The following is a 288,358-nucleotide window of genomic DNA, read 5'->3' as shown; positions in this document are numbered from 1 at the left end:
ACTCCCTTATCTGAATTCAGTATTCTTAAAAGTCTGTTGAAAGCTCTAGAAAAAGGCTGTAGTCATCAGCAATGCTCTTCTAGCAAATTGGTAGTCTTTTCAATAAGCTAACCTTCAAGAGGAACAAGATTACCTTGTTCCAGAGAGCCAGAGAGGACTGCCATAATGCTCACTGCTTGTCATGCATCATGTGCAAGGCATTGACCTCAACTTTTTTATTACATTTAATGGTGTTTAAAAACACCAACTCTTTAAACAAGAGCCCCACTGCATACGTCTTTCTCACGTTGGTGAAAGAATAAGAGATTGAACCAATAAGTGGCAGACGTAGTCTTGTTTCTCAATGCATTACTGGAAGAAACTCAAGCAAGATCATAAATGTGATACAGTGGAAGGTAGGTATAGCAGTAGTAATTAGTAGGAATGCAATATGCTGTTTGAGACAGAATTTGACTCAGTCCTCAAAATGAAGCTGTGTGGGAAGCCCATCTTCCTATATGAAGCCTAGCAGAAGTCAATAAGGATGCTCTGAGAATTAAACTCCTTTGCACCTGTATTTGCGGTTCTTGCAGGAGAAGTAAGGATAACACAAAGAAACTCCTCCCATTCTTTTCTGACTCTGTATGAAACATCTGACATTACAATGTCTGCTTCTTATTGAAAATCCAGAGGCTGCCAAACCCCAGAGTAACCAGAAACATACACTTTCTTAGTGAGGGCAAAGAATACAGGACATTTCCTTCAATCTGCACATTTACATAGGCACCACTCCACCACATAGTGAGGGGCTATAGTAATTGAGAGTATGTGTAAATATTGTAGGCTCTAGCTTTTCAGGTAAGATCAATGAAACAGAAATAAATTGAGTTCTGCCTGGAAATGTGTGGAAGATATATAAAGATGATAAAAGAAAAGCTAAAGTTCCACTTTTTTTTTTTTTTTAAATTGTCTTTACATACTTCTCAGACATGAATTTTCCACTGCTTTTGAGACTTGGGGAATATTACCTTTAAAGTACATGATAGTTTTATCATAGACTTCAGCAACTGCCAGCGTTCATGGGTGTATTAGTTTTGTTTAATTAAAAATATGTAAACACAGGAGCAGTTCAACTTGCCAGATTTCCCACATGCAATTTCAAGTTCTCATATACCTCATACTTGCAAGCAAGTGCTCTGCTGATACTCTGTTGAGAAACTAAGATAAGTATACTATATACAGCTTGGCATTCACAGGCCTTGGAACAACTGTGACATTAACTCAAATGGAATTACTGACATCACACCAGAATTACATCAGTGGAACAAAACCTGGCCCTGCATTTTTTTCACATGCTTTGGGCCACATTAAGTGCTTTGATTCGTTGAAATTTCAGTTCTGTATAGAGTTGTCAGCAAACCTGACAGCAGCACAGTTTTCTGGACTTGCCAGAAAAGGTCAAAAGAACAGTATGTATATGTATATACATACAATATGTATATGTATATGTATATATACATACAGCATGTATATGTATATACATTTATATACACAGTAAGTATTAGCAAGTGGAAAATATGTTGAGTCTTGTTACAACAGTTAAGTCATCTAGCTTATTTGGATAAGATCTTAAATGCATTTAGAAAGTATGGTCTGACTTCTCAGGAAAATATCAGCATATTGCACCTTAGATAGAAAATACATTAGGTGAATATCTTGTTTATATTGTATTGTAGATACATAACATACATACATGTTTCTGTTATTCCTCCCTCTGCTTGTTCTTGAACTGAACAATGAGAAACTAGAAATTTCAAGTCAATAATTAAAGTAGTGGAACACGTAGCTGAAAGGAAAGAAAGTCTAGAATAAAAAAGGTGGAGAACAACTCATTAAGAGTACCTACTACTAATTTAGCAATTACTTTAACAAAGAGCACAAGGGAGTAGTCATACTCACAGTGTAAGGACTAAAATTAATCTGCATCCTACTTAAGCTCTGTGAAACAGTTCTTTAAATTTGTCCTGTACATTTACATATGAGACACCCACTACCTGACCCAAGGGGAGAAAATCCAAGCTTGAGATACTAAAGATATAACTACATGGCACAATGCAGCAATTCAGTGCTATATTCTGTTCTGTTTAAAAACTGAAAAGTGAAACTGCCAAATTGAAACTGTCAAATAAAGGCAATTTAATATTTAGTTCTCATTTTCCAACTGATTCTTCATACTTTATTATGTTTAATCTTCCTTAGGAAGCTCAGAGTATTAAAAGTGCATGTGCACTTAATCACACAGAACTTTCAAATAGTGGGGGTTTTTCCCCATGAGAAAAACTGTTCTTACTGTAACAGTGTGACTGATAATAACGTATAGATTCGATTATATATAATCGTGCACAGAAGCAAAGAGCTTTCCGGTTTGAATTTTTAGCATGTATTAGGGTGGAAAATGAGGACAAAAATGCCAAATCTTTGTGAGAAAACATAGCGCCGACATCTTCATTCTACATGAAAATAAACACAAAATGGCTGCCAGTCTCTCCGTGCAGTGAAGCCTTAATACGTTAAATGATCAGCTGACAGAAAGAGACATGACAGAAACGTAGCTGTCTGGACTGAGGCCAAGCAGCTGTAAATAATAGTTGCAAATTGCAGCTGCAGTTCTATCATGTATTTGTACTAGTCAAAAGTAGAAATATGCAAAAGTGATGCAAGTTGTTCGTTCTTGCTGCGAGAGAAGGTATGATTTCTATGTGAATGCATTGTTCTTACGATTCTTCATACATAGTGCTCTCTGGCCATGGGAAAAATAACCATGCTGTCCTTTGTTCTTGAAACTGTACGCATGGAAACTACCTTCATTAATCCCTTCATGGTTTTTACACCCCTAACTTCATTTCAGTCTCCCAATAACTTCATTTCTTTAGAACTGGAAAGAGGTTTCTGAATTTCAGAACAAGATATAAGTCATGTTTTTCAAATCTGCTCTATCATGATTGAGAAGTCTAAGAGCTTTGGCAAAGTGAATATCTCTTTCTTTTTTTTTTTTTAAATCCAAGTCAACCAAAATGCATAAAAAAAGAAAAAGGATCAGAATGTATCAAGTAAAGGGTAAACAAAAGTATATGCTTGACCGTATTATCTTAGCAGATACGTTATATTAGCATCAATTGGAGACTATCTGTTCTAAAATGCACACACATTAAAGGGCAAGTTAAACATGTGATTGCCACTGACTTCCCGTTCCCAGCTCTTAATATTTGTGTAAATACAGGTTTTATTTTACTTGCTTACCAGTAGAGGTCAAAGCTTGTACTTAATGGATTCCTGGTTCACACAATATATTTGCTTTTCATTCTATATCTGGTAATAAAATCTGTCTGATTATTAAATTAATAGAGCTGTGATGTAACAAGTGGCAAATAACTTTATTTTTTCTAAGTCTGGTTTGAACATTAATTACAAACTACAGATTTATCTCAGCTGCATGGCAATTATGAGTATAGCAATTAGGAGAACTTAGGCTGTTTCCTGTTCATGTGACTTAATGAACTGAATTCTAACTAAGCTGGAAACATTTGAACCACAGCTGCTTTTGTGTGTAATGCTTTCCATTCCTTTGCTGTATTGTATGGAGTCAAAATACATGCTGCCCAGGAGAACTGCTGAGGTATAATTGAGGGTAATTCCTGAATTTCCCTTAGAAAAGGAATACCGGTTAATTGTTAAAGCCTAAAAGCTGAAAAAAAATTGACCCACCCTTCCCCATATTTTTGCTCATAGGATAAATGTTCTCCATGCTAATACAACCTGGAGGAAAAAAATACGTTAGGAATTAAAAAAAAAAAATGTATCAACATTTTCTATTTAGGAAAAAAAGGAGCCCACCAAGTTTGGATTTAGTTCAGCATAAAGTCTGATCTGTCTCTAGACTTTGATATGAGGTCATCATGAATAGTCAAGAAATAGCAAGAAGGAAAACCTTTATTCTCACTACTAGAAGCAAATTAAAATGATAGAATCAATGTCGTCTTCTACAGACTACTTAATCACTAGAAGATAAATTTGGCCTTAAGAGATACTGCACAGATTTTGTTCACAATTACAGTGTTTGAGGGAAATTTTAATTAAAAAGTCATACAAGAGATAGAAGTCAGATGAATAAAGGAGACATTCCCTCTATGGTTTCCCTTTCCACAATTGTATCATTCTGTTCTTTTCTGTCAGCACCGTAGCTAAAATGACTAGAATTTAGGATTAAGTGTTATAGAACAAACTGTGCAGCCCAGACGGCTCCAGAGATCAGAATGCAAACCAGTTTGAGTCCAGCACCAACAACACAGAATTCAGGAGCAGGAGAAGAGAATGTGGGAGATGAGAGCAAGCGGAGTTTGCTTTCCCTGTGTTCCCGTGCACAGGAAGGATAACAGGGCATCATGCGAGAGCGCACGCTCACGTTGGCGGGCCTTGCTTTGTTTTCTGCGGGTATTTTTTTCCCCCACACGTTTTACTCCAGAAACACTTCCAATATTTTGTCCAAGTTTGTCTTCAGGGCAGCGGATACGCTTCAGAGAACTGTGGGAGTGGCAGGCTTTCTCAGCGTCTCATGTTGGCAGGATACAAAGAGTGAATGACACCAGCCGAGGTCCCCACAGCTATAGTATCTGAGATATTCATCAAAGTGAATGCCAGAGGCAGAAAGCCAACACAGGGAGGTCTCAGGCCATTGTCCCCAACAAATTATAATTAAAGTTAAATACCAATTGATGAAGTCTTTACCACTTTTAGAGGCATGTGTTTTAAATTATTTTCTACATTTTTTTCCTAACAAGTATATGGGAAAGACTTGACTTTACAGTCGTTTAAGTACAAAAGTACTTTTGGAACGGTGTAAGAGTGCTGTTATTTCTTAGTTTGTATTCACTTTTCATCTATATGCACTGTAAAACAAGAAATTAAATCCTCCGTAACACCTACAGCTACTGTGTCTCTGTACATTGCAACAAAACATAATTTGCATTGTTAAATGAAATTTTACATTTAAATATCTGTAGTCAGATACCCAAGGACAGCAGAGGTGGCTCCAAGTCCATGGCAGCCCTAACAATCTACTCAATAGCATTTTTTCTGGTTGTGTGTGAGGTGTCTCGTCTATTTTGAAGACTGTATCTGATAAATTCCAGAATCATGGACCATTTTCTAGATACTGAGAAAGAGAATTCTCTTGATTTTGGTGACCAAAAGGAAAGCAGGAAGTGTGGATTTCTACTAAAACTGTAAGGTGGATTATTTAGTGTCTGATGGCACAATCCCACTGGGCTTCTTTTAGGCGAAGGAGTTTAAGCATACGAAAAGCATGAAGAGAGGCAGGTAGAAAGGCACACAGAATGAACATGAATATCAGGGGATTCTAAAGGCGGGACATGGGCTGAGGATAAGGGCATAACTGGTTATGATTTTTTTGTGAATATTTCTTAGCTGAAAATGTCTTATTTGCCACAATTGGGACATTCGCAGAGTATGCATCTATTTTACTGTCAGTTTCTTTGGAAAGCGACTTGGCAGCAGGGGCAACCAGCTGGCTCTGTGCTGCTTGCGTGATCGCCTGCCAGCTACTCAGACAACTAGACAGGAGCCTCTGAGGTATGCAATAAGCTTAGCCTAGAGAAGCAGCAGTGTATGTGATCCTTTGCTCACAAGCAGACAAAATGGGAGCTTGTTTTCTTAGGTTTAGCATAGTGATGCCAGTTATGTTGATCTTTTGGTTTATTTTGAAATAGTGGAATGGTAATGCAATTGCCTTGTGTAAGGTGAAGCACTAATGCTTCCCCATTTCATTCTGACTTGACTAGTTATTGCATCCCTCTTTTCCTTCCTGTCATTTGTTCACAATACTGAATTTTCTGGCCTTTATTTGAAGAGTTTTATGTGAAATACCTAATATTGACTACTTGCCTGCCTTTCTTTAATTTTTCACTTACGCCATTTTTTGTGAGAACAGAGGATCAGGACATAAACTATTCAGAATGCATTACAGCATAGAAATACTTCCTTTTAACTCCTTTCCATCATAGTGGAGAAATAAAAAATACTCCACTTTTTTTCCACAATAGTACAGAGAAAATGTTATTCAGTTCTTTTTTTGGTTGTCCATGTCCAGGACAAAATTCTCATTCATTCATTGTTTAAAGCTTTGTTCAGTCTGTAGCTAAATTTTGTTTATATTAATAATGTGAAAATTTTGCATGAGAGTGAAAATTTTGCATGAGAGATGCAGTCAGCATATATTCAGTTGTCCCCATAGGAATTTAGTGTTTCTGCCTTATATGGCAGAGATACAACTGTTCGGTCAAAATCTTGAGTGATATGGATGTGCTGCTGCTCTTCTCAAATGCAAAATTCTGTAAGGAAAGTGGGATATTTCTGAGGAGCTTCCCTGTTTGTGACTATTGCACGGTGTTTCATTTTCCACAATGTGATCTTACCAAGATTTAAAAATGGATTAGATACTGAAGGAAACATTCTGTCATACCTACTGTGAAAGTTCTAAGGCAAATTTGCAGTGCTCTCTTGGACAGGATACTGGATAAAAATTGGCCTGAAATCTCCTTCATGTGGCAATCCCATTTTCCAATTTCATGTTTGAAGGATTTCAGACTTCTATCCATGTCTGTATTCATACCAGATATGTTCAAATATGCATATAGTTAAGGTATGCTAATAGAAAATAGTGTTACCTTGAGACAGTCTATACCAAACAAAAATCCGCAAGATTCCCTTGAATGTCAAACCTTCCTACTGAAATTTTACAGTCCATTTGATTGCAGATAGAAACCAAGACTGCCCTGCCAGTCACAGTGAATTTCTCAGTCATAAAGATAACCCAGTGGTATTTTACCCAGCCTTATTTTACCTAATTTTGATACAGCATTTCTAAGATATGTTATATGCATTGTACATAAATGATGCTATCATGATGCTATCATGAATATTCTAAAACGATTGTTCGAAGGCTGGTCATCTACAATAATTTGGAAGTTAAAGTATGTATGATTTTAATATTATCATATTAAATCAATATATCTTACAATGATTTAAAGTTTGAATAAGATAGAAAATCAAATATTGGAGCACAAAGGAAAAAAAACCACCAGATCAGCTGTTGTGTTAGACTGCTATCAAGCTGTAGCCAGTATCTTTACATACCAGAAAGAGCGAAGGAATCTTACAGGCACAAGCTTCAAAATTTGGAAATTACTTGAACACCCACAAGGCCTAGGGCTAATCAAATGCTGTAATTTGGTTTGATTCTTTATAAAGATATGTAGATATTTATCCAAATATATGCAATGCTGCTAAAATCATACACAAAGAAGGAGTATATTACTGGAAGTGCAATGTTTTCTTAGGGTTCTTCATAAAAGCATCAAAATATTCTAGAATTGATACACCTATAATTCCTAGAAGAAGTAAATTGTGCAAGATGGTCTGTTAGTTAGTTGAAGTGTTATGACTCTCTCAATATGCATAATTTCTGGCTTAACATAAATTCCTTTGACATTTCAAAATCTTCCAGAAGTATACATGATGTTGGAAAGTAAACTATACCTAAATGCAGAGAAACTTTTACTAGATAACGTATATGGCCAGAATAACCTCTGCTCACCTGTACAATGCCAGTTTCTGACAGTTAATGATGTCACTAAATCAGTTATAATTATGACATGGAAAAAAACCCACTAATTAGAGGCGTCATTTTCTCACTATAGCTGGATAGACAAATTTTCACAAAGCTCTTCCACATAAAATAATTGTCCATGTACTGCGGACTTAGTCACTTCTCATAGTGCTGTAGCAAATGCTTTTATCTTGGTCTGGAGTCCTGAATTAAATGTAGTTGTAGATGGCTGCTTTTGATTAATTGTATTTACATCATCATTGGATGTCCTCATAAAATAACACGTTACTTGCTGAATCATAAGTATTTAGGCTGATTCAGTGAAATTCCTTCCAGGATAGCTGAAGGTAAAATCTTTATCCTACCTTCTCAGATAGAATAGGTGTCAGCTAAGAACATTGCTACAAATATGGGTAACTGAAAACAACAATATTTTGGATAAGTATTTGTAATAACTTTTGGCAGTATTTACATTTCATGAGTTCTTTTTAAGGTTCATATAATAAAGGCATAAAGGTTTTGGTAAACATAAAGGCTACAGAGAAAAGCTTGAAGGCATGGTAGTGGAAAAGGAAAATTAGCTGTTAGGTGGTATATAAAGGCTTTGGTACCTTCTCACGCATTACCGGAGATCTTCGTTCCATGAGGTGTCAGTCTGGTACCTTTGATAGCAAAAATGTTGCTCTCAAGAGCCCAGCTCTGGAAACGAGCAAGTCATGGAATGCTCATTGATATCAGCTGTTTTAATCTATTACTGCTTGACAGAGAGATTATGTAGATATGTATCAAACAAAAATAAATACCTATTTGACAAGAGTGATGAAATTTTGTTCATCTTTTCTGTCAGAGGAAGATAAATTTCTGTATGATACTATCAGTGATCAAGTTTGAATTGTTAGGGAGTGCTACAGTTCCTGATCTTCATAGAGCAGTTGTTTCCTAAAAGTGTGAAAAATGAAATTCTGTTTTGGATTTCATTAATAAGAACTTAGAGCTGATTTGCCAAAAATTAATGTAATATGTACAGTTGTGAAATCTTCATAATTATAGATTTATTGTAGTATCAATCTAATTATTCAGGCTGTTTTGAGGACTGAGTATTTTTGCACTTTGATCAAGATTTTCAGAAGTGACAAGTGGTACGGGGTATTTATGTTGACACCTTTTAGAAAAAGGTCCTGTTTATTCAGAAAGTGCTGAGCAGTTATCATGCACTTTTAAAGTATATGAACTCCTGCATCCCAGAAGGGAGATATGTAAAAGTCACATACAAGATTTAAATATTGGAATCAAATGGTAGTTCTCACATTATTACATTTAATTTTAAAAGTTCAATTATTTTAACTACATTAAGGTGAAATCTGTGAAAAGGATCTGTAAACAAAAAAATGATGCATCAATTGCAACAGAGTCAAAGGCAATGAGATTGTCCTTGTCTTATCTTGTGGAGGATTTTAATACTAAATGTTCACAATCTGGTTGAAAACATGCAGTATGCTAATGATCAGTATGTAGATGTGGTCAAATACTTGGTGTAAAATTATTTCTTAAATGTCTGGGGTTTAACTGAACAAATTTCTTTTCTCACCAAAAATAATTTTTCTTGATTTTGTTCACTTTTGTTTTGTTATAAGGCAGATGCAGAAAATTTTCAAAGAAATTTTGGAATTTAGAGTCACAATTCTATTATCAACAACCATATACTTTACCCTTCAGTTGCTGGGGAAAAAAAAAAAAGAAAAGGCATAAAAAATAAAGCAGACCTTTATTTCAATTAAAATTTTTTTTTTTTATTTTAATTACAACCAGTTGAGCCAGGGCTGAAATTACATTAAAGGATGGTCACTGTCTCTCCTGTGCTTCTTCGCACCACTCAGAAGGGATAACTCTGAGAACACGGTGAGGAGCCAGTTTTTAAGCAAAAAATGATACCAGAGAAGGACAAAACAATAGGAATCCAGGAAAGTAATGAATTACATAAAATAAGTATTGCATAGGTGAAACAGGAAAGGCTGAAGAGATTAATATGGAGAGGTAATCCATACCTTTTATATTTTACAGGGAAAGTTGTCTTCTAATTAGACTATTTTTTCCTGGAGTAATTACTGTGCTAGTGAAAAATGACAGGATCAAGCAAGTAATTGTGTCAGTATTCTTGTATTGTGTCAGTTCAGTGGTGGCAGTGGTACAGTGACCATACCCCGTGCATTCAACATTTCACCTCTGGTGTGGAGAGATCCAAGCGTTGTAACAGAACTGGAATGGATCTTTTGGCATGTTGGTGGGAAGGTGGAGATGAACTTGTCAGAGTTGCCGAAGCACCACAGTGCAACAGCCTTTCCCATTTTGCAACATGGATTGCCCTCTGCCCTTGGCAGTGCTAAGGTGGTAGGCAAGAGCTTGCTTAGCTGCCCTGCAGACTCAGGAAAGAAGCTGTATTATTCCTGTGCTTGTACCATGGACAGCCCTTTTGACTGAGGCAAAGTTTACCTTTTTGCTTAAAAAGTCACACAAGGGAGAGACGAAGACAATCACTCAGGAGAGCGAATAAAAGTTAATGAAAGAAGAGTTAATAAAAAAATCTGAGATCTGTATCTCTATTCATTCATGCCTTGCTATCTTTTATCCACACTCTTTCCAGCAGTTCCAAGACTCCTGCACTTCATTATTCCACTTTGTGTACTGGTCCAATATTATTCCTCTCCTTATCAGATAGTGATCATAATTTGTGTATTATTTGTCTTTTTGCATATTACTTTTGGGTTAACAACAGATTTGTTCAGTAAATGAAGTTAAATGTGTTTGAGCTGTTACAAATAGAAGCCATTATAAAAACCTTGTAAGAATGATAATGAACTGGAGGAGGTTTGTGTTTTCTTTTTTCTTTTCTTTTTAAATGGCATTGAGGTGTGTTGAACTTGATAAAGAGGAGATCCTGTTTGGCGGGTGCTCTGCTGTTGCAATTTCTGAAAGCCATGGGAATGAGGGAGGGCATTGCAATTCTATATATAAAGCATCCAAGCTTGAAGAGGTAAGCCTAGAAAGTGGCAGCAGCAGCACTGCCCATTCGGAACGGAGGAGAGTACTGAAAAAAACTCTCCAGTTAGGGCATGCATCATGTTTCCGACAGTAATACTGCTCATCTTCTGCAGTTTTCTGCAATCTGCTGGTAAGTCTAAGATGCCTGTCTTCTTCTTGGTATATGATTTGGAGAAAAATACGCATGTATTGAAGCAAAGTGGGTGACTCCGTTGTAATATTACAACACATGAGGTTCAGGTCTTGCTCTCCTTTCCCACGACCATCAGAATTAAGTTTACACATTTTCTTTTCCCTCACTGCATCTTAAGGCACAACTGCATATTTAATAAATACGTGACTGAAATAGAACTATTGGTTCTTAACTTTTTTTAGAAACGTTGTTACTGATTTGTTGGATCATTCCCTAAAACTGGTTCCCTAGATAAAGGAATATTTCTTAATGGACTTATGTTGTGTTTCTAAGCTGCTGAGTGCCTTCATCTTTCAGATGTTCATGATGCAGTGCTCTAGTGATGTCATTGTGGAAGCTGTATATCTTCTGTGTAGAGTGATGATCAAAACCTTTTTCCGTTTTTATGCAAACTGCAAAAAGTATTAAGTATGAGCTATGGGATGGCATTACTTTTTTGAAGAATGATGTGATAGAAAGAATCTTGTGCTGGGAAACAGGCAAATGATTCCAGTGTAAAAGTTTTACATGACTTTTAAAATATTCCTCCATATATTATTCAATATAATTCTTTAGTCTTTTAAAGGGCTCTGTCTTACTTTTTTGATCCAACCCATCTGAATATCAGATGACTGTGTAATTTTTTCAAAAGACTTGACAAGTAAGTTCATTGACTCTGTAGCTACTCTGCCTTCTTACTCATTCCTCTTCCTGTAGTGTTTTCAATGGATTCTTTGAGAGTGAGCCTTTTTTGCCATGGTTTGGCATTGCTTAAGATAATGGTTCCTTTTTATCTCTTCTGTATATTCTCTGTAATTATCAGTTGTTACAGTTCTGATTTCAAGAACATGTTGCAAGCGGCTAAAAAGCATATTTCAGTTGCTTTAGTTTGAACAAAGTTAAATTTATTTCTTCTGTATTGTGTTTACTACATTTAATGAACCATATAGTTCTAATTGTGCGAGGTCATGTATTACTCTTAAATCACTGACTTAAACTGTAGCACTAAAAAAAATTAAAATATAAGTAACTCAACCCTTTTGTAGACTCTCAGAGCCAATTTCTAATCTCAGCTATATTGTTATAAATCAAGTATAACTCCATTCACTGTATTAGCACCATTGTAACCAAGATCAAGTCAAGTACCTGAAGGTGGGTCCTAACCCCAAATGCAGATGCTTGCAAGTTCTTAATCTACATGACTTCATATGTTAGAAGAGTATATATATTACTATAAATACTAATATTCACAGTCAAATGGAAAATTACTGTTGACCCATACTCAGTCACAAGCTTTATGTATAAACTCGGCAATTACAAATAAGGCCTTATCTATAAAGGACTGTGTTGTTTAGGATGGAACTTCAGTTGAATTAAAATATAAAAGCCTAGAAGTAGGATCTAGAAAATTCTTACAGAGCAGTCTTCTCACTTTGGGATATATCAACATTTTGGGGCATTGTAATGCCATGCGAGGTTAGGAGACTATGAAAACAAATAGAGTTTTCATTCTGTCAAGTAAGATTTTGAAATCAGACATTTTTTGGAGGCATGTCTGGACCATAAGATGTTGATCTGTGTGTTCTAAAACTGGCCAACGTGCAGAATGCTTATTGTTTTGAACTCTAGATCCAAGTCTTGTCTCTTTAGAATGAGTTAAATCAAAACAAGGACTCCAATTCTCCTCATCATGGATCTGCATCCAAACTCCATACCTTGAGTCTGTCTCTAACTAGAAATGTAAATATTAATTGGAAGAACATATATTTGATGTGAAGTCTGATCGAAACTGGAAGACCCACTTCCTCTTTTCCTTGATAACTCAAAAAAAGCAGTAAACATGCACGAGCTTGCTAAAAAGACCTCAGAAGTTTAAAACCAGATTAAAACTGTTAGTTCCATCTTTTACTTAATAAGAGATGCTGATTCATTGATTAAATTGAGGCTTCACCACTTTAGTAGTTAAAACTGTGCATGGATCCTTAAGAGATGTTTATGTACAGTCATGATATCTTTTTTTACTAAGTATGTAACCAGGAAGTTACCTTGATTTATGCTGTTCAGCCAACTTTTTTTCCCAAGAGACAAAGGGAATTAATAATTTCATATTGAAAAGAAATCATCATGAACATGTGCAACTAACTACTAGTATTACAGCTATGACTCTAGCACTACCCTTACTGTTAAATTCCATTTTAGCCTTACATAATTTATTTCAAAGCTCTTGTCTTTTCCAGAACTTCTGACATTTCAACATTTCTTCTTGTTCCAAATGAGAAGGTAAAAACTGAACCCTTTACAGAACAGAAATCCCAAATTATTTCTGTTTGGAAGTATAAAAAAGATTTCATTTCAATGTTTTACATCAAACGGAAATGTTTTGTTTTCATTGATTTAGCTGATGTGAAATACCTTGATGGAAGTCATTGCAACATAAAATTGTACTTTCCCATAGGGATGTCTCATAGTAACTGTAGTATAGGAAAAAAAAAGACTTATTTCTTCACAGTAAGTCAGGTTCCCTGTCTGGATTGTATTGCTGTCATGAACTAGACAGACCGACCACACAGAAACTGCACTTTGACAAATAGAATTCTCAGGGAAGTCAGGCCAACTACAGTAGAGTAGGAATTTAAAGTAAAACTTCCTTTATCTAAGAAAAGTGAAAGTCTCTTTAAAGTTCCATTGAGCTAATTCAAAATCAAGTATTTCACGTTAACTCAAAATCATCCCATTTCTCAAAGGAAAACAGAATACTTGCAGTAATAGTAAAATGTCAGTAAGGAAGATTTCAGTAGTTTAGAAATCTAATTTACCACTAGGACAGCCTTTTCAATGGAAAATTCCTAAACGGTTGCTAGATACAACTTCTACACGGGGCCATAGCACTTGCTGCATCTATACAATCTACCATTTCATGTGAATGGTTAATAAGATCGCCGGGATGATTTTACTAATCTCTTCAGAGTTAAGTGTGAGAAAAAGAATGTAAATGCTGAGAATAATTACCGTACTGTAATTAGTTTAATAGTTTGATCTGACAGGATCAGATCTGATTGGCAGATAGTCAGCAAATGGCTCTGCATTTGTTTTACTAGCCATTCTTTGAGCAAAATGTTAAAGTGGATTTCATATCCTTAGTTATTTTCAGTATAACTCTTGCACACTTCCATGTAATCCAAGATGATTATTACATTCAATTTTTTAATCTAAATACCAAACCTGGAGTATTTGTAATATTTGGTAACATGTTTGGCATGCTTAGACTTGTGAATTTTGAGTTTGAAAAGCTTACAAATAAGATTTGTAAACAAACTGTCTGTTCTGATCTAAAATATTTGTCCATAAAGTATTAGACGTTTTGTTTTACATCAAGCTCTCTAGATAGATCTCACTTGAAATAAAGTTTTAGGCATATCTTCAATTCCTGCAAATCAAATATCCTCTGAAGACAGCTTACACCCTTAAATCCCATTAATGTAGTGTTTGGGATTAAACTGTAGTGATTGCAAAACTGTTAAACCGACAATAATAGATTATTGAACAAATGGAGATACCAAAATCAAGGGGTTCAAAAAAGGCAGCAGCAACTCTAGGTGTAAAGAGTGTTAGCTCGATAACCACAAAAACTGACTTTATGACTTTTTGTGGTGTACTTACTGTGACGCGTGGCTCACTAGGAACTTGGAAGGACAGAGGAAGAAGCATGCTGTACTCTGGAGATGCCAGCTGAGGTGCAGGCCAACCATGGAGGTTGTACTGAAACACTGGCAAAATTTCAAATAATTATTGGCCAGTGCTGACCAATTATGGAGGACAGGGCAGCGTGAGTAGGATCTACAATGATTTTCTGATGAGTGTGTCAGACAACTGTGGAAGTTGAAGTGCTGGCCATGCAGTGAGTATAGCTGCTCGCAACTCAACAGCTAATGAGATCACTTCATGCTGTTTCTTTCTTGTGGAAATGTTCTTATTTAGTTTATCAAGAAGTTATTATGCTGGTAACTTACTCCAACTTAGAAAAACTATGTTACGTTGTATTCTTGAGTTTCATTTTTTGTTTGTAGAGCACTGTCCCATTGAAATGGACACGATATCTAGGAAGAAGGGTAGAGGGAACACATCTCACTGAACTTCTGCCTTGGCATTTACACCACAGATAGTCACCTAAGGTTTCCTTTACACCAATGGAGAGAAATAAAATTTTTGTGTATAATCCATTTGTTCCATGTCAGATACATATTTTGCAAGCCAAATTGTACTCAGCAAATTTGTATTTACTTTCACAGCCTGTGAAGAGTCTAGACAGCTGGCTGAGGTGAATGTCATTTAAAGCTAGTAGAACAACATCTGGGGTGGGAGCACTTCTGTCACTGAACTTATATCCTTGATTTATTTCCCTTCTGTCTAGATATTCATTGTATACAATTCCACCAGTGTAGTATTTTAGCTCTTAAAAGCTTAGATTGGTTTATCCAGATAACATCTTTTTCAATAAGTATTATTTCAGGGAAAAACTGAGGCATAGACTGATGGGGAAGTTGGAGATGTCTGGATCACAGATTCAAAGCAAAGGCATGTGCTGAAACATTTATTCTCCAATTTGCCCCCTTGTGCCTTAATCTAGCCTCGCATACAAGGCAGAACCTCCTACAATCCTTGAGATACCGTATGGTAAATATTAGCTCACATTCAGCAGCACAGCGTGGAATTGGCTAGAGAGTCTGTTACAGTTGGTGAGCTCCCTAGGGGCTTTTATTCTCTTCAGTATATAAGGAAGCAACAGAAGGCTGCAGAGCTGTAGTGTATATTGGCCTGGTGTATGTGATTAAAGAAACCTTCTGCCATAACATACCTTCCTATTTTCTCTGTTGCAAAAGATCCTAAACATATAATAGAGAATTATATGCTTTCTATAGGATATTTGCTCCTCCTATCTAAGAAATACTGGACCTGACAAACTTTAAAAATGAGTAGCACATTTCTGAAGCACCCCGGGTCCTTTTCCTTACGGCTTGTTTGGTTGTTACCATCCAGCTATTGACTCTATGAAAGCTCACTCCATGCATGCACCACCTCTGTCCCTGCACAGGGCTCACTGCTTGCAGACTGGCTGTGGTGGCCCTTTTCAACATCTATCTTACTCTCTTCACACTTTGGGCAGGAAGCAAGCTGGAGGCGAAAGAACCTTTGGGTACGTACGAGGACACGGTGCAGTTGTGCACGTGCAGTAGGTCTGGGTCTGTGACGGAAGAGGGACCATACTGTACTCCACATTTGCTAAACTTTCCTTGGCTTCTCATAACCAGAACAGGCTTTGTGAAGAGGTGTGTGGAAAGGAGCAGGTAACAGCTTCCATCATTCAGCCTTAACATGAGCAGCAAAAGCAACAGCTAGGCCTGGGTATTTCCCACTCTTTAGCTACAGATCCTGTGATTCTTGTGAAGAACGCATGGGACATGACTTTTCCCACATTTTCCCAGTTTTGGGATGGTGGAATAAGAATTCAAAAACATAAGGAAAGATTTATCCCACATTTTTTTCATGAGGAACGCAGTATTTGAGAATGAATTACAAGAAATCCCGTACTGCATAGGATTTCTGGCAGTTTTTGGTAACATTTTATCAGTCGCAGAAGAATTTTTTATTACAAGTTGAATTATGTGGTTTTCCACTATAATTTCTGTTGATTTTTGTGTGGCAGGACATAATTCATATGTGCTGACCCTGCTTTGACTTGTACCGTGTTTAAAAATGAATAAAATATATAAATAAATAAATATACAAAAATTCAACTTCCTTATGCTCAGAGGATAACTTCTTCCTATTGTCTTTTTCCTTTCACAGCTTTTGAAGGAAATTATTGGTCCCACTTTTTAATCCAAAAACAGAAAGAATCTCTGCAAAGAAGTAAGTGCCTGACCTAGTATTTAATGTTCACGTTGCAACTATGAGTAACAATTCCATTCAGCATCAATTCCGTATTGCAGAAGACACTGTACGAAACACATAATAAAAATAAGTCCTTGCCTCAAGGAGCATACGTTTTAAAGCATTAGTTTTAGAAATTCCGAATGAAGAGTTTGCCTCTAAAAAGATGGTAAAATATGTTGTCTCGCTCTGGTAAGTTTTACACTAATTGGAAAGTGCTTTAGTGTGCCATGCTGAGGTTTTGATGCCTAAGGATAGAAACTATGAGCAGCTTAGTAGCCTTCCACATTTAGAAATTTGCTATTGAGGTCATCTGTGTGATCTGTTTGATTTTCATTCCTGCAGATTACTGCCTAATATTATCTAAGAACTTAGGAAATGGATTCTTTTGATGCTGCAAAATCCAGGAAATGAAATAAAGCTGATTCTCCATATAGGCTAGGTCTATGAAAGTATTTTAAAGATTGCAAGTTAAAACAAACTTATGTGCAAGTGGAAGATCAGAATATGGAATAGTTCTTCCTCACCTTTGTAGCCAGCAGCCAGTGGGGAGTCAGCGTATGGACAGATCTCTGCTTCAACATCCAGCTGTGCCAGCTGAAGCTACTGTTGCCACAGTTCTGTTAGTTTCCCAGAAGTTTTCCTTAACTCCTACGAATGGCTTGTATGCATGCACCCAGATCTGTAAGCAAAATTAACTCCAGCCACCTACTTACTGCAAATTTGTGCTAGTCTTTCTGAGTGTAAGAAATACAAAAGATAGTAAGATACTACTATTTTTTTTATTTTGTTATTATTGTTATTATTTACTGTTATTTTTATTATTACTACTACTATTATTTTTGCGTACAAAAGTGTGCCATGCCAAAGCACGAAATAATTAGCATATTAGAGCTTTAAAGTACTAAAAATGTTACCTATCAGAAGTACTGTTAGAAAGGCAAATATCGCTGAAATGTTAACTAATAATTAAAATGGTAACTTTTGACAGCAGTGATTGTGGTATTTTCTGTTACAAAAAAATTTCACTTTGGTTCAAAAGGAGGCTGGTCAAGTACTGGGAAGCCAGAGCACAAAGGGGGTAAGCAGACAAATCGCAGTAGCCTCACAAAATCCCCTGAATTGAAAATAATTGGAGACAGAGAGAGTATCTGGGGAAGCATACATGCTTGACGTGATGGTATTCTTCCCTTGGGCAGTCTTTTAATGATCACTGCCAGAAATAAAATACCGAGCTACATCAACCCTTGGTCAGAATCAATACAACTTTTCACATATTCTTTTCTGAAGAAATGTGAGGCATTGACTTTTCAATTTAAATTTCATTCATTAAACATTTAATTTTCCACATCCATTACCAGAATAAATAAATTATATACTCCATTTTACAGGACATGCTGTTCCTCTGCTAAGACAGGATACAGAAGGCTATAACCCTTCTGAAAACACACCATCTTCACCATATCCTTTCTAAAATAAATAAGGATATCAGTCCTAGTATTCTGAACAATTTTTCTATCATATTGTATTTACAGACATTCTTCCTAGTAATCCATAATCTTAATGTTTTACATTAAAATACTGTGCTTTACTGTTGCATACTGTTAAAAAGCAACTGTGTGTACTCCAAAAGTTGTTCCATTCAGTGGTTGACATGGAAATTCTTAATCTAGTTTGGGGAAGATGCAGAGGTCGAGAACAAAAAGAATGATATATAAATGCAAATTTATTATAATGAGAAGCATTTCTTTAGGCAGAAGAAGCAGAGAGTGGCTTGAATTAGGTGAATTCTCATTCAGTAGAAGCATGGAAAAGCCACATGAATCATCCTAAAGGTAAAAAGAGTTGAGTACTTGTGATCACCCAAAAAAAAAAATGTTCAGCAACTCATCTCTGTCTTCTGTCTGTTCTTACAACAAGAGGAACAGTAGAACATGGATATACACAAATTAAAAGAAAATCCCTAGATATCACTTAATAGAAACTGAGCTCAAAAGACAAATATATAACGTAGTTTTAAACTTTCGTGAGTTATTGATATTCCCATTTGTTATTTTTCTCTGATAAGATTTAAATAAAAACAAATACACTGAAGGCACTGCTATATTTATAGAAAGGAGCACCTACTGCACTCTGACTATTGTGCAACCCCAGGTCATCATTCCTTGGCACACTCTAAAAAAGCTGGGGTTTGCTGGTCAGTGTCACTTAAGCACAATATATTAAACTAGCTGGAATTGGGCATGAAGGATCAACGATAACAATTAGCCGATGCCTATTTTCCAGTCAGACGTTCTGGACAGCACAGAAGTATGGAAGAGGAGTACTTTTTGCCAACAGGAAACAAGCTCATTGGGAAACAGCATTTTCTACATGACCTGAATAAAAACAGTAGCATTCTGTAGTCATTTGATCCCTCTTTAAGAGTAAGAAAATGCTTTGGCTTTAAAGCAGTGAATATGAATTGCAGGCAGACTTTGCTAAACTTACCCAATACTTTGTGCTTCTAAGATATATTCTAAGATAGCTGAGCTTCATATAACTCCATAAGCAAAAATAATTAAAAAATGAAAAGTAACAACCTGAGTCTGGAAATATATAACCAAGGACATGATTTTACTTACTTCAGTAGTTCTATCAACTTCAGAGGGACTGTTCAAATGCTTTAAGTAGGTATAGAAACATCTAACATCAAGTGCTCGAGTTGTATCTCTTTTAATACGATTCATTTCAACCTCCTAAAATCTATCCATTCAGATGAAAAGTGATTACTTTTTAAAAATGAAAGCTGATTAAAACATTCCATATATTTACAAAGCTGGCTGGAACTTTGTCACACAAACACAGAGCCAAAAAAGTGGGGACTTACAAGTTGGGCTTTGAAGACTGTCTTTGGATATCTAATGATCTGACTGTACAATGAATCATGATACAGTAATGCCATAGGTAGCTTTGTAACTGTTGTGTCTGAGATGTTAAAGGTCTCTCCAGTAGCAAGCTGTCACCTTTGCAAACAGATCGAGCAGGCTGAAATAAGAAGGGTAAGCCTTTATATTACCCACAAAGGAGATGGAAGGGTATTTCCCAAGCTAGGAAACTAGGGAGCTCTCCTCTGCTTACAGTAATTAAGAATATTGCTCTGACTCCATCTATTGCTTCACGTCCTGACTTGAGATAAAATTTTGAGGTTACAAAAAAGAAAAGGCTAGAATGTTGTTTACATAATTAATCTGAGTAGAAACTTACTAGCTTTTCCTGCTATTTATATTTGAAATGGCAATCAGAATGAGCAAATATGCTGTTGGAGACCTAAACCCATTTTTCTCTCTCACTTTTATAGTTTTGAGCAAGGATTCCTGTTCCACCTGGGGTGGAGGGCATTTTTCAACCTTTGATAAATACCAGTATGACTTCTTTGGGACCTGCAACTATATCTTTGCAACTGTATGTGATGAAACCAGCCCAGACTTCAACATTCAGTTCCGCCGTGGGCTGGACAAAAAAATTGCAAGGATCATTATTGAGCTGGGACCTTCTGTTGTCATTGTTGAGAAAGGCACCATTTCTGTCAGGAGTGTTGGGTAAGATTTTGTGGTGAATGGGAAAAAAGTGTTTCAAGAAGGCAAAAAATGAATTAACAAATTACAGAAGTTAGCACACCTAACTGGACTCTACTCCCATTTCTCCCTATCAGGCATTCACACTCTCTAGACAAGTATTTCATTTGCAGTTGTTTGAATCAAGCTTAGAGTACATTTGTGTAGGCAAAGGGATAAACTAACCTCCTCAGGCCAAAGCAGCTCTCACATTGAAACTACAGCCTCATAGGTACTACCAGTCTGCTTACGCTTATCTCTACTACAAGCACAGATGAAACGGCTTATACCCTTCAGTAGATATTGGTTGAAATTCCTGTGTTTTGCTCAGAGTTCATTTGATTTGAGACTTGGATAACTCTGAACCCTCTGTGCTAAAGATAACACATATATAGGGTAGAAGAGAAGCTTTGTACTATACAACCAACAGAGAAATATTGGAGGGGCTTACAAAGAAGTCATACAAAGTGGTGTATGAGACCACTGACTGTTCACATTATTCCAAGGATTAGTAAGTCCAGAAAACAGCTGTTTTACTGAGGAATTACATGATGGGAGCCTTTGGGTTCTGCATCATTCATTCTTCTAGACAAATTGCTCCCATACAAGGAAATTTCTCCAGGGAAGTTTTCAGCATTTTTATCACATAGGCAGCGTTGTATTTTTGTCTGTGAGTACATGCGGATACAGGAAATAATTGACTGTGGATTGTCTGTATCTTATTACACTTACAATAATCACCACGACAAAAGGACAACTTGCAGCTATACCTTAATTTAGCAAAACTTCCTTTATTAGTTTACGTTCCAGGAAAACTATATAAATCTATGGGCCTAGCCCAATGATCTGCATTTTAAACTTTTGTCCTACATTCACAAGAACCAAATGCCATGACTGACCTGATCTAGTGTTGCACATAGCCCTGCTTCAGGTGGAAGGCTGGCCTGGGCAACTTCAGAAGGTCCCTTCCAACCAACTTTTCTATGATTGTATCACATACTTATTGAGTACTTAGCAAAATATATTTCTTCTTTAATGTTGTTAGTTTGTAGCATTAGAATTCAGCTGCAAGGATGAAAACCTAGTTCTGCTACAACATTCCCATTATGGGTTTCTCTAACCTTGTCAGTTTTCAGTCGTAGGAATAATTCCTGTATTAACAGGCTGTAGTTCATAGAAGCTCTTCAGGGTAACCGACGACAGTTCTACCACACAAACTGTATTGTTACAAATTCTTGAAACATACAACCATACCCTAATGAAACCAAACCAAATGAAGATGCCAAGTCCTGCGCAAATATTTTCACTAGAATCATCACCTAGTATGCAACCATCTCCTGGTGATTCTTCTATGAAACTGCTGACATTGACTTTCAATCAACAGAAATTTTAATGTATCTTGAAATGTTACAGTTACAAAGGAAAAAAATTCTATTTCAAGTTGCTGCAAGTACTCAGATTGTATGTGTGTTATACCTAAAAAAGATAACTAATACCTGCATAGTATTGGTATGAGAAGGTCAGTTTCTCTTCTTGCCTTATTACAGTGTCATTAAGTTGCCTTATACCAGCAATGGAATTCAAATAGCACCTTACGGATGCAACATCCGCCTGGTGGCCAAGCTGATGGAGATGGAGCTAGTTGTCATGTGGAACAATGATGACTATCTCATGGTTAGTAAAATGTTCTCAAAAAGCAGAAAAGAAAATTCTCATTCACTTACTGGAATGACAAGATCTCTTTAGACTTAATGGGTGTTTTTTGCATGTGTTTACTATTTGGATATTTATTCTTTTCCTGCTTCATCTATCCCTCTTGAAATAAACAACTTTGCTTTTTATACCTGCATGTTCCTTTCACTTCTAGCATTGGTAGTTAACTAAAGCCACCAATGTTGAGATTTGTGGACGCTTTCACAGATTTTAAACTTTCCTCAGGCTATTCCAGCAGCTACAATGTTTTGCTAAAGGGATGTTGAAGTTGTTTAAAGTTGTGTAGAATTTAATAGTGTATGCCATAGTTTTGTCATTTCTACTGTGCTTCCCCTGGACATCTTTTGGTTTCAAACATATGGTGCTCCTACCAGCTCCTTTGTTTCTTTCCTTTTGCTGAATCTTTTCATGTTTTCCCTCCAAAATCCCTGACATATTTTGGAGAAGAGGATACATTTTCTCAGCGTAACCTGTGATATTAATCACAAGAGATACTGAACTCTAAATTGGCAAGTTTGCTAAAACAGGAAGATTGTTAAGTAATAAATTGTCTGGGAGATTTACCAGCATTACTATCACACATATAACAGGAAATGCTACTGTGATAGATACACACTATATTCTACGTATAGTCAGATTATTTCCTCTGATTTAAGGTTTTCATAATAACTCATTGATTGTAGCCAATAGTAATATTACCACTTTACTCTCCAGAGCAATAGATAATTGAATAACCTTCTTCTGAGAACAGATTTTCTTCCTGTAACCTTTAATTTCTTAAAAGAACAAACCCAAATTCGTGCTCTGTCAACAAAGATATGAGTAAGGAAACAGCATCATTTCCTTTTCTATTTTTTCTGGCTCCTTAGAATATTATCCCCCCTCAATTCTCTGCAAATGTCTTAGAATCTTATTTTATTAAATCAAAAAATTGCAAACATCACTATTTGCCAATTGGGAAAAGAAGTTACTACTTCCAAAACTTTTCCTCCAATCAAGTCACAGAAATTAATGAGAAGGATCACCTTTAATTGGATTCTTGAACTGAATTTTTTTGAGAAAGGTAATGCTGTACAGATAATTTTACTTAGGGTGATCCTTTTAAATGTTTTGTTTTGTTTTATTTTATTTTAGGTTTTGACTGAAAAAAAATATATGGGGAAAATCTGTGGAATGTGTGGAAATTATGATGGTTATGAATTGAATGAATTTGTGAGTGAAGGTAAGACCTAAGGATAGCTCAGATGGAAGGAGAACTAGTTAAACTGAATCAAGGTGAAAATTTAACACTGCACTAACATTGCTCTGACTGCTCACTCAGTTTCAGAATTGAGTAAAGCACTCCCATAGGTCACCAACATACCTATCATACGATTACACTACACACTATTATTATTATTTGCTATGATGATAATATTGTGGGTTAGTGAAAAGGACTCTTACATTGTAGAAACAGGTGGTAAGGATCACACTCTCTCTCACCCAACTTTCAGAACAGTCTAGGTTCATAGCAAGGCACAGTGAGGGAAATTATGATGTTAGGCAGAAGCACGATTAAGGCTATCATAAAAAGAACATAGTGGACAAGAACATTAACGAGTAGTGTGTCCCAATAAGGGTGGATCTTTAGAACAAAATAGTTGGTGCTGAGAACTTGACATCTAGATGTGCGCTAGATGTGATTTGAGGTGGTCATTTCAGAGTCACTCTAATCTGGTCTGTTAAACTAATGCCCATTAGCAGTTGGAGCCCATCACACACGCTCTTGGAGCACATCTTTCGGCTTGGTATCATCTTAAAGGAACTCTGTATGCTAAGACCACTCCACAATGGAAATCAAATTGTACAGAGTGGGGATGTTTGGAAGAGTTGCTTTAAAAGCACACGGCTAATCTGAACTACACGGCTAGTGTGGAGACATTAAATTGCACAGTAAACCAATCTCAGATCAACACAGCCAGATGCAGTTTTCTATACACAACACAGAAAAGAGTTCTAAAAAGTATACAATATCTTCTGGGTTGTGATGAGTTTAATCCCATATGTAGAAAATAGAAGAATAGGGAATGAGGAGAAGAGGCATGGCAAAAGATAGCACAGCTGGCACAAAAACAGTAGCAGCTGGTATCATGTAAGGTAGTAGATGTGATAAATTAGGAACTAGCTCAGAGAAATTATCAAGGGGATAAAAGTATGCTTTACTGAATAGGCTGCAGGTAAAGGGCAAAAGAGGTTGTTATCATCCGGAAGATTAATTAGTAGCACCTTTGACAGTCAAAGAGTAGAATCTCAGTTTTACTACATCACAGCAACAGTTAAACAAATCCCTGTAGGGTTTTTCCTGACAAATTATTACCCTTCTATTTACAGGTAAATTGCTGGATACATATAAATTTGCTGCATTACAAAAAATGGATGATCCATCAGAGATCTGCCTGTCTGAGGAGATATCAATTCCCACCATTCCTCACAAAAAATATGTAAGAAAGATCTTCTTGGCTTTCCTGCATGATTGTTAACAGAGGTGGAAAGATAGATAGAAACCAACAATGGAGAGGCAGTGGTTTCATAAAACTGACTTCCATGAAAATGGATAAAGTCAAAATTTGCGTATCATGATATGAGAAAGAAAAGGAGTTCTTTGCATTAAAATACATTTTGAAAAAGGCCCATGGGCATTTTTGAGGCTGGATTTATATCGCTCATATAAACCCACCAGCTCGCAGCTTTCTGACATTTGATGTAGGTCATCACAGGAAATTCATGGAAACCAGTGAAGCTTTAAAGAACTTTTTATTGAACAACTAGAGACCTGACATTATAAGCTGTACAGACTTGAAGACATTCAATGATGCTTTAAACATATTGCCAGATAACAGCGTTCATAACAGGGCCAACCACTATCAACTGCTATCACTTCCAGTCCTAGATGAAAAGAAAGTCAGTGTACCTGAAACATGATGCATCCATATGGTTAAAAGAGGAAGCTTGGTAGCAGCAAAGAACAAAAGGGCTTCTATTTCTTCAATTTTGCAGACAGAGGAATCAAATCCTACTTAGGATGATCCTGTTAAGTTGTTTCACCAGGGAAACTCAAATTTTGCATTCCTACACAGTTTTTACAGAATCACAGAATGGTTTAGCTTAGAAGGGATCTCTTCAGATCATCTAGTCCAACCCCTCTGCTCAAGCAGGGTCAGCTAGAGCCGGTTGTCCAGGCCAATGTCCTAGTAGGTTTTGAGTGTCTCCTGGGTGGATCGTCCAAGCTCAGGAGATGGAAACTCCACAATTTCTCTCAGCAACCTTTTCTTTTTTCTGCTGAGGAGATCATAAAGTCACCATATACCTAATGGCAAGTACTCATGACTATCCTCTAAAAAGCATTTCACTTTCCATGGAATGATTATGCTCTTTGGTTCTGTTTGTACTTCCTCACAAGAATGTGATCTTACTTTGCAATTCTCATGTACTTGTTTGTATACAGTATATAGGTTACTAGTAATTACAGAAAGCTTAAAAAGTTTTCTCTTGAAATAGGAGATTTTTCTTCTTTTTTCCTTAATAGTATCATCTTATTTTTCTAGCAACCCAAGAATCTCTTAGTTTCAACATAGAAACCATTCCCCTTGCTAAAAAGTTTAGCTTTCATTCTACAGAGGAAGAGCCAGCTAGAATCCTTCTGAGGGTCTCCTTTTCCCAGAACAGAAAAACAGAGAAACATTAGTTTTGTAGCATCTCTTTAGCAAGAAGAGCAGGAACAAAGAACAGGAGTTTCTGTGGGTCTTGCGAGGAAGATGCTTTTATGAAGAAGAGGGTTGTAAATATTACTTGTATTCACACTGAAAAATTGCTTCGATCTGGTGGAGAACTTCTGTTGGCTGTGAGTTTTAACCTTTTCACATTATTTCTCTTTGAGACCTTATACTGCAGTAGGCAACATGATAGGCAATACAAGGGTATCAAATGTTTCCTAAAGGGGAATGAATGTTGCTATCTTCACATCAGAGATATTTGTCCTGGAACTGAATCTCCATGAGACAACATACTCCCTGCCTATAATGTTCTCAGCCATTTTTAGGGGGATTGATGGTACTGAAAGAATGACTTAATTTTCAACTTAATGAGAAGTGGAACTAATTCAACATATCAAGATCCTTCTATTATACAATGGATTTATATTCTCTTCTATTTGTGAATTTCTTACGCATTTTAAGTCAAATACGTATTACCAAACTGTAGGGGGGAGAAAGCAAACAAACCAACAAGAAAATCATAACTAGCACTGTTATTCTGTTGTGGTTTTCACATGGGGAAAACACTACTAGGAACGATTTTCTTTCTCTTTTTATTTAGGCCATGATCTGCTCTCAGCTACTAAACTTGGTGTCATCAACCTGCAGTGTGCCAAAGGACGGGTTTGTCATTCGTTGCCAGCTTGATATGCAGGACTGCAGTGAGCCAGGACAAAACAACTGCACTTGCTCTACGCTGTCAGAGTATTCAAGGCAATGTGCTATGTCCCATCAAATGGTGTTCAACTGGAGAACTGAAAACTTCTGCTGTAAGTTCAAATATTTTATTCATAGGAGATTGTACTTAACTTTACTATATCTTATATAGAGGGAGAATGATGTTTAACTGGAATTTAAATCAACGGATAGAAAAGTCTCTACTGTCTTGAATCAAGCAAATTATTTTCTTAAGAGAGCAACAGTGGTCTTTGATAAAGCATTAAGAAGGAGAGCAAAACCTCAAAGGAGAAGGAGGAAGCATGAAACGTCACTTCTACGTCTAGATCAGCAACCATAAAAGAGAGAAACATCCACAAAGTGAAAACAGTTGAATTTCTCAGACTTTCAACAGGAGGCTGTTCTCTCTTAGTACAGTTTTTTCATTATTGTACTTAGCAAATTGGCCAGTGAAGAGAGAGAACTTTTAAATGGCCTCTGAAGTCTTTGAACATTTTTGCTAACAATTGCCATAGCGCCTTTTAATCACAGGAGATTTTCAGGAGTCCATTTTCAGATGCTCAACCTTCTTAATTGCAACTACCGATTGGAAGTAAATAGGAAGCAAATCTTCCATTACTCTCCAAGCTGTACAAGATTAGACACATGTTTTTTCAAGTGCCTGTCTGTTATCAAAGTTCTGATTCACTTTTTGCAGACTTTTTGAATCCACCTTCAATCTATAGTCAGTGTTATGTAGCAGGATTCATTATTTTATAAAAGAACATGCTGATCATAAAAAAAGTCAAAAGTAACTTAAATTGATGTTGTAATTTCTAAACCAACTCACACATTAAATTACCAAAGATGCAGCTCATGTCAAAAAAGAGGAGCTTTCAAAATGACCTTGCTTAATATGATACTGTCTTTCAGAAGCATTTAATCATATTTTTATTTATCCTTTATACATGGTCATGGGTAGCAAATTTGTAAAATAAATTGCTTTGACAGGAATATATTTCTCCTTATCCCTTGATTCTTATTCTGTTTCAAAAATCTTTAACATTGGCTACCATTTAGATTTTAGCATAACAATAGTGAAATCACAGTTGAATTATATTCCTGAAGTCATTCTTTGACTTGCCATAGTTTATCGTCTCACCATTGTTACTTACGAGGCCTTGCATCATTTTGCCCTCCCTGCACCTCCAGTGCCGTATTCTTCTATTCTCCTCTTGATCTTCATGTGCTGGTGCCACTCTTCATTTTTTGTTTTGTATTTAACATTGAGTTTTCTTCTATTCTTTCCTCATACTTACTTAGTTCCCTACTAAGCTCCATTATTATCCCCAACGCTTTAAAACTGCACTTCTTTCTAAACTAATTTTCCCCCTCCTCTTCTCCAAGGTTATCCATCTTACTTAAATTGGTAACCCATTTTAATCTTTTGTTGGTTGGCAATTGGTTTTAATCCTTAAAAATTGTAAACTCCTCGTGGCATTTTATAGATTCAGATAAATATTAGTAAGGCACTGTGTGCATTCAAAGAACTGTACAATAATTCTTACTAATCACAGTAAAATAATAGCCTGGTTTTCTCCAAGTCATAGCAGTTTTCATGTTGCCAGTAGACCATTACTAGGACTGGTAGTAAAGTGAAAAAAGTTAAAGCTTGGAAAAAAAAGGGAATAGTAACCCTTGTTTCTCAAAAACGCAAAGCGAAGAATCTGAGAATTTGCAAATAAATGCCAAATATAAAAAGGTAATGAATTTTTTAGTCTTTATTGTTTCTTTGTCAGCCTCATCTCTAACTACCTCTATTTCCCTACCTCACTTATTTTCACTCTTTCAGATAAGGAAAAATCTCTGCTTGAATTTATCACATAATAAAACATGTTCTGAGTTCCATATATTAGAACTGCTAGGTAGCTGCATTCTGAAAAGCAGATAATGTCTGAGAAGCAGGAACTATACAGAAGATCAAGAGTTGTACTCTTTAAATCCTTCAAGTAGTAGAGAAAATCTGATTTGTGGTAGTTTATTAGGCTGCAATATAGCCTGTTTGCCATTCTTCAAGCTTCTGAAATGAGTTTCTAATAAATAGGGCATGAAAAATGAATAAAAGCTAGAGTGAATGTGGTGGTAATGGTGAATACTCAGACAATGAATTGAGTATTGAGGCAGGATAAGAGAACGTTAGTGCCAGAAATCACAAGGTCTTCTCCATCCTAGGTGGTAGATGAGAGATTCTTCTATGTTTACACTTTAAAAATCCTAACAATTTCACTGTTTGTTGCAGCTGTGGGAAAATGTTCTGCTAACCAAATCTATGAGGAATGTGGTTCTCCATGTATTAAAACCTGTTCCAACCCAGAGTACAGCTGTTCCAGTCACTGTACCTATGGTTGCTTTTGTCCAGAAGGTATCATTTCTGTATTCATCATATCCTAAATGGCCCATACAAATCTTTTTGGCATATATCCAGTCAAGTGGAATAGACTTCTTAATAATGAACCAGCAATGCATTTCAGGGCATTGTGCTGCTAGAACTGCCATTTCTCGGGTAACATAATATAACTGGAGTCTTGAACAGTCATGGTTCTTAAAGATCCTTGGTCACTATTTGCAAGATCAGAGCTGTGAAAGCGTTTTCCTCATAAGACCGTGATACATGATGGGATAATTATATGCTGCCTGCTTAAAGTTCTGTACTATAATATACGTTGAGTAAGCTTAATTAATTTCCTATCCCAAATAGGTGTCTAGCTTTTCAGGGCACCAGCAAGAGGTAGCATACCTCAGAGACATTCTGCAATATTATGGGCATTTTGTAAAATCCCTTTAAAATAGTTCAAGATGAACTTCCTACAAAAATTGTAATTATGATTATCATTTGCATAATTTCTTGAAATCAGAACTGAAATATCCTCCAAGGTTACTGTGATGTGGGTATTTACATCAATATCATCACCATTTTATAGGAGTCAAAAGTAATGTATTGTGAGCTACATATTTAAAACTAGACTTAGTACTCTAGGAGATAGAATGTGTCCATTCTTCAAAATTCCCAACTTAATTAGTGTCATAGTAAAAAAAAGAAAAATTCAAAAAAATAACACTCAAGCTTACTGTTATTTCAAATGAAGTTCAAATTTCAAATGAAGACAATTGTCTGCACTTTCATATAACAAAGTAGCCAAACACTGTTATCCCTTGTAAAGAGTCAGTTTTATTTTAATTAAGAGAAAATATCCCGCACGTTATATCTCCAAGTATGGGCACTGGCTGTGCAAGAATAGCGTTCTCAAGCTAATTTTGGAAGGCATTCAAGCTATAATAACTTTACTGCTAAGTAAGGATACGGAAAATTATTTATTTTGTTTATCCTCTTTGGCAGGAACTGTTCTTGATGACATCTCAAAGAATCGAACGTGTGTTCACATTAATCAGTGTCCATGTACACTGAACGGGAAAACATATGCTCCTGGTGAGACAATGAAAGCAGCGTGTAGGACCTGGTGAGTAGCAACAGGTACTTTCATGAGAAGATGGAGAGTATCCTCACCAAGCGATTGGAAAATTTAGCCTAACTTTTTGAAGGGCAGCTGCAAAGGTGTCATACCATCCCTGAGGCCCCCTTCTTTCAGTGCCACAGAGGATACATTTGTAATTGAAGATGTACACGTCTCATTTCCTGATTAATTTGTATAAATATAAATGCTCCTTCAGGCCACATGAAACAGTAACATTTTTATCTCCTCTGTGAAAGTGGAGGTAAAATTAGTAAAAACAAATATCCAGTATTTACAATTTCTTTCTGGCAATCTCAGCATTTCTTATCACCAAATCAGTGCTGAAAACTGAATTTCTTTTTTGCCACAGAAAATAATTACTTAAGACAGTATTTTTTAAATTTGGAAATTTTTTCAAGAAAAGTGGATTTTTTTTGTGTGTGTGTTACTTCTCTTGCTATCATAATTCTAATAAATAAAATAAAGGATAAATAATGGACTTGATCCTCAGAACTGTAACAATGAATTTAATGATTAATCAGTTCAGGAAATTTTACTGACAATCCATACAAGGGTTCAGCAACTTTGAATTAAGATGAACGACTTCAACTGATATACATAAACAAAGAAAATCAAAGCATAGAAAGTATAAGGGGAAAGGTGATACAAATGACATCTTCCATTACTAGGAAGTAGCTGAGTTTTTAGAGCGTAAAGAAAAGACATTTCAAAACAGTGGAAGTGAAAGTTCAGTATGTATATGTATTTTACACTGTGTTCACTAAACAATTTTGCATGTCGATCAGCTGCAGCAAAACCTCCAGACAGGAGGATCAAATCCTCTGCTGGTAAATAGTGCCCTAGTATGAGAATAAACTTACACAGAATTTGTTTTCCTCAGCAAATGTACGATGGGTCAATGGAACTGCAAAGACTTGCCCTGCCCTGGAAGGTGTTCACTGGAAGGAGGCTCCTTCGTTACCACATTTGATTCGAGACCATACAGGTTCCATGGGGTTTGCACTTACATTCTTATGAAGGTAATTTCCTGCAGTCTAGAAACACACAGTATCAAATGGATATATTTCAGTCTGTCTTTGGTTTCCTATTGGAACACAAACTGAAGTCTTCCTATGATATATATTTATTCTACAAATCATTGTTATTCTGACACAGACTTCCCTTTTCACTATTTTCCTCCAGAGCTCCAGCCTGCCACACAATGGAACCCTAATGGCTGTATATGAAAAGTCTGGTTATTCTCATTCTGAGACCTCACTTAGTGCTGTAATTTACCTATCTACAAAGGTTAGTATTCCCTGCACAGGTTCTATCCAGCATTTCAGTAACCAGATTAGCAAAATAAATACTTAAAGTCATTGCTAGTAGGCCGAACTGAAAAATTATGGGGGATAGATACTAAGGATATGTTCCAGTCATATTCCAGTATACACAGTAAAGATATCTGTTGCCACATCAACTCAGGAAGTTAGAGTATTTTCAAAGTGAAAACTGAAAGCAGTATGGAATAACATGTGAGACAAAGCTGGAATCAATCTTTTCCTATTATATAGGTCATTGACAGTACAGTTGCTTAAGTTAAAGAACATATAAATACCATCAGTACAAATAATTACTTCTGATTCCATGTCCTTTTCTTACAGGACAAAATTGTGATTTCTCAGAATGAACTCCTTACTGATGATGATGAACTTAAGCGGCTACCTTACAGATCAGGTAAAGAAAAGGGAATATACGTAAAATCCGAATTACATTAAATGTCTGTTTTACACAACCCAGCATCTTTTCTCTCACAATTGCCTATAGCAGAGGTTTTAGAGGAAGATTAAAATCTTTCCCATTGCATCTGTCCCTCTGTGGAGAGTTGTGTGTGGAAGGAGACGACTTGTAGACAGAATGCTAGAATACTTACATATGCATTAAAATCATTACTTTGCAATATCCTATGCATCAAAATCTCTGTTTCTAAATATACTTGTTCTTTTAGGAGACATCACTATTTTCAGACAGTCCTCGATGTACGTTCAAATGCATACAATCTTCGGGCTGGAAGTTGTAGTTCAAACATCACCTGTGTTCCAGGCCTATGTGAAAGTCGGATCACAATTCAAAGGCAGAACCCGAGGTAAGAAATCTAGTCCCCATGTGAAGGAGAAAATGTAGGGAGTGTAATTTTGAAAGCTTAGTACTCATCCTTCCTCATCCTAAGGAACAAACTTTCCTCTCTGGATTCAAAGAAAAAAACAACAAAAATACCTGCACTGGAAAACCGGTGTGCTAAGAATTTTTGGTTTTTTGCTAATAACTTTTAAACGAATCAGAGAAATTAGATGGGTGACATTTTTCATGTGTAATATAATACTGTTATTCACGTGCTTTATGCGTCCCTTTTTCAATATGTGCTTTACTACACAATGAAGGGGCAACAAATTAGTCTGTGTGGTCTCTACATCTCGGAGCACATGGTTCTTTGAGCGCAGCGCACGATCACTGTAAACACAATGAGCCTAAGAATCTGAGAGCTGCTCAGCTGATAAGCCCCAGATGGAGATGTTTGTGTTTATTGCACAGCAACATTAGCCTCAAAGGCATATCCTGCATTCTCATCATCTATGGCGAATTACAGAGAGGCTTTAGCTTTTTAAAAAGTCTAAATGTATATTCTTTATCATTACAGATTTTATATACATAAGAAAACATGTGTAACTGCAAAAGTATTTCATGGCCTTTCTCTTTTACATGATTTAAAACCACTGAAAAAGCCTTTTTCCTAAAATCAAAACAAGCACTTCTGTATGAATCTGTCATTAAATAGAAGTGGACAATCTTAAGCCACCGAGGCGAAGGGCTCCGCGGCGGAGGATCGCGCCGGGCGACCCTTCCCAAAGCGGCAAAACCGCGGCAAAACCCGCGAAGGCCAAAGCGCAGGGAGCGAGCGGGTGCCCCGGCCCCGCCCCCGAGCCGGGGGAGCGAGCTCCTGACGGGCGGCGGCTCTGACTCAGCGCGGGCGGGGACAGGCGGGACGGCGGCCAAACCCCCTCAGATACAAGAGCAGCCCCAGGGAGCGCGAGCGACCCGGAGGGCGGTGAACAGGGCGTGGCGCGGCGGTTTGGGCGGCAGTTCGCGCCAGCAGGGCGCAGCCCCCTCCAGGCTCCAGAGGCTCGCTCAACTCGTGGTCGTCGCCCTCCCAGAAGAGGACCTGGCCATGGTATCCACTCGGCCGAAAGCCATCGCCAGGAGAAACGTGGCGACCCAGACCGAGCCCCCACGCAAACACACATCTGTCCAGGCCTCCGGCTGCAGGGAGTCCCTGAGCCTGTCGCTGGTACAGGAGGGCAGCAGAGACGATGCCTGTGTGCGCTGCGACCAGGTGGATGATCTGCTCAGCCTGGTGGCAGAGCTGAAGGAGGAAGTGGAGAGGTTAAGGAGTGTCAGGGAGTGCGAGAGGGAGATAGATTGGTGGAGCCGCACCCTGCCGTCCCTGAGGCAAGGGCAGCACCTGGAGGCTCCACAAGAAGCGGAAGAACCCCTGCCCTCTTGCCACCAGGCAGAAGGAGGAGACCCAGGCGACGGAGGGGAATGGACACAGGTCCCTGCTCGGGGTGCCAGGCGAACCCCCGCCCGGCCTCCCTCACCCCAACCTTCCCAGTTGCCCCTACACAACAGATATGGGGCTGTGGAACTTGAGGGCCAGACGAACGAGGACGCAGATGAAGGCCCATCCAGGGGGTTGCCCAGGGCGAGGCAGCCAGCCCCACGCATTACGACTGCCTCCAGTAAGAAAACAAGGAGGGTAATTGTCGTAGGTGATTCCCTTCTGAGGGGGACGGAGGGCCCAATTTGCCGGCCAGACCCATCCCACAGGGAAGTCTGCAGCCTCCCTGGGGCCCGGGTGAAGGACATTACTAGGAAGCTCCCTAGTCTCGTGCAGGCCTCTGATTACTACCCGCTACTGGTTATACAGGCTGGCAGTGAGGAGGTTGCAGAGAGAAGTCCCAAAGTGATCAAAAGGGACTTCAGGGCGCTGGGGCGACTGGTGGGAGGATCGGGAGCACAGGTAGTGTTTTCCTCGATCCCTTTAGTGGCAGGGAGGAATACTGAAGGGAACAGGAAAACTCATCGGATCAACACGTGGCTTAGGGGCTGGTGCCATCGGCAGAATTTTGGCTTCTTTGACCACGGGGAGGTTTACACGGCACCGGGCCTGCTGGCGACGGACAGAGTTCAGCTGTCTCACAGGGGGAAAAGGATTCTCGCGTATGAGTTGGCGGGGCTCATCGAGAGGGCTTTAAACTAGATTCGAAGGGGGAAGGGGATAAAACCAGGCTCACTAGAGAAGAGCCGAGGGGCGGCACACCAATGACGGGGGAGAAATCGGTAGCCCAGCTCAAGTGCATCTACGCCAATGCACGCAGCATGGGCGGCAAACAGGAGGAGCTGGAAGCCATTGTGCAGCGGGGTAGCTATGACTTAGTTGCCATCACGGAAACATGGTGGGATGTCTCACGATTGGAGTGCTGCAATGGATGGCTATAAGCTCTTCAGAAGGGACAGGCGAGGAAGGAGAGGCGGTGGGGTAGCCCTGTATGTTAGGGAGTACTTTGACTGTCTAGAGCTCAACGACTGTGATGATGACGTCGAGTGCTTGTGGGTAAGGATGAGGGGGAATGCCAACAAGGCAGATACCCTGCTGGGAGTATGTTATAGACCACCTAGCCAGGATGAAGAGGCAGACGAAATATTCTGCCAGAGGCTGGCAGAAGTCTCCCAGTCGCTAGCCCTTGTTCTCGTGGGGGACTTCAACTTTCCGGACGTCTGCTGGAAATACCACACGGCAGAGAGGAAACAGTCGAGGAGGTTCCTGGAGTGTGTGGAGGATAACTTCCTGGCACAGCTGGTAAGTGAGCCCACTAGGGGAGGTGCCTCGCTTGACCCGCTGTTCACAAACAGAGAAGGACTGGTGGGAGATGTGGTGGTCGGAGGCTGTCTTGGGCTTAGCGACCATGAAATGATAGAGTTCTCGATTCTTGGTGAAGTAAGGAGGGGGGCCAGCAAAACCGCTACCATGGACTTCCGGAGGGCGGACTTTGGCCTGCTCAGGACACTGGTTGAGAGGGTCCCTTGGGAGACAGTCCTGAAGGGCAAAGGGGTCCAGGAAGGCTGGACGTTCTTCAAGAAGGAAGTCTTAAAGGCGCAGGAGCAGGCTGTCCCCATGTGCCGCAAGAAGAACGGGCGGGGAAGACGACCGACCGGGCTGAACAGGGAGCTCTGGCTGGGACTCAGGGAAAAAAGGAGAGTTTAGCACCTTTGGAAGAAGGGGCAGGCAACTCAAGAAGAGTACAGCGATCTTGTTAGGTTGTGCAGAGTGGAAATTAGAAAGGCAAAAGCTCAGCTAGAACTCAACCTGGCCACTGTTGTGAGAGACAACAAAAAATGCTTTTACAAGTATATTAATGACAAAAGGAGAGCCAAGCAGAATCTCCATCCTTTATTGGATGTGGGGGGGAACGCTGCCACCAAGGACGAGGATAAGGCTGAGGTACTCAACGCCTTCTTTGCCTCAGTCTTCAATAGTCAGAGCAGGTATCCTCAGGGTACTCAGCCCCCTGAGCTGGAAGACAGGGACAGCGAGCAGGATAAACGCCCTATAATCCAAGAGGAAGCAGTTAATGACCTGCTACGCCACCTGGACGCTCACAAGTCTATGGAGCCGGATGGGATCCACCCGAGAGTACTGAGGGAGCTGGCGGAGGAGCTTGCCAAGCCACTCCCCATCATTTACCAGCAGTCCTGGTTAACTGGGAAGGTCCCGGACGACTGGAGACTTGCCAATGTGACGCCCATCTACAAGAAGGGCCGGAAGGAGGATCCGGGGAACTACAGGCCGGTCAGCCTGACCTCGGTGCCGGGGAAGATCATGGAGCGGTTCGTCTTGAGGGCGCTCACAAGCCATGTGCGAGACAACCAGGGGATCAGACTCAGCCAGCACGGGTTCATGGAAGGCAGGTCCTGCTTGACCAACCTGATCTCCTTCTATGACCAGGTGACCCACTAGTGGATGAGGGAAAGGCTGTGGATGTGGTCTACCTGGACTTCAGTAAAGCCTTTGACACTGTCTCCCACAGCATTCTCCTAGAGAAGCTGGCGGCTCACGGCCTAGACAGGTGCACTCTTCGCTGGGTAAAAAACTGGCTGGACGGCCGAGCCCAGAGAGTTGTGGTGAAGGGAGTTAAATCCAGTTGGCGGCCGGTCACGAGCGGTGTTCCCCAGGGCTCAGTTTTGGGGCGGTCCTGTTCAATATCTTTATCAATGATCTGGACGAGGGGATCGAGTGCTCCCTCAGTCAGTCTGCAGAGGACACCAAGCTGGGCGGGAGTGTTGATCTGCTGGAGGGTGGGAAAGCTCTGCAGAGGGACCTGGACAGGCTGGATCGATGAGCCGAGGCCAATGTATGAGGTTCAACAAGGCCAAGTGCCGGGTCCTGCACTTGGGTCACAACAACCCCAGGCAATGCTACAGGCTTGGGGAAGAGTGGCTGGAAAGCTGCCCAGAGGAAAAGGACCTGGGGGTGCTGGTCGACAGCGGCTGAACATGAGCCGGCAGTGTGCCCAGGTGGCCAAGAAGGCCAACGGCATCCTGGCCTGTATCAGAACTAGTGTGGCCAGCAGGAGCAGGGAGGTGATCATGACCCTGTACTCGGCCCTGGTGAGGCCGCACCTCGAATCCTGTGTTCAGTTTTGGGCCCCTCACTACAAGAAAGACATGGAGGTGCTGGAGCATGTCCAGAGAAGGGCAACGAAGCTGGTGAAGGGCCTGGAGCACAAGTCTGATGAGGAGCGGCTGAGGGAACTGGGGTTGTTTAGCCTGGAGAAGAGGAGGCTGAGGGGAGACCTCATCGCGCTCTACAACCACCTGAAAGGAGGTTGTAGCGAGGTGGGTGTTGGTCTCTTCTCCCAAGTAACAAGCAACAGGACGAGAGGAAATGGCCTCAAGTTGTGCCAGGGGAGGTTTAGATTGGACATGAGGAGAAATTTCTTTACTGAAAGAGTGGTCAGGCCTTGGACCAGGCTGCCCAGGGAAGTGGTGAGTCCCCATCCCTGGAAGTATTTAAAAGATGTGTAGATGAGGCCCTTAGGGACATGGTGTAGTGGGCATGGTGGTGTTGGGTTGATGGTTGAACTTGATGATCTTAGAGGTCTTTTCCACCCTTAATGATTCTGTGATTCTATTAACTTGAAAAGGCAGAGGCTCAGAGGCTGAATGTGTATATAATCAAGATTCTCTGGCTACTTGACCTATAGTATTTGTCACTCCATTGAATTTCTCACTATTATAGAATGAAACATAGACCACCGTGTACACATTCTTTAATTTTCAGACATTCCTTGCATTTCTTATGTTATTAGGTTTGTGTGGCAATTACAATGGAGACACTACAGATGACTTCATGACTAGCATGGATATCACTGAAGGGACAGCTTCCCTGTTTGTAGATTCCTGGAGGGCAGGAAATTGCCATCCTGCTTTAGAGAGAGATACTGACCCTTGCGCTTTGAGTCAACTGAACAGTAAGTAGATGATCCTGTTGTAACTGATCTCTCCAGCTGGCTTTGTCTGACACTTCCACTATCAGGGGAATGAGAGAGTTTGAAAGAACCAGAGATTGAGATGGTTGAACATCACAAATTCTGTCTTCAACAAGACGTTTCTGATTTCTAGAATGTGTATCTGGTGAAAGCTTATCAGATCCCATTCTAGAGATCTGGGATTGAGATGATGAATGAGAGGGTTTGGGTGATATTTCCAGTGAAATTGCAATGTCCATGGATGTCTTAGACTTGCTCAGCAGTGCTGTGACTGAAATCCAGGCTTTGCCTTCTCAAGTCTCTACTGCTGTTGGTCTTACAAAAAAAAAAAAAAAAAAAAAGGAAAAAAAAAAAGCCCTACTGAGCTGTTTGAACAAAAGAACAGTCTGCAAGCTAACAAGCTAAGAAGTTGTCCTTTTGTTCAATCTATCATTGCTAAAAGCTCAGCTAAAGTAGTGTGTCCAGGTTTTTTTTATTCCTTTTTCGTTTTTTTCATTTCTTTTTCATGTTTCCATTTCTTTTTCATTTTTTTCATTTTGTTTTCCTAACTTTCTCTGTTTAATGTCCATGATTCACTTTCATTAGAAATATCTGCTGAGACTCATTGCTCCATTCTTACCAAGAAGGGTACAGTGTTCGAGAAATGCCATGCTGTGGTGAACCCTATTCCTTTCTACAAGGTAGGAAATTATGATAGACGGTGTACAGAGGGAGTCCAAATATGGACCATATACAGTATATATGGACCATATACTCATATACAGTATCTCACTCATTTGCATCAGGAAATCTCCACAAAACATTTTGAAAATTAAAAATGAAAAGCAGAGAATAAACAAAGGCATTTTTTAGGTGCTAAGTATATTTTATTCATGTCAATCAGGCAATTAATCTGATCTTTTTCATCAGTTTTAATTATGCAATAATATGTATTTTGCATGACTTACCTCTGCAATTCAGCATAGAATCGTAGAATCATTTAGGTCGGAAAAGACCTTTAAGAGCATCGAGTCCAACAGTAAACCTAACGCTGCCAAGTCCACCACTAAACCATGTCCCCAAGCACCACGTCTACATGCCTTTTAAATACTCCAGGGTTTAGCACTTCCAAATGTCTGCTCCCCAGTAACAGAGTACTCTCTATGTATTGCGTTTCAGAGATGTGTCTACCAAGCCTGTAATTATGAAGAGACCTTTCCTTATATTTGTTCTGCACTGGGATCGTATGCACGAACATGCAGCTCAATGGGTTTAATCCTTGAGAACTGGAGAAACAGCATGGACAATTGTAGTAAGTAACTGAACCAACTCTTAATGGTCTGCCATCAGGTGAATGCATCCATACAGCTCTATCTGTCTCCATTTAGAATATTCCCATGTTTGATTCACCTATGACAAAACTGAGTAAGAGCAAGAACATATTTTAAAACTACTTGTCAGTTGTTAGAAAATAACTTCTTATTGCTCAAGTAGGCCAACCAGCAGGTATAAAAGCCATATTCCCACGAGCTGGGTTGTGTCATAACACAACAAAAACCATAAATGGTAAAGCAGTATTCTAAACAGTGTCCAAATCATCTTAAGAGTAATGAGGAAAGTAGTGAACAGAAAGAAGAGGAAAGCAGAATACCCTCCTAGTCTGTTTCAGAAAAGGATTGTTATTTTAAGACTACATGAAAAAGATTACTCATATGCTTTAAGGTGAGCATGTGGATGCTTCCAGGACTTGATAATTAAGTGATGTAATAGACAGATAAATAAAGCTATACTATACTGTAAGATGAGAAAGAACTAAGAAAAACTCTAGTTGCAGAAGTGATTTTGCTATTATGCAACTTAGACATAGGCACAGGTTTCACAGTTACTCAAAAATACATTGGTATTTCTGCAAAGCTTCTCTTTGCATTATTTTATTCCAAGATACACAAGGAAGCAATATGATATTTAACCTTCATAAAACTTCCAAACGGCTACATGGTTGGTGGTAAGCCCTGGTCTGCAATATTTTTTGCTAGAGCTCCACATCCACAGGAAGAGAAGCAATAGGAATCATTAAGCATTGGAGCTGTTGGCACAATATATGCAGCACATTATGAGCAGAGTTATCTTTCACAAGGAAGAGGATAAGTAAATGAAGTTTAATATATACTCTTGTTTTGTTTTACAGCCATTACTTGTACTGGCAATCAAACATTCAGCTACAACACTCAGGCATGTGACAGGACATGCTTGTCACTCTCCAACCGAGCCCTGGAATGTCATCCAACTGACATCCCTATTGAAGGCTGCCATTGTCCTAAAGGAATGTACTTGAACCACAAGAATGAGTGTGTTCATAAATCTCATTGTCCCTGCTATTTAGAAGATAGAAAGTACATCTTGCCTGACCAATCAACAATAACTGGTGGGATTACCTGGTAAGTGTGTCAAGTGTAAAGATTAACAAACTGAAAATGGAGAGAAGGTGTCTTCATGTGTCTTTGTTGAGGGTTAATGGCAGTAAGCAGCTAAGCACCACGCAGCCGCTTGCTCCCTCCACTTCAGCTGGATGCGGAAGAGAATCAGAAGGGCAAAAGCAAGAAAATTTGTGCGTTGAGATAAAGACAGTTTAATAACTTCCTTTATTATTAATAAGCAAAAATAAGCTTATTTAATAAGCAAAGCGGCATGCGCAATCAAAGCTAAGTAAGGAATTAATTCACTACTTCCCATCAGCAGGCAGATGTTTAGACATTTCCAGGAAAGCGTGACTTTGTCATGCATAATGGTTACTTGGGAAGACAAGCACCATAACTCCAAACATCCCTCCTTCCTCCTTCTTTACCTGAGCTTTTATTGCTAAGCATGATGTTGTATAGCATGGAATATCTCTCTGGTCAGTTCAGGTCAGCTGTCCTGGCTGCGTCCCCTTCCAGTTTCTTGTGCAGCCCCAGCTGACTTGCTGGCGGGGCAGCGTGAGAAGCAGAGACGGCCTTGATACTGTTCAGCAGTAGCTAAAACAACATCGTTTTATCAACACTGTTTTGGTTCACAAATCCCAAACTTAGCACCATCAAGCTGCTACGAAGAAAATTAACGCCATTCCAGCCAAAACCAGTACAGTCTCCTTTACTTTTAATAGCAAAGGTTTATTTTTTAATTGCCCTTTCCTAAAATACAAAGATTCTTAAACGAAAAAGCATTTGACTTACCTTAAGCTTAGAAATATTAGGGAAAAAATCAGAAAATAATAGGTAAGATCTGATTATTTCTAGTAGGAGATTTTGTCAACAGCATCTGGACAGCTATATACAAACCTCAAGAATGACTTGATAGGCCATCATCATACTGGATGGCCTACTATTCACTTTCAAAACTGATGTTACTGTATAATACAAAAACTAAATAGAGGCAAGTTGACTCACGTTCCATTTTGAAGGAGGGGGAGGAGCTAGTAACATAAACAAAACATTTCTAAAGTGAGAAACATGAAGCCATTTTGCAAAAAATTAAAATTTCTTTCTTAGGAGAGAATTTCATTGACATTCCTTTTTTTTTCCCCCCTAGCTACTGCATTAATGGGAGGCTAAGTTGCACAGGCAAACCTCAAAATCCTGCAGGTATGGGTCTGATATGGTTTACTTAGAAACATATTCTTTTCCCCTATGTTGTAAAATTGCTACTTCACAATCTCTCCAATGTTTGTTTTTCTTCCTTTTTCCTAGAAAGCTGCAAAGCTCCTAAGAAATATGTATCATGTTCTGACAGTTTAGAAAACAAGTACGGAGCTGCATGTGCCCCTACTTGTCAGATGCTGGCTACTGGAATTGAATGTGTGAGTTTCACAGCTCTGCGATATTTATCCTCTTGAGAGAGGAAGAATGTTCTAGTTGTTGCTTAGAACTTGACTACATTCCTTTTAGTGAAATGAAAGGAGATATTTCTTCTAATGTGATGCAGTTAAACATCAGACTTCTTTCCACAGACTGTGGACACTAAAAATTTACATATATTCAAGAAGTGATTAAGGGAATTAAATTGCATGAATTAATGAATTAAATTCTATTAAATTAATAGAATAAAAATCCATTAAGAATTCTTAACTACGCGGTTATCACCTATGGCTCAGGTACTCCATAAGCTGCATGTCACTGGAAACTGATAGAACATGTGGTTTATGCTTCCTGTTCTATTCTTTCCCACCTATCTGCTGCTGATGGTCACAGGATGCAGGAGACCTAGGCTAGGTGGACTTCTGGTCTGTCCTGATAGGTTTTTCTTATCCCTTTATATTAAGGAAACAGACGAATTGGAAGAATTTTAGTAAGTTTCCTTGATATAAAGGAACTTCTGTTGTACTCTGCCTGAAAGATTGATAGCAATGAAAGATAAATTTTTCAGAGTCTTCAGGTATGTTTGATATCTCACACAACAGGTATATCTTACAACTTCAGTGAACCTAGTTCAATTGACTAGTATATTAGTACGAGGAAGATCACAAAACTGAAATCAAGTCAAAACTAGAAGTTAGCACAGGTTGACTCTTGACACCATTCACATACAAGATAAAATGCATCTCATGTTTCTTTTCATTTTGCAATCTGTTGTTCTTTACCAGATACCCACTAAATGTGAATCAGGCTGTGTCTGTGCTGATGGGCTATATGAAAATCTCGATGGCGGGTGTGTTCCAGCTGATGAGTGTCCATGTGAATATGGTGGTCTTGCTTATGGAAAAGGTGAACAGATCCAAACTGAATGCGAGATCTGGTAAGAATCACACAGTTTTCCATTGTAGAACCTCTGTTTCACTAAACTGTACAACTACATAACAAAAGCGTTTAGTTGACAGGAGAGTAGGAGACGGCAACAGCTGAATGGAAGTGAGAAAGCACAGAGGTGATAAAGCAAAGCTTAACATTTGACTATATATGTATAGATAAAACAGTCATGGTACTGGCTTCAGGCATAATTTCTGCCATATACATATCCAAGAATAAGGGCATCCAGTAGGGCCTGTAGACTACATAAGGTCAAGGATTAACAGCTCCACCTAAATAAAGGTGAGGGCACAATCTTCCTTCTTTTCTGTAGATAAAAGCAACCCCCCCAAAAGATTGTTTCCATCTCTTTAGCAGCATTCTCAAAGTACTTTATTCCCTTTCCAGTTACTAATCTGTTATTAAAAAACCACCACCACCACCCAAACTACACAGAACAGTGACATCTGTTCTCGTTAAGAGCAAAAATAAATGAGTTTTATATTCTTTCTTTCATGGAAAAAAAAAAAAAGCAAAAATGACTTCTTTATCATGAATTAATTTTCTAGGCAGTCTATAACTTTTAGTTGTAGTTCTTATATTAATTGTAGATGGTCACAGTGTACACAAGTCAATTAAATGAACATCTTATCTATAAAAGTGCATGTATATGAAAAGAAGCAGGTTAAGGTGGCATTTCTTTGAAATCTGAGTATGGTTTCTCTTCTCACTCCCAGCACTTGCACAAAAGGCAAATGGAAATGTGTTCAGAAATCAAAGTGTTCCTCAACATGTAATCTGTATGGAGAAGGCCACATCACCACTTTTGATGGACAGCGTTTTGTGTTTGATGGCAACTGTGAATACATATTAGCTATGGTAATCTGCCTCTTACTGCTTATTTTGGCAGTATCTTAGCATCAAGAAACAGCTTGATTTAAATGGCTAATGAAAGTATCCTAGGATGCATCTATAACCAATAGAGCACTTTGAATCTTTATAAATACTTAATGTATTTTTATATTTTCTGCTTATTTCAATACTTAAGATGAAAAGACTTTACTTCTCAAAACACAGTTTTTTCATGCAATTACAGCCAATTTTAGATTTAATTACATGTTTAAATAGTCATTGATACGTATGTATTCTGTACCAGCCAAGTTCTTTTAGGGAAGTGATGTCAGTTTGACTACCAAATCAGAGGTGATTACCTCCCAAAACAGGCAGAATCAGAGTCATGACATGTTTAAGCTTTCTTTGCTTCTTTATGCTTTTATGTTTTAAGTTGGAAGACTCCATACACAGAGTCTATTGTGGTTTTGTGCTTTTTGTGGTTTGTTTTGGGTTTTTTAGGATGGCTGCAGTGTTAATAGACCTGTTTCCTCTTTCAAAATTGTTACTGAGAATGTCATCTGTGGGAAATCAGGGGTTACATGCTCCAGATCCATCAGCATTTACCTTGGGGTAAGATCTTCATTCTGCTGTTATCCAGTTGAACAGCTATTTTAAGCTCATATTTGCTTCCCTTTTGGAAGCTTTATCTGTGTCTTTGAAGTGATGTCTTGTAAGTGAAATTACGTGCTAAACCTAGAGCTTCAGTTTTAGTAGGAATTCCCACCAGGTTTTTTCAATTTTCATGTCAATGTTTTGGTCCCCAAACTTCTTGCCTACCTAGAAGCTGTAAAATTTTGAACTTTACTGACTCAGCAGGGAATTGCTCAGTCAAAAGATACTGATTTCCCATCCCCCCGCCCCCGCCAAACTCAGGAAAACAATAGTATAAAATTGAGGAATTCTCATCATGGATGATGAGCAAAATCTCTCCAAATTTCTGTAAGTCTAGGTAATATCTGCAATTCAAAATATATCCAGATCTTACCTGAGATATAGCTGTGAATCTACTGCAATGTGCAGTTATCCTCATTTCCACTGCTGTGTGACAGCTTCCAGAATTGACTAAGTTTTACTGTTCTCAGTTCTATGGGACAGTAATGCCCAGTGGTATCAGATCATCTTTGAGTCCTTCATTATCTGACAGAGAGAAGAATATGGACAGATGAAATTTTATCCAAAGGAAGAGTCACTACAAGCAGTACACATTTGCCATATTCCTGACTAAATACTGGCAGTTTCAGCTGGTTACTACTGTGGTGAAAAAATTTGTTTGCTTAGGATCCAGTTTCATAAATGCATGCTCCAGCCAAATCTTTCTGTTGATTATCTAGACATTGAAACACTGTAGTATGGCAGGTGTAAAGTTGTAAAAGTACGCATGAGACTGGGAGATAGTAAAAGAGGTCAAGACAGAGAACTATTTTCTCTGTAGCTTTTAGATTATTCTTAGGAACACATCAAAACATAATTCCTCTACTCTGCTGGCTGCGTGTAGATGATCATATTATTTCCACCAAATGCAGTCAGAGTGCTAGCACACCTAACAATGAGGGTGGAACAATGACGGTGGAACAATGACAAATATTTTTGTTTCCCATGAAGATTTGCATATCCATACAAAATAATTCCAAGAGGGTAAAAAAGCCAGTAAAATAGAATCATAGAATAGAACAGAATCATAAAACGGTTTGGGTTGGAAGGGACCATCCAGTCCAACCCCCCTGCAATGAGCAGGGTCATCTTCAACTAGATCAGGTTGCTCAAAGCCCCGTCCAACCTGACCTTGAATGTCTCCAGGGATGGGGCATCTACCACCTCTCTGGGCAACTTGTTCCAGTGTTTCACCAGCCACATTTAGGTCCTGAATTCCTGAGCTGGCTATGGAAATTAAATTTTCATTTAATGATCTATATGGGTTATGCACAATAGTATGTTTCACAAAACAACTGAGTTTGCATAGACTAAGCCATGTGTGTACTACTGAATGCCACATGCACGTTAATACCTTGGTCCAGCAAAATCCTATCAGCCCCTACTGACTTTTAAACATATTTCTTTTAGGGCATTTCATAGAATCATAGAATGGTTTGGGTTGGAAGGGACCTTTAAAGGTCATCCAGTCCAACCCCCTGCAGCGAGCAGGGACATCTTCAACTCGATCAGGTTGCCCTGTCCAACCTGACCTTGAATGTTGCTAGGAATGGGGCACCTACCACCTCTCTGGGCAGCCTGTGCCAGTGTTTCACCACCAGTGTTTCATTGTAAAAAATTTCTTCCTTACACCTAGTCTGAATCTACCCTCTTTTAGTTTAAAACCATTCCCCCTTGTCCTGTCACAACAGGCCCTATTAAAAAGTCTGTCCCCATCTTTCTTATAAGCCCCCTTCAAGTATTGAAAGGCCGCAATAAGGTCTCCCTGGAGCCTTCTCTTCTCCGGGCTAAACAACTCCAACTCTCAGCTTGTCCTCATAGGAGAGGTGTTCCATTCGCCTGATCATTTTTGTGGCCTTCCTCTGGACCCGCTCCAACAGGTCCATGTCTTTCTTGAGCTGAGGATTCCAGAGCTGGACGCAGTACTGCAGGGGGGATCTCACCAGAGCAGAGCAGAGGGGCAGAATCACCTCCCTCGACCTGCTGGCCACGCTGCTTTTGACGCAGCCCAGGATACAGTTGGCCTTCTGGGCGGCAAGCGCACATTGCTGGGTCATGTCCAGCTTTTCATCCACCAGTACCCCCAAGTCCTTCTCGGCAGGGCTGCTCTCCATCCCTTCATCTCCCAGCCTGTATTGATATCTGGGGGTCACTCTGAGCCAGGTGCAGGACCTGTCCTTGGCCTTGTTGAACCTCATGAGGTTCACATGGGCCCACTTCTCCAGCTTGTCCAGGTCCCTCTGGATGGCATCCCATCCCTCAGGCGTGTCAACCGCACCACTCGGCTTGGTGTCATCTGCAAACTTGCTGAGGGTGCACTCGATCCCATTATCCATGTCATTGATGAAGATATTAAACAGTACTGGTCCTAATACAGACCCCCGTGGGACACCACTCGTCAGGGATCTCCATCTGGACATTGAGCCGTTGACCACTACCCTCTGGATGTGATCATCCAGCCAGTTCCTTACCCACCGAATAGTCCATCCATCAAATCCATATCTCTCTGATTTAGAGAAAAGGATGTTGTGGGGGACCATGTGAAAGGCCTTACAGAGGTCCAGATAGACGACATGCGTAGTTTTTCCCATGTCCACTGATGTAGTCACTCCATCACAGAAGGCCACTAGGTTGGTCAGGCAAGACTTGCCCTTGGTGAAGCCATGCTGGCTGTCTCGAATCACCTCCCTGTCCTCCATGTGCCTTAGCACAGCTTCCAGGAGGATCTGTTCCATGATCTTCCCAGGCACAGAGGTGAGGCTGACAGGTCGATGCTTCCCAGGGGCCTCTTTTCTACCCTTTTTAAAAATGGGTGCAATGTTTCCCTTTAACCAGTCTCAGGGACTTCATCTGACTGCCATGACTTTTCAAAAATAAGTGGGACTGTCAAGGCAGTCTGCAGTAGCACAGCATCTGATCTTCAGCAAAGTGACACAGAGTAAGGAAAATACTGAAAGTTGATAAGTTATAACATCCAGATAAATTTTCTTCCAGAATTTGACATTCATACTGCGAGATGAAACCTTCACTACTTCTGGGGAAAATCCTGGAGTACGATATAATGTGAAAAAGAACGCCCTTCACCTGATGTTTGATATCATTATCCCAGGAAAATATAACATGACCCTTATCTGGAATAAGCACATGAACTTCTTCATCAAGATCTCCAGAGAAACACAGGTATTGCAGACAAATTCCTCAGTAAACTGTCCTTCAATTCAGATTGAACTGCACATTTGATGATGGTTGCCTTGACTCTCTATGATGGCAAAGGTTTTTCAGAGATGCTACTAGCAATTCATTTTCATCATTATCTCCAAAACAGCAGAGATTTTCACTAGAGGCTGATTTTTAAGTGATTACCCTACTGCATTCAGGAAATTTTTGAGCTAAGTACTTGTATTTTATACAACTGCATGGTTGAATTTGATCTCTAAATGACAACAGTTTACAGTTTAGAGGGTAAACACGTTCATCCACTGATGAACAGAACCTCATGCACAAGATGCTAAGAATGTATGAGAGATTATTTGTAGATCACATTCACTACTAAAGCACAAGAAACTGTCAGTAATCGAAAGGGAGGGTGAGTAACTTGCTCAACTGACATAGCTTCTTTCATTTAATATAGGAAACTATATGTGGTTTGTGTGGGAACTATAATGGCAATATGAAGGATGATTTTGAAACTCGAAGCAAGTATGTGGCATCAAATGAATTGGAATTTGTCAATTCTTGGAAAGAGAATCCTCTCTGTGGGGATGTATACTTTGTAGTGGACCCCTGTAGCAAGAACCCTTATCGTAAAGCGTGGGCAGAAAAGACATGTTCCATCATCAACAGCCAAGTCTTTTCTGCCTGTCACAATAAGGTAAGAATTGATTTGGCCTTCTTTTTATTTATAGGCATAATCTGTATTCTTCCAAAATGCTCACACTCCAACACTTGATTTTTCTCTTCCCCAAAATGTTTTAATAAAATATATATATAAAATGTTTTATGATTCTCATTTATGTTAATCTTCATCCTTTCTTATTTGCACTTCACCAGCCCTTTTGTAAGCACAGAAGCTAAGTATGGCATTAACTGATTAGTTAAAAATATCACACTGAAAAAAGAATGTAAGTATCAGAAACCAGTCAGTCTGTTGATGATGCCTGATACTGGTCAATGCACTGTTTACTCTTGAAACCATTTAGCCTTTGTTAGAAAACCAAACTTAAGAAAAAGCCTGAAAACACTTGTGCTCATCAGTAAATCAACAGCATTACTTAGAAGATGCAGATCAGCTCAAGAGCAAGATATCATCAACCCCCCTATTTGTTTTAAGTTGCCCACTTTGTGGAAATGAAAATATCGCAAGGTTCATCAGAACCAGGCCTTCTGAAGCAAGATCCCCATTTTCAGGAGGTGAAGACAAGTGAGAAATGTGGATAATGCTGCAGTGCTCATGCATATCCATGGAGGGGGTACAGCTGATGAACTTAGACACTTGTGCCTGAATGGGTGTTTGGGGGCTTTTTTACCTGTCTGTACATAATATATTCAGGACTAGAATTTAGAAATACATATCTGGCAAAATGTCACCAGTTTCTGTTGTTGATGTGGAGACACCTATGTTCTTGCCAAAAAGATTTGTATGAAGTGGGATCGTAATTGCTTTGACAAGTGTTCAGAGCAGATACTAGTTAGTCTCACTTAATGGAACACGTATTGTTTAGCCCAGGGAAAAACACCTTCTTAACAAATAGGCACAAAAGAATCCTAGAAAATTCATTACTTCGTTTTCCAATGCAGGTGAATCGTATGCCCTATTATGAGGCCTGTGTTCGAGACTCTTGTGGTTGTGACATTGGAGGGGACTGTGAATGCATGTGCGATGCCATCGCAGTATATGCCATGGCATGCTTAGATAAAGGTATCTGCATTGACTGGAGGACCCCTGAGTTCTGCCGTAAGTTTCTTTAAGCTCTCTTTAAACAGGTTTAAGAGAGTATTATTGGTACTGTGAGTACATTAATATGGCAACATAGGTAATTGCTTAATACCACCTCCTAAGCTGCATTTTCTCTATGGGCAAATAGTTGACTTCAGTCACCTGGGTTTTGAAATCTGTAGTTTTCATTTGTGCTAAATTAAAGAAAATATTATATCTCTTTTTACCACAGAGTAATGAGGGAGAAAATAATGTAGTCACAGAAGGCAGACTGTTTTTTCTGCTGCCACTGTATAGTGAACTATCATTTTGTCAGCAGAGGGAGTATGAAATTGTAAAAAAGTATGTTTCATTTTAGCTATGATGAAATCACCTTCTGTGTGGATGTCAAGGAAATAGAGACAGCTGTGTTGGCTTAAACACTGTAAAACAGGAAAAAGATATCAAGGTGTTCCAGAACACATGGAGGAAAAAAAGAGGATGACTGTGTTATAAATCAATGCTAGAGTTGTCATCTTTAATGGTTTCTTTTCAACATTTCACTGTATCATGCATTAAAAATTGTGGAAATGCCTGCATAGTGCATTTGCAAAAAAGAAACTGACTTCACTGGAGCGTAAATTTCAATTTACATCAGAAGCTAGTAACTTTAGTGACAAAATTTTTGCTTCAAACTGTTTATTAATTTTGTCCTCCCTTTAGTCCTTTGAAAATAACATGCCACTAATTTGAAAGATTCTGATTTCTCTCTTGCTTTTATCCTTTTTAGCTGTCTATTGTGAGTATTACAATTCTCATCAAAAAACAGGAAGTGGTGGTGCTTATTCCTATGGCTACAACAATGACAACTGCACCTGGCATTACAGGCCTTGTAATTGTCCAAATCAAAACTACAAATATGTCAACATTGAAGGTAATAAGCTATACTACTGTAAACCAGGAAACAGTAACATAGTAATTATTTTCAATGCTGTTTTTTAAATCAGTCATACCGCAGTTAAATAATGGTATTCTCATTGATGCTATCTTTGAAGGGGTTTTGCTGATCTTTACCTTACTACTGCTACTTTAAACACATAATCAGTTCAGTACCTGTACTACATTAGCTTTATATTGAGCTCAGCCTATCTTGCGGAGAAATTCTCTGACTTGCACCAAATCAAAAGAATACACTGTACTTAGGTAAGAAAACATGTGGAGAGAGCAGTTAATATTTTTATTAGACAAATGGATATAGTTGGAGAAACCAAAAAAAATTACTACATAGACAGACCCTTCTTCTGAGGATGACATTGGAAATGCTTACCTGAATAGATGATGTTGCAATTGATATGTTTTTTTAATAACAGAAATGTAAGATATTAGATTATAAATAGTATAAATTAAATGCTGTTCTCTGAGAAATGTAAAACAAACTTCTCTTCCCCTTTCTTCAGGCTGTTACAACTGCTCTCATGATGAATACTTTGACTACGAGAAGAAAAGATGCATGCGATGTGGTAAGCAGCGACCTATTTACTCATTCTCTTTCTCTACAATAACTGGAAAACAATACTAAAACATTTGTATATTCTCAAAGAAGGTATTTTTCCTAGTACCTCTCAATTAATAATGAGTGTTCATCCAAACATAACTTTCCTTCAAAATAACTGCTAGTATGTAAAACTTCAGTTGGTAAATAAAGGAATGAAAAGAACTAATTAAAAGAAGAATTAGGGTAGGGAATACTATAATACAGAAATTGGATGACCCTGACTGATTTTAGTTAGTGACATGAAAAGTTATGTTCATTGTAAATGTGAAATGTGAGTACTTTTCAAAATGTGGGTCCTCCTGAAAGTGTTTTGGTGTTCTGATCTGCATGAGGGGCTGCCCCAGTAGAGCTCAACCGAGGTACGACGGACACTTGCTCTTTGAACTTTCTGCGCTATGCTATACAATGACAATAGGAACAGTCTCTTGTCCAGCTCAGTAAATAAGAAAAATATGTACTTACTGGTTTAATGTTACAGGTTTAACGCACTATTTGTATTGTTTTGTCTGACAAAACCAGGCATGCATGAATGTGAAAATGCATAGGGTGGAACTACTGCCATTACTTGCCCTAAATTTCTGTAGGAAAAGACAGGTGGCTTCAGGATCAAACTCTGGAATGTAGGAATCAGCTTTAATGTGGTTAGTTTTATTTATTTATAGCTTCATTTATTATTACAGGAAATGGCTATAGATACAGGACAATCTGACTAATAGGAAAAGAACTTTCACATTTTGCCCTCTGGACCTCAATTTTCCAGAAAATACTTAAGATTCATAGCCTTTAAGGCTAGAAGGAATGAAGCAGCACCGGGCCTGAATGCATAGGTCATGGCATTTCCCTTCAAGTCCCATAGCTCCAGTTGGGCTAAACCATGTACTTCAAAAGGGCATCCAGCCTTGAGTTAAATATTTCTTCATCTGAAAGGTCTCAGATATATTCAACACTTATAAAAAAAGAGAACATGTAGAATAGGATCAGACCTAGCCAATGGACTCTACTTAGCAAATCTCTTTTTAGAGATTTTTTAAAAAAATTATTTTAACTTAAGGTTTGTTACCATATGGTTTACTTCTATGAAAATAATGTTTTGCATAGACTTTAGCTGCACAGTTTGGATTTTCATGCAGATGTTAAAAAACTCAAGGACAATTTTTCTCATATTACAGAATTCTAACCTGTGTAACCAGGATCTCAGCTAGTGATCTCATTTACATACAAAAAACGTTTCCATTTTCCCAGAAAAGTGAGGTGCCCTTAAGCATAAAAATCATAAGAAAACTAGCTTAAGAAAGCTTAAGCTTAAGAAAAACTTACTTGTGTTTATTATTATTATGAGATGTATTGATTTCTTTGTCATTGTTTAAGTCCTTTGATGTGAAGTTTACCACTGAAATATGCAATATTAAGCATTTTCAGGAATATCTCACTAATTAACACAATCCTTTGAATCCAATCTGAAATTTGCCTTATCTGGAATATTTTAATATGCTTTCATTCACAAACTTAATGTTCTACCTTTACACAACAGGAGATGAAAGCATCACACCTGAAACATCTTCACCTTCAACAGGTTAGTTTACATAGTTGACCAAACTAGCACTTACACACTGATATATGTCCTGATATGTGTTTATGAGGTAAATAATATCCTTTTTTGCGTGATACAGTGGCGTCACCAGTTTCACATGCATAAGATGCAATGATGAAAAATAACTTTGTATCATAATTATCACAAAAATTTTCCGAGAAATATTTGTTAGGCATCTTATAAAAAAAAAAATTATTGAGAGAACAGCATTTCCTGAGTATACTTAGGCACTTCCAGATATCAGAAATGAAATATCTCTGTTAGTGAATAAGGACTTCTGTCTTGTCTCTGATGGACAGTGGGATCAAGCACACCCTCAGCAAATTTGCAGATGACACCAAGCTGAGTGGTGCAGTTGACACGCCTGAGGGACGGGATGCCATCCAGAGGGACCTGGACAAGCTGGAGAAGTGGGCCCGTGTGAACCTCATGAGGTTCAACCAGGCCAAGGGCAAGGTCCTGCACCTGGGTCAGGGCAACCCCGGGTATCAATACAGACTGGGGGATGAAGGGATGGAGAGCAGCCCTGCCGAGAAGGACTTGGGGGTACTGGTGGATGAAAAGCTGGACATGACCCAGCAATGTGCGCTCGCAGCCCAGAAGGCCAACCGTACCCTGGGCTGCATCACCAGCAGCGTGGCCAGCAGGTCGAGGGAGGGGATTCTGCCCCTCTGCTCTGCTCTGGTGAGAACACCCTGCAGTGCTGCGTCCAGCTCTGGGGTCCTCAGCACGGGAAAGACATGGACCTCCCAGAGGAGGGCCACGAAAATGATCAGGGGGATGGAACACCTCTCTTAGGAGGACAGGCTGAGGGAGTTGGGGTTGTTCAGCCTGGGGAAGAGAAGACTCCAGGGAGACCTTATTGCGGCCTTTCAATACTTGAAGGGGGCTTATAAGAAAGATGGGGACAGACTTTTTAGCAGGGCCTGTTGTGACAGGACGAGGGGGAATGGTTTTAAACTAAAAGAGGGTAGATTCAGACTAGGTATAAGGAAGAAATTTTTTACGATGAGGGTGGTGACACACCGGCACAGGTTGCCCAGAGAGGTGGTAGATGCCCATCCCTGGGAACATTCAAGGTCAGGTTGGACGGGGCTCTGAGCAACCTGATCTGGTTGAAGATGTCCCTGCCCATGGCAGGGGGGTTGGACTGGATGACCTTTAAAGGTCCCTTCCAACCCAAACCATTCTATGATTCCATGATGTACAAAATCCCACAAAAATTTCATCACAGTTTTTAGTGGTGACTGGCTGTATAACACTTCAACAATTTAAGAAGGTCTTCATGGAAATTTATGACTTAGTATATCAAACCCCTATAGCCTGATCCAGGAAAGGAATCTATGTATACTGATCTTAAATTCGTTAGAAATTCCATTAATTTCCCTGAAGACAGATGGTACTGGGAAAACGTTACACTGTGGGCTGTGTGAATAATAAAATATAATTCCATCTCTGCTGCTATGCACAAGTATTTATGCCAAATTGACTTTAAAGTGATGAAGAAAAATGTATAAAGCTTCTGCAAGAATTCCTGTTTAATGTAGTCGCTGCATAGAATAGCAAAGGAATGGATGAATAACTTCTCTCAAATGTTTCCTCTAAAAGATAATGGTTTTTAATAGTAGTTACTATAATAGTTACTAAGGCAGTGTTTTTACTTAAAAAATAATTTTCAATTTATATAGATATATTATAAATAGGTTATCAAGTACTATTTCTTATCCTCTAATTTTGATTTTTTTTTCTCTTAGTAACAACAGTGCAGCCTAACATAACGAGAAGCTCTACCACAAGTACCCTACCAAGAGTAGCTACTACTACTTCTTATGCAGCTACTGTATCAACTGAGACTACAAATCCAACAATAACCTCAAAAATCACAGTTCCAAGAACTTCATCAGCATCACCTCTTGTCACAATACAGTCAACAACTGGTAGGTTTTTAGTGTTACTGTCTAAAATAAATTATAGCAAACCCACTCTATACACAGTTGAGATATCACTCTACTAGAAAAGCATTTGCAAGCTGTCTCAACGTCCAACCATAAGTCTCCAAATCATGAAGCAGGCAAAGCAGGCTTCTAGAAAAGTTTGTAAACCAGAAATGTTCAGAAGTGTAGATCGAAAGTGCATGGAAAGAGAAAGGATGTAGACAGCAGGTTAAAAATACAACCAAAAATCACTTGTGTGACTCATCTGAGAAGCACTTTAGAAGTTCTATAAGGGGTGAGCCAGCTCAGCTCCAGTCAGATTTATTAGCTCAGCTTCAGCCTCTTTTCCACAACTGATTCAGTTATGCAGTCATATTCAAGGAGCACCCGACCTTTTGGCTCTGAATAATGTAAGCAGGCTCCAAAGCAGAACCACACAGGTATCGGTGCAGCAACTTTGTCTAGGATTCTAGAATCCTGCTTTCAGGAGGATGACTCCTCCAACATAAATTACTTTCTGATTCTATGGCTTGTGGAGACTCATAATAACATGTAGCTTCCCACTAACATACACTTCAACTAATAAGCCATCCTGGACCCAGGCTATCAGGGAGAGCACAGTTAAAAAGAGGTTCCACAGGAGTCAAAACACAAATTCAAAGGCTGCCATTTTGACAGATGATTTGTGCACTGGGACAGCGGAAGTCCTGTAGTATGATGTTATTTGGGTCTGGAGCACAAGTCTTATGAGGAACGGCTGAGGGAACTGGGGTTGTTTAGCCTGGAGAAAAGGAGACTGAGGGGAGACCTCATCGCGCTCTACAACTACCTGAAAGGTTGGTCTCTTCTCCCGAGTAACAAGCGATAGGACAAGAGGCAATGGCCTCAGGTTGCACCAGGGGAGGTTTAGATTGGACATTAGGAAAAATGTCTTCACCGAAAGAGTTGTCAAGCATTGGAGCAGGCTGCCCAGGGAAGTGGTTGAGTGACCATCCCCGGAGGTATTTAAAAGACCTGTAGATGTAGTGCTTAGGGACATGGTTTAGTGATGGACTTGGCAGTGCTGGGTTAACGGTTGGACTTGATGATCTTAGAGGTCTTTTCCAACCTAAATGATTCTGTGATTCTGTGATTTAGCTCTGTAATACAAATTATGGAAAGCTGAAACCATGGCTGATTTGAACATAAGAATAGCCAATGAAATTGTCATTTGGACAAAGTCCATACAGACTTTAGCCAATAAGTGACAACAAAGCTAACTTCTTAGAAAAATTATATTAAAAAAAAATCTAATACAGGAAAAATACAGAAAATGAGAACAAAGAAAGATATGAGATAATAGAAAACAAATATGAGTAGAGAAAGATTTGGCAAGCTTATGAGAACAAGAATGCAAAGAATTACACAGAAAATATTCAAAAGATCAGGGGTGAAAACTGGGGTTCTGGAATATGGGTAGCTTCTTCATAATTTATCTATTTTTCTTTATTCAATGAATTGATTACTCACATTATATTATTTGTCTTTACTCCAAAAGAACATACAACATCAATTTTTACCACACCAAACATGACTACAACCATCACTACCTCAACAAAAAGAACCACGACTGCTAAACCAAAGCCTACGCTTGTTGCCTCATCAACCGCTGCTTCAACAGAGACAGAAAAAGTAAGGTTCACCACACCACCCTTCAAGACCATTATTAAAAAGGAAACGACAACCACCTCAATACCTACTCAAACCACATCTCAGATCACTTTCAGCAAGCCAAAACTAACAACAGTAGGTAAATATCACTTTTTGATATCTGCCAGGTGAAGCCATCACTCACAAGACACATGTCAATGTATTCCTTATAAAAAAAAAAAGCATTCTTACTAGTCGTCTTAGCATTGCAACTAGATAAGAAAGGACATGGATAACTGAAGAAGTGTGATAAAAATGGAAATTTATGTGTCTTGCCAACGGAGCAAGCATCTGACATCCAAATATCATCTTAAACCTAACATTTGGGGCCGGTCCTGTTCAATATCTTCATCAATGATCTGGACGAGGGGATCGAGTGCTCCCTCAGTAAGTTTGCAGACGACACCAAGTTGGGCGGGAGTGTTGATCTGCTGGAGGGTAGGAAGGCTCTGCAGAGGGACCTGGACAGGCTGGATCGATGGGCCGAGGCCAACTGTATGAGATTCAACAAGGCCAAGTGCCGGGTCCTGCACTTCGGCCACAACAACCCCAGGCAACGCTACAGGCTTGGGGAAGAGTGGCTGGAAAGCTGCCCAGAGGAAAAGGACCTGGGGGTGCTGATTGACAGCCGGCTGAACATGAGCCGGCAGTGTACTCAGGTGGCCAAGAAGGCCAACGGCATCCTGGCCTGTATCAGAAATAGTGTGGCCAGCAGGAATAGGGAGGTGATCGTGCCCCTGTACTCGGCACTGGTGAGGCCGCACCTCGAATACTGTGTTCAGTTTTGGGCCCCTCACTACAAGAAGGACATGGAGGTGCTGGAGCGCGTCCAGAGGAGGGCAACGAAGCTGGTGAAGGGCCTGGAGCACAAGTCTTATGAGGAGCGGCTGAGGGAACTGGGGTTGTTTAGCCTGGAGAAGAGGAGGCTGAGGGGAGACCTCATCGCACTCTACAACTACCTGAAAGGAGGGTGTAGCGAGGTGGGTGTTGGTCTCTTCTCCCAAGTAACTAGCGATAGGACAAGAGGAAATGGCCTCAAGTTGTGCCAAGGGAGGTTTAGATTGAACATTAGGAAAAATTTCTTTACTGAAAGAGTGGTCAGGCCTTGGAACAGGCTGCCCAGGGAAGTGGTGGAGTCACCATCCCTGGAGGTATTTAAAAGACGTGTAGATGAGGCCCTTAGGGACATGGTGTAGTGGGCATGGTGGTGTTGGGTTGACGGTTGGACACGATGATCTTAGAGGTCTTTTCCAACCTGTATGATTCTATGATTCTATGATTCTATGATTCTATTTCTCTTTGAGGCCATACTCTACATTTCCTCCAAATTTAGGCAAAATCTCTCTATGCTTCAAAGTGAGTTCTTGAAAACTCACAGGTGGCAGAGTATGTGTTCCCCCTAGCCATTGTAACAAATTCTCCCAAAAACAGATATTAAAAAAAGGAAATTACACTTCAGGATGTCAGGTACTCCATATGCCAACAAGGACAGTCCCCTCTGAGGCTGTACGACAACAGGTTAGCAATCGACACCAGAGGCTGGGACAGTGGGCGGGAAGAAGTCTACTGTAGTGGAAGGGCACGTGTACACTCTCGCGCAATCCGTGCATCTCTCACGAAGTACTGTTGGGGTGCACACATCTGGGTCTTTTTATGCCAGCAATTACAGCTTCCTCTGAGGAAGTATCACAACCCACTTTAACTAGAAACCTTATCAGCTCCCAACCATTATTAATACCCATTCTTCCTTATTTTACAGAGAGTGAGGGAACCCAAGCAACCACTCTGCACCACCAAGTCCCAAAAGGTGAGTAAGAGGAAGCTGAGGGATGCCCTTGGCCTAAGACTCTGCTTCACTTACCCCAGCTTTCCAGAGGATGTTCTTGCCCGGTCAAGAATGCCTTGGAGGGGACACATGCAAATCCAGAGAGGCTCTTCTTCCCTCAGGAGCTCCAGGAAGAGGCAAGGGGTGCTGAATTGTCAGAGGGCACCCTTCAGGCCCAGTTCTTGCCCCATATTTTTGTGGGGGGGAGCCATTGGCCCATTTCTTCCTCTTGCCCAGTAAGACTCAGTGTGGTCCAGTCCTGCCTTTCTTACCCCACCCAGACCCTGGGACTTCTGCCTGGGAATTGCCCACTTCCTTTGCCTTCCCCTCTTGCCCTGCCACCCTCAATCAACCCATGCTTTTCTCTCTGTAGTTGTCACCCATAGAAGACCAATGAAGCCATACCTGCACCATCTCAGCAAGCAGAAGACCACCCCGGCCACATCTGCCAGCAGCACCTCTGTTCCGAGAGAGGCCAGCCCTGCCAGCAGCCCCGAAGTCCCACTGACAAGGATGTCTCCAAGCCCCAGTTCTTTAACTGCCACTTCAGCCTCATCTGCTTCTTCCCCCTCCTCAACTGTGTCCTCGACATGGTTGAGACCATCACATCCTGGTAAGGCTCCCTGCTGCCCTTCCTGCTTCTCGGCCTGCTCCTTCCAGCTCCCACCATTCTCTCCTAAGCTGCACGTCCCGCACAGACTTCAGGTTTTGGTATTCGTTCTCAATTCCCACTGCCTTTGCCATGGGACTCCTGGGATCCAGGCAGGTCCTGCCAGGCAGGCACATGACCCTGATTGCATCCTCCTCCCTTGCCACTTCAGGGGTTTGGCTCCGGGGCACAGGCCTTTATCAGGGTACAGATATCCATGAGTTCTTGCCCTACAACTAGCAATCAGAGACAAGCTAACACATTCCCCTTCCCCTTAAACCGGTGCCCTGAGAATGCACGGCGGGGGGGAGAGAAGGCAGTGAAACTGGAAACTTGTCTCCAGTTTACAGCTCAGGAGAGTTTTGGGTGAGAGACAGAACACAAGGCGTCTCCATCCAACGGATACTCAGGCCCTGGCACGCCGTGGCAAGTGTGGGTCAACAAATGCCACCTCCTTGACCAATGCTGATCCTGGGTGCAAAAGAGTCATCAGTAGAGGGTGGGCAAGAAGGTGTGCACTCAACTCCAGGCTAAAGTTCTCCCACTTAGGCCCATTGGGCTCCATATGCCTGGGTTCTCTTGGTGTTGAACAGGACAACCTCCTTTGAGGAGATGCCACAACATGCTTTGTCTAGAATCCTTCCCAAGACTCAACCGTTCTTTTCTCTCGTCCCTTTCTTTGTAGCAAGGGAGCCAACCAGAGCTAAGACTCCAACTAGTAAAGTAGTAACAGGTGAGTGCTCTGGTCAGGAGAGAGCTAAGAGTCATCCATGGCCTATGCCTGTCCCTTCAGTAGCCTCGGCTATCCCATGGATCCTTTCCAGCACAGTCTGCAGGAGGCAAATAGTAGACTACCTGTCCACCAGTGGAATCACACAGGAAAGTAGAGATACCTCATCCTCTCTCAAGAGCTCCGGAAGGAAGGAGACAGAGACAAATTACTAAAGGACATCCTTCAAAACCATCACGAGCCTGCAATTCTCAGAAGAAGCAGGACGGGATGGGACATATTGGGGGTCACGGCCCCATTTATTCATCTCTAAAGCAACCAGAATTAGTGGGACACGGACCTCCATTCCTTCCCATACCCTAGAAAGCTTCTACCCCAGAACTGACCATGTAACCAAACTTCCCACCTTACCTGGTCACCCAGTGAGACTCAGTGCGATACAGGCCTGCTTTTCTTGCCCGAGGCTCTAACCCAGGGCTTCTGCCCACCTCCTTTACCTTCCCTCCTTGGCCTCATCCTCAGTCAAGCTGTGCTTTCCTCCCAGCAGCCTTCACCCCCAAGAAGACAAGCGTGCCGCACATTGTGCCGCCTGTCACCACGCAGAAGACGACCGCCGCCACCTCCGCCAGCAGCACCTCCAAGACCTCTGTCTCCAGAGAGGCCAGCCCCGCTAGCAGCACAGAAGTCCCTCCGACGAGGACGTCTCCAAGTCCCAGCTCCCCGCCTGTCCCCAGCAGCCCGCTCAGCACCCAGCTGCCATCTGCCGCCACTTCCACAGTCTCCTCCACATCGGGCCCGACCACCAGCCCCAAGCCTACGCCTACCACCCTAAGGCCCGAGCCCTATTCCCTGAGGACCCATGCGCCAACAGAACCGCCTGCATCGGCGTCCTCCGCACCCTCCACAGCCAAAACCAGCCCGCTCCCGTCGCCTGCTTCTTCTCCCTCCTCAACTGTGTCCACAACATGGCCGAGCTCCTCACACCCCGGTAAGGCTCCCTCCTGCCCTTCCCACTGCTCTGCCTGCTCTTCCTTCCTTCCGTCCTTCCTTCCGTCCATCCTTCCTTCCTTCCAAGCACCACACACCGCTTGCGCATTTGTTTTGGTACTCGGCCCTGCGTTCCCGCTGCCTGTGGTCAGCCTGGGACCTGGTGCCGTCCTGGGCCCGTGTACTGGCTCTGCTTGGGATGGAGCTGAGTTTTCCTCCTCGCAGGTTGTCTGGTGCTGTGTTTCAGATGGGTGTCCAAGCCAGTGTTGACAGCACACACGTGCTTAGCTCCTGGGGAGGAGTGCTAGCAGAGCATCCAGGCCTTCTCTGTTTCTCCTTCTGCCTGCCCGGGAGCGGGCAAGAGTTTGGTTGGGGGCACAGCCAGGAGAGCTGACCCAGAGTGACTTACCATTCCCCGTAGCACCGAACGTCATGCTGAGCAGTAAAATGGGGTAGGGGGGGAGTTTTTCCCAAGTAGCCATTGCTCCGAGACTGGCCGGGCATTGGCCAGCGGTGGGAGGTAGGGAGTGATTGCCTTTGCATCTCGGGGGTGGCTTTTGGTTTGGTTTTCCTTGAGTTTCTTCACTTCTGAAAGCTGTCTGTTTCTGGACGCGTATGGGTTTTTTGCCTTTGCAAAATGTTCTCCCCGCTCCCGCTGAGGGGGAGTGAGCGAGCGGCTGGGTGGGCACTTAGCACCCGGCCAGGGCCAACCCACTGCTGACTGGCACACACCTTGGCCGCGCCTGGGTCTAAGCGGGAGAGGGAGGCTTGGGGAAGGAGCCAGAAGCCCCGTCCTCCCTCCTGCCCAGTGAGACTCAGTGCGATACAGGCCTGCTTTTCTTGCCCGAGGCCCTAGCCCGGGGCTTCTGCCCACCTCCTTTACCTTCCCTCCTTGGCCTCATCCTCAGTCAAGCTGTGCTTTCCTCCCAGCAGCCTTCACCCCCAAGAAGACAAGCGTGCCGCACATTGTGCCGCCTGTCACCACGCAGAAGACCACCGCCGCCACCTCTGCCAGCAGCACCTCCAAGACCTCTGTCTCCAGAGAGGCCAGCCCCGCTAGCAGCACAGAAGTCCCTCCGACGAGGACGTCTCCAAGTCCCAGCTCCCCGCCTGTCCCCAGCAGCCCGCTCAGCACCTGGCTGCCATCTGCCGCCACTTCCACAGTCTCCTCCACATCGGGCCCGACCACCAGCCCCAAGCCTACGCCTACCACCCTAAGGCCCGAGCCCTATTCCCTGAGGACCCATGCGCCAACAGAACCGCCTGCATCGGCGTCCTCCGCACCCTCCACAGCCAAAACCAGCCCGCTCCCGTCGCCTGCTTCTTCTCCCTCCTCAACTGTGTCCACAACATGGCCGAGCTCCTCACACCCCGGTAAGGCTCTCTCCTGCCCTTCCCACTGCTCTGCCTGCTCTTCCTTCCTTCCTTCCTTCCTTCCTTCCTTCCGTCCATCCTTCCTTCCTTCCAAGCACCACACACCGTGTGCGCATTTGTTTTGGTACTCGGCCCTGCCTTCCCGCTGCCTGTGGTCAGCCTGGGACCTGGTGCCGTCCTGGGCCTGTGTACTGGCTCTGCTTGGGATGGAGCTGAGTTTTCCTGCTCGCAGGTTGTCTGGTGCTGTGTTTCAGATGGGTGTCCAAGCCAGTGTTGACAGCACACACGTGCTTAGCTCCTGGGGAGGAGTGCTAGCAGAGCATCCAGGCCTTCTCTGTTTCTCCTTCTGCCTGCCCGGGAGCGGGCAAGAGTTTGGTTGGGGGCACAGCCAGGAGAGCTGACCCAGAGTGACTTACCATTCCCCGTAGCACCGAACGTCATGCTGAGTAGTAAAATGGGGTACGGGGGGAGTTTTTCCCAAGTAGCCATTGCTCTGAGACTGGCTGGGCATTGGCCAGCGGTGGGAGGTAGGGAGTGATTGCCTTTGCATCTCGGGGGTGGCTTTTGGTTTGGTTTTCCTTGAGTTTCTTCACTTCTGAAAGCTGTCTGTTTCTGGACGCGTACGGGTTTTTTGCCTTTGCAAAATGTTCTCCCCGCTCCCGCTGAGGGGGAGTGAGCGAGCGGCTGGGTGGGCACTTAGCACCCGGCCAGGGCCAACCCACCGCTGACTGGCACACACCTTGGCCGCGCCTGGGTCTAAGCGGGAGAGGGAGGCTTGGGGAAGGAGCCAGAAGCCCCGTCCTCCCTCCTGCCCAGTGAGACTCAGTGCGATACAGGCCTGCTTTTCTTGCCCGAGGCCCTAGCCCGGGGCTTCTGCCCACCTCCTTTACCTTCCCTCCTTGGCCTCATCCTCAGTCAAGCTGTGCTTTCCTCCCAGCAGCCTTCACCCCCAAGAAGACAAGCGTGCCGCACATTGTGCCGCCTGTCACCACGCAGAAGACGACCGCCGCCACCTCCGCCAGCAGCACCTCCAAGACCTCTGTCTCCAGAGAGGCCAGCCCCGCTAGCAGCACAGAAGTCCCTCCGACGAGGACGTCTCCAAGTCCCAGCTCCCCGCCTGTCCCCAGCAGCCCGCTCAGCACCTGGCTGCCATCTGCGGCCACTTCCACAGTCTCCTCCACATCGGGCCCGACCACCAGCCCCAAGCCTACGCCTACCACCCTAAGGCCCGAGCCCTATTCCCTGAGGACCCATGCGCCAACAGAACCGCCTGCATCGGCGTCCTCCGCACCCTCCACAGCCAAAACCAGCCCGCTCCCGTCGCCTGCTTCTTCTCCCTCCTCAACTGTGTCCACAACATGGCCGAGCTCCTCACACCCCGGTAAGGCTCCCTCCTGCCCTTCCCACTGCTCTGCCTGCTCTTCCTTCCTTCCGTCCTTCCTTCCGTCCATCCTTCCTTCCTTCCAAGCACCACACACCGCTTGCGCATTTGTTTTGGTACTCGGCCCTGCCTTCCCGCTGCCTGTGGTCAGCCTGGGACCTGGTGCCGTCCTGGGCCTGTGTACTGGCTCTGCTTGGGATGGAGCTGAGTTTTCCTGCTCGCAGGTTGTCTGGTGCTGTGTTTCAGATGGGTGTCCAAGCCAGTGTTGACAGCACACACGTGCTTAGCTCCTGGGGAGGAGTGCTAGCAGAGCATCCAGGCCTTCTCTGTTTCTCCTTCTGCCTGCCCGGGAGCGGGCAAGGGGTGGGCAAGAGTTTGGTTGGGGGCACAGCCAGGAGAGCTGACCCAGAGTGACTTACCATTCCCCGTAGCACCGAACATCATGCTGAGCAGCAAAATGGGGTAGGGGGGGAGTTTTTCCCAAGTAGCCATTGCTCCGAGACTGGCCGGGCATTGGCCAGCGGTGGGAGGTAGGGAGTGATTGCCTTTGCATCTCGGGGGTGGCTTTTGGTTTGGTTTTCCTTGAGTTTCTTCACTTCTGAAAGCTGTCTGTTTCTGGACGCGTACGGGTTTTTTGCCTTTGCAAAATGTTCTCCCCGCTCCCGCTGAGGGGGAGTGAGCGAGCGGCTGGGTGGGCACTTAGCACCCGGCCAGGGCCAACCCACCGCTGACTGGCACACACCTTGGCCGCGCCTGGGTCTAAGCGGGAGAGGGAGGCTTGGGGAAGGAGCCAGAAGCCCCGTCCTCCCTCCTGCCCAGTGAGACTCAGTGCGATACAGGCCTGCTTTTCTTGCCCGAGGCCCTAGCCCGGGGCTTCTGCCCACCTCCTTTACCTTCCCTCCTTGGCCTCATCCTCAGTCAAGCTGTGCTTTCCTCCCAGCAGCCTTCACCCCCAAGAAGACAAGCGTGCCGCACATTGTGCCGCCTGTCACCACGCAGAAGACGATCGCCGCCACCTCCGCCAGCAGCACCTCCAAGACCTCTGTCTCCAGAGAGGCCAGCCCCGCTAGCAGCACAGAAGTCCCTCCGACGAGGACGTCTCCAAGTCCCAGCTCCCCGCCTGTCCCCAGCAGCCCGCTCAGCACCTGGCTGCCATCTGCCGCCACTTCCACAGTCTCCTCCACATCGGGCCCGACCACCAGCCCCAAGCCTACGCCTACCACCCTAAGGCCCGAGCCCTATTCCCTGAGGACCCATGCGCCAACAGAACCGCCTGCATCGGCGTCCTCCGCACCCTCCACAGCCGAAACCAGCCCGCTCCCGTCGCCTGCTTCTTCTCCCTCCTCAACTGTGTCCACAACATGGCTGAGCTCCTCACACCCCGGTAAGGCTCCCTCCTGCCCTTCCCACTGCTCTGCCTGCTCTTCCTTCCTTCCGTCCTTCCTTCCGTCCATCCTTCCTTCCTTCCAAGCACCACACACCGCTTGCGCATTTGTTTTGGTACTCGGCCCTGCCTTCCCGCTGCCTGTGGTCAGCCTGGGACCTGGTGCCGTCCTGGGCCTGTGTACTGGCTCTGCTTGGGATGGAGCTGAGTTTTCCTGCTCGCAGGTTGTCTGGTGCTGTGTTTCAGATGGGTGTCCAAGCCAGTGTTGACAGCACACACATGCTTAGCTCCTGGGGAGGAGTGCTAGCAGAGCATCCAGGCCTTCTCTGTTTCTCCTTCTGCCTGCCCGGGAGCGGGCAAGAGTTTGGTTGGGGGCACAGCCAGGAGAGCTGACCCAGAGTGACTTACCATTCCCCGTAGCACCGAACGTCATGCTGAGCAGCAAAATGGGGTAGGGGGGGAGTTTTTCCCAAGTAGCCATTGCTCCGAGACTGGCTGGGCATTGGCCAGCGGTGGGAGGTAGGGAGTGATTGCCTTTGCATCTCGGGGGTGGCTTTTGGTTTGGTTTTCCTTGAGTTTCTTCACTTCTGAAAGCTCTCTGTTTCTGGACGCGTATGGGTTTTTTGCCTTTGCAAAATGTTCTCCCCACTCCCGCTGAGGGGGAGTGAGCGAGCGGCTGGGTGGGCACTTAGCACCCGGCCAGGGCCAACCCACCGCTGACTGGCACACACCTTGGCCGCGCCTGGGTCTAAGCGGGAGAGGGAGGCTTGGGGAAGGAGCCAGAAGCCCCGTCCTCCCTCCTGCCCAGTGAGACTCAGTGCGATACAGGCCTGCTTTTCTTGCCCGAGGCCCTAGCCCGGGGCTTCTGCCCACCTCCTTTACCTTCCCTCCTTGGCCTCATCCTCAGTCAAGCTGTGCTTTCCTCCCAGCAGCCTTCACCCCCAAGAAGACAAGCGTGCCGCACATTGTGCCGCCTGTCACCACGCAGAAGACGACCGCCGCCACCTCCGCCAGCAGCACCTCCAAGACCTCTGTCTCCAGAGAGGCCAGCCCCGCTAGCAGCACAGAAGTCCCTCCGACGAGGACGTCTCCAAGTCCCAGCTCCCCGCCTGTCCCCAGCAGCCCGCTCAGCACCTGGCTGCCATCTGCCGCCACTTCCACAGTCTCCTCCACATCGGGCCCGACCACCAGCCCCAAGCCTACGCCTACCACCCTAAGGCCCGAGCCCTATTCCCTGAGGACCCATGCGCCAACAGAACCGCCTGCATCGGCGTCCTCCGCACCCTCCACAGCCAAAACCAGCCCGCTCCCGTCGCCTGCTTCTTCTCCCTCCTCAACTGTGTCCACAACATGGCCGAGCTCCTCACACCCCGGTAAGGCTCCCTCCTGCCCTTCCCACTGCTCTGCCTGCTCTTCCTTCCTTCCGTCCTTCCTTCCGTCCATCCTTCCTTCCTTCCAAGCACCACACACCGCTTGCGCATTTGTTTTGGTACTCGGCCCTGCCTTCCCGCTGCCTGTGGTCAGCCTGGGACCTGGTGCCGTCCTGGGCCTGTGTACTGGCTCTGCTTGGGATGGAGCTGAGTTTTCCTGCTCGCAGGTTGTCTGGTGCTGTGTTTCAGATGGGTGTCCAAGCCAGTGTTGACAGCACACACGTGCTTAGCTCCTGGGGAGGAGTGCTAGCAGAGCATCCAGGCCTTCTCTGTTTCTCCTTCTGCCTGCCCGGGAGCGGGCAAGGGGTGGGCAAGAGTTTGGTTGGGGGCACAGCCAGGAGAGCTGACCCAGAGTGACTTACCATTCCCCGTAGCACCGAACGTCATGCTGAGCAGCAAAATGGGGTAGGGGGGGAGTTTTTCCCAAGTAGCCATTGCTCCGAGACTGGCCGGGCATTGGCCAGCGGTGGGAGGTAGGGAGTGATTGCCTTTGCATCTCGGGGGTGGCTTTTGGTTTGGTTTTCCTTGAGTTTCTTCACTTCTGAAAGCTGTCTGTTTCTGGACGCGTACGGGTTTTTTGCCTTTGCAAAATGTTCTCCCCGCTCCCGCTGAGGGGGAGTGAGCGAGCGGCTGGGTGGGCACTTAGCACCCGGCCAGGGCCAACCCACCGCTGACTGGCACACACCTTGGCCGCGCCTGGGTCTAAGCGGGAGAGGGAGGCTTGGGGAAGGAGCCAGAAGCCCCGTCCTCCCTCCTGCCCAGTGAGACTCAGTGCGATACAGGCCTGCTTTTCTTGCCCGAGGCCCTAGCCCGGGGCTTCTGCCCACCTCCTTTACCTTCCCTCCTTGGCCTCATCCTCAGTCAAGCTGTGCTTTCCTCCCAGCAGCCTTCACCCCCAAGAAGACAAGCGTGCCGCACATTGTGCCGCCTGTCACCACGCAGAAGACGACCGCCGCCACCTCCGCCAGCAGCACCTCCAAGACCTCTGTCTCCAGAGAGGCCAGCCCCGCTAGCAGCACAGAAGTCCCTCCGACGAGGACGTCTCCAAGTCCCAGCTCCCCGCCTGTCCCCAGCAGCCCGCTCAGCACCTGGCTGCCATCTGCCGCCACTTCCACAGTCTCCTCCACATCGGGCCCGACCACCAGCCCCAAGCCTACGCCTACCACCCTAAGGCCCGAGCCCTATTCCCTGAGGACCCATGCGCCAACAGAACCGCCTGCATCGGCGTCCTCCGCACCCTCCACAGCCAAAACCAGCCCGCTCCCGTCGCCTGCTTCTTCTCCCTCCTCAACTGTGTCCACAACATGGCTGAGCTCCTCACACCCCGGTAAGGCTCCCTCCTGCCCTTCCCACTGCTCTGCCTGCTCTTCCTTCCTTCCGTCCTTCCTTCCGTCCATCCTTCCTTCCTTCCAAGCACCACACACCGCTTGCGCATTTGTTTTGGTACTCGGCCCTGCCTTCCCGCTGCCTGTGGTCAGCCTGGGACCTGGTGCCGTCCTGGGCCTGTGTACTGGCTCTGCTTGGGATGGAGCTGAGTTTTCCTGCTCGCAGGTTGTCTGGTGCTGTGTTTCAGATGGGTGTCCAAGCCAGTGTTGACAGCACACACATGCTTAGCTCCTGGGGAGGAGTGCTAGCAGAGCATCCAGGCCTTCTCTGTTTCTCCTTCTGCCTGCCCGGGAGCGGGCAAGAGTTTGGTTGGGGGCACAGCCAGGAGAGCTGACCCAGAGTGACTTACCATTCCCCGTAGCACCGAACGTCATGCTGAGCAGCAAAATGGGGTAGGGGGGGAGTTTTTCCCAAGTAGCCATTGCTCCGAGACTGGCTGGGCATTGGCCAGCGGTGGGAGGTAGGGAGTGATTGCCTTTGCATCTCGGGGGTGGCTTTTGGTTTGGTTTTCCTTGAGTTTCTTCACTTCTGAAAGCTCTCTGTTTCTGGACGCGTATGGGTTTTTTGCCTTTGCAAAATGTTCTCCCCACTCCCGCTGAGGGGGAGTGAGCGAGCGGCTGGGTGGGCACTTAGCACCCGGCCAGGGCCAACCCACCGCTGACTGGCACACACCTTGGCCGCGCCTGGGTCTAAGCGGGAGAGGGAGGCTTGGGGAAGGAGCCAGAAGCCCCGTCCTCCCTCCTGCCCAGTGAGACTCAGTGCGATACAGGCCTGCTTTTCTTGCCCGAGGCCCTAGCCCGGGGCTTCTGCCCACCTCCTTTACCTTCCCTCCTTGGCCTCATCCTCAGTCAAGCTGTGCTTTCCTCCCAGCAGCCTTCACCCCCAAGAAGACAAGCGTGCCGCACATTGTGCCGCCTGTCACCACGCAGAAGACGACCGCCGCCACCTCCGCCAGCAGCACCTCCAAGACCTCTGTCTCCAGAGAGGCCAGCCCCGCTAGCAGCACAGAAGTCCCTCCGACGAGGACGTCTCCAAGTCCCAGCTCCCTGCCTGTCCCCAGCAGCCCGCTCAGCACCCGGCTGCCATCTGCCGCCACTTCCACAGTCTCCTCCACATCGGGCCTGACCACCAGCCCCAAGCCTACGCCTACCACCCTAAGGCCCGAGCCCTATTCCCTGAGGACCCATGCGCCAACAGAACCGCCTGCATCGGCGTCCTCCGCACCCTCCACAGCCAAAACCAGCCCGCTCCCGTCGCCTGCTTCTTCTCCCTCCTCAACTGTGTCCACAACATGGCCGAGCTCCTCACACCCCGGTAAGGCTCCCTCCTGCCCTTCCCACTGCTCTGCCTGCTCTTCCTTCCTTCCGTCCTTCCTTCCGTCCATCCTTCCTTCCTTCCAAGCACCACACACCGCTTGCGCATTTGTTTTGGTACTCGGCCCTGCCTTCCCGCTGCCTGTGGTCAGCCTGGGACCTGGTGCCGTCCTGGGCCTGTGTACTGGCTCTGCTTGGGATGGAGCTGAGTTTTCCTGCTCGCAGGTTGTCTGGTGCTGTGTTTCAGATGGGTGTCCAAGCCAGTGTTGACAGCACACACGTGCTTAGCTCCTGGGGAGGAGTGCTAGCAGAGCATCCAGGCCTTCTCTGTTTCTCCTTCTGCCTGCCCGGGAGCGGGCAAGGGGTGGGCAAGAGTTTGGTTGGGGGCACAGCCAGGAGAGCTGACCCAGAGTGACTTACCATTCCCCGTAGCACCGAACGTCATGCTGAGCAGCAAAATGGGGTAGGGGGGGAGTTTTTCCCAAGTAGCCATTGCTCCGAGACTGGCCGGGCATTGGCCAGCGGTGGGAGGTAGGGAGTGATTGCCTTTGCATCTCGGGGGTGGCTTTTGGTTTGGTTTTCCTTGAGTTTCTTCACTTCTGAAAGCTGTCTGTTTCTGGACGCGTACGGGTTTTTTGCCTTTGCAAAATGTTCTCCCCGCTCCCGCTGAGGGGGAGTGAGCGAGCGGCTGGGTGGGCACTTAGCACCCGGCCAGGGCCAACCCACCGCTGACTGGCACACACCTTGGCCGCGCCTGGGTCTAAGCGGGAGAGGGAGGCTTGGGGAAGGAGCCAGAAGCCCCGTCCTCCCTCCTGCCCAGTGAGACTCAGTGCGATACAGGCCTGCTTTTCTTGCCCGAGGCCCTAGCCCGGGGCTTCTGCCCACCTCCTTTACCTTCCCTCCTTGGCCTCATCCTCAGTCAAGCTGTGCTTTCCTCCCAGCAGCCTTCACCCCCAAGAAGACAAGCGTGCCGCACATTGTGCCGCCTGTCACCACGCAGAAGACGACCGCCGCCACCTCCGCCAGCAGCACCTCCAAGACCTCTGTCTCCAGAGAGGCCAGCCCCGCTAGCAGCACAGAAGTCCCTCCGACGAGGACGTCTCCAAGTCCCAGCTCCCCGCCTGTCCCCAGCAGCCCGCTCAGCACCTGGCTGCCATCTGCCGCCACTTCCACAGTCTCCTCCACATCGGGCCCGACCACCAGCCCCAAGCCTACGCCTACCACCCTAAGGCCCGAGCCCTATTCCCTGAGGACCCATGCGCCAACAGAACCGCCTGCATCGGCGTCCTCCGCACCCTCCACAGCCAAAACCAGCCCGCTCCCGTCGCCTGCTTCTTCTCCCTCCTCAACTGTGTCCACAACATGGCTGAGCTCCTCACACCCCGGTAAGGCTCCCTCCTGCCCTTCCCACTGCTCTGCCTGCTCTTCCTTCCTTCCGTCCTTCCTTCCGTCCATCCTTCCTTCCTTCCAAGCACCACACACCGCTTGCGCATTTGTTTTGGTACTCGGCCCTGCCTTCCCGCTGCCTGTGGTCAGCCTGGGACCTGGTGCCGTCCTGGGCCTGTGTACTGGCTCTGCTTGGGATGGAGCTGAGTTTTCCTGCTCGCAGGTTGTCTGGTGCTGTGTTTCAGATGGGTGTCCAAGCCAGTGTTGACAGCACACACATGCTTAGCTCCTGGGGAGGAGTGCTAGCAGAGCATCCAGGCCTTCTCTGTTTCTCCTTCTGCCTGCCCGGGAGCGGGCAAGAGTTTGGTTGGGGGCACAGCCAGGAGAGCTGACCCAGAGTGACTTACCATTCCCCGTAGCACCGAACGTCATGCTGAGCAGCAAAATGGGGTAGGGGGGGAGTTTTTCCCAAGTAGCCATTGCTCCGAGACTGGCTGGGCATTGGCCAGCGGTGGGAGGTAGGGAGTGATTGCCTTTGCATCTCGGGGGTGGCTTTTGGTTTGGTTTTCCTTGAGTTTCTTCACTTCTGAAAGCTCTCTGTTTCTGGACGCGTATGGGTTTTTTGCCTTTGCAAAATGTTCTCCCCACTCCCGCTGAGGGGGAGTGAGCGAGCGGCTGGGTGGGCACTTAGCACCCGGCCAGGGCCAACCCACCGCTGACTGGCACACACCTTGGCCGCGCCTGGGTCTAAGCGGGAGAGGGAGGCTTGGGGAAGGAGCCAGAAGCCCCGTCCTCCCTCCTGCCCAGTGAGACTCAGTGCGATACAGGCCTGCTTTTCTTGCCCGAGGCCCTAGCCCGGGGCTTCTGCCCACCTCCTTTACCTTCCCTCCTTGGCCTCATCCTCAGTCAAGCTGTGCTTTCCTCCCAGCAGCCTTCACCCCCAAGAAGACAAGCGTGCCGCACATTGTGCCGCCTGTCACCACGCAGAAGACGACCGCCGCCACCTCCGCCAGCAGCACCTCCAAGACCTCTGTCTCCAGAGAGGCCAGCCCCGCTAGCAGCACAGAAGTCCCTCCGACGAGGACGTCTCCAAGTCCCAGCTCCCCGCCTGTCCCCAGCAGCCCGCTCAGCACCTGGCTGCCATCTGCCGCCACTTCCACAGTCTCCTCCACATCGGGCCCGACCACCAGCCCCAAGCCTACGCCTACCACCCTAAGGCCCGAGCCCTATTCCCTGAGGACCCATGCGCCAACAGAACCGCCTGCATCGGCGTCCTCCGCACCCTCCACAGCCGAAACCAGCCCGCTCCCGTCGCCTGCTTCTTCTCCCTCCTCAACTGTGTCCACAACATGGCTGAGCTCCTCACACCCCGGTAAGGCTCCCTCCTGCCCTTCCCACTGCTCTGCCTGCTCTTCCTTCCTTCCGTCCTTCCTTCCGTCCATCCTTCCTTCCTTCCAAGCACCACACACCGCTTGCGCATTTGTTTTGGTACTCGGCCCTGCCTTCCCGCTGCCTGTGGTCAGCCTGGGACCTGGTGCCGTCCTGGGCCTGTGTACTGGCTCTGCTTGGGATGGAGCTGAGTTTTCCTGCTCGCAGGTTGTCTGGTGCTGTGTTTCAGATGGGTGTCCAAGCCAGTGTTGACAGCACACACATGCTTAGCTCCTGGGGAGGAGTGCTAGCAGAGCATCCAGGCCTTCTCTGTTTCTCCTTCTGCCTGCCCGGGAGCGGGCAAGAGTTTGGTTGGGGGCACAGCCAGGAGAGCTGACCCAGAGTGACTTACCATTCCCCGTAGCACCGAACGTCATGCTGAGCAGCAAAATGGGGTAGGGGGGGAGTTTTTCCCAAGTAGCCATTGCTCCGAGACTGGCTGGGCATTGGCCAGCGGTGGGAGGTAGGGAGTGATTGCCTTTGCATCTCGGGGGTGGCTTTTGGTTTGGTTTTCCTTGAGTTTCTTCACTTCTGAAAGCTCTCTGTTTCTGGACGCGTATGGGTTTTTTGCCTTTGCAAAATGTTCTCCCCACTCCCGCTGAGGGGGAGTGAGCGAGCGGCTGGGTGGGCACTTAGCACCCGGCCAGGGCCAACCCACCGCTGACTGGCACACACCTTGGCCGCGCCTGGGTCTAAGCGGGAGAGGGAGGCTTGGGGAAGGAGCCAGAAGCCCCGTCCTCCCTCCTGCCCAGTGAGACTCAGTGCGATACAGGCCTGCTTTTCTTGCCCGAGGCCCTAGCCCGGGGCTTCTGCCCACCTCCTTTACCTTCCCTCCTTGGCCTCATCCTCAGTCAAGCTGTGCTTTCCTCCCAGCAGCCTTCACCCCCAAGAAGACAAGCGTGCCGCACATTGTGCCGCCTGTCACCACGCAGAAGACGACCGCCGCCACCTCCGCCAGCAGCACCTCCAAGACCTCTGTCTCCAGAGAGGCCAGCCCCGCTAGCAGCACAGAAGTCCCTCCGACGAGGACGTCTCCAAGTCCCAGCTCCCCGCCTGTCCCCAGCAGCCCGCTCAGCACCTGGCTGCCATCTGCCGCCACTTCCACAGTCTCCTCCACATCGGGCCCGACCACCAGCCCCAAGCCTACGCCTACCACCCTAAGGCCCGAGCCCTATTCCCTGAGGACCCATGCGCCAACAGAACCGCCTGCATCGGCGTCCTCCGCACCCTCCACAGCCAAAACCAGCCCGCTCCCGTCGCCTGCTTCTTCTCCCTCCTCAACTGTGTCCACAACATGGCCGAGCTCCTCACACCCCGGTAAGGCTCCCTCCTGCCCTTCCCACTGCTCTGCCTGCTCTTCCTTCCTTCCGTCCTTCCTTCCGTCCATCCTTCCTTCCTTCCAAGCACCACACACCGCTTGCGCATTTGTTTTGGTACTCGGCCCTGCCTTCCCGCTGCCTGTGGTCAGCCTGGGACCTGGTGCCGTCCTGGGCCTGTGTACTGGCTCTGCTTGGGATGGAGCTGAGTTTTCCTGCTCGCAGGTTGTCTGGTGCTGTGTTTCAGATGGGTGTCCAAGCCAGTGTTGACAGCACACACGTGCTTAGCTCCTGGGGAGGAGTGCTAGCAGAGCATCCAGGCCTTCTCTGTTTCTCCTTCTGCCTGCCCGGGAGCGGGCAAGGGGTGGGCAAGAGTTTGGTTGGGGGCACAGCCAGGAGAGCTGACCCAGAGTGACTTACCATTCCCCGTAGCACCGAACGTCATGCTGAGCAGCAAAATGGGGTAGGGGGGGAGTTTTTCCCAAGTAGCCATTGCTCCGAGACTGGCCGGGCATTGGCCAGCGGTGGGAGGTAGGGAGTGATTGCCTTTGCATCTCGGGGGTGGCTTTTGGTTTGGTTTTCCTTGAGTTTCTTCACTTCTGAAAGCTGTCTGTTTCTGGACGCGTACGGGTTTTTTGCCTTTGCAAAATGTTCTCCCCGCTCCCGCTGAGGGGGAGTGAGCGAGCGGCTGGGTGGGCACTTAGCACCCGGCCAGGGCCAACCCACCGCTGACTGGCACACACCTTGGCCGCGCCTGGGTCTAAGCGGGAGAGGGAGGCTTGGGGAAGGAGCCAGAAGCCCCGTCCTCCCTCCTGCCCAGTGAGACTCAGTGCGATACAGGCCTGCTTTTCTTGCCCGAGGCCCTAGCCCGGGGCTTCTGCCCACCTCCTTTACCTTCCCTCCTTGGCCTCATCCTCAGTCAAGCTGTGCTTTCCTCCCAGCAGCCTTCACCCCCAAGAAGACAAGCGTGCCGCACATTGTGCCGCCTGTCACCACGCAGAAGACGACCGCCGCCACCTCCGCCAGCAGCACCTCCAAGACCTCTGTCTCCAGAGAGGCCAGCCCCGCTAGCAGCACAGAAGTCCCTCCGACGAGGACGTCTCCAAGTCCCAGCTCCCCGCCTGTCCCCAGCAGCCCGCTCAGCACCTGGCTGCCATCTGCCGCCACTTCCACAGTCTCCTCCACATCGGGCCCGACCACCAGCCCCAAGCCTACGCCTACCACCCTAAGGCCCGAGCCCTATTCCCTGAGGACCCATGCGCCAACAGAACCGCCTGCATCGGCGTCCTCCGCACCCTCCACAGCCAAAACCAGCCCGCTCCCGTCGCCTGCTTCTTCTCCCTCCTCAACTGTGTCCACAACATGGCTGAGCTCCTCACACCCCGGTAAGGCTCCCTCCTGCCCTTCCCACTGCTCTGCCTGCTCTTCCTTCCTTCCGTCCTTCCTTCCGTCCATCCTTCCTTCCTTCCAAGCACCACACACCGCTTGCGCATTTGTTTTGGTACTCGGCCCTGCCTTCCCGCTGCCTGTGGTCAGCCTGGGACCTGGTGCCGTCCTGGGCCTGTGTACTGGCTCTGCTTGGGATGGAGCTGAGTTTTCCTGCTCGCAGGTTGTCTGGTGCTGTGTTTCAGATGGGTGTCCAAGCCAGTGTTGACAGCACACACATGCTTAGCTCCTGGGGAGGAGTGCTAGCAGAGCATCCAGGCCTTCTCTGTTTCTCCTTCTGCCTGCCCGGGAGCGGGCAAGAGTTTGGTTGGGGGCACAGCCAGGAGAGCTGACCCAGAGTGACTTACCATTCCCCGTAGCACCGAACGTCATGCTGAGCAGCAAAATGGGGTAGGGGGGGAGTTTTTCCCAAGTAGCCATTGCTCCGAGACTGGCTGGGCATTGGCCAGCGGTGGGAGGTAGGGAGTGATTGCCTTTGCATCTCGGGGGTGGCTTTTGGTTTGGTTTTCCTTGAGTTTCTTCACTTCTGAAAGCTCTCTGTTTCTGGACGCGTATGGGTTTTTTGCCTTTGCAAAATGTTCTCCCCACTCCCGCTGAGGGGGAGTGAGCGAGCGGCTGGGTGGGCACTTAGCACCCGGCCAGGGCCAACCCACCGCTGACTGGCACACACCTTGGCCGCGCCTGGGTCTAAGCGGGAGAGGGAGGCTTGGGGAAGGAGCCAGAAGCCCCGTCCTCCCTCCTGCCCAGTGAGACTCAGTGCGATACAGGCCTGCTTTTCTTGCCCGAGGCCCTAGCCCGGGGCTTCTGCCCACCTCCTTTACCTTCCCTCCTTGGCCTCATCCTCAGTCAAGCTGTGCTTTCCTCCCAGCAGCCTTCACCCCCAAGAAGACAAGCGTGCCGCACATTGTGCCGCCTGTCACCACGCAGAAGACGACCGCCGCCACCTCCGCCAGCAGCACCTCCAAGACCTCTGTCTCCAGAGAGGCCAGCCCCGCTAGCAGCACAGAAGTCCCTCCGACGAGGACGTCTCCAAGTCCCAGCTCCCCGCCTGTCCCCAGCAGCCCGCTCAGCACCTGGCTGCCATCTGCCGCCACTTCCACAGTCTCCTCCACATCGGGCCCGACCACCAGCCCCAAGCCTACGCCTACCACCCTAAGGCCCGAGCCCTATTCCCTGAGGACCCATGCGCCAACAGAACCGCCTGCATCGGCGTCCTCCGCACCCTCCACAGCCAAAACCAGCCCGCTCCCGTCGCCTGCTTCTTCTCCCTCCTCAACTGTGTCCACAACATGGCCGAGCTCCTCACACCCCGGTAAGGCTCCCTCCTGCCCTTCCCACTGCTCTGCCTGCTCTTCCTTCCTTCCGTCCTTCCTTCCGTCCATCCTTCCTTCCTTCCAAGCACCACACACCGCTTGCGCATTTGTTTTGGTACTCGGCCCTGCCTTCCCGCTGCCTGTGGTCAGCCTGGGACCTGGTGCCGTCCTGGGCCTGTGTACTGGCTCTGCTTGGGATGGAGCTGAGTTTTCCTGCTCGCAGGTTGTCTGGTGCTGTGTTTCAGATGGGTGTCCAAGCCAGTGTTGACAGCACACACGTGCTTAGCTCCTGGGGAGGAGTGCTAGCAGAGCATCCAGGCCTTCTCTGTTTCTCCTTCTGCCTGCCCGGGAGCGGGCAAGGGGTGGGCAAGAGTTTGGTTGGGGGCACAGCCAGGAGAGCTGACCCAGAGTGACTTACCATTCCCCGTAGCACCGAACGTCATGCTGAGCAGCAAAATGGGGTAGGGGGGGAGTTTTTCCCAAGTAGCCATTGCTCCGAGACTGGCCGGGCATTGGCCAGCGGTGGGAGGTAGGGAGTGATTGCCTTTGCATCTCGGGGGTGGCTTTTGGTTTGGTTTTCCTTGAGTTTCTTCACTTCTGAAAGCTGTCTGTTTCTGGACGCGTACGGGTTTTTTGCCTTTGCAAAATGTTCTCCCCGCTCCCGCTGAGGGGGAGTGAGCGAGCGGCTGGGTGGGCACTTAGCACCCGGCCAGGGCCAACCCACCGCTGACTGGCACACACCTTGGCCGCGCCTGGGTCTAAGCGGGAGAGGGAGGCTTGGGGAAGGAGCCAGAAGCCCCGTCCTCCCTCCTGCCCAGTGAGACTCAGTGCGATACAGGCCTGCTTTTCTTGCCCGAGGCCCTAGCCCGGGGCTTCTGCCCACCTCCTTTACCTTCCCTCCTTGGCCTCATCCTCAGTCAAGCTGTGCTTTCCTCCCAGCAGCCTTCACCCCCAAGAAGACAAGCGTGCCGCACATTGTGCCGCCTGTCACCACGCAGAAGACGACCGCCGCCACCTCCGCCAGCAGCACCTCCAAGACCTCTGTCTCCAGAGAGGCCAGCCCCGCTAGCAGCACAGAAGTCCCTCCGACGAGGACGTCTCCAAGTCCCAGCTCCCCGCCTGTCCCCAGCAGCCCGCTCAGCACCTGGCTGCCATCTGCCGCCACTTCCACAGTCTCCTCCACATCGGGCCCGACCACCAGCCCCAAGCCTACGCCTACCACCCTAAGGCCCGAGCCCTATTCCCTGAGGACCCATGCGCCAACAGAACCGCCTGCATCGGCGTCCTCCGCACCCTCCACAGCCAAAACCAGCCCGCTCCCGTCGCCTGCTTCTTCTCCCTCCTCAACTGTGTCCACAACATGGCTGAGCTCCTCACACCCCGGTAAGGCTCCCTCCTGCCCTTCCCACTGCTCTGCCTGCTCTTCCTTCCTTCCGTCCTTCCTTCCGTCCATCCTTCCTTCCTTCCAAGCACCACACACCGCTTGCGCATTTGTTTTGGTACTCGGCCCTGCCTTCCCGCTGCCTGTGGTCAGCCTGGGACCTGGTGCCGTCCTGGGCCTGTGTACTGGCTCTGCTTGGGATGGAGCTGAGTTTTCCTGCTCGCAGGTTGTCTGGTGCTGTGTTTCAGATGGGTGTCCAAGCCAGTGTTGACAGCACACACATGCTTAGCTCCTGGGGAGGAGTGCTAGCAGAGCATCCAGGCCTTCTCTGTTTCTCCTTCTGCCTGCCCGGGAGCGGGCAAGAGTTTGGTTGGGGGCACAGCCAGGAGAGCTGACCCAGAGTGACTTACCATTCCCCGTAGCACCGAACGTCATGCTGAGCAGCAAAATGGGGTAGGGGGGGAGTTTTTCCCAAGTAGCCATTGCTCCGAGACTGGCTGGGCATTGGCCAGCGGTGGGAGGTAGGGAGTGATTGCCTTTGCATCTCGGGGGTGGCTTTTGGTTTGGTTTTCCTTGAGTTTCTTCACTTCTGAAAGCTCTCTGTTTCTGGACGCGTATGGGTTTTTTGCCTTTGCAAAATGTTCTCCCCACTCCCGCTGAGGGGGAGTGAGCGAGCGGCTGGGTGGGCACTTAGCACCCGGCCAGGGCCAACCCACCGCTGACTGGCACACACCTTGGCCGCGCCTGGGTCTAAGCGGGAGAGGGAGGCTTGGGGAAGGAGCCAGAAGCCCCGTCCTCCCTCCTGCCCAGTGAGACTCAGTGCGATACAGGCCTGCTTTTCTTGCCCGAGGCCCTAGCCCGGGGCTTCTGCCCACCTCCTTTACCTTCCCTCCTTGGCCTCATCCTCAGTCAAGCTGTGCTTTCCTCCCAGCAGCCTTCACCCCCAAGAAGACAAGCGTGCCGCACATTGTGCCGCCTGTCACCACGCAGAAGACGACCGCCGCCACCTCCGCCAGCAGCACCTCCAAGACCTCTGTCTCCAGAGAGGCCAGCCCCGCTAGCAGCACAGAAGTCCCTCCGACGAGGACGTCTCCAAGTCCCAGCTCCCCGCCTGTCCCCAGCAGCCCGCTCAGCACCTGGCTGCCATCTGCCGCCACTTCCACAGTCTCCTCCACATCGGGCCCGACCACCAGCCCCAAGCCTACGCCTACCACCCTAAGGCCCGAGCCCTATTCCCTGAGGACCCATGCGCCAACAGAACCGCCTGCATCGGCGTCCTCCGCACCCTCCACAGCCAAAACCAGCCCGCTCCCGTCGCCTGCTTCTTCTCCCTCCTCAACTGTGTCCACAACATGGCCGAGCTCCTCACACCCCGGTAAGGCTCCCTCCTGCCCTTCCCACTGCTCTGCCTGCTCTTCCTTCCTTCCGTCCTTCCTTCCGTCCATCCTTCCTTCCTTCCAAGCACCACACACCGCTTGCGCATTTGTTTTGGTACTCGGCCCTGCCTTCCCGCTGCCTGTGGTCAGCCTGGGACCTGGTGCCGTCCTGGGCCTGTGTACTGGCTCTGCTTGGGATGGAGCTGAGTTTTCCTGCTCGCAGGTTGTCTGGTGCTGTGTTTCAGATGGGTGTCCAAGCCAGTGTTGACAGCACACACGTGCTTAGCTCCTGGGGAGGAGTGCTAGCAGAGCATCCAGGCCTTCTCTGTTTCTCCTTCTGCCTGCCCGGGAGCGGGCAAGGGGTGGGCAAGAGTTTGGTTGGGGGCACAGCCAGGAGAGCTGACCCAGAGTGACTTACCATTCCCCGTAGCACCGAACGTCATGCTGAGCAGCAAAATGGGGTAGGGGGGGAGTTTTTCCCAAGTAGCCATTGCTCCGAGACTGGCCGGGCATTGGCCAGCGGTGGGAGGTAGGGAGTGATTGCCTTTGCATCTCGGGGGTGGCTTTTGGTTTGGTTTTCCTTGAGTTTCTTCACTTCTGAAAGCTGTCTGTTTCTGGACGCGTACGGGTTTTTTGCCTTTGCAAAATGTTCTCCCCGCTCCCGCTGAGGGGGAGTGAGCGAGCGGCTGGGTGGGCACTTAGCACCCGGCCAGGGCCAACCCACCGCTGACTGGCACACACCTTGGCCGCGCCTGGGTCTAAGCGGGAGAGGGAGGCTTGGGGAAGGAGCCAGAAGCCCCGTCCTCCCTCCTGCCCAGTGAGACTCAGTGCGATACAGGCCTGCTTTTCTTGCCCGAGGCCCTAGCCCGGGGCTTCTGCCCACCTCCTTTACCTTCCCTCCTTGGCCTCATCCTCAGTCAAGCTGTGCTTTCCTCCCAGCAGCCTTCACCCCCAAGAAGACAAGCGTGCCGCACATTGTGCCGCCTGTCACCACGCAGAAGACGACCGCCGCCACCTCCGCCAGCAGCACCTCCAAGACCTCTGTCTCCAGAGAGGCCAGCCCCGCTAGCAGCACAGAAGTCCCTCCGACGAGGACGTCTCCAAGTCCCAGCTCCCCGCCTGTCCCCAGCAGCCCGCTCAGCACCTGGCTGCCATCTGCCGCCACTTCCACAGTCTCCTCCACATCGGGCCCGACCACCAGCCCCAAGCCTACGCCTACCACCCTAAGGCCCGAGCCCTATTCCCTGAGGACCCATGCGCCAACAGAACCGCCTGCATCGGCGTCCTCCGCACCCTCCACAGCCAAAACCAGCCCGCTCCCGTCGCCTGCTTCTTCTCCCTCCTCAACTGTGTCCACAACATGGCTGAGCTCCTCACACCCCGGTAAGGCTCCCTCCTGCCCTTCCCACTGCTCTGCCTGCTCTTCCTTCCTTCCGTCCTTCCTTCCGTCCATCCTTCCTTCCTTCCAAGCACCACACACCGCTTGCGCATTTGTTTTGGTACTCGGCCCTGCCTTCCCGCTGCCTGTGGTCAGCCTGGGACCTGGTGCCGTCCTGGGCCTGTGTACTGGCTCTGCTTGGGATGGAGCTGAGTTTTCCTGCTCGCAGGTTGTCTGGTGCTGTGTTTCAGATGGGTGTCCAAGCCAGTGTTGACAGCACACACATGCTTAGCTCCTGGGGAGGAGTGCTAGCAGAGCATCCAGGCCTTCTCTGTTTCTCCTTCTGCCTGCCCGGGAGCGGGCAAGAGTTTGGTTGGGGGCACAGCCAGGAGAGCTGACCCAGAGTGACTTACCATTCCCCGTAGCACCGAACGTCATGCTGAGCAGCAAAATGGGGTAGGGGGGGAGTTTTTCCCAAGTAGCCATTGCTCCGAGACTGGCTGGGCATTGGCCAGCGGTGGGAGGTAGGGAGTGATTGCCTTTGCATCTCGGGGGTGGCTTTTGGTTTGGTTTTCCTTGAGTTTCTTCACTTCTGAAAGCTCTCTGTTTCTGGACGCGTATGGGTTTTTTGCCTTTGCAAAATGTTCTCCCCACTCCCGCTGAGGGGGAGTGAGCGAGCGGCTGGGTGGGCACTTAGCACCCGGCCAGGGCCAACCCACCGCTGACTGGCACACACCTTGGCCGCGCCTGGGTCTAAGCGGGAGAGGGAGGCTTGGGGAAGGAGCCAGAAGCCCCGTCCTCCCTCCTGCCCAGTGAGACTCAGTGCGATACAGGCCTGCTTTTCTTGCCCGAGGCCCTAGCCCGGGGCTTCTGCCCACCTCCTTTACCTTCCCTCCTTGGCCTCATCCTCAGTCAAGCTGTGCTTTCCTCCCAGCAGCCTTCACCCCCAAGAAGACAAGCGTGCCGCACATTGTGCCGCCTGTCACCACGCAGAAGACGACCGCCGCCACCTCCGCCAGCAGCACCTCCAAGACCTCTGTCTCCAGAGAGGCCAGCCCCGCTAGCAGCACAGAAGTCCCTCCGACGAGGACGTCTCCAAGTCCCAGCTCCCCGCCTGTCCCCAGCAGCCCGCTCAGCACCTGGCTGCCATCTGCCGCCACTTCCACAGTCTCCTCCACATCGGGCCCGACCACCAGCCCCAAGCCTACGCCTACCACCCTAAGGCCCGAGCCCTATTCCCTGAGGACCCATGCGCCAACAGAACCGCCTGCATCGGCGTCCTCCGCACCCTCCACAGCCAAAACCAGCCCGCTCCCGTCGCCTGCTTCTTCTCCCTCCTCAACTGTGTCCACAACATGGCCGAGCTCCTCACACCCCGGTAAGGCTCCCTCCTGCCCTTCCCACTGCTCTGCCTGCTCTTCCTTCCTTCCGTCCTTCCTTCCGTCCATCCTTCCTTCCTTCCAAGCACCACACACCGCTTGCGCATTTGTTTTGGTACTCGGCCCTGCCTTCCCGCTGCCTGTGGTCAGCCTGGGACCTGGTGCCGTCCTGGGCCTGTGTACTGGCTCTGCTTGGGATGGAGCTGAGTTTTCCTGCTCGCAGGTTGTCTGGTGCTGTGTTTCAGATGGGTGTCCAAGCCAGTGTTGACAGCACACACGTGCTTAGCTCCTGGGGAGGAGTGCTAGCAGAGCATCCAGGCCTTCTCTGTTTCTCCTTCTGCCTGCCCGGGAGCGGGCAAGAGTTTGGTTGGGGGCACAGCCAGGAGAGCTGACCCAGAGTGACTTACCATTCCCCGTAGCACCGAACGTCATGCTGAGCAGCAAAATGGGGTAGGGGGGGAGTTTTTCCCAAGTAGCCATTGCTCCGAGACTGGCTGGGCATTGGCCAGCGGTGGGAGGTAGGGAGTGATTGCCTTTGCATCTCGGGGGTGGCTTTTGGTTTGGTTTTCCTTGAGTTTCTTCACTTCTGAAAGCTCTCTGTTTCTGGACGCGTATGGGTTTTTTGCCTTTGCAAAATGTTCTCCCCACTCCCGCTGAGGGGGAGTGAGCGAGCGGCTGGGTGGGCACTTAGCACCCGGCCAGGGCCAACCCACCGCTGACTGGCACACACCTTGGCCGCGCCTGGGTCTAAGCGGGAGAGGGAGGCTTGGGGAAGGAGCCAGAAGCCCCGTCCTCCCTCCTGCCCAGTGAGACTCAGTGCGATACAGGCCTGCTTTTCTTGCCCGAGGCCCTAGCCCGGGGCTTCTGCCCACCTCCTTTACCTTCCCTCCTTGGCCTCATCCTCAGTCAAGCTGTGCTTTCCTCCCAGCAGCCTTCACCCCCAAGAAGACAAGCGTGCCGCACATTGTGCCGCCTGTCACCACGCAGAAGACCACCGCCACCACCTCTGCCAGCAGCACCTCCAAGACCTCTGTCTCCAGAGAGGCCAGCCCCGCTAGCAGCACAGAAGTCCCTCCGACGAGGACGTCTCCAAGTCCCAGCTCCCCGCCTGTCCCCAGCAGCCCGCTCAGCACCCGGCTGCCATCTGCCGCCACTTCCACAGTCTCCTCCACATCGGGCCCGACCACCAGCCCCAAGCCTACGCCTACCACCCTAAGGCCCGAGCCCTATTCCCTGAGGACCCATGCGCCAACAGAACCGCCTGCATCGGCGTCCTCCGCACCCTCCACAGCCAAAACCAGCCCGCTCCCGTCGCCTGCTTCTTCTCCCTCCTCAACTGTGTCCACAACATGGCCGAGCTCCTCACACCCCGGTAAGGCTCCCTCCTGCCCTTCCCACTGCTCTGCCTGCTCTTCCTTCCTTCCGTCCTTCCTTCCGTCCATCCTTCCTTCCTTCCAAGCACCACACACCGCGTGCGCATTTGTTTTGGTACTCGGCCCTGCCTTCCCGCTGCCTGTGGTCAGCCTGGGACCTGGTGCTGTCCTGGGCCTGTGTACTGGCTCTGCTTGGGATGGAGCTGAGTTTTCCTGCTCGCAGGTTGTCTGGTGCTGTGTTTCAGATGGGTGTCCAAGCCAGTGTTGACAGCACACACGTGCTTAGCTCCTGGGGAGGAGTGCTAGCAGAGCATCCAGGCCTTCTCTGTTTCTCCTTCTGCCTGCCCGGGAGCGGGCAAGAGTTTGGTTGGGGGCACAGCCAGGAGAGCTGACCCAGAGTGACTTACCATTCCCCGTAGCACCGAACGTCATGCTGAGCAGCAAAATGGGGTAGGGGGGGAGTTTTTCCCAAGTAGCCATTGCTCTGAGACTGGCTGGGCATTGGCCAGCGGTGGGAGGTAGGGAGTGATTGCCTTTGCATCTCGGGGGTGGCTTTTGGTTTGGTTTTCCTTGAGTTTCTTCACTTCTGAAAGCTCTCTGTTTCTGGACGCGTATGGGTTTTTTGCCTTTGCAAAATGTTCTCCCCGCTCCCGCTGAGGGGGAGTGAGCGAGCGGCTGGGTGGGCACTTAGCACCCGGCCAGGGCCAACCCACCGCTGACTGGCACACACCTTGGCCGCGCCTGGGTCTAAGCGGGAGAGGGAGGCTTGGGGAAGGAGCCAGAAGCCCCGTCCTCCCTCCTGCCCAGGGAGACTCAGTGCGATACAGGCCTGCTTTTCTTGCCCGAGGCCCTAGCCCGGGGCTTCTGCCCACCTCCTTTACCTTCCCTCCTTGGCCTCATCCTCAGTCAAGCTGTGCTTTCCTCCCAGCAGCCTTCACCCCCAAGAAGACAAGCGTGCCGCACATTGTGCCGCCTGTCACCACGCAGAAGACCACCGCCGCCACCTCCGCCAGCAGCACCTCCAAGACCTCTGTCTCCAGAGAAGCCAGCCCCGCTAGCAGCACAGAAGTCCCTCCGACGAGGACGTCTCCAAGTCCCAGCTCCCCGCCTGTCCCCAGCAGCCCGCTCAGCACCCGGCTGCCATCTGCCGCCACTTCCACAGTCTCCTCCACATCGGGCCCGACCACCAGCCCCAAGCCTACGCCTACCACCCTAAGGCCCGAGCCCTATTCCCTGAGGACCCATGCGCCAACAGAACCGTCTGCATCGGCGTCCTCCGCACCCTCCACAGCCAAAACCAGCCCGCTCCCGTCGCCTGCTTCTTCTCCCTCCTCAACTGTGTCCACAACATGGCCGAGCTCCTCACACCCCGGTAAGGCTCCCTCCTGCCCTTCCCACTGCTCTGCCTGCTCTTCCTTCCTTCCGTCCTTCCTTCCGTCCATCCTTCCTTCCTTCCAAGCACCACACACCGCTTGCGCATTTGTTTTGGTACTCGGCCCTGCCTTCCCGCTGCCTGTGGTCAGCCTGGGACCTGGTGCCGTCCTGGGCCTGTGTACTGGCTCTGCTTGGGATGGAGCTGAGTTTTCCTGCTCGCAGGTTGTCTGGTGCTGTGTTTCAGATGGGTGTCCAAGCCAGTGTTGACAGCACACACGTGCTTAGCTCCTGGGGAGGAGTGCTAGCAGAGCATCCAGGCCTTCTCTGTTTCTCCTTCTGCCTGCCCGGGAGCGGGCAAGAGTTTGGTTGGGGGCACAGCCAGGAGAGCTAACCCAGAGTGACTTACCATTCCCCGTAGCACCGAACGTCATGCTGAGCAGCAAAATGGGGTAGGGGGGGAGTTTTTCCCAAGTAGCCATTGCTCCGAGACTGGCCGGGCATTGGCCAGCGGTGGGAGGTAGGGAGTGATTGCCTTTGCATCTCGGGGGTGGCTTTTGGTTTGGTTTTCCTTGAGTTTCTTCACTTCTGAAAGCTCTCTGTTTCTGGACGCGTACGGGTTTTTTGCCTTTGAAAAATGTTCTCCCCGCTCCCGCTGAGGGGGAGTGAGCGAGCGGCTGGGTGGGCACTTAGCACCCGGCCAGGGCCAACCCACCGCTGACTGGCACACACCTTGGCCGCGCCTGGGTCTAAGCGGGAGAGGGAGGCTTGGGGAAGGAGCCAGAAGCCCCGTCCTCCCTCCTGCCCAGTGAGACTCAGTGCGATACAGGCCTGCTTTTCTTGCCCGAGGCCCTAGCCCGGGGCTTCTGCCCACCTCCTTTACCTTCCCTCCTTGGCCTCATCCTCAGTCAAGCTGTGCTTTCCTCCCAGCAGCCTTCACCCCCAAGAAGACAAGCGTGCCGCACATTGTGCCGCCTGTCACCACGCAGAAGACGACCGCCGCCACCTCCGCCAGCAGCACCTCCAAGACCTCTGTCTCCAGAGAGGCCAGCCCCGCTAGCAGCACAGAAGTCCCTCCGACGAGGACGTCTCCAAGTCCCAGCTCCCCGCCTGTCCCCAGCAGCCCGCTCAGTACCCGGCTGCCATCTGCCGCCACTTCCACAGTCTCCTCCACATCGGGCCCGACCACCAGCCCCAAGCCTACGCCTACCACCCTAAGGCCCGAGCCCTATTCCCTGAGGACCCATGCGCCAACAGAACCGCCTGCATCGGCGTCCTCCGCACCCTCCACAGCCAAAACCAGCCCGCTCCCGTCGCCTGCTTCTTCTCCCTCCTCAACTGTGTCCACAACATGGCCGAGCTCCTCACACCCCGGTAAGGCTCCCTCCTGCCCTTCCCACTGCTCTGCCTGCTCTTCCTTCCTTCCGTCCTTCCTTCCGTCCATCCTTCCTTCCTTCCAAGCACCACACACCGCGTGCGCATTTGTTTTGGTACTCGGCCCTGCCTTCCCGCTGCCTGTGGTCAGCCTGGGACCTGGTGCTGTCCTGGGCCTGTGTACTGGCTCTGCTTGGGATGGAGCTGAGTTTTCCTGCTCGCAGGTTGTCTGGTGCTGTGTTTCAGATGGGTGTCCAAGCCAGTGTTGACAGCACACACGTGCTTAGCTCCTGGGGAGGAGTGCTAGCAGAGCATCCAGGCCTTCTCTGTTTCTCCTTCTGCCTGCCCGGGAGCGGGCAAGAGTTTGGTTGGGGGCACAGCCAGGAGAGCTGACCCAGAGTGACTTACCATTCCCCGTAGCACCGAACGTCATGCTGAGCAGCAAAATGGGGTAGGGGGGGAGTTTTTCCCAAGTAGCCATTGCTCTGAGACTGGCTGGGCATTGGCCAGCGGTGGGAGGTAGGGAGTGATTGCCTTTGCATCTCGGGGGTGGCTTTTGGTTTGGTTTTCCTTGAGTTTCTTCACTTCTGAAAGCTCTCTGTTTCTGGACGCGTACGGGTTTTTTGCCTTTGCAAAATGTTCTCCCCGCTCCCGCTGAGGGGGAGTGAGCGAGCGGCTGGGTGGGCACTTAGCACCCAGCCAGGGCCAACCCACCGCTGACTGGCACACACCTTGGCCGCGCCTGGGTCTAAGCGGGAGAGGGAGGCTTGGGGAAGGAGCCAGAAGCCCCGTCCTCCCTCCTGCCCAGTGAGACTCAGTGCGATACAGGCCTGCTTTTCTTGCCCGAGGCCCTAGCCCGGGGCTTCTGCCCACCTTCTTTACCTTCCCTCCTTGGCCTCATCCTCAGTCAAGCTGTGCTTTCCTCCCAGCAGCCTTCACCCCCAAGAAGACAAGCGTGCCGCACATTGTGCCGCCTGTCACCACGCAGAAGACCACCGCCGCCACCTCCGCCAGCAGCACCTCCAAGACCTCTGTCTCCAGAGAGGCCAGCCCCGCTACCAGCACAGAAGTCCCTCCGACGAGGACGTCTCCAAGTCCCAGCTCCCCGCCTGTCCCCAGCAGCCCGCTCAGCACCCGGCTGCCATCTGCCGCCACTTCCACAGTCTCCTCCACATCGGGCCCGACCACCAGCCCCAAGCCTACGCCTACCACCCTAAGGCCCGAGCCCTATTCCCTGAGGACCCATGCGCCAACAGAACCGCCTGCGTCGGCGTCCTCCGCACCCTCCACAGCCAAAACCAGCCCGCTCCCGTCGCCTGCTTCTTCTCCCTCCTCAACTGTGTCCACAACATGGCTGAGCTCCTCACACCCCGGTAAGGCTCCCTCCTGCCCTTCCCACTGCTCTGCCTGCTCTTCCTTCCTTCCGTCCATCCTTCCTTCCTTCCAAGCACCACACACCGCTTGCGCATTTGTTTTGGTACTCGGCCCTGCCTTCCCGCTGCCTGTGGTCAGCCTGGGACCTGGTGCCGTCCTGGGCCTGTGTACTGGCTCTGCTTGGGATGGAGCTGAGTTTTCCTGCTCGCAGGTTGTCTGGTGCTGTGTTTCAGATGGGTGTCCAAGCCAGTGTTGACAGCACACACGTGCTTAGCTCCTGGGGAGGAGTGCTAGCAGAGCATCCAGGCCTTCTCTGTTTCTCCTTCTGCCTGCCCGGGAGCGGGCAAGAGTTTGGTTGGGGGCACAGCCAGGAGAGCTGACCCAGAGTGACTTACCATTCCCCGTAGCACCGAACGTCATGCTGAGCAGCAAAATGGGGTAGGGGGGGAGTTTTTCCCAAGTAGCCATTGCTCCGAGACTGGCTGGGCATTGGCCAGCGGTGGGAGGTAGGGAGTGATTGCCTTTGCATCTCGGGGGTGGCTTTTGGTTTGGTTTTCCTTGAGTTTCTTCACTTCTGAAAGCTCTCTGTTTCTGGACGCGTATGGGTTTTTTGCCTTTGCAAAATGTTCTCCCCGCTCCCGCTGAGGGGGAGTGAGCGAGCGGCTGGGTGGGCACTTAGCACCCGGCCAGGGCCAACCCACCGCTGACTGGCACACACCTTGGCCGCGCCTGGGTCTAAGCGGGAGAGGGAGGCTTGGGGAAGGAGCCAGAAGCCCCGTCCTCCCTCCTGCCCAGTGAGACTCAGTGCGATACAGGCCTGCTTTTCTTGCCCGAGGCCCTAGCCCGGGGCTTCTGCCCACCTCCTTTACCTTCCCTCCTTGGCCTCATCCTCAGTCAAGCTGTGCTTTCCTCCCAGCAGCCTTCACCCCCAAGAAGACAAGCGTGCCGCACATTGTGCCGCCTGTCACCACGCAGAAGACGACCGCCGCCACCTCCGCCAGCAGCACCTCCAAGACCTCTGTCTCCAGAGAGGCCAGCCCCGCTAGCAGCACAGAAGTCCCTCCGACGAGGACGTCTCCAAGTCCCAGCTCCCCGCCTGTCCCCAGCAGCCCGCTCAGCACCTGGCTGCCATCTGCCGCCACTTCCACAGTCTCCTCCACATCGGGCCCGACCACCAGCCCCAAGCCTACGCCTACCACCCTAAGGCCCGAGCCCTATTCCCTGAGGACCCATGCGCCAACAGAACCGCCTGCATCGGCGTCCTCCGCACCCTCCACAGCCAAAACCAGCCCGCTCCCGTCGCCTGCTTCTTCTCCCTCCTCAACTGTGTCCACAACATGGCCGAGCTCCTCACACCCCGGTAAGGCTCCCTCCTGCCCTTCCCACTGCTCTGCCTGCTCTTCCTTCCTTCCGTCCTTCCTTCCGTCCATCCTTCCTTCCTTCCAAGCACCACACACCGCTTGCGCATTTGTTTTGGTACTCGGCCCTGCCTTCCCGCTGCCTGTGGTCAGCCTGGGACCTGGTGCCGTCCTGGGCCTGTGTACTGGCTCTGCTTGGGATGGAGCTGAGTTTTCCTGCTCGCAGGTTGTCTGGTGCTGTGTTTCAGATGGGTGTCCAAGCCAGTGTTGACAGCACACACGTGCTTAGCTCCTGGGGAGGAGTGCTAGCAGAGCATCCAGGCCTTCTCTGTTTCTCCTTCTGCCTGCCCGGGAGCGGGCAAGGGGTGGGCAAGAGTTTGGTTGGGGGCACAGCCAGGAGAGCTGACCCAGAGTGACTTACCATTCCCCGTAGCACCGAACGTCATGCTGAGCAGCAAAATGGGGTAGGGGGGGAGTTTTTCCCAAGTAGCCATTGCTCCGAGACTGGCCGGGCATTGGCCAGCGGTGGGAGGTAGGGAGTGATTGCCTTTGCATCTCGGGGGTGGCTTTTGGTTTGGTTTTCCTTGAGTTTCTTCACTTCTGAAAGCTGTCTGTTTCTGGACGCGTACGGGTTTTTTGCCTTTGCAAAATGTTCTCCCCGCTCCCGCTGAGGGGGAGTGAGCGAGCGGCTGGGTGGGCACTTAGCACCCGGCCAGGGCCAACCCACCGCTGACTGGCACACACCTTGGCCGCGCCTGGGTCTAAGCGGGAGAGGGAGGCTTGGGGAAGGAGCCAGAAGCCCCGTCCTCCCTCCTGCCCAGTGAGACTCAGTGCGATACAGGCCTGCTTTTCTTGCCCGAGGCCCTAGCCCGGGGCTTCTGCCCACCTCCTTTACCTTCCCTCCTTGGCCTCATCCTCAGTCAAGCTGTGCTTTCCTCCCAGCAGCCTTCACCCCCAAGAAGACAAGCGTGCCGCACATTGTGCCGCCTGTCACCACGCAGAAGACGACCGCCGCCACCTCCGCCAGCAGCACCTCCAAGACCTCTGTCTCCAGAGAGGCCAGCCCCGCTAGCAGCACAGAAGTCCCTCCGACGAGGACGTCTCCAAGTCCCAGCTCCCCGCCTGTCCCCAGCAGCCCGCTCAGCACCTGGCTGCCATCTGCCGCCACTTCCACAGTCTCCTCCACATCGGGCCCGACCACCAGCCCCAAGCCTACGCCTACCACCCTAAGGCCCGAGCCCTATTCCCTGAGGACCCATGCGCCAACAGAACCGCCTGCATCGGCGTCCTCCGCACCCTCCACAGCCAAAACCAGCCCGCTCCCGTCACCTGCTTCTTCTCCCTCCTCAACTGTGTCCACAACATGGCCGAGCTCCTCACACCCCGGTAAGGCTCCCTCCTGCCCTTCCCACTGCTCTGCCTGCTCTTCCTTCCTTCCGTCCTTCCTTCCGTCCATCCTTCCTTCCTTCCAAGCACCACACACCGCTTGCGCATTTGTTTTGGTACTCGGCCCTGCCTTCCCGCTGCCTGTGGTCAGCCTGGGACCTGGTGCCGTCCTGGGCCTGTGTACTGGCTCTGCTTGGGATGGAGCTGAGTTTTCCTGCTCGCAGGTTGTCTGGTGCTGTGTTTCAGATGGGTGTCCAAGCCAGTGTTGACAGCACACACGTGCTTAGCTCCTGGGGAGGAGTGCTAGCAGAGCATCCAGGCCTTCTCTGTTTCTCCTTCTGCCTGCCCGGGAGCGGGCAAGAGTTTGGTTGGGGGCACAGCCAGGAGAGCTGACCCAGAGTGACTTACCATTCCCCGTAGCACCGAACGTCATGCTGAGCAGCAAAATGGGGTAGGGGGGGAGTTTTTCCCAAGTAGCCATTGCTCCGAGACTGGCCGGGCATTGGCCAGCGGTGGGAGGTAGGGAGTGATTGCCTTTGCATCTCGGGGGTGGCTTTTGGTTTGGTTTTCCTTGAGTTTCTTCACTTCTGAAAGCTGTCTGTTTCTGGACGCGTACGGGTTTTTTGCCTTTGCAAAATGTTCTCCCCGCTCCCGCTGAGGGGGAGTGAGCGAGCGGCTGGGTGGGCACTTAGCACCCGGCCAGGGCCAACCCACCGCTGACTGGCACACACCTTGGCCGCGCCTGGGTCTAAGCGGGAGAGGGAGGCTTGGGGAAGGAGCCAGAAGCCCCGTCCTCCCTCCTGCCCAGTGAGACTCAGTGCGATACAGGCCTGCTTTTCTTGCCCGAGGCCCTAGCCCGGGGCTTCTGCCCACCTCCTTTACCTTCCCTCCTTGGCCTCATCCTCAGTCAAGCTGTGCTTTCCTCCCAGCAGCCTTCACCCCCAAGAAGACAAGCGTGCCGCACATTGTGCCGCCTGTCACCACGCAGAAGACGACCGCCGCCACCTCCGCCAGCAGCACCTCCAAGACCTCTGTCTCCAGAGAGGCCAGCCCCGCTAGCAGCACAGAAGTCCCTCCGACGAGGACGTCTCCAAGTCCCAGCTCCCCGCCTGTCCCCAGCAGCCCGCTCAGCACCTGGCTGCCATCTGCCGCCACTTCCACAGTCTCCTCCACATCGGGCCCGACCACCAGCCCCAAGCCTACGCCTACCACCCTAAGGCCCGAGCCCTATTCCCTGAGGACCCATGCGCCAACAGAACCGCCTGCATCGGCGTCCTCCGCACCCTCCACAGCCAAAACCAGCCCGCTCCCGTCACCTGCTTCTTCTCCCTCCTCAACTGTGTCCACAACATGGCCGAGCTCCTCACACCCCGGTAAGGCTCCCTCCTGCCCTTCCCACTGCTCTGCCTGCTCTTCCTTCCTTCCGTCCTTCCTTCCGTCCATCCTTCCTTCCTTCCAAGCACCACACACCGCTTGCGCATTTGTTTTGGTACTCGGCCCTGCCTTCCCGCTGCCTGTGGTCAGCCTGGGACCTGGTGCCGTCCTGGGCCTGTGTACTGGCTCTGCTTGGGATGGAGCTGAGTTTTCCTGCTCGCAGGTTGTCTGGTGCTGTGTTTCAGATGGGTGTCCAAGCCAGTGTTGACAGCACACACGTGCTTAGCTCCTGGGGAGGAGTGCTAGCAGAGCATCCAGGCCTTCTCTGTTTCTCCTTCTGCCTGCCCGGGAGCGGGCAAGAGTTTGGTTGGGGGCACAGCCAGGAGAGCTAACCCAGAGTGACTTACCATTCCCCGTAGCACCGAACGTCATGCTGAGCAGCAAAATGGGGTAGGGGGGGAGTTTTTCCCAAGTAGCCATTGCTCCGAGACTGGCCGGGCATTGGCCAGCGGTGGGAGGTAGGGAGTGATTGCCTTTGCATCTCGGGGGTGGCTTTTGGTTTGGTTTTCCTTGAGTTTCTTCACTTCTGAAAGCTCTCTGTTTCTGGACGCGTACGGGTTTTTTGCCTTTGAAAAATGTTCTCCCCGCTCCCGCTGAGGGAGAGTGAGCGAGCGGCTGGGTGGGCACTTAGCACCCGGCCAGGGCCAACCCACCGCTGACTGGCACACACCTTGGCCGCGCCTGGGTCTAAGCGGGAGAGGGAGGCTTGGGGAAGGAGCCAGAAGCCCCGTCCTCCCTCCTGCCCAGTGAGACTCAGTGCGATACAGGCCTGCTTTTCTTGCCCGAGGCCCTAGCCCGGGGCTTCTGCCCACCTCCTTTACCTTCCCTCCTTGGCCTCATCCTCAGTCAAGCTGTGCTTTCCTCCCAGCAGCCTTCACCCCCAAGAAGACAAGCGTGCCGCACATTGTGCCGCCTGTCACCACGCAGAAGACCACCGCCGCCACCTCCGCCAGCAGCACCTCCAAGACCTCTGTCTCCAGAGAGGCCAGCCCCGCTAGCAGCACAGAAGTCCCTCCGACGAGGACGTCTCCAAGTCCCAGCTCCCCGCCTGTCCCCAGCAGCCCGCTCAGTACCCGGCTGCCATCTGCCGCCACTTCCACAGTCTCCTCCACATCGGGCCCGACCACCAGCCCCAAGCCTACGCCTACCACCCTAAGGCCCGAGCCCTATTCCCTGAGGACCCGTGCGCCAACAGAACCGCCTGCATCGGCGTTCTCCGCACCCTCCACAGCCAAAACCAGCCCGCTCCCGTCGCCTGCTTCTTCTCCCTCCTCAACTGTGTCCACAACATGGCCGAGCTCCTCACACCCCGGTAAGGCTCCCTCCTGCCCTTCCCACTGCTCTGCCTGCTCTTCCTTCCTTCCGTCCTTCCTTCCGTCCATCCTTCCTTCCTTCCAAGCACCACACACCGCGTGCGCATTTGTTTTGGTACTCGGCCCTGCCTTCCCGCTGCCTGTGGTCAGCCTGGGACCTGGTGCTGTCCTGGGCCTGTGTACTGGCTCTGCTTGGGATGGAGCTGAGTTTTCCTGCTCGCAGGTTGTCTGGTGCTGTGTTTCAGATGGGTGTCCAAGCCAGTGTTGACAGCACACACGTGCTTAGCTCCTGGGGAGGAGTGCTAGCAGAGCATCCAGGCCTTCTCTGTTTCTCCTTCTGCCTGCCCGGGAGCGGGCAAGAGTTTGGTTGGGGGCACAGCCAGGAGAGCTGACCCAGAGTGACTTACCATTCCCCGTAGCACCGAACGTCATGCTGAGCAGCAAAATGGGGTAGGGGGGGAGTTTTTCCCAAGTAGCCATTGCTCTGAGACTGGCTGGGCATTGGCCAGCGGTGGGAGGTAGGGAGTGATTGCCTTTGCATCTCGGGGGTGGCTTTTGGTTTGGTTTTCCTTGAGTTTCTTCACTTCTGAAAGCTCTCTGTTTCTGGACGCGTACGGGTTTTTTGCCTTTGCAAAATGTTCTCCCCGCTCCCGCTGAGGGGGAGTGAGCGAGCGGCTGGGTGGGCACTTAGCACCCAGCCAGGGCCAACCCACCGCTGACTGGCACACACCTTGGCCGCGCCTGGGTCTAAGCGGGAGAGGGAGGCTTGGGGAAGGAGCCAGAAGCCCCGTCCTCCCTCCTGCCCAGTGAGACTCAGTGCGATACAGGCCTGCTTTTCTTGCCCGAGGCCCTAGCCCGGGGCTTCTGCCCACCTTCTTTACCTTCCCTCCTTGGCCTCATCCTCAGTCAAGCTGTGCTTTCCTCCCAGCAGCCTTCACCCCCAAGAAGACAAGCGTGCCGCACATTGTGCCGCCTGTCACCACGCAGAAGACCACCGCCGCCACCTCCGCCAGCAGCACCTCCAAGACCTCTGTCTCCAGAGAGGCCAGCCCCGCTACCAGCACAGAAGTCCCTCCGACGAGGACGTCTCCAAGTCCCAGCTCCCCGCCTGTCCCCAGCAGCCCGCTCAGCACCCGGCTGCCATCTGCCGCCACTTCCACAGTCTCCTCCACATCGGGCCCGACCACCAGCCCCAAGCCTACGCCTACCACCCTAAGGCCCGAGCCCTATTCCCTGAGGACCCATGCGCCAACAGAACCGCCTGCGTCGGCGTCCTCCGCACCCTCCACAGCCAAAACCAGCCCGCTCCCGTCGCCTGCTTCTTCTCCCTCCTCAACTGTGTCCACAACATGGCTGAGCTCCTCACACCCCGGTAAGGCTCCCTCCTGCCCTTCCCACTGCTCTGCCTGCTCTTCCTTCCTTCCGTCCATCCTTCCTTCCTTCCAAGCACCACACACCGCTTGCGCATTTGTTTTGGTACTCGGCCCTGCCTTCCCGCTGCCTGTGGTCAGCCTGGGACCTGGTGCCGTCCTGGGCCTGTGTACTGGCTCTGCTTGGGATGGAGCTGAGTTTTCCTGCTCGCAGGTTGTCTGGTGCTGTGTTTCAGATGGGTGTCCAAGCCAGTGTTGACAGCACACACGTGCTTAGCTCCTGGGGAGGAGTGCTAGCAGAGCATCCAGGCCTTCTCTGTTTCTCCTTCTGCCTGCCCGGGAGCGGGCAAGAGTTTGGTTGGGGGCACAGCCAGGAGAGCTGACCCAGAGTGACTTACCATTCCCCGTAGCACCGAACGTCATGCTGAGCAGCAAAATGGGGTAGGGGGGGAGTTTTTCCCAAGTAGCCATTGCTCCGAGACTGGCTGGGCATTGGCCAGCGGTGGGAGGTAGGGAGTGATTGCCTTTGCATCTCGGGGGTGGCTTTTGGTTTGGTTTTCCTTGAGTTTCTTCACTTCTGAAAGCTCTCTGTTTCTGGACGCGTATGGGTTTTTTGCCTTTGCAAAATGTTCTCCCCGCTCCCGCTGAGGGGGAGTGAGCGAGCGGCTGGGTGGGCACTTAGCACCCGGCCAGGGCCAACCCACCGCTGACTGGCACACACCTTGGCCGCGCCTGGGTCTAAGCGGGAGAGGGAGGCTTGGGGAAGGAGCCAGAAGCCCCGTCCTCCCTCCTGCCCAGTGAGACTCAGTGCGATACAGGCCTGCTTTTCTTGCCCGAGGCCCTAGCCCGGGGCTTCTGCCCACCTCCTTTACCTTCCCTCCTTGGCCTCATCCTCAGTCAAGCTGTGCTTTCCTCCCAGCAGCCTTCACCCCCAAGAAGACAAGCGTGCCGCACATTGTGCCGCCTGTCACCACGCAGAAGACCACCGCCGCCACCTCCGCCAGCAGCACCTCCAAGACCTCTGTCTCCAGAGAAGCCAGCCCCGCTAGCAGCACAGAAGTCCCTCCGACGAGGACGTCTCCAAGTCCCAGCTCCCCGCCTGTCCCCAGCAGCCCGCTCAGCACCCGGCTGCCATCTGCCGCCACTTCCACAGTCTCCTCCACATCGGGCCCGACCACCAGCCCCAAGCCTACGCCTACCACCCTAAGGCCCGAGCCCTATTCCCTGAGGACCCATGCGCCAACAGAACCGTCTGCATCGGCGTCCTCCGCACCCTCCACAGCCAAAACCAGCCCGCTCCCGTCGCCTGCTTCTTCTCCCTCCTCAACTGTGTCCACAACATGGCCGAGCTCCTCACACCCCGGTAAGGCTCCCTCCTGCCCTTCCCACTGCTCTGCCTGCTCTTCCTTCCTTCCGTCCTTCCTTCCGTCCATCCTTCCTTCCTTCCAAGCACCACACACCGCTTGCGCATTTGTTTTGGTACTCGGCCCTGCCTTCCCGCTGCCTGTGGTCAGCCTGGGACCTGGTGCCGTCCTGGGCCTGTGTACTGGCTCTGCTTGGGATGGAGCTGAGTTTTCCTGCTCGCAGGTTGTCTGGTGCTGTGTTTCAGATGGGTGTCCAAGCCAGTGTTGACAGCACACACGTGCTTAGCTCCTGGGGAGGAGTGCTAGCAGAGCATCCAGGCCTTCTCTGTTTCTCCTTCTGCCTGCCCGGGAGCGGGCAAGGGGTGGGCAAGAGTTTGGTTGGGGGCACAGCCAGGAGAGCTGACCCAGAGTGACTTACCATTCCCCGTAGCACCGAACGTCATGCTGAGCAGCAAAATGGGGTAGGGGGGGAGTTTTTCCCAAGTAGCCATTGCTCCGAGACTGGCTGGGCATTGGCCAGCGGTGGGAGGTAGGGAGTGATTGGCTTTGCATCTCGGGGGTGGCTTTTGGTTTGGTTTTCCTTGAGTTTCTTCACTTCTGAAAGCTCTCTGTTTCTGGACGCGTACGGGTTTTTTGCCTTTGCAAAATGTTCTCCCCGCTCCCGCTGAGGGGGAGTGAGCGAGCGGCTGGGTGGGCACTTAGCACCCGGCCAGGGCCAACCCACCGCTGACTGGCACACACCTTGGCCGCGCCTGGGTCTAAGCGGGAGAGGGAGGCTTGGGGAAGGAGCCAGAAGCCCCGTCCTCCCTCCTGCCCAGTGAGACTCAGTGCGATACAGGCCTGCTTTTCTTGCCCGAGGCCCTAGCCCGGGGCTTCTGCCCACCTCCTTTACCTTCCCTCCTTGGCCTCATCCTCAGTCAAGCTGTGCTTTCCTCCCAGCAGCCTTCACCCCCAAGAAGACAAGCGTGCCGCACATTGTGCCGCCTGTCACCACGCAGAAGACCACCGCCACCACCTCTGCCAGCAGCACCTCCAAGACCTCTGTCTCCAGAGAGGCCAGCCCCGCTAGCAGCACAGAAGTCCCTCCGACGAGGACGTCTCCAAGTCCCAGCTCCCCGCCTGTCCCCAGCAGCCCGCTCAGCACCTGGCTGCCATCTGCCGCCACTTCCACAGTCTCCTCCACATCGGGCCCGACCACCAGCCCCAAGCCTACGCCTACCACCCTAAGGCCCGAGCCCTATTCCCTGAGGACCCATGCGCCAACAGAACCGCCTGCATCGGCGTCCTCCGCACCCTCCACAGCCAAAACCAGCCCGCTCCCGTCGCCTGCTTCTTCTCCCTCCTCAACTGTGTCCACAACATGGCTGAGCTCCTCACACCCCGGTAAGGCTCCCTCCTGCCCTTCCCACTGCTCTGCCTGCTCTTCCTTCCTTCCGTCCTTCCTTCCGTCCATCCTTCCTTCCTTCCAAGCACCACACACCGCTTGCGCATTTGTTTTGGTACTCGGCCCTGCCTTCCCGCTGCCTGTGGTCAGCCTGGGACCTGGTGCCGTCCTGGGCCTGTGTACTGGCTCTGCTTGGGATGGAGCTGAGTTTTCCTGCTCGCAGGTTGTCTGGTGCTGTGTTTCAGATGGGTGTCCAAGCCAGTGTTGACAGCACACACGTGCTTAGCTCCTGGGGAGGAGTGCTAGCAGAGCATCCAGGCCTTCTCTGTTTCTCCTTCTGCCTGCCCGGGAGCGGGCAAGAGTTTGGTTGGGGGCACAGCCAGGAGAGCTGACCCAGAGTGACTTACCATTCCCCGTAGCACCGAACGTCATGCTGAGCAGTAAAATGGGGTAGGGGGGGAGTTTTTCCCAAGTAGCCATTGCTCTGAGACTGGCCGGGCATTGGCCAGCGGTGGGAGGTAGGGAGTGATTGCCTTTGCATCTCGGGGGTGGCTTTTGGTTTGGTTTTCCTTGAGTTTCTTCACTTCTGAAAGCTGTCTGTTTCTGGACGCGTACGGGTTTTTTGCCTTTGCAAAATGTTCTCCCCGCTCCCGCTGAGGGGGAGTGAGCGAGCGGCTGGGTGGGCACTTAGCACCCAGCCAGGGCCAACCCACCGCTGACTGGCACACACCTTGGCCGCGCCTGGGTCTAAGCGGGAGAGGGAGGCTTGGGGAAGGAGCCAGAAGCCCCGTCCTCCCTCCTGCCCAGTGAGACTCAGTGCGATACAGGCCTGCTTTTCTTGCCCGAGGCCCTAGCCCGGGGCTTCTGCCCACCTCCTTTACCTTCCCTCCTTGGCCTCATCCTCAGTCAAGCTGTGCTTTCCTCCCAGCAGCCTTCACCCCCAAGAAGACAAGCGTGCCGCACATTGTGCCGCCTGTCACCACGCAGAAGACGACCGCCGCCACCTCCGCCAGCAGCACCTCCAAGACCTCTGTCTCCAGAGAGGCCAGCCCCGCTAGCAGCACAGAAGTCCCTCCGACGAGGACGTCTCCAAGTCCCAGCTCCCCGCCTGTCCCCAGCAGCCCGCTCAGCACCCGGCTGCCATCTGCCGCCACTTCCACAGTCTCCTCCACATCGGGCCCGACCACCAGCCCCAAGCCTACGCCTACCACCCTAAGGCCCGAGCCCTATTCCCTGAGGACCCATGCGCCAACAGAACCGCCTGCATCGGCGTCCTCCGCACCCTCCACAGCCAAAACCAGCCCGCTCCCGTCGCCTGCTTCTTCTCCCTCCTCAACTGTGTCCACAACATGGCCGAGCTCCTCACACCCCGGTAAGGCTCCCTCCTGCCCTTCCCACTGCTCTGCCTGCTCTTCCTTCCTTCCGTCCTTCCTTCCGTCCATCCTTCCTTCCTTCCAAGCACCACACACCGCGTGCGCATTTGTTTTGGTACTCGGCCCTGCGTTCCCGCTGCCTGTGGTCAGCCTGGGACCTGGTGCCGTCCTGGGCCTGTGTACTGGCTCTGCTTGGGATGGAGCTGAGTTTTCCTGCTCGCAGGTTGTCTGGTGCTGTGTTTCAGATGGGTGTCCAAGCCAGTGTTGACAGCACACACGTGCTTAGCTCCTGGGGAGGAGTGCTAGCAGAGCATCCAGGCCTTCTCTGTTTCTCCTTCTGCCTGCCCGGGAGCGGGCAAGAGTTTGGTTGGGGGCACAGCCAGGAGAGCTGACCCAGAGTGACTTACCATTCCCCGTAGCACCGAACGTCATGCTGAGCAGCAAAATGGGGTAGGGGGGGAGTTTTTCCCAAGTAGCCATTGCTCCGAGACTGGCTGGGCATTGGCCAGCGGTGGGAGGTAGGGAGTGATTGCCTTTGCATCTCGGGGGTGGCTTTTGGTTTGGTTTTCCTTGAGTTTCTTCACTTCTGAAAGCTCTCTGTTTCTGGACGCGTATGGGTTTTTTGCCTTTGCAAAATGTTCTCCCCGCTCCCGCTGAGGGGGAGTGAGCGAGCGGCTGGGTGGGCACTTAGCACCCGGCCAGGGCCAACCCACCGCTGACTGGCACACACCTTGGCCGCGCCTGGGTCTAAGCGGGAGAGGGAGGCTTGGGGAAGGAGCCAGAAGCCCCGTCCTCCCTCCTGCCCAGTGAGACTCAGTGCGATACAGGCCTGCTTTTCTTGCCCGAGGCCCTAGCCCGGGGCTTCTGCCCACCTCCTTTACCTTCCCTCCTTGGCCTCATCCTCAGTCAAGCTGTGCTTTCCTCCCAGCAGCCTTCACCCCCAAGAAGACAAGCGTGCCGCACATTGTGCCGCCTGTCACCACGCAGAAGACCACCGCCGCCACCTCCGCCAGCAGCACCTCCAAGACCTCTGTCTCCAGAGAAGCCAGCCCCGCTAGCAGCACAGAAGTCCCTCCGACGAGGACGTCTCCAAGTCCCAGCTCCCCGCCTGTCCCCAGCAGCCCGCTCAGCACCCGGCTGCCATCTGCCGCCACTTCCACAGTCTCCTCCACATCGGGCCCGACCACCAGCCCCAAGCCTACGCCTACCACCCTAAGGCCCGAGCCCTATTCCCTGAGGACCCATGCGCCAACAGAACCGCCTGCATCGGCGTCCTCCGCACCCTCCACAGCCAAAACCAGCCCGCTCCCGTCGCCTGCTTCTTCTCCCTCCTCAACTGTGTCCACAACATGGCCGAGCTCCTCACACCCCGGTAAGGCTCCCTCCTGCCCTTCCCACTGCTCTGCCTGCTCTTCCTTCCTTCCGTCCTTCCTTCCGTCCATCCTTCCTTCCTTCCAAGCACCACACACCGCGTGCGCATTTGTTTTGGTACTCGGCCCTGCGTTCCCGCTGCCTGTGGTCAGCCTGGGACCTGGTGCCGTCCTGGGCCTGTGTACTGGCTCTGCTTGGGATGGAGCTGAGTTTTCCTGCTCGCAGGTTGTCTGGTGCTGTGTTTCAGATGGGTGTCCAAGCCAGTGTTGACAGCACACACGTGCTTAGCTCCTGGGGAGGAGTGCTAGCAGAGCATCCAGGCCTTCTCTGTTTCTCCTTCTGCCTGCCCGGGAGCGGGCAAGGGGTGGGCAAGAGTTTGGTTGGGGGCACAGCCAGGAGAGCTGACCCAGAGTGACTTACCATTCCCCGTAGCACCGAACGTCATGCTGAGCAGCAAAATGGGGTAGGGGGGGAGTTTTTCCCAAGTAGCCATTGCTCCGAGACTGGCTGGGCATTGGCCAGCGGTGGGAGGTAGGGAGTGATTGGCTTTGCATCTCGGGGGTGGCTTTTGGTTTGGTTTTCCTTGAGTTTCTTCACTTCTGAAAGCTCTCTGTTTCTGGACGCGTACGGGTTTTTTGCCTTTGCAAAATGTTCTCCCCGCTCCCGCTGAGGGGGAGTGAGCGAGCGGCTGGGTGGGCACTTAGCACCCAGCCAGGGCCAACCCACCGCTGACTGGCACACACCTTGGCCGCGCCTGGGTCTAAGCGGGAGAGGGAGGCTTGGGGAAGGAGCCAGAAGCCCCGTCCTCCCTCCTGCCCAGTGAGACTCAGTGCGATACAGGCCTGCTTTTCTTGCCCGAGGCCCTAGCCCGGGGCTTCTGCCCACCTCCTTTACCTTCCCTCCTTGGCCTCATCCTCAGTCAAGCTGTGCTTTCCTCCCAGCAGCCTTCACCCCCAAGAAGACAAGCGTGCCGCACATTGTGCCGCCTGTCACCACGCAGAAGACCACCGCCACCACCTCTGCCAGCAGCACCTCCAAGACCTCTGTCTCCAGAGAGGCCAGCCGCGCTAGCAGCACAGAAGTTCCTCCGACGAGGACGTCTCCAAGTCCCAGCTCCCCGCCTGTCCCCAGCAGCCCGCTCAGCACCTGGCTGCCATCTGCCGCCACTTCCACAGTCTCCTCCACATCGGGCCCGACCACCAGCCCCAAGCCTACGCCTACCACCCTAAGGCCCGAGCCCTATTCCCTGAGGACCCGTGCACCAACAGAACCGCCTGCATCGGCGTCCTCCGCACCCTCCACAGCCAAAACCAGCCCGCTCCCGTCGCCTGCTTCTTCTCCCTCCTCAACTGTGTCCACAACATGGCTGAGCTCCTCACACCCCGGTAAGGCTCCCTCCTGCCCTTCCCACTGCTCTGCCTGCTCTTCCTTCCTTCCGTCCTTCCTTCCGTCCATCCTTCCTTCCTTCCAAGCACCACACACCGCTTGCGCATTTGTTTTGGTACTCGGCCCTGCCTTCCCGCTGCCTGTGGTCAGCCTGGGACCTGGTGCCGTCCTGGGCCTGTGTACTGGCTCTGCTTGGGATGGAGCTGAGTTTTCCTGCTCGCAGGTTGTCTGGTGCTGTGTTTCAGATGGGTGTCCAAGCCAGTGTTGACAGCACACACGTGCTTAGCTCCTGGGGAGGAGTGCTAGCAGAGCATCCAGGCCTTCTCTGTTTCTCCTTCTGCCTGCCCGGGAGCGGGCAAGAGTTTGGTTGGGGGCACAGCCAGGAGAGCTGACCCAGAGTGACTTACCATTCCCCGTAGCACCGAACGTCATGCTGAGCAATAAAATGGGGTAGGGGGGGAGTTTTTCCCAAGTAGCCATTGCTCCGAGACTGGCTGGGCATTGGCCAGCGGTGGGAGGTAGGGAGTGATTGCCTTTGCATCTCGGGGGTGGCTTTTGGTTTGGTTTTCCTTGAGTTTCTTCACTTCTGAAAGCTCTCTGTTTCTGGACGCGTACGGGTTTTTTGCCTTTGCAAAATGTTCTCCCCGCTCCCGCTGAGGGGGAGTGAGCGAGCGGCTGGGTGGGCACTTAGCACCCGGCCAGGGCCAACCCACCGCTGACTGGCACACACCTTGGCCGCGCCTGGGTCTAAGCGGGAGAGGGAGGCTTGGGGAAGGAGCCAGAAGCCCCGTCCTCCCTCCTGCCCAGGGAGACTCAGTGCGATACAGGCCTGCTTTTCTTGCCCGAGGCCCTAGCCCGGGGCTTCTGCCCACCTCCTTTACCTTCCCTCCTTGGCCTCATCCTCAGTCAAGCTGTGCTTTCCTCCCAGCAGCCTTCACCCCCAAGAAGACAAGCGTGCCGCACATTGTGCCGCCTGTCACCACGCAGAAGACCACCGCCGCCACCTCCGCCAGCAGCACCTCCAAGACCTCTGTCTCCAGAGAGGCCAGCCCCGCTAGCAGCACAGAAGTCCCTCCGACGAGGACGTCTCCAAGTCCCAGCTCCCCGCCTGTCCCCAGCAGCCCGCTCAGCACCCGGCTGCCATCTGCCGCCACTTCCACAGTCTCCTCCACATCGGGCCCGACCACCAGCCCCAAGCCTACGCCCCTTACTACTTCCACATTTAGATCTGCTGAGAGTACTACGTATATTTCCTCCCAAAACACCACATTTACTCCACATAGCAAAACATCTTCATTAGTAGTTCCTACCAGTATCTCTGCCAAGTCCACTCCAGTTTTCATCCCAACTGTGTTATCCACAACAATTACTTTTGCTCCCAGTGTTATTACTAGTGCTTCTACAGAGTCAGTTGAAAGGACTTCTTTGCGAACAACAACATTAACCACTAGCCGCACCATGTCGTCATCTTCTTTCACCTCTAGACTTTCAACATCCTTGTCTTCTGTTGTACCATTAACAGTGCCACAAGGTAAAGTATGTCCGTATCGTTTCTTAGATCATGTTTTCGTTTTTATCACATCTTTTCTTTTCTGAGTGTATGAATTCTTACATTGCATATTCTTTGGCTATAATACCATTTGTATGCATTGGCTCCATCTTTTCTTTTTGTCCTTTCTGCAGTTATTTTTTGTAGAGTAGTTGCCTGAAGTCTGATTTCCTAACAACAGGTTCCTTGCTATATACTGATGTAAATATTGGAAAGTGTCAGCTAAGGAGGCTGACAGGATGCGTATCAGGAGAATCACAGAATCGTTTGTTTTTTAATCTTAAAATCCCAGTTAAGCAGCATAAGCAAGATAGCCTGTCCAAATAAAAGCTCTCTCTTGCCTTACGCTGCAGTCCTCATTAGCTCTCATATACTCTTTTTGCGCACTTGAGCTTTTTTTGTTCTCTCTTCTCCAGGATACCGTTTTCTCAGTTTTCAAGGTACAGTGATGGTTTTTGGCTCCTGTGCAAAATTAAAACCTAATATGTTTTGCTGGAAGGAATACCACATTCTACAATTTCTGCACAATTTCATATAAAGGGAGGCAAACAAAGCAACGTCCTCTCTATTGGTTTTAAATGTAACTGCCCTACTTTACGATCTACAGCATACGAGTCAGGTACACTGGTGGGGATGTACAAGAGGTATCTATACATTTTTAACTGTATTCTGTATAGGTAGCAAAGGCCTAGTTTCTAGTCCTATTTAGAAATAGTGAGGCAGACAGTTTTTATTCAGTGCTTCCTAGGATATGGATTAACCCTGCTAAAATAAACCAGAATGACATAAGCACTGTTCAGTCTGTGAATGGAAGGTGGATTTCCTGTGCGGTTCTTTTTTGTTTGTTTATTTGTTTTAACCACTGTTTGAGGACCCAGAGAAGAATTAACATCTCAATTTCAACTACTTTGCATTCTGTTTTGGGAGAGTTCAACATACAAAGGAGAAACTATCTGGAAAGTGAACTTTAGCCATATCATACTGCCGTCTTTCCTATTGCCTTCTCCACTGTTATATACCACTTTCACTGTTTGTTCTCCTTTTCTGTGTGTTCAATTCCTAAAGAAAGCGCAACCTCACCTCCAACAAGTTACAGCCTTCACTTGCTGTATCCTTCTCAAGAATTAGGAGGGATATGCAGCATCCTAATAGGCCTGCCCTTTTCTACCCTGCTTAATAATGAGATTATAAGTATTTGCGTCTTTTTATCTGTGAGGCACGTGTTCAAAATTTTTCCACAGACCTATATGCCATTTCCTTAGTTGTTGTGAATCTTCACACAAAGTCCTCCAGTCCATCGTTACAATCAGATCAACTGAACCAGAACCTTCTAACAGTAACAAAAAATGAACAAAGCGGAACAGCACGCTCAAGTCATTCAAGACATCGCCCACCGAGTCTTACTCCAGAGGACTGATTTACACGGAGGAAATAGTCAACTAAGGAAATGGTATTTGTGGTTAACTACTACTCTCAAACAGTGATGTGAGAGTCAACATGTAACAGTGGGTACAGTCACCTGCAGCAGAACCTTTCATCTCCGTTCTCACTGTTAACTTTGTCAGCAGAGAGCGGCTCGTACAGGACGGTCAGCGCAGCCACAAGGCATGGCAGAATTACCTACTTACAGGGCAAGCGCTTGGAGGCACAGTCTGTCCCTCCTCCCACTCTTACACAAGTAATGCAGCACCAAAGAGGCTGGTTTCAGTTTTTTTGGCAGAAAGGAGGCTCAGAGGGACTGCGTGAGCATCAGGAAATGACAGTTTGACCCAAGGAGATGGGATTCTTTCTATTGCCCCACTCCCTTTGACCCTGCTTTCCCTGCGTCCTCATAATTTTCACCTCACAGAATGGGAATCCAAGTAGGTAACTCTCATAAGCAGAAGGATTTTCCCCAGTATAATTACAGTTTTGGTGCCTGCTTTAGATTTTGTCCACACTCTGTTTCTAAGAGAAGCGCTTCAGAACAGTGTCTTCCCAACAATACCATTACTGGGTTTGTTCCTTGCAGTTAACAGGCAGTACCTCCCAGTATTTATTTCATGAGTTCAGAAAGTTGCAAACAAGTTGTTCTTTCTCTGCACATTTTTCAGCCCTAAACTGAGCAATTCTGGTACTTTTCAGTCTTGCAGAATATTAATACCTTTCAGTCCAGAAAGAAAAGTTAAATACTGGCCTAGCTCCTAGCTCTTCATTTATGAGATACAGGTGTAGCACCTTAGTCTAGCGTCCATTTATTAGTTGCCTTATTTTGCAATGACAAATTCCCAGATTCCTACTACAGTATTAACTTGCAAGAATGTTCAGGTTTCATCCATAACCCTCCTTCAAGCAGGGAACCTGAATGGGCTCAAAAGAGCATTGTACAGGAGCAGCGCTAGAGGTGCATAAATTGTCTTCATAGCATTCAACATCTTTGTTCTCCTTAACAGAAACTTCAAACGCAATCTTTAAACTCATTGGAAAACTTGTGTTTTCCATCAGCTTTTTGCTTCATGAAGTGCTTAGTGTCTTGTTTCAAGTCAGGAGAAAATGCAAGATCAATACTTATAATCATTACCTGCTATGTCGCATTACACGTTCTATCTGGTGAGGAAAGACAGACTTCAGGCAGACATTTAAGTTGTGAACTTCTAGCTGCCTATAAATCAACCATCCCTTAAAATGAGTAAATAAAGCAATTTTCAAAGAAGTAAAATCTATTACAAAGTCTGTGAACCAGAAATAATTCCACCAGAATTAGCCAGCTGGTTGTTTTATTTGCATCTTTGTGTTCTCATCAGCGGATTAGAGTTTTTTCCTGCTGGACTGAATTTGCACTATATTCTTAACAGGAATTTTTTTTGCTCATTTGTAATTCCACCAAATCCAGATCTCCATTTTCTTCGTTGTCCTCCAGGGTAACTACCTCATGCACTTGTAGTGCCTCGTTTAAGACCACCTCTTCCTGTGTTACTCACTCGTGACTTCTTGTCTCACGCAATAGGAATGGTTTTCCATGAAACCCAGTCTGGAGGCTTTTGGCATCCAGCAAAGGTCACCCGAGACCACCAAGATCAATTTCTGCTATAATTTTTTTCTTTTTACATTTAACAGAGCGTTGTAGAGAACTCAAATATGAAGAAAAAATAACTTACAAAGGCTGTTCTACAAATGTCACTTTAAGCCGATGTGAAGGATCATGTCCATCGTCAACAACGTAAGGACAGTTGAGAGATTGTGTAGTACTGAAGTTGTTTCTTTTTCTTATTTGGCCATCTGTAAGGAGCGATATTGGTTAACTACCACTCCTTTATAATGCAGGGAGAAAAATGTGGTTGGCATCTAGCCAGCAATATAATGTTGGTATACATATGTGTCTGTGTATATATATATCTATATGTCAGTATAAGCCAGCTAACTAGAAACACCACTACTAAGGTCATTTAGTACATAAGGGATTGACAATTTAAACAAGGAATGTTGTCTCCCTTCCTTAAGTTTTTTTAAAAAAAAAGACATCAATGCTGCAGTTTTTTGGGGCTTTTGTTGTTATTGTTGGTTTGGTATTGTGGTGTTTTGTTTTTTTTTTTTTTTTAAAGATAGAAAAGGTCAGTTAAGACTACAAATACCTGTTTTCAAATAGCCAAGACAGCAAAATAAATTTATCTCCCCTAAATACATACTGTCGCTTTAGTTGTCTCATAACACTATTCTCCTAACAGTGTAATTCAGGGATATTTTATAGTTATAAGTGCGCATCCTCAGTCTGTGCAGTTCTGCTTGCTCATGAGGAGGCTATTCAGACAGGGAAGCAAGGCTTCGACAAAACTGAACTCACTGCAGCAGTATTACAGAGTTCAGAGTTATTTGAGAAAAAAATTAAAATTGTTATATTCCCAAGCAATAGAAAGAACGTTCAAGAATAGGAGAGCAATGAAGGGTTTTGCTTTTGCAATAACTGATTTAAATTAATCCTGAAGCTAAAAGCTATCCCCTTCCAACTGAGTTCAGGTGTCCCCCAGCATTTTGAGAACTGGGTTATTGACTTCGTATCTTGAGAGTTTTCAACAGGGCTGTGAAGCCTGGAGGAAGATTTTTAGAGTTAACTTTCACTAAGAAAGTTGTGGTTAAAAAACAGTTTTATTTTAATTGAAACCAAACACTGTTTGTAGTTCTGTAGTTGATGGAACCATTAAATTCTAAGGGTTGTGCTCTTTCCTCTAAACATTCCACCATAAGAAAAAAAATATAATTTTCAAATACTTGAAAAGGTGTAAGCCTAAAATGCTAAAATGCTGTATACAAACCCTAACTGATCCTCCCTCTCTTCCAAACAGGCTGAATGTTGAGAAGATGATGATCGACACAGTATGCGGCTGCTGTAGGCCCCTGCAAGTTTCTCAGAAGGAATTCCAACTACCATGCCAAGACCCAGATAACCCTGGAAAAAAGCTCATTACAGAAATAATTGTATTTAGTGGCTGTGTTTGTAACTTTGACAGTTGCACACACTAGCCAGACCTCCAGATGGCCTCAGACACCAGCTGTTGTTTTTTTTTAATCAAACACTGATCACAATTTAATACTTCCACAGTGACTGCTCATTGCTGGGAGTTCTCTTGTATTGATTATACTTGCAGCCAGGCTTCCCGAGCAGCTATCTGGAGTGTCAATGCAGTTAATCGATAAATTACTCCTGATCAGGAGGGGATTGGGGGAATGGGGTTGCAGGGGAGAAAAAAAAGAATGGGCAGGGTGGGGGCTGGGAGGGAAGACCATGTCAGAGACTGTCTGGCCTTGCTCAGGGTGGTGTTTAACCGGAGGCTAAAAACTGGCCGATGCACTGTGCAATAACAGAAATTTGACTTGCAAATAAAGTAGAAGGAATTGAATTATTTCTCATTATTTGACCAATTATTTTAACTGAAAATAGTCTGTTAGGTTCACTACAGTTGAACCAGGACCTGTGGAATAGCCCATTACTCCACTGGGAGAGGAGACAACCGAGGTGACCCGTTCCCTTCCTTTGAAAGTGGACACAGCACTTGTGCTTGTCATCCATACACAGCTGCTGTCAGAAAGCAAGGTGCCACACGAACCAAAAGCTAATTGTGAGGTTTCAACAAGCACCCTTAATGTCGTGGGACATCTCTGGAAACACCATTGACACAGACATGCAGTGGCTTTTGGACAAAGCAGAAGTTTGCAGGGCATTTCTCTGCAAGAAATCAAAGACTGTACGTGTCTAACAGGGCACAGGTAGTTCACTCACAAGCCATTTCTACTTCCTGCTAGTAGAGAGTATTCTTTACTACTTTGTTTGCAATTAATTTAAGAAAAAGGTGTAAGAATGCACAGAAGCTCATAGTGCCCCGGTATTTTTTTTCCTTGTAGCAAGTTTTAGAGAAGTACTAAGAATCTGAAGCATACATTTAAAGCTTCAGTGAGGTTATTTAGCAGTTTGATACTCTTCTTTTACAGCGACATCAACTTTTTTCTTACAAGTGCTGCCTGTGTGTAATACAGGTGCGTGCTTCATAGCCTCAACCACACCCCACTGTCACACCAGTTTACTGCAGCATGTGCTGTTAATACTTACTGTTGTTAAGCTCTATAGGAAGAAAGATTTTACATCAAGTTGTTTTTTCAGCAGAGTATTTATAACATGTGACCAAACACACCAACAAAACACCCGTAAACAAACTCACTGGGGGAGCAGGGATCTGCAAGGCCAGCTGAGACCCAACTGAACACAACCCACCAGTGGTTTGCAGAAAAGAATTTACTATTACACATCAATTGTTGTTCCATAACAACCATTCCATAAAAGTATTCTTTACACTTCCATGCCCCCAGACAAAAAAGGACAGTTTGATTACTGTTCTAATCATTTATTTAATCTTAATACGTTCTTCTGATGAATATAGTCTAATATATAGTTTTCTATATGAAAATTCTCCACTTAATTTGACAGAACTTTGTTTTATACAAATAAGACAATCACCATAAATGTTACATACTGGAGTGTAGGTCAGGAAGGAACATATGCTACCTGTTTTGCTATTCAGTTATTTTCACATGTCAATGCCTGAAAATACTGTACTTAAAAACAATAACACTGTTTACTGCAGAAATTACTTGGTCTGCTTGACAGGATACATCACTTTGGTAAGTTAACCATCATTCACAAAAAAAAAAAATCAAGTATTTGTCCTTAATTTGTTCACTTTTCTGCTCATGGCTTCATTAAGCTGACATTTAATGCAAAGTGTGAACAGTCATAAGCTTAACACAGTCACCACTGAAAACACACTTTCCCTTACCCCCCTCCTTCCCACATTTTTAATGCACATTTTAGCACAGCTTGAACCAAAGCAAAGTGAACTAAAGTAGTGCAGTGTCTCAAGGTGTCTTTTAATGAGGGCACAGAACATTTTCAGGGGGACAGATATACAACAGGATTTGGAAAAAATGAAACAGAAGCGCCTCCCCTGTCTTAGCAAAGACTCCCTTTAGTTCAGTACATCAGATTTTTAATGTAGCAGCCAACAGCATGGTTAAGATAACAGGACTAATAAAAAGACATATGGCATCCAAAGGACAAGACATAAGGTAGTCCATTAGTACTTTGCCAACTGCCCAACCTGACTGCAGGAACTGCTCATGAAGATTTTCAAAGACAACGTTTGTGATCAAAGAGTCTTGATAAGCTACTTGAAAGGCCATAAAAGGGCCAATTGTTCAAGAGAACTTTTGCAGAAAGACCAGGTCTGTAGCCAAGTTTTCAGTCATAACATCCATAGCTACCAGCCATTTCTGAGAAAACAAAACAACACAACACCAAAACAAAATATCTCTCAAAATCCACAAACCGCAACCAACCCTTTGTTCCGTATTTCTCACTTGCACTCAAGTACGATCACTAGCCTTCAACCAAACCAAATTATAATCACCCAGTTCCACCATTTAACTCAAAGCACTGAAGAAAAAAAGCAAGCACACTCAATCATGTAGAATCCTGTTCCCTGCTGTGCACTGGGCAGCACGACAGGAGCCTCATTTAAGTGTATTTTCAATGACATCGCTATTACTCAAAACCTTTATATCATGGGCATACTTGGCTGTATGTGTTGTGAGACACCAGTCCCAGGCTTCCTTTCAATAACCTCGAGCAAATCTTGATCTGAGGTTCACTCCTCATGTCAGCAGCAGCTGACTTTGTTCACCATGACCTGTAGCACTCACTGACAACTGCCCGCAGCTTCTAACTGCGCTACCTCACCTGCTTTGTCTTAGCAGCCGTTCTTGCACCTCAAGGCTTGAAAAGTGTGAGCCAAAGTTGTGTCCACTTACTTCTGCAGAGAGGCTACAAGAGTTTTCTGATGTGGAACAAGTTACAAAGGCTTTGGTTGTAAAAAACACCATAAAAGCTGAACATTTTTGGGCCTTCTACTCTGTCTTGACACAAGTCTTCTACACCATGTTGGATATTTTTACCACCACTGACAGACAGGAAACTGTTCAGGTATCAGTTATTCAACCTCTCGAGTTTTAACATTACTGTACACTGGGGAAAAAAAAAATAGTGTTTAAAATTATGTTTTCATCTAAAAGAGCGCATGCCTTACAGCCCTTCAAGGGCCCATTTCTTCCCACTTCTCCTTTTGTACGATACCAGACTCTGCAGTTAGTTATATCACATCATTAAACTACTACTTGCTAAGTCTGATGGGAAACAGAAAAAACACAGAACAGAATATTTAACCTCAGTTTGACTAACAATGAACAAGCATGTACTCATTCACCACCTACCAGAGAAGCTCACCTCATTATTTGAGATAAGCAGAAGGATTAAGAATAGCTTTTGTGTTCAACCCACTTTCCAAAGATCGGAAAACATTAAGAGGTAAAGGATTACAAGATGAATACTTTAAGACTCTGGTCCTGTGGCATTTTTCAAATACAAAGATTGACAACAACATAAATGTTCACTTGAATCAGATTCAAACACATCTTGCAATCTGCCCTTCCATCCAGTTCAAGACTTGTGGCAATGTTCAACTTTACGAAGTTTTGACTCTACATTAACATCTGAATTAACCTTACTGAGCAGCATTACATTGGTTTCTTTCAGCTCAGCACAGAGGGAGTACCTGTTAAAGGCGCTAAGGCAGAATGTTACTAGCCATTCCCAGTTGAAATCCCTGGTTATCACATCTAAATCGATTTCCCTTTAACAAGTTTAAAAGCCTAACCTCTGCAAAAAAAAGGAGCACAAGACAGCCCTCCCACCCTTTATGTAACACACTAAAAGCTATTTTGAATGTAAAAAGTCACTTCCCTGTACTGTACATTTTATTGTCTCAATTTCAAACAAGGGTCAAGTCCTATTAAGGCAGGGAGCTGGTATTGGTTAACATTGCAGTACTCAAACAGTGATGTACAAGACATTTATTTGCAGTATGATGACAGTGATATAAGTGGAAAAACCAGAACTGACATGGTTAATATTAAAACTGTTCTGACAGCAATTCACATAATCTCTGAGATACAGCTTCTTTACTTGTTCGTAGTGTGAGCCTATACATCTGAAAAAGAACATAAAATATTATTTACTTTTTGAACACAGTTTGGCATTAAATGAATGCACAGTCAACTAGTGAAAGCTACCAGTTACCTCTTAGTTTTTTTGTTAGATTTGGTAGGAAAAAGACCTCAACTTAAAACTTTCAGAGGCAGCCAGCCACTGAGTAATGCAGCTTTTTCAAACCATAGGCTGAGTACATCTTCAAACCCTTGTTGAGAGTTACCATTGTTCTAACATTTTTAGGCTTTAACAGAAAGTTGTTGTCCAAAATTTTTCTTTAAAAGGAGTGAATGTTGTGGAAAAGTCTAAAGACTCTCTACCACCATTTCTTCAGAAAACAGGAGACTTACCGTCCAAAACTCATTTTCAATTCCCAGTTAACTTTGATAAAACCTCTATCAAAATGCTTGAGGAAAAATATTCTTAACATTGTGTTTGTTTGCTTATGTTTTCTCTTTTAGCCAATCATTCTTTTATTAATTTAAAATGGCAAAGAGAATTATCCTCAATCTTGTCCAAGGTGCACAAAACAGAAACATCAAATGTTTCCAACCTTCAAGAGAAGATGAGTCTCCGTGGACAGTCTGGAATAATACAGGGATCTCTTCCAACAGGAGAGGGAATTGCTATGAAGAAGCAGCTTACCAAACTGGGGCAGGACTAGTTGCTACAATTTCATTTCTTGTTGGAGTCTGCAGTCACAATTAGCTATTGCAATAGTGATTTTAAATAAATACCTTAAGGAGTTTCAGATATACACAGATATTTAGTTCCAACAAGACCTTGTATTTAAGCTGTAGATACTTAAAACAGATACCTGTGCCTGGAGGTTGGGCTCAAGGCGCAGCAAGCATCCAATCTGAGTAGTTTTTGTATGTATGATACCAGCACCAACAAAGTTAGCAGGATTGGGATCTACCTCCTCAAGTAGTGCTGATCCAAAGCCAATTATCTATGAAAGAAACCCAGAAGATTTAGATGTGGGGACAGCGGGACACCAATACCAAGTCTACCCAAGCACAGCCACCACCAACTAGCAAAACAAGTAGGAGACTAATTTTTATTTGAAGCGTTCAAAACATTAAAGAATTATCCAGTATCAATTTTATTACAACAAATTTTTGAAGTGACAGAGTGACCCTGATAATGAGCTGTTCCTGAAAAAAAAAGTTCTTCTGAAAAACAACTGAGAAATAAGTTAGATTCAACAAGTCTCTCCTGTTTTTGATGAAGCCGTTCCTGTCTTACACTAGTCACTTCTGTTTTGCCTAAGGCAGCTGGTTCTACAAGAAGTTGCTTGTTTTCTTTTCTAACTAGTAACTCTAGTATAAATTAAGGCTTGAAGTATCTTCCAATTCAGTTTTAAGCACTGAACTGGTGTTTTCTTAAATAGCTTAAAGTTTCCAGCTGCTATTGAAGATTATATCCAATTCAAGGCACACTGAGAAACAGTCCATTCAACCCAGCACTGCCAAGGTCTGTTACACAACATGGACTTACACTTTAACAGGATGATCCAATTGCCATATCAACCAAGATGGACAAAGTTTCCTTATACCACTACCCTCACAATTATTGAGGATACCACACTACCACCCACCTTTGCTTTTGTAATCTCTGCATCCATCGGGTGTTTTGCTTTGAAGATATTCTGTACTTCTTGTTTCGGGCTGCAAGACAAGGCAAGATGAATACAAAGTATAACACGTGTATTATGTACAGCATTGTTCAATAGCAACTAATTACATTGGGAGAGTTTATAACTCACAGGATTAAGTATGGGATGGGGCACTGCACCAGCTACATTCACAATATACCCTTTTTCTTCCCTTGGCCCACCACAAGAGCCCCAAGCCCAAGTATAGACAAAGTCTTACTTGCTCAGTTGCTTCCAACGCTGAAAAAAGTCTTGAGAAGACATCTCTGTCGGCTGGAAAAATTTATTCAGTGTGATGGGTAATTTTACTGAAAGATTTTGAAATGTTCCACCATACCTGCATATGGAAGAGAAAGAACACGATGTATGCAGCACAGTGTCAGCAGTCTCTCAGCCTAAATCCACCAAGCAATTGAAGGTGAACACTAAGGTGCTATTGTTTATGATTAAAATCCATCAACTGCAGGTAATATTATTTCTAAGATACAGTTTTAATCCACTGTTAAATAAATTTATTTGCTCTGGTTAGATAGCACATGAAAGTGAATTGGCAGAACTTCTAATAAGGATCTCTCAGTTTCAACACAGGTTATTATCCTTCTAGATGGCACCCAAAGGAGTGAAAATATATCTCTGTGAAAACATACCAGTAAGACCCAGTTTAGACTAGAGTAACAGACTGTAGCCCAGAAATCAGGATTTCCCAAAGGCTGATGTTGAGTGGACATAACAAGATTCTGGTTTTGGCTGCATGCATTTCCAGTACAATTTGTTTGCAGAAACGTTCTTGGTTTCCAGAAGGGAGAAGTTACTGCCTATATTCCTGCCAAGATTTCTTAAGCAAACAGTAAGACTGCTCTTTTATACGCATAGCAAAAAGAGAAGTCATGGAGACATTTTATCAGTAGCTGCTTCTTGATTAGGTTTTTTTTTTAAACCACATTGTTCCAAGTGGATTCCCTACCTCCCCTAGTAGCTCAAAGCTTAGTTAGATCAATTTTTCAAGTAAGTCGTCTACCCAAGACACCTTTATGTGTCCATATTCTACGCTTCAGTCAGAGAACCAAGACAAATTTAACATCTTTCACCTAATTAATTCACTAGCATTTAAATCCTCTGTTTTACCTGAATTGAATGTTCAGGATTGGAGCTTCAATAAAGTCTGACACACATTCGATGTTCACAACCTGTTGAACCTGTGCACCTCCATCCACTGTGGGGTCAACAGGTTTTGTCTGAAGATTCAGGCATAAGAAGTGGTTAAGGAAACTGATCAATGAATTGGTAACTTAAAAAAAAAAAACAATACAGCAAATCATCCAGTAACCTACATGAGGAATTAGCATCGTGCCCACTCATTCTCTATATACTACTGAATATTCAAAGTTCAATTCTTGTACAGCAAAACAGGGTTTGGTTTTGTTTTTTTTTTTCCATACTGACACACCTAGAAGCAATAACCCCCACAGCTCTCAGTTATTTGGATATTCTTAAAGAAAGATGCCCTCAAAAAGGTATGAAGGCACAGAGTTCTGGACTGTCTCATTTTGATGTGAACATTACAGTGATGCTTTGAGTCAAACAAGCCTGATTACACAGTCTCCCAGAAATCCTGAATTTGCAATACCAAGCATTAAGGACAAACTGTAAAGTAAGAGCTTATTTTAAAGTATCATCATCTTTGTGTACATGTATTCTTCTACCTCCATCTCAAGTCTGAGGTTATCTGTTAATGCAGGACTTGAAGGACACCACATCTATACCCCTGCTACTTCATGACAGTGAAGAAAACAACAGTTACATTACACATTTATTCAGCTTAATTTCTCCTTATTTCAACAGTAAACTTTGTGTTTGTAACCAGAGCTTTAAGGAGAGAAACTTCCATCTCTGCTCAAGACTTGTTCTTTCTACAAGAACTTTAGAAAATTATCTAAGTTTCTCACTTCTTCATGTTCAAGGACACCATACCTTCATCCAGCAGCTTTATTATAATTTTGTGTGGCATAAAACACAAAACCCAAATAAGAACAGACACATTTAAGGATATTTGACTGTAGGTCATCTGAGCAGATTACTGTTGGAGTAAAATTCAAGAACTGTGTTGACGTCTTATTACCATAGAATATGAACATACGTCCTAGAAAGAAAAGAGTAAGACATCAGAATTTTTAGGTACGTCACATGTAATCATATTGAACTACTTGTGCTTCAAGTATCTAATACGCTGTCTTTCTACCTCTCTTTAAAACAACTTTTAAAAACAAAGCATAATTTACATGGTTTATCTTACCCAGATATTCACAGTTCAAAATGAAATAACAGATTAAAACAAACCATCAGACCTCTCCCATAGTAGCTGTCACACAGGCAGTTAAATAATCAGTGGAAGTCTTTTAGTTGCCGGAGAACATTACTTTTTATGTGAAGAATCTATTATGGTACCAAAAGTGATGCAAAAGGAGAGAAGCAAGCAATCCTAGTGCTGGCCTGTGTTCGATTCCCAGCTCTTTCCTAGATGTTTTCAGTATCTTGTGCATTAATGTATTATGATAGACATGTCTGAAATGTATTGTGTATCATATGTTATTACAATAAACTATACTGTAAGATATAAAAATTGAGGAGAATGGTCCTTTATAACCCTGGCTGTACCAGCCTTACAATTAGGCAGCCAGAGCTGGAGCTTACAGTACCACTTAACACTCCCATTTCATCTCAGCTACCAAAACAACCAAAAAGTTTAAGGAAACAAGAGCCCACATGGAAGCCAGGGACACACAAACAGTGAATATCCTAAGACAGGTTAGGCCTGAAATCATATTTCCCGCTTCAGTAGCTGAAAAGTAAGTCCTATCCGCAATATCGTGCTGGCATTGGGGTTCGTAATGCAGACAGCTAACAAACTTGGCCTGAAAGATCTTACCCAGGTTCTGTCGAAATTCAGATTTCAATCCAATTTGTAGCAACTGATTTTCAAATAAGACTCCATTATTTTTACACACAAACCTAGGCAAAGAGAGGGAAAACGTGTTTTAAATTGAGCCATATTAAACAATATTTAGAACCACAAAATTCAGGGTTTACACAGAGGATGAAGATTGTGGTTAACCTAGAGTGCATCAGTCTGTGAGAGGCCTTTGCAGAAAACTGCAGAGTTAGAAAAGACAATTTTACAACCAAACCCACCACTTGTAGGACACGAAAAGAACTGAAATTTTATTTGATAGGATGTCTGAGAAACTACGAAGCAAGCCACAATATGCTATACACACACACACACTGTCTATAAAGGACCAGGCAACAGACTAGGATTTTTCTTATTCATATTCTTGACAACTTCTGAAACTCATTAGGTTGGTGCAGAATTGAAAAGTTTGAAGCTTTGACTGTTTAAACCTGAAAGAAAAAAGAATCCCTTGTTTTATCAGTTCTGTGTCACATAAGTCAGAGAGCTGTTTTTTTTTTTTTTTCCATTTTGAGAGAGGAAGCCCATTCTGTAGTGATTTCAGTCCTTTCTGTCACTCTTCACTTAAAAGTAGAAGAGGTGGTCAGCAAATATCAGCCTTTTGCATACAAGGCACTTAAAACATACTTCCAAATATCAGCACTTTTGACAATTTACTCTTTTTATGTTTTTCCTTTATTTGTGAATAGTTGCAAAACTTAATATACAACTGGCACTGCCTTATTTTAGAGCAGTGTGTGATAGCACTGACTCGTAAAGGCAACTCTAACCTGTGTATTCATGAGCTTGTCATAAAATCCATAGCATCTACAGAGGTGTTCTAGCCACAAGCCTGACAGTACATGTTTCTCTAGTTTTGCTGGTATTAAGTTAATGCACAATATAGTTTTGCTTTATAACTATATTCTGGAAGTTGCCCAGCCTTGCAAGGTTTTAGTATTGCTTACTTGTGAAAAAGCTCATCAGCATCATGCACAGTATCAGCTGGTTCCTCAGAAACTACCTCAGATGAAGCCAGGTCAGGGCTAGTTCAGGCAGCACAAAGGAAGAAAGGCAGTAGCGACAGAGATAGCAGGAGTTAGTAAAGACAGCTTAGTGCTTAGTTATTTCTTTCACCTCCTTCCTCAAAAATGGCACTGCTGAGTTTAATGCATGAAAAATTTATTAGCTGCCCTAGCTCAGTACACTTAAGAAAGGTTTTAGGCATTAGGCAATGTTTTTCCCCACTTCTCTCCCCCACCCCACCCCTCCCTGATTGTTAGGAACCAGCAATTCTTCCCAAAGACAGGAGACAGCTGAAGGTGTTCAGTAGCTTAAATTTATACCTCTTAAAGAACCAAGTCCTTTGAGGTGTTTAATTGTGACAACAAAAAAGTTTTACTTCAAAACCATAAATGTAGATGTATATTAATTACTACAAATGTGCACTTTGAAGCGGAGGCCTCATCAACCTTAGTGGCACTTCTAACTACAGCTGCACAATCTGTTCTTAAAAACACGCAAGTATTAAGTGTAGGCAAGAATATACAGGCACACAGAGAATGACTTACCCAAGTAACAGATTAGAAACAAAAGTGACAACAGCAGTAAAAAGAGGCAGGAAACTGTAAAAGGCAACTTCTCAGTATCATTAGAGAAGCATTTAATCATCTACAGACAGACCAAGGGGGTGGGCAATGCTATACTTTCTTCTGCAGAAAGAGAAAACTCTTTTTAGGTAACTTTGCTTATGAAGCTACTAGTATTGGTCTTTTTTTTTCCTCTTTTTTTTTAAAAAAAAAAGCTCCAACAAGCCTGTGTAGCTTCTTAAAGTCTTGGTATTGTGTAGCATGATTAAACATCGCTTGTTGTCTTCCAAGAGAAATACAGGATCAAGTCTTAATCACTGCAAACCTGCAACAATGCATTGCGTAGTATAAAACTTCGATGAAAGTCTCAATGATCCAGGCAGATTAGTTTCACTAGTTATGTCTTTTATATTATGATGCATTGCAAATTTGTCATGACATTATTCAAAATTTGGTCCTTGACAATAGTAAGACATTCTTTGGCCAATAAGATGACAGATTTTTTAAAGACATTCTGTGATCTTACACTATTTTTTTCCAAAATTTTAGCCAAACAACATTTGAGTGTAGCCACAGTGGCTTTTAATATTAAAGGAATTAATAACACATTGTACCTATGCTACACTTGATAATGTAATTGGGAAGATACTTGTATCAAATCCCCTTAAAAAAAAAAAAAGAAAAGCACTTGTTGGTTTTTTCCCTTTATCACACCTGTTTGTCAGACAGTAGCAGAACAATTTAGCAGACAGTATCTTAAAATTCTGAGAACCAGTATCTCTGGATATAATCCATCTCACTGTTCCAGTATCAGCTTGCCATAAGTAGAGAGACACAAGAATACTTTATGGAAATAAGATAAGAATAAACATATTCATATCAGGCCAAATAACCCCCAAATTCAAGATGTATTGAGATGCACAAGCAGTTTAGTTGAACAAAGAAGCAAAACCAGCATGAAAACAAGGCAATACGGTGTGGCTAATAGCCTCAGGTTGATTACTACAGACTCAGTTTTTCCATGAGCAGAGGTATTCAATAAAGATAGCACATCCAGCATAGAGTTCAAGAACAGCTCTCTTGCTGCACAACTACCACCCAGGAATGCATTCAATACGCTGGAACAAAACCAAAAGTTATTGTATGTATTTTTTTCTCTAATCCTGTTTTAACAGACAAATTCCTCCTCAGATTCCTTACAAGGTGACTTAATTACCTTGCAAAGTTGTCATCAGAACCAGGAGCAAGAGGTGCAACCGCAGAAGCTGAATCTGAAAATACATCCACCAGCAGGCTACCACTAGAGGACGGTGGGGGAGCTGAATTGGTGAGAGGGGCAGCACCCAGACCCAGCAGATCCGCAGATGGAGAAGGAGTAGACTAGGGAAGACAAGACACTTTGGTGTTACACTACAGCAAACCTAAAACAAATTTGTCTCTTTTGCATAGACAACTCAGCTATGGCAAAGTGCCTCTCCCTACCCCAAATCAAGCTTTAAATGGACGTAGGAGGCTTCATGAATGCAGTTATCACCTTGCATTTCAACTTAAGGTTATTTATACATGTAGTTTTCTTTTTTTCCTTTTTTTTTTCCTTTGAAAAGAGTTAGTCCATCTAACCATTAAACAAAAAAAAAATTTCATCTGTCTAGAATCTCATTCTGCAGAAGAAAGATGACAATGTTTTTCCCCCTCTCTTCTCCACTCTTAGTTTCAAGGGAAATCAAGTACTGTAGGGAATAAAATTCAAATGTGTTGCTTTTCTTTCATGAAGAATCCAACAAGAAAGGCAGTGGCTTTTACACAAACCTAAATTAAAACATCACAGCATCTTTAAAATTGACTATCAGTTTAGGCCTGGGTTTTTGAAGCTTGGCAAACCTTAGAAAGAATGTAAAACCTAACCAGCAAAAAAGCAGAGCCTGTAGCTAGTTCAAGCCGCAAACACTAAAGGTAGAGGCAAGACCTTTAAAAAAATTTTTTCTCCAATAGAACAAATCAAGTAGCAAGAATCACGCAACAGAGGCTGCATGTATGTGCCCAAGTCACATGGAAGAACAAAGCATAGACTGTTAAACAAAGTGTTCCCATATTAGACATTAGCAGCCTACAATATCCCAGATACACTGAAGATGAGTCATGAGATGCATTTGGATTGAGTCTGAAATTTTGTTTTTGTAAACCAACTCAAAGTTATCATATACTCCAAAGACTGAATTTGATGCAGTATAATGAAAAATTCCCTGGCAAAAAATTTTCAGAAGCCAATCGGCAAGAATTACTGAAAACAAACAGTTGGAACTCCAATTTGGAACATACTCTTGGCATCTAAGCCAGGGTTCACACCAAAGCCACTGATGAAAGTAACATAGCAGAATTTCTTACATGGCTGCAACCCGCAAAGTGAAGCTCATAAAGCATAATGCAATTTTAACTGCCAGTCACCTCAGTCAATTTGGCATGCAAACAAAATTTGGCAACTTTTCTGCCAGAAAGGTGTTTTTGTCCATTCAAAGATCTTGCACATGGAACATCTATTCTTACATACTGCAATGACTAAGAGTTAAAGGATTATGCTTTAACAAACTGGGCAGGGAGTGTGCTACAATATTTCCTCCTCCTCTTAGGTAATGTACTACTACATCTCAAATGTAATTACAAGTTATGCTAGTCATTAAAACCAGAAACAAGTACTACATTATGGGAACGATTCATCCCAACAGCTTTAACTGACAATAAAATGAGAAGTTTCAGCTCAGACGAAACAAGACTGTGGCCTTGTCTACCATAACTGAACTCAAATAGTACTGTCAAATAAACAGTAACAATATTATATTGATTTAAGGACACCCGTGTTAAGTCAAGTGTTGTCCGCTTCTAGTAAAAACAACAACCCGAAACAAGATACAAAATATCTACCATGTTAGACAAAGTAAAGGAACAGCCGATACTTTGAAATTCAAGTTACTCCTTTTAAATATGTTAATTTTACCACCTCACCTTCACTGCAATTTCACTGACAAGGAAATTCCCACTTCTAAGTTTACAGCAATATTTTTCAAAGTAACAACATAAAACAGGATTTTTTTAGGCTGCAGACAGTTTGTCCCCATTTACATAAGATTTCCAAAGGAAAATTGCATCCAAGCATGCAGTGGGGGGAAAGCAGCTGTATGTTCCCCTGCTACTTTATAGCAAACACCCATAGTCTCAAATTTGAGATAGGAAGTTTTAAACCCGTAAAAAGCCACTTTAAGGAAACCATTCTTTCTTAACTTGCACACTAACTAAATTAGTAAAATAACAGCTTTTAAACTCACAACAGCACTGGCATTGACAGAGGCAGGTTCAGCGCTTCCATTCATATCAGAGCTCCTCTCCTTTTTGATCTCTTCCAGGTCAGTAACTGTGCCTGGGCCTTTCTTCTTCTTGAGTTTAGCCAAAATAGAAGATTCCCTCTCTGGAAAGGGAGGCATTTCTTCCAGCACTGTAGCCTTATCAAAGAAAAAAAGTGTATTAGTTAAACTTACAGAAAAAGCCAAACCAGGCTTCTGAGTCTTTGAAAAGATATGCCCTTACAGATTGCACGAGGCAAAACCAGAAGTAATTATCCACACAGAAAACGACTATGCAGTTTATTGTACAGTGATGGAGTAGACTTGCTTTTTTAAAAAAAAAAAAATTAAAAATTATTTAAAACCTTCTGAGGTCCTCCCAAAGCAGTTGTTTAAGAGAACAGGAGCATATCACTTCTCTAGTACAGTGCTAGTAAATAAAAAAAAAAAATAAAAATTAGATCATAGCAGACCTAATAGTCCTTAAGTCAAGCAGACCTAGACTGAAACCACAGATGATTACCCAAGGATCTAGTCAGACCTAAGCATTTATTAGCTGCCAAAATTAAGTGTGCCATGCTCTGGCCAGACCTGAGAGCATCATGTTAAAACACTAAACTTCTAGAGACAAAAAAAAAATTCAGCACAATCACAAGTTTCCTGCCCACCATCAAGTTCGTTCTCAAAACAAAGCACTAGCCTTTTGGTATCTGAATACTGTAGGACCCTGTACTACGCCAGCTTTCACTGGCTTCCCAGCTCCAGATTAGCATGCTTTAATGGTCATTTGTCCCAATAATGCAATAATAACTTCCATTTTAGCTCTAAATTAAAGATGACTGCAGCTGAATTAGGTAGACTAAAAGAATCAGCACCCACATTATGGATCCTTAATCCTGCATTAAGATTTCTGAGCAATCAGGTAAGGTTTAGTGGAGTTTACTTGTTGACAGAAGACACAGAGTTCTGCGTAATAAAAAAAAAAATAATCTTTATACCTACCAATATATCAGTACTGGCAATAGTACTGAGCCTCAAATACTCAACAGCTCTCTGCTGCAGCTCAACATCAGCATTCTTTAGCTGACTGTCACTGCGCAATACATCTTGAATTGTAGTTTTGATTTCTGGAAACAGGTTCACAAACTTGATGTAGGTAGACAGAAGCAGAGCTCGGGTAGGAACACTACACAGATGAAACTTGGAATGTAGCAAGTTGAACTGGATGAGGGGACTTAAAAGATGGGAAGAAAAATAATTTGTTCAGCTTTTGTAGACATAATTCTTAATGCATTACTAGCAAGAGCTGAAACATTTTTTAACTGGCTTTTAGGAATATTAAATAGACGTTAGATTCTTTACAGAAAGTGTTACTACTTCAATTCAGTATTTTAGAAGGTGTTTTACCTTGATCTTGGATCACCTGCTATCAGATTTCCAAATTCTCCCAAGATGTAGCCACCTACTTTTACAAGATTCTCGTGGCATGCTGGAGCTTGAAGGGCCTGTAAGAACACATTAATAGTCATCGATCTGTAGTGTATCAAGAACGATCTTTTGTCACTTCCATGTCCAGTTTCCTAGTCTCCTGTAAGAGCAGACCATAGGTCTAGGCATTATAGAGCACTTACGAGAAAAGCATGATAGGTGGTACGACTTCATAGAAGAATCTCTAACGTAAGCATTACTTGCTTAAGAGCACTCTTAGGCCCATCTAGCAGCACTGTGGACTTTTGAGGACAGATACAGCTGCTTAGGTTTCCCCTTACATTTTTAGGGGTGTCAGTGTATTAAAATTAATATACTTAATTTAAACCTTGCAAGAACATGCTGAAGTTGTCCACAATAAAAATACTGTCTTTATTGAGTATGAAGAAACACATAGTAGGGATGAGTTCTGAAAGTCAGCTTAAACATTCAGGAAAGGAAATAAAAAAAAAAGTGGAAAGCCCATATGAAGAACCCAAACAAAGTCAGAGCAACAAGGCCAGGCATTTGAAAGTGTTCTCCTTTAATAGTTCAAATTCCAGTTTTATCAGATCCTGAACAGAAGGAATGGGTATATGCTTCCAGAAGGATCATCAAGTTATCATTTTGAGTGTTTTGGATTCCTGCGTGCAGAAAACTAGAAAGAAAGGGAAAAAAAAAAAAGAGAAAAGCAAGCCGCCCTGTAAAAGGCTTCTATTTTTATTACATTTCAGTAATTTTGCAGGTAATGTGGTTTCCTTACCAAGCCATCCATTCAATGTCATCCACCAAAATAACAAAAAACCCAGCATAACGCACCCTGCCCTCCCTCACCAAAACCAAAATAGTCCCAGATGTATTCTACATTACTTAAGCCAGAGAAGCTTCTCATCAACTTAATACAGTCTCTAGCTCTGAAAATCTATGATGCTTCAGCAGCATTTTGTTGAAATATTCAGGATCATATTTTAACTCCTCCCTAACATGGGGAAGCACACACACCTGCTAGATTATGTGGTGTTTACTTAATTCCTACCTCATTTTGAAAGGGAATTAAACACAGTTATTCTCACCTCAAAAACAGTCTTTGCTGCATACCCTTGAACATCATCCCTGTTGATGACAATCTGAATAACTCGATACCACACTTCTTCACTGACATAATCACCAGCAATGCGAATCAGATTCAAGATTGTATCCACATACCAGGTATAATCCACCGCATACTTCTCAGCTAGAATTGCAACTTTCAGAACCTGAACACATGTAAGAGAATAAAGAAAGGTTGACTAGCTTCTGCTATCAGCTGTATATCAGGATTCACTTTCATATATGCCTAGTGACACCCCATGATATCCCATGAAGCCTCAGTTTCAGATGCGTCAGCCTGCTCACTTGCTCCCACAGCTAAGATGAAAGATAAATATTGAAATGCTGTGCCAGAACACACCAGTTGCCAGGTACATAATGCTTTCCCCATAAGGCATTCGAATATGTTGCATCTGTGGCTTTTCAACTGTGTACCTAAGCGATCAAGAGCAATTTATTGAACATTTTTGTTTGCTGTAAAAACAGCATCTAAACCATCACTGAGACAGGACCAAGTAGGAAATTGGAGACCGCTAAAAAAAAAACAACCACCAAAAAACCAAACAAAAGCCGTGGAAACCCAAGCTAGCAGAGACAGACCAGAGTCACCAAAATATAGCTGACTTTTTCAGGTCATAGTAAAAATCCTATATCCTGAAGCAATCAGCATAGGAAAAGACCTCCACATAATCTGTTGCATTTATACTGACCAATTCTTTTAAGAGTAGTAACTTAACAGAATGAAATTCACATTATCTGCCAAGTCAGGGTAGATTGCCAACAGCAACAAGACAGCACAAGAGGTAAATCAACTAACACTGTATGCTATGTTAACGTCTCTGATCAAGAAACTAAACACCTAAGTAAGCTAAGTAATTACCCTAAGTACAGGTTTTGGCTACCATTCTAGGAAGGTCATTAAGTATTTCAACTTCTGCATTTTTTTTCCTGGTGGGAGGAAGGAGATAGATATCATGCCTCTCTTTTAGCGGATTATAAGGTATGGTTTTTGGGAATCCTTAGACAGAGAATGTTCTCACAGCATACATAGTATGAAGTTCTACCTACAAATAAGTAATTATCACACTAATTTTTGAAACTATTAAACAGTTGACTAGAGTAGGATCTCAGATCTAGAGATCGTATTTGCTTAAGTGTTGATAAAATTCACTTCACTTTCTATATGCAATGCCCTGAGACCAAGATTAGTTTTTAAAACTCCTAGTTTCCAAGGGTTTTTTTTTTTACCCCCTCCCCCATTAGTTTAACCTAAATGAAGAACATTCTTTGCTATTAGACTACAAACTTAGGGGTTTGTGGGTTTGTTTTGTTTTTCTTTTTTTTTTAAACCACCATGAAAAAAGAACCTCTATCACAGACTATCCAGCATCCCACTCAATAAATCATATATATGGTGCCAAATCCAGCTATGAAAAAATTAAGGAAATACAAATATCTCACAATTTCTTCTCTAATGGAATAATCAGCAGTCTCCAAGTAATTCAGCATTTCAGCCACAATCTGTTGAGCATTGCTTCGGTCACACATTGCGTACAGAAGATCTACAGCTCTTTGTCGTACACTTACATCTCTTTCAGTCTACGAAAGGACACACAGCAAGAGGTCAAGATGATTTCCTCTTTATTTGGAAAGCACATGTAACTTACTGAAGAGATGAAACTTACTATAATCCATAGTCAAATTTAAAACAAATGCGTTTTCATAATCTTTCAGATACAGAATGAACTTAGATATACCCTTCACATAAGCTATGAGTTTCTCATGTTATTCTCACTTTCTCATGTTATTCTAGAAAGAGGTCACTGGAGACTCAGACAGCTTCCTGATTTTAGATACTACAAGAATTCAAATCATCAGGTTTTGTTTCTGTAGTATACATATTCAAATCTGTGCAAGTGCTGAGAGGATGGAGGAGTTTGTACAGAATACTCCACTATTACCCTAACTAGGGTGAATGAGTTTGTGGTCCACTGTGCACTGGGTAACTGGCACCACTGGCCACAAATGCACTAATAACTGGCTGAAATTGTCAAATTGTCACCAGGCCAATGGGCAATCAGCTACCTGCAGGTTTAGTGTTGGACTTGCCTTGGATGAACAGAAGCCCAGCTACGACAGATATGTACTTCAGACAAATGTATTAATAAGCTACAGCATGAGCTTGGAAGAAAACAATACATGTGAACACTGAAGTGTGCAAGTAAATTTACATGCAAATCAGTCTTCCTCTTTCAACTTCTGCTTTTTCACATAAACATAGCCTGGGAATGTCCTTCTGGTTTCTTGACTTTCTGATTCTGCAGTGGAAGTTGATCTGCTCTACTGCTCCCTATGAACTACTGCAGTGAAGGAGCAGTGTCCGATACCAGCAACTCAGTAATAAAACAAAGTCTTCCTAGCATTCTCTGTTTTGAAATTCCACGTTTTGAAAGAATTATTCATCTTCAGTCTATAGCTTGAGGAGATACCAAAGTGTTACAGGGGCCACAGCTACAAGTATCAGATTTATTAAAAAGCTGCAGAAATAAACTGAAGCTGACCTTTATCATTGCCAGCACAGCAAGGTTTTGCAGGATTAAGGAAAACAACCTGAAGCAGACTTCTGAGAATAACTCGTTTGGTCCCCAAGTATTATTAGCTTAATTGGGGATGGGGGGCTTGGGGCAGTGAGGGAGAGGGCATTGAGGCAGGGGAGATGACGACACTCAAAACAGATTGCACACTTAAATATTTACCTTCAATGCATTGATAACTGTTTCTATGTGTGTTTTCACAGCCTCGTGTGAGAATTCAGAGCTGGCAAGCGTGCACATGCTTTCCAGTGCTAGGTAACGCAAATTAGTTTCTCGGTGCTGCAAGAACTGACCTAGCTGGTTGCAGGCACGGACTAGTAGATTTGGCTCACTGCACAGAACAGGAGAGAAAGTGAAAGGGTTAAAAGCAACAGGTCTGAGAACACCCAATACAGAATACTATTTCTGCAGTGGAAATTTCTTCAGGCTCCAAGTGTCTGCTAGAATGCCCCGCTGGTGAAATGAAAATTCAGATACCCTGAGCAAGTAATCTCTGTTGGATCAGAGTGGTGGGCTCAATACAAAACACCAAAAAAAAAAAAAAACCAGCAAGAAACAAAGCAATAAAAAAAATATGCTGACAGCAACACAGTTCATTAATACTGTTCAATTCCATTACTGTGGTTGTGTTCCAATCTAGCAAACAGCTTCATATTCTGTTCTCCCCCCGCTTCCTCCTCAGTAAAATTCCATCTAGTGTTCAAGACAAAGCCACAGCTTCTCACTTTAAAAAATCCTCTCATAATAGAGGTGTTCTCACAGCTTACCTGTCATGATGTATAATTAAGCTTATTGCCTCAAACAGCACAGCATTCTTTGCATTTGAGTGTTGTACTTTTTTTGACTTTGGCGGCTCCTGCGCTTTGTTCAGAATAGTTTCCAGGCATTCTGTTAGACGACCACGTACCGCAGGGTCTTCTGGAGAAGAACAAGCCGTTGGACAACTTCATTTTGCTCAACGCCCTAATCCCTACCTTAGGCCTTCCACCTTGCTAAATCTGAATAAACTGAAGTATTCTGATACATTAAAAACAGTTCACCCTCCCCCAATATACAGTTGGCAAAAGAATTCTAAGCCACAGTTCTATTTGGGCAAGAACAAAAGCCAAACGCGATCTGCATTATAATATATTTAAAGGCTTTAATACAGTCGATAACATTAAAGAATGTTTGAAATGGCAGTTGCAACTATTTTGTAAGATGCACGCTGGTTTGACACTTCGCTCTAAGCTACATGGCCTTTTGAATTACATTGTGTTTAATTTTAACAATCTGAAACACTCAAGAGTACAGACTTCAGTATCCTTGTCTTAAGGCAATGTGCTTGCACTCCAAGTTATGGTAACGCTACAGCACAGTAGCTCTTTGGAGAGAGTGTACTGCATAAAAGAGATGACCACTGTTGTGATTTGTGCATTACCTGGAGGTGGATAGCACTGCAACAGCCTCAGAAGTTTCACAGATAACCAAGGAGCAGGAACAAAGTAGTACGTATAGTCCTGAAGATCTGTTGATGCAGAAGTTACAATCTGTAAAATAAGCAGACAGCACGTCAGCTACTGAAGTGATGCGCAATCATGAGAAGGACCCAAAGAACACTGTAGGTCACCTTTGACAGAGGCTTACAAAACTATGTCACTAGCAATGTTTAATTCAGTAATTAATTAGGTGCCAGCTGTCATACTATGAGTATATCATCAGGTTCCCTAGTAATAGAAATTCAGTTTTACAGATACAGTAGTCTTGGAAGTGTCTTCCTGAAAGCATACTTGCTTTTCTTAAGAATTAAAGATGACCATCTTGTAACACCAAAATGTTTAACTAGAAGCTTGACTTTCTTTGGTTCAGCAATTCACAGGTTCAGCCAACAGAAAGCCTAAATATAGGGTTATAGTTGACTGCTGACAGGTGAACTTGGAATTCATGCACAAGATGCTGTGACAGACTGAACTAAAGCAGAAGGATCAGCTAACACCTTCAGTAATATTCATACTCCAGAGCAAAGAACAGATAGCTTTCACAGAAGAGGTGTATATGCATAGTGAAAAGTGATAAGGATTAGATTAGGTTTCAGAGGGAGTACCCCTCTTCATGGATTTCTCTTCCCTCTTTGATTCTAGGGTAAGCAGGAGTTTGGCACGAGCTTTGCTCAAAGAAGTTTTATCTAATTCTTGCTGCTCCATTACAGAACAGCTATGCACTTCCCTCAGCACTCCCTTGCTTTTAAGTATTAGACAAAAATCTTCGAATTTGAAAAGAAATTACATTTCTCTGACCTACAGATAATTTTGGGTATAACACTGCATAAATCTGGGTCTAAAATACATTTGTTAAGTAGTATCCTCCCATGTCTTGCACACCTTCCAAAAGACAAAAATCAATCAAAACAGTAATGTAAGTTTTCCAGCATGAAGATGCTAACTTACAGAAATGTCTCTCCACTTCTCCCTCCAACCCCTGTGCCTGCTTAACCTCCTACACCCATTTACAGAATATCAAATGCTTATGATTATTAACCTAGCAGCAGCTCAAAAGAGGGAACAAGACGACGACTCATCTTGTAAGAAGCTTAGATAAGGTTAAAAGTACGGGCTGTATTTTTGAGGGTTCTGTGCAGAAGTTTGCAGAATCAGTCTTTGATCCAACTACTCTTTGGTATTACAGTAACATAAAATGAGGATTAAAAACTCAACTGCATCATAAGGATCGTTTCAAATACAAGCAGCTCAGAGAGAGAGAGAAACACCTTTTTGCTACATAGACTTGGAGCATAGCAAGGATTAAACCAAGAAAGTTTGGGCAAGCTAATACAGTTTTTTGCCTTGGTAAGCAACAAGTGTTAAAAGAGATTAGCTGAACCAGCTATATGAAGTGAAACTGAATCATCTTCACTTTTAATGGTACACTAATCTGACCTAGAAAGCTGAATAAATAAGCAACAGTAAGCTAACCTGACCTAGAAAACTGAGTAAATTAAGCATCAGTGAAGTATTATCAGGGTTATCATCGGACTCACTCTGCTTAATCTCGACACTGCCAAGGAGACGGAAGTTTTAAACTCTTCTGGGTTCTTCTGTGCCAAAGTGGTGATCAGACTTGTAGCTGCAGTAACCACACCCTAGAAAAAAACCAAAGCAATGCATTCAATTTTGTAACACAAACATTTTACGTTACTGCAGACTAAAGCACTCTTATTGCTGCTGAAGCACAGGTCTTAATAGCCTTACCTTCATAAAGTAACTAGACAGGGGAAAAAAAAAAATAGAGTCTCTTAGCTAGAACAATAGGTTTTTCTGGACCAGCAAGATAAGAATGACAACATGGACACCACAGGACAAGGAAATCCAAGCACTGACAAATCAGGCCTTGCATTTTTAGTGCAGGTCTAATCTTAAAAGGCCTAGGAAAATTAGTATTACACCCATGCAATATGACTTAGGATCACAAGGCACAAGATTAATTTATTTACAGCCAAAGCAAAAGAAGAACTTGTGCATACCATTCTTATATCTCCAAGAAAAAGTAAGGTAAACAAAGCTTTATTAAAAATTAATATATACAGCAACTAAAAAAGGACTACAACTCCTTCTATTTCTTTCCCCAAGCCTGAAGAAAAGAGCAACCCACTTGTCTGAAAGACTCAAGAAGAAATAAAATAACAGTGTATTTAACTGCAGAAATGACATCATTCTCTATACAGAGTAGGCACGAGAAGCATAATGAAACTGATTTACCAAGTGCTGGTCATTGAGGAGATGCACCACTCTAGATGTCCAGTCTCCCATGGGGACAAGGTCAGGAGAAGTTCTATATAAACGCAGCAAGCATAAAGCAGCACTCTGCTTCACACTATCCATAGTATCTCTGCAAGACATAAATATGGATTTAAAATACAGTGGTTAAGTCACAGCAATACTTGCAGGCCAGCATTACACTAGTCTTTGCACTGACTCAACACCCTAGCCAGGTAGCATCTTTTCAACAGACATTGAAACAGAAGTTCACTAAATTCTTCCTATTGTACGTTATTTGTTCTTAACTTTGTCCAGTAAGTTTAACTAGCCAAGTTTTCAACATTACATGTGTCTAGTAGCCTCTATAATGATTCTTTGCAACTTAGAGTGACATTTCACATCTTTTTATCAGAATTGAAAGTTCATCATTAGATGAACACAAGCTCATCTAATCACGAGAACAAGCTTCTTCCAAACTGACTCAAGCCAAACAGTCAAGGTACACTATATTATGCATGCAACGAAAGCTGGATCTCCTGATAGGTCCTGCATATCAGATACTAATCATTAATTACTCAACAGCTTCAGTACCTACAGCTAGCATGCAAGTTGGCTAGCTATCACCAAGCATGCAACTCACAAATCTATGCACCTTGCCATCCATGCCGCTGGCACAGAAATGGAATATTTTAAGAGCAGCATGCTACTATTCTAGTTCAGTGAACTCTCTTTCACAAAGTAGTCAACTAAGCATTTTGTATGTTGTACAAACAGCAGCTAAAAAACGCACAGAGTATTAGCACTGAAAGTTTTAAGAGGCAATCTTGGTTAAATGTTCAGGAACCTCCACATCCCCAGTAGAAGTTCAGTCCACCTATTCTTTATGAATTTACTAATTTTCCATGAGATCAAGTTGTACCTCAGTTAAAAAAAACAAAACCCAAACCTATTCGTCCCTTCCCTGTCCACTCTCTCCTTCCAGTTTGTATTCAAGCCAAGGGAGCTACGCTAAAGTTGCAAATGTAACTGACTGCTCATTCTGCACAGGTCACTTAGATATGACATGTACATGTACACATTTTATACATATTCTCTTAGAAATGCAGAAGGAGTGACAGCCTGAAGACTGATCGCAGAACATAAATGCGGCGCAAAGTGCAAACAAGTCTGAACTGAAGGAGCTGTGCTCTGCCTGTGATTGATAACCTTAAAAAGTTCCAAAAATTTCACTTAGGGTCGTCTTACTAAAACCCATGACTCATCATCGCAGTGTTGTCTCCACTATGCTACATGGAGAATAGCACCTGGCAAGGGCAGTGCAGGACAGGACAGCAACAAGCCTGACAGGGCCCCAGAACGAGCCATCTCTAAACATGCGCCCTTACATAGGGAATTCCATGTCTGAGAAAGGTGGAATTGCAGCATAGATTCTCCCCAATTTCCTCCACCAGACTAGACCCATACTGAGCACCAGGTGCTAGCTGCTTATTCTTCTCTTTCTGGCCCGTACTACATTTCAGCTTTGCAAAACAGTAAGTGTTCAAGTGTGGCATTATAGAGACACTATTTCAAGAGTTCAGAAGTATTTCCTAAGACTTTTGCCACCACTAGATATCACATTATATCCTTCCTCTTGTCGCCAACTCAGTGCACACAATAGACACAGTCAGAATTAGTGTTGCATAAGCAAGCACATTTCCAACATTTGCAAGCTCCAGTGCTTGACATTTAGAGTATTAATACAGTTCTTACGCAACATGTTAGTTTTTTATATTAATGTAAGACATCAGTTTGTTATAAAACAAGGTCCATGCATATTCCAAAACATTTCATATCCATGAGAGAGTTAAATGCACTGGTTGCACTCAGACTTTTAAGTTTCAAAATAAATTAGCCCTGCAATCACAAGTTTTATTTTAGATTTACTTAACTACAGTTCCAGACATTTGCCAGGTCTGTTTAGAGACTTCTAGCAATACAAAGGGAAAGTTAGAAAGTTGGCGGTGACTATTTGCCATTTACAGGAATTGCTGTTTACACGGTTAGTAAAGGAAGCAAGAAAGCTCACACAACAGAATATTCTCACATTCCTTATGAAGTCAGAACCATTTAAATAAAAGCTTTGGTTTATAACAAAAGTTGTAGTGTAAACATCTATTTAGGTTCGTTTATTTCTTCTTTTCATCAGGAGAGATAAGGAAAGTAAAACATACACATTTCAGGGGTGTTCACTACCACACGTTTATACAGAACAAAAACTTGATCACAACAAAGCTGTAAAAGCCTATTCAAGATATTGACATAGTCTTAATTTCCACCTTGTATTTGTACATTACACAAGCAACTCCATGCTCAGGTATATCAAAGTATCTGCAGTTACTAGAAATTGTCACTATTTGTACTGCAAGCCCAGGGCTGTATAGCTCTAAGCATGGATTAAGCTGCTGCAATGGAACTGAGTTGCTGAAAAGGTTTATTGGTGTTGTATTTGAAGGAGGCATGTCATACCTACCCAGCTACAAGTATTTTTGGAATTTCTCCAGCAAATGCTTCCGCCATCTCCCGGCTACCCACATTAGCAATACAATGCAGAGCAAGCCCCATGAAGGTGGGGTTGCGGCTGGCCAGATCATTCTTGATGGCATTGTTTATTAAGCGAATCAGCTCACTGTTAGAGTTCACTAGTACGGAGATGAAGAGATATCCCTGTGATTCAGAAAAACGAAAATGAAAGTTGATTTTAGCTGATTTAGATTATGTTTTCTGTTAATGCCACAAGTAATTCTTTGAGACATACAGTTGTCCTCCAATACCAAACTTAGGGACAGAAATAGATATTTAGATAGCAGAGCAAAGGCTAGAAAGATTAAGTGAACTAAAAAAAAAAAGAGTAAGTTTAGCGTTACCCTAATTTATCAGTTTTTAAGTGTTTCATCAATCTATTTCAGCATATACTCTAAAGATCATTTTAGATGAATGGGAGGAAATCAATAATATTATCCAGACACTAGTAAGTTACATGTACTTGATAAATACAACCTTACGTAGGAGGATTTAAAGAGATATTCTGAAAATTAAAAGGTTACTTACATTTTAATACAAGACTCAAGGCAGTTTCTTAACAAGAGTAATAATTTTACACAGAGTGCACATTTTAGCTTTTACAATCAGTACAAGATTCCCTGAGCACAAAGGTGTTTAAATTTCAGAATCACTGCTAGATCCAAAAATAAGGCTTTAAGGTGGGGCGGGGGAATGAAGCAACATCCTTTACAGACCATACAGCTGAAGCTGTATATTAGAAGAGTTTATCTTTTACAGAGACTGAGTTACTCACAATTTGTTTCTCTGTATATCTATTGGAACTGAGCAGGTTTACAGCCTCCATGTGACCAAAGTCAATGTCATGCCCCAGGAGAAAGATGAAGAGCAGTTTGCAGACATATTTTTTCTTACTGTAACCATCCAGAGCCTTGTCACCTGGAAAGCAAGGAAACAAAGAACAATTAAGCCTATGTTGTTCCTGTATCTGGTTCCTCCTCCTCTCAGTTCTACCGAGGTACCTCATCATGTCTTACAGTAACAAGACTTACAGTTGTACCCAGCAATACTGACATTTGATTCACTGTGTACCACCCTACAGAAGAGGGACAAACTGAGGGTTCAGCTATTGCAGTACTGGAATTTCAAAAATTTTAAATATATTATTTCAGCTTTTATTTACTCTACAGCGAGCAAAATGCTAAATATATCCATTTATCTCTGACTTAAAGGACTGTAAGTCCTTACATCATTTTGTGCTAAACACATGAAAGTTATCACAAACCATCATAACAGATGTCAGACAACCAAACAACTCCTGGGTTTTCAAAAAATTATTCCCAGTCATAGAACACAGGTAGCTTGTAGCTCTTCCTAATGGTCCGAGACAGAAAAATGCATAACTCCGAAAAAGCTGAGCTGTCACTGAATCAACAAGACGTTCACATGATATTAGTTTTAAAGATTTATCTAAATCTGAAATTCATTTATAAGGAAAAAAAACACCAAAACCTGAAGATTTCAGTGTTAATTCTATTTACCATTATCTATATCCTGAAGGACAGTCATGAAATAATGCTATCATCTAGTCCCTGAATTATCCTGCTATGTCCTTGAAGTATTTTCTTGCTAAGAGGTAGTACATACATGTTTATTCAATTTTGATTTTCCTGTTTCTGTTAAGAGCAGCTATACGTTTTCCGTACACATGTTCTCTTGTTAAACCAATTATCAAACCTTTATCACAGTAAGAAGTCTTAACACACTTCCTGAAGTGCACCACAGTAGAGAACTCAGCAGCAACAAAATAAAAACAGCAAGTCTTTTTAGAAAGATAAATGATAGAGGTATATCCCAAAGCCTTGAAAAAACACATGAAATGAGATTACCATGAGAGCTTTAAAGTATTTGTAAAACAAAAGTATTCACAAGTGTTTCAGTTTTAGAAGAAAAATGCACCCTAAATAGGTTTGGCCTTATATTGCAGTATTGCTGTATTTTAGCTTGTAAAAGCTACATAGAACAGTACAGCAGCTTACAGCTCATCAGGCAGACCACTTCTTTTCCTGAAGAAAAGGTCTACATAGGAACATACACTTTTTGCAGAACATTCTCTCCCTATCCCAAAGCAGGAGATAAAGGAGTATCCACTAAATCAGGCAAGCCTGAATGCTAGAGAGTTCAGTCAGGGTAGCAAAGTTTTGATAGATGCTGCTGCCTAAAAGGCTATATAAGCTCCCCAGCCTCTGCATTCTGTGCCCAGAATAACTAGTCTGTCAGATCAGTGTGTATTCCTTAGTGATGGGCAAGTTCAGCCAGAACAGCACTGCATACAGTAAAGCTTAAATAAGATATCCCTAACTCATTGCCGTTCCCCAAAAAAGCTCCAAGCTGCATTTTTTTTTAAACCTTCAGATTTATGTAATAGGCAGCTAAATATATAATAAACAATCTTAATGGTATAAAAGCTTCTCCTTCCTTCTTATCCACTGGTGCATAAGCAGGTTAGATTTCCCATGCCACATGCATCTGCAGCTCCCATAGATTTCACACTACATTCACTGACTGTATAAAGCCAACTAAACTTACAGTTTGTGAAAGAATGTACACTACCATCAACATGTGAAGCCACATAACGTTAGTGAACCAAGAGAAAGCATACTGCCACATCGAACTAAACGATAAAAGGTTATGTCTACAGGCTGCAACTATGCATTTTGGGGGGTTGCTTTCTATTTTGACTCTAGAAACATCTTTTACTTAGTTTTATTTCAACTGAGAAAACAAATTTAATTACACAACTGCCATTTTAATACAGACAATGATACCCTTCAAACCTGAGTCCTTAGACACCCGTTGTCTTTTTTTTTTTTTTTTAAACTGGCACAGAGAGCATATCAGTTGCCAACAAAAAAGCTTTACCTTAAAGCTATTTTTATGCTGCGCAAGGAGAAGTTGCCTTCAGGTCCGTACCACAGAAGCTGGTACAGGTCACATTTTACTTAGACACATGAAGCAGTGTTACTGTAGATACTCATGACAGTGAAATCCTGCTATCCTGCTATACTGAAATCCTGTCAAGATCCTCTGACAACACCCAGCTCTGCAGAAAGCTGCCCAAAGACATGTTTTCTTCAAGTTACATTTACAGTTTGCTGCCATAAGGCTATTTTCCTGCTGAGTCAGCAAACGAATCCAGGGCAGTTTGCTTTACTAGACACCTGAATTAACATTAGAAGAACCAGAGCAAAACATCCAGACTGGGGGGAGAGAAAGTTCCCCCACACACACCTTCTTTGAAAGCAATATGACCAGAGGGAAAAGTAGATATTCAGCCATGTCTGTCTATCTGCTGTAGCCTTCAAACTATGGCTTGAGCAGCAAAGGAATAAAGTCTGCTGTATTTATAACAGGGGAAATAACTATCTCCTGTTATACTATTTTCCCCAATAAAATGGTACTCAAGAGCAGAAGCTTCCTCCCATCCCAACATGGTAGGGAGATGCAGATCAAAGATACTTTCCTTCCTTAAGAGAGGCAAGGAAAACAAAAATACACAAAAAGGCAAAGTGACAGCTTTAGTTTGTAAACATTTTTCAGCTGCGTAAGGAAAGTTTTTGCAAGCTCTTAGGATTTGATTTTCAATTGGTCTTCTGCATGAGATCTGTAAGGAAAATAATTAATCAATGAATAAACCAGGGAGGCTTTATATTACTTATCAATAAGAACATGCCAACTCATGACAAGCCAGTTGTTTCCAGGTGACTGATTAAAGGAACAGGTGATGCTGGATACCATTACCAAATACTATTATGATTCACAGAAGGGAACACTAAATAAGCTGTATCCATTTTAGTCAGTGTTCCTCTAATGGCCGAGATCTACATAATTGAGGACTTGCTATGGTATTTAACAGCATTAATATCATTAGTTGCTTCTCTATAAGTATAGATACATCAAAAGGCATCAGAAAGTAGCTTTCACATGAACTTTACCTTAAGTAAAAGAAAAAATAGTTCACGACTGCTTTCAAAAGCTTTTGTTCCTTGTATGCAGAACCAAAGGCAATCTGAAGGTTCTCAATAACAGGCCAGTTTATAAACTAAGTCAAGTAACAGTTACTAGAACCCTTCTTTAAAGCCTTATTAGTTCCCAGCAATAATAGAACATCATTGTCTTTTTTTAAATTTTATTTAATATTTAATTAGCTGAGCAATTTGAAAAAAGAGCATTGCAGTTAAAGGTGTCACTGTAGTTGTCTAACTCCAGCTGTGTTTTGAAAAAGTCTTTGATTCAGATTCTTATTGAAATTTCAAGTTTAACTATTCAATTCCTCTCCCTCCCATGTAACATTTACAAAGAGTTATAAGGTTCTATTTTAAAAATTACTAACAAGTCTCATTGCTTAAGTATGTGCTAAAATAGCACAGCTTCCCCCAGCCTCAAGCAAACATCCGAACAAGAGCAGAAGGAAATTTCACATTCTGTTCTGTTATCTTTATTGCAATACACAATAATTTCTTTTAACTCAGCTCATTTTTAAATGCTTTTGGGAACATTTGCAAGTACTGCAAATCAAGTCAGGAGAAACAGGAAGGATTCAGAACACACGTCAGCAGATTTTGAGCACAGTGGGCATTTCAAAGGCTACTTGCTTTCCTGGGAAGTTTATTAGTCATCTTTTTAAGAAAGAAATTATTAACTGCCAATCAGCAAATAGTACTATTAGTAAGAAAGAATTATTACTTTCACATTTCTGTGCATCACCTCTCTACCATTTCAGCAGGGAAGTTTTGGTTTGCATTGCTCACAGATCTCTCTCATGCAGCCTTCCAAAAAGGAAGAAATAAGGCACAAATGCATTATGAGACCCTTTGGTTCCCAGGCAGCACCTTCTGTCTCTAATTTGGACCATGAGTTAAAAAGCAGCACCTGCTTTTGAATCTAATTCAGTATACTTAAAAACCAGCCTGCTGCACAGTTGCAGAACCTGCTACCAGCCAGAGGGGGCAAGGCGGCAGTTTAGTCCTGTGGGATGTTCGCTGGGGAGCAGAGGGTAAGGAAGCCTGACAAGTCTAGTCTCACTAGCATCCAGATGGTTGATTGCTATCTCAAAGACAAGACAATCTTAGCTTTTAAAACTGCAGTAATGGCTTATGCAAAACAGAATGGACAACACCCTGAAGCGTTTCTGTGCATTCGTGTGCTTCCTTCCAGGTTGACACTGACGTATGTTCATGCGGTTGACAGCAATCCAGTGCTATACTGTATCAGATGGCCTACTACTACCTTAGAGGCTAAGAAAAATGAAGTTGCTTTTTATGAATGAATCTACACTTTGAGACAAGATTTGTCTTTCCATAAGAGTGACAGTCCAAGCCCCCTAAATGAAAGGCTGAATATCTGTGGCAGACAACCCATACAAATCCATACGCTAGTATTTAGCTGCCATACTTCTACTACCAGAACAGAGCATTACTAGAGCAGTCCTACAACTCAGGTGATGTTTGAAGCCTGATTTTACTTCTAACAATTCACTTTGTCAGTGAAAACACTTTATTATTTTACTGTGTGATTGCCTTCATACATCTCTTAGATGATCAGAAGACAGTGTGACTAACCAGACCCGTCTTAAATATAAAGACTATGCTTTTACAGCCTGCCAGGAAAGCAATTTACTGTTACACAGCTTCTGTTTAAAACAGGTATTTAGAGGCTTATCTTGAACTTCCTGCAAAGGGTTACTGTGTAGTTTGGGACAATAGAGAAGACTTGCTCGAATTTGGGAAAACAAGTGAGCTGAAGTAAAAAAAAGCAGAGATTATCAACTGACATTGGGGCACTTCTGCACAAGCCAGAACTAAGATACACCAGCATGTTTGAAATCTAGCAGCCGCTCTTGTAACACAAACCCTATTAAGCAATCAGAACAAACCTAAAATCTAATGCCAGATCTGGAAAAAAGAACTAGCCTGAATCAAGCAGAGAACAAAGTTCCTTTGACTGCAGAAACAGCTTAGAGATTTGCGGGCAGTTTCATTAGTACACAAATTCTGCTCTGAGAGATCAAAATGATGCAGCAAATGAATAAACCAGATATTTTTTCATTCATTTTCAAAGCAATTACTACTCTGACAGCCAGACTTGTAGTTTGGCTTAAGCATGGAAGTGAAATGAGCTTACAGTCTGAACACGTAAAACAAACAATAGTATATTTCTCCACTTCACACTTAACTCCTACAACTTCTGCTTTATTACACTGGTGTGGTTTCTCTCTACTACATGCATCTTATCTCAGTTAATGCAGAAGCACTTAAAGCAACCGTCAAGGACACACTGACCTCAGCAATGGAACCTCCTCATACTGAAACAAAAGACAAAGTCATCTTAAATACAGAGATTCTAGATTCCTTCAGACCTTGGAACACAGAAGCCAGATCAGAACCCAAAGCCATGGCATACGTCCCACCAGTTCAAAAAAAGTATGACTTTTCCAGAGATGCGCAGCCTCATCCCAGCCTGTTAGGTACACAGGTATTTAAATAGCAGGTTACCCAAACATAAGGCGGGTAACAGGCTTGCCAGCTACTTGCATGATAGAACAAAAGTAGAAATACTTAGCCTCTGTCTGTAACTATGTAAGAATGTATCTTGCAAGTTACACAGGGTGGTGGTCTAGATACTGCAACAGAGTATGCTGAAGAGTGTGAAGCTCCAAAGGAAGGAAAAGGATACTTGTGGTATACCAGTCTCTTATGCCAGTCTCAAGCAAGAACATACCTGTGTCAAGAGGCACTACTGCCAGCCTTACTTCTTACAGTCAGACCTTTCCCTGGTTACAGCAATGCAGCCAGTCCAACAGGTGCATCTTTGGCCAGTTAATTAACCCAGGGCACCAGTATTCCCCATAATTATTTAGCAAGGGACTCCATCTTAAATTCACGGTCGCACATTTGTCTTAATCCAAACTATTTAAAAATATTTTTAAATATGTTTGTTTGTGAACATAATACATGCTATTTTATGTTACATAAAATAATATTTTACATTCTAAAGAAGAAACTGGGTTAAACTGAGTGATCTCCACTTAAAAATAAAATGCATTATAAAGCCTTTCTGCAAGGGCTGAATATTTGTGGCAGCACAAAGCCCACGTAGAACTTCTGCAGCAGAAAGATACGCAGCTATCGCCTCCCTCAGACTCTCAAGGCCTCAGGCAGTTACACAACAAGTTGTCCAAAATCAGCTTCTTCCAAATTGTGACATTTATGTCTAGTTTTCATTCAGGCTACATCAAGTTATTGTCTTCAGTTAAGTAAGATTCTTCACCTAAAATCCATAGAAATTCAGTAATACAGTAGCCATAATGAAGATCAGCTTATGGGAAGGTTTAATCATCTTTCACTCAAACTACTGAATAAGCACACACTGATATTTATTCAAAACTATTTAAACTGTGCTTAAAGGATGCTACAAAAGGTACGCAGGCTAAAGTTATTGCACTACTTCACTGAAAGCACCTCTATTCTCTGATGATTGACTGATTCACGGTTCTACACAACCAAAGGTTCTTATGATCATTTCTCCCCCACATCACAATTAACCAGAGAAGAATTTACTGTGCACGTACTTTTAACTATTTTTGTACTTCAGCCACAAAATACCTTGCAAAACCGAGGAACAGAACTGAACAGGTTTTTATGAACTGTGCCATCAGCAGCTCTTTAACTTATGATTACTCAGTGATACAACACAGCTACCAAACTACCCATGTTAACCAGAGAATGCTATCTTGACAGAATTCAATTCGCTCAAGAGCTTCATTACTGCCAAGTTTTCTTAAATTTTAATACAGTGGCTCATACTGCTGCTTTTACAGAGACATTCACAGAAAAGAACAGTGAAGACTAGCTCTATCGTGTTAGGCAGCCTTTTACTAGAGGTGATATTAGCAACCTTCCGAATACACATTCGTAGACTCTTCACAGGGCAAGACACAGGATGACTGACATTGACAAAATACCGAATTGTGTGCCAGTGTTCATTCTGTGATTCCCACGTAGGATTTATTGCACTTTACCAATAAGCGCACTCAGAAGGCATAATTATTATCAGCATTAATTTTAAAGGCTACATTGATTGCTGTGGTACCTTAACAATTCACAGATTCACTTCTTTCACACTCATAAGTTTACAGAAGTATGCAGGTTAGTGGGTGCGGATGGACTCAAACGGAGTTTAACTTGTGTTACTCAAAACATGTAAGCCATCATTTTTTCTAGAATGCTTAGCTTTCATATGAAATAGAGTTTTGAATCTAGCTTCCCCATTTCAGCTTGTAGATTAAAGCTTTTCACATCAGGTGCAAACATAAGGAGTTTGGCTAGTAAGCAGCAAGTGAGATACTAACTGCTCCTATCTAAAGAGAATTACTTAACAGGATTCGACCACAGCCAGACAGTAAGAACTAGACTATATCCCTGCAAATCAGTACTTAAACAGCCTTAATGATTATGAACTTTTCTGCAATTCCTTATTGCATTCCTTTACAACAGCATGTTTAACCCTAGAAGTGAGGTGAGCAGGTCTGAACAAACCTCCCTCATGTTTCAAGCACACTGGAACACACAGTAGGCAGTGAGGTTCTACAGGAGCTTCAAAAACTTTCAGTTTTTTTACACCTTTTGAAGTTTTCAGACTTTCACTGCAAACTGAAGACTTAGTCTGATGAAAGCTTCCAGTTTCATTAGTGAAAAAATGATTAGGTTTTGCTAACAAACTAAAAGCTTGCCCGTCAACCAAATCAAGATATAAAAGGTGGTGTAGCCTGAAGTCAAGTTGCTGAAAGAACTAGATTTCTGTGTTAGTGTGACTGCAGCAAGGTTTCCAGCTAGGCATTAACTTCTAGTTGTTCTTGATGACAGAAAGGCATAGGTGGAGTAACCGTTAATATAGCTACAGGGAAAGTGACATGCTGCTTTCTAGAAAGAGCTGTCCTGTCTAAACAATTAAGTAAAGAATTCAGGTGCAAAAATGAATTTCAGCAACAGCTGATAACCAATAATGCTGCTATCTGACAGCAAGTAGTTTTATAAACACAGACCAAGAGAAAACGAGCAGTCTGTCGCTGTATCTTTCAGATTAATCAACTTAGTGAAATTAGTTGAAAGATAAAGTAACATGAAACTTTGACTAACTTCTTAAGTGTACAGAAACTTCTGCAACAGTTTTTAATTAAACTTCATCTGAAAGATATACTTAATTCGTCTAGTATAGCTCTTGCTTGGAGATTAAACTACTTTATTTAAAAGTTATAGTTTTATGCTTAAATTTACTAGGCAATAAGATGATCCACTTTGATCATACAGCTGGAACTAAGAAAAATGGCTGTTATGCAGGTTTCTAGCAGACCCTTGAACCATGTGCTAGTTGCTCAGTGTGCAAGCATACTTACTACATGAAGACAGTATCTACTGGTCACTGTCTGGAAAACGGACACAAGTAGTCACTGTGACTGGAAAATGGAGACAAGTTTTAGACTCGGATTGGGTGACGGAGAATAGTCTGTAGAACAGACTATGCAAAGCCCGCTATTTCTGGCAAAAATCAGACCAACAGTGCTAGATGGAAGCTTTGCAATGAAAAGGAATTGAAAAACAATGTGATAGCATAGGGAGGTGACTAAATGAAAGTTCCTTTTTCTATTTACCCTAGAAAAAATAGCCATTAAAATTTCCTCAGTTACCGTACAACTGAAGTTACCAATCTGGATAAAGTACGCTGAAATTTCTAAGAGAAAAACGTTAGCAGAGAGGCGTGTGACGGCTTCTAATTTAGAAGAATTTCTTAACTTTTCTTAAGTGTCTTGCACTGTGGTCAACTTTTCCCTTCCAAGCTGTTGTTGACACTCAAGTTTTTGCAGGTCTCTATATGCCTTTAAGAGACATACCACTTAAAAAGTAGCAACAGATCCCTATGAAGTTCAGGAAAGTTATTTCAGGCTTTATTAATGCATTGAGTATTCCAAATAGATACACTAGTCTGAGTCAGGAATGATAATTAAGGTAAACGGGTTTAATCTGAACACAGCAAATTCTGAAGCCACATATATGACCTCAACACTGCAATACCTTATCCAGCTACACAGACAGACCCATATCTATTTAAACAGAATGTGTGCCACAACCACTACTGGTAGAACTCCATTCAAAAGCGTCTCAACTACCCCTCAGAATCTTTAAAATTTGAAGCCACATACACAACTTGAATACAGTTACAGCATGAGTTTTACCATGTGTTGTTTAAAAGTGAATTGCTGCCTCTTGGAACGCATGAGGATGGAATTAGTCACTGCATATCCTTTATTTCATATGAATAATTTGTATTGCTCTTGCTTATGGGAGTGGTCAAGGTGTACGGCTTCATCAACTACACATTTTTATCTTAATTCTGCTAGAAGACAGACTAATCCATTACTTCCCTAAAGGGTTAGGAGGGGGTGGGGGGAGGGGGGAAGGAGGAGAAGTTTAAATAGATTCTGTTTTACTGGAAATAATTACATCCACCCATGTTTTCTTCCACGGCCTTCTGGAAGAAAACAGGCTGAGCAGTCACATGGGTAGCATGCAAAAGTATTAGAAAAAGTTTGTGAACAGTAGCTCAATTCTTTGATATAGGAGGGAGTTTTCTTCTGTTATGGCCAAGAATCACAGAACTGTCAGGATGTTTTGTAGTTAGGAGAACATTTTCAGTAGTTATTCTAACAGCCTGCTCTACCATTTTGCTTGCATCAGCAGTTGACAAAAAAGTCTAAACATGTAAAACCAAGACAAAAAAACATTCCTCAGAATGTCATATGAGGAAATATGTATAGTTTAGTATGATCAAGTCACTTACCTTTAAATTTTGACCGAATGTTTGCTAGTTCTTTATTTATCCTCTTTATCTCCGCTTCTTTACTTTTGCCTGAAATCAAAAGAACACACATCAGGATAAAGTGCTTTGGACAGCCCTCTGCCACCCTAAGCTTCTTTCCACCCAACCATGCTGCATGAACATACATACATCAGGAGGAATTATTACTCTCCCTTTCCAGTATTAGGACTGAAAGGTGGCAAACATCACAGAGGTAACTTAAGCATCACTTCATAGGGGAATCTGAGAAGCTAAAAGGACCTCCCTGTTTAGACAGTATCAGTCGCATACAATTAATTGGAGCTGCCTTTATTACTGACTTCCACAAATGCTTCAGTTTTTCTACTCCTTAAATCAGCAAGAGAAAACTGAATTTTACTTCCAATTTGATTACTAGGTTGACAGTGCTTTGAAGGAAAGAATCTCGTAAGCACAAAAACAAACAGCTTGTGTTATTCCTCACCTTAAGTACAAGCCAATTTACTGTTTCTCTGTTGAATGGTCATTCAGTTCAACAGCTTTAAAAACATTCTTAACAGACACTGAAGAGGAAAAGCAGTAAACTTACAGTAGCCCAAAAGACCTGAGACAGATAGGATACATGCATAAGTTCAGACTTTCAATATTCCCCATGAAAGTCACTTGAAAAAACAGAAATATTTAAAATTCACATTTTATCAGGTGACTTTACCATTTTAGGCTTCTCAGCACAGTTTATATTTCATATCAACTTTTGATTCCAAAAATAGGTATTTGGATTTCTAGTGCCAATTCAAGTTAGATATTCAGAGAAATAAGCTGCAGTTTAAATTCTAATCATGCAAGCTTATTCAAGTAATACTTGCATTGTCCAAACCAAAGCAGCTTATTACTCTTTAGCATTTTATTTTTTGGTGATTGAGATTCTGTAGAGGTCTGGGTCCATTATTTCCTACATGAGTGAGTGTGGTAGGGTAAAAATATCTAACTCAGGCATTATATTCAGTTGCTTGAAGTTTGAGGGAAGCAAATGAAGTCCGCTTCAGCAATGCAGAACAGGCCATCTAGTTGTGTTGGAAATTCAGACCTGTACCTACTCAAACTTTTAAGCAGTTTCCAAAACATCAACTAGCAGCAGAAAAAGACAGCTTCCTTTATGCTTCATCACATATATTTGGCTACAAGGTTATGAATAAAAGTTTCCTGGCCCTGTCTGAAAATGGTCCAACCTTGTAAGTAGTGGGGATCGGATGCCCTGCTTTCACAGCCCACTTTCCCCCACACCACTCCGATCACAACTACAGCCATGTCAGTGCAAGGAGGGTATGTGACAAGGCTTGAAGAGCCTTCCAAAGCACCTCCAATCTCACACCTTTCATCCACATAAGCAAATCAGCAACTCCCAGCATTTAAACATCCTACTACATTTGCACATCCAAACCTCCAGTGTCACCCAATGACTGTTAATCACCCCTTTACCATTCCAAAGATGATCTGACAGCAGGCCAGATGATTAACTAACTCAAGGAAACAAGTGCCTCAGGAGAGGCTAACAGCAAAGTATCTGAAGTATAAGGGAATCCCATACCAAATGCAAATTATCCGAATTTTGTGACTTCTTGATTTAGACTCAGAAAGGAAACTGAAGATACACACTTCCAAAACCAACTCTTGCATAAAATGCAGAAAACTGCTTTATATTAACATGCCTGTAACAATGGCCACAAGAGTACAGACACATAGCAAGCCTAGCACGCAGTACAAATGGAAACAAGTTAGTTACCTAAGTTTGGAAGCTAGGTCCTTGCTCTGTGTCTTTAGGTTCTGTTTGTAAGGAAAGCACATTGCAATATTTACTTTGAATTATTAGCAATTGTTTCTCTAACCTCAACAAGCATGGCACTAATCACTGATCTTAAAATGGGGGGGAAGGGGGAACAAGAGTAAGTACATCTCAGCCAGTTTTTCTTAACCCAAGATGAAATCAAGGTCGTCATTTCTTTTAAATCACCAAAACCTCTCAGCAAACCTTTCAAGCAGCATTATCTACCCATTATGCTCGCAGCTTATCAGTTACTGCTAGAAACTGGGTTCTTTGTGTCCTAAGCAAGCAACAGAACATAAGGGAAGCCTGACTAAAATACTTCAGGAATTTGTGAAGTCAGCACCTTTGGTAGAAATGGATTGCAGCCTCAGCAACACAAAAATCAAAATCCCACCCCCTGTGCACACAGCTGTAGCAGTGAGTTGACAGGAACACCCATAATCAAACAGCAAATTCATATCTGAAGGTTTATTCTCTCAAAGTTAAAAACTTGCATAGCATATGTACAAAAGCCTGTTTTGAATAATTCCTTCAGGCTGCTCTATTTTGAATGCAGTACATAATTTCATCTAGACCTTGACCAAACATAAATAGCATAGCAACTAGCTGGTGATAAAAGTTTAACTCCATACATTGAAAATCAAGTTGAATGATTAAGTCGTAAGTTGTCTCCGTGTTACTGATTACCATCTATACGTGCCTGAAATTGCAGTTTTAGAGAGCAGCACCAGCACATTGGGTGTTAAATGTCACTGAGGAGAGCAACATAACAATGCTTAGGACAACTCATGAGTTAAAACGAAGCTGAAGTATCTAAAAACAAATTTCCTGAACTCCAGCAGTTATATTACATGATAACTTTATTCAAACTTAATTTATCGTTTACATTAGAGGATGACAAAGCAAAACAAAGCCTCACAGTGGCAGGTAGCTTCAGTTTGTTCCATGTACAGGGAAAAAGAAAATAAAAGTATCAAAAAAACAAGGACCAATTTTTAGCTAGATCTTCTGTCCCACTAAGCCGGTGGATGGCGGATGGGGGGGCAGGGGCTGTTAAAGAAAATGTATTTGATTAACTGAGAAGTTTCCATCACATTACTCAGCCATGGTAACACTCACTGAATAATTTCTACATGCATATTTGATTTTTACCATCACTAGAAACACTTAAGTAACCTTAAGGATAGTTAAAAAGGAAGATAAGACCACTACTGATGACAGTTGAAGGAGCACTGTGCTGCAGAACTAGAGGCTTACATTTCAAAGCTTGCAAAGGCAATTGCCCCGCCTCACTTCCAGGCTGTTACACAGCTCCCAGTTTCAAGACATTATCAGAGCTGTATTCCAACAAAACGTGCTGTAGCCAAGCTATTCAACTTGGAGAGGCTTAATAAAGGTCATGTCATGTATACAAACTGATGGGTAGGACAGTATTTAAGCCAGAGCACAACAAGATTATGTTCCACATCAGTTCAGGCCACATCCTTCTCACTTCCACTTATTCAGGCTTCTTCCAGTTTAGCAAGACTATGATTAAATATCCATAACAGATTATTAAAAGAGGTGATTGCAAGCCTGTAAGTTTTGGCTGGCTATTTTGCAGAAAAGACATACACTGTTTATAGCCTTAGAGCGCTAGTACATGACTGCTGTTAGTCTTCTCCAAGATGAGTACCTGAGCAAACAGATACCCAGCCACAACACTGTCCAAGGCACTTACGAGCGATTACGTCACCTTTGGCAGTTCGCCAGGCTTCAGACTCCACTGTGCTGCCTACTGCCTTCATTAGGCAAGGTAAATTTAGTCTGCAGTGCACTATTATCTTTAATTACCATCTTGTTTAACAAAGATAGACTAGTGAACATCAAAAGTCATCCAGCTCTTCAGACAGCCAATTACTATTCTTAAATCTCCCAGTAATCCAGGCTACAGTCAGAGCTTCAGTACTGCATAAATAACACTTCCATATCTCACGTTGGGAGTTTTGCATTGCAATCTAACAGAAGAATGAGAAAACAGAAGTTACAGGAAAGGGATTTATTGAGTCCGTTCATTTGAAGGGAACATTTGACATTCCCTAATACTAACTTGGCAGCAGGGTTGCAAGATTAAGCAAGTGCTTCAAGGTTGGAATTAGTGGGCTGCTTGTGGCTCACTTAGTGACTTGCTCCATCAGGATTAATTTGTTGCTATACTAACTGTAGACTGCCTAAGCCAAGTTTGAGGCACAAAGCACATCCGTGCTGATTAACTAGAACTGCTACACGTTCTTAGCTTTCATATAAACCATTTAGAGTCCGGTATATTTCTGATCAAGTCTACACATTTATTTCCCAAAGGAAGAGAGAAGCAGTTGTTCTATACAAGTGTCTGCACAAATACTGAGCAGAGAGATTTCTGCAGGCAAGTTCTTGAGAGACAGGTGTCTTGACATTTAAAGCAAAAAAAAATTGCTTCAGAAAAGTTTAGATGTTCCCAGTATTCATCTGGCTCCAATCTGCTTATGACCAGCAGTCAGTGTAATTGAGCCCCCCAATAATTCATTTATTTTGAATTTATGCACAAGTCAGAACTGTTACATTGTGTTACCTCTTAGCCTTACTTGCCCTGTGGCTACCTGGCACATCTATAATCATAGGATTGTCATTATTAGTGTGAAGAACTATAAAGCATGTTGGATAGAAGGTTCTATTAGCATTAGAAAAAGCTTGCCAGTATTCTATCATGCTTCTTGAAGGCAAGTAGTAGTGTCAGTTATTCTTTGTGGCACTACCATTTGTTTAACAGAACATGCCTCTGTTCACATTCAGTTATTGAACAGGCCTTGAAGACAACTCTAGTCTTCTGTTTAGGAGAGCAGTAATACGAATGCTACCAAGGCTAAGAGCAGCAGCTTCTCCACTGAACTCCGTAATGGCTAAGAACATCTACTTGGGAAGAACACAGTTCTTACACAAAAGATAAATTCTCAATTTTAAAGATGTTAGATGTTTTCCTTGAGAGCTGTGAGTCATTCTTTTCCAAATGTAAGAATTTTTCTGTTTTGTTATGTTTTCATTAGATGCTTATTAGGAGCATCTAAGCTGATCGGCGAGTTAGGTGGGAGAGACAGTCAAACTGCTACTAGCTTCCCTTCAGCAAAATATGTTGACACAGTTTCATAATCAGTTTGATTCAAGGCTGTACTACTTAAAAGACAACAACTCCGGACTGTTCCTTAGCACTGCTCTCCTCCCGGCATACACATTCCTGCTACTACCTCGTACTGCTGCAGGTCAGTTAGGGGGCCAAACAGCCAAAAGCAAAACTAGTTTATTTAATACCCAAAGCCTAGGGTATTAAATACCCTTAATACCCAAAGCCTAGGACCCAAGTCCTATCAGCTTTACTACAAGTGATAATGCCAGCAGAAGACGTAACTAGGTAGAGAGCAAGTTCACCACATTCACCATCCAAACACACTTCAGTTGGCATAAAGCAATCAAATTACCCACTTGCCTTTCCTATTGCTAAAACAGCTTACAAGTGTGATGCTAAGACTACATTGCATTCTTAAACACTGCTGCCAGGGGACAGAGAAAGAAACTGCATGAAAGAGGAGGCCCAAATCAAAACAAATACTAGCATCTCGACAGTAAAAGTGGTGCAAATACTTATAGGAAAATATTCACGTAGAAGTAATCAGTGCATCCATTCTTGCCTTTGTGAAAGATCTTTTATAGTACTTACATCTCGTATCAGTAAATTAAACCACTACTTTTACCTGCCAGCAGGACAGATACTCACATTACAGCTCTAGAGTATAGATTAGCAATTTGCTATGCAGATCATTAGCTTCATGAAGTAAACCACCAAATCCACCCTCCACCTCTCCCTAATTTCTCAGCTGGTTATTTAGCACAGCAGGGAAGAGGGCCAAAACAGAGGCAGGTTACACAGCAACACACTGGAGTGGTCTGTTTGCTGTATGCCTGCCCTCACATTATGCGAGTTTGTTTGCATAAATTCCTTCACTTGGCTAAACTATCTAGAGTACTACAATAGAGGTGCAAGTTCCAGGTCCACCTGAGTATGTCTGAAGGAGGATGCTGGTGCTATTGTTTATAAACTCACTGTGCAACTAATCCAAAGAGACTACTATATAATACTGCACCTTCACAAGACATTAGTATGGCTTCAGTTTTGTTCTGAAATTGACCAGTTCAGGGCTGCAGAACAAGCAGCTTTTTACTTAATGATGTATAACATCCTGTTATGAACAAAAACATGAGTGCATGCTGTCCTTTCACAAGATGTGTTTGATCAGAGGAAAGAAGTGCCTGTCTGTCCTGTTGAAGATCATGAATGGCACAAAGGCATTGAAGATTGTTGTGCCTCAGGACATCCTGTTGTGATAAGATATCCATTACTACAGACAAAGAGATCAGTGACCTACTGATCACATTTAAAAACTTTGTAGTGTATATTTTCTTATATTCTGCACAGTAAGTGAACTACTATCCACAGAACTGACTTCTTCTTCCAGTATGCTACTAGAGATTTGCCCCTAGAACAACACTTCTCATGAAACAGCAGGGAGTCACAGGCTTTACTGTAATCCAGTAACCCATTAACTCCTTGTCCTCATAAGGGAAGGGAAATAAATGCAAAAGAGCACACAGCGGCTTCCAAATCCTATCACAATTCAGATACTCTAATTGCAGCAATTTAATACAAGTTCAGTAATTTTAGGTGCCTACCATGGATGCTTTTTTCCTAACTAGGCACCACAAGTTAAGAAAAACACTACAGCTCAAACTGTGAAAGAGTTTGAGGAGTAACTAGGTAACAGGGTCTAGATTAAGACCACATCTTTCCCCAAATTAATTGAAAGCTTACTGGAAGCTCATATCTGAGTGACTTTATGACATACAGGGCACCTATTTGGCAGTTTAGTTGACAAAACTACATTGACTCCTATCAAAAGAGAAGCTTTAAACTAAGAAGATATGCAAAAGCAGAAGTGCGAAGTTAGGCTACTACATAAAGCAGCTCCTTGACTGAGCAGCATTTAAGTAGTCATTTCCTTGACCAGTATTTTCACACTGTACAGTTATACTCCCTTCAACAGGATAAGGCAGTATTTGCACTGATTTAGTACAAGTCACTGTGGACTCTCTTCTACCTTAGTTCACAGTCAAGTAATAGAATAATAGTTTGAGTCTCCTAGTTTAACTCCTAAAGTCTCCCAGTTTAACTATCACTTCTAAACTACTGTTTCAGGGGTCTTAAAAATCCTGTATGAGCTCATTAATTGATACAGATTTGGGGGTTGGACTAGACAACCTTTAAAGGTCCCTTCCAGCCCAAACCATTCTATGATTCTGCGATATGCAATAGTCTCTGCAATAGTCCTCAACTTCCTCTTACCAATGCTGATGGGCAGCCTCTATCCAAAGGATTTCAAATTCAGCAGATCTTATGTTGTATTTTCCAATGTCTCTAATGGAGATGTTGGATGTCACATAAAAGATTCTAGATCTTCACTACCTCTCATCTATGAGTTACCATCTTCACCTACTCTCCTCTTTTCTCATGCACAAATTCAACATGTGTAAAAAACAGACAAATAAACAAAAAACCAAAAACAAACAAACAAAACACCCCCCCCCCCCCAAAACACCACTAGCCCCTTAGAGTTCCATGAAATGACCACAAGAAAGTTAAGACAGGGAGACCATGGGCAGAACACTAGTTTTGTTTTACACATCCTCCTCAGATTAATCTCATGCTAATTGTATTTTCCTTAAATCACTCTCCCGCAAATAGTAGCAAGAGATGCAAGACTTAGTGCTTATTATAGCTCTAAGCAGCACGCTGTTAGGGTTTTTTCAGGCCAGAAACTGTCCATATTAGATGAGCGGCTATAGCCTTGCAAGAGAAATAGGAGAGCAAATCAGGATGCCTTGCCTTCAAATTTCTTCAAAGAAATAAGTAATCTAAGAATACAAATAAGTCATTGACTGCCTACAGAAGTAACTCAAATCCTACTTTAAAACTATACCCAATGCAAATAAGAACCTACACCTCAGAGGAGCAATGCAGTAGCTTTACTCTACACACTGAAAGCCGAATTACTGACATACAGCACTAAAACAAGCTGTATGTGCCCAACTCACCCTATCTGAAGTTTGTTTCACTGTGTGGCTGTTCTCACGGAGAACAAATAACTATACACACCCACGTGGTCATTTAATACATGTGCATGCCCCTCCCACATACACAGGTAATGCACTCCATTATCTACCATTCAGTCAAAAGTGTGATCATCATATGACGAATTTCATGAACCACTCTTTTAATCCCCACTTGCTTATCCATAACCTGATGCACCAGTCCCAATTCAGTGAAGCAAAGCTACTGAAGTCAGACTTCAAGAGGCTTCAGCCTCTGGACACTCTCCCTATCCAGTACAAAGAAGAATTAATGCATTAAATTCATGAGAAGAGATAGATCTTTGTTTAATGTATCTGTTGGGTTTTATTTAAGGAAAAAATACAGCCTGAGGAGAAAGGAACAGTATCTTGGAACACAACATATACAGAAACGTTTAGAGAACAAACTACAGGAATCCTTCCTCCCTCTGTCCAACTTCCAAGGCGACACTGAAAAGGTAAGAGAGTTATCTAAAGTAGTGAGGGAAATGAAGAACCGTCTTGTCCTCCAAGCCTGTGGCAAAAGCAGCTTTTGCCTCTGTTTAGACCCATTTCATCAACCCAAGAGTAGATGACTTCCTGATTTTACAGTGGAGGAAGGGGTTACCAGTAGTACACTTAATATTGCAATAGAAACTATTTCTACACTACCACGTCCAAAAGAAAGGAGAAAAGCAAGCTTTCCTAGTTTTCAGGGTGAATAGCAGATAATACAGTTGTTGCAACAGAATAGGTTGTGTGACAAATGACTTAAGAATCCTTCATCACCAGATAAGCATAAAGCTATTCTCAAAAAAATGAAAGCAGACTCCTGACAATGTATCTGTCAACTAAGACAGCTGGAGAGTTTATAAAGCACCATCTTGCATAAGCCAAATCACTTCAGCAGTTCTGCAGTACATACACAAAAAAAGATTTAACTATTTATACTATTTAAAAGTAAGTATTTCTTGCAGGAGTCCATATGCTTATAACACATGCAGATCTTGTTGGGTTTTAGCTCGTGAGGCACTTCATCCAAAAAGTGACAAGGACTCTTCCTGACCTGAGCTCCTCAGCCTGGATGGCACTTCACCAAACCACAGAATTCAGAGCTTTCCAGCTCCACTACCACCACAATCTATTTTACAGCATAGCCACGCCTTGCTATTTTCTCAGTGGGCCACATTAACTAAGTGCTAGTTAACTGGGCTATCTTAACCAAGTACTTCAGTTCAGCTTTCAGTCTATAGTTTTCTTGTCTCTTCTCTGGCATCTACAAAAGATAAGCTCAAAAGCTATTTGCTATACTATTTCATATATGTTATAAAACAATCCAACAGAGCAAGTTTCTAGAAAAGCCCATGCATCTACTGGCAGTTGTCAGGCATTTAAAAGGGTTATTTTCTTAAAAACTCTTTTTTTTCCTGCCATCTGCACTAGGACCTCTATATGCAAAATACAGAGCTTACAACAAGAAGCTGCCCTGAAACAAAATTCTGGAAAGCTATCAGGAACTGCAGGTTAAATCATTTTCTTATACTATTGGGTTTTGAAAATTCACTTGATATTTGTATGAATAAAGAACATTTTGCTTTGAAAAACTGACTCAATATTACAGTTTCACGGAGACTAGAGCAAAGTCAAAGTGTTAAGAAGCACTTCTGCCCCTTAAAATAGTTTACAATTGCTGCTACAAGTAGTATGCTGACTTTTTAATGAAAAGCTTTACAGACTTTTGAGAAATCAGTGTATTTTAAGTAGACTTTTAAAAGTCACATAGAAAGCAATTCTTATATTCGAAGTCATATGTGGCATAGAAGCATTTAACACTCAGATCAAGAAGTTTAATAGATAACCCGAATGCCAAAAATATGCCTAACTGACACAGAAGTGACAACCAACCCTTTAACTGTTAAAGACAGACTGTCAGTGTGAGCTGTTCATTCACTCACAATCAACTAGAGTTGTAAGCACTGAAAATTGCTACCAAGTAAGACTTTTTTGAAGCCTGTAACAGACTGGTAAAAACAGATAGGCAAGACAGGCATTACTCCCAAATCAGTAATATAATAAACTTTAAGAGAATGATGCATTATTTAGTGCTGCAGACGTTGTAAGTACAAATGCCCAAGAAATAAGACTTGATGTAAGAAGATTACACATTTCCAAAGGTAAACAGTCTAAATTTACATAAGTATCCTCCTGAAGTTTAGGTTATTTTATTACCTTGAAATCACATGCTGTGCATCCACCTAAGCACAGTTAGCACGCAACTGCATTTTAATTTTTCAGCAAAATCTATAATGCAGATTCCTTACCTGTGCAAAATCTTTCAGACCATGTTTCAACATTACTCATAATCTGGAAGGGCTGTAGGCAAACTAAAAATGTCAGGCCCTTATGGTAGTATTACAAAGAGATAAATGAGACCAACAAAGCCAAAATTAAGACTGAAATTCAGAATGCCAGCAGGCATTTTGCACATCAGTGCAACTGTCAGGTATTTAGTCCAACTTTATGGCTAGAAACAGAGATTAAGAGCTGCACTTGGTGTCTAGCATCGCTCCCATCTCAAAACAGGAATATTTTCTTAGATTTACAAGTCAAAAGATTCTGTTCACCTAAACAGCTGTTACTTTTTGTTCTTGACAAATATCTAGCTCCACACACTGAAGAGGGAAAGATGGAACTTAAGCCAATACCAGTGCCTGCAAAGCAAGAGTGTCTCTAGAGAGTGCTCTCAAGTATTTTTGGGAATCTTAGTCAGCATATGCCAGCCCATGGTTAGCTGGCAACACTTGGAGCTCCCTTAAAGGAAAAAGATTCAAATGCCATTAGACAGCTATTTGGAAGCTGCATAGATCACCTACTAGTGGGAACTATCAGCTCTTTCGCAGCTATTTGAAAGATGTAGTTACTTTCTTCATTATGAAGATAAGAAAGATACAAAAGTAATTACAGCTCCCAAATAGCTGTCTGGACAGGGACAAAACATTTGAGAAATATCAGTATTTGTTTAAACAGTGAAAGTGTTAATGTTTTATTTGTTTCACAAGCTAGTTACATCTTTGTCACTCTTCCACACAATGAGAGCATGAGAGGTTTGTTGTCCAATATGGACAGAGAGGTGGTTGTTCCATCAGAGTTCTCACACTGCCTACGCACTGGCAAGCTTGTGGGGAAATCAGTAGTAAATTTGTTCTATCCTACTACCTTCAATCTTGTTTTTCCACATCTCTAAACATAGGTTAGGTTCCTAAGAGCTTGAATGTTTCTCTCATGTTCCCTTCTACCAAATTCCACTCAAAACAAGAGTGGACAAATGTGTTAACCAACTGCAAGACATAAGAGACATTGAAAAATAAGATCATACTGCTACTAGCTAAATCAATGAAAACAATCATTAAAAAAAATAGCTGGTAGATACAACAGCAAGTCTTAAATGCTGTGACACCAGGTGAAACTATGTTACACATGCAGCTTGCATAGAATACCAGGGCACTGGAAAATTTTCAGTAAATAGTTGAGCCAACCAAAGCACAAGAGCATTCACAAAATCTTGAACTGATACACAACACATTTTATAAGCCTTCTTCTACACATACAAGAGTGAAGTCTGAAGAAACCTAAGTACCTGCAACTCTGTTCTGAAAAAACGCTGATACAGCTTCTGCTGTAAGGAAGATTAACAACCTTGAATTTTATATACGAAGCTCCTGTTTACACGGCTAGAAGTCCAAATCACCTGAATTTAGTTTAAGGAAACTCTGCATTTAAACGGTCTCATTTTATTGGTATAATTTTCTCCCCAGCTTTCTGTATCAGAAGTCATCAACATGAAGAGTTTTCCAAGCTGGTGTGGTTATCCCAATACAAGCCTAGTTAGATCATCATAATTTGCATTAAAAAATTCTCCAAATCCACTTTCATCTGTTAGAGAGGAAACCGTATTGCCATTGCTTTTAAAGTAGCCTCAAGTAATCTACAGAGACACACAGGTGGACAAAATAGAGCTGTTTCAACACACCAACCACAGTGACCTTAGCCCTTCCCCAGGCAACTCCTGCCACATCATACACTTAGATCTCTAACTCAGATTAATATTAACCTGCTATCACATGCAATTCTCAGTCAAAAAGGAAAGCTGAGCACTTAAGTGTGCCCCCAGACACATATCCTTGCCCCCACACCAAGCAACAGCAGATTTGTACTCCTCCTCTCCGCCCTACACGCTCGCAGGCATGCTCCCCCCTCTTCCCTCGGGGGGACACTTACTCGCACCCCTCGCCATCCCATTTTTAATTACACAGATCCTAAGAGCCAATTTAAGCCAAGCCTAGGCATACCCACAGAAGGCGCTGCTCGCAGGCACCCTTACAGAGGCCTGCTTTCCATCAGTGACGTTTTGAATTGAAAGCCGTTCACGAATTTGGAAGGAGACCAGGGACGCCTCTCTCTGGCTCGCCACAAACCCACCCGCACCCCCAACAGACGCCGGCTTCGCTTCAGCGCCTTATAAACGACGACAAGGGGCACCAGCCCCTCAGCACCCGCTTCCGCCGGGGCAGCGGCCACAACACCCAGCGCCCCTCCGCAGCGGCGGGGGGCAGGGGAGGGAGGCAAACACCCCAACCAACCCTCCCAAAACGCACAAACCAACCCAAACCCACAGCCAAAAGCCTTAGCCTGCCCGCCCGCCGCGCCGCCTCCCCCGCCGCCCCCCAGGGCGCGTCGCCATTTCGTGAGGCAGGAGCGCTCCGAGCAGCCCGCTGCGGCGGGTAGAGGGAAGAGGAGAGCGCTGGGGAGGAGATTGAGGGAAAGAAGCCCCGGCCCCACTGGGGAAACGGCCGGGCCGGGCCGGCCCGGCCCAGGCCCAGGCCCCAGCCCCACCGCGCCTCAGCCGCCACTCACAGTTCCGGATATCGGAGATGAAGACCGCCAGACCCCGCATCCCATCGCCCTTCGACACCGCAGGCATCGTGGCGCGCGATCACGGCCGCCCAGCGACACGCCAAACCGCCACAACTGCCACCGCCACCGCCCGCTCTCCCCGCGGGGCTCTTCAGGCCGCTGCCACCGCCGTCGCCCCTGCAGCGCGCAGGCGCCGGGATGGCTCCCGCGCCCCCGCAGGCGGCGGGCGCGCGAGGCTCTGGCGCCACCTGCCGGGCGGAGGCGGGGCTGCGTCGGGCCTCCCCGCCGGGCCTCTCCCCCGGCTCCCTGCGCCGCGCCCCGGGTATCCCCGCAGGGTCCGGGCGATCCTGCGGTCCGGAACGGGGGGCTGCTTGGAGGCTGAGTGCCGCTGCTGGGTCGCGATTACCAGTCACCGCCATCAGAGCAAACGCGCCCAGGCCGACGTGAGAGGTGGCGGGCAGGCGGCCCTTCCCCGTGAGGGGTCGGCGGCTGGATCCACGGGTGAAGCCGCTGCGTGCTCCCTGCTCAGGAACGGCCTAATCCCTTCCTCTCCCCGTGCCCCTAATGATCGAGAAGTTTTATGATTTCTGAAAGAGAAATACCGGGCTTTGCGGGTGCCTCAGAGGATGTAAATTCTGAGGGAGAAGGAGAGGGACGGCAGACAAGGAGACAAGAAAATTTCACTTCATCGGTAAGCTTTGAGCAGTCTGTTAATCTAGGATCTTATTTCTAAGATGTGGAGAGCGGGGTACAGACTCTCTATGGTATGATACATAAGATCATGCTTTCCACAGTGTGGACTGATGGAGGCCGTGCCTCAGTCCTCCCGCTCAAAATGGGCCCCAAAAGAGTGCACGGGATCTACTTCACGTACCCTGTGTAGTCACTCTGAACATCTGCAAGCCCGAGAGCTACTATATGCAGAGCCACCCCCTGCCACACACCCCTTGTGATCCTGCCTCAGTTGCGTGAGTGACGCAGTGGCTCTGCGTTACGTGTGGCGATTCACCCTCCTCTGACTCCTTGGGCATGCAGGTGGGCAAACCCAGGGCCACGTGTTTCTCATGAAGGCTGTGAACATGCAGAGCGACACAGTCCCACGCCACATCTACTCCTGAGATTGAAAACATTTCAAGGTTAAACTGCCTTAAACATGCCAAAGAGGTAGGACTGCACAGAGCATTTAATCTCATCAGCTGAAAATAGATTCAAATGGTGTCAAAACTGGCCTAGCCTGCCTAACCAAAAGTATGCTGAGAGTTTCAGTCTTAATGCAAGTGATTAGTATACTTAGTGGATTATAATGACCTGTAGAATCATGGGGTTAGGGCTACTGGAGATCAATCAGTCATTTCATCTGTTTTCTTGTATACTTCAAGCCATTTCATTTCACCTGTTCTTTTCTTTTTTTTTTTTCCTTTTTTCCCCTGAAAACAAAACAAAACAAAAGCCCAATATCTAGCTTTTAGCTACAGCCTATCTTCCAGAAAGGCACTCAGTCTTGATCTGACACCATCAAATTCACTGTTTCGCTGGGTAGTTTTTTCCCATAGTTAATCCTCCTCATTTAGAGCTTGCATCTTATTTAAATTTATCAAGCTCCAGTGCCTTTAAGTTAATGATACATTTTTCTCTCATAAAGAACTACATAATACTTAATACTATCTCTCTGATAGTGGCTGTACACCTCAGTTAGGTCACCTCTCAAGTGTCTGTTCTGCATGTTTTCAGGATACATTGTTACATGAGTGCTTTTTAGTTTTATAAGTACCTATTAGAAAGACAAGATGACATGTATGTGTAGTCACGCATATACCCGTTTCTCCCTGGATCCATTTTGTAGACCAAGTGCAACTACAGGCAGTCATGCACAGCTAGTCTTACATTCAACTCAGATTCTCTGCATCTGTAGGCTTACATAAAGAAAACTCGCCTTTTTCATAGCTTTACAAGCAGATTTTGATGCTTACCAATAATTTCCATTGACCTTTTAAGCTGAAAACTTAAGATGTCGCTACGTAGGAGCTTCTTTTTCAGAAAAAAAAATCTTTTTTGAGCTAGCCAAAATGTTGAACTGATTTCTACTCTTAAGAGCACAGTGACACCTAAAGGCTAAATATATCCAATCTGGCTGTGTTCCAGCCAATACTGCAACTGCAAGTCATGCAGGTACTCTTAAACTACCTTTTAAGTTGTGGCTTAAATACTGCTGGCAGAATAGCTGCGGCAGTACCAAGCTAAGCATGGGCTGCAAATTCTGCTTGAGAACTGGGGTAAATATTCAAGTAGTTAATGCATGTGGAGTGCGCTAGTTTTGTAACTATACTGCTAAATACTTCATTTGAAGTCGCTTAGTATGCAGTACACATACCCCAGTTATTTTATGACTGACTTTTGAGGCTTTACTGTATTTATCCTTGCTCCCTGTCTTCTTTTTGCCTCAACAAAGGCTTATGCAATCATGGTGAATGTGTAGGTATATGTCTGCCCTTACTGCCTCATAATTTAGAACTCATTAGCCCATTTTAGACAGTTTCGGTAGGGAGAAGGTACAAATTTTATGTGAACAAATAGCTAGAGGAAAGAGAGCCTGTGATGGTCTAGATGCGTCCTGACTGACAGAAACATTGTAATGTGAGCTCAGCACAGAGCTCACACTAGGCACAGCCCTTTACAAACACACTGAGTTAATAAATCTGGAAAACGTTTTGGTTGGAGCTTAACATCTGTAAAACACTAGTCTGTGAAAAAACAGACTACATTAGTTCCATCCATCCCAAGATGTAATTTTTTAAGAGATTTCTAATTACTGTAAAATCAGCACTAAAGGGGAAATAATGTCAAGAAATACTTTCCTATTACACAAAATGTTTTGCAGCACATTTGTTTGCCCACAAATCCACAATGTCTATCCCTTCTTTCCCATGTCATACATTAGTTGCTTTAATCATTTTCAGAATTTCATTGCACTTTGGTACAAAGACTTGAATAGTTACACTGACCTTTGTAAAACTATTACCATTAAACTGAATGGATTCAGTTGGTGAGTATCCATTTGTGGGAACTACAAAAAAGGAATTGTTCCTTTCCCTTTGTTAATTCCGTCAGATTTGTCCCTTACCCCATCAGTTACTGCTTTCTTCTGCTCCTCATAGTCATTCTAACCATTACCGGAAGCAAAAAGAGCTAAGGAGAAAAGAGAATCAGTGGCTCCTCCACATGTACACTCAATAGTGTTTCTCTACCTGACATCTAACATTCATTATCCATTAACAGAGAGCACAGGTTTATCAGCAATGCCTTCTGCCATGTCAGAGTATCAGATGTGCTGCTTTCAAGATTAAGAAACACAAAGTTAGGATAATATCACTATCATGAAACCCTAAACTTCCAGAAATTTGGGATGGATCTGCCTAGGTCTTTTCTTTCCAGTGAGCTCCAGAAGGGGTTTACACTCAAAACACCGGGTTTATATTAAAATGTAGAATAGAATACTTAAGCTTTAAAATAAACTCTAAGAGAGTAGATGAGATAAAATAAGGGTGAATAAAGGTTTTACAAACAAGATCTCCTTTGCCACCTGCGTGCTGGCAGAGTAATGTCAGCCAGCTGGGTGGCTTTGTCAGTTGCGATAAACTCTGTATAATTCCTTTTAGTTTATTGGAGTTTTTTTTTTTTCCATTTAATCTCTGAGGTCCTTCTGCTGTTTCTCTTAGCTTTCTTTCTCCTTAACACTCATTCGTGCTTCCACTCATTTCTTGCTGCCGCACCATTTTTATTTTCTGAGTATGCACAGTTATTCGCCAGGAAAGCAGCACACTTCTACTCTCCCCCAGGTGTCCTATCTTACTCAGGTACTGCTTTTTTAAAGGAATAATAGTCTACAGACTGAAAACACAGAAATAAAACTGATATGGTCTATCACAGGCAACCATACCCCATTTTTAAACTTATTTAGGCCTCTTTGAGCTGGCCACAAATGCACAGAATTAAAGCAAAAGACTTATTGTCAGTAATAATAATCAAACTGTTAGAGTATGAGAAAAAAACAAATAGAAAACTGATCACTATTTTATGTAAAATACCTTCGAAGCTCGGGGCTTTTTCATTTCTAGAAAAAATAAAAAGTTAAGAATCATGACATATAATTCCAGGAAAAGCAAAGTGAAATTTAATGAGTTACAATTAGTTACATAGGGGGAGCTTAGGTGCTGAGATGCCCAGCATTGCGGCACCCAGCCTTCAAGTACGTGGCTCAAAGAAAGGAATTCATAGTGCCAAGTTCAGTTACTGAATTAGGTAAGTAGTGCGTGGGGGAGTTAAACAAGATACTTTCATGATTCCCAGAACAGATACAGATTCTTGTCTCTTTGGACAACATTGAAAAAGTAGAAGCATAAAGGTCCCCTTATATTTTAGTCTTGCTCAGCGGAATGTCAGCCTCTGGTGGGGACTGCCCAATACCTTGTAGATGTGTTAAAAATTTGGGTGCAACCTTACATATAAGAGATAAGATCTGTGATTCCTTTAAGGGTAGCTACAGGTCTTACTCCATGGCAGCATGCACCCTGTCAACTACTTGCAGCAAACGTTTGGATCAGTCCTGCTAAGGCTGCAAGAAAGAGTCAATAGGAGAATATGATGGGAATGCAACACAGGAAATGATAGATTTTGTAACAGAGAGACTGGGAACAAGACTGATTTTTCATACCCTCCTGCCTTATCTCTGTCATTCCTTCTATTTAGAAGTGTAACCTGGAAGCATTTAAAGTTTGTGAGAGAGGAACAGCATGTTATGAAACAACAGGAAATCTCGTACCACATTGATTGTAAATTACTTCATGTACTGTAGTTATGCACCTTTATATATGAAAATGTACTGTGTTTCAAACACACCTATCAAACCGTCCCATGAGATGAAAAAAATCACCACTTCTTGAGTGAAAGCTGAAGGATTCAGAGGTGGTTTGGTGACACTGAAAAAGTGAGTCCTTTTTCCTGTTCTTTAGTCTGTAAGTGTGTGGGTCCACATGTGCTAGTGAGTACCAGTTTCCTTTCTGAAGTTCAAGACTCTTGTTCAGAGGAAAAACATTTCTATTTTTATTTTCAGTGCTAAAGAACGTTCATGATGATCTTCATTACACAAGAGGGAATGAAAGAGGAGGCCAGATCAGGAGAAAATAAGGTAACCTTCCAGTTCAGCTTCTGGGAGGTCGCACCGAGGTGTAACCAACACAGAAAGCAAGTCACAGAAAAGCTTCTGTTGGGAAGTGCACTGCCAGGATGCTAGGCTTGCCACTACGTCACGACATAACACATCCATCTTTATCAAGTCTTTTGATGTGGTATTTAGTCCCTGCAAACAGCCCATGAAATAACAAGGTTCCATCAAAACTTCCACTGCAGTAAAAATAGCAGTAGCGCAGCCTGTAGAAGGTCAAAACAGAAGATAATAAAAATCTCAATTTAAAACATAAACTTTTATTTAAAGCCTGTTAGTGGCCATCTGAGATTTGACCCCTCCTTTCTGCACACCTGCTGACTCTCTGCAGCCTTGCCTGTGCCATCACTTTGTCTCCAGGCCAGTGCATGAACATTAGCCCGAACTCCCTACTTACCCACCTATTTGCTACAGCTTGGAATAAACCAAGAGGCTCCCCGAGGGAACGTACGGTTAGACCGCGACTAGCATTTGCTTTCTTCGGGTACTGATGAGCACCAAGGCAACCCGCACCCAGGGGCAGCGCAGCCGGCGCCTCCTCCCGCGGGGCTCGGCCGGGGTAGGCAGCTGCTCCCGCGCCTCCCGCCCCGCCCCGGCGCGCCGGTACCACACGGCAGCCCCGCCCTGCAGCCTGCACCGCCAGCACTGCCTCGCCGCCATGTTGGCGCAACCGGCTCTTAGCCGCCACCCGGCGCCCTCTTCCCCCCCCCAGCCGCCTCAGCCCTGCCCCGTCAGCCGGCGGGGCGGTGCCGTCCGCCTCTACTTCCGAAGCGGCGGCGGGCGGTAGGTGGTGGCAGTGGGCGGCTGAGGGCTGGCTGGCGGGAGGGAGGGAAGGCGCCGGGCGGTGAGGCTGTGCCCCGGCGGTGCGGTGGCCCTCGGTCTGCGCCGCAGGCGGGGTCGGGGGTGACGCGGCAGTTGAGGTGGCCTGGGTGCCCCCACGGGTACGAGCTCGGGGGTAGGCCGCGGCGGGGGCTTGCTCTGGGGGAGCCTGCTGGCTTGGCGGGCGGCGGGGGTCTCTGAGGTCTGCGTGGAAAGCTTTGGCGTCTCGAGAGTCAGCATGGGAGACAATCCGTACTGTCACAGTAGAGGTGCTTACAAGAGCAAAGGGAGTGATGTTCGCACATGCTAGAAACGGGTTTACTTTCACTCTCTTCACTCCTGAATCTAGCTTTTGTTGATTTAATTTAAAAACACATCAATAGTATGCTGCTTTGGCTTCCTTTATTAAGAGATACAGACTCCTTGTGCAGCAGTAGTTAAAATCTAGTTTCTTCTTTAGAAATAAAGTATTAACATTAACTCTTAATTTCCAAATAGTTACTGTGCCAGCCTCCAAGATTATTTAGTTTCTTTGTTTGCTTCTTTTGGACAGCCTAAATCTATGCCAGCTTCTCTCTCTTTTAAAAGTAAAGATGCATTTAAAACAGCTGACTGAAAATATGTTACCTCATGTGGAGACTCAGGTTAAACAACATTGTGACCTGGCTTAGAGAGAAATCTGGGCTTCAAATCAGTTTGTCAAAAGGTGTTTTAAACCTTAAATTGTCCACAATATCGGTTGAACAAGGACACAAACAGAGTCAATCTGCAATTTTGCTTGCATTTTGCAGTGATACAGGAAATAAACAAAAGTGCCAAGCTCATACAGTTCTACTTACTTTAGTTAGTTTGAGGAGAACTAAAAAATGATGAAGGAAGGTTTGCAGAAGAAAAACTTAATGGGAATCTAGTTTTGTAAAGCTTGCAAAATTCGTGCTTATAGTTTCCATAAAGAGCATTTAAAGTTTGACTAATTAATCTGCATGTAGTAGAGCGATGCTGTCTACTTAATTTTCACTAAATCGATGTTGTTGAACATTAAAATAAGGTTCCAACCAAGAGTCTATATTGGACTGTCACGGGCAGAAACCGTTTTGCCACAGGCTCGGTGCTTCCCATAGATCTAGCAGTAGATGTTGACTTAACAATAATTGGCAGATGGATATGATCATGTCAAGGAAATGAGCACATTTTGATGTCTAATTAGAGTTCAGTGCTGGTTTTTTAAACTTCTGTTCTTCAGCTGTTAAACGTTAACTTCTCTTCAGAGAAGTGGATGCTGTTGCTAATTGTTTCTGAAAGTGAAATCAAACACCTCCAAATCAATATATACCAGCTTCTGGAAGAATTGATATCCTGCCCAAATAGTTAAGACTTGTATTGACTATTCAGGCTCTCAATTGTTCCTCTCTGCAGGAGTTTATAGATCCTGCCAAGCTAGACGGAACAGAGTAGATGCTATCAAGAGCAACCTGCTTTGTCTAATTTTCTAGGATGCGGAAAACAAGGGGTTTACCAGTGACCTTGAAGTCAGAGTAGAAGCATAACACCTTAACTATTAATAATAGTGAATTTCAAATGGTATAGCAATTTAGCTTTTACCCCGCCCTCTGGATCCAAGAAGTACTAGAAGGCTCTCTGCTTTTATTTTGCAGTCTTTATAGGACTTGACTAAGGCCTTCAAATAATTTTGTACATGAGGTTTTTGGTGCTCTATGTTCTTTGGTGCTAGTGGCATTGTTTTTTTCAAGCACTTCTGCTGCTATCATCCTTCTGCTTTGTTCCCTAATCACATACGCCTTTCTGTTTTCTTGCAGAATGCCTAACTCCTGCAATAAATATCTCTGTTTTTAAAACCTCACTGCTAAGCCAGCCACATCCAAATACTGCTTAAGTTTATTGGGTTGTTGATCTCATCTCTGCATTACCACTGTTGGCCTCAAATAGCTGCTGTTTCATTGAGTACACTTCCATTTAACCTTTAAGTTCCTTCTGCCACCATATTACTGCTACAGTACTCCTTTAGAGTGCTCAGTCTGCTGTTGTGAGATCCCTCACCTGATGTTTTGTACAGAAACAAAATACTCAGCAGCACTTGTTATCAGTGCCAGCAGAACAACAAGTCTTGTAAATATGACTTGAAGAAATGAGCTCATAAGTCTTTAGAGTGAGTGGTAGAAATGTTAATTCTTCAGAGTAATACAGGAAGCACAAGAATATTTTAAGTTTGCCAAAACTTCAGGAAATTATGGAAGAGGTAACGTTTTTTTGACTACATCAGTGGACATGGGGAGGGCTACAGATGTCGTCTATCTGGACCTCTGTAAGGCCTTTGACACGGTCCCCCACAACATCCTTCTCTCTAAACTGGAGACGTATGGATTTGATGGGTGGACTGTCTGGTGGGTGAGGAATTGGTTGGATGGTCGCATCCAGAGGGTAGTGGTCAACGGCTCAATGTCCAGATGGAGATCAGTGACAAGTGGTATCCCCCAGGGATCCACATTGGAACGAGTACTGTTTAAGATCTTCATCAATGACATGGACAGTGGAATCGAGTGCACCGTCAGCAAGTTTGCAGATGACACCAAGCTGAGTGGTGCGGTCGACACGCCTGAGGGGCGGGATGCCATCCAGAGGGACCTGGACAAGCTGGAGAAGTGGGCCCGTGTGAACCTCATGAGGTTCAACCAGGCCAAGTGCAAGGTCCTGCACCTGGGTCAGGGCAACCCTGAATATCAATACAGGCTGGGGGATGAAGGCAACTCAAGAAGATCTTGTTAGGTCATGCAGAGAGAAAATTAGAAAGGCAAAAGCCCAGCTAGAATGCAATCTGGCCACGACAAAAAATGTTTTTACAAACATATTAATGACACAAAGAGAGCCAAGGAGAATCTCCATCCTTTATTGGATGCGGGGGGGAACGTTGCCACCAAGGACGAGGAAAAGGCTGAGGTACTTAATGCCTTCTTTGCCTCAGTCTTCAATAGTCAGAGCAGGTATCCTCAGGGTACTCAGCCCCCTGAGCTGGAAGACAGGGACAGCGAGCAGAATAAACCCCCCATAATCCAAGAGGAAGCAGTTAACGACCTGCTATGCCACCTGGATGCTCACAAGTCTATGGGGCCAGATGGGATCCACCCGAGGGTACTGAGGGAGCTGGGGGAGGAGCTTGCCAAGCCACTCCCCATCATTTACCAGCAGTCCTAGTAAACTGGGAAGGTCCCAGACGACTGGAGGCTTGCTAATGTGATGCCCATCTACAAGAAGGGCCGGAAGGAGGATCCGGGGAACTACAGGCCGGTCAGCCTGACCTTGGTGCCGGGGAAGATCATGGAGCGGTTTGTCTTGAGGGCGCTCACAAGCCATGTCCGGGGCAACCAGGGGATCAGACCCAGCCAGCACGGGTTCATGGAAGGCAGGTCCTGCTTGACCAACCTGATCTCCTTCTATGACCAGGTGACCCACTAGTGGATGAGGGAAAGGCTGTGGATGTGGTCTACCTGGACTTCAGTAAAGCCTTTGACACTGTCTCCCACGGCATTCTCCTAGAGAAGCTGGCGGCTCACGGCCTAGACAGGTCCACTCTTCGCTGGGTAAAAAACTGGCTGGACGGCCGAGCCCAGAGAGTTGTGGTGAAGGGAGTTAAATCCAGTTGGCGGCCGGTCACGAGCGGTGTTCCCCAGGGCTCAGTTTTGGGGCCGATCCTGTTCCATATCTCATCAATGATCTGGACGAGGGGATCGAGTGCTCCCTCAGTAAGTTTGCAGATGACACCAAGCTGGGCGGGAGTGTTGATCTGCTGGAGGGTGGGAAGGCTCTGCAGAGGGACCTGGACAGCCTGGATCGATGGGCCGAGGCCAATGTATGAGGTTCAACAAGGCCAAGTGCCGGGTCCTGCACTTGGGCCACAACAACCCCAGGCAACACTACAGGCTTGGGGAAGAGTGGCTGGAAAGCTGCCCGGAGGAAAAGGACCTGGGGGTGCTGGTTGACAGCGGCTGAACATGAGCCGGCAGTGTGCCCAGGTGGCCAAGAAGGCCAACGGCATCCTGGCCTGTATCAGAACTAGTGTGGCCAGCAGGAGCAGGGAGGTGATCGTGCCCCTGTATTCGGCCCTGGTGAGGCCACACCTCAAATCCTGTGTTCAGTTTTGGGCCCCTCACTACAAGAAGGATATGGAGGTGCTGGAGCATGTCCAGAGGAGGGCAACGAAGCTGGTGAAGGGCCTGGAGCACAAGTCTGATGAGAGCGGCTGAGGGAACTGGGGGTGTTTAGTCTGGAGAAGAGGAGGCTAAGAGGAGGCTGAGAGGAGACCTCATCGCGCTCTACAACTACCTGAAAGGAGGTTGTAGCGAGGTGGGTGTTGGTCTCTTCTGCCAAGTAACAAGTGATAGGACGAGAGGAAATGGCCTCAAGTTGCGCCAAGGGAGGTTTAGATTGGACATTAGGAAAAATTTCTTTACTGAAAGAGTGGTCAGGCCTTGGACCAGGCTGCCCAGGGAAGTGGTGGAGTCCCCATCCCTGGAAGTATTTAAAAGATGTGTAGATGTGGCGCTTAGGGACATGGTTTAGTGGGCATGGTGGTGTTGGGTTGATGGTTGGACTTGATGATCTTAGAGGTCTTTTCCAACCTTAATGATTCTATGACTCTTTGATTCTATGAAGATATCCCTGCTTATTGCAGAGGGCTTGGACTAGCTGACCTTTAAAGGTCCCTTCCAACCCGAACTATTCTATGACTTTTTTCTTCTCCATTAGGATGTCATAATCATGAGAAGCAGCCTGATACCTATCTAGAGCCACTAGTTTATTATAGATGAAAGCTAGTCCTAATTTGATACTTAGGACTTCCAGAATTAGTAACAGGTTGCTTTTCTTCACTCTGGTATTTTATCTCCTTTCGCCCTGGTTCCCCTAATGCTAAGTATTTATTCTCTGTTTTCTTCTTACCCACTTTTGGGAGCTAGGCTGGAAAACCAGTGTGACTCATGAATGGGGAGAGGTTGAAAAACAAGCTCTGGCTGTATTTGAAATTTTTTTTGTAAAGTCTTTCCTCTGACAGAACTAAGGTATGATAGATAAATAGCACTGAATAGAACGGTTCGCTATTAATTCTTGATTCTTTTATCTGGAGCTGGGACAAATTGTCAAAGTCATTCTTCTAGACCAATATAGCATATAGCTATAATTCTTTCTGTCTCTTAATTAATTTGTGACTTGCTGACTGGGTTGGGCAGGAGCAGAAACAAATGGCATCTCTTATTTGCTATAGAAAAGGTAAGGTGGTACTATAATCGTTCTGGGCAGCAGACATTTATCTCAGTTTCAGCTGTAAACCATTATACTTCTTTAGGGATTCTTTAAAAGGGAAGCTGCAAGTGTCCAACCCACTTTCTCTGTGATACATGTACTAAAACAAGGGACAAAAAAAGATGTTCGAGCCTAGGAATCTCTTAAAATACTCTGCCATATTGCTGCCAGAGCAAAAGCACTATTAAAACAGTACTGCCTTAAGTCTGATCCTGGAGGGCAGAAGATAAGACAAATGCTTGACTTTTCTTAGACAAGAAAACTGAATTAAACTGTTATGTTCTTCTGTTCACAGAGATTTGAACGTTTATGTTTTCAGGGCAGGAGAAACCTGACATGGGGAAAAGCACCATGAAGCTTCTCTGTACTTCACTTTCTCTTACCATGATTTGCTGCCTAGCTGAAGGTACCCTGTCAAAAACAGATGCAAAGAAAGGTGCTACAAAAAAACTGGAAGAAAAGGTAAAAGAAATAACTGAAAAGCTTACCTTATCTAACAGTGAACTAATTGAACTTTGGTAAATGGACCCTCATTCTGTCAAAACAGTGTTAAAAGCAACCATGCATTTCCATTGAAGCTTATGCTCACAAATAAGATTACCTGAAACTGTCCTTTCCTTCAGCTTTTATGGGTGTCACAACAGGTTCACTCCTTTAACCAATATGATGTAGACTTCTGGAGCTTTATCCCCCATGCAAGCTGCAGAAGCAGGAAGTTTTTGTCCCCTCTTGCATAGCTAAAGGAGACATGCTTCCAGCCCTTTGGAAAGGGGGGCAGGGAGCAGTAGTTTGGGCCAAGAGTGCTAGATCATTTACTGGTGGAAGGGAAGGTTCTCAGCCTTGCCAGTGGGAAGGCTGAGTCCTGATAGAAGAGTTTGAAGAGCCTTCTAACCAGCCGTTCCTTTGCAGGCAAAAATGATTCAGAGTCCCGTAGCAATCTGAGCAAGTGGAGCCAACATGCTGAAGTCTCTCTTAACTTGTTGAGCATGTTCTTGATTCCTGCCTGTTTTCTTTCAAAACTGCAAGAAGGCACAGCAGTGCAAGAGAAAGGGTGTGTATGGAGAGGAAGTATATTTACCAGTGCATATACTAAGTATATGTACTTAGTGTTGCTAAGCGTGTTAGGTAAAAAAGTAGACATGTTCAAAATCCTCTCCCATAAATTATTATATTAATCCTACATTATGCAGATACATCGCTCATTGTTTGTATTACTTGCTTGCTCAGTGTCTACCAGGAAGAAAATCTGATCTGCAGGTAGTGAGGATAATACAAAGTGTTAAGACAGGCCTTATCCCTAAAGTTCTTACACTGAATCAATAGATGATTTCTGCGTACTCACCATGCACACTTTATTAGGCCTTTTCACTCTGTTTCTGTCTGCTAAAACTATTTGTGCTGTTTTAGTTGAAGCAGATCTTCCTTAAAGAAAGGTGTTGAGAACCTTGGCCTTCAGTAACCACAATGCAGCATACTCAGTCTAAAGTATATCCAGTTTAAAAGTCGTCTTCAAATTCTTGGTTAAGAACTCCTAACCCCTTTTTGGCACTTTGGGGGTAACATGCCAGAAAGCATTGACTAGAGAGCAGAGCGCTATCAGCTGTGGTGAATGATGTTTTTTAATCTTATCACTTTTTGATATTTTTTTTTTGTTTATATGCTTTTTGCCTTGCAAACAAAGTAAGTTTACTGATGATGACAAATAATTTCTGAGCACTTTCCTGTTTCAGTTTTAAATCAAACTGCTCTGCATCATTTAAAAGGAGTGGTCAGAGTTTAATGAATGTGATTTTTTTTTTTTTCTTTTTGAAGTCTGTTGCTATTGAAAGTGGCTGCTTCATATAACTGGTTCTAAAAACTGTCTTCTCCCCCCAGACGCTGCATTCTGATAAAAATGTGCAGGACCGAGGACTGGTAGTTGTGGATCCAAAGGCAAAGGATATTATACTGGAACACAGAAGTTATTGCTCCCAGAAGATGAAGGAAAGACATTTCTTGGGAGATGTTCTGGGATATATTACTCCCGTAAGTTAATAAAATTAATAAAATTGGTGCTTTGAATGAATATGCAGCAGACTCTGCTAATCTGCAGTCTTGCATCCCTGCTTTGAAAGCATTTTTATAATAATGGGAACTTCTGGTCAAATACATTCAAAAAGCCAGAGGATTATTTGTCAGCTGGCTTGGGATTCAGGTGGTCTCAAACCCTTGTTCTCCCATCCATCTCTTGGAGGATGCCTAGGTCATAATGTTTTTCTTCTCACTGGTAAAACAGAGATGATAGTATTCTGTTGTCCTTGATGAGCCATGTGGAGTTGCAGTAAAGTCAGAACAGGAGAACTGCTAAGTGTCCTCATACTATGCAGCTACCAACTTGAACCTTCTAAATAAACAGTAAAAATTTTATGCTGCTGTCAAACTGATCTTTTTTGCTATCCAGTTTTACTATTATAGCATCCTTTCTTGAATAATAAATGTTTCTTCCTTTTGTTTAGAGGATGCTTTTCACTTCTTTCAGTCTTACACTGCTCAAAAGAGAAATAAGTGCCCTATAAATTTTCACGTTTCTCAAATTCTTTTGAACGTAAATGCAGGGTCTGTAAATTCAAAACTGTTGGAATCTACATGCAAATTCCTGCAGTTCAGGTGAATTTGCACAGTTTGAAGATTGCCTTTCATGTAGCTGTCGGAATTTCTAGAGTACTTTTTTACTTAAATAAAAATAATGTTCCAGGTTTCCTCAGACTAACAAATGGGGATCTAGCAAATAATTACATTTTTGTTAAAGAATTTGGATTGGTCAAAAGTAAAGGGAATTGTATATCTTGCTTTTGAGCCTCTCACTTTTTTTCTCTCCTTTCTTTTGCAAGTGGAACAGCCATGGCTATGACATTGCTAAAATATTTGGAAACAAGTTTACACTAATCTCACCAGTCTGGTTACAAGTGAAAAGGAGAGGGAAGGAAAGGTTCCAGTTCACTGGGCTCCATGATGCTGATAAAGGTGTTACTTTCTTTTTCTTTGAATACGCATTGCAAGTAAGATCACTGGTCTTGTTGCAGACTAGGTAGCTCTGGCAGTATATGCATGTGGGTTTTTCTGGCTCTGCCTCACGGTGAAGTACTTTCATCCATTCCACTTTTTCGGGAGTTTTTGTCAGAGTGAACTTCTTTCTGTCCCCACCTGCTTCCACATGTGTACATAGTTTACCTGTCCAAAGAATAAGTAGAAAGATTGGCTCTTCCACCAGGCTGTCTACAAAGCCCCTCTTAAAAAAAAAGGAAGGGACAAAGGATCTGTACAGGCAGAAATAGTCTTTGGTGGTTGCACTGTGCAGTTGTTTACCTGTTGTGTTTTTTTTCCCTTTGCAAAAACCTTTGGGTGAATTTGTTTTGGGAATGGAAGATAAATTTCATCTGAAGATAATTTTTTCCTTCGCTGTCAAGAAACTGACAGCAAGTTCAGATTTCAGCTAGTATGTTCTTAAATAATAACTAAGTACTTTACAGTTTTGAACTTGATTGAATGTGCAATCTTATTTGAAACAGCTATAATTCTTACCATGTTGGTGCCTACTAACAAATTCTAGTGCAATGACTGCCAAGAGGAGTGGATGGGACACTTGAAAGTACCATCTTTTTTAAAAAAAAAAAAAATTTCCTCCCAGGTGATGCTTGGTGACTTACAGAAGTGTTGTTCTGAGTAGGCAGTAAGATAGTTTCCATCATGAGGCAGAACTGTAAGCAGTAGGGAGGGCTTGGGTAGGGACTATTGTAAGATTGTAGTAAATGCTAGTTATGCTGTGGTGGAGGTGAATACCTTCAAATTCTGCGCATCAGAGGATGTTTCGTCTGTGTTGGTTATGAACTAGTAGTCTGTGGCAGGAAGATAGATGTAATGAAACTATGCTACGTTATTTGAAGAATGCTTGAAAATAGTTGTCATTGTCAACATCATTTATATTTTAACAGTTGTTCTCTTGATGCTGTTTGACAGGCTGGATGAAAGATGTCAGAAAAACCTCCAAAAACATCAAAATAGGTGAGCCTCTGTTTTATGTTTGTTTGTTTTTTATCTTCTTTAACTGCTAGCAGAGCAAAAGGAGGCTTTGTTCCAGGTGTATATGGGAGAAAGGGAGGTTACCTTAGCATAGTTGTATGAAGGAAGAAGTCTGAGAAGAAAAATAAAAGCAGTTAACTGTAGATAACTAAGTAACTGAAGTGTTAATCCTGTTGGTGCCCTAATGTTTTGCCTTAACTTCTTGTCTCTGGATAAACCCTGGGTCACAGGGTCCTCTCTGAAGGAGTACTTTATATATAACACTACATGCTTACGTGGGGGAGCAGACTTCAAACTTGTGCTCAGGAGTTCTGCTTATTTAAAAAGAAAAAAAAAATAATCCAAATCTGAGTCAGTCAGACTTTCCTGCATGACAGTAGAAAAGTCCTCCTTTGGCTCTTCTCCCCTTGAACCTGGGAACTCAAGGGATGTGGCACGCTGTGTGTCTCTAGGGAAAATGACAAACTTTGCTATAGAGATAATACTGTGCTAGACTTCTTACATTTGACTTTTGCAAGAAATCTGTGGAACTGTGAAACTCTTCTTGATACAGAAGGGAAACTTCAAATGTATTAGAAAAATTGAATGCTCAATCAGATATTTTAAATTACTTCAGCTGCCAGATGATAAAGCCTTTGAAATCTCTCTAGAATCTTCTAAAATACTCTTTTATAGCCTTGGTAGTTAGAAAGGGCTTAGACATAGCTCTGTATGAGTTGTTGGCTTTTCCAGTGTGCATGATTGTCAGCTGTTCCAACAGCGGTTTTCCTGACTCTTGTCTATGCTTTTAATGTTTTGTGTTGTTAGAAAAAGTAAGCTTAAGTGCCCATGTTTTACAAAATAAAAATTTGTCATAGGGTCTTGAGATGAGTAGAAGAGTGAAGTAATATAAGGGCTGTGTACAAAAGAGTAAATTAGAGTCTGAGGTGAACTTTTCTATCTTGTTCTTGTGGTAGAAGAGTTGCACAACTTACAGAAAGATTGCTGTTTCATGTTGGTGTTCTTTTAAGACTCTACTTGGGGCCCTAAGTGACAGTTCAATTAAGATAGTTCGATCAAGTGAAGGTATCTTTTCTTAAAACTTGCATCAATGCTGACCTTTAACCAAACATAAAGCGAAGAAAATGTTCTAGAGTGTCAATTATCTGTGCTGCTGAAGTAAGAGAGTGCTCTGACCAGAAGATACTATAGTGCGATGCCAGAATTTGCTTTGAGCGGTGAAAGCATTGCTTACTCCTACCATACTAAGGTAGTTTCCAGGATAATCCAGGATAAGAATCATCTCAACACCAAAGATTTCAGCATACGAATTTCCACTAGAGGCTAGGAGTAGTAAATGAAAGGTTAAATAAATGATATTGGATAATAAGTAAATAATCCTGCTGCCAAAGTTAAATGTACATAATGTATAAGTTATGTAACAAGCACCTACTACGTGGAAGAGAAGAAGCTTAGTCACAGAAATGTTATCCTTACAGAATTCTGAAATACTTAAAAGTGCTGCCAGGCTTCTAAGAGAATTCTAGGTCTAAAGGAGAATTGAAAATATGCATTGTTGAGAAGCCAATAGGTGATTCTTCCCTCAGTCAGGGTCAAACCACCACACTGGCATTACTGCAGCTTAATGCCCATCCTTCGCAGAAGAAACACAGGTCCTAATAAATTCCTACAAGGTGATGCATCATCATGTAACGGTAGAAGTATTAGTCCCTCCTAGACCGTACAATGTAAAAGCTTAAGTTCTACTCCAGCTCACCCAATAATCTGGCTTACTAAGAATCTGAGACAAGACATAGTCTCTCTGCTTAAAAGTACTTCTCAACATGTTGAAAACTAATGCTTGTTTACCCCTACAGGCTTGTTTCAAGAATCAGCAGGTTCATCCTAAAAAAAAAAATTTTTGAAGATAAAACTGCTAATTTAAGGGTACATTTTCTGAAATGCTTAAGTAATGCTCAGTTGAGGTTGAAGCGTTTTCAGATACATTACTCTTAAGTACAATACCGTGCTCCATTCTTCCAAGAACTGACATAATAGGCAATGCATATGAAAAAATGAGGCTGTATCTCTTTGGATGTGAGGCTGAACAAAGTTCAGGTACACTAATACGTCTGCTGTTCAGCTTCAGCTGTAAATAACAAAAGCTAAAACTATGCTAGTCCTGTTGCATGTCAGGTTGGGTTTGTTGGGGTTTTTTTGCACACATCATAAAAGCTTTCCAGACTGTTCTCTTGCTCAAAATATACAAATCAGCTATATTTATACAGTGCTGCCCAGATCAGCTATGAAAACTGTGTTATACTGGATTTGGAGCCTGGTCAGATTCAGGTGATCTTAATTCAGTGTACAGGAGATGAAATTTGGTCCACTCCAGCTATGAAAATGAAGGTTGAGGGCATAGTCACCTACTGTTTCTTAATTCTTCCATGCCTACTTCATTAAAAAAGGTAGATATAAAAAAAAAAAATCATGTTTCTTTTCCATCCTTGCCTGAAAGGTCAGATGATCTTAATGCCAATGAACATCACTGCTAACTCTGCCAGTTGCTTCTTCCATCTCTCCAACCATTCCTGAATTAAAACCATCCCAGTACAAACACAAGGTCAATATCAATGTCACCCACCAGATTTAACAAACGACAAAAGCCAGCAGGAACATCTTTTCCTCACCCTGTGTCAGGAAAGGAGCAGCGCAGTTCTTCCAAGCCCCCACCTCAGCCCTGTCTGACCTGGGTGTGGGTACCGGACGACCACCTTTGTGGTTGCCCAGAGTGAAAGAGTAATGATCTTAGTCATGGGATATGTTGTTTAGCGGCATCTCTGCTGGCATCTGCTGTATTCTGTTTCTGCAGAAATACTCCAGTGTAGATAATAAATTCTTAATTTTCACTACTGATTGACGACTTTGCTTGACAGTGCCTCGAATTTTGTTTGATGGCTGGACTTATCAGGACTTCGAGAGTGTTTTTGTCAGCGAGGATGAGATAGAGGAGCTTTCCAAGAACATGGTTCTGCTAGCCAAGGTAAAAAGACTTTTTGCTAATGCTTATAAAATAGTGTGAGATGATATTTGATTCCTTTTGTAGTGGGTATTTTCTTATTTCCAGTAATTTTATATTACGCAAAATAAAATTCTGCTCAAAACAATAATGAGGCAGGATAGCATGTCCTAGTATGTGTCCAATTCCTGTAAATACAGAGTATAGCAACACTTAAGTGCAGTTAACTACAAGTCTAAAGTGAGACTACATAAGTCTGATCAACGTAACCTTGTTAAGTTATTGTTGGCAGCTGCACTGGTGGCTTTTGCCTGCTATAAATTGTGATTGATAAAACCTGTTCCAAACAGCTGACAGGCTGAATGTTACTAAGGCAGTAGTGGATGCCTGATAAACTTCTCATGGAGGTTGCCTAGTGAGCAGACTGCTTTCCTTCAATTTTCTATTAAAAAATAGATCTGTTAAGCAGGGGCTAAACTGGTTAGTGGCGTTTTTTGATAGGCAGAAAAAGTGTCATGGGTGCAATGAGTGCTGTTTTCTGTGTTACAGGAGTACATTCAGGCTCAGTGTGCTAGAGCTAATGAGCCACTTTTAATACCAAGAATAACTCACTGGATATCTGTTACTGTACAGTTTTGCTCAGTCTGATAGACCAGTTTCCTTGAAATGTTAAGAGGCTGGGGAGAGGAGAAGAGGATTTCCTTTAAGGAACGGTTACTGTTTGCTAAAGGTTTTCTGGCCAGCCCCTTAGCTAATAGCTTTAGAACTATGCATGTGTAGGACTAGACAAGTTGCACCCAAAAGACATTCAGCTTTAGTGGTTGATTCATGACAGCCTGCTTAATTACTGTCAGAATAAGTTTTCTCACTTGCTACGCAATGTAAAGAAATCTTAATATGCTCTAGAGGAAGATGGATGTAGAGGTAAACTGAATAGTTTCTTAAAATTTTTAACTGATACATCAGTTTTAGGTCCTCAGTAACAGTTAGCTTCTTAAGGAAAGGGTACTCAAGTACAACAATATCCTTGATCATGCTAAACATAAATTATCACAAGTGAGATTAATTGTGGAAGATGTTTAGAATCATGCCTATGCCAAGTTAGCGTTTACATCTTTAGACTTTTTTCCCAATATACATGTAAATGTGTGTCAGATGATTTTCTTAACAACCATCTTTCATTAATGGCTGAATTTTCCCAATCTGATACTGGTTTATCCTGTAAGAGTAGAAGTCATGGATAACTAATAGAGATTCTCAAGTTTTGCATGTTTGTTAAATAATTTGTGCTTCTCCGACTTCTTCATGAAATACTGCATTAAAGACGAAGCTGGTATAAGAATACAAAGCATGTTCAATCTGTAATAGTACAAGAAAAACTACAGTAGTTGTGTGCTTTGATACTGTATTATAATCTCTGATACAACCATAATGAATAAGAATGGTGATTAACTGTATATTGTTGTCAATTTCCTTTATTTAGAATGAAAATTTTGATGGTTTTGTAGTTGAAGTTTGGAGTCAGCTAGGAAATCAAAAGCAAACGTGAGTATAAGTCTCTAGGATGCAATTCCTAAAAATTGGCTCTTCTAAAGCATCTTTTTAGTTTGTCCATGTTGATTTGAGTTTGTCATTATAAATAAATACACTTCATTCTAGGACAATTGAAGATTGTTCCACTTAGAATGAAGTAGAAGAGTCTACTCCACTCTACATGAGCTCGAAGATTACATAATAATCTTCATAGTGGACCTAGCAGATCACATTAGCCTTTCATACTTGGGTTCTGCAAGATGTTACTGTTGTACAAGGGTGAAGAAGGTACCTCAGTTGTGTGCTTACTCAGATGTTGGCACTGGCCTTTAATATATCATTGATTGGTTTGGGTTACTGTGTGAAGCTCGGAAGTGTTGGATGCTTTCAAGACCACCAAATTTGAGTTGATTAGGAAACCTTCCAAACCTTTATATAGAGATCTTTTAGACATGAAACTAAAACCAAAATTTCCAACCTGAAGCAAATCTAGGGAGAAACTGGTTCTTCCAGTTCTTGCAAGTACAGTATATTTTAAACTTGGAGTAGTTGATCTACCTTTTGGTAGCTCCACTATGAAGTTTCCGTGAGTCTGCATTTATTGTAGCTGCTAAAACTAAAGGGCTTATCCATATTAAGCTGTTTCATGATATATTCTAATCATTTTTCCTTGAGCAAAAGCCCCTTGGCTGTCTTAACACCTTGGACAGAGTCAAGGTAAGGCAAGATCCAAACTGCTGCTTCAGGAGGAAAACGCAGAAGGTGGGGTGAAATGAATGATGCAGCGCAGCAATCTGAAGATTTTGTGTTAGTTCCCTCAGGAAATTTAGGCATCCATTCCCTAAAGCACAGTATTCCTACCAGCTCTCTATTGCCTAAAATGTCTGGGGGAAAATAGCTTACAAGAAAGCTCTGCAGAATGCAGACTTCATTATGGAAGACTTTCACCTTTCAAAAATGGGTACTTCAGGTTATTCTGTTTAGGGCAAATGTTACTGACTGATGGCATATAATAGTTACTTCCGGAATTGAGTGTGCTATTAATGGAGTCCTATCTTTTCCCTGTAAAATCAACACTTGGGAACAAAGAATTGAAACTGCAGAATCTTTGTAGCCTTGTCAGGGGCTCCACTATTTGCATTGGAACGAATAATCCTTAAGCTAGATGCTCTTGCTCATAATTAGGTAATTTGCCAGGTTGTCCTAAGAGTTGACCTCTATACTGAGCTCTGAACCTATGGCAATGTCTTAATAGGACAACCAATAAGGTGATTTAAGCAATTAGTTACTGCCAGCCAGAAGTTGGGTGTAGTGGTCAGTTTATCTACTGTGCTTACTGTATTTCAGTAAAATTGATGCCTTTCCTATTAGTTAACTTACACAAATGTAAGACAGACTATTACTGTAATTTTAAGACTCACTGAAGACCAATTTAAGCACACTAGTGTCAGAGTGCTGTGTTGCAAATGACACGCATGAACAAAGCATACTTTTTTATTAGCTCCAGAGTGAGTTTACTTGTGGCGTGGTAAAAATGTTGCTCTTTGCCAGGAGTAATGCTGGTTCAAAACGGCATTGCTTGTCCCATCTTGTGTGATAAGAAGTGTTTGCACTAGAGGAGGTACTGCTGTAAGCACCACAAAGCTTTAGCCTTCAGTACCTGAGTGTTATTTAGGTGAAGTATAGAAGCACCACTTACATATTCTCTGTCTGTTATTGATAGACAGGTGTGGGAAGTATTTTCCATAACTTCAGAGAAGGAAAGGGTTATTCTCATAGAGTAGAATGGTAATTGCCTCCTTTGCTCCAAGTCAGTAATGTTTGATCTTATGTGGCCACCTGTGAACAAGACTTTAGGATTATCCTAACTAAAAATGTGAAAGATGATGTTTGGCAGAAAAACATGAATAGAAACAAAAGTTATGAACTGCAGATTTTCCTCCTCTTCAAGACCAGTTTTGATTTAAGTACTTAATTGTAAACCCATTTGTGGTTTTTTTTCCTCCTGTTATTGCCACTCCCCTAGAAATGGTTAGGGTGTTTAAGTTACAAAATACCTTGTGTTGGGCTTGTGTCTTCAGAGACAAGCATTCTGAATAAGGGTAATGTAGGCAGCAAACTGAAGCTGGGCTTGTGTGTGGAGTAATAGTTGTTTTGTGAAAGCAGAAGCGCATCATTACATTAAAATTTTGTCTCATGATGCTTGTGAGTCACGGGACCAGTGTCTTTATTTTAAGATTAAGTCAATTTTTCTATCGCTTGCTCTAAAACTGGACGGCTTGAGTATCCAGTGCCCTGGGGGTTTGCCCTATCAATGTTTTTTGGAGTGAACAGGTGCTTTGAACAGATCTTAAGGGGCAGAATTAAGTGAACTTAGCACCTTGGCAAGCCTGTATTTTTTTTGCACATTGAGTGCTGTTACTTTGGGGTCTGTTGATTTCCTTTTGAATATTACTGATAAATGGGTAAGCACGAACGGTATTTTTCTTCGCTTGTCCCTGCCAGAAAAGAACTGGAGCAGCCCATGACATCTTTACCCCACAGAGTGGCAGTATTGTAACATGATTCATACCTGATCTTCCTTGTCAGATTGTGTCTTTCAAAAGTGACAAACACCAGTAGTGAAGCATGTTCTTAACCTTGGAAGGGTGAGGGTCAGTTGGCAGGTAGGTGTCAACACAGAGATGACTCCTAATCCTTTGGAGATGTGAAGCGTTCATAGAAGAGCAGTTGTAGCAGTTGTGTATGCTCCATATAAAGCATCTGTATTAACTGTTAGGTACATAGTGTAGGCTTTCCTGATTCAGAACCTTCAAGGTCAAACACCTGAAAGTAGCTTAACCTACTTCTAGGTAAAGGAACAAAAGATCCTAATGATCTCCTGGGAACAGATAGTCTGCCTTCAAATTACTTTCAGAGCTGTCTGACAATACAAGGAGACCTGCCTAGCTAATACAATTTATTCCTATTATTTAGTGTGAACATGTTTTAATTTAAAAAGAAAATAAAAAATCAGATGTGTGTTTTTCTGAAATACAAGGAATGTCTCACATAAGCAGTTAGCATCAGGTTATTGAGACTCAACACAGGTGTGTAAAAATATATGGGGATATGCTGCAGCTGCCAGCTTGCCTTATGAAATGACAGAGCGGTGACGTGGATCTGAGTAAAAAGTATTTCACTTGGAATCATTATGGTTTTCATTTTTCAAAACCTAAAGTAAGTGGATAGCAAGCTATTAAATTAATAAATAATAAAATGGCACTCAGTTATTCTAGTGCATCCTTTTGTGTATCTGTGTTGAGGGGAAAGCTGTGGAAATGATTCCTGTTATTTTTTCAATACTGTTCTGGAAAAGAGCCATGATCCTATCTAGTGCACTACCTTAGTGGTGCAGGAACGCTTAATATAGCACAGGTTTCTTTATGAGACTTAAAATGCCTAGAGAGTGGGATTTGCTTATGGAACATTTGTGCTTGATACGGTGTTTCAGCTTCAAAATCAGCATCCGCTCTCTAAAGACAATGTGCAGTGATACTTTTTAGCAGAATGCACCAATATTTCTTGAGGCAGGTGAGTCTGCAAAAGAATCTGAAAACCTGCAAATTACTGTCCTAACTCACTAAGAAATGGGGTTATGATTTAAGCACTACTTCATGTATCAGAAAGCTGGATTAATTGCAGCTGAAGCTCTCTTCTCAGTACACCTCAGCTGAGCAATGAGATACCTTTTTTTCAATAGCTGAACGTGAATTTTGGTTGGATTCAAGAGGTATGATGACATCTTCATAACACATGCTCTCCCCATTGTCTTGATGTTGGGACTTGAAACACTGAATTGCCTAAAGACTTCGTGACAAATTTTGTAAGTATCTCCATATAACAGGGTAACAGTGTTAGCTCCGTGCAAAGCTTCTGTAACCCATAAATCCTGTGACCAGCCTCTTTAAGAACCTGTGAACACTAAGCATTTTTAAAATGAGGCAAATTTAGACACTTCTCTGTCAGCCCTTTGCATGTTTCTAGAAAATCTTGATTTTTTGAGGTACTCACTTCAACATTAGAAACGAATGAAAGTTCTTCCTGCAAGGCCTGAAAAAGAGCCTTCAGTCTCCTGTTTATCCTAGCTGGCATTACAGATGAGGTGAAATGTTGCTAAGAAGTTATGTTGCTGGCATCCACTAAGACGTGAAATTCTGTGGCCTCAGGCTCACCATGTATCTTCTGTTTTACATCTTAAGCAAAACTAACCTAATCTGGTTTTGTTTGTTTTCAAGAACAAAAAATTTTCTAATCATTCTGGTTTGGTGTTAGAATTGCTCTGTAATGCTCAGCAGACTAAAGTCTTAAATTATATTAATACTTTGTGCTGCTTTCTTTTGCGTATTCATGTAAATGTTGATTTTACCAACAGTATAAATTTTATATAAGGGAATTATGTGCCTAAATATAGCTGCCTGGTTTCATGTTAGATATCCTAACATGATAGGGTCCTAGATGCCTCAAGTCTTACACAACAATCCTGTATGCATGCTTTGTATACCTTTGGATGTATAAAACGGCATTAGGTTCTTATATTCAGATGCCGAAATACCACCTGTTCTATCTGAAGAACATGATTTGTCTCGGTATGTGTGTGTGGACCTAAGTTTTAGGGGGTTTATACTGACCAGTTCAGGCTCCTGTAGACGTCTAATACAGATACTTTGAAGTACCCTCTATACTACTGGTACCTACTTCTTTCCTGTGATTTCTGGGAATAGAATTCTTGATATACAAATCACAGTGAGATCAAATTCAATGTGAGATGAAAGACTGCATCTGACTGATGCTGCCTCCTCTCATGCTGACAATCATTGCACAGTGAAAAAGTATTCAGCTTCCCATCTTTTATTCTAACACAGGAAATTAGTCTCCTAATAAAAATCTAAATCAGCCAAGATATCCTATGCAGGTGATACCTCAGTTCTAATGTGTTTTGCTGCTTCTTATAGTTTAAACCTGCTTCTTAATTAAATAACTGTCTTTTATCTAAAACTTTCTTGACTGATTTTGCAATAAAATATTCCAAGTTATTCATGCTGTGTCATTTAAGTTTAGAAATGTACATGGCAGAAATATTGAGATAACTGAGCAAGCAAAGGTTCTCCTGCTTATTTAGTTAACAGCTAGACAGGACGATGTCTCTCTTGCTAATCTCACTTTTGGGTTTATTGGGTGTTTTTTTTCTCCAGAGACCTGGGTCATGTCGTGAAAAAGGCATGAATGCACCCGTCAGAATCTCACAGCATACATAAAAGTGCACACGTTATTCTGATCAGTCTGGCATTAGCTGACAGATGGCACTGCCATCACACAGAATCAATCTGAAAAACGTGATTTCTTGTCACCACGTGCTGCAGGCACTTGGTATCATGCAGAAGATGACCTTCAGACATCTTATTAATGTTGGTAGGAGTATAGGAGCAAAAAGCTCTTCTGGCAGTTCTATCCTTCATGTTAGTCCCTGAAAAATTAATCTATTAATCAAAGATTTGCCATAATTCACTGCAGTTTCTTGGTATTAACTAGGCAATGAAATGGCACAAAAGCACAATTTCTTCTTGAAGTAGACAGCTTTATTCTGTCCAATTTTCTTGACAAGGCATAAATTTCAGGGAGTACCGGCTACCAACTTGTGCAAAAAGTGGCTGAAGTTGGAAAGTTGCAGAGTTCGGAAGGGTCACGTAACTGAAGGGAAGGGTATAACAGCCTTATGTGTCTTCTGCAAGACTTTTCAAATACACCTACAGCCCACTGTCGTGCAGTGAAGTAAACTGTACTACAAGGTGTCCCAAACACAATAGACTAGCAATGCCGGCAAAAGGGAGTTCTGAAAAAATAAGCTTCCCTCAAACTTTGGGTGATGGAAATTTGGAGGTCTGCATACTTTATAGGGGACAAGACACTTTGAAATCGTGAACACTTGGAAAATTGACCTACCAAATGGTAGTGATAATAGAAGACCTAAAACAGTAGGAATGAAGTAGACCTTAATTAGCTCAAGATAGAGTCTTAAAGCTGCCAATGTTTTAGTAGCTACTCTGAAGTTAAATTTGACAATGGTGAAGTCTCTGGTAAATATTTAATGAAGCCTTTTCAGGAAGACTGATTCTATTCCTACTTTCCTGCACCTCATTATAATGTTTAAAATGTCAGTCGCTTTTCTTTCAAAATCACTAGTGGTAATATGAGAGACTATTGTGTTTAAAACACTGGAAAGCACTGTTGGGACACAGTAAAGTTTTAATTTATAGCACACAATAAATGAGCATTCTGCTATTGCTGTTTGGGCAAGAGGGGAAGAGCGCGTATTTGATTTACATAATCTCTCCTGGCTGACAGATGGAAGTGAGCTTAAATTATGTCTTTGACCATTAATCCTGTCTGATTTCCTAGATAGTTTTCCAGGCCCAGAGACCTGGCTTGACAGGTTAGTGAGCAGATGTTAGTCTGGGTTTCTTGAGCAAGAATCTACAGTTGTCCAGCTACCCCTTTTCTTCCTGACCACCTCCAAGTTGAAGCGAATTATTTTTTGGCCAGAGCTATACTGCTTGGATTTGGTGGCGGGAGGAGAGGAAGTGGCTGTTTTGATGGAGTCGGGTTTTAGTTAGAGTCCTGTCTGCTAGCTACAAAATAAAGCCAACAATCCAAACTGCACTTCCGCCCCTTTATCAGGCCACGAATCTCTGTCCTTCATTTACAATTGTAGGTTGTGGTTCTATGCTGTATGCCTTTCTAGTTTTAAAATGTGTCCGCTTTTGTGCAGTCACTGTTTTTGTGGAGACATTTTTACTTCTGCTGGCTAACTAGTGTCTGATATTGCCAAGGAAGGGGGAAACCTTGAATTTAATATTCACTTGAATTTTTTTTTTCTCTGCATCCGGTTCAAAATAATCCCAACTGCTGTTCTTCTTATGCTTCAAAGCATTGCTATCTGGATAGCAAAATTTTAGAAGCTGAGGCAAATATATGGAGATGCAGAGTGGGAGTGAGGGTGTTAGCCTTGTTTCTAAATGAAAAAGACGTTATCTTGCTCTGCACTTATGTTAGGTTCTTTTGTCCTATTCTGCCCCTCCTTCTATCCCTTCACCTTCTAAATAATTAAATTTAAAGTCAGCAAATGTTTTGCATGGCGTAGAGGTTTCAAAGTTCCTACAGCTAATAAAGGCAGCCAGGCAGAGAGGAGAGATCCCTGCTGATGAACGGTGTAGAATGATCTCAATGCCAGAGGAATTGATTCTTTGCTCAAATTTATCTTATATGTAGCATCTCTGACATCTAATAAAGGGTGCACTCATACTGCAGTTTGGGCATAATTAGTTAAAAAGGTCACTTAGCTATGAGACACAAATCAGTGGGAAAGAAGGCTTAGCTAGTTTTAATACTGATTATAGTTTTTGATAAGATTATGTCATGTGGGAGCCATGATGTTTATGTTGGGAGTCAATAAATGCTTGTTTAGTTTAGTGTTGTAATTTTTTAATGCGTTCCTATGGAAAAGGATTCTTCTTTGCTATAATTAATGTCTGAATAGCGACACTTTTAATATGGAATGCATATGATAAGGAAATGGGAGGGAAAGCTGTTACTTTCCCAGAGCAAGAATGGTAGAAGTACATGGTGCAGCCAGACAAAAAGCTGATTCCTGTAATTTCATGTCTCCCCCTGGAAGAGGAATACAGGTGGCAGTGTGACAGTTCATTGTCAAGAGCTGTTCAGCACAGCCAGGTCTCAAATTGTAAGCACAAAATACTGATGGTATTGGGAAAGTAATAAAACTTGCTTTGTTTGTTTGCCAGGATTTTGAGAGTAATGGCTTTTGTAGCATCCTTAGGAAGTTTTCATCAGGCATCAAACCATTTCAGGGAAAATGAAAATACTTGGTTACCTTTGGATAGCGTCTACATTGTGCAAGTCAAGCATCATTACTGTGATGGATAATCATATTGGATGATCAAGGATTTCAGAAAAATATCTCTACGATGATACTGCCTTGAAAGGCATGACAGTACCAAAAGTTGTTTCTGAGAGGTCTAATCCAGTTTAAGTGTAGCAAACAACTTGGATGATCGCCTATGTATATCCTGCCTTTCCTGCTTTAGTACTTTTAGCCGACTGGAGTGGGTCATGAAGTTGCTTTCTGCTTGGTTCAGGTTTAAGCATAGTTCTGAACTGATCTAGAATTCTGTGCTAATATAATCTGTCTGACTGCCTTTGTGGATCCACGCTGCCAGTGGGTAAATGTGAAAGTTGACTTTGTTCTGAAAAATCAAATGACTTAAGGGAGGCACACAGAAGGGCCATATTTATAGTGCAAATTGAAGGTAATATTGGACTCCTCTTAAGCTAACAATAGCCATTAAACTTTTTTACTTCTGCAGTCTGTCTCTGAATGATTTTCTATTAACATCACCCTTCAAATCAGGAAAACTAAAAATGGTTTACATGAGAATTTTGGAGTTTATTTTCCTATTGAAATGTTTAGAATACGGATATGAAAATCAGCTTTTGTGAAAGTCTTTAAATGATGCATATGGAAGGTGATACTTCCAGATATGACATTGTCAAACATTTCTTTTGTAGCTATACAGTAATATATACTGTATATTGACAGCATATATTGAGAAACAAAAGGATTATTTATACAGAAAAAAACAGCAGCAGAGATTCTTCTAAATACAGGCCTCAAAAATATCCGCTGAAGGTTGCATGTCTTGCTGTGAAAGCATCTCTATAAATTCTCAGCCCTCATGCGTAGTAATACAGTGGCAACTTGAATCTGTTCAACAGCTGCTTGTTTCAGAACAATGTTTGGTTCTTCTATTGATCTAATTCTTTTTACTGAATATGACCTCAAGAGGTGAGCTGCTCTGATGAGATATGCTGGTTTTACATGCTAACAATGCATAATTAGATTAAAATAAAACTAGGAAACATTTTAGCCCCAAGGTGATCACCAGTTCCAATAAAACTAAGACTGTCTCCAGCAGTTCAGTGTTCTTAGTCCTGGAAGAGGGTAAACCTCTGACCAGTCTTCCTAATTTTTTTTTTCTGCTATGATCATTCACTACAGACTGTGTTTGGCTCTCTTGCCAGCTGCATCTTTTCAATTATTTCTACTGTTACTTGTTAACTTGCTCTTGCCAACGTATAGCACCAGTTTTACTGCCTTTCCCTCTAACAATATATTTATATTTCAGGGAGTTGATTCACTTGCTCATTCATCTTTCTGAAGCTCTGCATGAAGCACAACTTAAACTCATACTGGTCATCCCTCCTGCAGTTGCAGCAGGGTGAGTATTCCTATTTAGATGGCAGGTTCCAGATGAGAAATACTTTCTTGTCTGATATACAATAAATTCAAAGCTTGCTTTGTAGCTATGCAGCTTAAATGAATAAGAAGTTACTTGAGTTTGATTGGTAGTCCTGTCTTCACGCGTGTTGCGCTGAATAGTCTTAGTAACCATGTGCATTCATATATACCTCATAACTTCTGATGTCAAAATAACTTGCAGAGGGGCCTCCTATTGTGGTGTTAACCCAAAATGTCTGGTAAGAACTTCTAAGAGAACAAGAGCAGAAACAGTTGTGGAGCTTAATGACTTGTTGCCAAGGAGTGAAAAGGGTGTCATAAAGGTAGCATATAAAAGAATTTTCTGAGCCTCTGGGCACAATCTCAGCTATGATAGATAATAGTTATTCTTTAAGTAAGAAAAACAGAGCTACAGGATGGAATTATAGCTATAATAGGGCTGTGGGTTTTTTAGATTATTTATTTTGAGTTGATAGTTCATATGTACAGAAAATGCATGTAGTAGGAGGGTAATATTTAGAATTGTTAATAATTCTATTTATTTGTGCAGTGATTTGAATCTGATGGATGTACCAGTTTATATGCTCTTCTGGCTCAACAGCAGTAAGCAGTTCTTATCTTTCAGTGTTTATAGCAGAGAGATATTTACTTCCTAAGATTGTATTTGTTGAAAAAACAAAACCCATGTGGAAAATGAGAATGTAATTTCATTATATGTGGAAGGAATTTGAATCTTCTTAAGTTTTTACATTTTTAGGAAAAGATTCTACATTGTCTTTAAGTGATGTATAGTAAAACTGAAAAAAACCACAGTTTTACTATATCTCTAATCTTTTTCTGGAAAGAAAATGGCACTCCAGTATTTCGGTATGTCAGGGAGATTGCGTACAGTCCTTCAGGGACTTCTGTATGATCAATCAGTGATTACATCCATGTGAGAGTGAGCAGATAAAACTGAAGACAAGGGTAGAAGGTGATTCAGAATGCCAGCAGAGTGATGTGACTTCATTATCATAATTTCAAATTGAAATGCGGGCTATGCCAATGCTATACAGCTTTATTAGCAAGAGTTTTGCCAGTATCCATCTGCAATTTGGTAACATTTGTTCACATTTGGATGCCCTTCCAGGTTAAAAGATGCATGGTATCCTTGCATCGTGAGCATAAGCTATCTGTTGTGCTACCTTGTGGAAAAGTGTTTATGGTATACAATACTGCTACAAGGATATACAAGGAATACATCATGCCTTTCAGAGAACTGTGGTAGTAAGGGTTATCTTATCCCAAACACTACCAGGTTCTGAATCTCTGTATTCCACTCTCCTCTTTCCTTGCTTCTCAAAAGTAATGAGTGTCCCTGTTACACTGTGGATAGGCCAAATGTTAAAGTTATGTATATGTCATGGGTGATGGCCTTTTATTGTCGGAGTGAGAAGCTCCAAATCCCCGTTAGTTGTTTTTAAGAGGTTTGGTGGGGGCTCTTGTCATATGGGACTGCAGAATAGTGAAGCATAACCTGTTGCAGAGGATTACATACACAAAACAGTCTTCATAAAGTAATTGAGTATGTTGCAGTGCGTTGTGCTAACTACAGAATAGGTGACAGATGGGACACGTGCTAATCGTATGTTGTGCTTATTCCTTATCTCTGAATTTTACCTAAGGGAATAGGTTCCTCCTCGTGGTTATGCAGATATTTTTGGCTTACTGGGCTTGACTTGCTGATAATGATAACTGGGGAAGGCTTGTAATATTTCCATAGTCGGCAATGCAAGATTATTGCCAACTGTATGAGGTTCAACAAGGCCAAGTGCCGGGTCCTGCACTTGGGCCACAACAACCCCATGCAACGCTACAGGCTTGGGGAAGAGCGGCTGGAAAGCTGCCCAGAGGAAAAGGACCTGGGGGTGCTGGTTGACAGCCGGCTGAACATGAGCCAGCAGTGTGCCCAGGTGGCCAAGAAGGCCAACGGCATCCTGGCCTGTATTAGGAATAGTGTGGCCAGCAGGAGCAGGGAGGTGATCGTGCCCCTGTACTGGGCACTGGTGAGGCCGCACCTCGAATCCTGTGTTCAGTGTTGGGCCCCTCACCACAAGAAGGACATGGAGGTGCTGGAGCGTGTCCAGAGGAGGGCAACGAAGCTGGTGAAGGGCCTGGAGCACAAGTCTGATGAGAGCGGCTGAGGGAACTGGGGTTGTTTAGCCTGGAGAAGAGGAGGCTGAGGGGAGACCTCATCGCGCTCTACAACTACCTGAAAGGAGGTTGTAGCGAGGTGGGTGTTGGTCTCTTCTCCCAGGTAACAAGCGATAGGACAAGAGGAAATGGCCTCAAGTTGCGCCAAGGGAGGTTTAGATTGGACATGAGGAGAAATTTCTTTACTGAAAGAGTGGTCAGGCCTTGGACCAGGCTGCCCAGGGAAGTGGTGGAGTCCCCATCCCTGGAAGTATTTAAAAGACGTGTAGATGAGGCCCTTAGGGACATGGTTTAGTGGACATGGTGTGTTGGGTTGATGGTTGGACTCGATGATCTTAGAGGTCTTTTCCAACCTTAATGATTCTATGATTCTATGATTCTATGAAATTTTTTTTCCAAGTTTCCTTTTTCCTTCAAGCTGTTCAGCAACCTTATGCCTGCACATGAAAATTCAATTATGTAAGTCAATCTTAAATAGAGAGTCATTATTAGGTATTTTTCAGATAAGAGTTAGTAGACAGCTAAAGAAAAATATTACAATGTTTTACTTTTCTCACCTTGGGCTGTATAACAGTGTGGACAGGCTCACAGCCACTACAGTTTATGGCAGTTTAACAGCACAGTTTCAGGATGGTGTTGTACAACCTCCTAAATTTCTTGTAGGCTGTCACAATCTTTCAGTGTACATTCATTTTCAAGGTGCCAAAAAGGCTGAGAAAATGGAATGCCTGAGCAGGCTTATAAATGTCTCTTCTGCGGCTGGACTTTTCTATGCAATGGTCTCAAGTTTTTGTTGTGTTTTGTGGGGAGGGCTGATAGCACGAGGGGGAAACAAAGCATTTCTGCTTACAGATATCTGTGCAGAGCTTAAATGCTGCCTGCTGAAAAGATTCAGGGACCCTGTAGTACGTGACTAAAAAGTTGTCTATGTGCTGAGATCAGTTAGCATCTGCACTATAACTGTGATGTCACCTCTTCTGTAGGTTAGTGATGTAATCCCATCCAAACCAGTTCCTGAATATAGGATATGTACGTTCTACCATCTTAAGACTGTAAGCCCAGAATAATAACTACCTCTAATTTTGTTCTTCAATAGCTGCATGAAATCTGATTGCAGTTTATTTTCTGTAAAACTATGTACTTCAGGATGGTTTTTATTGCTTTATGTTTTCCTCTATTGCACGGTATAACCGTTTTATATCCTCAAAATGAAGTAGCTGGCAAAAATCCCTTTGCTTCCATGTCTGCCTGGCCACCAAATTTTGATAGGCAGAGAGGGAGAAGCAATGTCTTGAAGACTATGGCAAAAGCAAACAAAATACATTCCATGTAAATTGGTAGACAGTCCTGTAAAATAATACCGGTACAGAGCCCTTTTCTTTAGGGACGGAAGGGTTCTGACAGCCTAGCTGCATTTTGAGGAGATTCCTTTCTGTCAAGCCCCTCTGTTTCTACCTCAATTCTGGTGTTTTTTGCATCATGTTTTGTGAGACACTGTATTCATAGAACAGTATTAGTTTCTAGTGCCTTATGGCATTAAGAGAGTAGATCCAAGTCTCAGGACAACACTAGACTTGTGCTGTTGTTTCTTTTTCTCCGGACATGGTGTGGCTTCTTCCCATTTCTCCCTGTACTCTGTATTTTCCATGGTCTTCCCATGTCAGAATACACACCTGTAATCCTGAGGTAGTTTGGCATGCTGCTACACTCCAAATCTTGTAATGCACAAAAAGGAATGCACTATATAAATGGGGTCAAGAATTTATTGTTCATCCACTTAATGTTTTAATGGTCTGATAGTCCAAATTATCTAGTTAATACAGAAAAGCCTCATTAACATTACAGCTGGAATTGTTATGCAGAGCCTTCACACTTTCTACCCCTTTCCTTGGTGGTATGCTCACCCTTCCACTGTTCCTGTGGGTCCTGAGGTTGACACGCAGTATTCCTTGAGCAGAAAGTTGAGTCATCAGCATGGTGAGGTCTTTCTCAGGAGCAATGTGATATTCATGCTGGAAGTTTCTTCTTTGTCAGCCTTGGGTTTCACTTGGGGCTATTTCACATGTTTTCTTATCACAATCTGCTTCCTCTTCATTGGCTCTCAGCTGAAGTTTGAAGTTTGTGCAAACTCCTCAGGTCGGTCAGACCTTTTCCGTATGTGGTATTCCCAGAGCTGGAGGCAGTAGTCACTTGACCACCACACAATTATTTGAAAGAAATTTCAGGCCATAAGATGCAGAGGATTTTAAAAAGGAGGAAGCTTTTAATCAACACTGTTTCTCAGGATGAGGCATCGCATGTGTTGGAAGTAACCAGAGCTGCAGGGCGGGTATGTTGTTCCCTACTGTCATGGATGTCTTTGTGTGGCTGTTGAGAGCCACTTTTGTGACTGGTAATACTTGAGTCTTAGGAAGCCAGCTTTCTCTGTCAAGAGAACGTTGAGAGTCATTCAGATTCGTTTCAGAATATAAATGCTTAGGAGCTTCTTCTGAAGCATGGGTGGCTTTGCTGGTAAAACTTTCTACTGTAGGGAAGGTTCCAGGAACTGAACCATGCTTTTGGCTATTGTCCTCTGAAATGCTAGCATGGCTCCCAGTAAACCAAAGTGTTATATGCCTTATTGTATTAACTCATTGCGCCACAGAGCAGTAACTGCAATACTTCTTTGAAAATAAAGACATGGAAACTAAGTCCTTAAAAATCTATTCCTGGCTCATGAGATAACCTTTGCAACATTCACAGACCATTAATACTCTCATTTCTTGCAGATTTCTCTGGAAAATTGTGAGCTGGTATGCCTTTGCATCACATGGATGTTCACTGGTGATAACAAATATTTTGAGATTCTTATGCTTTGGTTAAGTCAAAAGTAATGAGGAATTACTATGTCGTCTTCTTCTATGTCGTCTTCTATGCATGCTTTAAAGCTTAGAAGTACATTGGAGTTAATGGTATCAATAAGCAGAATCCTGAAATTTTCTTTCTGCCTTACTTGACTTTTTAGATAGTAACTGTACTTGAAAATTTTTGATTTATAGGATAACAAGCTTCAACTGAAAAGTGCTTCCCATTGTGTATTAAATATCTCGTGTCCTGAAACACACTTTGGGTTTTAACACTTACACATGGTTGAAAGTGTGCTTTAATGCATCTTATATTCTTTATTTGTTGGAATCACTGTAGACTGATAATCAAAAATACAGAAAAAGGCATGGAAATAAGTACCATCAAGAATCAAATAATATTTTAGTTCAGCAGCTGGCAAAAGACTGATAAAGGAGACATGAGCTGTGTGTGGAATACTCTAACCAGCTGGGATACTAGGAGCTGAAACATTGTTCCTTTTGTGTTCTACCCTGATTAAAATTTGAAGAGAGAGCATAGTTAAATGTAAGCAGTTTATTTAGGAATTTGTAATTTAGACTCCTTTGATATGCATTAAGATCAAAGCTGTCTGGCAGCAAATGCTATCTGAAAGGAGACACTTTTAAGAGCTAAAAATACTGATTTGCTTAGGGAAAAACAGTCTAGAAAATGCAGCATTGCATATGAGATCAAGTGCATGATGCAGGAAGGAAACATATTAGGTCATCTGTTTAACTTCACGAATTCAGCTTTTGCAAACAAAAACTAAGTGAGACTGATCCTCTAGCTGAAGCTTGCTTTCATAACTAAAGGATCTGGTGAAGCCTTTGGTTTTTGGTTTGCTTGTGAAATGTTCTGGGCTAAAAGAAAACTTCACTTGCAAAAGAATCTTTTTTTTTTTTTAAAATCCAGACATTTTATATATTCCTTTACAACATTTGTTATGTATCTGTTTACAACATTGTCCAAAAACAGTTGCACTGGCATAATCAAGGGGTGGGAATGTGTGTGGAGGCTGATCGGGAGGCAGATCTCTCTAGCAAACTTTGCTGTCACAGAGAATGCATGTAGAGCTACCATGGTGGCAAACACAGATTGAGATAGTTAGTATTTCCATCCACCTGATGTCCAGGGATTGCATGATTTTCCTGCAAACCATAAGTGATTTGCAAGAGAGAGGAACAGCAGGAGCCAAAGCTATGCTCTAAAAAGTGTGTGTGTTATACTGTGACTCTCCTTTAGGATGTGAGACTTGTGGTTGCGTATGTCTTAAGAGAGGTGCTAGGATTGCTGGGTTATGTAAATGGTTGCTAGAGCAGATGGTTTGCTGAAGACTTTCAGCCTGTCTTTCAACACTCTCAAAATGTTAGAGTGTTACTGCTTTTAACACTCTTTAATGCATGGATATGGATGCATGTATAAACTATATGAGTACCATTTCTAAAACGGAATGGGTAGCCAGGCGTATTCTGCCCATTGGTGGTGGTGGGTAACTCCATTTGTGCTGACTAATCCTGGGCTTGATTAAATTCCTGGCTTAAATGTGTGCACTTCAGTGATTATTGTACTGCAGAAATTATACTAGTGAAAGCTGCGTGGATGTTTTTATACAGATATCACAAGCTTCTTTCCGAATAGGATAGCTGTGCTGGAGTGAACTATCTTTATGCCTAAGTGTGCTGTTGAAAAAAAAAAAAAAAAAAGATGGCAAATGGGACTTGCAGTTTGGTTGCACCTGTTCTCTAAAGTCTGTAAATCACAGGGATTGAGTTGGTTATTTTATTTGTTTCTCTATACTTACATGCTTTATAATATGTTAGGGATGCTTTTTCAAAGGCAAAAAGTGAGGCTTTGAATTTGAATAGTAACTCTTTCCTGTCTGCAAGTAAATTTAATTTAATCTGACTAGATTATTACATATTTTGTCCAGGTTCAGCAACCATTTTATCTGTGGTGTTTCCCAGTTACTGTAAAGAAACCAATGAGTAAAGAAAATTCTTGAGTTTATTCAGATGAGCTATCATCGGGAAGAGCATCAGTAATACTCCTGTTTCCTGCTGTCCTGAGAAAGAGCAAAGGCAGACAAAGAGCTCTCAGGAGCCGTGGATAGGATGTTGTCTTCACGGGATTCTGAATCTGGCCATGGTTGCATAACCATGGCCTTGCTGGCGTTTGTAGTTTATTACAGACATTAGACATATGGTGTAACTGTGTTCAGGATCAGCTTGGTATACACTAAGTCATGAAAAGCTGTAAAGCTGTTAGTTTTGCTAAACACAATGTTAAATAAATCCTTATTTACAGGCAGGTTGTTAGTGGTCACTTTTCTTGGACTTTTATTGTCCCCTGAAGTATAATCCTTTGCACAAAGTAGCAATAAAGAATGGCATTGGCTGTGTAACTTCATAATATAACACTGTGCTCTTTACTTGCATTTTGATGATTAGGATATGCCGTAAGCAGTTTGTCCTGTATGATGGATATCCTTTTAAAACACCTGTCTTTAGGTTACAAGACAGTAGCTGCTCCTTGAATAGCAGATGGCTCTTTATCTCTCGAAGATGCATGGAATCTGTAAATGAGAAAAACTAAAATCTCAAGTAAACAAGTAAGCTCAGTTGCCCACTTTAGTTGCTCCTCATTTTTCAACAGCTGGGAGGCAGAAGAGCTCAGGCTGTTGTTTTTTAAAATGCTTTTGGTTAGAAAAAGGAAGGTTGAAAAGGGAAATTAAATCTTTTTAACCAGGTGTAAAAGTATTCATGATGATGATGACCTGCTGACAGCTCAACTGGAAATAACAGCTATAGTATTTGTTAGCAAGGTCAAGTCTGATGAGGAGCGGCTGAGGGAACTGGGGTTGTTTAGCCTGGAGAAGAGGAGGCTGAGGGGAGACCTCATCGTGCTCTATAACTACCTGAAAGGAGGTTGTAGAGAGGTGGGGGTTGGTCTCTTCTCCCAAGTAACAAGTGATAGGACAAGAGGAAACAGCCTCAACTTGTGCCAAGGGAGGTTTAGATTGGATATTAGGGAGAAATTTCTTCACCGCAAGGGTTGTCAAGCACTGGAACAGGCTGCCCAGGGAAGTGGTTGAGTCACCATCCCTGGAGGTATTTAAAAGATGCTTAGGGTGGTTTAGTGGTGGACTTGGCAGTGCTAGGTTTACGGTTGGACTTGATGATCTTAAAGGTCTTTTCCAACCTACATGATTCTATGAAATATCTCGACTTATTTAACATGCCATTGAGAACTTTTTTGGGGTCTTTTTTAAGGAAGATCACATTTAAGATACTAAGAGCTTGTTTTGTCATACCCTGAGTATGATGAAGCTACGAAAAGCACTGGTTACTTTCTCACTGTTAAGAGCTTTAGAATTACAGATGTAAAACCTGTTAAAGTAGCGATTGCTGCATTTCTGAAGAAAAAAAAAAAACAACCTGCTGAAAACCTCCAAAACTTTGGAGTTTTGTATTTATCGATCATAATTAAAATACATGGTAGACAGTTTTAAAAACGGATTGTTTCAATGTTTTAAGAAGCCCCAGGTAACACAAGGCAGCTTTATACTTTAGTAATTTTATCAAGTCTAGCATGATAGTACTAGATGTATATCAGACCTTGATCCAAGTGATAGTATGCAAAATAGCTGCTGTTCTTACCTGTGTCTTAATAACAAGTTACCAGTACAAAGCAGAGGTCATTGAGCAGTATGTTTTCATTTAACCTTATGGGACATAGTGTTTGGGATTATTAGCAAGAATGAAGCACATTGTAAACAAATCATTGGAGCTATCAGTGTCCTTATGAAGTTCTCAAAAATACTACTACTGGTAAATTGCATATAGTTTAGCTGGAATAAATTGTTATCTCCTGGCCAGTTTCTGATAGTATATATCAAAGTAATATTTAAATTAAAAACAAGCACGTTTGTCTCTGATAAAAGGTGCAGTTAACCTCACAGTTTTGCATCTGGCAAAAGGACTGGGAAGCATTAGTGGAAATATGAAGTATGGTTTCTCATCTCTAAAACAAAAGCTGTCAGTATGAATTTGATGTAAGTGCCAGCTTTCTTAAAATAGTCCACTCTGCAGACGTGCGACTGTTGGACTGGGGTGACATTTCAGGTGGGACCCATCAGCAAACCTTGTATGGAATAAATAAACCAAAGTCTGTTAATGTTTTAGTATGCGTCATGTTTTCTAGACCTTGGATCGTTCTTCTCTGGACTCGCTCTAAATCTCCTACATCTTCCTTAATATATGGTTGCCTGAACCATATATTTTAAGTCATGGCCCTTAGATTTCCCAGGAAGAAATATGTGTCCATATGGTATAGAGCAGAATATATAGGACAGCTCAGATCAACTGTGTGGCACATGCCTAGCAAGTCTAGTATATTCTGGATACATTAGACCTGTTGTATATGTGGTATTAAAATCAATCTTTGCTGGACCTCTGTAAAATCTGGGCCAAAGAAGTGGTAGGGCAATATATCTCATATGAAAGTGACCTAAAGCATTTTCCTAAAACGGTAAGGCTGGTGGATTGTTTTTAAGTTTGTGGAAGATACCAGATTGATAAGTAAACATTTAACAGGAGGTGATCAGATCTTGAAGTTATTCCAGAAACATTAAAAATTACCTGGGATTAATGCCATGAGATTAAGTAAAGATGGATATAAAATACTGGTTTTAGGAGGGAACAGTAAAACATGGAAATGCATGGAAACTTTCTGGGTAGACCTGTGTTGGAAAAGGATCAGACAATTTGAAAATGCCGAGGCAACAGGGCTGTGAGATGTAGGGAAAGGGACACTTTTCATTTTGAGACGATTGTCAGGGAGCTTTTAGAGTAACAAAAGGTAATTATTCTGCTCTTAGTGGTAGGCAGTTCTCATGGAAAACTGAGTCTGGGGTGCTATATTTATAGGAGAATGTAGAAAAATGAGTGTGTTTAGAGGAAAGCAAGAAAAATGGCTAGAAGTATAGATAATGTCTTTGAGGAAAGTTTGAAGAACTGTATTTTGTATATTAAAAAGAGGAAAACAAGTGTCAGGAGACATAATTAAGTCTTCAGTTGTGTCAACAGGGGCTGTATAAGTGACAGTGATACATTGGTCTTTATATCAGCTTGGAAGAACAGGATAAAAATACTCTTAGTTCATAATAAAGAATTCTTAGGTTGAACACTAGAAAAAGAATAATGTTGGATGGCAAAACACTGTAGAAACACCTAGGAAAATTTTGGAATCTCTATATGCCTTTTGAACTTCATGATACACATCTAGGTAGCAGGTGATGCAAGCTGTGCGAGGAGAAAAGGGAGAGCAGCACCTTTATTAATTTCTTTGGGTGGCAGAATTAATGCTCCATAAATGCCTGTTTGGCAGAAGAGTGCAAGGAAGCAGAGCTGAACCAGTGGGAGGAAGAAGAAAAAGAGTATGCTCTGTTGTGAAACTTTCTTCCTCTGTCCGAGGAACAAAGCATACAAATGCACCTTCCCCCTGTTTCTCTTGAAGAGCTGTGGGCAGCTCCTTGTGCAGAGGATACACCTAGGACTCAAGCTAGCCACCTTCTTTTTTTTAATAGATACTTTTGAAGGCTTTCTTTATTAAGCCTTCCTACTAAAGTTTTAGGTAAGCTAGAAATCTAGAGAAGTTTTTCTTTTAGTTGTGATTAAAAAAGGGTGGGTGGGGCAGACACAGCAAAGGGATGGAGAGAGTTGAAGATACCTACGTCAGGTTTTGGCATTCTGTTCTTAAATTGAGACTTTATAGGCTTGCTTTTAGCCTCAGTGAATTAAAATGACAAGTAAACATTTCCTAAATAATATCTAAAACACTGAAGAGGCCCATGCTGTTAAATTTATAACCTTATGTGAATTTTCATGAGTTGTCTACAATTAACAAAACATGCCTATGACAAAACATTTTCTGTCAGATACTGTGCTGGCTGTTTTCTCCTTGCTCTGAAAAGTTTGCCACATCTGTATGTGAAGCACAACATCTCTAAGTGTGTTTCTGCTTCCCGTCCATTCTCAGCTAAGGGCAGTCATATCCCAACCATCATTTTTAACTGCTGCTTCTTACTGTGGCTGATCTCTTGTTTGATTGGAAAAAAAGTTGAAAATCATAGCACTTCTTACATTTCAAACAGTCTGAAGTCTTAAGATTTGGTAACTGATTTGGATTATGCTGAGGTTAAGTGTTCTTGACACTACATTTTTTTAAAAGCAATGAGAATTTGCTGGCAGAGGATATTTTTGGTTTACGTATGCATTATGAGACAAGAGACTTTGAGAAAAACTGAAAATATCTCAAGAGCCATTACAGTATCACTGTTTTTAGAGTAGGGAGATTATAAAACTTTGACAGTGTTTTACGGTGATTCAGCAATTTTCCTCTTTTCCACCTCAAAGTGTTTTTGATTTAAGCCATTAAAGAGAATGCATTTTATGTTCAAATGGCACTTAGTACTATTTTGAAAATCTTCATTATAGTATACTCATTGTTCTAGGAGCTGGATCTGTTGACATTCCTGAACAAGGTCAGGAGAAATGTTCTGTACTGGTTTTGCTTTAGTTTTGTAGTAGTGGGGGCAGAGGGTAGACAAGACTGATTCTGAATTCCTGTATTTTTGTCATGAAAAGACTAAGTGTCTTGTTTGGTAGCTTTGAAACAGCATTCTTCATTCATTGAATAGTAATGTTTGCTATGGTGAGATGGAGTTAACTTAGCTTCTTTCAGGAGATTCCTGGGGAAAAAAAAAGAGGCAGTTAACACAGATTCCTATTAGTGTCATGCTGTTTAGGCAGAATTAGTCCAAGATTGACAGTAATCTGGACAAATATTTAGTCTTGTATAAAAACATATAGCTGAAATCCTTCCATGTCTGTATGGGGGCTGTAAAGGTTAGAGTATATTAATCCTTTCTTTGGGAAGGAAGAAGTTGTATTTCCAGGAAAACAAGATGTTATCTTGTTAAAAACAGTTCTTTTGGTGGAGTAGAAAGTGAAAAGAAAACTTTTCTGGAGAAATTGGGAAGCTTTTTCTAGTGTCTCTACTGTTTTTGAAGAGATATTTATGTAACAGGGTTTTCCTCCTTTAGACCACTAGTTGACTGTTCAGAATAGGTGGATGTTGCTTTGTGTTTTACATTTGTTGTGAGAATCAGCTGTCTTTTAAACCTCACTGTAAGTTTTATGGATCAAGATCCACCTTTGTATTAGGGGGGGTATCCTAGAATTGTTCTGTATGCTGTCAGCAAGGTATGTAACAATGGAGTTCAGGGACGGACACCCCCCAGCATTTTGAAGTGATTTATCTTTTTAAAATGTTCTCTCTAAAGTTCAAGTTATTAATACCTTTGTTATGCTAAATTTAGTATAACCTTTTAAAATAAATACAAAAAGAAAATGCTCAAACAATATACATTTGCTCTCTGAACTTTAAAAGAAAGCCAGACAACTGAATTAATGAAAGTCACTTAAGCAGCTGGAACCAGAATGGCTGAAAAGCAGGATTTCCAATTTGTGCCAAAACATCCTGCAAACCAGAAGTTTTGATATTCAGGTTCTTCAGCTTACTGCATTGTAATGCTGTTTTAACACCTGTTTGTTCTTTAGAGAGTTTGCAAAATACTTCTCTGCTATGCAGCAGTCTTGCTCACAACTTGTTACTTGTTCATGAAACACGTGCAGTTAAATCTATGGTTGAGCATGTCTTTGATTTTTCACTTTTTTAGATTCTAGGCTTTGAAAAGAGCATATTAAAGCTACTGCAGTCTTGGCAAATAATCCATATCGAATTTGTCTGTCTTTATTGTCTTCTTGAGATGCACAGCAGTAGTGCAGCTGCTTTCATTTGAAAGCCACAGGAACCCCAACCACTTTTCTCTCTTCAAAATATTTGAACATAATGTATGCTCCTCATTCAAAATACAGAAAGCGTCCCTAACTTCAGATATTCATATTTGCATATGTAAGAGTAAAAAAAAAAAAAATCTACAGCCTCTCACCCTGTTAGTTAAAGTTTCTCTAGGTACGTACTGTCAGTATTTTCCACCTCTAAACTTCCACTTCTCCAAAATTAAGATTTTAGCACTCAGTTTGTTCTTTATTCTTGCCGTAAAAACATTGCGGACATGAAGGACTGCCTTAAGTAGCTTCAGCTCTTCTTTCCAGAGCTGCTGTGCAATGAAAATTACCAGAATCTATGCAGTTTTCATTACTGCTATCCAGTAATGATATCAGCTCGGTTTTGCTACCCTGCCTCTTGGGAAAGACTGGCAGCAGGGCAGACAACTTGTCCCTCCTCTTATGTTGTACTGTCATGCTCTTCTCCTCCTTTCCTGTAAATGTACATACATACTTGGCTGAAAAGTAGGATGAGTACATGATGAAAATTGCTCGTTGACCTCACAGTTGCCCAGCTCAATGGATGTCATAGTTGACCAGTGTTTTGCATATGTGATAAAGGAAACAGGTGGTTTAGTCTCTTGGAAGTTGATTATGAACGGATACTTGTAATTATTAAGGTACTCCGTGTTTTTCACCAGGAGTTTGTCATCTTTAGAAATTGCTGCAGATTCAATTGCCTTGCCATAACTTTGTGTATACAGAACGATATGTTTGTGGGTTCACAATGTATGGTAAACAAATTCAATTAAATTATAGACAGCTTCTAAGATGTCTCTGTTTTGGAGTGAAATGGGAACTGTCACTTACTTTTAACATCATTCTCAGGCAGGACTATGCGGGCCAGAATGTAAAGCCTTGAAATAATGCCGGGGATCAAAACAGCAAGAAACCTATTGCTTGTTTCAGATGGAGTTTTAAATTATCAGATTATGTCAAATAACAGCATACTAGAAAAACAACTTTGTAGAGTAGTGTTTATTAAGTAGGATTCTGTTTTACCAATACCTACACTTAACATTATGGAAGGTTAAAATATTTGTGAGAAACTTGGCCATAATAACCTTATTTTGTTGGAATCAATGCTGCACTTTTCTGGTCTTTCTACATGTCTGATTATCTTTCTTACTTTTCCTTCCAATTTGACAAACGAGGTCATATAAAAGCAAGCAATTCTAAAAATGATCAGTATGTATTCATTGTAGAGTTAGCTAGTATATACTCCAAGCGTGCTCTCCCATGCTTGCTGTTGCTAATAAAGAAATTTGAATCTGGAAGACAATTTCTTTGGGCAAGCAATATACAGAAAATGGGACTTGGGAGGGAAAATCTGAAAACTATAACTATGCACAGTTTCCTGTTTGTTGTGCCTAGTTGATAATAACACATTGCCCTCCATTGTTCCCATAGTCATCAATCTTCCTGTGAGTATCCTAAAAAAAAGGCACTGTCAGGAATATGGAGAGTACAATTACATATCAAGAGATTTTGAAATCAGGCTCTGTGTGTAAAATTCAGCACTCGAGAAGGCATAGAAATTACTCTTAAGTGGGCTGTCTAGGCTAGCTGACTGGCATAATAGTTTTTATTGCGTATTAGAGAACCTGTAAAATCCGTGTGACTTGGATCACAAGATACAGCTTGAGATACAAGTTCATATATTGAGGGGAGAAGAAAACTGGGTAGGAAATGACTACTGACTACTTCTGAGTAACAGTTATTGGAGAAGGTTTAATAACCTCTTCAAATTATAGTAGTACTATCAAATCATACTCAGAGTCATGCTGTTGGGCTCATGGATTTTGTTTCTTCCCTGTATAGAGACTTAAGTAGAGGTCTGTCAGTCACATATCTCTTTAAACTGAATTCTGTTAGCTACAGTAAATCTGGATGCTTGTTAACTGCTCTAAACTGCATCTGTTTCCCTTGCTGATGACTTCCCTGGTTTTGCTGCTGTTTGTTGGGCTGCTAGCTCAGTACAGCATGGCTCTGACTGCAGCCATGAAAGGTTCAATGCATTTTGTATAGATTCAGAAAGGACTTGAGAGGAGCAAATATATTCTTAGAAGTAGCTTTTTAAAGACTATGCCTCACTATATGAAATTAATACAGCCAAGGTCTGACTGCACTGACACGTGCTGAAGCAGGTGTACACATCAGTTTTTGAATTCCCACTAGAGAAAATCATTAAAATAATCTGTAGGTCAACTAACGACAGTCAAAGAGAAGAAGGAGTGGAATGTATTCCTCACCATGTCTGGCGTTTGTAGCTCTACCAATTCTGAGCCAGATGCTGTAGAGCAATTACTGCATAAGTTTCTGTGTGAAGTTGGAAAACTTTCCAAAAAAAAGAAGAAGAAAAAAAGAAAAACGATGAGCATTTTCATCTTTGCAAGGAGGAATTAAGCCTACATTTGGTGTGTTAGAGTTTTTAAGTTAGGCTCATATGCTCCAGGGTACAAGCTTGTTTTGCATGATGTTCTGCTAGTGGAGCATGGCTTGCCTGGGCATTAAGCCCTGGCATGAAAGGCACTAGAATAGTTTGGAAATTAGGAGAACCAAATGGTGACACAGTGGATGTTCATTTATGCATAGTCTTGCTTAAATGACTTCTCTGAAGAGGCTAAAGCAACATAACAGAAACAGCATGAAAGGAGAGCAGTTAATCTCCCCAAAAATGGAAACACTAAATACAATAAGTACCGAAAGAAACTTTTTCTTCTTTGGTATTCAAATTGTCTGTTTTTGTCAAACAGGTGAATTTCTTACATTGGCTTAAGAGTTTGAGATACAAATTCTTAAGTTACTTGAAAAATACAGTGTAAGTGATGCCGACTGGTCTGCCAGTATGCCTCAGCTCTGAGGACAGCAGTTTTCAGGCTCATTTGTCCCTAGGTGTCTGCTGGGATTTCATGCTTTCTTTTCCGGACATGTAATTGTTGGCATGTTTCTCCTTCTTGACTTCTGTTACTGGTTTAAACCAGATGGGCCGCAGGTAATTAGTCTGGCTTCATGAAAACTGTGTAGGCTACTCCATGACAAGAACAGATCCCGTGTTTCTCCCTATTTGGAGAGCAAGTACTGCAAAGGCAACAGCTGGGATGGGATATGTATATTAAGGAAGAGTGCCAGCCCTCAATGTTCTGCAAAAATTTCATTTGGTACATAAATACCATTTTGTTTCCTGATGAAAATACAGCAAGTTTTTACTTGTCAGTCTGTTATCATTTACAGTCCCCTAGTGATGTGAAGCACTCATATTGTGTGTAGTAACCACCCCCAGCTCTTTTGTATTGTGAATCTGTAGCACTCGGTTACAATTTTCTTTCTTGTCAAACTGGCTAGGTTTTGTTGTTGTTTTTTAAATGCCTATCCTAATCTAATCTGAGAATTTGGTAAAGAGATTCTTGCCGTTAAGAAAACTTGAACATGGTCAGTAATGCTAATAAAATCAGTACGGTTTATGTTTTTAGGATGCACTTGGTAGAGATTTTTTTTTGTTTGTTTTAAATTGTGATCTTTTCTGTGAACAACTGACCGATAGCCCTTACGCCCTTTGAAGGCATCTGAATTTTACCATTCCTATCATGAAATTGGTGCAGCAGCCAGAAGCAGTGCACAGGGTTGCAGGGTTTTATTTCTGAATTTAAGCTACTATTCTGAACAGTCGAGAATAGTATTGGAAGGTGCATTATCCTAAAGCAAAAAAACCCTATAACTACGTGACTTTTGATATAAGTTTATCTAACAAGTTCTTAAGTCTGCCAATGAATGAATGTTATTACAGTGCTCCCAGACTACCTGCACCATTAGAAGTTCTCCCTGATGTCTAGCCCAGATTTGCTAAAGTAATTATCTTGGGATATTCAGGCTGTTCCAACTCATTAGAAATGAACTGCTAAATTGTCATGTTTCCATTAAAATTCCCCTTTTTTTCATTTGCTCATTCTTTCATAATTTTTATCTCTTGGGATGATGTTTCTCTGACTTATTAACAATAAGGTAGTCTTTCATATTACATGAGCAAAACGTGATTTGCAGATGTTAAGAGGATGGGGGTTAGTTGGGAGGGGAAGGAACCTTCTGCTTTTGTCTCTGCCTTCATCTGTCCCAACACTTTCAGTGTGTGAAATTGGGAGAGCGTTCTAAGAGTAGAACCAGATGAAAAGCCACAACTGGAAGAGTGTATGTGAGCAGTGGTGATTGCACTGGTTTTATGGAGTATTCAAAACTTTCAGTTTGAATTTTATTGCTATTTCAAGAGAAATGGGACTTTCATACAGATTGTAAAAAAAGGAAGAATTTTATACTAACTTGGAATTTGTGTTATTTATTTCTCCCGCAACGGACTGAACTCAACACTATGGTTCAATGGACTAACATTTTTGGTTTTGCAATGTACAGGCCCTGATTTGTCATATTGATCTGGGTTTGTAGGCCAAAAAATCAGATACTGTGTTTAAGCTCTGATTTAACTGACATTTGGATCATATCATTGCATGCAATTCTTCAGCTCTTGCAACTTTTTGTCCTTAGAAAGGAAACAGAGAAAAAGAATGCTGGATTACAAATGCTTGTGAACATATTTGAATACTAAGTATGCACATTTTCCGAAATGATTAATGAGTAACATGCATCTCTGTAAAAGCCTTGATAGGTTGTCTGCAAGGATGTGCTCACTGAGGGAGAGAGGTCAGAGATGGAGATCATGCTGTGCTTTTTAAAATCTCCAATCAACTGCATGGAATTCAGCCCCCACTATGTATTAAATCTATTTTCATCTGTCTAAGAATCTCTCTTTTTTGGTTAATCATTCAGTATGGTCACGTTCTTTTTTTGACAGCAAGGATTAGATCTGTAATTATTGTTCATGGCTTTGAACAGTGGTATCATGTCAAGGTCCTGTTGTTGACTTGCCTGCTTCATCCAATACTATTGCAGACAGACCTTAATTCTATTTTTAGCACGATTTCTGAGCAAACAAGGTGTCTGCAAGCTTTATCTCTTCTTTGTCTCTCAGCAAAAGCTTTTTTTAGCATTTGACCAGTTTCAAACAAAATTGACATAAACGTAGAGCTTTAATAGTCAGGTCCCTGCCACTTCATGAAAATAGGCAGCTGGACAGATGAAGATGACCCATCTTTTTTTCCCAAGACCCAGCAGTGAGAGGACATGGTAAATGGAACATTCTATAAGACACCAGAGAATCTAGTCACAAAACATCCATGGAAACCAGGATCCACATAGAACTGTGTCTTAATACTGATAGTGGAGAATTACTTCAGTGAGCTGTCACCCTTGCAGAGTTTTGGAGAACCTAAAAAGAGATAGGGTAGTTGTAAAACTTCCAAGAGGATTTTTCCTGAAAAGGAAATGATTTCAGATTTAACTTGTTTATGCATTTGACTGCTTCATTATCAATGCTTATAATTGTGTGATGCACAGGGTAGAGATTTTAGCTCTTTCTCCTATTTGCTGTAGAACAGACTGGATGCAGGAAGAAATGGTGAATTTTTATTCAGTGATTGTGCATTAACTGAATTCAGTGGTCTGTGTTCATAAAATGCAATAGCATTATACTTCAGTGCAGCTAACTGCAAGGAGCTATGAAAACCAGTAATATCTGATGGTGAAGAAAGGTGGGAGAAGGGAAGATTTGCAAACAGTTGCTTTACAGAGAAAACAGAGAATTATACACAACAAGAAAATTAAGTCATTACTGAGAAGGTGACTTCTGAAATAGATATATACAGGAAACAGAAAAACAATCAGTTTTCCATTATGAAGGACTATTCAGAGACGTGAGCATACAGAAAACTTCTCTTTTTTAAGGGAGGGAGAAGATGAGGTAACCAGACAAGAATGCAGTTCAAACTTGCAGGGAATAGCAGTCAGTTACAAGACCTTTTTTTTCCTTATCTTATTTCATTTTGAGAGTAATCATAGTGAGACAAGAAGTAATTGAGAATGTAGATTCATTTGAAAGTAAATGAAAGTGGCTTGCATGGTTGAAGTATTTTTTTCCAGTCTTTCAATATGAAAGACTACAAAGTCAAAGCCTTGTAGAAATACTTACCAGTAAAGCACTAATGGGAATTTTGATACATATGACCGTATGCTGTTTGGAAGATTCAGGTAATAGACATTCTAGGCTATGAAACAAACTCCACTGTACTTATTTTAGATGTAAAAGGATAGTATGGTAAAAAGGGACTGTGAAATTCTAAGCTGTGTATACAGAAATACCGAGGGAAAACAGGTGATTTCTTCTTCTAAGTCTGTGACGTTATCCTTGTAATAGTTTCTGTATATACATATAGCAGCGTGCCATCAGAAAATACTGACAAATTGTCTGGAATATGTGTAAATAAGACCTATGCTCTCAGGGGAATAGTTGTTCCTCTCTTGCTGTGTTGTCTAGCAGAAATTTGGGTCAGGAGCCTACAAATGGAAACGGCGAATCTCTCAAGAAAGTAAAGGAGCTTCTTAGTCAAGTCAAAAGTGACATAGCTAAGAATGGGAAGAAATTAATACTGGGCCATGTAAACAAGGTTTCAGCAGGGAAGTCAGTATTTTATCCAAGAAAATGCATCTCTTAAAAGCGTGTTGGTGGAAGCTTCATCACCTCTCAAGGAAATGGCCTGGTCTAAAGCAAAAGTGTTGATGTGTGTCAGGGTCAGCTGTTCTCTGTACAAGAAAAGGACTGTGTCACTTATTAGAAATATTTCTGTGTCTTAAACATTATGCTTAAAAAGTAGAGTGCTTTTTCTATAAGTAACTCAGTGGTTCCCTACAAACGGACAGGAAAGATGGAATAGAATATTTTCCGTTGGAAGGGACCTGCAATGGTCATCTAGTTCAATTGCGTGATCACTTCAGGGCTGACCAAAAGTTAAAGCATGTTGTTAAGGGCACTGTCCAAATGCCTCTTAAACACTGACAGGCTTGGGGCATCGACCACCTCTCTAGGAAGCCTGTTCCAGTGTTTGACCACCCTCTCGGTAAAGAAATGCTTCCTAATGTCCAGTCTAAACCTCCCCTGGCACAGCTTTGAACCATTCCAATGCGTCCTATCACCAGGGAGAAGAGCTCAGCACCTCCCTCTCCATGTCCCCTCCTCAGGAAGCTGCAGAGACCAATGAGGTTGCCCCTCAGCCTCCTGTTCTCCAAACTAGACAAGCCCAAATCCTTAGCCGCTTCTCACTGGACTTTGCTTCCAGCCCTGTCACCAGCGCTGTTGCCCTCCTCTGGGCGCATTCAAGGACCTTCACATCCTTCTCAAATTGTGGGGCCCGGAACTGCACACTGTACGCAAGGTGAGGCCACACCAACGCTGAATACAGCGGGATAATCACCTCTCGACTGTTTGGTGTACCCCAGGACACGGTTTGCCCTCTTGGCTACCAGGGCACACTGCTGACTCTTACTGAGCCTGCACAAGCACCTGGGATAATGTCCTATACACATCATGATGGACATTATATCCAGACCTCAGCTGAAATGAATGATTTGTTGTATATGTGGTATCAGAGGTGTTTTTTACTGCAGTTAAAGTGCTGTAAATTTCATCTCTGTGGTGAATTTCTCCTCATGGAGCAACTTTTACAGCCCATATAGGTGCAAATTTTGCCAAGATTAGATGACCGTTTCCAAACCTGAGTAGTGGGGATTTTTGGTAGTGTTTAATAAGTTTCAGAGTTAACTATGTTGAACAATGATGTAAGAATCACAAAAGAACACTAGTGCATTTGAGCAGAATGTTAAAGAAACTGAATGACATTTGCTTAAGGTATTGAGTTAGAAAAATACAAATGCAAATATCATATGAAGTGTCTGGCTCTTAGAACAGCAGTAAAAAAGATTTAGTATAAGCTAACATAAGAAGTATACCCTTTTCTGCTTAAATTTACTTCTTGAATCCAAATTGTTTCATATTTATAGTGCATGTTGCATAATTTCAGTATATTTTTAGGCCAGTAGGAGCAGTTTCTTTAAACAGCAGATTTCTCTTGCATTCAGTGTTCAACTTCACTCTTTTAACAAGTACATTTTTTAGACTCCAAATGAGATGTAATTTTTGAACTCTGTCTTATGGTGAACTCAAAGATAAAGCAAATGAAGCAGCTCAGAGGTCAGGGTTAATTCCATGCAAAGAGACTTTTCAGATATATTCAGTCATTTGCTTTCCCTATTATTCATGTTCATACACCTGACTTCTGCTCCTTCACATTTGTGGTGTTGATAGTGAGCAGATAAAATCACCAAGGTTTTAGTCATCTGACAATTTAATAACAAGCTGTCTTTAGTATGTATATTGTACAGTGCTGATAAATGATGATGACGTTTCTACCACTTCACTGAATATTTTGGAAATGGTATTCAAGGCTTAGAAAAATGACAGGCTTTTGGCTTAGACTTGGAAACTTTTATTCTCATGGACTTTGCATATTCTGTGTCAAGTCTCTTGACTTTCTCTGTGCTGTTTTTCTCAACGATGTAGTCAGGAGAACATACCTGCCCTTGAGTTAAGTTAACAATTAAATATCAGAATGATTGGAAAACCTCAAATGAGAAGCAGAATAGCTGTTGAAAAATATTTAGTTTTTATCCTTGAGTGCCAATTTTCTTGACTCAGAACAATTCTCAAGGCATGAATCAGATGGTCTTGGTTTTGCTCCAGTGGACAGTTTCCCGAAGTGCTTGACTAGAGCAGAATTGACTGGTGGTGCTGATTGAGCTGGTGAGTGGTGCTTGCTTTCTGTGAAGAGTGGTGGTGTTTTAACACTATCCATGAATGGACAAAGCATATTCATTGCTGCTGGGGTTGTTACAAGTTGGAAATGTATGACCTTGCTCCTCAGAGCAAACTACTTCCTTTGTAGTGGAAGTAGTTCAGTTACAAGCTTGCTTTGGAGAAAACGATGACAATATCCGTTTTAACCTGAGTTTTTTTGTTAGGGTTTATTGGTTTTTTTTTTCAATATTTCTTGACAGTATGTATGAAAAATGGATGTAGAGGGCAAGTTACATGTACAAATTTCATTAAAGTACTACCCAGCTTAATCTATAAAGCAATCCAACTTGCCCTAATATCTAATACACATTATAATTACTTTTTATGCTTTTCCCTTCATGAGTAGTCACAATCAATTTACTGAAAATGGTTTTGCTGGAGTTTGTGTTGGGGAATTGCTTTGCCTACAGACATCCAATTTGCCATGACATTGTTTCAAAGATGTCTTTCATTTTCTTTATTCTTGTAGAGCAACTGTAGTTTGCAATTGCAGTATATGACAAGCAGATAACTATCCAAAAAACTGAGGTCCCCCAATAGGTTCCCGAAGTGAAGATTTGGTTTAATTTGTTAAAACCCTGGAAGGAAAGGGATGGGATTTCTCCTTAATATTACTGGTTCTGAAAACTTGAGACTTCCAGAACACCACTATGCTTCATGCAAATTACAGCTACATAATCCAGTGTACGTTTGGTCAAGTTCATTGACCTGACTTGCAAATATCATTCGTGCTTTGCTCCCTCATAACATGACAGGCATGTTAAATGATTTAATCTGCCCCACTTTGTGTTAACCTCTTTCCTAATGTGATGGAACAGAAAGTGTCCTTGTAAACGGATAAGTGAACGCTGTTATGCTCTGGTGATCCAGTCAGCACATATTGCCGGGTGGTGAATTTGCACACTGATCCAAAAGTGGTAAGGGTCAAAATAAGTGATTTTTCAGTTTATTACTTACATGTGTCACTGAGCATCTTTTTGGTTTTTACATTTAAGATGGAACGTGAGTGGTTTTAATGTGTACTTTGTCTAGATAGGGGTTGCCTACTAATTTCTAGATCAAGTAGTGGTTTCTGATATTACTGGGAAGGTCTGGATTCTTCTCTAGAGGAAGAGAGACTCTCTTCCTAGAGGAATCTTGTACAACTCTAAGTCTGCCTCTCGAATGCCAGAGTCGCACCACAGAGTTTGTAGCTGTTGAACCACCTTTTTTTTCTTTTTCTTTTCTTTTATAATGTTCCCCTATGAACCCTGCTCTCGCAGGCTATTTAGGACAATATGCTACTTCTCTACCTGTCTGTCTCATCTTAACGTGCTTCATAGCCCTCTGGCTGAGGACATGGTTCCCCTGGCAGGAGCTTCTCCTTTTTAGTTCAGTCCCATCTTTGCAATGTGATTAAGGCTGCCTTATGTTCCCAACTGTGCTATGAGTGCTGCTAGTTTGAAGTTACGAATTCTCTTTGAAACAGATTCAATGTTTTCACGCAACTTGTGTGCATTAATTGTTTCTGAGTTGAATGGTTGAAGGAGGTTAGTAGGTTCTGAGTCCAGAACTGTCAAAGACACACCCCCTCACTCATGAAGCTAAAATAGATATTAAACCAGTGCTAGATTTTGTAAATCAAGAATAAGCAAAAAAAGGGGGAAGTAAGAATTGTGTTCCATATTTCATACAAAGATACGCCGAAGGCATAACTAGACTTTTGTCTAGAGAAGGTCATAGAATGAATTTCTTCTTCACTCCTCTGCCCCAAAAGAAGAAAGAAATGGACGTGGTTTTGGCTAAAGAGGTTTGTATAGTCTTTTGCTAAAAGCAGGCAGTTGTATTGGCCTTCTGCTTTTTCGGACTCCTGTGGGAGGGAATGAAAAGAAACAAAAGTATTTTTCACCAGTGAGAGAAAATTTCTTAAGTACAGTACAAGCTGAAATTATCGTTCTTTTTGAGATTAATAAAAAAATTACCTTTGGTTTATGTTTTTTGTATCAACAGCTGCACCCATCCATTTATTTAAGTATGGATCAGATAACTTAGTTTTATAAGTACCAAAAACAGTTTGACAGGCCAAGCAATTAAAGGTTTTGTAAAAGCTTTTAGAGTTCAGTTGAGGGCTACCTAAGGCAATTTGATTAGTCCACAACCCCTATAATCACTATTTCCAGCCATGCTGGAAATGCTTGTTTGGTAAGTATGCTGTGGAAGTCTGATTCTTCCCCCTGGCAACGTAAGTAGCATCGAATATTTTTTTTTTTCTTAAACATTTATTGTAAGAATGGCACTGAAATATCTTTTTTTGCCACCTCAGAATGAAAGATTTTTCTTACCTGATCAAATGATATGAAACCCAAAGGAAAGAATAAGCCAGGTTATTGTAGTAATTTATCTCTTCCTGTTGTTTTTGTTTTGCTTTGTTTTAAAAGGACTAACCAGCCGGGAATGTTCACAAAGAAAGAATTTGATCAGTTGGCCTCAGCAATAGACAGCTTCAGTCTCATGACATATGACTACTCAACACCACAACGGTAAGACTCCATCTAACATTAGAAAAAGATTGCTGAGGGAACTGATTCCCAGTTAAGTCACTATTAAATCTACAGTATGACTTAATTTTTTTAGTAAAGTGGATAGTGTGTTTTAACTATATCAGATACTAAAGTTTTGGATTAGTAATTAGGATAGGTGATTTTTGAGCAAACCAATAACTCAGGACATTGTTTAATAGCAGTGTGTATTTGGCACCCAGATATCGTGAAAGGCTTTGTAGTCTAGTTGAAAAATTATCCTTTTAGTAGTTCCGTAACTCTTTTCCAGGCCAGGTTCTTTTGTTTTTAGTTATTTAGCACAGTTCTGCAGGATAATAATCTAGTACATGTCATTGTTGAAAAAATTAGCTTTGAAGCACAATTGACAACACATTTGCTTCATCCTGAGGCAGCAGGCTGCCTTTTGGCAGCACTGCTAATGTGGACATGCTTGAATATGTTTTTCCATTCTTCCACTAGTCCCTCCCTTGTACTGATACAGCTGCTCGTGCAGCAGTTCATCAAACCAGATCAGGGAGCTGATCTAACTGAAAAATAACACAAAACGCCACTCTTGTACATGAATATTCATTTTAACTGTGTGAAAGTGGAACAGCAATGTAGTTGAGAGGTCCTTAAACTCTACAGAGACTTTTAATGTTACTGTTCTCCAAAAGCATGGTTCATTTCCCCTCCAAATTGCAGGTGAGATATGCTTTTGGAATTCCTGGGAGATTCTGTATATCTTGCTTCAAGGTGGCTGTCCAGAGTTAATATTTGTGGTAAACTGGCAGATTTAGAAATGCCATCATTTTTGTGTTTATTACATCACTAAAACCTTTGTCACCTGTACTATATTAGCATTTTGATAATGTCTAGACAGGTTTAACAGAAAGGAACTTTTGTCTCTTCTGAAAAGAATTTATATACCTCCTTCTTCCCTCTCCCCAGGCCTGTCTCTACATCTTCAAGCCTAGCGACCTAGGGGAGAACAAACATAGGCAGTAATGTGTACTGAAGTTAGAACAGTTTTTTGTTACTCTCCTGCTGGAATATGCAGCGTAAATATATCCAGTTTAGCTTTCCTCTAGGTAAATCTGACATCTATGAAGGTGAGGTGCTAAGGGCTTTTGTACAGGCTCTACAAACCCATCTGGAACGCTGCATGCGTTTTGAAATACTGTGCTATAGGCTGCATCTTTCCTGTGTGGCGAAGCTGCACCATGCTTTATGACATGTTAAAATCACAGGTTCTGTTATAGTACAGGCACATCTTTATGCTTTTACTGGTGCTTTAAGTTACTTAGACCTGACTTGAAGCTGCTAATCTTTTTTACTTGAAAGGAGGAGGGAAGCATTCTTCAGTGCACACCCATTGTATTTGAAATAAATGTAGTTTCTGAGATGTAACGCTTTTAGTCTGAGAAAGGATTTGATAAAACAAATTCAATCTTCTTTGCTTGAATTTGCTTTGATTGGTCTGAGTATATGAAATACAGTATAATATGTTTTTTACAATTTTTTTGCCTTTAAATATGAACACAATTTCCAGCAACATTCCTGTACTGTATTAGCACATTGAGTTTTAATGGCACAGATATCATGAAGGCTTTCAGGCAGATAATTAGTAGGGAGTAGATGATGTTGATATTTGTAAGACTAGAATATGCTTTTGCTTTTATCGTGTTAGTGAGTGCCTTTTATCATGTTAGTGAATGTTTGCAATAAAGCCTGCTCTCCTCTCTGATGAGATAGGAGTGGAATGAGCACCTTATCCTGGTGCTATATGTATGACAATTGAATTACTCTGTGTATTAAGACTCTACTTTTTTTCTTAATGTAGCTTTTTGTTAGGTAATTGCATATTTAGGGTTTTATCCATAAATAAGTGTTAAACAATCATTGAAACCTGTCTTGCTTACCAGTCACCGATTTTTGTAGTTCTTTCTGTAAGTAAATGGTGGATCTTGTCCCAGTATGTTGTGCCAGTTTACAGTAAAAACATTGAGGACGGTATTGGAAAACAAGTGAAGTCGTACAGAGTTTTGAATTATTGTGTGGGCATTGTGCCAGGCCCAGTGACAAAGACAATGTGCTAGGTGGAAACCTTTTCTTACCCACTGTAAGAAGTTTTGTGTCCCTTAGAAATGAATCACAAAATCAAGAGTGGGGCAAGCATATTTTGTGCATCAGTACTTCAAGCCACTGAAGAATGTGCATTTAACCTTCATAGGATTGTAGGTTAACCTTCACTGATTTTTGTGTGCCATAGTTTGCTCTTTACAGTTACACTAGTCAAAAAGAGAAGGCTGAGAATGGATGTGTACTTTTTCTGACAACCTGTTTGATTTTTGCTAACTTGACAGACCTGGTCCGAATTCCCCTCTTCCCTGGGTACGAGCCTGTGTTCAAGTACTGGATCCTGATTCAAAATGGAGGAATAAAATACTTCTAGGGCTGAACTTCTATGGCATGGACTATTCTGCTTTGGGAGCTTCTGGGGAGCCAATCCTTGGTAGCAGGTAAGACTTCTCTGGATAGTAAGTACTTATGTATGATATATTCTCACAAAACTTAGAAATTCACAAGTATTCTTGTTTAGAAATATGGATGCGTTATTAACATAGAAATGGCAAAAGTGATAAATCTGCACATGAAATAGTAGCTCACCAGTTAAAGTAAGACCTGTAACTTCTCTTCCCTGTACAGAAGTGCAGATAGATGGCACAGTTATCTTGTCAGAACTCCTATGGAAAAATGATTTGTGTAGTTTTCTCTCTTTCCTCTATTCATGTTTGTACATGCAGTTTGCCATCTTTGTGTTAAAATGTTCTGCAGTATTCTCTTATGCTCTATGTCATTTTGGGGGTTCATGCAGTTGACCTAAAGATTCTTTCTCTCAGCTCCTGAAGTTGTTAGCTGTTACTTTGAAATTTGATAATGGTTTCAAACAGCAAAAGTTTCTTTTGAGTAGAAAAAGCTGCAATAAGCTCACCTGGAAACAAAAATCTGTAACAAAATAAAGGGAAGTATTCCAAAGCCAGCCTGAAATTTTATATTGATTCTCAGAGGAAAATGGTTGGTTTAGTTTTGGGTAATAACCACCTATAATAACAGTGAGCTTTGTAGAAATACCGTCAGGGTATAGTACATCAAGCCAGAAGAAAAAGCAAGAAAAACAGTGTGAATTTGGCAGGAAAATCAGGTTTGTTCAGAAGTTTGTTATTAATTTATAAAATAGAACCAAGCCAAGTGGAAACAAACCTAAAGCACAAGAGATGACTGTTCTCACTTTCACAGGTTACTAAATTCATTACATCAGGACATTTCAATATAGTTACAGATTGCTTATTAGGCATTGAAATACTATCTGAGGTGGATTGTATAAGGTAAGGGCCTGATTTTTTTATGTCCATGCCTTCAGTTACACAAGCATTTTGTGATCATTGCACTCGCCTCTGCTGTCTTCCTGCTTCACCTTGGTGTTTGCAGGGGTATAATACTGTAGACACAGCCTTCTCCCAGTGCTGAATTGTGTCTGAATCTGGCTGAATAACAGAAAATGACTACAGGGTGGGGAAAATAAAGCCATTGTCTACAGTGAAAGGTATATAGTGAGTATATCAGAACGGGTTCTGTGAAGTTAGTTGTAATGGTTAGGCAGGAAAAATACTCAATAATCAAAGCATTGTTCATTTACAAGCGTAATTATACAAGCTCAGCACAATTAATGTGGCTTCACTGTAATATTTACAGTTCCTTTTGCAGATAGGAATATAGCACTATCTAGCAGAATAAAAGGATCTTGCTTTTTTCTGAACTGCAACTTTTGGAATGAAGTTTCCACTTGAAAACATACTGCACACTAGGATGGCATCTACTTTTATTTTTTATAGATTCTTCTGGACTATGTTATAGTATCAATTCATGTTGCTTTTTAATTAATGGCGAAAATATCCTAGCTAACAGTCATGTATGATTAATCTAACTTTTACCGAAAGAGGCTATGTTTACCTGTATGTAGGGCACTGGCGCACAGTATGGGACAGTATGTTTTATACAGAGAATGGTCCTGTTAACATATTCTTCATTGACAGACCATGATATTGTAATTTTTCGGATATCTACGAGAAGCAAGGTTCTGGACAAAGTCTTTAAGAGACTTTGAGTTTACACATAAAACACATTAATTTTCACTTTACCTATTAAACGTCAGTCAATGGTTAAGTTTATTTTTGCAGAAACATATTTTTGAGCATGTACAGTTATGTATTAGTCTTTGCTGTATATGTCATATGTAGTAAAGTAATAGTAAAATAGTTTCAAGGTAAACCAGCTTCAAAATAGGCCAAGCTTCTGACATAAAGAAAACAGAAAAAAGGTTATTAGTGTAAAATAAGCTTTCTGCCACTTAATTGGTAATAGGCTGTTTGTAAGGAAGTCCTAGTTTCTAGCATCTGTGAGTCTTTGAAAACTATCACTATCACATCCAATTGAATCCCAGAATGGGCACAGCTTGTTCAGAGATGCTCTTTCCCCCTCCCTCCAAAAAAGGTTCCGTCCTATTTCTTTATTAATACTCTGTCTACATCAGGTTTTTTTGTTCTCTAATGAGACACGTGGCTGAGGCTGATCCTATTGCTTCTCATTTTTGTATGTGCTTCATACTACATAAAAAAGGCTGCTTAGAAGCTGTGTCCAGTGTAGAAGTGGATGGCTTGTATTTATTTTTCTCACCTTGGCTCCTTAGTGAATTTAAGCTTCCAGTTTCTTGGTGGTTGTAATCCAGTGTTAGTCATGACCTGTAAGAAGTGTTGAAGGTTTGAGTCGTGGCTCCTTTAAGGCACCCGCCATATGTTGTAGTGATAGTGATGTTAAGGTAAGGTACTGGTATTAAAATTAAAAATCTATTCAGTTAAGTGCAGCATAGTGGGTATCAACTTTTTTGTTGTAGGTTTCTCTTCAGGTTTTTGCATCTGAAATGTATTGCATGTGTACATGCAATACGGGTCTCCAACATGCCAGTGCTCCTTGGCACACTGTAAGGTGCACACTGTCTTGTTGAAGCATATTCATCGGAATCTGATCATCTTTAACAAGAGAGCTGGAGAATTGTAAGTTTCAGTGGCAAACTGTATATTCTCAAGTTGTTTGATGTAAATGTAATATGCCCTTAAATTGGTTATTACTGTATCTTATATATAGGATTATGTGCAGAGTGCAGAAACCTTTGCTGGTCTCATGTTTGTGTTTTTCTTTAGGATAGGAATTATGTGATGGAAAGAGGCTCTGAACATAGGTAGATTTCATTCACTGAATATTTTTTCAGTCCAAAAGTTCATAAAATAACTTGCAATAGAATTCCTCTTTGCATAAAATATTATCTGGCAGTGTTTTTTAATTGCAGAATGTAATCTAAAGGTAGAAGTACTTGGTTACCATTCTGCTGAAAAGATATGCAACCTTTCCATGTAACATCCTTTTTCCTTCATACACGCCATAAAAAGTAGTATGTATATGTGTGTGCTGGTGAAGGTATATATATCAGGATTAAATGAAATGAAAACGATTTTTCTTTTACAGCACAATGTAGTTTGTCTTTGGGTGTTGTTACAGTATGAACTACAGCTTATATTTGCAGTAACAATGTGTTTGTCTTGTAGCTCGGTCACAAGTTAATACATTGAGTCAATCTCAGAGATTGTAGCACATTCCAGTGCTTTCATCAGTGAAGTACCATTGTTGTTTAGCTGCAGGGAAGCTACATTCCTGTATATATTTAGTTCTGACATAATTTGTATGAAATACTAAGCCTGAAATAAGGGTGTTGTGCCTGTGATTCCCCAAATCACCTCTAGTGCTTCTGGCAATGTTTTCTGCCCTCTGGCTGTCAAGAATCAGGTGTCTGAACTGCTAAGATGCAGTCATTAAAACTTACCACTGTATTAAAATCCTGTCAGAACATAACGATCTGGTGTTGCTGACTTGCTGCTCTAATGATCAGTTTGTTCCAGCATGTCCTCTGTTGGTACCGCAACCTGACAGTGTTTCTTCTTCACCTCAAAAGTGTATGTCTTGAGTAAATAATTCTTCAGTATGCCCTGAAGCTTAAGAAACTGTTTAGCCTTTCTGCAGAATCTTTACCTTTGGGTCGTTTTTGAGACCTGTAGTAGGTCAGCAAGCCCCTCAATCTCATGAGCTTCTTACTTTCAATGTACTTTTTTTGCCTTTAGCTATCTGCTCTTCAGAATCTCTCTTAATCATTGGGACATTATATTTCAGTTGCAGTAATACTCATTGTTTTCTTTTGCCTTCTCATGGGAGGTTAGACAGCAGTGCAGTGGTGTTTTCCATTTTGTGCCATCTAAAACCTGTAGCCTTTATGACCTGGGCTAAAAGGAACTGATAAACTTCATTGCTAGCTATGAATTAAAAGCAGTGTAAATCAAAGGCTATCATGTGGCTATGGTGCCACTTACGTTTAATAAATCAGCCACCTTTTTTGAGCACATCCCTGCTAAATTTAATGTGTTAAGGACATTTTGTCCTTTTTTTTTTTTGTGTAGTGCTGAAAGAGGGAAGATACATCTCTGATGTTCCACCTGGCTGTATATAACTTTTCAATATACTCTGCATCCAAGCTGCTTTTGTTCCAAATGTAGCTGTTGAAAAGAGATATGTGAATAACTCCATTGTTGTAAGACAATGCTGTGTGTGCTTACCTTTTATTTAAAGGAATCTGAATAGGGATTTTTATGTTAATTTTTAAACACTTAAGAAGATTGATATAATAAATTGCCAGTTGAAGCAAGGGAGAAACTAATTTGACAATGCATTGTGCTATTCAGAGATAGAAACGAAGATGATTTGCAAGCTATGTGAGGATGTAGAGTTCTACTGAGAATTTTCTTGGCTGCCTGCCATTTTGTAAATAGCAGGTAATAAAAAGTAGTACTTAGAAACAGATAGAGGTGAGCTTTTTCCCCTGAATTACCATGGCAGTGTCTTTATTAGCAGCAATTTAAGAAGATTTGGGCCACCTGTGACTCGTGATTTTTGTCTTACAAGGTAGCAAAAAAATTTGTGCAATGGACGCTTTTACTCTTCAAGCTTCAAGGCTTTTACAACATTTCTCTTCATGCTGTAATTCTCTCGGGATTTCCATTACTTCCCTGCATACCAGGATTCTGTCTCCTGATTTAATCCATTTTGCCCATAGTTTATGTAACATTGGGGAGATATTAATATTTCAAATAAACCGATGGACCAATTAGTTGTGCAGGATCGAATATCCTCTTGATCTGTCCACCCCCCCACTTCATTGGAGAAACTGTTAAGCTCTTTCTTCTTAAATTGTACTGCTGGGTCAGACGGTAAAATCACGGCAGTGATAGGAGGAAGTTACAATTGGGCCTGGAATCGGAAAGAAGTTACTTCTATATTACAAATGTCTAAATAATTCAGGAGTGTTTCAAGAGGTTTATTCTATCAAATTCCCTCTGGGATATTCTGTTATGTGTGGCTTCCATGGTACATCTGTCCCTCCCTCCCTTTAGGAATGGAAGGTGAGCGTGAGCTGTTAGCTGAAAGTGAAAGACTAGTTAATTCATATAAAGTAGATAGAACATCTTACGAAGTAAAATTATTGTCATATTTCAGCTTGTCCAAGTTGTAAATATGACCTTAAATACAAAAGCTGTTACAATTGTTTTTTATGTAAAACACATTCCTTATTTCTTTTGAAATGAGGGAAAAGGTGGTTTGTGTTTATTAGGCAAATGATTGGTTCTGCAGTTCAGTTGTAAAATAGCATACTGGCTGTGGGTGAGTGTGTATATCTCAGTGCATCTGTTTTAAAAAAAAATGTAGTCAGTTGTGATATACATTTTAAATGGTGGGCATATTGCTGTGAAATGCACTCTTCTCTGTCTCGCAGGATCTTTTTTAATAGTAAGTTTGTTACAGGCAATATTTAGGCAGTCACATTGACAAAATAATAATGACATAGTTCTTTACTGTCTCATTGTTGTACTCTAACCATTAGAAGATAGCATGATGGAATTGGGAAAAGTACTCCTGTGGTTTAAAACAAAGGGAAGAACCAGAAACCTTTACTGTAAGTTAAATTTACTCATGTTCATAGATTTGCATGTGAGTGTCTGCACCCAATGTAAAGTAAAGTGAAAGAAACTCATTGCTTTGGAAGCCTTATTTGGGCTAGTGAGATCACTAGTGGTGGACCTAAAACCACTACTAGCCCTGACTAAATCTCTTCAAATATATGGTTATTAACAAACAACATAGAACAGGTAACGCTATGTGTGTATCCAGATTCCTTCGTTATCAGTCCCTTAGCTCCCATTGCCCCATCCTCAGTGCTGAAAGGATAATGATTAATTTTTGCCTGGTGTTGACTGTCCCTCACAAGATACTCGTTGTGTTCAGTTCCATTGCAAATCAATTGGGGATGTGTGTGAAAAGGGCCTCCTGAAAATGTTTTGTGTATACGAGCTAGCCTAGAGCTGGCTAAATGCGCTGTGCTGACTTCTTGGATCGTGTGCAGTATAGATTCCGCTGGGATGCTTCTGATTCTGAAGGCATGAAGTCATCCTCTTTTTGAGCCAGCAGCCTGGATGAAGTTTATCAGTCACCCTGGGACCTAGCCACCACTGACAGGGATGCATGGACTATAGTGTTGGCTCCAGGCAGCGGGGTATTTTTCTCTTATTTCTAACCTGGGAGAGTTTTTTACCTTTTCCTGAGAAATACATCCTGGGGTTTTGGGGTGTTTCTTTGTTTCTGTTTTTGTTTTAGTTTTTTTTTGGCCGTTGCCCCCCCCCCAACTATTTTATATTTAAGATGAGGAGGACCACTTTTTTGTTGATTAGTGTGTCATCTGACTGAAAAATTGGGCTGGCTTGAAAAATAATGGAACGCATGTTTCTGAATACAGATACTGAAAGATGGGGCTTGTTTATCTTGCAACTTAAATAGAGCCAGACTCTGATTGTCTATTCTCTTTACTAGAAAATTCACAGTAATGAGATAATTTGTATTTTTTTGTTGAAGAAGGGGCATTGTTTAGTGTATGCTTGTGTAGTGTATGCTTGTTTTTTTAACAGACAGGCTTTTCTTTTAAGTCTTAACAGAAAGCAGCTTGGAGTTTTTCTAATCTTAAACTGATTTTGCAATCCTCATTATCTAATTTTAACATTAATCCATTCAGTGAATTGAATTGCCGTGATTGTTAGGGAAGCAGTCAGAATTAAAACCAAGGTATGACTTTTTATAGGCCTGTTGAAACTAATCTGAATATCATAGATTTAAAAGTTGGATTGAACTTTCTTGGTAACTCAAATAGAATTTCAGTTGGTTGAATTTATAAGAAGATAATTATATACTCCTTCATTTGCTAAAGAGCACCGCTTTCAAAGCTTTATTTAGCAAGCTCTGAAACTTAGGGTAAATCCTGATAAAGCAGAGTTCTTTGCTTTTTTTTCTGATCTGCTAAAGTAATGTCTTCATTACTTGGCTACATGTATGCTGTCAAGCAGGCTGGCACAAAAGTGGTGCTGGGGACCCAGTGCTTACACAATGAGTCTTTGGGCATTTTTTCTTTGGGATGACTCTAGTCTGGTCCTATGGACTGAAAGTCATTAGCAGTTAGAGTGCCTCTTCTGCTGTTGTTTCATCCAAAAAAACCCCATCTGTTTCATGCACTCTGAGACTGCTCCATGATGCAGACTAAAGTATGGTGTTAGGTTTTCTTTAAAAGCTCAATCCTGATGTGAGCTAGAAGTTTGATGTAGGCAGAATCATACAATCTAAATGCCTCCTTTCCACACAATGCTTTCAAACAGTACAATTAAAAAAAAAAAAAAAGTAAAGTTACAAAACACATTGATTACTCTTTGCATAAAGCAGTGGAAAAATTTCTGTAAAAATCTTTTAACATTTCTCAAGGCTGTTTTTTGTGCACGGTCATTTCAGAGGGCAAGAATAAATGTGCATGTTTATTACAATTCTAGAGGAAAGTAGCAATCGCAGCAATGAAGTATGCAGAGTGATCTAATTCCTGATCGAAGGACTTGATAACCGAGTCAAGAGCCAGCGTGGATGTATGTAAGACTTAGGAATAGGCTTGAAGCCTTGAAGTAATACTTACAGAAAAGAGTAATGGAGCGTATAGCTACAGAGTCTTTGCAGTAATAGAAGTGCAAATATGTTCCACAGCGTTAATAGCTTTTGATTTGTGCAAACAGCTTGCTTACGCTTGGACTTATACAGCAGGTGATTGAATGAGGTTTCTGCTGATAACATTCAGTAGCAGTATAAGGTCCAATAAATTTTTTCTTCACATTTTCATGAGATATTTCAGCATATTATTAACACCAGGAAGTAGAGGGAGGTGGGTTTTCCCCCCCCTAAATTAGTTCATGCCTATTTTAGGAAAATGGATCTAGAAATCTTGAGTAATAAATTTTAGCTAAAATAGTTTTGGATTTTGTGCTCTAAAAATAGGACAACTGCATTTCAGAATGTTACTGGAACGTAGTGTTGTTCATGGCTAAAATGGAAATCAAGGCAGACTCTGATACTTAATCTACTTTTAGGAAAAAAATACGGTATGAAAATTATTACAAATTAGTTATTTGGAAACTCAATGAAATTTACAGGATTATGCCCAAAATATATCTATATATCCTAAATATTTACCTCTTTCTGATAGTTTTATGTATATCATTTCCATGTTTAAATCAAATGTTCGTTTTGTTACCCTATTTTAGAAAGAATCTGTCTTTGAAAAACTAAAAATCTCTCCATATACCACATCTTTGTAAACCTTTTGCAAGTAGCTTCTGCCTTTTGTTATTTACCTGCCCTTAAGGTTGGGGAGGGGAAAGAAAATTCCTCTAGAATGGTATTTCATGTAAAGTTCAAGGTAGCTGTATTGCCAGGGTTAGAGCAGGAACGTGCACTTCCCTGTTTGTAAGTGAGGACGTTGATCGGGCGAGAGGGTTACAGTGGAGTCTGTAAGTTCTGTGACCCCGTTTCTGTGAGATTGGGGATAGTCCTAATGCCAGCCTCAGATAGGGTGGGGGTGTAGATGGCAGGTGGTGCTTGCAATCTTGAATATAAAATTATTTACTGCAATGGTTAAAACCCAGAGGAGATTGTCGTATCATTAGTGTTTCCTTGTATTTACCAAAATTTAGAGACATCAGTATTTTACAAGATTAATTTTTTCCTGTTTGAGTGAAAGGAAAATTTCCATGAGTCCTGGGCTTTGAGTCCCAGTAACTTATCTTCTTAAGGTGTTTCCAGCTGAGGAGTAGTTGTGGGTTAGAGGTCTGTGCTTAATATGCTGATCACTTGGAGCCATAAACGTGGAAAGGTAAAAGTCAATGAAGCTGTCACTTTCCATATTCTTGCACTGCTTTGAATTAGTTTTAATGGATTTAGATATAGTTACATTTCATTGGATTCTACATTTTATAGTAATAAGGCACTAGACGGTTTGAGAAAACTCAATGTAGAAGTGGAATATATTTTAGTATTGACAGTGCAAGTGAAGTTATGATTGCCATTGGGAATAATAATCTATAGAACTGGTCCTAGATTTTAGCATTTGTGGATTATGAGCATATGGAGATAAATCAATGAGACGTGCATCCTTAGGGAGAGACCTTTATGTACCAAACCTGGGAAACTAACATGATCATTGCAAACTGGCATGGCTGAGCCCTCATTACCCAGTGAATACGCGATGAAAACATCATGCGGAGCATAGTGTCTCCGCAGTTAAGACTGAAATTTTGAGTTATAAATATGATGTGGGTGTCTCATATCACCTTGATTGCTGCTTACAAATTAAAAATCTAGTTTCTTCTGTATTGGGATTGCACTGTTTGTAACAATTTTTTTTTTTTTTGACATTGTCTTAGCTGGGTCCGGCTTTCTGAAGTGTTTAGTTTACCCTGGTTTTGTTTCTGTTCTTGAGTTTGCATATTGAAGGCCTCCTGAACAATTCTTTTTTTGCTGATGAACATGTCTTTGGGAAAATGAATTAGAAGACGGGGAATGGGTAGAATAGTTAAAGATTAATAGTAAATTGTCTATCATTTGTAATTGCTCTTACATTTGACCCTGGAAACCAATATTATAAGCATCTGTATGTGTATAGTGGATATCATGTTGCAAAGGTTTAAATCTTGAGTGTCAGTGTCTCCGTAAGCCTTACTTGAAGATGCCAATTACAAGATTTTTAGAACTAACGGTCAGTAAGGGCAGCAGACACGGTGCTTCCATTTAAAAGCATAGCCAAGTATCTTTGTGATACTTTTTCTGATTTAGAAACAATTATACTAAAGAATGTTTTAGCTGTTCTTTTTATTCTTCCACGCAAATCTAATCATGAAAGAAAACTGATCAGTCTGGTGATGGAAACTGTCAACCAAAGCCAGCTTTGTCTTAAGAAAATCAATTAAAATTTAAGTCAGGAGAAAGGTGCTTGGTAAGTGTAAAGTAAATTTAGCCTCTCCCCAGATTAAAAAAAAAAAAAGCCCTGTACCACTGGTGGTAATATGTCAAGCTTACAGAGAGCCCCACCAATAAATTTCAATCAGATCTGATTGATCCTTACCCCTAGAGTCTTCTTGAGAAAATCCATAAAGGGAATATTAAGCCTAAGATATGCCTGGAACCCTATAGTTGACTGGCAGCATTTATTTAGCAAATGTATTAAGAATAATTGAAAATCTGTGGGTTTTTAAAGCAAAAATCTGATATTGAATCATGAGCTTGCCTAAAGTAAAACATGGATAATTTGCAAAGAAACCATTTGCCATTAGTCTTTTGTGAAATGGTCATTATCAATGTGCATAATAAAGGAGTGATGGCGTGCATTATTATGTAAGATCTTCCAGGATAAGTAATATTTTGTTAGAATCTGTTTTATAGTACCATGAGAAAGAGATGTATAAATAGGAGTGTAGTAGGAACATAAACTTAAAATCTTCAAGTGCATCAGTAGAGAGATTCAAGCAGTAGGGAGTCTGTGGCAACAGGTGAAACAATTTGTTCTGAAGGACTCCTCAGTAATCTTGTACTTGAATAGGAAAAGAAGTGATCTTTTAGCTGCAGTAAGGAAATGTCTTCAAAAATAGTGGTAGTTTTGAAGCATGGAAAAAATTTTGTTTTCTAGAGCTGACATGGAACCATTTGTTTCCAATTACATTAATGTGCATATTTTGATATGTGCTGTTCAGAATTACATTCTAAATAATTTCTTTTCCATTCACTTTCTTTGAGTTCACTGCAGTTAGTTACTAGAATTCCCTTCTTATCAATGGACACAAATTAAGATCACCCTCTCTGCTCTGCTACATGTTGACAGCTTCTCATTTGAAATTAGAATGTTTCTGTTCACATGGATTCTGTACATTCTGTGTAGAAAAACCACTGAAGCAGCCTAGTGTAATTCACTCTGACACCTATAGAGGGTTTAAAATTTTAAGAATGGGTTATTTCCACAATTTTTTTTTTCCTACCTCCTTAGTATCCTGTATTCCAAAATGCGCTCACAGACCACTAGAGTAGTATTAACTAATCTAGGTCGTATTTTCTGCTTGGCTGTTTATATTTCAACCACTGTTCTGAACCTTTCTTGGATTCTGACATTTATTTATCTGCTGTTTAAATGTCTCTGTTCCTCCTTGCATGAGTTTGGAAATCTCTGTAATTAAAATATTTTGGCAGCTTTAATTTCTTTGGTATCTGAATTTTAGTAATAGGATGTTTCCTGAGCTGAAAATGTTTAAAAAGCTGCTGATTTATGCAATAAAAACTTCTTGTTCACAGGATAAGAAGTTTATTTTCAGAGCTTATTTGCGCATTAAATTTTCAGCTTGAAATCTTGGTTTTGATTGTTATTAGGAGCGAGAAACACATTTTAACATTTATCTATTTTAGCATATTTTACACATAAAGCCTGCAGCTCAGATAATCCACATCCATTGAAAAACTACTGGTTCATGAAAATGGGTCCTCAGCCAGCACAAAATCAGACATAAAGGCAAGAAGAGTAATGCGAGAGAGAAGGCATTTGAAATTAACCTTCCCTCATTTATATAAGTGCATAATGTGGAAAATGCTGGTATATTTATTTATTCAATGCTATTATGTCAGTTTTAAAGCTGATTTTACTTTCCACATTCTAATTGTGTTCTCTGGTAGCCAGTAATAGATAAGTTGAACTAGCAATATTTATTGAAATATGGGGAAAAAATCCTTGCAGAAATAAGCCCAAGTCATATTTAAAAAAAAAAAAAGAAAAGTAGGTTGACTATTTCTACGCAGGTGCTGGGCATTGAAGAAAGACATAAAAAATATAAAATTGTGGCGTAAGTGGTAGAATTATATACTTATTTACTGCAAAATGCTCAAATTCCAAATTTAACTTCTTTATAAAGCTGCTCATTTCAGTATGTGGAGCAATGATTCTCTGTATGTAATCTCTTTCATAGCTGTTAAAGGTTGGAGCATTTAATGAGATTATCTTTTTAAGGATGCATAAAACCCAAGTAGTTTTAGTATTAGGATATTAGGTGTAATGTACATTGTGGATGAACATGTGGATGACTATGTTATAATGCTCTAGTGCAACGGCACAAAACGTCCTGTTTCCCTTGTTCTCTTTCCTTTAGTGTTTTGCCATTTTCATCATTGCAATGTAGTTGTGTTCTCAAGTTCAGTAGAATAATAAAGCAATCATTGATCAATGGAATCTTTATCTGGAATTATTGTTCCACTATTTTAACAAAAATTAACAGCTTCAAATAGTCAGTTTGTCCTGAAGTAGCCATCTAATTTAAGGGATGCATTTGTGACCTTTGACCAGAGCTTTCGAATCCCATCGCCTGAAGCTATGCTTTTTAATAGATGACCTGCCTTGCCCTTTGCACCTCCACTGAACAGTTTCTATTTATGTTTAAATACAGCTTTTATTATTCTAAGTTGAAGCCGTCATTTAAACAACCTGACCTTGTGACATAAGACTTTCCACCTTCAGAATGTTTTTTTGCTGGCACTGCCAGACTGAGGCTCCCATCTTTCACCACTGGCTACTGCCAGCATGGTACCTAAGGAGAACAGTGCTGTGTAAATGTTTTCCTTTCCTTTGTGTTTGTGCTAAATCTGTATTTCCAGTCAATATACCTGGTAACTAATGGTGCTGTGCCAGGGGGGAACAAAGCCTCCCATCCCCTCCAAAGCAAACTGTAATATAAGACTAGAACCGTTCTGGAGTTTGGAAAGCAAATTATAGGAAAAACTTATTCAAAACAGTCAGGCATCTGTGGAGGGAGACCCTTGTTCTTCCGGCTAGCAAGATGAAATTCAAGGTTATGTTTCTGAAGGGAAAGGAGAGGAATATGATGATGAAAAGGCAGAGTTTTTAATAGAACTAAAACTGCTCTTTTTCATTTTCTTTCTCAATTCTGCTGTTGACTTCTCTGTGAAACCTTAGCAGTTTATTTAACCTCTTCCCCGTTATTTGAACTATCAGAAAAGCAAACGTGTATGTATTTCAGTTCTAGAAGTAATGCCGGTAAGAGATCTGCATTTGAACTTTGGCAAATATTGAGGTTTTTAGTATAGATGAAACAGCTTGGAATTAATTTCAATATGCAGTTTGTGCTTTTGTAGCGATTCTGTATCTAAAATTGAAAAGATATCACTTAACATAAAAAGACTGTGGTACATTATTCAGAGCAATATAGGTGAATATAGGTAATGCAAAATTCAAGAACACTGGGCAGTGATAGTATAATAAATATTTGGGTGTCAGCTAGAGACCTTAACTGGGCTATGCTTGTGTTTTGTTTGGGGTTTTTTTGAGGTGTTAGGAGGAACATCTGATCTTTTCACTGAAAGCAAAGATGTGTTTTGCCTTACCCAGTAATAGCTTTTCATGTTTTCCAGTTTCTTGAATTACTTCAATCATATACATTTAATCAGTTATTTAATGAGTCCTAGGCATTCTGTCTTCTTGTTCTTCACTCCCGATTCCTCTGATTTCTCTTAAAGGCTCTTCCTGTTACCCTCACTTACTGCCTTGTGTCCTGCACCTTCAGACTCTTGCTAGTTGTTTGTCTTAGGTTATTGCTATATACATATAGCATATATATAATATATATGCATATATATACATATAAAATCTTCATGAATGGAGTTGCTTTGCCTTTTCTCTGCAGACGATTTGTCTGGAGGATGGATTTTTCACAGGGAGAAAAAATGTGGAGTCTATTAAACAAGCAAAACCTCCACCCAGGATTGCTGTAAAGTTGCGGGGGGGGGGGGGGGGGGGGGCGCGGAATTCACCCTCATGGGAAATAAACTGAACTTTTGCTTCCTAAACATGTTTCATACTAACAGTGGTTCAGGTAGATAATTTTTATCATGCAAGAATCATCTCTTGAAATGAGCCAGAGAACTCAGCCTTTCCCCAGCCCTCCAGTGGATAACAATTCTGTCCTCTGTTCCCTTCTCTTTATGGTTGCCAGAGCTACTGGGAGAAAATAAATAAAGGGAAGTCATAGAATATTCTGGCTTATTTGATAGCCTGCTGAAGGGGAGCTTTTTTGACCAATTTTTACAGCCTTTAAAAGAAAGAAATAACTTTAGAGTTTGGCAAATGTGTTGCTTTATTGTGAGGTTTTTTTGGCCTTTATTAAGAATAATCCTGGAATATTGTGCAACGAGAGATCTTGGTTTGGATTTTGAAAATGTTGACATTCTGATACTTTCTCTTCCTTCACAATATTAATTGGCAGCATTTTCCTCTGTTATAGCTGAACAAGGAAGGTCATTTTATAGTGTCCTCTTTGCAGTAGCAGGAGAAGGTTGTCGCAAAACTATATGTTCAAGGATAGTCTGGGGATGTTATAATATTTTCACCTACTTTGAAATGACTTTGAGGAGATTCCAAGTTATTTGTCTTGACCTCAGAAACCTCCTTTATCAGCTGCTGTATCAGATACAGACTTCATCTTTCAATGGCTATCACTAACTTGTTCTGTCTCCTGAGGAAGAGAGTCCTTATATGTTTCTTCTTTCAGCTCTTCCTGGTACTCAAGCTGAGCAGAATTAGTTTATCCACTTGAAAGTTCCAACAGTAAGTAAAAATAAAATTTGGTTCAGTATTAACAATACTGCTCAAAACAGCCATGTTATTTTACAAAGCTATTTTGAAATTATAAAGGTTGTTGTTAATGTACTATTACTCTCATGTTTGGGAACTAGGTCTTTAAAATGGCTTATTTCATAGATGCAGATGTATTTGTTAGATACAGATGTAATACTAGGTAGATATCTAATAACCAGTATATTTCAGAGGAAACATTTTAAATTTATGCCTGCCTTTTGTTTTTCTCTTGCATTGGTAGTGCTGGTCTTATTTAATTTTTCTTTCAACAAGCACTAAGTCTTGCTTTTCTCCTTATGTCTTTCATCTTCAAATCCCACCAAAAACTTAAAAAAATAATTTCTAAATAGAGCAAAAGATTTTTTGCCAGACCTCTATCATACTTTATTTGCACTGCAATAGCATGTAGGAAACCCAGATATGCACTCCATAAGCACAGTACAAATGAAAAATGCACTGTCTCACCCTTAGTGATTTTGGTCCTGTATAGATGCTTCATTAGCCCTAAGTAATCTTCAACTTTTTTTCGTGTTTTTTTCCCACAAGGTCCCTAGCTTACATGACTGCAAACTGTTACTGGATTTTACATTCCTCAAGGAAAGAATTTGGAAAAAGTAGAGCTTTTTGGGGAAACAAAAAAACCAAGAAAAGGACGACTGAGAAAGATATTCTGGTCACATTCAAATGCCAGGTAGATGAAGGGAGTTGTCAGTGAAGAATGGTACTTAGCTAGGTTACATCATTTCTATTTATCAAAGATACTGTTCTCGGAGAACTAAGGCTATTGATATAGTAGGTAGTTTTCTGGGAAACAGGTAAAAAGTGGTAATTCTGTTTGTCTCAGGCTACTGTATTCACCTTTCTTTTTTTCTTTTTTCCTTCTTCCTTTCAAAACTGTTTGAGATGCTAAGGTTAATGAATTTTAATTTTAATTTGGCCTTCTCCTTGGGTTGCTGACAGTTCCTTCTACACCACGGGGACCTTTCTTTTCCAACTCACTTCATGTTTCAGTAAGAAGTGGAACATCTGATGGAAACTTCTTCATGAATAAGTGAACTCAACTGGAACACAGCCAAACACTGTCAGAACTGGCTCCCTGAATCCCAGTTTTGTGTTTTACCATGGTATGAGAGATTAGATTCATTAACCTCTCATTAGAAACATGTCGATGCTAAAATCCCACAGTATGCTAGATTCAGCCTACTAGAAATCCCAAAAGGCCAGTTACCGTAAAAGAATTAACATTATTTATTCCAGAATAGTAGGTTCCTCATTTGGCTCCGTTCCATTTAATTGATATGGTAACTTGTTAGGTGCTTTTGCCTTTAGAATTAGCAGAAATTTTATTAATCCAGACAAAACTGTGATAAAAAAGCTTTTATCATAGTGGAAATAGAAGTCTTGCAGTATAAAAATGTTATTTCATTATTACATTTTCTACATCTGTATATGAGAGTATTGCATGTATAGAATATGGTATATATTTTACCTATAAATATAGTAACACTTGCATGAGTTATCTCTGTACCAGTAATGTCTTAACTTAGACAGAACTTGCTATTTATAGAAGGATATTAAATCCTATTTGAGCAGATCCAAATGCATCCAGATATTACAGCACTGTGTTTAATTCCAGGTAGAGTTCAGAGTATGAGGTGGAATGAAAGATCTTTTCCATTGCCTTTTGACCTAAGGAGCTTTCTCCTCTAATGAGAATAAGCACTGCAAAATAATTTGAATAAGATGGAATTTATTCTGCATCAGTCATATTATATAGCTTCTACTCAAGCTTGATGCGAATGCCAGTTAAAATCCATAAAACAAGTAGCAAATGACCCTTTACTAGCAATACATTTTCATGTGTATTCATCTGCTACTGTGAGCAAAAAAAAAAATTTCCATTTTGTGTGGTTATTAGAAGAAGCATGAAATAATGCTTTTGAATCATTTAATGTCATTGCTTGAAATGGAAAAGAGTATTTTCAAAGACATTGCACTTTGTTATGCAGAGCTATGCTTATCAGCCACTATTATTGGATATTTGGCTGCTATTTCAAAGTACATAAGAGTTGAACACAGGGTCATTAGTAAGGAAGTGAGAAAGAGTTAGGCTGGTGGAAACATGTTCTGCCCTCCCTGAGATAGAAACAGGAACAGCCAGAAAATCTTCCTAGCCTGGTACAGCCCTCAGACTATTACCCATTATTGGTTTTCCCTGTGAGTGGTGATGAAGCTGCAACATGTAGTCCAAGGGCAATCAAAAGAGACTTAAGGGCCTTGGGACAGTTGGTAAGGGAATCAGGAGCATAGGTAGTTTTTTCCTCTGTCCAGCAATCCAGTTGTGGGCAGCAATATTGGAAGAAACAGACAGACCCAGTCTATTAATACATGGCTCCGTAGCTGGTGTCACCACCACAGTTTTGGGTTTTTTGGTAATGAGATAATCTACACGGCACCAGGCCTGCTGGCGTCAGATGGGATTCACCTTTCTCAAAGGGGGAAGAAGGTCTTTACTCACGAGCTAGCAGGGCTGATTGACAGAGCTTTAAACCAGACTTGAAGGGGGAGGGGGACAAGCTGTGGGACAACATGCCGAGGTTAGAGGGACGGGGTGCTAACGAGGGCCCTCAGCCTGTTGCTCTGCGACGTGCTGGGTACACTGGAGCACACTTGTAGACTTACAGAGATGAGCCAAGGGCTCCTGAGGTAATAGGAGCCAACAGGGAAACACCAGTGAAATACCTCAAAGGAATTAAGGTGTGTTCCTCTAAAAAGGTGACTCCGCCAACAGCCCAGCTGAAGTGCCTCTGCACCAATGGACGCAGCGTGGGCAACAAACAGGAGGAGTTGGAAGCCACTGTGCTGCTAGAAAGCTACGACCTACTTGCCATTACTGGAACTTAGTGGGATGAATCCCATGACTGGAGCACTGCCATCAATGACTACAAGCCGTTCAGAAGGGACAAGCGAGGAAGGAGAGGCAGAGGCGTTGCCCTCTATGTCAAGAAATGGATAAATTATGAAGAGCTGTCTCTGAATAGCCATGAGCAGGTTGAAAGCTTATGGGTAAGAATTAGAGACGGAGGCAAAACAGGGAACATTGTTGTTGGTGTTTACTACAAGCTGCCTGGTCAAGGGGAACCTATTGACGAAGCCTTCTTACTCCAGCTACAGGAGGCATCATGCTTACAGGCTTTTATCCTGCTGGGGGACTTCAACCACCCTGACATCTGCTGGAAAAGTAGCATGGCGAGCTGTAGACAATCCAGGAGACTCCTGGAGTGCGTTGAGGATAACTTCTTAAACCAGGTAATAGACAGCCCTACCAGAGGGGGTGCGTTACTGGACCTGTTGGTGACCAACGCAAGTGAGATAATTGGTGACGTCAAGATTGGAGGCAGCCTGGGCTGCCGTGGTCATGCACTGGTGGAGTTCACAGTCTTGAGGGCTATGAGTCAGGCGAAGAGTAAAGTCAGGACCCTGAATTTTAGAAAAGCAAACTTCCAGCTGTTCGAGGATTTAGTCAATAGGACCCCCTGGGAAACTGCCCTCAAGGACAAGGGAGCAGAACAGAGCTGGTAGATCTTTAAGGACACTTTCCATAGAGCACAAGAGCTCTCAATCCCCACGTGTAAGAAATGAGGAAAGGATGCAAGATATCAGCAGGGATGAGTCAAGACCTGCTGGTCAAACTAAAGGGCAAGACAGAAATGCACAGGCAGTGGAAGCAGAGACAGGTATCCTGGGAAGAGTTGCTCGGTTGTGTAGGGATGGGTTCAGGAAGGCCAAGGTGAGGCTGGAGCTGAACTTGGCAAGGGATGCAAAGAATAATAATAAGGGCTTCTATAGGTATGTCAGCCAGAAAAGGAAGGTCAAAGAAAATGTACCCTCCCTGGTGAACACAACTGGCAAACTGGTAACAATGGACGAGGAGAAGGCTGAAGTACTCAACAACTTTTTTGCCTCAATCTTCACTGGCAATCTCTCTTCCCAGACCTCTCGAGTGGATGGACCTCAAGGAAGGGACTGGGGGAGCAAGGTCCCTCCCACTGTAAGAGAAGATCAGATTCAAGACCGCCTGAGGAACCTGAACATACTAAGTCTATGGGACCCGACGAGATGCATCCCAGAGTCCTGAGGGAGTTGGCCGATGTAGTTGCCAAGCCACTCTCCATGATATTTGAAAAGTCATGGCAGTCAGGTCAAGTCCCTGGTGACTGGGAAAAGGGAAACATTGCACCCATTTTTAAAAAGGGTAGAAAGGAGGACCCTGGGAAGTACCGACCTGTGAGCCTCACCTCTGTGCCTGGGAAGATCATGGAACAGATCCTCCTAGAAGCTGTGTTAAAGCACATGGAGGACAGGGAGGTCATTCGAGACAACCAGCATGGCTTCACCAAGGTTAAGTCTTGCCTGACCAACCTAGTGGCCTTCTATGGTGGAGTGACTACACCAGTGGACGTGGGAAGAGCTATTGATGTCATCTATCTGGACTTCTGTAAGGCCTTTGACCCAGTCCCCACAACATCTTTCTCTCTAAATTGGAGAGAGATGGATTTGATGGACTTTTTGGTGGATAAAGAATTGGCTAGGTGGTTGCATCCAGAGAGTAGTTATCAACGGCTCAATGCCCAGATAGAGATCAGTGACGAGTGGTGTCCCTCAGGGGTCTGTATTGGGACAAGTACTGTTTAATATCTTCATCAATGACATGGACAATAGGATCGAGTGCACCCTCGGCAAGTTTGCAGATGACACCAAGCTGAGTGGTGCGGTCGACACGCCTGAGGGATGGGATGCCATCCAGAGGGACCTGGACAAGCTGGAGAAGTGGGCCCGTGTGAACCTCATGAGGTTCAACCAGGCCAAGGGCAAGGTCCTGCCCCTGGGTCAGGGCAACCCCCGGTATCAATACAGGCTGGGGGATGAAGGGATGGAGAGCAGCCCTGCCGAGCAGGACTTGGGGGTACTGGTGGATGAAAAGCTGGACATGACCCAGCAATGTGCGCTCGCAGCCCAGAAGGCCAACCGTACCCTGGGCTGCATCACCAGCAGCGTGGCCAGCAGGTCGAGGGAGGTGATTCTGCCCCTCTGCTCTGCTCTGGTGAGACCCCCCCTGCAGTGCTGCGTCCAGCTCTGGGGTCCTCAGCTCAAGAAAGACATGGACCTGTTGGAGCGGGTCCAGAGGAGGGACACAAAAATGATCAGAGGGATGCAATGCCTCTGCTATGAAGAAAGGCTGAGGGAGTTGGGGTTGTTCAGCCCGGAGAAGAGAAGGCTTCAGGGAGGCCTTGTTGCAGCCTATCAGTACTTGAAGGTGGCTTATAAGAAAGATGGGGACAGACTTTTTAATAGGGCCTGTTGTGACAGGACAAGGGGGAATGGTTTTAAACTAAAAGAGGGGAGATTCAGACTAGATGTAAGGAGAAATTTTTTATGATGAGGGTGGTGAAACACTGGAAGAGGTTGCCCAGGGAGGTGGTAGATGCCCCATCCTTGGGAGCATTCAAGGTCAGGTTGGATGGGTGAACCTGATCTAGTTGAAGACGTCCCTGCTCGTTGCAGGCTTGGACTGGATGACCTTTAAAGGTCCCTTCCAACCCAAACCCTTCTATGATTCTATGAAATGTCTTAAAAGAAATATGTTTAAAAGTCAGTAAGGGCTGATAGGGTTTTGCTGGACCAAGGTATTAACGTGCATGTGGCATTCAGTAGTACACACGTGCCTTAGTCTATGCAAACTCAGTTGTTTTGTGAAACGTGTTGCTGTGCATAACCCATATAGATCATTAAATGAAAATTTAATTTCCATAGCCAGCTCAGGAACTTAGGACCTAAATGTACTTTGTATCCCAGCTTTGATTCAGAGATTGCTACTAAGAGCAGATTTATTTCGTCTCTTATCTCCTGTATTAACAAAAAGGGAATCCAGAATATGTAAGTGAATTCCAGAACATGTAAAGCAAATCAGTGCTGCAGATTGACTTTATTTTCCATTGTTACTGGGATTAATCCTACAGCACTTTAGATAATTTCAACCACCCACCTTAGGCAGGATACGGTAAGGTTATATTTGATTAGTGATGTACCCTCTTCACATCCTCTGCAAAACAAAAAGGCAAATGACAGTGGCATCCCAGGATGTTTCGTTTCCACTGAAGTTGCTAACAACCTTAAATACCATTTTATGTTTTCTGTTAACAAACTCTGACTACTGCAGAGGAGCAGAGAGAAAAAGAGACAGTATTTCAAACTCAAAGTATATTCTTTTCATAGTCCAAGATATGAAGAGTAGTATTCTTAAAAAACCACATGTGAAACTTGCTTGATATGTCATTTATAAAATGGCTGGGGAAGCTTGAATTTGCATTTATTGGCTTATATCACTTTTGAAGCCTATTTTATAAAATAAGCAGACAGATTTCTGTGGTGCCAAGTTTAGGTGTTAAGACTGATTTTTGTATTTGGGGTTCATGGGATTTTTCAGAATCATTAAGAAACACCAAAAGCCTGATAAGAATCAGAACCAGACAATTTTTTCATCAATGAGGGCCTCTTGTCTTCGTTTGCAAAGTGAAGCAAATTTTTAGTTTCAAAGACATGCTCAGATCATTGGGGTTCTTGGCTTCTTTGAAGTGACTGGTACGTAGGTATATAGAATCATAGAATCCTTTAGGTTGGAAAACACCCATGAGATCATAGTGTCCGACCGTAAACCTAACACTGCCAAGTCCACCACTAAACCATGTCCCTAAGTGCCATGTCTACCTGATTGATGCATTCAATTAGCTGTTAGGTATGGAAATAGACATATCTATTTTGACTCAGAAGCTATAATTTGTTGATTTAAAACATGAATGAGGTGGCAGAACAATCTTTTAAAGGCAGTGATGGGGTTTTTTTGCCTGTAGCAAGCTCACCAGACTGCCCTAGAGATTTCAGCATTGCTCACCAGAATTTCACCGTGCCAAGGAGTATTTCTGACATTTCCAGTTAACTTAAAAAATGAAACTTCTAACAGATGTTATCTTTGAAAGAGGGCGAAGAAATGTAGGACAATGTAGACTTTCAAAGTTTTGACTAAGGTGATTAAACACTACTGATTTGTAATTATTTTCATTCCCACTTTTTGATTAACAGATATATTTTTGCTTGTCCATGTGCACTATTTCCTTCCCTGGTTTTCTAGGGAAGTGTGACATCTTCACCATAAATTCATGTCTCAAGGCAGCTTTTCTTTTTGTGTTCGTATTCAGATAAAGAGCTCTTCATGATTCTTTCCGTGGCTCATATTCATCAGATCTGTGAATACTGTTAGGAGAATCAGGTGTTATTGGCATTGGCATGTCTTGTATGCTGGTGATGTTTAACTTCCCTGTAATAGTCAGCTCTGAGACAGCTGAGAGTCTTGGCATGTCTTCTTGAGGTTATGGAGTGGATGGGAGCAAATCAACAGGCACTGAATGTAGAAGAGGATGAAGTAAGGACAGCAAAAAGGAATGATACGAGATTATGTCAGTACTTCAGTATCCATTAATAGTTTATGGAATGCTGTTTACTAAGCATTGGTACAACTGATGTACAACATTGGTACAACACTTGGCACTTTCTCGTCTATTGCATCATTGCAGTAAGTCTTTTGGCTGCTGGCACCTGGTCCCAGAGGTTGCGCTGGTCTCCTTCTGGATGTCAGTCTTGCAACTGTGTGTGTTTTAGTTGTGTCAGAATTGCAATCTGCTCTGAGGAAGTTTTGTCTTCAGTCGCTGGAACAATGTAGAATGTGTATTTTCATGAGGTTACTTGAGTAGGGTGTATCTTTGGAAGGGCAAGACTGAATCAACCATCTGAACGGAAAACATAAAAGTAGTGGATTTATGGAAGTGTTTTCCACAGGGATTAAATGTATCAGCATCACTAGAAAAATAGGTTTTTCAAATACAAAAGGATAGTCACCATGGTTTCTGCAAGAGTAAACTGTGACCTTTCGCTTGCCGGTCTTGTTTGAAAGAGGTATATTACAAGTAATAATTTCATTTTTATTTGGATTTTTTTTTTCTTCTTTTAGAAAGAATCTGGTAAATTGCCTCAAAAGATCAATAAAGAAACATAGTGGTAGAGAAGTTAAACTGTCCTTGTTATGTATAATGGCAGTCATTGAGGTAATAAGAACAAAAGGATCAATGTATGAAATAAGAAGTTATCAGCAGCATGATTTCTTTAGAATACTTTTTCAAAAAAAGCTTGAGTGATTCCAGAATCACACTCAGTAGAGAAGAAATGTTTTAAATATATATCTTCCAGTTACTCACTGTTGTCAGTATAATTTTAGGGTTTTGTTGTCAATTTAAATTAATGTTTTATTTTGAAGAGGTGGAGGTTAGAATATCAGAAGTTTGGGCTATGTTTAGAGTTAAGATATTAGAGAAGCTTTCTTCAAAGAAAATGCAGGGCAGGAATTCAGTTTGGTTTTCAGATTTCATCAAGCAACACAGAGTTGATTTCTGCAACAGAAAGTTGCACCTATCTCAACAAAGCAAAGTAAGAAAATACATCTCGGTTGCCTTGATTGGTGAGACCCCTTTGGCTTCTATTGTGCACAACCTAGAGGATTCTTTGTTCAGTAGTTTGGGGTTTGTAGTGGGGTTTTTTTGAGGTGGGTTTGTTTTCTTTTGTTTAAGGGTAACTTTACTGTTATTCTTTACAAAAAGCCAAGAAACATTTTCCTAGAATATTAAACTGAAGAGCAGAATATTACACTGTTTGGTAGAATAGCTATAAAGGAACAGCTCTCTTCTGCCTGCTGGTGATTCTTAGTTGCATGTATGCTTTTCAGTATGTGGAATTCCTGACTTGCATGATTTGAAAATCACCTGTGAGATGTGCCTTTGTACACCCAAGTGGAACTACCTTAAGATTTGTCAAGAGTTTTAATTCCAGAGATTTTTTGCTTTCTCTGGTGCTAAATACTGGAGGTAATGTAGCATATTGCTCAAAAATAATGACATACAGATATCATACTTGTCCACACTATAATAATACTTGTTTACTTTTATGTACAAATAGAAACTTTGGTTCACTTTGTAACTTTCTAGAAAATGCAGTTTACCAGGAGCTTCCATCGGACCTGAAAAGCAAAGCTGCTTTCCCCTCACAGAGTATCCTGTGGCATTTTGTGGGCAGTGTTTTTTTCCCCAGGGTTGACATGATGATGTCTATTATTCTGAATGTGTTCATTTGCAGAGATGTGCTGCATATAAGAGTGATATTTTGAGATTTGATGTTCAATGACATTATTGCTAGTATGGTTTTAAGGACCTTAAGTCTCAAAAGTCTTTAACTGTAAACACCTGCTGGGGCTTTACTTCTGTATTTTTGGCATGGAAGAAGTACTTTTGAAGTTGATGGGCTTCTCTGTTGGGTTTTAGAGGTTTAGGGTTTTTTTCTTTTTCATGTGAAACAAACCAATGTACCACTGATTAATACATAACTTTTTTCTTAAATTGCAATTGAGTATTCTCATGAGGGGCAGTGTCTACTAGTGATACACTTAAAAAGATGCAGTAAATGTCTGAGTTCCTTGATGCATTCTATAAAAAAAAATTTTGCCAGTTTTCTACTGCATCATCTTCAGGGGGTAAGGTCTCCATTACACACAGTGTATTTTGTTAAGAGACCAGTTGAAAATGAAAGCAGGTTGTTCCTGACCTCTCTGCTCAGTCACAGTTCAGCTTTAATTTTATATTCTTTCACCTCCAGATAGCTTGAACTCCTGGATATAGCACTGATGGTGACACATGCTGATTAAATTTGCCATGACCTCTGAATATCACAGGGCCACATAATTGTCTTTCTCCTTCTAGCACCCCATTCTTTTAGTGGCACTTTATTGCAGCTAGGAAGGTTCTTTAACTGATGATAGTGAAACAATGAACAGTGTAATTTGGTGAAAGTGTAGGTTGCCCATCATTCATTTATCTGCTGTTATTAACTTCCATGAGAGCTGTGTCTGCTTTACATACATGTGAGTGGGCATCATGACCCCTTATATAACAATTATTTTGAAAGGTTTGAGAAAGAAGAGTTGTCATCTGGAAATATCTTCTTAGTTTAAACAATTGTCAGATCAATGTTTTTTTTACATACGTACTCTCATAAGTATTAGGCAAGCCTAGAACATATTGATGTTAACAGGCATGACATTTAAGTTAGTTGCACAGAACACTTTAAGTCACTGTATGACTAATCCATCCTAGTGAATCCATATAGGGTATTGAACGTTGGAAACTCTTAATGCTAGGGAAAAGAGGTTTCCTAAGGGAAACTTCAGGATGCTTGACATTCTACCTGAAATAACAGTAAGCAGTTTCTTAAAGATGTCTTTGTCAGGACTTGTGTGTTAGCTGCTTTTCTGTTTCCCTTTCTGGTCTTACTGAGTGATTCTGCTAAACTTAATCTTGCTTCCTTCACCTGCAGGAGAACTTGCTTTTAAAGCGAGAGCTGGGTAATCTGCTTGGGTACAAACTGTGATTGCTTAGCAGGCCCCTGCAGGTGCTTTTTGCGTAGCTGAAAGTTGAAAACTACTTCCTAGTTGTTTACTGTCCTTTAGATCTTTGCTTTCTTTGGCAAAATAATTCTTGCAACTTTGGAGCTTTAAGACATCCAGTATTTCCATCAGTGATGTTTACTGGGTGATTGATTCATAACCTGGCAATTGTTGCTAATCCAATGGTTCTGTATAGTTTCTGAACAGCTCTTTTACTAAGCCAAATTCATATATGCATCCAGTAATTATCTCAGTAACCAGGTCACATGCAGTGTTCATAAATGGATGCAGATCAGCTGTATGTCCTTTACAGCCACTAACCAGCAAATACATGATTGTGTATTTTTAGAGCTAAGGCAGGTCTAGTCTTCCTGTGGCTGCCTACAGTCTCATTTTCAATTACTTCTACATTCAATACTCATTCTTCATAATAGAAGCTTATGTAAGCTTTCTATTTTTGTCTCATTCTAGCTGTGGCATATGAATAACTTTTAATACTCTCTAATAGCAGTGAAATTGCAAATACACACTTCAGGGCATTTTCTTACTGAGGTTTGCTAATGTCTGCAATTCATAAAGACCTCAGTGGTCAAACTGACTGTTCCCCTCCTGTCATTCAGCCCTGCATGGTGAATTGACATTCAGAAGCTTGTAGCTAATTAAACTGTATAATAAGTATACTGCCTTTAACAGTGGCTGTTAGCAGAGAGTATACTTGGCATTTTATGTATTCTTTCAAGATGATGCAATTTTGGAAGTGGTATCCAGGGAAAGGTTGGTCAACATTTTTAAATGATGTTAAGCAGATGGTCTTTGAGTGGTGCCAAAGAGCCAGTACTAGACGGAAGGGCTTTGTGATGGACCAACAGAAACATAACGGTCTCACATCAAGCGAGTGTTTCAAGATCCAAGAGATATTATTAAGGCATAATATTTTGACTTCTATAAAATGAGAATTAGCTTGTTTTCAGGTAATAAGTGATTTACAGAAGACAGCAAGTTCTTGTATCTGAATCACTGTCTTGAATAACACTGGCCACAAAATTTTATGTAAACTTTGTATGTGTTAGGACATTTTGACTTTCATTGTTCATGTGTCTGAGATGCTTCTTAGGTATTCAAAGTGTTTTACGTGATCACACAGTGTTTTTTGTAAGTCAACCATTGTAACTCAATGTGTTCATAAAAAGACCCATTGTTTTATAATCTAAGGGTGATGCATACCACCTACAAAGAATTCTTGTGTACTACATCCCTGTAGTTGCTGTGGTCTATCAGTAATCTCAGTGCCCTCTTGCCTGCCTTGGCAACAGTTGTGCAATGCACTGATGCTTGGCTGCTTTTCACCAGCATCCCCATCTCTTCTGCTCCTGGGTGTTTTCTTTTTAAAATCACAGGCTTTAAATCCTTTTTTTTCTTTCTTTTTTTTTTTTCTTTCAAATTTCATAGTTACAGTGAAAGATGTAGCAGTCATCTTGGGTCTGAGGACAAGTGGCAGAACACGTATGCCTAGGATTTAAAATAGATTCTAAAGTAGCCTACCTCTCTGAGGAAATACAAGCTGGGTACAGGGATGCTGGAGGATGGAATGATATGTACTCTATTAACCATGCATGAGTGTGCTGTACTGATGATGCTGAAGCATAATGTTGAAGGGCTGAGGAAAGGGACAGAGGTATACACCATCATTTACAGCCATTCTTAAAAGTGGACTGCTCTACACTTAATTTGAACTGTTTCAAATTGTGTTCAGTTCTGCAAGTGTTCAGCTGCAGTATCAGTGCAGGGTAGTGCAGCTTCCTTCTTTTTTTCATACTTCTGTTGGAGTGCTGCGACGTTGCTGTATTTCAGCTATGTGCAGAGCTTTTTGTAATCTCAGATCAAGTTAGTGTTCCACTGTCTCTAGTTCTATGAGCTATTGCAAGAGACAGACACAGTCCCTCTTACTAAGCAGAAGACTGTAGTTAAATTCGTGATGATATTTCTTCATCAAATTTGACTTTTTCTATCATACAGGTTTCCTGTACAACATCTCTCTTGTCCATCTTCCTTTGTACCAAATACTGTCATAGTCAGTGAGTCTTAGTAAGCAAAGAATATGGAGAAGGAGACCTCATATGTGGTAATATAAGAAATACAAGCTCAGGGAGGGAGTGTTTCATGAGTGACAATCCAGTCTTACATTATTAACCCAAGCTGGCTGTTGTGAACACTCAATGATTTACCTTTTTTTTTCTTTTTTTTTTAAACAGATGTTCCTTAATTGCCTTATGTATTGTATTACCCTGTAATGGAGTGTTTTTGCAGCCCACGCTGCTGGTGGCAAAGTTTCGTTGTTGTTTTTTCTTCTTAATGGAAAATTGCTTCATAAACTGACTGATTTCCTTGGCAACAGATATTCTTGAATTGTTTATTATGTATGTATGAGATGAGAACTTTGTGTATATTCTGTACCTGAAATATTGCATACTATCAGTGCAAAGACAGAATTTGTAAAAGAGGTAAGTTGAATGCTGTAATAGCAAATGTCTTTTTCAGGTGACTGGGACATTTCAGGTGCTCCATACATTTTTATGATAATATATGTAATTTTGCCAGGTAGTACAGTAGCGTTTTTTCCAACTGTTCTCTGGTGTTTCAGTGTGCTTATTTTAGAATTCATGTGAATGCCCCCATTCTTGCATCACTTAAAAATATTTAATGAAATAAAATATTAGATGCTATTGTATGGAAAATATGCTTGTATAGCAGTCTGCTAGATTATGAAAATGTAAGCCATTAACTTGCAAATTTATTGAGGGAAGCATCTTCTAGACTTCAGTGTAACACATCAACCCTTTGATTTTAAGCCAGAGAAATAACAGTTCACTGTCTCATTCTCCACACAGAGACAAAAAATAAGCGGATGGGCAGGAGTAACTTCATTGCTTTTCTCCTTAGTTACCATTGAAAAAGGCTGTATGAAGTTACGGGTAAAATATACTTTATTAATTATTTAGGATTAATTCAGCTTTCAGTTTAAAGATGTCCATTATTCTGAGCTGGTTTAATGGAACTGGTCAGGGTGGACCTTCCAATATGTTTGACTTCACATTTGGGAGTCTGTCTTACTGCTTTACATTAATTGGCTGCACTCATCCTTGTGCACCAAAAAGATGATATTCATAGGAAGATGTATCCATTTCACTGGGTCCATGGGCACTGAGCAGGGACAGTCAGCTGGCCTAGTGGAGCCAGTACCGTCCTTTCTGTGACAGCTGTAAAATTTTCCCTGAAGTGTGTATCCAGCTGGAGATTTTTTGTTACTTGTGTGCAAATGAATGGTCAAAAAAAGGAAAGGTTGGCCGGCAAGTAAAGTAATTCCAAGGTAGTAATGCTTAAGGGAAAAGGGAAAAAAGGATGTTTATTAAGAATGCATGCACCAAGTTCATCTGCTTTCTGGGATTTAGAAGATAAATCCCATGGAACAATGCATAAGGGGGTGATCTTGAGCACTTTCTTAAGTGGAACAGGCAACTCTGCAGTATCTTTGGGTAGAAAATAAGATAAAGACAACTCTACTTTTATAGATTTTGATGTCTGCTTTTTCAAGAAGCTTAAGGGGCTGCAGTACTGTTACTCTGAGAGTGTGCAAGTATTTATATATTCTGTCAACATAATTTCTGTGCTTGTATTAGAAATATGTGTTGCTTGCCCTGACTTTACTGATTAGCAGTTTAATGAATTCAGTGAGGGACTGGACTCTGCTCACGATTCTCTTACTGACTTGTGTGGCCTTTGGCAAATTGCCTAATATTTGCACTTCTAGTATTTGAAAAATGTTGGTACTTATTCTTGTATAATGCTTCTGGGGGAAGCTAGCTTTAGAGTGAAAAATTGCTGGATAAATTCATGTTTATTTCTATGTATTAAACTCATCAGTCTAGGTTTCTTCCATATTTAGTTCCTCAGGCAGATGCTCAATTCAATAATATCTTCTTTCTGGTACAGTTCCCAAAATTATTTTCGGGGACTGATTGTGGTATTGAAAGTAGAGAGGAGGTAGAAGGCAGGGAATCGCATATTTTTTTCACGTACTCATACTTTGCCCCCCAGTAGAGCAGAATTTAGCTCCAAATACAGTGGTACTTCTGTTTTACAGCAGAATGTCCAGACGCGCATGTGGCAATGGAAGGAAAAGGTGATGTGTTATGACTCCAGAAACACCCTGGGAAATATATTAGTTTGAAAGTAAGAGAATACCATTTTTCAAGGACGATTTTAAACCAAATATTAAAGTAATGGCCTTTGTTTTTTTATTTGGAGTAAAATTTGGTCCTCATGCCTAATCAGCATTCATGGAAAGCAACTGACTGCTTTGCTAGAAAAGATGCTAATCATTGTATCTACATAAGAGGAACAATGGATGAAATGTCTCTGAAACACTCAGTTTTCCATGCATTCTGAACACTAAATGCCTGGATAAAGACATGCTGGGTTTTTACATCATGAAAGTTAGTGGGTCTGTAGTAGCAATAATGCAAGTACTTCAGAATTTTCACCATAGTGTTTTGAGTTTGGTTTCACTAGAGATATACAGAACAGTAAAAAATAGTCTTACTTGAGAATATTTTCCTTGGCTATTTCATTAAAAAATTACCAATCCAAAAATGTATAATGTACATAAATTAAGATGAGAATGTAAATGAGAGATCAGAGAAGTTCCCAGTGCAGCACCATGCCAATGATATTTTAATGTTATGGACTACTGATGAATGCATATGTGCAAGAGAGAGAGATATGCATAAAATCTATTAAATTTGACATTTCAGGAAAGGAGAGCCTTCCTTTTCAAATTTCTTGATGCTTGTCTGTTTAAAATCTATTTGAAATCTCATGCCTATTGAAAAACTATGACACCAGTTCAATTTCCGTTTCACAAATAAACATAATACTCATTTTTTGTGTGTGTGTGATCTTGTAAAAGAAAAACTACAAAATTCTATCCAATAGATGATGAAAGGAGTGGACAGGATTAAGAGAGCTTAATCAGAATTATCAAAATGAAAGTATTATGTATAGAAAGTTATTTATAATCAAGTAAGATAACACTTACATAGGTTACACTGTTGAAGAATGATTTAAATGGGTATAGTGAGAATAATGTCCTACAAATTTGAGTCTATAATAAAAAGTGTGGGACAACAGTGCTTTTCTACAAATTCCATACGTGTGTTATCAGCAGCTGTCTGCAGGCTCGCCAGGCTCTGCATTCCTATGAGTGCTTGTAACGACAGGCTCTGATGTAACTAAGTATTTACAGAAATACCAACGCACAAGGCGTGGTGCAGTTCAGGATTCAGACTTGTACGTTTGTGTGTACATGTAAGTGCCCGCGTGTGATCTTCTGCCTAAAATACCGTGCCTAGAGGTACACAGCCGCTGGAGGACGACTAGTGGGATCAGTACCCTCTGTCGGAGGGGCAGCCTCCTGCTGCCTGCCTTCTCCAGCAAGCTGTCGTAGGGCAGCCATGGTGCCAGCATGCCAGGGTACGTGGCTCTCCATCTCTTTAGCCTTCTGCCCGTGAACCAAATTCCTTCACAATGTGCTATGACAATGGATCAATTACTGTATGTTAGCAAAAATTAATAAACCAGTAATAACTAAATTAGTGAAGCAAAGCAATAATGCTCAATGAAACATTTATTTAAACAGTGAGAAGATCAAATAGTAGGAGACACACTCAGAAACATACCTCACTCACACATGACTCGTTACAGTTACGTGCTGTGTGTAGCCCACGCCATGGCTACACCAGAGAAGTTGTACTCCCGTGCACCTTCCATGACAGCTGACTGCAGAAGTGCACCCATCTTGGCTGAGATAACTGTTGAGGATGGGGTCATGCTGACCACTCAGCATATAAAATTACTTCAACCTAGGTCCAGCAACAAGGGTGAGACTCCAGAACTTTTTTCCTTGGAGTTTTGATGCTGTCTCCCTTGAGGTTGTGTTTCTGTACTTAATTTGTGCCTACTGGTGGCTGTTCCTCCAGGCTTTTTTTTGAAGGATCTTGGCCAAAATAATACAAAAAGTTTACCTAGATTAAGCAATTCATCTGTCCGTATTTTATTCAGGTTTTTGTAATTGCACATTTTGATGCCCTTTGATAAAAGGGCATTTTTGATCCGTCTTTTTGCAAAAGATAAAACTGTACATGGCAGCTAGAGGCAGGAGGGGTCACCTCAACTAGCAACAAAATAAATTGTCAGATTTCTCTCAATCAGCTGTTTCCATCAAAACCAGCAACTGTTTCAAAGAAAAGATTGCATTCTCTCTGTTTTTTTTTTGTTTTTAGTATACAAATCTCATTGCATTCAGATAATTAAAATGCCGTAACAGTTTTCACATTTCATTGCCTAATTAACAGCAATAAAGGCCACACTAAATCAGGATGAATCTGTAATTTCAGCACTAATCACACAAGTGTGAGTGTCAGCATCATAATGAGATGCACAAATCTGGAGGTAATGAGGCTGTGGCTGTCTGGGAAATTAGAGCAAGTGCTGGCACAAATTGTACAGCAAGGTTTATTCCCATTTTATTAATTATATGCTTGCACAGGGAATTGTAACCAACTCAAATTACTTTAATTTGCGAAATTCATGCTCCAACTATGAACTTGACATCTGAGCATGAAGTTGGGTTCCCCATCCCTCCCTCAGTGCAAAAACAACAACAAAAACCCCCAATGCCCTGAAATGTTTGTTTAGATGTGAAGACTTCGACATTCTAGCCTGCGAGGGTATTGCAAAGCTGATGGCAGCACTGTTGCACAACGATCATTTAGTGGTGATGGTACTCTCCTACTATGTAGGACGTCAAGGCTTTCCAAGGTGGAAAGGTGTTTCGGTAATGCCGAAGTTAAGAGTATAACAAATAAAAACATTCGGGGCACAGATAATGACTGGTATAATGTAATATCTTACCCAGTGTACTAAGCCTCTTTGATTGATTAACTGAAAAACACCAGCTTGACTATTTTCAGTTAAGCAAAAGTATAGTTTTGCATTCTAACAAAAACTGTTGCAGTGCTATAGACTGAAAAATACTGATTCAAACTTGTTGATTCATATGAGATTGGTTGGTTTTATGAACAGATCATGCAAATTCATCTGTGTTTTAGATCAAGGTGATTAAATGATTTGTGCTGATTCTATCCTGAGGCTGTATAATAAACTTCTGGCTAATTTGGAGGTTTGTACAGTGCCTGAATTAATTTTTGAAACATATATACATTTTATGTTGATAGCCAAGGATGACAGTGATCTTTCTCACACTGTAATCTTTTATAATTAATTAATATTCAGCACGCAAATATCATACCTTAAACTTTCATTCTAAATGCTACTAGACTGGTACATGGAGAATTTTCTGTAACATGCTCCCAAAATCATTATTCATTGTATCTATATTCAGCTTTTATATTGCATTAACATTTTTAACCAAGTAGTTGATATCAAATCTTCTATCATTGCCAAAAGGATTGTTCACAAGGGGTTGAATGAATTATATTTCCTGGGCTCTGTTTGTCATGATGTTGAGAAGTTGTAAAGGTGCCAGTGAGGTTAATGATTATCTTCGGTAGCATGATAAGCGTTTTACAGGAAGAACACTGGCAATCCCACAGTGGGTAACAATTTATTCTCTTTCACCAGGTTGGTACTAGCAAGTAACTTCTCGTATTAGGAGTTAATAGCTAAAACAGTTAGTCCAAAACCCATGGATTCTTCCTCTTCTCTAGCCATATTGAATGCAGTGTTACTTTTTTGTACCAGCCAACAGCGCTATATTAATGAAATTTGAGAGAGATATACTATTTCCAGTTTCAGATAGTCACTAGGAAGGTGCTTCTGTATATTACCTTATAATGGGTCAAGTCCTTGGGAAAAGACTGTATGAACAGCCATCTTGTGTGTGAAACAGCTATACATTGTTTTAGAGGAGAGCTGTCTTTCAGTCAGTCACAACAAAACCTTGATGCATTTGGTTGCATCTTTGCTTCATCCTGGCTTGTGGTTTTGCTCGTGTTTCCAATCTTGTTAGGTCTTTTAGTTCTTTGCATTAAAGGAAAATGGTAGCCTTTTAAAACCTACAATGGTACAAAAAGTTGCTTCTCCATCTGGGTTTTCTTAATCAGCCCAGCAGGACTTACTCACTACTCTGCAGATAGTCTGTGTCATTAAGGAACATGTGGGGTTTATCAAGGTATAACTGAAAACATACTAATGATTGCCGGCGTAAACCCAGTACTCACGTCTTCATCTGCTATTAACAGATGGTATTAGAATAGGTTCAGTAGGGTCTTTCATAAGACTTGCTGACTGCTACTTTAGAAGAAAATTTTCTTTGCTTAGCATCCTATTTGGCAAAATAAGGACGCTCTTAAGAAATTTGACTTAAAAGTTGAAGTTTGACAAAACCATGATTCTGACACATACCATAAGGCTGGCTGTTCTGTCTCAAGATGCCATCTGTCAGGGTCCTTGTTTTTAGGTTTCCATTCCCTGGTAGAAGATTTTGGAAGTCACAAAGCTCTCAGAGTTTTTGCCCTAAAAGGGCAGGTGATAGACTGCAGTGTAACCCACACAGCCAGTGGTGCACGCTCTGCTCTGAGCTTGTCCGTAGTCTTTGATGCATAGCAGGCATGTCCTCTTGACTCTGTCTTAGAAGAAAAACTTTCAATGGAAGTCACATCTTTTTTCTCAGTTTTTGTTATCCTTCAGATTTCCCCACAAAGCAATTAGATATTTTCTGAATTCAGCTTTATCGTATAGCTGTACATCATCTGTGACCTTTTCTTTGGCTTTAGGAATGTCTATCTATGTTGACTATCATATTGCTTCAGAATTTATTTATTAATTGCATCCCAGTACTGATGTGCTATAATCAGGAGCTGAGACTCAATTTTTTTTTTAAAGCTTTGCATATCTGTGACTATTCAGGAGACTTATGAGGCTTGGAAACAAAGCATAAGGAGAAAGGAAACTTCAGGATATGTTTTATCTTAATATTTACTTGTATACTGATTTAAATTCTCTTATGCAACATATTTTTTTCAGTTATTTTGGTTGGATAGAACAGAGGATGTTGATTGGCTGAAATATCCCAAAAGCTGTCAAAAAGTGCCCTGTGACATTGGTACTGTGCATGGGATGCATTACATCTAGCCACCATCACAGCTCCTAGGAGCTTCACGAGCTTCTGTTTATCTCAGACATGGAACTGAGATCCAGGAATGTGAATTCTCTGAAATCCCAGAGAGGCAGAACTGTAGACAGTATTCTCTTCCCAGGTTCTGATACATTGTGTCTATGCACAATTAGTATTGTAAGGATCTTTGTAAATTTGTACACTGCACTGGTGGGATTCTAGAAAATGATCAGAAAACAAGTGAGAGTCTAAGAGGGTCTGGAGTAGAAGCAGCAGCTCAGCACTGAGAAATGAATCTGTTTTTTTATCTACAACTTAGAGGTGGCAGTGCTAATCATATATCTAATTATTACATCTGTTCTTCCTCTTCCCTGGCCCTTCTATGTAAGTAGGCTTAAAAGATGCCTTTTTGAAGGGTAAGAAATATTAGAACACTATTAAAAATTGAATACTTACATTTATTGGTAGAGATGATTTAAAGTGATATGTGTAGGACTCTAAAGCAGTAATACGAATTGCAGTTGACCCAGTTTTTTATGACTTGATAAGCTCATACTGGCTTTGAAAGCACTCAGGCTTTCGTGCCATAAACTATTATTCTGAAATGTGATTATCCTGTTGGTTAAAATTCTTCCTTACTTCATTCATTATTCAGAAGGCTGTAGCCTTAATAGTAGCTTAAGATACATGTCATGTATTTGTAATGCATTAATTTACTTTCAGCATTGATCAACACTTAATGTATAATTAGCAAGCAGATTTAACAATCTGCTAGGACAATACTCTCTGTTGCATAACTATTGTGCTCATGTCTCACAAAATCCAGGGCAGAGAGAGGCCACAAGAGAAAGATTGTCATAACTGCACTGTTGATGTTCAACAAGCAAAGATAATGTGTTGCTGGATTTCGGAGGGTAATATTTGTGCATCATATTAATATCAATTTGGTACCAGAAGGCAAAGTAAAATGGAATATGTTATGTATAACACTGGCTTTAGAATTTGAATGTCAGGAATGCATAGCTGTGCTGCGTAAGGGACATACACATTTTTTTAAATGAACCTTAGATGATCTATAAGAATAACTGAAATTAGATCCCTCGTGTGTGTGTGTGTGTGTGTGTATTTTTTGCTGTCTTACAATACCCTTCGGCAGCAGGATAATTGGAAGGTCTAGAGGGACTTGTTGCTAGAAACACCTCCCTCCCTTTATTCAGCTTGCACACTTATAAAGAAAGAAATTCCCAGGCATAACAAGGTGTTCTCAGCTGTTGTGCTACTGCTCTTCAGTAAGAGGAGTACTGTAGAAATGCCTACTTTAGAGCAATGCTTGAGGGCTTCATCTATTCAGGCATATAGTGTTTTAATATCTACAGAAGGAATAGATGAATGAATGAATAAATAAATAAACACTATATGCATTTGCTTCTTAGGAATTTCTGCAAGTATAACCCTGTTTCAGAAGAGTACTTGGTCTGTGCCGTTCACTGGTGAAAGCCAGGACACTGCTGCCCAGAGTGCTATTGATAAAATAGCTGTACTTGGTTAGTGTATGTTTGAAACCCTGAAATATGTACAGTATTCAACAGATTCTAACAAGCAAAATCTTGATGATATTCCTTATGTTGTATTGACTTTCTGGGTTGCTCTGAGAACACTGGAAGAGTTGATAATCTCATAGAGACATCTGCAGTACAGCATGGCAGTCAGCTGTTCATATGCAACAGTTAAGAGCCGTTTTATTGAGCAAAAATACACTCTTGATGTATTTAAACACAATTTTCATATTACAAGCAATTAGAATAAGTTGTTTATGGGGAAAATGAAAAGTTTCTGCACATCAAACATGATAATTTTATCTCTTGAAATACAATTCAAATAAAACAACATCGTATCTAATAATAATTGTGAAATATCATCATTCTTATAATTCCAGCTGGCCAAATGTTTGGTTGCTAGATGTTTTTCAGTGCAAATACTTGCTTAGCCATGCGAGATTGTGAAACAGCTGCAATAAAGGCTTGAACAAAGATGCTGCAGTAATCCCTAGTCAGCCCATCAAAGCACTGACTTTCTGAGGTCACTACTTATCAAACCAAGACACTTGAAAGCTTTTAATTTTTTAATTTTCCACACATTTTAAAAATATTCTTCTGACTGCAGCTGTAACCTAATCTAGCATTTCTCGTAGGAACTGTTAAGAGGTAAAAACTGCTGCGTTATCGCAGAGTACAAAATGGCAATAAAAGTCTCCTGTAAAAGGACCATCAGACAGGCGGTGTTCAGGAGTAGACGCTACTGTATACATGGGAAGAATCACAAACATCACTGAGAGCAGCAGCTGTAGCAATTAGCCAATTAAACAGTTTTTATTGATGGTCTGTGATAGCTAATAAACTTTTAACAAGCTATAAAACACCCCATGGATCAATCTTGCTATTAACAGGCTGGATCATAACCAATACTTATTAATTCTAACTAACATTATTGTTTGGAAACAGAAGGAGTAAGTGGACTGTATGCCAAAAGTAAGAGTGGAGACACCATTCCAAATAAATTCTGGTAGTTTAGGGAATATTTATAATTTACTTCAGCAGATAAAGCAATCTCTTTGAAAAGTAGGGTTTGGGGGCATCTTTTTAGCTTTCCATGTCATTACGCCCAGGATGAGACTTCCAGCCATGGAGTTACAGCACAATCACAGAAAAGCTGATAAAGAAAACCAGGCAGGTGTGGGGGGATAGGGGGTTGTTTTCTGTAGTTCCATATGGCACAAAACCATCTTTAGGGGAAACACGTATCAAAAAGACAGGGCTGAAGTAACTTTAGTAACTACTTGCCCGGTACTATATTTTTATCTAATTGGCTGAATGTTATTTTTCTCAACCAAAGTGGTTATTTAATGTTGCACACTGGCATTTTGTTTTTTTAAGGATAAATAAATAGAAGGCTAATAGGGAGATATTTAAGGATTAAGAAGTTGTAAAAAGTAAAATGTTGACAGTTAAGATATTGCTTAAAGTTTAAAAATACCATACATAGTAAAGAACTCAAGAAGTATTTAATCAGTCTTACTGTTACAGGCTAAATTCACTGGGATTCCTAGAATTTCAAGTGGGTGATTGGTATAAGATGTAACTGTGAATTCTTGGGAGGGTCTTGCCAAATTTCCAAACAGCATCAATGCTAATATTTTGCATTTTTTAATTTCTGATGTCACATTTACTTGTGGTTAGTCCAGTACTGTTATTTCAGTGATACCATTACTGAAATGTCAGTTCATCTGAAAATTCAGATTGTTTTTCAGGGAAATGGCTGTGATCCGTGTGTGTGCATGTATGTCCAATTATGCACTTAAAGACAGAAAATAATTTTGCTTAATTTATGTCCTCTTTTTAGCTGTACGCATGAAAAGCATTTACCTCAATGTAACATAAAGCCCATACGTTAAGAGTTCAAACATGAAATTCTTGCACAAAAATGTAGGCTTCATATGTAATGTATGATGTCTCTAATACAGAGTAGTTTCATATCCTGAAGCGTTTTTCTTTATCTTCCTCATTGGTACAGCATTCTAATGGAAATTTTCTGCACCTAAAGTAACTGATGATCTCAGAGTATGTCTGTAAATATTTGCTTGAACGCTTTATAAATATTTGTTACAGTCTGCAAACATTTGGAGTTGGCACTAAAAATATTTGTAGATATAGCTACCAGAGAAAACACTCCCAGTGTGAAGTATGAGAAAGACACTGTTACATAAAAAAACCCCTCACTTACCAGATGAGAAATACTGCATCAAGAAAAGAATCACACCTATAACCATCTTGGCTGTCCTGGCACAGACTTCACTTAGGCTACAATTGTTGCTAGAAAATTACCTCTGGTTTCTTGGCAGTGAGTTAACTGAAGGTATAAATAAATAATAAATAAATTACTACTAAGAAAAGTTTGGAGTGAAATCTGTTATTACAACAACTTAAGACTTATCTGCAGGATGGACAGAACCAATACAGAGACTGTAGGTAAACCAATAAAGTATTGGCTTCAGTTGACTTCAGCAGGTCTTTCTTGTTCCAAAGTCACTATAAACACAGTCTAAATACAAAACAGAAAAGCGTGTAAAATTACACTTGATGGTAATTATGGTTCCATCTGCTGTGCAGTCAAGTACTTAAACTTTTTCATGTGAGCCGTAACCAAATCTTTTATCTGGTGTGTGTGTTCCAAGAAATGCTGGAATGAGTAGCTGGGTGGAGTAAAAAAAAAAATACACCTGTAATAGCTTGTTCAATAGAATGAGTACACAGATAAGTTCTCCAGAACAGCTCACCCAACTCTTTGAGATAAGTTGAGATGTTTATTTTGCACTTGCAGCAGTTCTAATTAATGTAATTAATGCGGTGAGATTTCCTCAGGGATTTCTCAGAAAAATTATGTTTCTGCGTTAGGACTTACCTGGGAAACTCTTTGCAGGAGCTGGAAATAAAAAGCCTGGGCAAGCAATGACAGAGATGGCAAAGTACCACTTGATTCTGTTGCTGCACGTGCAGGTTGCTGGGTTTGAACTTCACCATCATCCTTGTGCTCATACCTTTGCTGGGTCTCAGCTGGTCACAGTGCTGTCATTCTCCTTGCCTCCCTGATAGTTTTCTTGGAGGCAGATCCTTGTTTGTTCCCGGTAATGGACTGTACCTTGCAACTGGCTTCTTTAAGTTCCCAGATGAGCATGGATCCTGCAAATTCACTGTTAGCGCACACTCTCCCTGAGCTCCTGTTGTACAGTTTCATTTTGCAGTTTGTCTTATCAGATATTTGTAATACTTACAGGAAAAACAAACAAGGAAATACCCACTGCGACTTGCTAACGGGTCCAAGAAAACAAACACTCTTCACTTTAGCTAGAAAAAGAAACACACAGAGGGCAACATAATAAATGTCTATGTATTTCTTATGGTTTTACTTTCCTCAGTAAGTATTATTTGAAGTTAACATCAGAGCCTCTAAAAATTCATTATTCCCCTACTGCACATAGTTTTTACTCTTCTGCTTAGAAAAAAAAAAATTGTCCCTTTGCTATTCTCTCCCCAAAGAGCCATTATGTAACCCCTCCTTTTATAATCCTCGGTCTCTTTTTGTCTCTCTTTCCCAGGCAGCCTTGTCTGAGGATCAAAGCTCATTCATATATTTAGAGCCTGTTAGAATTTAAACGTAAAGTGAGTTTTGTCTTGTGTAGCGAGCCCTCCTCCAAGGTTGCTGCCTCTGAATAGCTGGTCAGCAAATGGTTCTTTATTGCATCTGACCTGGGAGACCAGATGCCACTCTGATAGAGAACTGCAGAGTGTGTGCGCCCTGAGGCCATAAGTGGTGCAACATTTTCATAACCTTAAGCAAAATTCATAACTTAGTGACATTCTCTGAATTGTCAGAGGTAGTTGATGGAAATGCATCTTGAAGAAATGAAGTTTAAAAGATTGATTGGGGGGTACATTCTATGACCTGTACTGCGGAAGTAATAAGAAAATGTTCTGAAAAGCTTATTGTGATGTTGCTTTTGGATAGAACATGGATGGAATGGTGTCCTGGCTCCAGCTGGGATAGAGTTAATTTTCTTTCTAGTGCTGTGTTTTGGGTTTGGTATGAGAAGAATGTTGATGGCGCACTGATGTTTTAGTTGTTGCAAAGTGGTGCTTACACTGGTCACGGACTCTTCAGCTTCCCATGCTCTGCCGGGTGCACAAGAAGCTGGGAGGGAGCATACCCAGGACAGCTGACCCAGCTGACCAGTGGGGTATTCCATACCATATGACGTCATGCTCAGCATATAAACTAGGAGGCGTGGTCCAGGAAGGGGGGATTGCGGCTCAGGGGACTGGCTGGGCATTGGTCAGTGGGTGGTGAGCAGTTGCATTGCGCATCGCCTGCTTTGTGTATTCTATTCTTGTTGTTGTTATTATTAATATTATTACTGTTCTACTTTGTTTTATTTCAATTATTAAACTGTTCTTATCTCAACCCACGAGTTTTCTCACTTTTAGCCTCTCGATTCTCTCCCCCATCTCACCGGAGGGAGGGCGGTGAGTGAGCGGCTGTGTGGTGTTTAGTTGCTGGTTGGGGTTAAACCACAACAAATGGCAATGCAAAGGCTTGTTAATGCAAGTGAAAGTGATATGATATTTGCAAAGGCATGGATGTGCAAGAAGCAAATGAAGACACATCTCTCTATTACTTTCACAAAATGAAGTTTGTCAATGCAAGGATTCTGGAATCCATTTCTGTTTAAGTCTATAAATATTGCATTTCATTATGAGGAGACAGACTGCATCATAGTTTTTAAATTGCTATTAAACAGCAAAAATGTGCTTACAAAAGCAGAAACGAAACATGAAGTGCACTGGATTGTCCAACTTCTGGTTTTCATTTGGATTACATTTTAAAATCCTATTTCTTTACTTTGAAAATCTTCATTTTCTATGTTTACATAGTTAACTGTTTTGTTATTCTTCTCACTTGCACAAAATGACAAGTGGCTTCAAAACGGATTTTTTTACACCTCTGTAGTGAAATGGAGAACATGAATTGCATTGAAATATTTCAGTTTTACAGGTAAGACATAGTTTGAGTTTGTTCTTTTTCCTATTCTATCTACATTGTGCAATCTGTGCAAGTTAGATAGGACTGATGCAAAAATTGTTACTCCAGGTGTCATTTAAGATGTAGAATGTTTAGGCTGGTATTTGCCTAAAATATTAGGAAGAAGAGTGATGAAAATTATGCTCTTAACTAGCAAAGCTTTATGCTGATAAACCCCTAGTGCGGATTCCTTTATCTATTTGCCCATTTTACTTATTCTAATAGTGTAACTGGTTTAGGCACTGACAATAAAAACTGTGTCAGTCCTATAGGTGTGTTTTCATTTTGGAGGGATGACAAAGTCAGGTTAAATCATGACATGCTAGTTACTTTGAGTATTTAAATATGTACCATTTGATGGATTAGCCTGGTCTTCTTGACAGGGAAAACACTTTTGATATTTTGTGGTTTTATGTCTCATTCAGAAATGTTGCTTGCATTAACAATTACAGTAAGCTGAAACTTTGTGGGATTGTACATTTACAGAAACACCAGGAATATCCTGTGGCCAAAACTGCAAAGTGGCAAGAAATATGCATGCTTTGTGATCTTTAAAGTGTTTGTTATTTATGGAGTTTTTGTTATTTTCATTTCAAAAGTAAAGAATTCCCATTTTTCAGTCTCTCTTGCAAGTTTCCAGAATTTTGATCAGTTTGGACATCTTTTTTGAATCCTCAGATTTCACAGCATTATCTTAAGTATTATCACTCATGCTCATGATCTTGCAGTTGTGAAATCTCTGAAGCATATCTCAATGAAGTTACAACCATAATGTTCAACCATGGTACCATTGTAGTACCACCTCCATTTATGATATTGGGTTGCTTAAATGAAGTTTTAGTATGCTACAATTATGTTCTTCAAATGATGTTTGGAGTTTTACAAGTAATGTGTTTGCTGCTTCTTTATCACACCAATTGCAAAATAATTTTGATGTTATTGTTTGTTTTTAATGAAGGAGAGAGGTTAAAATCACTGTAACAAACCTGTTTATATATTAACTGACATTACACTGACTTTTCTAGAGACGGTTTTCAGTGCTAACCAGTCTGTTTTGAAACTTGGTAATACTTACAATGGGAGAAGTGAAAAAAAATAGCAAACGATTAGAAAATGTAGGTCATCTCTATCTGCAGTTGACTTGCTGAAATACCGCAACAGTGATTAAACATAACAGCCATTTTATCAGTGATCTTAAATTCCAAGGATTAACAGACTTTAATTTGAAAAAAATATGATCATATTTGTCGTGGTTTAACCCCAGCCAGCAGCTAAACCCCACGCAACCGCTCACTCACCCGCCCCTCCGGTAGGATGGGGGAGAGAATCGGGAGGGCACAAGTAGGAAAACTCACAGGTTGAGATAAAAACAGTTTAATAATTGAAATAAAAGAAAGTAGAACAGTAATAATAATGATAACAACAACAATAATAGAATATACAAAGCAGGCAATGCGCAATGCAACTGCTCACCACCTGCCGCCCAACGCCCAGCCTGTCTGGAGCTGCGAGAGCCCCCCCTTCCTGGACCACGCCTCCTAATTTATATACTGAGCATGACGTCACATGGTATGGAATACCCCACTGCCCAGCTGGGTCAACCACCCCGGCTGTGCTCCCCCCCCGCCCAGTTTCCCGAAAAGTCCCTGGTGCAAGCACCACTCAGCAACAACCAAAGCATCAATGGGCCATTCAACGTTCCTCTCATACCAAACCCAAAACACAGCCCACCCCAGCTACTAGAAAGAAAGTATCCCAGCCAAAACCAGGACAATGTTTAATGACTAGTTAGTGTTACAGAACCCATATATAAATGATAAATCAGGGCTTTTTAAGATGTTTCTCAGCATATTTGCATGGTGTATGTTTCTAAAAAGCGAATGTTCTACCAAATTTCAACACTCTTGATCCTTTAAGTATATTGTACAATCAAGTTGGCAAATTACATCATTAAGATGTCAGGTCTGCTGCAATTAAAATTAAGAACCTGGTTCTATTTTTAATGCTTTTCTAAATACTGTAAAATTAACATGCTTGCTTAGATTTACCTTGGAGTTTGGTATGTCTCCTGGCAAGGTTTATGCACCAAATCAGCACTTGCTGGAATACGATTCAGTATCTCATCTGTTCTTTTCTAATTCGTACCCAGCCCACAAACTTTTCTGGTGATTGACAACTTCTGTTAGTGCTTGTTCCCATGTGGAGATTAAACCATGACTAATGGAAGTGTGCCCTAGACTTTTTCATTTCCTAGATGTCTCCCTCATCTACTGCGATGGCACCTACTTGCCCCATCGGAAAACAAAATTGAAATAGCTGCTCAAACCAAGTTAAGTTTTACATTCACCTAACTGATTGCAGTATTTATGGGCAAAGTAACACAAATGTTTGTTATTTATTTCTTGGTTCAAGGGGATGTGTAGCAGACAATGGCATTGGCTGGAGATTGGTCAGAGTCTGGTTAAATGTGACCCTTAGCTGAGTGTTGCTGTATGGTTTGTTAAAATGTACTTAATACATATCATGGGCTTCCAAGCACCAGAACTGGCAACTGCGTTCAGAACACTTTATAAAGTGAGTGAAACAGTTTATCACTTGTAGTTCATGTTCCTGCGGTCTTTTCTTACTGATTTCTAATACTCTGTTTGACTTCTTGACAAATTTTGAGTGCTAGACTGATGCTAACAGAGAACCGCCTATAGAAACACCAAGGTCATTTTTCTGGGTGGTAACAGCTTATTCAGAACCAATACTGTACTTTTCTCATAGTTACTATTTTGTGTTTGTTGGCATCAGATTTTGGTTGCCATTTTACTGCCACATAATTCATTGCTGTGAACTTCTGCAACTCGTTTCAGTCAAGTTTGGTTTTAATTGGCTCTGAATATTTTCATATCATCAGCAAATTTTGCACCCTTGCTAATTGCTCCTTTTTCAGTTTTTTATGTATATAGATTGAACAGCAAAGGTCACAACACAGATATTTGTGAAATGCTGTAGCTTAGTTCTTTCTTTTGTAAAAACAACCGCTTACTATTGCCAGATAAAAAGTCCATATGTCTACTAATTTGATGAAAAAGCCTTATTCAGTGCAAAACTATGGATTCCTACTGGTATCTTTTTTCCATCTTGAGAGGGTTTGAAGTCAGAAAAAGCCAGGCTTCTGAGATGTCAGAAATACAAAATTACGGCAGAAGTTCATACAACAGTTGTTCTCTCTTTCAGCGATGCATCAGTATGCCCAATATCACTTGCAGTCTGCCTTTGCACTGCCCTTAGTAGGAGATACATGCCTACGTCCTTTGGTCACACAGGTTAGTCTCCTCACGCTAAAGCAGTTGTTGCCTTCCAATTCTGTAATTTCACCTGCTCACAATTAAATCTACACACCGCGCTCTGCTCCCATTCTGCCGACAGAAAATGAATAGCAGAAAACTGTAGGTTGACGGGCCCATGCATTAAAGTTCTTTGCAAGTGACATCGCGTACCTGATGGGTGCTGAACCTGCCAATGCTCGGGTCTCGCACAATGCTTATGCAGCTCTTTCCCGTGTATGGGCCAGGCTGAGAACCTTGGAGAAACACCAGTCGTAGCTTTGCCATGTTCTTTCTGACGATCCCTCTGTAGACTGTAGATCAACGTGTAACTGGAAGTGACTGGATGGCGTGCAGGTATGTCCCAGCATTCCACTACCAGCAAAAGCAAGTGACACGCAAGTTTTGAGTTTGAAACACCTTCACTCTTCCTCAGGCTTGGCGTTGCAGAAGAGCATGAACACCATCAGGCAATCTTTGAATTAATGCATTTTTTTCATGAGTGAATAATGCATAAACCCAGTTCTTACTGCCACCAACAATCCAGGTTGTTTTGTAATAAAATATGCATTTCTTTTATATTTGAAAAACGTAAAGTACATTCATTTTGTAGGTAGTGCAAAATTTATGATCTTCTTAATTATTCATTTCAACGCTTTTTTAAGTTTGTAGGTATATTTAAATGACATGATAGATGACCACCCTGTCCCTTACCAGCCCTTAAAATAAAATATGATAGGTTTGGAACTTTTAAGGCCTGAGCTGTCTCTTTTCCCAGTCCCTTTAGATACGAGCTCTAGAGTCTGCAAGCCAGGTTGCCCAAAGCATTTGGAGACTTAGTTCTTACTGAAGTCTTCTGTAATGAAGGATCTTAGTAGAAGTGAAACCTGTGAAAATGTTGGAGGATCTGTGCTTCACCACCTGCAAGGCAGTGCTCAGTGTGTTAGAGATTCAGACCTAGCATGCAAGTTTTGTGTTACTGTGCCATGTGCAAATCAGAGGTAGAAGCATTCAGTTTGTGTTTCTCGGCCTTGTATATATGCCTTTATAGTCAGTATTTTATTTATGTATTTTGACAATGAGGATTTTTTAAAAAGAACATTTATCTTGGTAATTGACATGGAGAAATAGAAATTTAGATCGAGTGCACCCTCGGCAAGTTTGCAGATGACACCAAGCTGAGTGGTGCAGTCGACACGCCTGAGGGACGGGATGCCATCCAGAGGGACCTGGACAAGCTGGAGAAGTGGGCCCGTGTGAACCTCATGAGGTTCAACCAGGCCAAGGGCAAGGTCCTGCCCCTGGGTCGGGGCAACCCCGGTATCAATACAGGCTGGGGGATGAAGGGATGGAGAGCAGCCCTGCCGAGAAGGACTTAGGGGCACTGGTGGATGAAAAGCTGGACATGAGCCGGCAATGTGCGCTTGCAGCCCAGAAGGCCAACCGTATCCTGGGCTGCATCACCAGCAGCGTGGTCAGCAGGTCGAGGGAGGGGATTCTGCCCCTCTGCTCTGCTCTGGTGAGACCCCCCTGCGGTGCTGCGTCCAGCTCTGGGGTCCTCAGCACAGGACAGACATGGACCTGTTGGAGCGGGTCCAGAGGAGGGCCGCGAAAATGATCAGGGGGATGGAACACCTCTGCTGTGAAGAAAGGCTGAGAGAGTTGGGGTTATTGAGCCTGGAGAAGAGAAGGCTTCGGGGAGACCTTACTGTGGCCTTTCAGTACTTGAAGGGGGCTTAGAAGAAAGATGGGGACAGACTTTTTAGCAGGGCCTGTTGGGACAGGACAAGGGATAATGGTTTTAAACTAAAAGAGGGTAGATTTAGACGAGATATAAGGAAGAAATTTTTTATGATGAGGGTGGTGAAACACTGGCACAGGTTGCCTTGAGAGGTGGTAGATGCCCCATCCCTGGGAACATTCCAGGTCAGGTTGGACGGGGCTTTGAGCAACCTGATATAGTTGAAGATGTCCCTGCCCATGGCAGCGGGGTTGGACTGGATGATCTTTAAAGGTCCCTTCCAACCCAAACCATTTTATGATTCTATTCTATGATTCTGTGTTTGGTTTTAATAGGGCTTCAGGTTTTCCCTGAGAGAAATCCTCAAGTATGTCTTTTAGACACTGTTTTCTAAATGTTTCAATATAAAAGACTTCAATTTTTTGACAGCCAGTTCTTTGGAGGCTGTGCACACTGGTTTTGAAACAGTCAACTGCAAACCACAGGATACAGATCTTTCAGCTTGCTGAGCTGTCATTGCAGCAGCCTGCCACTGCTCTCTTTTTTCTTGATCAGCTTGACCATGCGTACACTTCAACAACCACTCACTTGAGACTTATCCGTGATGATTACAGTTGATTTGCCTGAAATGACTTAGGAAGACATTTTGCTGGGCTTAGGGAGGTAAGACTGTACTTTAACTTTGTTACTTACTGTTTTTAACAAGGTTATATTGTTTTCTGATTCAAAGTTGTGAACTGCGCAGTCCTTCAGTTGGCAAGATTCTTCCAGCGGGCTTGTGTTCCTCTCTCTCCTGCGTTGTATGCTCTGGACTTTGAGAACCTATACAGTTGTAGATTTCCTTGTTCACTTATTCCTGTACGTCTGATTTTATGACACAAAGAAATATTAATTTTTTTGTTGTTGTTGTTAAAAATTGCAGTAATGTTCCTTTCGCACAGTGCAGTGTCACTGTAGGAAGGGAGCTGCCCAGTGTTTTGATGTACAGATAGTTTAAATGCAGCAACTAATGCTGTCACAGAATGAGTGTTTAACACAGTGTAACCACTAGACTACAGTGTGCCCTCCCAAGTAGTTTCTTATTTCCCCTGAAATCATATTTAAATTCAGCCATTGTCCCATCTGACACATCAGTCTTAACAAACCACATATTTACTTTCACAAGGTCCTCTTCTGCATTTGACCGGGTTCAGCTAGGGAGCGGTCCACAAATTACTTAATTCTCTTTGCTCACGTGCCTCATCGGGACAGCCAATGCCAGAATGTCACTCATCAGCATTTTCTTTGATGTATTTAATGTTCTGTTAGTGAATTGAAGCTGAGTTTGACATTCAGTGCATAATGAATGTCTTGGGGGCCACTTTGAGGTTATGTAACAAGGCCCTTTCTGTCCAATTCTATTTTGCATCGTCTGGGAGGCTTGCTGAGGATCAGACTTCCTTCCTTCTGCGGTGAAAGTACACCGAACCAGACCCCTTTACTGTTCAACTCCAGCTGTTCAGGCTTGATCAACGACTGGTAGCTTTTTCTTGAATGATAATTTTAGAGGTTCTCTAGTTGGCTATTTGTGGCCAAAGAAAAACTGAAAAGCTTTACAACCATCAAGTATCTTAGTGACAAGCATTACCTTAGGTGCCTCACAATTTTTGCCTTTTTTGTGGGGTATTTAACCTATTCCTCATGCCTTTGAAAAGAAGATAGAAAGTAGTACAGTGCAAGCAGATAAATTGTTAGATTTAATTTTTATTTACTGTTAAATGTTCTGTACCGGGATTCTCTTCCAGAATTTTCACCAAAAATAATTCCCATGTCTCAGTTATTGGCTCAACTGGACTTCAGAGTTATAACTGGGAAGACTGATCTTAGTACTGCTGTATCCAGTGTTGTTCTTGTTCTTTGTCTTCCAAATGTTTGTTTGCTCAGTTCTTTCTAACAGGAGATGGCAGTGCTGGTGTTTATTAGACAGTATGACTTTCCCGACTGTGATTTTTCCAGTATCTTATTTTACCTTTGGAATTTTTCCCAAGTTTCAAGGAGGTAGCTGGTATTTCAAGATACTGAGTCATGGATTTATTGAAGTGTAAATATCAATGAATGCCTGCAATAACGTAACTAAAAAAACCCTTTGTATAAAGATCAGTATCAGTCATGTTGTTTTTATAGAATAGAATAGAATCATAGGTCGGAAAAGACCTTTAAGATCATCAAGTCCAACCGTAAACCTAACACTGCCAAGTCCACCACTAAACCACATCCCTAAACGCCTCATCTACATGTCTTTTAAATACCTCCAGGGACGGTGACTCAATCACTTCCCTGGGCAGCCTGTTCCAAGGCTTGACAACCCTTGCGGTGAAGAAATTTCTCCTCATGTCCAGTCTAAACCTCCCCTGGCGCAACTTGAGGCCATTTCCTCTCGTCCTATCACTTGTTACTTGGGAGAAGAGACCAACCCCCACCTGGCTACAACCTCCTTTCAGGTAGTTGTAGAGTGCGATGAGGTCTCCCCTCAGCCTCCTCTTCTCCAGGCTGAACACCCCCAGTTCCCTCAGCCGCTCCTCATCACACTTGTGCTCCAGGCCCTTCACCAGCTTTGTTGCTTAGTTGAGAGTATTTTCTAATGGTTAATAGCTTGACATTTACATACTGCAAGGAGTTTTAAATTATTTGGCTTACACAGATAGAAGAACAGGATGAAATCAGACTTCCGCCAATCAAGGATTGCTGCTGAATCCTCCATGGTCCTTTCCTATGTTAAAAAAATTCCAGAATTTCTTTATGAACAGTACATACAAGTTAGACCTGAGTCTCTTTATGTAAGCCTCTAAATAACCTTGGAAGTACTTCATATGGGTATGATATTCAGTCTGACGTTTCAACGTGTCTAGTGAAAGCAGGTATAACCTTGTTTTATGATGGGGATATTCCATATTCATAAATGACTTGCCTGTAACCATAAAAGAGAGGTAGGAGTAGCAAACCAGCAAGTGTGTGTAAGTCTGATAGCTGTCTTATGTGCTAACTCCTAGGTCCTGCTCCCTCAAGATTTACTAAACTGATTCAAGCAAAACTTGCTCTCAGCATCTAGTTCAGCCTTGTAAAATCATCATGAACTTCAGCAAGTTTCAGCACACAAACTAGGTATTAATGTATTTTATGAGTAGTGAAAAAGATACTTTATTCCCACAAATATAATGTACAAATATAATCCACGATGTAAATTGAGTCATTTTTGTTTGCATCTGGTATGAAAAGGAATTTGAAGAGTGATGATTTTGTTTTGTATTCCATTTTTAATACACGCGGGTATGTATATTGCCTTTTTTATTACTAATATTTTAATAACCATGGTTATTGGTATTTTAATTATTTTTCAATCCTAATGTTTCTATGTTGGTCCTTAAGTCTTATATACAGTTCATCTTTCCTTAATCTGTTCTGAGTTCTGAAGTTTCTTATAATTTTCAGTCTTCCAGTTCTATCCTTTCCTGATCTCTTTTTCCTCCTTCTCCTGCCGTACATAATCTCCCTCCACGAGTTTCTTCTCTTCTTGATTACAGGCTAGTAATCCCTCCTAGATTACTACAAATGTAATGACCTTGGTTTTATAATGTGCTTTTCTCTGTGTTTGTTTTTAAGAGTACACATATTTTTCAAAATTAACTACATACAAAATTTAACTCGAAATAATTCAGTCACACTAACTGTTTTCTAATACGTGCTTAGTTTGCTAATGATCTCAAGTCTTAAGTTCTTCGAGAGGTTTCACAAGACACACTTAGTGATTTGTGAATTTTAGCATAAAAAATACAGTCATTTTAAAAGTAAGGTTAAAGTGTCGCACACATTCTTAGAGCTAGAAAATGTATTTTCTTTAAAACTAGAAAAACACTTTGAGAAAAATCCTTAAGAGATTTAGCAAAATTGTTATCAGAAGAAGCCAAAATTTTACAGAATGCTTTACAATGTAGCTGGAGTTGTGAGAATCAAACTTGATTTTGTTTAGAAACAGGCAGAAGGAACAGGAGAGATAGAGGAGTGTACCATTACAATGACATCTGTACCCTGCCATATTTCACTTTGTTTTTTTGCAGAAGACTCAGACTAAGCACCAGCAAATAGTGACTCATATAAATACCCATTTGATTTACAGAAATAATCAGGAGTTCTAAATTCAGAAAAAATACTTAAGCATTGCAAAGGTAGAACTGGGTGACTGAAAACTGCAGGAATCTTAAGAACTCGGGATAAATTAAGGAAAGATGCATGAAAGCAAGCATGTATTAAGGCCCTTATCAAATGAAGTTAATTTGCATAATGAAGTTAGTAACTAATACATTTAGGCCAAATTATTTCTATCCACGAGTGAATAAACTTGATTTTGAAATCAGTGGGCTATGCGCTCATTTATTTTACAACAGAGCATATCTAAAATATATACTACCACCCTTGCCCTCGATGTTTTAAGTTTCCTAGAAATCAGATTGCCTTCTTGTAAGTACAAAACTACTCTTTGAAATTACTCTTTGACCCTTTCTATGAAGCTTTTTTCCTGAATTAGAAAGTTTGTGTCTTTCTGAAGTAAACAAAACAAGCAAATGTGCTCAGGACCTACTTAAATTTTTTTTTCCTTTGAAAAATATGTATTGAAATATGTATTTTTGTATTGTATGTCAGCACATGCATTTTCTATATAATTTCTGAACTGTGTAGAATCTGAAAGTGTTATGAGCTACTGAAAATGTCCCTCTTATTTATGAATTAATGTAGAACTTATTGGAGTGCCAAAAGCAAGTATTTCAGATGTACTGCTGTATCACCATTGTGGCTGTATCGCTATGTTTCCAAAGGTGAACATTTTTCTCACTTTGCTGTAACGCGGATAAATCTGACTTTTCAGCTTTGTTTTGGAGGTACCCTGAATTCTGACACCATTTAGCAATAGAATCAAGATCTTACATGTGCATATTTAGGATTCTCATCTCCTGGGATACAAGTAGTTATTCAGGTAGTAATTCCTCGTAATAATTATAACTCAATTAGACTTGACACTTGGCATATAGTGTGGCTGTTCATAATGGACTTTTAAAAATGCAGTAAGGGGAAGAAAGATAAAGATACGCTGTATATAGACTGTAAAAAAACCAACCAACCAAAAAAACCCCACTGATCATTCTTTTAGTGAGAAACATTTAAAAATAGTGTAGTGTATTTTAGTTTGATTCTGGAATACATTTTTTAAGTCGCTCTTCCATATCATCTCCCATTTCTGTTTAATTCACATTGCAGAGCAGTCTCGGAATATCCAAAATGAATTCATTTTGGACAAGACTGAAATGGAAGCTGAGCTGCACGAGTGCATTTAGTTCACTCTCCTCATGAACCTTGAGTCTGTGAAACCAGATTAGGGCTAGTCCAAAGTAACTCCTCCTGAAACACACTGCGTGAACATCCTCAACACCATTTGTTTCACTGTGCAAATTCAGACAGAGGAAGGAGGAGCCTATTTTTTCATTGAAGTAACTGTGTGCAGGATGTTGATGTGTTGGTGACAATCCTAGTGAAGAAATCTTTTTCTGGGAGTGTGTGTGGAGACCCAAGAAAGGCAAGAGCTTTGGTCTGAGGCTCTTTGCCTCTGAACTTGTGACAAAAATAAGGTGACAAGGCACTTGGCATCTCTCACAGCTGTGCTCTGGAACATGGTAGATAAAATACTAAAATACTTCACAGTAATCTTCTACATATATCAAAGCAAGTTAGCCCTTTGAGGTTCACCGTTTCCAAGTAATTTCCAGATTTCTATGTCTTCTTTCCCCCCGTCGCCCCTTAATACAGAATTCCAAAGAAAAGTATGGCTTGAATAACTGACTTCAAATTTACAGCCCTTTGTACCTATAAAGCAAAAACTTCAAATCCTTTTTTTTTTTGGCTTCTGCAGCAAATTTGGTTTACTACGTCTATTTGTTTTTACTAAATGTATTTATAAGTTATTATCAAAGCTCTCAAACTTACCCAAAGACTAAGCAACTTTGTTGTTTAAGTTGAAATCCACCTATAACTTCATCTATAGAACATGTCAACCTAACTACAGACTCTTGAAATTTCCATGGCACCTATTAAACTTCATCCTCATTGAGTTTCAACAGAAGGAAGTAAACTTGTTCTCTAAATTGGAATCTATTTACAGCCTTGGCTTCTGATGTGATACTCAAACTGGTGAGCAAACTGGGGATTAATCAAGAATTGTGCATCTTGTAAATATTGAGGAAGAAAAATGTTGATCAAGTGGGCAGTTACTTTATTTTTTATTAATTGTATTAAAATTGTGGATTAAATCTGCTTCAAGAAACTATTTTGATAATAATCAGTCATTTACCAATACAGACCCACCATTTTTTACAATGGCAGACTTCTGTTCCTGTGATGATTTTGAATACATCACTCTTGCTGGTGACATAAGTAAACATCTCTGCCACCTTCTCCATGTGGAAGATGAGATGCTCAGAATGTTAATTGGATAATGCCAGTGAGGCATTTAGAAGATGCCAGAGCATTATGAAAATAAGGGTTATTCCACCTGTCCTTGAAAAAATCTGAGGAGACCTTTGACAAATAATTGTTCACATTTCTGAATTTTTCATAATTTTATAGAAAATTCTGGAGTGGGTAAAGTAGTCTTTATGTACCTGTAAGATGTATTTTATAGTATTTTCTCCATTAGCGAAAACTTCTATTTTGTGTTATGAGGAAGCAGCTTCTTAATGACTAACTGTCTAACCAGGTTATCTTGCATGATAAATCAAAACAGCAAGGTTCATTAGCCTTCGTAATGCTTTGGAGTGCAGAAATTACAGAAGTTATTAGTATGTTTTGCATACAGTGATTACATAGTTATATTAAAATACACTTTCAGTGCAGTCAAAGTTAAGCAGTCAATTAGCCAAGTTTAAGAGGTGCTGAAGTTAAATTATTCTGTGTTTGCTTGCGTTAATGAAAATCATCATCTTAGCCATTTTCAGAAAAAAATGTAAAGCTCCAGTTTCAATTTTTTAGTACTGGCCCATGCAGAAAGATTCTTTCTATACATAAAGACCATATTTTTCAGTGTATGTGGGGGAAGAGTGGAGTACCATCAGTAGTAGCATCCTGCAGTCTAACAGATCTCACCTCTGAGATGTGACTTTCCATTCTTTCCAGGCTCTGAGCAACCTGATCTAGTTGAAGATGTCCCTGCCCACGCAGGGGGGTTGGACTAGCTGACTTTTAAAGGTCCCTTCCAACCCAAACCATTCTATGATTTTATGATGCTATTCTTGACGAATGAATGTATTGTTTTCTTAGTAGCTGTGAAAATCAAACTAAACAGCAGATCTCATAGTCTTCTATTCCCCTTTGAAAATACTTTAAGAGGCAAGTCAAATAGTAGTCGATGCTTCTTTAAACAGCTGTGGAAATCCTAAGCTAGTAGACTTGAGTATTGTGTGGAAAAATTGAAGATGTTTGTATGATACGTAGCTGTCTTACCCTTCTGTAGAGTGGCAGTGACACTGGAGGTAAAATGTAATGTCCCATACGCATCTGTTTCTAGCAACATCTTTTTGTGTGTATAAGTTGGTTTTAACCCTAATATATTTCTGTCCTTTTAAAACACTTTGATCCTTTTCATTTATTTTCCTTTCTTTAAATATGATACATGTATATGAATCCTGTGATTAATTCTGACGCACTTGTTCTGTCAGCTGTTTTTCCATGTTAATGCTGGGGTGGTAAAGATGGTGATATTGCCCTTATTTTTACCCCCAGAAGTTCATACAGTATGTTCTCCTAAGAGCTGTGGTACGAAAATGTTCAAATATGTTATACTGAAATATTTCATAGACTTCAAGATACGAATCTTTAAAACTCCATGTACATTTTAAGAATAAAATAAGTTTAAATTTATGGAAGATTTAAAATCTTTTGAAAACAAAGCAAAAACTTGAACATGTTTTTTGTTATAGAATCAGAATGTTATGCTTAATAGGAGACACACAATTTTACTTCTAAATTCCCTGAGCCGCATCTGAAAATCAAATTAAATAGCAAAAAAAAGCTGTTGCTGTTCAGACAATGAAAAATAACTAATTTTGACTACTAAATAAACATTTTGGGTTTATTTGTATAATTTTGTGTGTCCTTAAATGTTACTAAAATATCTTAATGTTTTGAGTAGTTTCTTAATTTATGATTTAGCTAAATTCTCTTTTGGAAATATTTGTGGAACCAAATGCAATTATTTTGTTCTGCTAACACTGACTAGCAGAGGAGCAGAGGTAGGTTTTACCTATTTGTTCAAGGAGGGAGAGATATGATTGATTTGATACTGGCAAAATGGTAGGGGTGTATGGCTTTCTAAACCACTTGTGAGTCTTGGTTTGACTCAAGCTGGTTTGACTTGCTAAAGAAGTCATAAGGTCAAGAAAGAAGGTTTGGTGGTGAAGGTGAATATCAGACATCAGTGAAGAATTTTTTTCTTCTGTCATGTTTGAGGTTGTAGTCAGTGACAGATAACACAGTTATAAAATTCCAGTGATTTCCATCAATTTTAATTATTAGAGCTGAACCTTTTCAAGAAATGATTTAGCCTCTGGGTAAAAACAAACACAAACACTCTGTGTTAGCTTTAAATTTAATTTTGAGTATCCAGTAATTCAAATGAAAAGGTAAGAAAACTTGCATATGTTACTTGTATTTTATTATAAACAACATAGATCTGTTTGCTGGAATGAAACAGCATCTCTGGTTCTGTGAAGCTTATGTATTGCCTTTCTGCACTCAAAATTATAGAACCGATTCTTTACGGAATGATGTTTCTGTATCTGTAAAAATTGAGCACCTTTCTGAATTCCTTCTGAATTACTCATCCTTTCATTGTCTTAAAAATAAAATTTGAATCTGAGTGACTGACCAAATTCAAATGGCAAACAGTACAATTTGCATTAGCTATAAGCTAGAGCAAAGTGCTCCTGAAGTTACACAATCTTGTCATATAATATACTTCCCTAAAACTGCTCTTCTCTTAACTTGGTAACTTCTTAGCTTCCACTTTCCCTCTGTGGCCAGGCATCCTTTTGGGGGACATAACGAAGATTGTCTGGAATCATGTAAAGAAATTTCAGGAATATTTATAATTTTCTGATACCTGTCAAATTATTTTTTTCTAGACATCTGCTAATGCTGTTGCAATATTTCTGAAGAAATAGTTATACATCGTGGCATATTTAGTTGCTGCTCTTGAAGGGAGAAGTCACTGTTTTATTATGCAAAATCCCCACAATTACTGACTGGATTGATATTGCTTTCATCTAGTTGAATTTATAACATCATCCCAGACTTCTGTCTTTCAGAGGAAGAACATGTTTCCAAATAGATTCTTTATTTTAATCAATAGCCTTCTCACCTCTATCTTATTTGCTTAATGTTTGTGCATCATCCTGAAGTGTAAAATCCTGTGACAATTTGATGGTTTTATGAATTCTTTCAGCACTCTTCTGTTCAATATGTTCTTACTTTATTGTGGGTACAAATTGCAACAAAGATGATAGGTTTGAAAGTGGGGGTGCAGTTCAAAACTCTTCTGCCATGGGAGGAGAATTACCTGCCAGTCAAGTTCATTAAATTATGTTGTTATAGCAACTGGTTAGCCTCTTCCATGCTTAAAATATCTTGTGTCAAATAATTAGTACTGCTTAATTGTATTTTATTGCAAAAGAGGCAAGTAATTAAAGAGGTTCTTGCAATGGCTATGGGGCCAGAAAGAGTCAGAAACTACTTGTAATTGGAATATATTTTGTGAATATAAATTAATAGGTCTAATAATCTGTGTCTTCATTCCTCAGGATCCAAAAAAGAATCCAGTATATTTGAATTGCTGTTGCTTGCTCAGAAACATTAATGGATAAAAATTAGCTCTTGGCCCCACTCTTTTGTTTTCCTTTGTCTCTTCTTGTCAGCTTAAGAAACCTATAACGTGTATGATGTATTTAGACCTTCCCTGATGTGATATCCACATAGACAAATGGCCCAATAACATCCGTTTCGGCCTTTTCAGTGTGTTTCTCTGTATTTTGTCTGTCAGTCATGTGTTGCTGCAGGTTCTTTTGTTTTTCTTCCTAGTTTGGTCCTCTGCATGGAAACTTTCTGAGCATTTGATCAAAGACAGCAGTCGTCATAATCCAGAAATGTAGAGTTTTTTGGGGGAAAAGATTACTCACAACATAATATTTAGGATTTCAACTCCACAAGTGCCAAAATCAATCGGAAAAACTAGTTCAACGGATCCAAGTTATGGAATCAGAGCTTACTGAAGAGCCAAAAACCTCCTTTTTTTTCCTGGTCTGAGGAGGTAATTTTTATTTCTCTTCAGGACTTCTGGATTTGATTCACCAGCCATTTTTTGATGCTGAGTACAGAATCCGTCATCCAGCAGTAATAGTTCTTTGCTTAAAGAGAAAACTGTGCCATCCTGAGGGGGGGGTTGAAATAAAAGAGCTTCTGAAGTGGTGCAATAGCTATATTGTGGACTACAACATGTGTAAAGCAGTACTGAGCTTTATTGCAATAGCTGCAATGGAAAATGAAAGAGGAACAGATTACAGCCCTCCACTTTATGTAAAAGTAAGCACAATTAAAATAATACCCAGCAAAAGCCTTACCAATCCCCAACATAGGTCAGTAAGTCTTTCAGTGACTGCAGTTGGAACTTTTTCATCTAATCCAAGCACTGTTCTCCATGTTATTCATGTTCTTGCATTGTAGGGCTTTGCAGTTTTACAGTTGACAGTCCCATCTGGTTTCTCTTCATCTTCTAGCTTTGCTATCATCCTCTTTTTATGTTTTCCTTACTTAACAAGGTCATTCATACCTCATCTCTGTGCATATGACTGTGGCAGGAGCTTGTGATAATTAGGTATGTGGGGCACAGGGAGTTATTCCCAGGTGGCACCTCTGCCATATGGTTTTGAAATGGCTCTTTGCAATGACAAGTAAAGCTTTACTTCTCCCCTCAGGCCTGCCTTGAGGTAGAAAAGTTGACTTATTTGTGGCAATGAACCTATTCAGTATCTTGCCAGACTTAATTCAATGGAATCCCTTTTTTTAATTAAAATAATCAAATGCTTTTCTTGAGCCTTTGCAATAAGCAATGTTCACTGATGAAATCAGAAAAAAAAAAGGAGAATTATAACCATTTTTCCCCAACAGTTGTTTCTAAATTGTGCTTTTTAAAAAAAAACAAAAGACATTGTTTCTTCATTCCACATTGTATCAGTCTCTCTTCTGCTATGCTTTTAGTAACTGATACCTTACAGGATTTTTTGCTCTTTAATTTTGCTTTGGGCTTTCTGGATTCACCTTCTGTTACATGCATATCATAGTGTTTGTTAATATTTAACTTGTTTAGATTTACGATTAGTAAGTGTTTAAAGGACATTCTTTTTCTATTAATTACACAGCTGTACTGGTGATTACTCCGTGTGTTGGACGACTTGTGTAGGGAATGCAAAGTGATAGTATTTTGAAAGTGTTATTGCAATTTAATGTATTTGCATATGGAACCACTTCAGATACATAAATTCCCTACTGCTTTACCTTTAGCAGTGTACTAGGATAAATTGTGAACACTTACTGTCTGAATTTGCTCAAATAATTGCAAAAAACGAACTTCTATAATTCAAAAGCAGCAAAAAGATTTATTTTCTAACTTCCCCAGATGTTAACAAAATTTTAGAATGTATATAGATCCCGCATATGCTGTGAGTATAATTCCCCGTTTTCAGTGTTCCTCTAAATCAACAATTTCTTCAGCAAACCAAAGATCCTTTGTGTACAGAGTGCTGTATACCTGGTAGAGGGCCGTAGTTATGGTTAATGCAAAAGGTAGTGCTGTTTAATTTAAAAAAAATTATATACATACCTGTTAGATGTGAAATAGTACTGCATTTTGAAATTTCAGGTTAATTTAAAGGGAAAAAATGTGGCCATCATTTTGTCCCTTGATTTGCACTCCAAGTGTTGCCATTTGATTTAAGTAACAGTTCTTTTGGAAGTCATTTCAAATAAATATATGCATATTGGTTTTTGCTTTAAAATTTAATCTTAACCTTAACAAATTTTAGCAGCCGGCACAGATATGTTTGTTGAGCAGAAACTAAACAGATAAAAATATACAAATATTTGTTGGAGTTACAGCAAAGATACGGAAGACATTTTGCTGTTTTTTCATGATGAAAAGTGCCAGGCTTTTCTTTAAAACTGAACACTGCCACGTGAATATGTATTAGTTTAACTAAATATCAAAAGATGTAAAATCCGTGTTCTCAAGTATTTACTTAACTGCCCTGGTGAAGATAGTTTCTTAAAAGAGCATACATCTCCACTCTCATTGGACAAAATATAGTTTATTACTTCATAGCCTGTCTTCAATTCAAGTTATGCCAAAAATGGAGGAATTATATGCCATCCAGATTATTCTAAGGCATGTTAAAAATGTACTAACCCTCTGAGATTTGCATTATTTATGAAAGATTAATAGTCATTTGCATGAATTTGTCATCATTCTATCTTTTAAAAAAACTCAGGCTGAAAGTCTTACATTAGTTCTATTGGTGTAAATCCAGAATAAATCTATATAACTGTGACTAAAACATGGTCAATTGAGAGGAGAAAAATCCCTCTGCCAAGTATGAAAAATGAACTTGAAAGTCAGCAGAAATGTTCTTCATTCTTCACTTAACTTGATCCCAAAAGATGGAAAAGAGTATATAGTTCATAGCTTCAAGGTCACTGGAGGTTTGTAGCGTTTACTGATCTGCCGTAGTTTTTCCTTCAGTGTAGTCGCCTTCTTTAGTTACAATCCTCCCAGTCAGGAATTGAACTTATGATTTCTTTCATATGAAGGTAAAACTATCTGCTGTATTGCACTTGATCATTTAAATTTATTACTGCACATCTATTATTACTTCATGCCAAAAAACTATCCCTGAACTGCGTTTCTTTTGTCTTATAGAAAGTGTTAGGTGTTCAGGTTTTCCGAGGTTGAACTTGAGACATGACAGGCGATAATTAAAAGACATGGAGTAGCTTTGAAAAAGTTTTCTGCTTTGTGAGAGCTAGGTTGAAATACCAAAATTTAATTGACATGCCAGCTAATTAAAGTAAAAATTGGAACGAAAGAACCCTAAAATTTTTCAAAAACTATGTGTGTGATAACCTGGAAGTCCTATTTTAGTCAGATTTATCACAAATGAGAATTTGGCAGATTAACCTCAGATGTAAGAGCAAAACTTGCTGGGTTTTGGTCTTTGCTACCTCTAAAAGTCAGAAAATACTACAATATGCTTCCATTTAGGAACATAACCTGAAATAGGTTTCGAATGCATTAGTTTTAAGAGACCATGGGTAACATTTATCAGCAAACTAGAGCAGCACAGTAAGATACATAAAGCTTGAGCAACTCTGTAATTTCATAGCTTCTTTTAGATAGTTTATCACAATTGCTCTTACGGAATTGAATTTTTTTTTTGTAAGGAATTACTTAAATACCATTATTTTAATAAGTATTCTTGCATTTTGAAAGCATTTACTATATACTTTTCAGGTGAACAGAAATAGGTAGAAGTAAACGGTGGATATTTTGTCCTTGTTTGTCATAGCAGCATTGAAAATTACAGTCCTAGGGCTCTGGTAGCTGGGAGTACGGCAGTGTCCCGGATGGGGGAAATAATACCATGAATTTGTTTGTTGGGCTGATATTAAGACCATTCTCAAAAGCATTTGATTTGTTGCACTCAGCAGGATGCTTGGGATCTCGGGGATCTACAGCAGAGCTGCACAAGGCAGCGGTGAGTGCTGCCTTCTTGCTTCTTGGACTGTTCTTCCTATAGTTTAAGAATGAAGCATGTCTTATATGCCGTCTTATAGTGCAGGGCCATGGTAGCAGAGGCTGCCTTCAAGAGATTTGAAGGATACGGGTATTCCCACTGCTTTGAAGGGACAGGGCTGTTCAACAACTGGATCACTTCTATGGTTTAGCACTTTGTGTCAACTTTGCTTTCACAGGTCATGTTTTACTGAAAACCCACTAGCCAGGGAGAAGCAGGCAGAGATACTGGTGGTGGAAATTGTAGGCGTGATTGTCAGCTGAGGAACCTGAACGCTCTTCTGAGGCTACTGGGAAGTGGAGATCTATTTCTGTGTCTCATTCCCAGCATCTTGTGAAGCAGATGGAACCCAAACAGCCGTCAGCTTTCTCAGGCTACAGTCTCCTACTGCAGTTAGTTTTGTTCATCACCTGAAGGTCTAGTTCCCTGCAGACAACACTGCTTCTGTCTGGCCTAAACTATTTCTCCTATTTCTGGAGAGAGAACAGAGCCAGCGTTTCTCTCCTAAGGCTGATGCTGACCTGGGTCAGTTTTACATGCCCAGAGTCCTGCAAGTTTTGTGCTCTGCCTGACCAGACAAGGTAATCTGGGAGCTACGCTGCTGGCAGGTCTTCCCCTTCAGTCACAGCATCCTTCTCCCATCCTTGGGGCCTTCTGCTGCTTGCACCCAGCGTATCTTCCCTTCTCCTTTGCTACCAAGTGTAACCTTCCCGTGGCCATGCCCTGCACGGGCTTGGCCCCTGCCCGTCTGTCTCAGCCAGGGCCTGAGCACCTCCCTGGCACAGGCCTCCTGCAGCCACAAAGGTGGTCCTCTGGCACCGGTCCCGGGTGGGCAGGGCTGAGGTGGGGGCTTGGAAGAGCTGCGCTGCTCCTTTCCTGGCACAGGGTGAGGAAAAGATGTTCCTGCTGGCTTTTGTCGTTGTTAAATCTGGTGGGTGACATTGATATTGACCTTGTGTTTGTACTGGGATGGTTTTAATTCAGGAATGGTTGGAGAGAGATGGAAGAAGCAACTGGCAGAGTTAGCAGTGATGTTCACTGGCATTAAGATCATCTGACCTTTCAGGCAAGGATGGAAAAGAAACGTGATTATTTTTTTATATCTACCTTTTTTAATGAAGTAGGCATGGAAGAGTTAAGAATATCAAAGTAGGTGACTATGCCCTCAACCTTCATTTTCATAGCTGGAGTGGACCAAATTTCATCTCCTGTACACTGAATTAAGATCACCTGAATCTGACCAGGTTCCAAATCCAGTATAACACAGTTTTCATAGCTGATCTGGGCAGCACTGTATAAATATAGCTGATTTGTATATTTTGAGCAAGAGGAAAGTCTGGAAAGCTTTTATGATGTGTGCAAAAAAACCCCAACAAACCCAACCTGACATGCAACAGGACTAGCATAGTTTTAGCTTTTGTTATTTACAGCTGAAGCTGAACAGCAGACGTATTAGTGTACCTGAACTTTGTTCAGCCTCACATCCAAAGAGATACAGCCTCATTTTTTCATATGCATTGCCTATTATGTCAGTTCTTGGAAGAATGGAGCACGGTATTGTACTTAAGAGTAATGTATCTGAAAACGCTTCAACCTCAACTGAGCGTTACTTAAGCATTTCAGAAAATGTACCCTTAAATTAGCAGTTTTATGTTCAAAGATTTATTTTTTTTTAGGATGAACCTGCTGATTCTTGAAACAAGCCTGTAGGGATAAACAAGCATTAGTTTTCATCATGTTGAGAAGTATTTTTAAGCAGAGAGACTATGTCTTGTCTCAGATTCTTAGTAAGCCAGATTATTGGGTGAGCTGGAGTAGAACTTAAGCTTTTACGTTGTACGGTCTAGGAGGGACTAATACTTCTACTGTTACATGATGATGCATCGCCTTGTAGGAATTTATTAGGACCTGTGTTTCTTCTATGAAGGATGGGCATTAAGCTGCAGTAATGCCAGTGTGGTGGTTTGACCCTGACTGAGGGAAGAATCACCTATTGGCTTCTCAACAATGCATATTTTCAATTCTCCTTTAGACCTAGAATTCTCTTAGAAGCCTGGCAGCACTTTTAAGTATTTCAGAATTCTGTAAGGATAACATTTCTGTGACTAAGCTTCTTCTCTTCCACGTAGTAGGTGCTTGTTACATAACTTATACATTATGTACATTTAACGTTGGCAGCAGGATTATTTACTTATTATCCAATATCATTTATTTAACCTTTCATTTACTACTCCTAGCTGTAGTGGAAATTCGTATGCTGAAATCTTTGGTGTTGAGATGATTCTTATCCTGGATTATGGTGGAGGTGGGGAAATGGTAGTATGGCAGGAGTAAGCAATGCTTTCAGTGCTCAAAGCAAATTCTGGCATCGCACTATAGCATCTTTTGTATAATCATTCTGAAACAGCATTGGTAGTCTGAGGCTCGTCCTCAGAGGTTATTTTCCCAGTGCAGTTATCCATGACTAAATGGAGGTGTCTAGAAAGATTTCAGTTTGATACAGACCTCCACATTCTGTCCTTTTTTTTTCCATATGTCACAAAAGATCCAGATAACAAATCCTATCCAGAGAGAGAAAAGTAAAGAAACCCCAGGTATATATCTGTACAGAGACCTAATGAGGCAAGTGATTTTAAAAAATAAAAAAAGTGAGAAAGCTGTGATTTTCTCTATTTTCAGAATGGGGAAGTTCTGCTTAAATTTTACATCCTGCAAGAAATTTAGGTACTTTATTGACAGTCTTTTTTGCTGAGTATTCTCCTTCATGCGTTTTTTTACCCTAATACTTTTGTGACTAGAATTAGTAAAAATGAGATATCCTTGACGTACTTTTTCCTAGTATCATAATGAATAGTTGAAACATTACATTGATTATAAAATAAAGTATAAAATTAATACAGTATTTTAATAACTAAGTGCAGATTATAAGATTTGATGTACAGTGGTGTAATAAGTGCTGCTGTTGACACGTCTACATATTTTGTTAAAATTGTCTTTTCATTAGTAATGTAACAATATGTTTTAACTCTATTTAGGACAATTTGCATGCATGCAGATGTTAAATATCTCACAAAATACCACTTGGCTTTTGATCAGCCCTGCAAGGAGTAACTACATTGTGCTGGTACAGTCGAACGCTTGAACAGCCACTTTCCTACGTAGTGTAAACAAGCTATACTGTAGGATTTAGACAGTATAGAGCAGGTGAATCGACTTGGTTATCAACAGAGACAGCATGCAGTACTCCAAGTGTGTGTGTGTATAAAAAATGGTGGTTTTATCAAGCCATGTGGACCAGTGAACCTCCGCAGTGCAATGTTTTTTAATAATTGAGGAAAAGGGTTTTCTTATTCTTTTTAGGGGTGATGGTCATTAGTGTGTCCTGTAGGTTTTATATTAGATTTAAAATATGTGTGGTTTGTATTGGTGGTGGTGGATGGTATGAATTTAGAGGAAAATCAGTTTGTTTTCACAGTGTGCTGCATTTTAGTGCACCAAAATGTAGTCTGACAGTCTGCTTTAAACGAGGCTTTTCAAGTTGTCCCTGATATATAGCAGAGACAGTTGTGATGGCTAATGAAAACATTTTTAATTATGACATAGGAAGTGTGAGAGAGGGGAGGATCTACTTCATATCAACTTTTAAATTATTAAATTATTTATATTAGACTGTTTTACATATCTGCTATTTTTTCTCTTTTCTACTTAATTTCAACTTAAAGCTGGGAGGATGGGGAAGATTCTTGCTTAGAAGTGAGCACATAGGGAGAGTTCTGTCTGGTATAGTTCATAACTGAAGTGAGTCAGAAAAAATGTTAACCTTGAGGTGACCTGTTTCCTAATTTGAGAGAGAATATTGTTACTCTTTGTTTGCCCAGTAGCATGCCTACTTGGTATTAATTCTGTGATGAATACCAAACATCACATTTTTGTTGAATAGTCACGTTTTTTAAAGTGTGTGCAAAGGTAATCAAGACCAAATGAAGATATGTTTTTATCCAAGACTTCAAATTGACCAATAAACGGAGTTCATTAAAAAAAAAAAATTAAAAAAAAAATCCTTTGCCTGTGGAACCTCTAGCCTCTAGCTCATAGTCAAACTGAACTTTTTTTAGTATGACTAAATAGACTAGTTACTTGAGCTAGTCTGTAAAGGTATGCTTTATTTCATTTGGTTCTCTTGTGCTTTTTTGTTTCTGTGAGCTTGCCTGAATCCTGCTTTTTGTTCTAGCACAGTAAACTATTCTCCCATTAACTTGTCTTCTGCCAGACAGGGCAGTGCCCTTTGGCCAGAGCAGAAAGAGAAGTCCAGTTGATACCGCAGGCTTTCAGAGGCAACAAACTCATTCTTTCAAGACAGCAAAAGCTGCCAAAACCAAACCCGACTGTAAATAGCGACCTGTCATATGTTAGATTGGATAAATCGGAAGGAAAAATCTATGTCTAACTGAACAAATACAAGCAAAAGGATTTTCTGATACTTTAGCTAGAAAGTTGAGACTTGGCAATGTTCAAGAACAACAAAGATTTCTGATAAAAAATATGCAAAGTTGATGCATAGGAACAAAAAGCAACTTAGTAAACAGTTGTTATCATAAATAATTTGCACTGGGAAAAAAGTTCACATTTTGTAGCTCCAGGTGCCTTGAAAAATAGAAGGACAGAACAAAAAAAAAATCTGTATCATTACAAAATAAAATGGAGTTGCTGAACAGCAGTGTGTTATTGAAACAGATATGCAAACCTTCTGCCTGAATCTAGTTATGTCTCTATTGTCTGAGAAATATTTATTGGCTTAGAAATAACGATCTTGTTTTCTTTAAGGAGATTTTCATATATTCCTCTCATAGCTGTCAGTTTGAGTCAAAACCTTAAATATATAAATGTTCACACCTTTTTCTGCCTTGTGTGTGATTACTTCTATTCTTTGATCGATATCTAACTGTAATTTTGTTTTCTTTTTTGTAAAGAAGAACAATTTTGGTTATATTGAGAAAAGTTAGCATGCCCTAGAGTACTTTCAGCTGTACTCGCAGTTCCGTAGTGTAATTTGCCAGCATACCGTTGCGTACACTCTCAGACAGGGCTTTTTCTTTATAAAAACTCTGTGAAGTTAAATGAGAATAAAGGGCACTATTAACATGTAAACTTGTATACGTAGAAATGCTGAAAGGTTCGTGCTTTCTTCTGTGGCCGTAGTAAGGCACTGAAAGGTTTTAATGCTCATTGTTTCCCTGAGACAAGAGCAAGAAGAGGATGCTTCTGAAAAGCTGGACATTGTCTTCTGTGTCTCCAGAGTTCTATAAAATAGGAATACTTGGCTACCTCTCTGCATTTGTGTCCACCAAAGTATTATTGTTTCTAAATTACTTTGAGAATGCTAAACAAGGTGCACTTTTGAAGAGCCCGGAGTAACGGTAGAAATGTTGCTGTGGTTCTGCTTATTTTCCTCGGGCTGGTGCATCATGGCTTGGCTTGTGAGTCATGGCAGAAGGTCGAAGGTCAATAGGTTTGCGTGAGGTTGGTGGGGAAGCACCGGAAAGTGTCATCTGTCAAGTCAGTGATGAAGTATTGTGGAGGAATCAGTGAGAATGACTTTATAAAACTTACTGAAAGCAACACGCCCACAGAGAAACTACTCTGTTGGAAACCTGTTATTATTAAAATAGTAAAAATACTATTACTGCCTTTTAAAAGTGACAGAGCAAAGGTGCAGGCAACAACAGAGAGAAGATTAATAGAGAAAGATGATGCTTGCTTATAGATTTTTCATTTCTAGGCTGCTACTTGGATACTTTTACAGCTTTACCCAAGACACCCCACGGTAATGAAAGTGAACAGATTGGTGTCTCTCTGCAAACTGTGTTTGATTTTAAGTTGTTTTACATGAAATAATCTAAAGGTCTTAACAGAACTATTTTTGGACGCTGCAGACAGAATAAATAAGACTTCTAGAGTGTGCTCTCCACTCCCCTGAAATCCTCAGAGTAAAAACTGTTTTAATGTTAGTTAGTGTCTTCTTTTGATTTTCTAGAAGATACATACTAACTGTCTTTTTGTTGGATAACCTATTTGCTTTTGAAAGAACTTGTGGGATTTGTGTTAATAAAATCCAGATTCTTTAATGTGCAAGAAAGGGATATAGTGGTATACAACTTTAACCACCTTTTACAGTTGGAAGTTTATAGTTATATATTGTAAATATGGTATTACTGAGTATTGAATGGTGAGAGGAGATGGGTAAAAAGGTGCTTAAGTGATCCTGATGGGACCAGTGTAGTGAAAGCTTACTTCATTGTTCCGTCTATTACCGACCCTTATTACTGCACGCTATGTAATACTATATATATACACACACACATATATAATATTTTGCTATTAGTGACTGCAGCTAGGCTTTTCATAAATTTATGCATGCTCACAAAACTATTTTAAAGGCTAATATCTAAAGATTGTTAAATTGTGAGGCATCTCTACCTTTTGCAAGCTGCAATTTTAGGGATCGAGTGAGTGAGAACTCAAAATCTCAATATAATCTTTTTCTTTTTCAGATTTTCTTCCTTTTGTGTTTTCATTTATTACCATTGAAGGCATCCTTTATCAAAACTGTTAGTTTTATGGTTGAATTTTTTAGTAGCTTGTAGTATATTCACCGATTTTGCAGCTGTTCTTTAGAAATGATCTTCTAAAAAGCAGAGAAGGCCTAAAAAATTCTCAGTTTTAAAAACTTTTCAATTTAAAGTTTAAAAGTGTCTCCAGATTATATTGTTTCTTGACATTTTCTCCCACCAAAAAGGAAATAGTTTAAGAAAAGCCTAAACTGCTAAAATGTGACAGTGTCATGGTAGTTGAAATTAAACATTAAATAAAAGGGCGTTTGACTTACAGGTTATCTATATATATATCTCCCCTCTGAAAAATCTTCTTTTGAAAATGGGTATTTGCCCTTTCACATGGTGTCGTGATGTACACAGAGCAGTGGAGAGACTGACCAGTACTGTTTGGAAGATATATACCAAGATAGGGAATGTCCGTAGGAGTACCTCCATGAAAACTGTTTTGGAGGTATTTGTTCTGCATTAGAAATCTAAATTCTTGAGCTTTAGAATATGGCCTTTTATGTGATTTCTCTTATTTTTATTAAGATATGACTCCCTGAAAAGGGGGAAGATGGACCCTATCTAGTTGAGTCTAAAACATCTGTTGCCATGCATAGGCACTGTTGATGGTCAGTTATGGAGATGCAATTCCTGGTAGGTTCAGGGTTTAATACCCAAGTTAAGTCTATTATAACTGAAGCAGACTCAAAAGAAAATGTGTGGTATAGATTTTCAAGCTGAACAGTATTTTATGTCCTTTGACTGAATCACTGAAGTTTGCTATAGTGGAAGATAAGCTCAGTTTGCAGTAGCAGGAGCAAATGATCCTTCCTTCTGGTTAGAGACCTGTTGCTTCTAGTCAGAGTTTTGTTCACGTGAGAACTGAGGAGAAAATGTAAAATGTTAGAAGAGAGCATCAAAATGAGATGTATGCTCAGTAGTGGTTTCCTTTTCATGAGAGCTTTTTTGTTGAAGAGCGGCTCAGGACTAGTAAAGCAGAGCACCTGAGGATTAAAAAAGTTAACCTCCATAAATAAATCCTAGTCTAAAAATTATATATGAAGCTATATATTTTCCTGGAATGTATATTCTTGTTGCAAAACATACACTAGAGACTTGTTTCTTTATATTCTTGGTGAAAAAGCATGATCCATGAAGATAAAGACCTTCTTGAGGGGGACTACAGATCGTGGTTTTTACCTTAACATATTCCAGTGCCATACTATTTTTCATGTTTTGGAAGAGAAGTGTCTTAGAAAAGGAACACCGGCCATAAATCTTGAGAACCTTTCTCCTGGATCCTTTATATATTAGTTGAATGTGCAGCACAGTGCAGTAGTGTGTAGGTGTGGCCGTATTAGTGTTGTTCACAGATACACATCTTTGGCAGGACTGACTGGAATACAGGTATTCCATAATATGTATGTTTTGACTTCTCATTTACTCTACGGAAGGCAATGCTTGTTTTAGTCCAGCCCTGCCCAGTGGGTTTGTAACCAGGAGTATCAGAGTCATAAGAATAACAGTCGGTGTCTGTAGACCAAGAAACGTCCTTTTTGGCAGAGGTATGGCAGTAAATTGCAGTAAACCACGGCAGATAGGAAGTCTTGTATGAAAAGTGGCAGGCAGACTTAAAATCGTTTCCAAAGACTTTTGCGTTATGTGGCCATGTTTTTACTAGATTGTAACTTTTAAATTTTCAAAGCCCAGTTGTGACAACTGAATTGGTACTTTAGCTGCTTAGCTATTATCAAGAAGGAATGTTCTGGGGAACAAAACTGTTGCTTTGGGTAGTTTAAACCAAGGCCTATTTAAACGAGCCAGAATGGCAGTTCTCTGTTTAAGAACAAGTATTTGCAAGGTGGACGTGCAGGTGACATCTGCCTTTTGTTACTATTCCTGATAATCTATGCAAATTTATCATTTATACATGCTGCATTGGCACTTCATTAGAGACTGGCATCAGCACTCCAGAATCTTCATCCGTGCTGACCTCGTTTCAGGCTGGGACCAGAGAAACAGCATGGCTTTCTCTGCAAATGGCCACAACCTTCCCAGCAAATACGTAGTGCAAGGCAGCGAAGCTGAGTTTTCAGTGTTTATCGTACACTTAACTGCTGAGGCAGCTCGGTAAAACAAGAAAGCTAGTAAGTTAGGAGCTGACAGATGAGGAGGCAAATAAATTAGTCTGGATAGGAGTATAGCAGACACGAACTGGGACAGTGGCAGTAGAAAGAGGGATAAATTAGAAAGAGAGAAGAGAAAAATAGCAATAAATGTGAGTCGAAAGGAGACTGAGGTGAGAGATGGAAAGAAGAAGGAAGGCTGGCTGTGATGAGCTCCCTGCCCGTCCCTTTTCCTCTTTGAGAACCTGGAAATGAATCTAGATCTCTTGTACCCTGGGCAGACCGATATCCCATGTTTGTCTGGTTCAGTGCGATGGAAAATTTCTTTTCAATATTTTTTTAAATTTTTTTTTTAAATAACTGCATATCAAATATTTGTTGAATGAAGTACTGAGTCAGCTAGGAGATAATATGTTAAGAGTGCCTGGGTAAGCATTAGTTTGAGTCAAGCAAGTGTGTTGTGATACAGGTGCTGCAATTTTACACAGGAACCCTTCCGCTTATGATGCACGTAGTAGGATAGCACGGAGATAATAGGAAGTACGGCATATCTGGGAGATGTTGCCTGCAAAGCTCCTGTATGTTTTACTGCAAGAAAATGAGGAGTGACTGGGGCAGATGACTACAGGAAGGGAATGGATTGTTCCCAGCGTAGGGCAATAGAAAGCCTGTGTGAAACAGCGCTGGCTTGTGGCTGCACCTCTTCCAGACTCTTCACAGCAACCTTGTTGTCTGGTTGAAAAATATAAAACTTGACTTTCAGAAGCGTTGTGTACGCAGTTGCAATTGAAGTAAACGGGAGCTTATTGTTTTGAACATTGCACTTTGAATTTTTGTTGTCCTTATTAGAGACAATGTAAAAACCAAGTTAATATGTTTCAAGTAGGTCCCCCCAAATTAATGGATAGTAGTGGCAGTTTTGGGCCTAATATTTTTTTTTTCCCCAACTCAAACTTGGAGCTAGTCTTATCACCATAGATGTGATTTGAAGATGAACTTGTTCATTTTTGCTCTTACATACCGTGGTGATAAATGCCCAGAGGCAGGAGAAAGGGAAATAAATTCTCTGTGCCTGGTCAGGATGGATTCTCATTAAATGCGGTGCATGCCTGAACAGCTTTAAAATAGTAATATACCTTATATATAATAGGCTATAAAAATTGCTTCAAGTTGCATTTCTAATTTTAAAGCTTGTTCATATGTATGTTGAACACTCTTTAATTGTGTTGGGATTTTTAGCAAGCGAAATCAGGATTTCCCATCTAAAGTCATACGTTCAGGAATAAAACCGCATGCCAGGATGTCTTGACTGGTAATTCTTGTCTTCTGGGCTGTAACATCTTGGTCCCATGTTCTACATGAGAGTTGTCTCCTGTCATTACTGAAGTCGCCATTCTGGAATGGGGCAAGGTGTTAAAAGCTATCCTTAAATTTTAAATATACAAACTAGATCTCTTTGCATATTTCTCTGGTGAGTCAATTTAAAATTTTATATCTTAAAAAGGGATGGGCACGTTCCAAGGTTTAACTTGCATTATTTGAAAAATAAATAATTTTTATTTTCCAGGACATGTTCCAGGACATGTGTATATTGAGGAAGAGTGCAATAGCTGCTACCATGTGTTTGCTTATGTAGATACTTAAATAGCATGCCTGGCTCGGGTTCATTTGACTTAAATAGAAAATGAAAATCTTTTCTAAAACTGCTATCAGTAGGCAACAATTTACTGATATATGAATGAGCAAGCCACAGCAAAAGAGAGAAGATATTCCCTGCAATGCTGAGTGTTGCAAGTGCCTTTAGAATAATACCAAAGGAGAGAATAAATCTTTCTCAAACTGAGAAATACAAACTTTTTATCTTTTTTTTTGAAGTATATAGTGAGGTGGAATTTCAGCACTGATGGAGTAAGGATAGTGGCTGATGGAAATCAGTTATAACATCTTTTACATAGGAGATGGAAATTTCTTATTTAAAAATAAGATGATTTGAAGGCAAATTTCTCTATGCAAATCCTGTCATGAGCAGAGAAATTATTGCAAGAATTAGACATATTGTGGAAGAAATGGTTTTGAAAGATTTTGCAAAAATAGAAAAATAATTTTAATGCTGCCTTATGATTACTGTGTTTGCCTGTGATAGCTTTATATAATAATCATAAAGATAGAGTATGGATAACGGGACTTTGAGTTCAAATTCCCGATACAATCCCGAAGGAAAACAAGAAACTCGTGGTGCTTGGCCTGTGGCCAGATAAACCCCCGAATGTTTAATCAGGAAAGTTGCCAGCAGAGTTAAGTTCAGCCTTCTTGCTGGCCAAAGATGCAGATTAAAAAGATGCAGAAGAGACAGAGGAACATGTGATAGAGACTGCTCTGATTTCTGTGACACCTCTGTGGCCTCTGTCCCTGGCAGTAGCTTGCCATCTTCTGGTCCTCTTACATGAGGCAGCAAGCAGCTTTGTTTCCCTTGTGCAGTCAGAAATGCAGACACAAGGAGACACGGTCTTAACACTGAGACGATGCTGTGAGCTAACCAAGAACATGAATTTGCAGCGTACTGACTATTCCACACCTATGCAGTTTTTTGGGTACAAGTAGTATTCTGTCCTCACTTTGTGTCAAGTAGGTATGAGGTAGGTCATTCCACGTTCAAAATGTCCATGCAAGAGAATAATGCCAAGACGCTAGTGGTAGAGAAAACTCATAGGCAGAGTTACTTAGCAGTAACTTTTCTTTGAAAACAAGCTCTTTTTAAATTTCATTTTTAGATTAACTAAGCCCCTTTTATAGAAGAACTTTTCTGATCACGTAATAGTGGCTTATAATTAAGAATTGCATTGATTAGCCTTGGAGGACACAATTAGGTACAGCCTAGGGATGACTTCAGTTCATATGCTTTGGCATATAGGAATCAGACTGTAGAAGTATTGAAGCACTGCCTTCATGTGCCTTTATAGATTTGTCAACTGATGAACGTTAATTAATTCATTGCTTTAAAAAAAAAAGCCTAAAAGTGCGAACATGGCAAATTGTAAAGTGGCTGAGGAAATCAATTGTCAGCAAGAAGATATTTTTGATACAGTGTTCAACATCTAAATATGGTAAAATGCTTTTTCAGAAATTTCTGCAATGTAATTTCATAACTGCTTTTTAGAAAAGTTAATTCCATATCTATGTTTTTAATTTATAGGTACATTGAAACCTTGAAGGAGCACAAACCAAAAATTGTCTGGGATGAACAAATTGCTGAACACTACTTTGAATACAAAAAGTGAGTTACATTTATTAACTTACTGTTCTGCAAATATTTTTGGGCACGGCCCAGTACACAATGAATTACCAGTTAACTGTAGCATGCAACTGAATTCAGCAAATGGAAATTCTGCTGTTTGTGATCTGTATGTCAACACTGAACTGCAGCACAAAAGAGGGCTTCAGGTGAGAGAAGTAAATCGGAGAAGGATTAATGAAATAACATAAGCTAAAACAATCTTTAGAAGAGAAGGCTGATGAGTCATAGCTTTAGAAGTTGTTCATCAAAGTCATCTGCCGAGTGTCAGTTAATCAGAGGCTCTGAGATTAGTACTGTGAGCTGTTGGGTGATTACCAATAACTTGACCAAAAATAGTTCTGAGAAAAATCTGTGGCACAGGAGCCTGGTTTTACAAGTCCTAGTGATAAGATTGGTCAAGCAACAGACTTCCACTAAATGGAATGGACTGTAGAGAAATTTAATGAGAATAATATCAAGTGACTTCCAGATAAAGTTTTTAAAAGGACTGAGAGCATGAAGGGAAAGAGTAATAACTTTCTTTGTCCTCCCTTTTTCATCATGAAATGATAAGAGGATTCCTGATGCTAGGAAAAATCCATTTAAAACAGATCTAAAAAAAAAAACCCAGCAACATCTTATTAAGCCTCAGTGATAATTTGCTATTTTTGTATGCAAATATACAAAAATATGGTAAAATTATACAAACAAAATCCTACTACTTCTGCAAAACTGTCTCTTGTATATTACTCAATGCATCAGTAATGTCAAGACACACCACTGAAAACAAGAGTAAAACACATTTTAGAGTGCTTTAAGAAAAAAAAAATCAGAACTACTTTGTTATTTCCAAAATACCTTCTTGGTTTAAATATTTTTAAATGTAAAAAAAAAAAAAAACACAAACAACCTAAAAATGTCCTACTTTTATATTTTTAGTTTAATTTTCAAGGTTTCTCTCAGCCTGCAATTTTCTCCTGACTTCTCAGCAACATGTATTTCTTATCAGGAAAAAAAAATATTTACCTGTTGATCAGCAGTGTTTTAATTTATTTTCTGTGTTTGTATGGAAGGACTGGGATCTGTGTTCCTTCATATCTAATTCTTTGGTATCCTGTTGAAAATTACTTTGTGCCAAACAATTACAAGGTTTTTTGTGTTAACTAAAGAGGAATAAATCAGCAGCTTTGTTTTACTGATCTTTAATGCACAATCCAACTGGAGACACAGTGACCGCTGGATGAAAACTTGCTCTCAGAAGAGTAAATCTGAGGGCTCTGTTTGAAAGGCAAGCTTCTGGGATTCATCTCTGAAACAGATTTCCTAAGCGTCTCCTTGCAAACTGAACGTGTGGGAAAGGGATAGCTTGTCAGCAGTACTACATCATTTGCCTTTGAAAGGCAATCTTTGGAGATGCTTGTTCGTGGGCTTCCTGGAGGAATTTTTGATGCACAAAGCACACTGGATCTGAAAAACACTCCAAACTTCACTTGCTGCGCTGTGCTTGGCAGGCAGCCGTGGGGCCCAGCACGTCTGCAGTGGTTCAACTGGCTGCAGGGGGGCGTTATTTAAGGGAACTCTTTTTCAGTTATCACTTTGGTTTGCAAAGGTTCAGATTCATTGGATGGGGATGGCAGCCAGGCCTGAAATATTCTTCACTGGTAAAGCATCTCATCTGGAAATCTCGCGTGTCTGCAGTTGCTAAGAAATCAAATCATGAACCTTTAAGCAAAGCACAGCTAATGATTTTCATATAGCAGGCAGAGACTAGCTACTGCAAATAGTTAGAGAAATCTGTTGTCTCCGAGCGCTTGTCCCAGTGCACTTGACAGGTAAGTATGCATTTACGTAATTTGGGAGATTTTAGGAGCAATTCCTACTTGGTCTGTCCATGCACTCTGCATTTCCTGCTAGCCTAACTGGTAAAGTGGTGCTGTGAGACCGCTTGAAACTCATCCTTCTCATTATTAGGAGTTTAAAAAGCAGCCTTAGTATCTGTGCCCAGTGTAGCTTGCCCTGTCTGTATATTTTATACTGCTAGCATTTAATTTAACCCCGTCTTTCTTCTAAGCCCCCTTCAAGTACTGAAAGGCCACAGTAAGGTCTCCCCGAAGCCTTCTCTTCTCCAGGCTGAACAACCCCAACTCTCTCAGCCTTTCTTCATAGCAGAGCTGTTCCACCCCCCTGATCATTTTCACGGCCCTCCTCTGGACCCGCTCCAACAGGTCCACGTCTGTCCTGTGCTGAGGACCCCAGAGCTGGACGCAGCACCGCAGGGGGGTCTCACCAGAGCAGAGCAGAGGGGCAGAATCCCCTCCCTCGACCTGCTGGCCACGCTGCTGGTGATGCAGCCCAGGGTACGGTTGGCCTTCTGGGTTGCGAGCGCACATTGCCGGCTCATGTCCAGCTTTTCATCCACCAGTGCCCCCAAGTCCTTCTCGGCAGGGCTGCTCTCCATCCCTTCATCCCCCAGCCTGTATTGATACCGGGGGTTGCCCTGACCCAGGTGCAGGACCTTGCCCTTGGCCTGGTTGAACCTCATGAGGTTTTTTGCTGACAGTTTTATAATCCAGTTGCAACAAGATATCTCAGTGTGTTTACTTAGATCTAGTATCAAAACATCTCTGTTGTGAGATCTCTTCTTGGATCCTCTATTTTCACTGTCAGTCTTTTCACCTATTTTTAATGGCAATAACTTCTTCAAAATAAAATCAGCAGTTTTCTTCAGCACTGTCTTTTTTTCCTTTTAGCGGGGAGGAATAAAACTGGTTTTGAATTCTAACCTCAGCTAAAAATCCTATGGGAATCTATCGCAGCTATTGTGACTGTTTGGTATTCCTGTTTTGCAGAAATAAAGGAGGAAAACATGCCGTCTTCTACCCAACACTGAAGGTAGGTGCCACTTTATCACTCAGAGGGCTGTAAGAGTAAAGAGTTTACTTGACTTGTTGCATTACTGAGACACTTCAGAAAATGTTGAACTGGGTTTAGGCTTTTGTGAAAGAAGCTTACCCTCACATAGTTGTTACGATTCAAAGCTTCAGCTGCCTGTACAAGAAGATTGTTTTTTCTATCTCATGCATAATGGGGTTTTTGAAGATTAGCCATGTCTCGAGATAGGACACACCAGGACAAAGCAGTGCCCCGAGAGGATCTGTTCGAGTGCACAGTTCAGGTGCTAACAGACATGCTGCTTGTCAGACAAGAGACCGAAGAAATTTTCCTTCTGATCATGTTGGCTGGAAGCTTGGGGAACTTTTGCCTTCCTCTGTAACGGGGTCCTGATTCTCCCTGTCAGCCTGCATCGCCCTGTGTTCTTCAGTTCTGTTTCTGTGGAACGTATTTTAGTGTTTTGAAAACTGAAGCATGTCCTTTGGCAGGACATACAATTTCTGTCTACACCATAGTCTGCAATATACCAGAACACCGGATAAAATGGTTACTTGCAGCCTTAGTTCCTAGGAAGCTAGGATCTTTAGATTTTCTCAAATTAAGCTAAAGGCAGTATGTTAAGCCTCTGCTGGCTTTTAATCTTGGAAGGGAATTGCTTCAGTAGTGAAAGTATATCATATTTACAGAGAACAGAGACATTTTGTGTGCTTAAACTAGTGTGAAATGATCCAAAGCTCTGTTTTTCTGAACAGGATTGTTATCTTAGTACAAGGATATTTCCTTTCATTAATCTAATATTGGTGGAAGTACTAGCACATATGGGGTATTAATTACCACGTCTAACTATGTTCTTGCTAGTAGTACCTGTCCCAGAGTGTAAGAAAGTTTCATTGCGAACCTATCAGAGAAAAGATAGATCGTGCTGCATGTTGTTATGCTACGTGCTCTTTGGCCTTGTGGAAGGATTTTACCCTGCTGTTGTCAGTACTAACCAGGTTAAAAACACTCATTCCTGTACATTTCTTTCATTACTTCTTCTCTAACAGATACTCAACTGTAGTGGTCGATGAATTTATGGAAACAGGTTTTCTTTTCAATTTCAACAAGCTTGTAATGAAATATTTTGAGATTTATATGCTGGGGCAAATCAAAGAGTTGTTCACATAATAGTGATCAAGATGGGCGGGGAACACTTAATTGTATTACCCCATGACAAGTGTGTTTCTTCCCCTTTTTAATGTTGTAATCACCGGCAGGTTGCTCAAAATTGGTTTGTTCATGATAAGTTAAAAGCAGTCATGAACACCAGGCACAGTGGATCTGTTAATGATGCCTTGATACTTTGTTCTGTTTTCTATGGAAATGAGTTTTAAACACATCCCTGGTGTGAGCGGTTTAAACGTTGCAGTGCTGCACTTCAAAGTAAGAAAACCTGAAAGTAAAAGGTTGAAAAAATAATTATTTTTGTTGTCTGAACTGAAAGAAGTGCAGAACATGAACTGTGGCACTGCTTCCCATGTAAACCAAAGGCTAAACTAACTCTAAATCAATGGCTGGAGCTCAAATAGGGATACTTTTAAATATTAAACTCCCAGAATCTCTTTAAAATAGAATTGTGATAATGAAAATCGTGACTCTGTCCTGGGAGAAGGCAAGGGTAGGTAAAACATCTTGATGGTATTTGACAAGTTGTTCTAATTGTCTTCAGTGATAAAGTTTTATTTTACCCCTGAGACATTTCTGGGAAGAGTTAGGATTTCTGTACATTGTGAAATGGTAGCCTAAATTAGAATAGTCCTCTGCATAGTTCATAAATCTGATTTATTTCTGTGGCATTTTGTCTATTTAGCTGGTTATCTTTTATTAGGTCATTGAATTAACTAGTGCAATTAACTGTCTCTCACTGAATGATTGCTTGCTAACCAGAGAGTATTTGAAATACAGACTAGGTTTTTCAGTATCTGGTTCAAGAATAGATGTTTTTAAAAAGTCTGATAATGACATGAAGAGATGGCAGCATGGAGTGTCTAATGTCTCTGACTAGAAGGTAATTGCTTTATGTCTCTCTGCCTTAGTCCATCCAGTTGCGCTTAGAGCTTGCAAAAGAATTGGGCACTGGAATATCCATCTGGGAACTGGGGCAAGGCCTGGACTATTTCTACGACCTGCTTTAAAATAAGAGATGATCTGGGAAAGACTTTATTTGCTTCAATGAGACTCCACCTTCAATTAATTTGGGTATCCTGAAGAGGTGATTTTTAAAACATTTTTTGTAATTTGTATCATATCTATATTAAACTTGCATTTTCCCCAATAAAGAACCTTTTCTGATTTGCTACACGGACGTGATTGTTGGTATCTGATAAAATTCAGAGAAAAAAAAACCCAGAAGTTTCTTTTAAAGCTCCTGAATTCAGAGTCATTGAAAATAGACCAACATAGCTGGGATGGCATCAGAGTTGAAAATATTTTCTGAAATGTTTTCTACAAGAAATAAAATGGACAAGTTGATGCCATCTGATCAAAGTTTAAGATGGAGACATCTCAGACAATTGCTGGTAATAACCAAAGTAAGTGAACAAATAAATCCATCAGATTATATCCAGCAAATTTAATACCTGCTGGACCCTCTGCATCTTACTGTCTTCTGAGAAGGTAAGTCAACGTAAAATGTCGGGGGGGCGACCAATTAGATATCTTTCCCTCAAGCTGGTAGAAAATCA

The 288,358-nt window shown here is 42.3% G+C and overlaps 3 protein-coding genes across 12 annotated transcripts; 2 read left to right on the top strand and 1 right to left on the bottom strand.

The window, feature by feature from the left end:
• Window positions 1–20,090: 20,090 nt before the first annotated feature.
• MUC6 (mucin 6, oligomeric mucus/gel-forming) lies at window positions 20,091–50,980 on the top strand. The gene is made up of 26 exons (XM_075163823.1): window positions 20,091–20,386; window positions 21,949–22,075; window positions 23,249–23,336; window positions 24,485–24,594; window positions 26,468–26,675; window positions 28,862–28,984; window positions 29,960–30,080; window positions 30,976–31,114; window positions 31,278–31,382; window positions 31,739–31,811; window positions 32,083–32,220; window positions 37,502–37,663; window positions 38,267–38,361; window positions 38,840–38,972; window positions 39,849–40,098; window positions 41,228–41,280; window positions 41,386–41,495; window positions 42,279–42,430; window positions 43,158–43,299; window positions 43,774–43,884; window positions 46,960–47,145; window positions 47,597–47,836; window positions 48,763–48,919; window positions 49,671–49,814; window positions 50,338–50,400; window positions 50,955–50,980. Exons 1-26 carry the CDS (start codon window positions 20,091–20,093, stop codon window positions 50,978–50,980), a joined length of 3,552 nt encoding a protein of 1,183 aa, XP_075019924.1.
• Window positions 50,981–109,709: 58,729 nt separating this feature from the next.
• Window positions 109,710–154,815, bottom strand: AP2A2 (adaptor related protein complex 2 subunit alpha 2). 5 transcript variants are annotated; one of them, XM_075162977.1, is made up of 23 exons: window positions 154,620–154,815; window positions 141,710–141,778; window positions 131,610–131,752; window positions 130,785–130,978; window positions 128,273–128,402; window positions 127,555–127,656; window positions 125,959–126,067; window positions 125,306–125,456; window positions 124,701–124,869; window positions 123,406–123,543; window positions 121,929–122,111; window positions 120,796–120,893; window positions 120,391–120,622; window positions 119,374–119,547; window positions 117,270–117,433; window positions 115,433–115,510; window positions 114,444–114,526; window positions 113,568–113,657; window positions 112,643–112,766; window positions 111,738–111,854; window positions 111,461–111,530; window positions 110,678–110,812; window positions 109,710–109,861 (listed from the first exon to the last, which is right to left on the bottom strand). In XM_075162977.1, the coding sequence occupies exons 1-23, from the start codon at window positions 154,684–154,686 to the stop codon at window positions 109,784–109,786; spliced, it is 2,898 nt and encodes a 965-aa protein (XP_075019078.1). In that variant the 5' UTR covers window positions 154,687–154,815; the 3' UTR covers window positions 109,710–109,783. The 5 variants fall into 5 exon arrangements, with proteins under 5 accessions (XP_075019078.1, XP_075019079.1, XP_075019075.1 ...); XM_075162978.1 differs by having other exon boundaries at window positions 125,306–125,453; XM_075162974.1 differs by lacking the exon at window positions 115,433–115,510.
• Window positions 154,816–160,492: 5,677 nt separating this feature from the next.
• Window positions 160,493–287,975, top strand: CHID1 (chitinase domain containing 1). 6 transcript variants are annotated; one of them, XM_075162968.1, is made up of 13 exons: window positions 160,493–160,623; window positions 166,268–166,434; window positions 167,848–167,997; window positions 168,843–168,975; window positions 169,969–170,013; window positions 172,947–173,053; window positions 174,513–174,574; window positions 183,805–183,897; window positions 208,097–208,198; window positions 210,565–210,720; window positions 282,663–282,743; window positions 285,593–285,635; window positions 287,711–287,975. In XM_075162968.1, exons 2-13 carry the CDS (start codon window positions 166,282–166,284, stop codon window positions 287,807–287,809), a joined length of 1,224 nt encoding a protein of 407 aa, XP_075019069.1. In that variant the 5' UTR covers window positions 160,493–160,623; window positions 166,268–166,281; the 3' UTR covers window positions 287,810–287,975. The 6 variants fall into 6 exon arrangements, with proteins under 6 accessions (XP_075019069.1, XP_075019073.1, XP_075019071.1 ...); XM_075162970.1 differs by having other exon boundaries at window positions 160,537–160,623; window positions 166,292–166,434; XM_075162971.1 differs by lacking the exon at window positions 160,493–160,623 and adding an exon at window positions 165,541–165,731 and having other exon boundaries at window positions 166,292–166,434.
• Window positions 287,976–288,358: the final 383 nt, after the last annotated feature.

Source organism: Calonectris borealis, chromosome 14 (genome assembly GCF_964195595.1).
Source record: "Calonectris borealis chromosome 14, bCalBor7.hap1.2, whole genome shotgun sequence".
In the NCBI taxonomy this organism is placed as follows: Eukaryota; Metazoa; Chordata; class Aves; order Procellariiformes; family Procellariidae; genus Calonectris; species Calonectris borealis.
The sequence above is the reverse complement of the archived record's forward strand: the minus strand, read 5'-3'. Positions and strand labels throughout refer to the sequence as shown.

What these genes read in the sequence shown, in the direction of transcription:
- MUC6 (XM_075163823.1), top strand. Translation starts at nt 20,091, where the DNA reads ATGAGCAAATATGCTGTTGGAGACCTAAACCCATTTTTCTCTCTCACT. An exon ending in GAGAACTGAAAACTTCTGCT is followed by an intron (nt 26,676 to 28,861) that starts GTAAGTTCAAAT and finishes TGTTTGTTGCAG; the next exon opens with CTGTGGGAAAATGTTCTGCT. An exon ending in GCACTTACATTCTTATGAAG is followed by an intron (nt 31,115 to 31,277) that starts GTAATTTCCTGC and finishes ATTTTCCTCCAG; the next exon opens with AGCTCCAGCCTGCCACACAA.
- AP2A2 (XM_075162977.1), bottom strand. Translation starts at nt 154,686, where the DNA reads ATGCCTGCGGTGTCGAAGGGCGATGGGATGCGGGGTCTGGCGGTCTTC. An exon ending in TTGCCAGTACTGATATATTG is followed by an intron (nt 119,548 to 120,390) that starts GTAGGTATAAAG and finishes TTCTTTGATAAG; the next exon opens with GCTACAGTGCTGGAAGAAAT. An exon ending in AGCCCAACCTCCAGGCACAG is followed by an intron (nt 109,862 to 110,677) that starts GTATCTGTTTTA and finishes GTTCTTTTTCAG; the next exon opens with ATGTATAGGCTCACACTACG.
- CHID1 (XM_075162968.1), top strand. Translation starts at nt 166,282, where the DNA reads ATGTTTTCAGGGCAGGAGAAACCTGACATGGGGAAAAGCACCATGAAG. An exon ending in ACATGGTTCTGCTAGCCAAG is followed by an intron (nt 173,054 to 174,512) that starts GTAAAAAGACTT and finishes TCCTTTATTTAG; the next exon opens with AATGAAAATTTTGATGGTTT. An exon ending in CTAGGAAATCAAAAGCAAAC is followed by an intron (nt 174,575 to 183,804) that starts GTGAGTATAAGT and finishes TTTATATTTCAG; the next exon opens with GGAGTTGATTCACTTGCTCA.